General features: G+C 39.5%; 9 protein-coding genes across 15 annotated transcripts; 4 read left to right on the top strand and 5 right to left on the bottom strand.

The window, feature by feature from the left end:
* The first annotated feature begins 30,141 nt into the window (after positions 1–30,141).
* Positions 30,142–47,425, top strand: col1a1a (collagen, type I, alpha 1a). Its single transcript, XM_079822108.1, has 51 exons — positions 30,142–30,356; positions 31,720–31,911; positions 32,278–32,300; positions 32,513–32,548; positions 33,214–33,306; positions 33,745–33,816; positions 34,134–34,178; positions 34,412–34,465; positions 34,909–34,962; positions 35,273–35,326; positions 35,439–35,492; positions 35,591–35,644; positions 35,732–35,776; positions 35,899–35,952; positions 36,289–36,333; positions 36,466–36,519; positions 36,914–37,012; positions 37,131–37,175; positions 37,313–37,411; positions 37,500–37,553; positions 37,772–37,879; positions 37,980–38,033; positions 38,187–38,285; positions 38,389–38,442; positions 39,292–39,390; positions 39,598–39,651; positions 39,760–39,813; positions 40,063–40,116; positions 40,226–40,279; positions 40,530–40,574; positions 40,688–40,786; positions 40,947–41,054; positions 41,174–41,281; positions 41,377–41,430; positions 41,547–41,600; positions 41,679–41,786; positions 41,937–41,990; positions 42,133–42,186; positions 42,298–42,459; positions 43,238–43,345; positions 43,526–43,633; positions 43,743–43,796; positions 43,925–44,032; positions 44,122–44,175; positions 44,291–44,398; positions 44,488–44,541; positions 44,700–44,807; positions 44,901–45,180; positions 45,271–45,461; positions 45,558–45,800; positions 46,072–47,425. The coding sequence occupies exons 1-51, from the start codon at positions 30,275–30,277 to the stop codon at positions 46,216–46,218; spliced, it is 4,347 nt and encodes a 1,448-aa protein (XP_079678234.1). The 5' UTR covers positions 30,142–30,274; the 3' UTR covers positions 46,219–47,425.
* A 29,557-nt stretch (positions 47,426–76,982) lies between these two features.
* Positions 76,983–80,031, top strand: LOC307127379 (uncharacterized protein). Of its 2 annotated transcripts, none has more exons than XR_013816626.1 (7): positions 76,983–77,319; positions 77,907–77,980; positions 78,163–78,210; positions 78,294–78,377; positions 78,528–78,733; positions 78,901–79,060; positions 79,151–80,031. XR_013816626.1 is itself a non-coding variant. In XM_079818560.1 (7 exons), exons 1-5 carry the CDS (start codon positions 77,262–77,264, stop codon positions 78,701–78,703), a joined length of 432 nt encoding a protein of 143 aa, XP_079674686.1. In that variant the 5' UTR covers positions 77,168–77,261; the 3' UTR covers positions 78,704–78,733; positions 78,901–79,060; positions 79,151–80,031. The 2 variants fall into 2 exon arrangements, 1 of the variants encoding a protein (XP_079674686.1); XM_079818560.1 differs by having other exon boundaries at positions 77,168–77,319; positions 78,171–78,210.
* A 1,569-nt stretch (positions 80,032–81,600) lies between these two features.
* Positions 81,601–136,637, top strand: ppp1r9ba (protein phosphatase 1, regulatory subunit 9Ba). Its single transcript, XM_079827066.1, has 11 exons — positions 81,601–81,834; positions 83,572–84,998; positions 119,323–119,455; positions 120,926–121,046; positions 122,153–122,257; positions 123,577–123,712; positions 129,349–129,492; positions 131,041–131,094; positions 131,242–131,471; positions 131,649–131,745; positions 132,349–136,637. The coding sequence occupies exons 2-11, from the start codon at positions 83,628–83,630 to the stop codon at positions 132,400–132,402; spliced, it is 2,445 nt and encodes an 814-aa protein (XP_079683192.1). The 5' UTR covers positions 81,601–81,834; positions 83,572–83,627; the 3' UTR covers positions 132,403–136,637.
* A 3,147-nt stretch (positions 136,638–139,784) lies between these two features.
* On the bottom strand, positions 139,785–190,108 carry rapgefl1 (Rap guanine nucleotide exchange factor (GEF)-like 1). The gene is made up of 15 exons (XM_079827108.1): positions 189,092–190,108; positions 172,154–172,232; positions 168,377–168,527; positions 167,561–167,658; positions 165,479–165,591; positions 164,560–164,727; positions 164,249–164,346; positions 163,335–163,457; positions 161,947–162,125; positions 161,126–161,216; positions 160,695–160,745; positions 160,175–160,262; positions 148,055–148,119; positions 146,340–146,394; positions 139,785–139,921 (listed from the first exon to the last, which is right to left on the bottom strand). The coding sequence occupies exons 1-15, from the start codon at positions 189,471–189,473 to the stop codon at positions 139,797–139,799; spliced, it is 1,866 nt and encodes a 621-aa protein (XP_079683234.1). The 5' UTR covers positions 189,474–190,108; the 3' UTR covers positions 139,785–139,796.
* Positions 190,109–213,088: 22,980 nt separating this feature from the next.
* casc3 (casc3 exon junction complex subunit) lies at positions 213,089–245,220 on the bottom strand. 4 transcript variants are annotated; one of them, XR_013817314.1, is made up of 13 exons: positions 245,022–245,220; positions 244,128–244,152; positions 243,840–243,895; positions 240,974–241,174; positions 235,733–235,878; positions 235,430–235,606; positions 226,728–227,584; positions 226,580–226,641; positions 226,012–226,120; positions 225,637–225,753; positions 221,192–221,397; positions 216,537–216,735; positions 213,089–214,515 (listed from the first exon to the last, which is right to left on the bottom strand). XR_013817314.1 is itself a non-coding variant. In XM_079827078.1 (13 exons), exons 1-12 carry the CDS (start codon positions 245,205–245,207, stop codon positions 216,592–216,594), a joined length of 2,286 nt encoding a protein of 761 aa, XP_079683204.1. In that variant the 5' UTR covers positions 245,208–245,220; the 3' UTR covers positions 213,089–214,515; positions 216,576–216,591. The 4 variants fall into 4 exon arrangements, 3 of the variants coding, with proteins under 3 accessions (XP_079683204.1, XP_079683203.1, XP_079683202.1); XM_079827078.1 differs by having other exon boundaries at positions 216,576–216,735; XM_079827077.1 differs by having other exon boundaries at positions 216,576–216,698.
* Positions 245,221–246,008: 788 nt separating this feature from the next.
* On the bottom strand, positions 246,009–254,743 carry msl1a (MSL complex subunit 1a). Its single transcript, XM_079828264.1, has 9 exons — positions 254,679–254,743; positions 253,350–254,078; positions 252,978–253,171; positions 252,407–252,642; positions 251,152–251,216; positions 247,298–247,365; positions 247,086–247,210; positions 246,912–246,984; positions 246,009–246,816 (listed from the first exon to the last, which is right to left on the bottom strand). Exons 2-9 carry the CDS (start codon positions 253,968–253,970, stop codon positions 246,726–246,728), a joined length of 1,473 nt encoding a protein of 490 aa, XP_079684390.1. The 5' UTR covers positions 253,971–254,078; positions 254,679–254,743; the 3' UTR covers positions 246,009–246,725.
* A 206-nt stretch (positions 254,744–254,949) lies between these two features.
* On the bottom strand, positions 254,950–261,694 carry LOC307129490 (major histocompatibility complex class I-related gene protein). 3 transcript variants are annotated; one of them, XM_079821947.1, is made up of 8 exons: positions 261,635–261,694; positions 258,162–258,197; positions 257,542–257,802; positions 256,561–256,833; positions 256,162–256,452; positions 255,731–255,849; positions 255,606–255,627; positions 254,950–255,513 (listed from the first exon to the last, which is right to left on the bottom strand). In XM_079821947.1, exons 1-8 carry the CDS (start codon positions 261,678–261,680, stop codon positions 255,479–255,481), a joined length of 1,083 nt encoding a protein of 360 aa, XP_079678073.1. In that variant the 5' UTR covers positions 261,681–261,694; the 3' UTR covers positions 254,950–255,478. The 3 variants fall into 3 exon arrangements, with proteins under 3 accessions (XP_079678073.1, XP_079678074.1, XP_079678072.1); XM_079821948.1 differs by having other exon boundaries at positions 254,950–255,510; XM_079821946.1 differs by having other exon boundaries at positions 254,950–255,627.
* A 4,353-nt stretch (positions 261,695–266,047) lies between these two features.
* On the top strand, positions 266,048–273,845 carry nr1d1 (nuclear receptor subfamily 1, group d, member 1). Its single transcript, XM_079821935.1, has 8 exons — positions 266,048–266,437; positions 269,815–270,129; positions 270,215–270,303; positions 270,413–270,557; positions 270,751–271,463; positions 271,547–271,732; positions 271,842–272,052; positions 272,716–273,845. Exons 1-8 carry the CDS (start codon positions 266,386–266,388, stop codon positions 272,910–272,912), a joined length of 1,908 nt encoding a protein of 635 aa, XP_079678061.1. The 5' UTR covers positions 266,048–266,385; the 3' UTR covers positions 272,913–273,845.
* A 1,723-nt stretch (positions 273,846–275,568) lies between these two features.
* On the bottom strand, positions 275,569–282,114 carry LOC307129200 (uncharacterized protein). Its single transcript, XM_079821419.1, has 10 exons — positions 282,064–282,114; positions 281,249–281,345; positions 280,072–280,195; positions 279,821–279,978; positions 279,562–279,618; positions 279,276–279,418; positions 278,837–279,002; positions 277,739–277,878; positions 276,163–276,325; positions 275,569–276,052 (listed from the first exon to the last, which is right to left on the bottom strand). Exons 1-10 carry the CDS (start codon positions 282,084–282,086, stop codon positions 275,987–275,989), a joined length of 1,137 nt encoding a protein of 378 aa, XP_079677545.1. The 5' UTR covers positions 282,087–282,114; the 3' UTR covers positions 275,569–275,986.
* Positions 282,115–288,358: the final 6,244 nt, after the last annotated feature.

The following is a 288,358-nucleotide window of genomic DNA, read 5'->3' as shown; positions in this document are numbered from 1 at the left end:
TCTCTATGCTGTGTTTGAGCTAATCTGCAGGCCACACGAAGTTTGGAGCTATTGACGCAGAAAGTTGGTAATGTCTGCGCAATGTGCGCCTCAGCATGCGCTGACCCCGCTCTGTGATTTTATGTGGCCTACCACTTTGTGGCTGAGTTGCTGTTGTTCCCAATTGCTTCCACTTTGTTATAATACCACTAACAGTTGAATATGTGGAATATTTAGTAGTGAAGAAATTTCCCGAATGGACGTGTTGCACAGGTGGCAACCTATCACTGTACCATGCTTGAATTTAATGAGCTCCTGAGAGCAACCCATTCTTTCACAAAGGTTTGTAGAAGCATCTGCATGCCTAGGTGCTTGATTTTATACACCTGTGGCCATTGAAGTGATTGGAACACCTGAATTAATTGGAGTGGTGTCTCAATACTTGTGGCAATATAGTTTATTATGCATATAAGATGTGTATTAATTTTATACCTTTATGTCCTGTTTGGAGCTTGAAAGTTTTTGGGTCCCATTAACTTTCATTACATGGATGACAACAGCTGTAACCTAAATCAAAATCTCTATTTGTTTTCTGCAGAAGTTTGGAACAACATGAGGGTGAGTAAAAAGCAGAATTTTCTCTTTTTTTTGTGAAAAAAATCTCTCTTTAATACTTTTAGTAGCAGCTTTTTGATGACTTAAACAGGATGTACAAGTAGGATCTGTAAAATAATAAAACATATAAAGGTTTAGAAACCATCTTTTTTAGTACTATTCTGTTAGTGCGGATAGTGTGAAAGAGTTTAATGAGTGTCTTTATGGCCAGAGACCGTGTAAAGCCATGCGACTGCCTCTTTCTGCTCTGTTGTGAGCTCAGGAAGGCCAGACGGCAGCACTCCGTCACTTCCTCATGTAAACAAAATCCACACTCAGTGCCCTTTCCCCTGCACGCTCTGACAAATAAACAGAGATAAGGCATGCGTATGAAGTTGTGCGAGAGAAAATCAAGTGCAAAAGAGTGGAAAATATAAATGCAAATTTAAAGGGAGATAAATGGCTGATTAATTCTAGCAAAATGCAATGGGACAGACGAAAACGGAAGGAACGGTAGACAGAAAAGAGATTAAATGTCCACTAAGGCTCCCTTTTTTCCGATTCCTGGTTGGTAGTTCTCAAGTTATCGTCGCTCTCTGTGAGTTAAAGTTTGGCTGATGATTCATGGAACAGAAACGCTGTACTACTGTAAATCAAATACCAAAGAGCAAACTTCTTCAATACTTTAAAAAAGAAAGAAAGAAAAAAAAGCCTACATTAAAAGTCATTCAGTTTGTCTGTGGAATTTTCCAGAGTTATAATTCAGTTCAATAACCAAAACAGTGTTGAGACTGCTCCCCACACCAGTCAGACACATACAAGAGACTAGAGAAAGAGAAAAATAACAGTTTTTTTAGGATCTGCCTCTAACATTGTACTGTTTGGATTCACACAGGCCATTTGGAGCTGAAAGTATGCTACCCGTTTAGTCATTGTAAACAGTAAAGCTTTAGTGCAGACTATGTAGAACACTGCTTTTTATACTGACCGTGAGGCCGGACTGGGAGAGAAGGCTGTCCCAAAACAATACTAACTCTTTTTGTTTACTCATTTTACACTAAAAGCCTCCAAAAGTGACCGTTAGCATAGCTGGCATGTTGCTACCAAACATTTGAATAGATTAAGAGTGTTTAAAGGAAAGGGAAAGAGGGGAGAGATAGAGTGAGAGTATGTGGGTGGGACGTTAGAGACAGACAACAGAGAAAAAGGGAGAGACAAACGTGTGTGATGGGGCGATTAGAAGGGGAAAATTTGTTTGTATGTTTGTATGAGCTTGAGAATGAATGTGTGTGTGGGAGGAATGGGGGTCGCTGAAGTGATGTCTAAAGAGATCGAGAGAGAGAGAGAGAGAGAGAGAGAGTGTGTGTGTGTGTGTGTGTGTGTGTGTGTGTGTGTGTGTGTGTGTGTGTGTGTGTGTGTGTGTGTGTGTGTGTGTGTGTGTGTGTGTGTGTGTGTGTGTGTGTGTGTGTGTGTGTGTGTGTGTGTGTGTGTGTGTGTGTGTGTGTGTGTGTGTGTGTGTGTGTGTGTGTGTGTGTGTGTGTGTGTGTGTGTGTGTGTGTGTGTGTGTGTGTGTGTGTGTGTGTGTGTGTGTGTGTGTGTGTGTGTGTGTGTGTGTGTGTGTGTGTTGTGTGTGTGTGTGTGTGTGTGTGTGTGTGTGTGTGTGTGTGTGTGAGAGTGAGAGTGAGACACAGAGAGAATATTCCCAGACGTCTGCATGTGTTTATATAAGGATTGGGGTGCTGGTCTGAGACATAGAAGGGCAGAGTGCTGGGATTTCAGCTCATGTTCCTGATCCCCATATAATAGCAAGTCCAAACACCTCAACCTGTTGTCAGTGTTATTTTATTATCATTGTGATACTATTGTAGTTTTATTAACGTTTTTAATGGTATCTTTATATATATATAGTGTGTGTGTGTATTTTTAGTTTTTTTTTAATTTTGCTGTCTGTTTTTGTCATTTTTAGTTGGTCCTTTTTAAATGTCTTTATAGTTTTCAGGCACCATTGCATTTTAAACTCTAATGCTCAAAATACTGAAGCGAAATAAATTAAGCGAATCAATGTGTTTGTGTAAGAAAAATATCCATATTTAAAACTTTTTAAAGTGAATTATCTAGCTTCCGGCAGATCGTCTTCCGTATTCAACATAGGGAAAAAGTGTAGTGCCGGCCTCTCGCAGTTCAAAATGCTTACGCTACATTTTCTTATATAACTCTGATTGTCTGAAAAGCAGAAAGTCATATACACCTAGGATGACTTGAGGGTGAGTAAATCATGGGCTAATTTTCATTTTTGGGTGAACAATCCCTTTAAATTAACTGTTATGAGTATTTAGAACGTTCTTTTTCCTGGGAGTTCACAGCACTGACATATGTCAACTAAACTGAACTGTTTCATTGTTTTGAGGATTTTTTTCCTTCCCAGCATGCTTTGCCCATGGTACTCGAAAGGGTGAGTAAATGCTAAAATTAAGTTTTATATAATGTTTTTGTGCAAGATTAAAGGTCCCATGGCATGAAATTTTCATTTTATGAGGTTTTTTCACATTAATATGAGTTCCCCTAGCCTGTATATGGTCCCCAATTGGCTAGAAATTTTGATAGGTGTAAACCGAGTTCTGGGTGTCCTGCTCTGCCTTTGAGAAAATGAGAGCTCAGACGAGCCGGTCTGGAATCTTCCCTGTATGTCGTCATACTGGGAAAGGTTACCTCCCCGTCGCGAGTGTATCTGCACACTTGCCCAAACTGCTGTTACAATGAATGACGCTGTTATGCTGCACAACGAGGCTCTTACTGTATTCATGTCGATGTCGTGTTTGCTGTTAGTTGTGGTGAAAGCATTTTGTGAGAGAAATAGCGTTGCAATGACGAGATCACTGCATTCACGCGATCAACAGACTGTCTGTGTACTCAATGCTCATCACTGCAGCCTTTCATGTGTAGGGAAAAGATAAAAAAATAATGCTTGACAGCTGTATATGGTAAAAAAACGCAGTAAAAGTATTCGAAAGGGGTTCCACATGTTACAAAGTTCGTAGAATAAGGAGGAAGAAGACAGGGTCGGCGTGACTGGGACTTCAGAACTCTCAGATACAAACAAAATAAACTTGCGCTCACAGCGCTCTCAACAACTCAGCACAATATAACTTTTCTTAGCCATCTTTCCCCAGCTCTCCGTCTCTCTGGACCACGAGTGCCCAGTCCGTCTCTCTCTCTCTGTCTCTGGCAGTGCGTGCAGACCTCCCTAAACCACGCCCCCTCCGCCACAAGATCTAACACTCATTTCAAATGCAAAGATGTCAGCCAATCACAACACACTGTAAAAAAAAATTGTGACAATTGATCATTACATATTGGCCCAATAAATGACTTCCAAATAATTATCCCCATGCAAAAAGATGCATTGTACTAATCATAGCTTAAGGTCTTAACTCAAAATTAAAATTGTATATTCACCGAACATATTTAATTGTGCTCAGTCAATCTATGAAGTCGAAGTGAAAAATCCATGTTGGCTGAACAAGTCCTACGTCCGAAAAACGGTATACGCATGCGCAAAATGCACTTGAAAAAAACCGTTCGTGTGGAGATTTCAAATGCGGAGACGCGGGAGCTGCAGCGCAAGCGGAGCCGAACCAGCAGGTGCTTAAGACCGACACAGACATTCCCGAGAGAATAGAGATATTCATCTCACAAAGACATTGGTGAGTATTTAGCACTGAAATTATTCTACAGAGTTTTGCTTTATGACCCGGTATGAAGTTTAAAAGACATTTTGTAGAATCACGAGTTCATGCATTCATTGGTTTCATGCGTGTGTTCTCATTTACTCTAAGGGTAGCCAATAGTTTTATTTTCCTCATGTCTTATATGTCTAAAATGATAGGTAATAAGTAAATTAAGTCATTTGTGTGATATATGCGGCATGCGACCGTTGAACACGGTGCCGGAGATTGCATTTGGCGTCGACCTCTTTCAGGGCTCAAGTTATTGCCTTTTAACATCAAACACGTCAAGCTCGATTTTCTTATTCATCCATTCATTCATCTCATCCTCATTATATAATGAAGAACTTCTGTTCTGTCATTTGCCAGATGTGATGCAGGGAAACTTTGCCATTAATGTTAGTTTTTATATTTATTTGCAGGTTTTTAGCTTGCAGTGCCGTGTTTTCTTCACCACTGTAAGACATCCTGTTATGTAGAAGACTTCTTGAATATTCAGAGTTTTCCTTATTGAAAATAAGGTATTTTCACCAAATATCCTGTGTTGGAATTTACTTGTTAATAAAGTAATGTGATAAAATGTCAACCCTGTTGTCTGTGTTCTGTATTTTGCTTAATATATTTATGTTTTTAGTCATTTTTGTCTTTTGGGACAGTGAGGAATAAACAATTGTTACTACAATTTAAAATATTTAATTGGACCAACCACACAGTTTCACTGTAAAACATTTCTCCAATTCAAAATTTTCTAGTGAGCGATCACATCTAAATTTTTTAGTTGGCCAAATTGAAAAATTTTGATGTGATCGGTCACTAGAAAATTTTAAATTGGAGAGGCCTGACATTTTTTACAGTGTTGGTAAATTAAATGTTTCCATTGGCTCAACATATTATTTCTAATTGAGCCCATGTTAACAGGCTGTTGCCACAATTGATAAAATTCAATTCACAGAAATTCAATTTGGCCAATTGAAAAATTTAGATGTGACCAGTCAATTTTGAGTTGGGAAGATTATAAATTTTTTACAGTGCAGAGGGCGTTTTTACTGAAGTCTCACAGCAGACACGCCCCTTCAAACAGAGCATTCAAGCCAGAGGGCTAATATCAGAATAGAAAAATGCCTTTTATTTCAAAATTGTATTTAAAAAACAGACATTTTATGATGTAAAAATCATACTAACAATATAAGTACATTATAAAACATTATAAAATAACTTTAATGGTAAGGGAGATTTAGCAATGATTAATGTATTGTTATGCTAATTTAGAAGAGTTTTTGTGTTAATGTGGGCTTTTGGAGAGTATCCATTTTTAAGTATCAGTTTTGTCTTAGATTTTTGTCCTAGCATACTTTAGGAGACAGAATTATACAGAAATTAGGCCTTATAAATGTAGGCCTACAGTAAGCTTATAGAGCTTTAAAACTAAAGTAGATTGCATATTTGGTCTTGGGAGAACTTGACTGAGTTCTTACTGAATTTTCACTGCAGACTTTGGTATCAGCAATCTAAGCATTTATTTCTTTCCTAAAAAAAAAGTTAAAGCACACAAAAACATTCCCTTCCAAAATGGTTGATTGAGCTAAGGGAAGAATTATTTGGTGAAACATTTAGTAATTTATATGTTTGCTGTGTATGTAGAGTATCAGCTGCTATGCTAACATCAGATTTGTGCTTCTTGAATCACTCAAGTTACTTCCCATAAAGAGATCCTCACATGAGTCACTTATTCCATGTCAGATGGGATGCTGTCTATGTGAATAAAGTTAGTTTGTAAGGTTTTAGGTGAGCTAAATGTTTTGTGTCTTTGTTCTCATGTTTTTGTCTTCCATGTCCACAGCATTTAAGGAGGATTTGGCAAGGGTTTTAAGTTTGGCAAGCCCACAGAAGCCAAATAAACCAGTGGCCTTAGATCAACAGTGAAATGAGTAAACATATACGTTGAAAGACAGATTACACGTATGTCATATCACCCAATAAATGTATCACCCCCAGAGAAAATATAAAACTGTTGAAAAATTGGCTGTACAACATGGGACATCACAATTCTGTGCTTTACACTTCTCTCATCAAGTATTTTAGAGTTGTTTAATCATCAAACTGATTTGAACTACTAGAAGAAACTACTGGAAATATGGATGATTGACGACAACTTTAGAAATAACATTTGCATAATAAACAAACTGCAAACAAAGCAGCAAAACTATTTCTATATCTTTAGGTTTTGACCAACCCTGCTTAGATGGGAACATTCTCAGAATTTTGTCTTACATTCTAGCAAGGTTCTGTCAAACAAACATTCTTCCAGTAACATTAATAGAAAGTTCCTTCAATGTTATATAGTCTTTAATATTGAAGGGTCCCTATTAATCTATTTTAAAGGTTTCTCATTTTGTTTTGTCAAGGTCAAAAACAATTTAATATACTTTGCACTTATTTCTTATTTCTCAAAGACTCTAAAACAAATCGTTGGAAGATTCAGTCTCTTTAAACCCCTCCTTACCGCCAGCCTTCTCTGTTCTGATTGGTCAGACAGTCCAGTCTGTTGTGATTGGTCCACCTCTTACATGTAGAAAACAAAATATCTATTACCATATCTGAATTTCAGCTCCGGAGGCTTCCTCAACACTTGATACACAGTGATACAAACGATGGCGTCGATTTTTCCGTCTCAATTCCAGCGCGAGTGTCTTCTCTACATGTCGACAACACATACCAAACTTTTCCAGGCCTTAGCAATAACTACAGTGTTTGAGGCTCAAAGTAGACGTCCATGTCGTTCGATGACAACAAATGAAGAACGTAGGGTGGCATTATGCAAATGTGTGCATTGTTACATTGTTGTATGTAACAGGAAGTAAGACTGGAATTGCTGATGACTCATTTCGGCTGTTCAGAATTAATTATTTCCTTTAGAAGACAATTACTTTATTTGTTGTGCACTTTGATCTTTGAAACTTCGCAGACATTTTACTTTCACAATCAGCTACAGTATATTACACACTGCATGAAAGGTAATCGATAAAACATAATGGGGCAGTTTACGTTCTTGAAACGTTAACACAAAAATATCACATACATTGTTCATGGCATGTTTTTTTTCTGAAACATTTGGATGTTTGTCTAAAATGTTTTAAATGTTACAACTTATTTTATTCAAAAGTAACATTCCCATAATGTTTGCAAAATGATAAAAATGTAAGCTTCCCTTAACGCTTAAAAAATTAAGAAAATCCGGAAAGAAAAGTTTATAATTTTAAAATCTGGACATTTTGAACGTTCAGAGAACATTCTAAAATAACATTTTCAAAACATGGTTGGAACATTAACAAAATGTTTTCAGAACATATTTTCGTCAGCTGGGATCTGCTTCCTATAAGAATTAGTCAGAGTGCAGTGGCTCATGACCACAGAATGAGATGTTATAGTTATTTAAACAGTCTGTAATGCTGTAGGAGAAACTATAATAACCTGTTTAGAAGCTTTAGCGAGTTACAGTGCCTGAAAGGAAAGGATCTTAAATTAAATCAGGTACTCAAAAAAGAGAAAGTTCTGTGATTTCATGCATCACTGGAATCATTTCTAACTGTCCTTTTTCTCTGAGTTCTTCTGCAGCACCGTTGCTGGTGGATGGGAGCTGCCTTACAGAAGAGGTTTCTCTCTCAGACTGGTCAGAGAGGCAGTAAAGAGCTGATCTCAATGGAAAAGAATTCAAAGCCTCTTCCCCCTCCCTTTCTCTGCAGTTTAATTCAAGCAATATGTGTCTAAAGTGACACTGAACTTTTCCTTCCTCTCTCGCTTTCTCTCTTCTTCTTCTTCTTCTTTTGAAGAATATGAGTTTAAAAGTAATTTCACTGTTTTGCATTGTATCACAGTTATGGTTTTGTCTTCATCTCTCTCTGTCTCTCTCTGTGTGTCTAGTCTATATTATTGTCAGAAGTGTGGATTTTCCTCAAGACTCGGCACGTCACACTGCCACGTTATCGGAAAGCCATATTTTCTCACTTTGTCTTTTGGTTTCTGGATTGCTTCTACTGGCCAGAATCTACTTTTGGGAAAACAATCTGAATATGGTCATGATCGGTTAAATTTATACCATTTGGAAGAATCTTGGTTTGTGTAGCTCAGATTTCACCCGCAGTTCCTTCAAAACTAGTATTTTTTTTCATGACTTTTAACTTAAAATCCATACTTTTTCAAACCTGCCACACTTACAGCCGGCATGTTCATAGCCTCACAAGTTCTCTCAGCTGATTTCAGTACAGGTGGTACGAGGTGAATGACACAATATAATAAGCTTAAATATACATCTGTAAATGGTCAGATTTTAATCATTTTAAGATTGTATTGATACATTTCAGTAAATATATATATAACGTAGGATATTTATATATTGTAGCCTATATCATTTGGAATATTTATTTAGAATACAAGTTAATAATTATTTCGGTTTATCTGCCATTTTGGATAGTTTTTTCCCCCCACTGAGCATTTCTGGGATTGCCTATTCATTGAAAGATTCATGCTGCCTTAAAATTTGAGGTATCTAACTTTTGGAATAGTCTTCTCTTCAGGCGTGTGTCTATGATGCCTTGAAATGGTCCCTACTGAGGCAGTTCACTAGAATTTAGAACCAAGTGCATATACTGTGCGTGTGCTTTTTGTATATTTGGTCGCATATTGAGAAGAGAAATGAGAGGAAAGTGGCAGAGAGAATGTCTATTCTAAAAGAACTAGGCGTTCCTTACATTTTTGTGGTGTGGTCAGGAGAAGGTCTCCCCATTTTAGACGTAATGTTAAAAAAGTGGAAGCTTTTTTTTTTTGTTGAGCAAATCCCTCTTTCTCATGGGCTCCTGCTCTCAGGCTGTAATGGGCCGAGACTGTTTATTCTTGATTGCAGGTCAGGGCCACGAAAAGCAGAAGCTAAGCTTGAACTATAGAGTCTCGTAATTCTGCTAACACGTGACACATGGCATGTAGTCATTTCTTCCCCTACCCAAGTCACTACATTTCGGCCACGCAACACATTGACAAAGGGCTCCATTAAGCTAAATAGTTTTCCATCTTGTACATTATTTAAATCAAAGTTGTATTTCTTAATATTGGTCAATGCACTATTAACAAACAATTAACCATTTTTATTAGCTTACATTAAAAAAAAGAATGCTTTAAAAATATATTTTTAGCTAATGCATTAACTAATGTTTACAAATGAGACCTTATTGTAAAGTGTTTTTACTTATTGTATTGTATTGTATTACTGTAATATTCCATAAAGATATACACATGCATATATGAACATATTTTTATGAAATATTACAAGAATTTAACATGTTTTGCTGGATTATTCCATTTGAGCCCATTTGTTTACATCTAGATATGCTTCACTGAAATGCTAGCACATTTAGCAAACTTAAATCGAATGTATTTTGCTTGACTTTCACTCAGTATATAATTTAGTATATAATTTGCATACCAGTTTCAGCTAAAACTAATTTTAAGGGCGTACACCAAGAAGCCTTTAACTGTCTTTGATCGTGGCCTATAAAGAATCAAAACAAGTTGGTATGCTGTTGCAGCCAAGAGTGACCACTTTGTGCCATGTTGCCAATTGCTTGGGCTGGTATGTTAGTGCTCAACCCTTGATTGTATGTATTCGGCCATGTGCAGGGTCATCACCCATGGAAAGGAGGAGCTACAGTCTGATGGAAGAAACATCTGCATCTCAGTCTGAAATGTACAGCTCTCTGGGGAGAACCACAAGGTCTGTCACCAGGTTTCTCACATCTTCAGTCTTCAACATAATAGAGGAAAGACTGATCCTGGACCTGGTTTGAGAGAATATATACAGGTATTTGCATTTGTTTATGAAGAAGTTGCTGGATACATTTCAAACTTTTCTCCAACACTGAAATAAAAATAAAAATGGTTGTAGAACATGGGTGTCCAAAATTGGCCCTGAGGGCCACTGTCCTGCCACTTAGCTCCAACTTGCCTCAACACATCTGACTGGAAGTTTCTAGTATTCCTAGTAAGACATTTATTAGCTGAACTCCACTGCTCTGTGGCCCTCCAGGAGCTCGATTATAGAAACATTTTTCACTCAGAAATTGCAAGTAGATTTCAGTTACAAAGAAACGGCAAGTTGAATTAATTTTGAAGTAGAAAAAACTTTTTTTTTTTACTCAGTACAACTTCGCACAATCATTTTTTTATAGTTAAGTTAAAATTTACTGGTATATTATGGGATGGTGTCACTGCACATTTTTTAAGGGCAAGAAAGCCGCCCAGGCCTCTGTAGCAGCTGCCAACGCTGACCTTCAAGGGTTTGAACTTTGACCCCGGCTTCTAGCAAATCCCACCCACTTCTTAATTCTCCCCCCTACCAGACGTCTGATGGCCCTTTTCCCGTCATGCCTTCTGCCTGGATTTCACATGTGGCTGCAGAGAGGGATGGGATTTATCCTATTCTTTAGCACTGGAGGATCACCTTGGCAACGTCACTGTAAGCACAAACAGATGTGCGTTGAAATATAAAGGGAGGAAAAACTGTATTCAAGCAAATGGTTGATGTACTCATAGGTATGGAGGCTACAGGACTTTATAGGTCCCTTTTCAAAACACATGCTGAGATTTAGACAATCTCTTGAGTTCCAGATCCAGTTAGGGAGAAGGAAAAGGGACTGTAAATGGTAACTTTCTGTGGTTGAAACCTACTATTGTCCGCCGCCTGTGAGCCTGGGCTCCAGCCATTCGAGACGTGGCTACAGAGGGATCTTAGCCCAGAATGCTGCTTCCTGTAAAGCTTCTGCCGCAGAGGGCTGGGTGGAGCAGTGGGCGGGGCCTATGGCTTTTATGGGTGGGACATATTCCTAAATGCCCTGACACATCTAAACCAGCTTTCGCTCTCCATTTTTCTCTTTCCTCCCCTGACCTTTTTCCTTTATTTCTGGCAGGTGTTTTAGCGTAGGCCTTTTTATCAAAGTATTTTGGATATTTGCAGACCACGTGGAAGTGAGATAAAAGATAGAAAGACCCAAACCTTTGGGTTAAAGCAAGGGTCTCCAAACTCGGTCCTGGAGGACCACTGTCCTGCAGAGTTTAGTTCCAGCCCCAAATAAACACACCTGAACCAGATAATCAGTGTCTAACTAGGCCCAAGTAAGACACTGATTAGCTGGTTCAGGGGTTTTAATTGGGGTTGGAGCTAAACTCTGCAGGACAGTGGACCTCCAGGACCGAGTTTGGAGACCCCTGGGTTAAAGGGTTGTGCAGTGTTTAAAAACTGTCCCAGCAAGAATAGAATAGATTATAGAATAGCAAGTAAAAATTATTTATATAGCACAGTTAAACAGCAAAGCTGACCAAAGTGATTGAAGTAAACTACAAAACACTAAAATACATAAATAAAACAAAGATAACTCTATCAAATGTTACTTTGAAAACGCCAAAGAATAAAGATGCATTTGAGTCTAGATATACAAACAGTGAGTGAGTATGCATGCCATAACAGAATAGAAACTAAAGGAAACTATTGGAGCTTTGAACTGATGTGAAAATTAGCATTAAATGAAAAAATAAACATGTCAAAATTGAAGTTAAATTTTTTCATATTTAATTAATATGTGTAAAAAAAAAATTTTTTTTAAAAGTTAAATGTAGTTTGGCTATACAGATTGGTTTTTAAAAAAACGATGTACAGTCAGTACATGCACCCTAAACGTTTTTTTTTATAAAATATCAAATAAAACAATAATTCTTGTAATTGTGAAGACAGCATAAATAATGCACAGTAGAAGAAGAAAGAGTATCAAGGTGAGATCCATTCGTCTGTAAGTGAACTGCGAAGTGGACTTCACAGGGTATTCATTCAATCGCATACAAGTGAGATGCCAATCGGAAGGGAACAAGGGGGACATAAGGGGACATCGATACATCACTTCACAGGAAGTGGCGAGGAAAAATCACCCAACTATCACTGGGCACAACAGCATCACCAGTCAGTCAGAACTAAAAGTGGAGCAGAGCTTTTGAGTTTTTCAACGGCCCTGCGATGGAGGAGTTTACGTATGCGTTTGAGTATTCATACTTTTTTTTATTACATAAACTAGAGTATATATGAATGGTTATGGTGATGAATGTTACATTTGCATATTTTATTGTATGAATAGTTGTAAAAGGGTCGAGAAACAGCTTAGGCTCTGCCTCTTTTATTTGACCTCAGTGTGTCTATGCGCTGTGCGTGGGAAAGAACTGTGGCCTGACAGTTAGTGCATGTCCTCAATATTGCACATTGGTGCTCATATGGGTGCTGTGAGTTTGAATCTGGCTCGCATCCTCTTACATTTCTCTATTCAATTTCCCATCTTTTCTCCCCATTATTTCCTCTCTTACCATCAAAAAAGGCTGAAAATAAACAATAATAATTCCAAAACAATTCTGTCAGCTCCTAAACCCCTTTTTTTTTTAAAGAAATTTGGCCTTATTTCTCTTTTCTCTCTTCTTTTACCCTTTCTTAATACACCTATTCACCTACTTTATCTTTTGTTTTTAATTGTTAATCTTTTGAAATTAACATTTCTCTCTGAATGGGAAACGGGGATTGAGAGGAATAAACAAACCTTCTCACTCTTACTCTCTCTCTAACACACAGAGACTTGGGCTTGATTTGAAGCTGACTCAACAGCCTCCCGACAGCTGATGTAATGGCCACTGCAGAATGGAGAATGTTGTTTGCTCTGAAGGGGTGATGGACCAAATGAGACGCAGAGGAAAGAGTGGGCTTGACAGAGGAAGTTGGCCTAACTCTCTCCATTCGTGATATGTTGGGGTTGCCTATTGCACTGCAGGCAGCTTTACTGCACTAAAGATTACATAGGTTATACCTTTAAAAGGAAATAATCCAGATAATCCTGTCCTTAGTTGGATGGCTTATGATGATTTCACAGTTATATTGATCGTGAGCTCCCCTCCCTGCCATTTAACCTAAGCTTTCATATTTCCACACGCTGTGATTCACCATCCTGATTGTTTTTCTTGGATCATGTTTTTTCTCTCTGAATATTGTTGCCAGAGTCCCAGTTGGCCTAAGGTCAAAGGTCAACTAGGATCAAAGAGCTCTTTAGGAGGCATCAAGATAAAAAATAGACCCAAACAGCTCCTATCGACAACAGCAATACACAGAACTTATCACGAAGTGTAGTGAACCTATTAACTATTAATTTATCCACCAATATTTATTGAAATGGGTTTAAACTAAGCTGAATGCCTTTTCACAAATACATGTGTTTGTATTTCCAATATATTCCTGCAAACAGCTACTAAAGGCTAATTAAGTCATTCTTCTTTCCTGTTGTAAACTTAACTCTCTACTTCTGAATTTTAAGACTCAAAGTTCGAGGCGCCACACAGATCTAAGCAGATCCTCCAGTGAAACTCAAAACAGTCGGACAAGCTGTTAAACACACAGGAAATAGCAGCTCTTCAGCTTTCATGTGGCATCGTTATTGATTCCTCTTCACCTTTTTGCACGTTGCGTATAACAATTAAAACCCACAAACATTGCTTGAAATGCTATACATTCATTCATTTACAGTACTTTTTATTTTCATTTATTTTGTACACAATGTACATTTAATTCTAATTTAACCTTGTGCCGATGACTTTGTTAACTGACAATTAGAAATATGAAAATGTATAAAATGAAAATGTATTCAGATTAAACACATATATTCCTGTCATTAATTTGTCATTCATTTAAACTCTTTAATCAAAAGGGGAACCATTTTTACACTCTGAAGTTGACCAACACTGCTGTAGAGTCACATTTAACTGTTCACTCTTACTCTCACCTAGTACCAGGTTGCAAAGTCCATATTTTAAGTGCAAGGAAGCAAAATAAATAGTATAAAAGCGTTACTGAGTAACATCTATTGACACCATGGTGAATTTTTCTTGGCTCCTCCTAGAGTTTGCGTTCACTTTTTCAAACCCAGCCCTCTACAATAGATCAGCAGGCAAGAGAAAATGTGTGTACATATTCGTGAAATGAATCACCCAGTCTCCCCCTCCAGGGTATGAGGAGGACTTCAGTGCCAGACAGCCTCTCAAGTCAGATAAACTAGCCTATGGGAAGGAATTCTTTCTGCTGGAGAGTGAAACACTATCTAGAAGGCAACGTTTATGCTTTTCCTAAAGGGACAGTGACGGCCTGGTTCTTCATGGTCTGCATTTACCCTTGAACGTTCAGCTCCGCATCACCTTTCTCTTCTGGGACAGATTTGGAAAACCAATTGCATATGGTTGTTTACCAGAAATATAACTAAAATGCACCTGGAAGTTGTTGGAAATTTCCTATCCATGACCATTATTGTCACAATATAGTTTTGTCTTTTCTCTTCTGCGCATTTCAAGAGCCTGAGAAAAAGAGAGAGAGAGAAAGGGGGAGGTAATGTTCTCTGCAGACGTAGAGTTCAGCTCACTCCCTGACTAATTTTCCCGGCTGGAACACTGCAGAAAGGGGGAAGGGAGAGACTAATAGCTTTACAGCAAGACATTTTTCCAGCAGCACGCAGGTCTGGGCAAAGTGCTCCCAGTAGAAAGAGTTCGAAAAATTGAGAGTGGTGATTCTCAGAAGGACTGATAAATGGCATGTTGAAGAACAAGCCTCATTCCTTGGCCTTTTAAATCTAAATTAGAGAGGCTGCTGAGAACATGAGGTTGCCAGGACACTTAAAATGATGACTGCATATCTAATGTACAAAATGAGGAGAGATCAAATATTTTCAAATAACTGTTTTGTCAGTAAACATCAGTGTACAAGGTCTTGCGATCCATTCATAAACTCCCACAAGTTAGCTTATATGAATTTTTTTTATTTTTATTGATTATTCTGAGACTTATCTACTAAAAAAACTCTGCCTAAATCTGATTAAAACCATTTGCTGGTCTTGGGTTAAGAACCTAGTATAAACTGACCTGCAAAAAACTGTCTGAAACCCCTCTAAAACCAGCCAACAGACCAGGCTGATCTGTAAAAAGTGATCAGTTGACTTAACTTAAGTGAATAAACTTCATGCGTAATTGAAAAAAATTAGTTATGTGAACTTGATTAAATTACGCGTGTTTATTAATAATTTTAAGGCAACAGGTTTCCTAAATTTTTTAAGTTGTCAACTGATTACTTTTTACAGTGTGGGCAAAATGCTCCCAGTATAAAGAGTTGGAAAAATTGAAAGTGGTGATTTTCAGAATGATTTATAAATGGCATGTTAAAGAACAAGCTTCATTCATCGGCCTACAGACCAAATAAGACCAGAAAACCAGCTTAGGAATATTGTGAACAATATTTTTTTGTCATTTTGCAGCCTTCAACCCCATTTTTATTTGGAAGCTTTTGGCCAGGATATTACTCAAAACAGAAAAAAGAAGGTCAAACAGGTTTGGAACAAGATGAGAGTGAGTAGATGATGACCGTTTTTCATTTCTGCACACGTTAAATGTGCTCTTGAAGCTTAGATCCAGGTGAATGCATCCTCTGTGCATCATTAATTAAAGGTTTTGTGTGTTTATAATGGAGAATCAAGTTGTGGCAGAGTGAATAAAAGTCCCAAAACCGGAGGCTACAAAGTCATGAAAATTTGATAGATTCTCTCCAAACAGACCCATTTAAACACAACTGCTTGTGTTTGATCGCCGAATGTTGTAAATATTAACTTCATCATTGCAAGAATTTATCGTTTCAATATTCCTGATACATGTTTAGTGTTTAAAGACCTTTCTGCTGCATGTGTTTATTTTATGTTTTTTGCTCATTGAATTTTGCAGTTACGGTTTGTTATGCTGGAAACAGTATGAGACTAGACATCTGCTTGACTTCCTGACAACACATGCACTCAATTAGAAGAAACAACACCTTCTTGTATTCTTCCCCTTTATCTGCTCTCCATCCACTTTGTTGGAATATTTCATGACCTTCTGACTTCCCCTGTCCTACCCTACAGTGGAGAGAAAATGGTTGTGTCCAGTGTCCTGCAAGGTGCTTCTGTTTGCTGTATAAAAATACCCACAGTTCTCTTAAGCCTTGAATACGACATATCACACACACTGAACAAAATTATAAACGCAACACTTTTGTTTTTGCCCCCATTTTTCATGAGCTGAACTTAAAGATCTAAGACTTTTTCTATGTACACAAATGGCCTATTTCTCTCAAATATTGTTCACAAATCTAAATCTGTGTTAGTGAGCACTTCTCCTTTGCCGAGATAATCCATCCACCTCACAGGTGTGGCATATCAAGATGGTGATTAGACAGCATGATTATTGCACAGGTGTGCCTTAGGCTGGCCACAATAAAAGGACACTCTAAAATATAATTTTGTTCAGTGTAGTAAGTGCATTGTCACAACTTCTTATAATTGCACTAAGCTGTTCAACGTTTGGGGTCAGTGAGATTTTTTTTCTATTCAGCAAAGACGTGTTAATTAATTAAAAAAGTGACATTAAAGACTTTTACATTGTCACAAAAAATTGTACTTCAAATTCTTGAATTCGCACTTGAATTCTCCTGAAATTTTCTGAGTTTTACATGCAGGCCTAATAAATAGTGAAATTACATCATATAACACTGCATAATTATCAATATGTCATGTTGGCCTTTGTGCACATTTGTGGGAATGTAGTTTTGTTCAAAATCTAATGCATCACAAGCCATAATCTAATGTATCGTTTGCCTTTGCAACCTGTAGTTGGGCACAAAGATCACACGAGCTCATCTTAATTATTGACAAATACAGTAGCAGCGTAGATGCATTCATGTGGTCGGAGGGTGAAAATACTTTATTTTCCCTCTGCTTCTCTCTCTCTCATGCCTACATTCCTGAAATCCTCATCTCTTCCCCTCATCTCCTACCATTTACTTTAGGTGATACTGGGTTTACTGCCTCGTGTCCTCCTTCTGTGCTGTCATTTCTGGCAGCATAAACGCAAAGTGTTGCCATACTTTCCATAAACTCACTCACTCTCTGTCTCTTTCCGTTTCTATCTCTCCTTCTCACTCGTTAGCCCTGTGGTCCTCAAATAATGTAGCAAAAGTGCCATAAAATAACTGCATTGTGTCTGCAAAACTGTTCATTTGATACTTTCCACCTCACACTATCCTAATTTTAATTCTGTTTCAGCCGCTTCAGATTGCATTCAAATGATGATTTATATATAATTTCAGCCTTAAGTATTTATTTTTACTTTACCTTACATTTACTTGCATAACAAAGACGTGCCATTTTATGTGATGCCTTTTTGGCATTTTGAGTCACATTAAATTATTGTAAGTCTCACATCTCATATGGTGCACTGCAAGTCACTTCTAGCGGTGGTCTTTTATAAAAACAGACCTTGCTGCATTAAGCTCAAGAATGAATTTGGAGTAATAATCTTACTTGACTTACTTAATTGCTTCTAAAGTACTTTTTACGGATGGTAATTTGTTGTGCCCTGCATGGTAATAGTTCAAGTTTGGCCACTGAACCTAAACTGGTGGAACGAATTTAGCAATCTTATAATACTGTCCTTAACAGGATAGAGAGAAACAGAAAGAAAAAGAGAAAAAAGTATCAAGAGCCAAAGACAAGAAGCCTCGCCTAAACCTAAAACACATAATCAGTCCAAGGCAAAGGAGATTAAATTATACCAAAGTAAAACAGAATCCTGCTTCTACTCTTTCAAGCTCTTTTGGTAAATTACATGTCTCTTTCTCTCGTCTCTCTCTGTAGGTCGTCCCTTAACCCTCCTAACCTTGTTCGCTTCTGGTGTGAGCTGTGAGCAGCCATGGTTGACCAATAATGTATGTTAATCAAAAGCTCATGCCACATTAATTTTGATATTCTGAACCTTTTCTTACAAGGACTGCATAGATTGTACTGACTAAACGGTCTGAATATTTGTCAAAATTGCAGCTGCCCTCCCAGTGAACGGTGAACTGCACGGAAGACGCCTCCACTTCGATTCTTTCAGCTTTGCCAGCTTGGGCGGCTCTTACATCCACGCACACACACAGCTCCATAATGCTTTGCAGCCTCCAGCGTGCCCAATCATTAGAGCTGTCTGTGTTTGTGTTGAGAGCTGGCATAACAAGCATCCGGAGCCTTTGTCAGGGAGGGCAGGTAGGGCTAAACTAAGTGATATCAGGTGGACTGCATCAAGAACGGCTGGTCTCAACTAAATGAAAACAGCAGGAATCGAACCTGGAGGCGAAGCTCACCTAAGCAGCTTCTTGAAATCCTCCAATCGTTCAGTTCCAATCCCTATAAGTCCTCTGTCAGCAGATGCCCATGGAGACGTGGCTATCCACGGCCTTGTCTCCTCCTCCAACCACAGAGCTGTTCTTTTCTAACCAACACAAATAATCACGGGGGGAGAAGTCAAATTTATCCCAAACACTGGATACCTGCAGTGTTTTACTACAGAGGGTGGACAGACTCCCAGTTTCCTCAACTACTCTATGTCTTTCCTTAGCTATAAAACAGTGCAAATAACATAAAAAGGTCAATAAAAACTCAAAAGTACATGTACTATTATTGATCTGAGTCCATGTTGAAATAAAAATATTTGGTGCAAGTAATAGTATTTGGGTGGTTCCTAATATTTGCTTTCCTTCCCCCCATCATACTCTATATGTCTTAGTATATTGGATAAAGTATTAAAATTTACATTTTTAAAGTTAGTAATCATATTAGCTTTTTTTGGATGTTGCTATGGATGGTACTATGAACTAAGATCTAAAAACTATTCCAGGTTTTTTATTTTTTTATTTTATTTTACTGGAAATGTTAAAAACAAACAAGTTTTCTTGTTGATACACTCTAAAAAATGCTAGTTGTAAAATAACCCAAGTTGGGTTGAAAATGGACTAACCCAGCAATTGGGTTGTTTTAACCCAGCAGTTGGGTTAAATGTTTGCTTAAAACAACCCAATTGCTGGGTTAGTCCATTTTCAACCCAACTTGGGTTATTTTTAACCCAGCATTTTTTAGAGTGTTTTAAAATATGTAACAGTATTATGTTTTTTATTGGAAATCAACATTTCTTTCTATAATAGTTGTAATCATATTCAATCGTGTCTTTTGTAATATCTCTTTAACTAGCTGAAGACAGACCCCTAATGACATCATCCACCAGGAAGTGACATCATTTTGGAGGGAAAACAGTAGCACACACATGAGTGAGTATCAGCAGATTAATTCTAAGAAATGTCGAACTTTAGCTCTTCATTTTCATCTCAGGTTTCATCCTGATCATTTTCTGAAAATTGTGGAAATAATTATAATAATAAAGTGCCTGAGTACATTAAATATACTCAACAAAAAAAGAAACATCCTCCAAATTGACATGGGAGACCAAACTGATTTGGTCTCCCAAATCAGATTCAAAAAAGATTCAACAACTGATACACAAACTGAACAACAGGACATTTCTTCGTTGCCGAGTATATATGACCGTTATTCAATTAAATTCAAATTCTAAAAGCATAAAAAATTAGATTATCTGAAGTGTTGCAAGTGTTAAGTGTCTTCAACCACCTGTTCCCCAGAGCCCAGCATTTCTCTCCAGTCTCTGTGTACAGAGGGCACCTGTAATTGTGTGGGATGATTTTTACCTCTGCTCTAATGACAGACGTTTACAGTCGTCTCCAGACCGGCACTCAGGAGCGAGATCCCCCCTTTCACCACCACCCACCTTCACCCTGTCATTAGTCTGGAACGTGAAGAGATTATCAAAGCAGAAGGGATGCCATGGTAGTGCCTTGTGGCCAGACGGCGAGTGAAGTAAAACACGCCGTCTGTGTGGAGGTAGAGGGCTTTGAATCCCCATCATTTCCTTTCTGCAGGTGTGTATCCACATCACCCTCCTTACAAAAAAGTTCTGTGGCAGTGCCATGGTAGAGATTGAATACTATGGTGCTTTGATACATGCTGTGATATTTACATCACAGAACCCCCCACACACACAATATTTAAAAAAAAATGTTTTGTTTTTTTTCAACGATTAAATCTAATGTACAGTGCCCTCCACTAATATTGGCACCCTTGGTAAATATGAGCAAAGGCGGCTGTGAAAATAAATCTGCATTGTTTATCCTTTTGATCTTTCATTAAAAAATTCTAACCTTTCATTGAAGTAAAACAATCGAAAAGTGGGGAAACTCACATTATGACAGACAGACGATAGATAGATAGACAGACAGACCGACAGATAGATTATAGATAGATAGATAGATAGATAGATGGATGGATGGATAGATAGACAGACAGACAGATGATAGATAGATAGACTGACAGACAGATAGATAGATAGATAGATAGATAGACAGACAGACAGACAGACAGACAGACAGACAGACAGACAGACAGACAGACAGACAGACATAGACAGACAGACATAGATAGATAGATAGATAGATAGATAGATAGATAGATAGATAGATAGATAGATAGATAGATAGATAGATAGATAGATAGATAGATAGATAGATAGATAGATAGATAGATAGATAGATAGATAGATAGATAGATAGATAGATAGATAGATAGATAGATAGATAGATAGATAGATAGATAGATAGATAGATAGATAGATAGATAGATAGATAGACAGACAGACAGACGATGATAGATAGACAGACAGACATAGATAGATAGATAGATAGATAGACAGACAGACAGACAGACAGACAGACAGACAGACAGACAGATAGATAGATAGATAGATAGATAGATAGATAGATAGATAGATAGATAGATAGATAGATAGATAGATAGATAGATAGATAGACAGACAGACAGACAGACAGACAGACAGACAGACAGACAGACAGACAGACAGACAGACAGACAGACAGACAGACAGACAGACAGACAGACAGACAGACAGACAGACAGACAGACAGACAGACAGACAGACAGACAGACAGACAGACAGACAGACAGACAGACAGACAGATAGACAGATAGATAGATAGATAGATAGATAGATAGATAGATAGATAGATAGATAGATAGATAGATAGATAGATAGATAGAGTTCAGCACTTTTTGCATGCTTAGTTTTTGTAAGCTGTTAAACTGCATTGTGGTTCTGGAGTGAGATATGATGTTGTAAAAGCATGCAAGTGTGTGACTGCTCACCTGCTGAGCTACAGAAGTGTCTTACTAAGCACAGGCGCCAACTAACACATTCTCGTTGCTCTTTAACTTCTAACAGGAGCTTGTGAAGTGTGCCTCACACCCAGAAGCCACTGTTTGGCACACATATGCAAAATGCACACGCAAACAAGCAAACGCGCACTTCACAGAGCTAATAAACACACACTAACTGAAACACACAGCGTGAACACGGTGCATATGCAGACGTGTGCAGTTTTAATTGTGTGTTACCTGTCAAGTGGCATGTTTAAAAAAATAATTTAAAAAGTGTTGGTGTGAAGGTTCTACAACATTCAGACCTAAATTAAGATTGCCTTTTAAATTGCAGTTCAGTTCCAGAATTTGAATTGAATAGCAAAATCGGTGTGCAGAATTGCGATTCCAATTTTAATGCAAGGAAGTAGAATTAGACAGACAGACAGAACACGTAAATTTGAGCAGTGTGCATTTTTTACTCCCTTATTATGGAGCAAAGAAATTGCAATGTCTTTGGTTTATTATGGGGGCGTTAATTTTAGGTTGGCTTCAGTTTATATTTAGAGGAAGGAACAGTAAATTTTTACACACTGTTGGACATAAATGTATTGATCTTTTCCTGATGCTTAAATGACCCCCCCAGACTGCAAGGCCCCTGCGTAACAAGGCAGCTATGGTACCTGCTTTAAACTTAATTTTTTTCTTGTGCAGTGCCTTGGGCAAGCACAGCCAAAAGAACCATCTGTCTACAAGCTGCTACAAGTAGAGAGAGGGATAGTAGTGCATCTAACCTCTGAAATGTGTCCATCTTTCCAATGAAGAATTATGAAATGAACCCATCTGGCCAAATCATTCAGATTTATGTGTCTTTGATGTCAGTCTGATATTTGATATCTATCTATCTATCTATCTATCTATCTATCTATCTATCTATCTATCTATCTATCTATCTATCTATCTATCTATCTATCTATCTATCTATCTATCTATCTATCTATCTATCTATCTATCTATCTATCTATCTATCTATCTATCTATCTATCTATCTATCTATCTATCTATCTATCTATCTATCTATCTATCTATCTATCTATCTATCTATCTATCTATCTATCTATCTATCTATCTATCTATCTATCTATCTATCTATCTATCTATCTGTCGTTCTATCTATCTATCTATCTATCTATCTATCTATCTATCTATCTATCTATCTATCTATCTATCTATCTATCTATCTATCTATCTATCTATCTATCTATCTATCTATCTATCTATCTATCTATCTATCTATCTATCTATCTATCTATCTATCTATCTATCTATCTATCTATCTATCTATCTATCTATCTATCTATCTATCTATCTGTCGTTCTATCTGTTGTTCTATCTATCATCTGTCTGTCATTCTACGTATCTGTGTGCATAAATGTAAAAATAATTTTTCTTTTGTGTAAAAAGCATAAACCAGCCTGGACAAGCATGCAATTAATGCTGTTTTTTTGCTGGGTTTTCCAGCAGGTAAAGCCATTATATTTCACTTTCTCCTGCTGTACTACCACAAATCTTCTAGATGATAGAAACTCAGGCTTGTTTTTAGATAGATAGAAGTGGAGAAAGGTGAAAGAAGAGCAGCTTTGCCTCAGGTGTGGAGTGTTTCATTAAAGCTGAGCTTTAATGCTTCATTGCCTGGTGTGCGGGTTCCTGCCCTGCAGATGTGTGTGTGTGTGTGTGTGTGTGTGTGTGTGTGTGTGTGTGTGTGTGTGTGTGTGTGTGTGTGTGTGTGTGTGTGTGTGTGTGTGTGTGTGTGTGTGTGTGTGTGTGTGTGTGTGTGTGTGTGTGTGTGTGTGTGTGTGTGTGTGTGTGTGTGTGTGTGTGTGTGTGTGTGTGTGTGTGTGTGTGTGTGTGTGTGTGTGTGTGTGTGTGTGTGTGTGTGTGTGTGTGTGTGTGTGTGTGTGTGTGTGTGTGTGTGTGTGTTTGCAGCCATGCTCCCAGCAAACGTGTCCTTTAACAGCTCTTCAAACGAGTTGCTTCCGTTCATAAAAGCGAGGTCTTCAAAGAGAGGCACCTTTTGGTTCAGGCAGTCAGCATGGACAGCTACAGTGTACTCATTAGGACCCTGTTATGAGTGATGAAAAAGCAGCTGTTCACAGGGGATTCATAAGCCTTCAACACTGTGTAGTACGCGTAGTGTTTTTGAACGTTTTAATGGACCGTTTAGCTAAGTTCTGTAATCATGTTCACTTCAGAAACATGAAGGTTTTATGAATGGTGGGAAAAATACTTTCAAAAGCAACATGCATGCATCTTAATCAGTTGCTCTAGTGAAAGTATGGTTGTTTTTGAATTCAAGATCCTATTGGTTTTTGATTTGACAGTTGTCGTTGGAGAAGCCGCACTGCAGGGCTGTGCCTCAAAACATCTGACAGAATTTCATTGTGGGTCAAATTTTATTGCTACTGTTATAAATTGACTGTCAGCGAACATGTCAAGCTTGTCAGATTTTGGCCTAGGATCAGAGGAATCTTTTAGGATTCTCAAAATATGTCGAAATTTGGCCAAAATCATTCAGTGTGAACCCGACTTAAGACAGTATAGAAGTTCACAAACTCTCCGAAACACACCTACTTCAGTCAGGAAGCCATTGACTGATCAAGTATTACCATGAACTCAAACCTGTTGATTTTATCTTGTGTAAATAACCTTCATTCAAAGACGTAATTTAAGTGGAGGCATATTTTCTTAGTAACCTAGATTTACAGCCACAATTTGACCACATTAGAGTCTTTTGTGTCTGCCTCACAATCACTCCTCCGTCAGTCCATCAGTCAGCAAGCAACCGGCCGTCTGCAAACTTCATCAGCTATTATTGTATTGTGAAAGAAAGAGAAAGAAAGAAAGAAAGAAAGAAGGAAAGAAGGAAAGAAGGAAAGAAAGAAATCTTGTCCCTACTCAGAACTAACCTCTTTTCTCAATCCAGTGGGACTCCACCCATAATCACTAGCTGACCTCGACGAGACTCTGACCACAGAACTATAGATTACAAAGACCAGGGTCAGACGAGGAGGTTCTGAAAATGCCAGTTTCTATTTCAATGCTGTGCCTTTCTGCCACTGTAGCTCCGTAAACTCCGTGAACGCTGAAGGCATCCACCACAAACACTACAGAAATCAGCCTGAGAAGGACAAGGGAGGCGTGACATGGAAGTGACATGACTTCTTCATGTTTCCTCATTTCTTTATCATTAGGGATGCTCCCTAAATCTATTTTTGTGTATAGTATGTACTGTATATAGACAGCAGTGAAACACAGAGACCCAAGTCAGTTTGAGAAGCAATGATTGCTTATCATTTTAAAATTATATTATTATCATTATTGACTTTTAGCTGTTTCCTACAGTAATTCTTAACCGTTCAAACATTTGGGATTGACAAGATTATTAAAAGTCTCTTATACTCACCAAGAATTGCACGTATTTGAACGAAAAAACAGTAGAAGCATCTCTTGTTATTATCAAAGTTGAAAATAGTTGTGCGGCTTAATAATAGTGTGGACCCTGTTGCATTTTTTTCAGGTTTCTTTGATCAATAGAAAGTTTAAAAAAACAGCATTTATTTGAAATATAAATCTTTTGTAACTTTATAAATGTATTTACTGTCACGTTTAATCTATTAAAAGCATCCTTGCTGAATAAAAGCATTTCTTAAAAAAAAAAAAAAAGTAATCTATTGTTATTTCATGAATCCTAATGTATCAGCTAATGTTAATGAATCAAACCTTATGGTAACGTGTCACCAATTTCAGGATCAAATGTAAATATTTCTCCTCTTCCATTCCAAAGATTCTCATCTGCATTTCCATTTTAGTAGAGTTCTTACTCCAGTATCTGGTGAGCCGTCATTCCTGTGCCAGGAGATATTTTTCCCCCATTGTCTCTGGATTGAGCTTAAATTTCAATACAATCTTCCGAAAATCCAGTAAATACAGGCCACCGTTCCTGCACAGATACAGTTGTTAATGTTTAAATCTAGTGTTTGAAATCTACAAGAGCTTCGAGTATCACCAGAATTTAAGAACTTTACACATCCCATTATGGAACCTAAAGATATTGCATAAAGACCAGATATTTGTGTACTTTATATTTCAATACATGGGGGTATGTGCTATAATAGACACAATTACAGCTCTAAATACAGCAAAATACATGCATTCTTTTAATGTATCCCAAAAATGTAGTTTCTTGATTTATCGCCTGCCATTATGGTGCAGTTTATTTTGTGCAAGCCTTATTTGTTATAAAATGTAGTCAATAAAAGGGCACTATATTGAGAAGGGTATCATAACATATAAATTGTTGGCAAAAACATGTGGTTAAATGTACTCTTGCCAAGACGCCACTCTTAAAAACGATTACATTGTTGTCTTCATGGTAGCCAATGCACAAACGGATAGATTTAGAATCAAGCGTGTCGTTTTTTAAAATCTGTTTGTAGTATGTGGTTTCCTCATGCCATTAAAAACTAGAGGAACTCTGCCTAACCCAACAAAATTTCCATCAAAAAAGCAGAGATTTTAGAATTGGGCTGAGATGAAAATCATCCAAACTACACAGACTAACTTAGGAGAGCCTTGACTAGGTTTTAATGTAAAATAAAACAAACCCAACCTCCTGATGAGCGGGCCTGCATCTGACGTGATTTATCAGTGTTTTACAGTCACCCTCCCATTCCTTTAGCACATGCTTCCCGTATTTCCAGGTTCACAGATCCTTCATCATATTGAGTGTGCGTGTGTGTGTGTGACCATAAAGAGGATAAGCACTTTCCTAAAGAGGAACAGCTGTGGAAGCAAGAGTAGAGTGAGGCTGGTATTTTTGGAGAGCAGGCCTTCTGCACCATGAAAGCGTGGGGTGGGTCACAACACCTGTTTGCTCAGGACAGACACCCGCCTATCAAAGCACAGAGTCTCCGACCGTGCAAGACCGAGCCGGTTGCCGTATAATGACAAGACGGTCAGAAAGCTCCTCAATGCTGCAGCGCCAGCGTGTCCCTTTTCCTCAAGTATGAATGTAGCCTATCAAATGCTAGTGTTTAGCTTGATTCTGGCTGATAATGACAGAGTAATATGTGTTTGTTGGCATTCAGAGGGTTTAAAATAATACCTAGATATCGTGATGCAACAGATTTGGTCTTTGTTAAAGGGATAGTTCATCTAAAAACTCACCCATTCGCTCATTTACAAACATGTATGTGTAAGTGGCCATTTGCACAGAACACATTTTTTTGAGGTTGAAAACGCAAGATGCTTCTTGTTGTCAAACTTAGTTTAACACATTTTGAGAACACTGTGTCATGCGCGAGACACTGCAAAAGATGTAAGACGCGAGCACAATGGTTAAAGATGTCCGTCTGGCGCGTTTACGTAGAAAAACAATGGAAAGTGGCGCAGTGGAATAGGAAAACGGACCTGCACAAAAGACGATATTTTGAAGAACTGTGTGGTCCAAAACAACATTGGACGCCATTGAATTTAATTGTATGAAACAAAAAAGACTTTTCCTTTTTGGGTGAACTATCCCTTTAAATGTCCAGACACAGACGCCTATCATCTTGCATGAAGTAAAAGGACCTTTTTACTTGTCTAACCTCCAGTTTTACAGACAAGACTTAAACCTAGTCCCAGACTAAAATGCATGTTTGAGCTGTTTTAACTAAAAATCCTGGCTTAATCTAAGCCCTGTCTGTGAAACCAGGACTAAGTTTACTGAAGTAAATGCATTTTGGACAGTAGCTCCTCGTTCCATACGAACCATTGGTTTTGTTACAAAACCAACCAGATCTCGTTTAAGATCAATTTTTCGGCCCAATGAAAAGTACTTCTTCTTCCCTCTATCCTGCTGCCTTTTCCAGGTCACATCTTTAGAAGCTGTCTGTGCTGTGTTGTGCTTGGCTCTTTCTCTGTTGCAGCTCATGCTGGCTTTGGACAATGTGACAGCTCCCAGAAGGCTTTGCTCTCCCAGGCTAAACACTAATACTTGGCTTCTTGCGGTTGCATCCATTTTCATAAATTTTCAAGTCTACTTTGGCCACTGCTGCATATTTCTTCATTTATATTTAGACAAATGACAGGGCCGTGTGAAGAGACTTTCCTGCACATTTCTTGACAACAAATAGCAAAATATGCTATATATGATGTGCACGATGCCATGAAAATGAGTCTTTAGCATAACACTGTGCACTTTTTGTCACATTTATAAGGTAGCCACTGACTGGCACTATTATTGAAATGTCATTTGGCAGTGAGAAGCTCATATGCTTGACTTCAATCTTCAGAAATCGTCTATAACTTAAGGTCGGCTATATGACTACTAATTATACGTCTGTTTCTGTGACTTTAGTTATTTATAGGTAGATGAATGTGTTTTTGCTGTTTTGTTCAGTAGAAAGGTCTTGGCAAGCCTTTGGCAGCATTCTTGTTTCATTTTTATGCCTTTCATTTGAAATATGTTTGGTTGGTATATTTTTGTGAAAATTGTTGGATGGGGGAACAAATTATAAGCAAAACAGTTCATTTTTGTGGATTTGTAGAGCGGTTACAGTGAGTGTCGCCAGTGATTTGGTGCATTTTACCAAAGAAAGCAAAAATAAATATGAATAAGCTATCTTTCGTCTTTTCTCTACTTATAATTCTTCAGCTTTTGTACTCAAATTTAGTATTGTGATACTAAAACTAATGCTAATAATTTGTTCTTCTGCTCGCTTTTAATTATTTGCAAGTTGCTTTTGGATATATCTGCTAAGTGAATAATGTAAATAAATGATATAAAGTAACTATTACTCTAAAATAAAAATGTTTAGAAAAGTTGAGTGCCGTAATTTATGTATTAAGCACATGCATTCACACACTGAACTGCTTAACAAAAAAAAATAAGACCCCTTAACATAGTCTGCAATTGTTAGAATATTTTTTTTTAGTAGGTTATTAGTTTAAATGTACATGAAATCCTTCCCATTATGCCTTTGACCTGCCATAGTGTGTGTGAATGTAGCACAAGTGCTTTCCTCGCGACTGACCCTACGTGCACCTGAAAGCGATGAGGTGGCGTTTTCTCTCTCTCTTTCTTTCCCTCCCTCCCTCCCTTTCTCTCAAGGCTCGCGACTCCTTTCATTATTCTGAACGGAATAAGGAGGCAGACGCAGCTCTTGGATGAGACACTGCTATGGAGATGAAGAGAGAGGGGGAGAGCGTAAGCTCTGATTGGGCAGTTCCCGAGGTGCGACGTGTCTTGCGGAAGAGAGATGCAGCCGCTCGCATGCCAAATCACTTTTTATGGCTCGTGCGTGGCCGCGTATTAAGGATATGCACGGTGCACCTTTTAAGAGGGTATTCCGTTAATATAGTCTCTAGGCCATATTTGTGTTTTTCTTTCTTTCTGTTATTATTACAAGTGTGTTTTTTTTTCACTGTAACAAATATACAAATAAAACATATAGCCTATATAATTGCCCACTAAAATTGAAAAAAGAACTTGAATCGCTGTTGTAAATAAATTGATGCCAAGGTGGCACCCCTGCAGTGATAAGTGCGTGGAACTTTTCGTCCACGTAGAATTTAATTATCGATGACTAAAATTGAGTTGAAACACATGGCATTTCAACAATCGTAAAATCAAGTAGCCTAAGCCTAAATGATAGAATTCATGGTGACAAATGAAAAGAATGGGGGGGAAACAAAGTTGTTATTCTGCTTTTATTAACAAGAAAGTGTGTCCATCCTGAATCAGCATCAGAATATAAGGCATTTACATTTCAAAAATGCACCAAGCACAATTACACAATTACATAGAACAAATAAAACGAAATACTGTATATGTGGCTTAAAATTTCAGGTGCAAATAATAAAAACATAAATTGTATACAAACATAAATAACTATGGAATCACTATTTTAATACTAATAGGCTGATAGATAGATAGATAGATAGATAGATAGATAGATAGATAGATAGATAGATAGATAGATAGATAGATAGATAGATAGATAGATAGATAGATAGATAGATAGATAGATAGATAGATAGATAGATAGATAGATAGATAGATAGATAGATAGATAGATAGATAGATAGATAGATAGATAGATAGATAGATAGATAGATAGATAGATAGATAGATAGATAGATAGATGGCTGCAGAAATCTACTAATAGAAAAAAAATGAACTGGACTACAGTAGACTGTCTACAAAAAAAAAAACAGATTGTACCGTCGGTATACAAATGAATAAAGAAACGAAAACAAATTTAGTTCAGAAAGCATTGCGTGGTCCTCGTCTCCAGGTCCTGATCTGAAGAAGGTCTTTGGTCAAGAGGTCTTTCCAGAATATTCAAGATTGAAACAAAAGTCCGGTGATATGCCCACAATGCAGGTGGTCACCTTGGCACACATCCTAGCTTAGCCAAAAAGAAGTTTTGAGAGCAAACCCTTACCTTTTTATTAAGAGATCAGGTTTCTTTAGATGTTAGTTCTGAAAACGTTGTGAAGACAGCCCCCCTGTCCGGTGAAGGAGGGACGCTATTCTATTAAACGTGAACATGCTTGAGTTATCTGCTGCGCCCGGCGCCTCCCAGAAAGTTTGGGGTATAAAAGCCAGGACCTAGAGTTGGTTTAGGCAGTAGGGAGTTTCTGTTGGGGTCTGGATTGGAATCACAGAAGACCGGACCCTACCGTGTATGATTGGAGTCTAAAGGAAAAAAAAGAACTTCCCTCGCCTCAAAGAGTCTACATGTCTAATATTTAGACATGTTCAGCTTTGTGGATATTCGGTTGGCGCTGTTGCTTAGCGCAACGGTGCTTTTGGCAAGAGGACAAGGCGAAGATGATCGTGAGTATAACTTTTCTGTAACTTTTCAAGCTTTGCTGGAGGTTAGTGGGTGCAAAAGTGAAGCAGTGAGGCTATTTTGTGATGCTGTAGAAACAGCAAGAGAAACTATTCTCTCAGGACCAAAAAAGGCATGCAGGCGTTTTCCCTCTAACCTTAAGCATAGATTATGTTTTCTTCTGGAATGGGAGAAGAATATTTGCTTAGTCTGGATATGCATTAGACCCACTGGGCCTTTTCACGCTCTGCATGCGCGAGCCTTTGGAGACAAGTTGGCACAGGTTTGGGGATTCTCCTCCACGCGCAATTTGTTGTCCTCAGCAGCTGCTAAATGAGAAAAGCAGACAGGGAAGAGAAGACCAAATACTCCATAATGTGCTCAATAATGAGAATTAACAGATAAAAATGTGGAACCTAAAACTTTGAGAGAAATAAAAGTGAAGTCCTGGCCTAGTGATAAAATTGGCCAGGTGAAAAAAAAACAAGCAGCTTAGTCACAAAAAAAGTTTTTCCCCAAACAAAAAAAGAGATGATCTCATTCTTGGATAAGCATCTCTCCAAACTGGATAGTGAAGTCTGCTAACTACATTAAAACAAGCCTACTTGGTTTTCTGTACAGTAGCCTAATAAAGAAAGAATATTAGTTTAAACGTTTTGCTTTTCTTTTTACTTTAATATTTTAATATCTTTAAGTATTTTACCATCTGAAGGGCTTGCGTAGCCTATTTCAGGCAGTATCACAGCGCCACTTGGTGGTTAAATGTGCAATGACATCATATTTTGCCAATCCCCCATCCCATCCCATCCCATTCACTTTCCCCCTCTGTTATGATGATTGAAAACACATGTGGACCCTGCAGACTTTCCACTGAAGGAAAACGTTAGTCGTTGCCAAGCCGACAGTTTTCAATTACTTCATGATGGACGGTCAGCTTCAGCAGACGTGGAAATTTCCCCTCAAGCCTTTTCCTCTAAATAATGGAACCTGGGCCTGACGGCACTACGCCACCTAGGGGTCATTTTCAAACCAAACATTTTCAAGCAAAAGTAAAGGTGCGCCCGCTATTCTGTTCCCACGTCTAAGTGAAATGTTTACAAAGCAAAATGCCGAAGAGTTTGCCTTATTTCAGTTGATATAATGCCAAAACCTTCACACTTTCCTTTTAAGATTTCAGTTTAGAGACCTGAAGGTTATTTAAAGGCGACAAAAAGTGCATACGGTGTCAGCATTTCCCACCTTCCGTCACTGATTTAGGCTCACGTGGACGACAAGAAACACGCTCACCTGGACATTAAATATACTAAATCATACTCAAATAACAAACTTTTATACTCATGCAACTATTTGACTCGTTTATTCCCTTAGGCACAGGCGGCAGCTGCACATTGGACGGCCAGGTCTACAATGACAGGGACGTCTGGAAACCAGAGCCATGCCAAATCTGCGTGTGCGACAGCGGCACCGTTATGTGCGACGAGGTGATCTGCGAAGACACAACCGACTGCCCCAACCCAGTGATTCCCCACGACGAGTGCTGCCCCGTCTGCCCAGACGACGGTACGACGCCTTGATTCTCACGCACCGTTTTTTCTTAACCTTGGGCAAACAGAACAACCCCACATCCCCTCATTTAAATGTCTGAGGAAATTCTTATGGATCCACAACATTCCCCTTCCTTGGATTTTTAAATGTGATCTTCAAGCTTCCAGCCTTATGGTCATTCACTGGATTATTTTTTTGCTTGGTCCTTGGTCTAGTAGGCTGGGCCTAAATCAAGGCTCAAGGCCTCAAATCTAATTGGGAAAAGGCAGAGACTCACTTGTTAGGCTGATTGTTGATTAGAATTGATAAGAGGCATCTAATTAATCTATATTTTTATATGGTTTTAATTTTTCTTTTTCTTTTCCCCCCTCAATTGTATAGATTTCCAGGAACCCAGTGTTGAGGTAAATTTGGCTTTACTTTTATCAGCTTATATTGCCTCAAATAAGTTTTCAGTTCATTGCTTCATAAAAGAATCTTGTCAAATGGCCAGTATCAATAGTGCAATAAGTATAGCATCTTTTTAACTCATTTGAAACTAGTTAAAAGTTGTTACGTTACTTATCTGGGAAAACAAATCCTTATGAACTCCTTTGTGCTCATCACTCTCTCTTAGGGACCTAGAGGTTCTGCCGGTGAGAAGGGTGAGAGGGTAGGTTCATATTTCACTCTTTTTATGCATCTGTTTTATTGCTTCATCAAGGGTTTTGTTTACTCGATGAACATCTTTAAGTTCTTGGAGACCAAATTTTTTTTTATTCCAAATCAGCTGTCATTAGCGCTGCACAAATCTTATATAAATTATTCCTAAAGACTATATATGTATATATATTTGAGATTTTGAGTTGATTTGAGAAGCTATGCATGGTTTTATATAGGCTTATATATATATATATATATATATATATATATATATATATATATATATATATATATATATATAAGCAAATAGCAGCAGCACTAATGATATGCTTTACTTCTGAGATGTCTTCATAACATCTCAATTATGCTACAAGCACATGCAGATGGTCTAGTTTGTCTATGGTATTCGTGGTGAGCTTTTGCGATGAGGCACAGAGAGATAATTTGGTCTGTATTTAATGTAAAAAGACAACAGAATTATATATCAGCCCTCTACTTTCCACTAATTATACCTCTACCAAGTAAAAAGGACTGATCTATAGATGTGGTGCATCATTTTGAACTGTAAGGGCTTTGATGTGAGCTGCTCTCAGTGTACAACCCTTTCTGTACCATAGTGAAGCATCTGCCTCATCCCCTTAAATCCTAATTTTTCTTTCCCTTGATCTTAAACAGGGTCTTCCCGGCCCTCCCGGCAATGACGGAATCCCTGGACAGCCTGGCCTTCCTGGGCCCCCAGGCCCCCCTGGACCTCCTGGCCTTGGTGGAGTAAGTATCTTAACCTAAAGTGAGAAAATACTCACTTTCTCAATTTCTCCAGCAGATAGGTGAAAGGTGAGATTTAAATGTAACTTCAGGCCAGGAGCAAAACTTCTAGAGTTGGTCTAGGCCAGAATCTGAAATCAAATCACATTAAAAAGACCTTCAGGTCACAGGGCTGACACATTTCAGCACCATTAAAGTGGACAGCGCCCTCAGGGCAGTAGCTACAGTTGCACACAGGCATGCAAATCTTGGGATGAAGCTCAAAATTAGCCCCTGAACATGAGCTTGCTAGATTCCTTCAGTTATCTTTTATCCTGTCCTGTGCTGAGATGAGCACATATCCCTTTTAAAGGGTCTCTCATCTCATCCTTTGTAAGAACTAAATGGACCCAGTCCAAATTACTGACAAGGTCTTTGCTTTTTCTCCTTGTCCCTCCACAGAACTTTTCTCCTCAGATGTCTGGTGGTTTTGATGAGAAATCCGGAGCAGCAATGGCCGTCCCAGGCCCCATGGTAAAAATGCACACATGCAAACCTACGCATATTCCTATAAATGCATGCATCCTACAAACCCCTGAGTGATGCAAATGTCACTTCAATAAATGTACAATATGCATGCCCACTCTCTATATAATCACCATTCATATTTTTATTAACAGACAGCATCAAATCAGCTGCTTAGTATATGCTTGATCTGAACAGAACTCACTGTAGACCAATACAATGCATGTGTAGCATGTAGATTCAAACTAAATATCCCTTGAACAATATGTTCACCAATTGTTACTTTGTCAGGTTTATTGACTGTATCTTCTGTTTCTTTTTTACAGGGACCTATGGGCCCCCGTGGAGCCCCTGGGCCTCCTGGAGCTTCTGTGAGTACTCCTTTGCTTATACAGTTCTTACAAATCTTATCATCCTGACATCTACTATGTTTAAACCAGTTCTATATTGGAAATCATAATTTAATTTATAGATAAATATGCATCATGCAAATATAATGTTTTTGTTGTTGTTGTTGTTATCATGTAATCTCGCTTCTATCATGTAAAAGTGTTCCTCAGGCTTGTGCTTTTTGTAATTTGTGCTTTTTGTCCTCCCCATACAGGGACCCCAAGGTTTTACTGGCCCCCCTGGTGAATCTGGTGAGGCTGGTGCTCCTGTGAGTATCTGAATAAATCATTTGTACATCTATCTAATCAAACACACAGATTTTTCTCAGTAAATATCTAAGGTCAATCCCTTTACCCGTTAACATTCACCCACATAAATATTACTCTCACCTACTTACATATGTGACCCCAGTTTGACTCATTTGGGTCAAATGAGGTCAAAATGGTACAGGGGTCATGATTCTTGACCTCAGACACCTAGATTGCTTTTCTACTGAGTGGATGCATGACGTCAAGCCTTTTTATTTGTATGACAGAGGTGTCTTACTGGCCAGCAAAAAGTCATTTTAGTCAATATTTCCCTTTTTTCATCATAATTCACATGCCAAAGTGTGACTCACTCATGCCACCACAATGTCAAACATAAAAATACACTCACATAGACAAATGTTTTCCCTAACCTAGTTTTTTTTCTGTGGTTTTCCTGCTTTAGGGTCCAATGGGTCCCCGTGGTGCTGCTGGTCCCCCTGGAAAGAACGGAGAGGATGTAAGTAATCTACATTTGTCATTTTTAGATTGTGGTTTAAGATGATGTAAGAACCTTTTTTTAACTTCATTAGTAATTGCAGTGTAGCTCTGTTATAGTACATTATATTGTTCATCTAAGATTTCAGGAAGCCAAGCATTATATTATTTATCAACATCATAGAGAAACGGATAAAGAAACATCAGAAAACAGTGACAGTGAAATAGCATGCATTTCTCATAATTCATTCTAGGGTTTAAACAGTGCCTCGTTCTTTTTTCATTCAGCTTTTTTTCTCCTTTTCTTATCTGTTTCTCTCTTGACTCTGTAGGGTGAGTCTGGCAAACCCGGTCGCCCTGGTGAGCGCGGACCCTCTGGCGCACAGGTGAGTGTTGCTCTTCACAGGATGAAAACACTGTATTATATTAGTTATTAGAATTATGGCGTGTGACCCACAAAAGGAGAAAAGACTGTAAGACCTTTCTCTTTCTCCCTAGGGTGCTCGTGGATTCCCCGGAACCCCTGGACTTCCAGGCATCAAGGGACACAGAGTGAGTGCTCTAGCTCTAGGAAGTGGTTCCTTTCGTTTGATGACTATCGACCTATGCCTACATTAATTAAATCTTTACCTGCATCCTCTGTACTTCAGGGATTCAGCGGTCTAGATGGAGCTAAGGGAGATTCTGGCCCTGCTGGACCTAAGGTGAAATCTGAATTTAAAATCAGTATTACACTTTAAACCTAAATTTCACAGTAAGCAGACCACTTAACATCCTGTTTTGTCCATTAGGGTGAGGCTGGTGCCTCTGGTGAGAACGGAACTCCTGGTGCTATGGTAAATATAATCTATTCACACTCGATTTACATATTTAAGCATGACTTTCATGCTATTTTGCAAAAAAAATTCTCGCAGATTCTCTCACATTCGCTGTCCTTTCTAATGTAACTGTTTCGCAGGGTCCTCGTGGTCTGCCTGGCGAGAGAGGCCGTTCTGGTCCTCCTGGCTCTGCTGTAAGTAACCCGTATAACCTTATAACCCTGAAGTGATCAGTACTTTATTATTGTCCTGATATATGACTTATGTTGCAGTGTTATACATAATTTGTAGATGTGACGTGCTTTACCTTGTTAACAAAGGACAGACAGTGATATTGAGCATTTCACAGTAGCTTAACAGCCTTTATCAAAGGCATCCCTCAAACATAAAGCGCAGTATTTATCAATCCTTTATCTAAGTCCTGTCCTCTATAGTGCGCAGATTACACTTTGTAATATATATAATATATAATGTATAATATAATATATAATGAATTAGTTCCAAATAATCACAGCTTCTCAATTTTTCAGGGTGCTCGTGGTAATGATGGTGCCGCTGGAGCTGCTGGTCCTCCTGTAAGTCGCCTTTTTTTATTTAAAATCAGATTCTGACCAGATTCTTTTTGTGAACCCACCAGACATGAATTAATCTGAAAAATGATGATGAGTAAAAAACTCACTATAATTTCTTTTCTTTTTCTTTTTTAGGGCCCAACTGGCCCTGCTGGTCCCCCAGGATTCCCTGGTGGCCCTGGATCTAAGGTAAAAAAAAAAAATCATATTTGATCATATTTGAACTCCAAATAAAACCAAACAAATAGCTAGGATGCACCGTGGCACTGTATTTAGAGCCAATAGAGCCAGATGTCAGTGTTCTCAACAACTCTGTCAATCATCTCGATTATGTAGGCCGAGAGTCGATCTTTGGAAATGTGTTATTAGGTCAAAGTTTATTTATTTTAACTTAATATTTGTTTGGAGCTTGATTTAATTTAATTTAATCATCATGCTGAAACTTATCTTCTAGTGTCATAGAGATATTGATCATCTTAAGGGTTTTTTATGGATTATAAACACAATTTTTCATTTACATTGACAATTGAGATGCCTCTTCATTATGTTGACCCATCTCACTCTTGCTCTTTGCTTTCCCCAGGGAGAGGTTGGTCCTCAGGGAGCTCGTGGTTCAGAGGGACCCCAAGGAGCCCGTGGTGAGGCTGGTAACCCTGGACCTGCTGGCCCTGCGGGACCCGCTGTGAGTAGATTATTTGAAACATCAAATATAATATCATATTTTTTTCGGCCCTAAATTTCAATTATTTGTGTAGATAAGTCCTGACCACCTTGTCCATTTTCCTTTCCTTCTACTGTAGGGTAACAATGGAGCTGATGGTGCCGCTGGTGCCAAGGGTGGTCCTGTAAGTATCGGTTTAATCAAATGCTCTTGTTGATAAAAGTTCTAATTTATGCCAAAATATTTCCTCTTCCTGGATAGGAACTTTGGTGTTGTTAAATTAACGCCCCCGTCTTTGTTACTCTCTGCTGCCACCTACAGGGAACTCCTGGTATTGCTGGTGCTCCTGGTTTCCCTGGACCTCGTGGTCCTCCCGGAGCTGCTGGAGCTTCTGGTGCCCCTGGCCCTAAGGGTAACACCGTAAGTGTCCATATCTTCTCAGATCATCAGCCACATTTTTTCAAACAAAATGTGAATTATTTCACACAAATACATTTACATTTTACAGGGTGAGGTCGGTGCCCCTGGTAACAAAGGAGAGGCTGGTGCTAAGGGAGAGGCTGTAAGTATAAACTTCACTTATTTGATCTAGAAAACTTTGTCACTCTCTTTATCATTTTTAAAACATTTTATGTCAATCTTATCATGCACATTTAGTTGAAACATTCCACAGCTTTGTAAAACCAGTGCCCTAGAACTGACAAAGCAATTATTATACAAGAATTGATTTCTAATCGTTTCATTTCTAACCATCTTCTTTTTTCTTGTGTGCTTACCCAGGGTGCCCAAGGAGTTCAGGGTCCCCCTGGCCCATCTGGTGAGGAAGGCAAGAGAGGAGCCCGTGGTGAGCCCGGTTCTGCTGGTGCCCGTGGACCCACTGGTGAACGTGTATGTACCCACACTTAAACCTCTCCAGATAATCGAAAATACTAGTAATAACCTTAAAAGTGGCATAGACCATAACAATTCTACACACCTCTTTGTGCAGGGTGCTCCTGGTGCTCGTGGTTTCCCTGGAGCTGATGGATCCGCTGGTCTCAAGGTAGGTCTACAAAAGATATAAAATATTTCATACAAATTATGTTCGCAACTAAGCAGAAAATTGGTGCAAAATGCCTGTTTAGGTTATTATCATATTCATATATCATATTTCAGCAATGGTAAATGGTGCAACTCTTTCTGATCTCTGTAACAGGGTGCCCCTGGTGAGCGTGGAGGCCCTGGAGTTGTTGGACCTAAGGGTGCCACTGGTGAGCCTGGCCGCAATGGTGAACCTGGTATGCCAGGATCCAAGGTGAGAAAATTGGCATCAGCAGGAATGTTATATATCATTGGTGGGATTGATTGTGTATTAGTATGTCAGTGTTTGACTCCATCTGTCTTCATGCCACTTACAGGGTATGACTGGTAGCCCTGGCAGCCCTGGACCTGATGGAAAGACCGGACCATCTGTGAGTGCCCACACAATTCTCCATAATATCTCTACAAACCCAATACACCATAACAGATAAACCAAATGCGTGCTTAAGTGGTCTAGTATACTACTGGTTGGGTCCAGTGTTTGAAATCCAACAATATCAAGCCTAAATTTCTGTGAAACCAGGCCTATGGGTTTGATTAATTTAGGTCTCTTTTTTTAAAGCTGCTTTTTCTTTCTCAATCCAAGCGGTCAAAAGCAGCTTTAAAAAAAGAGACCTAAATTAATCAAACCCATAGGCCTGGTTTCACAGACAGGTCTTAGATTAAGCCAGGATTAGACTTTAGTAGACATATTTTAAGATATGTCAGTGCAAGTCGCTTTCAGTTAAAACAGCTCAAACATGCATTTTAGTCTGGGACTAGGCTTAAGCGTTATCTGTGAAACTGGGCGTTAATCACCTCCAAATTAATACATTCCCATACCATATATTCATTGGTAACACTTCATTTGTTAACATTAGTTAGTGTATTAACATGAACTAACAATGAGCAATATTTGTTACAGTATTTATTAATGTTCATAAAAATAGTCATTCATTGTTTGTTCATGCTAGTTCACAGTGCATTAACTAATGTTAACGAATACAACTTTTGATTTTAATAATGTATTGGTAAATGTTTAAATTTAAATGAACTAAGATGAATAAATACTTATTCTTAGTTCATGTTAACTAAAGTAGTTAACTAATGTTAACTAATGAAACCTTATTGTAAAGTGTTTCCCATTCGTTCATACATACCATCTCATACCCAGATATTCATATCTGTAGAAAGAATCAAAGGATCAAAGCTCACAGGTCTTTTTGCTTTATATTTAATAGGGTAATGCTGGACAAGATGGCCGCCCTGGACCACCTGGCCCCGTTGGAGCCAGAGGACAGCCTGGTGTCATGGGATTCCCTGGACCTAAGGGTGCTGCTGTGAGTGCACTAAACTCTCTTGACTCTTTCAGTTTGAAACAAACTACACTATAAACTGTCAGTATTCTCACTGCATATCCACAATGCAGACAATCACACCTTGATAGCTAATTTTTTTATGTCTAAGAAACTTTTGAGTTCTGGTTCAGTGTGCATTTGTTACAAAAACATTTTAAAAGTGTGATGTTTATTTTTGCCCTTGTGCAGGGTGAGGGTGGCAAACCTGGTGAGAGAGGTGTGATGGGTGCTCTCGGTGCCACCGTAAGTATCTGTGCTTTTGCTTTCAACACCACAGTCATCTTTTACCCTTTTTGGTTCATAGCATCTTAGTCTGGGCCTTATTCTATTGTGTTTTATGCTTAACTATAGGGCGCTCCCGGTAAGGACGGTGATGTTGGTGCCCCTGGTGCTCCTGGACCTGCTGTGAGTTGCACTTCAATATCCCATAATGCATCTTGTTATTTAACATTATTTCAGTCTCATTTTAAACAGTGGTCCTGCTAATCTATTATACAAACTGTCTCAAATGTTCATATAATGGCCATAAATACAACATTAAAATATATAGCTTCAACTTATATTGTTCTTCCATCTACTACTTTACAATAATACTCACAATAACAATGAGGTATAATTACTTGAATTATAATTACACTGTGTCTCATGATAAAGGGGCCTTCTGGTGAGAGAGGTGAACAGGGACCTGCTGGTCCTCCCGGATTCCAGGTGAGTGTGCCCACTCATCTTACCCATCCCATCCACTCAACACACAATATTTTTGTTATAGATATTGACATCAATATGCTAATCTCTTTTTTATGCATCTAAATGACAGGGTCTGACAGGACCTCAGGGTTCTACTGGTGAGCCTGGCAAGTCTGGTGAGCAGGTAAGTTGCTAGCCAATGTGTTGATATGGAACTGCTGTTTATTATATAAACCAGAAGATGTGAACCAAATATCTAAAATGATTAGAAGGGATTAATGAATGTTCAGCATTGCTTGCAAGGATACTATGCATAAACATGTACTTTCTTTGACAATTGCATGGGCAACAGCAATTAAGTCCCTTGGAAACCCTCATTAGAAATGAAAGGCCAGGTGACACAATACTGATTTGCCTTCTTTGACCTATTACAGGGTCTTCCTGGAGAGGCTGGAGCTCCTGGTCCTTCTGGATCCAGAGTGAGTATCTACAGCATGATCACCAAATGGCACCCAGCCCATAATTTTAATTCTAGTTCTAGATATGTGAAATGGACAAGAACTGATGGTATATCTATTTACTTTTTACCTAGGGTGACAGAGGATTCACTGGTGAGCGTGGTGCCCCTGGCCCTGCTGGTCCTGCTGGTGCTCGCGGTTCTCCTGGTTCAGCTGGTAACGATGGTGCCAAGGTGAGTCTCACCTGTCCTGACACACTTTGTTGAAGTTATAACACACATTATTTGCAAATGGCTAAACAAAATCCAGAAGATGTCCCAAAATGAGAATCAAAGTCCTGAAGAAAATGATATCAAATGACCGTATGTATCAACATTTTTCTTGCTTTCTTAGGGTGACTCTGGTGCCCAAGGTGCTCCTGGCGCTCAGGGTCCTCCCGGACTTCAAGGAATGCCTGGCGAGCGTGGTTCTGCTGGTCTGCCAGGTCTTAAGGGCGACAGAGTGAGTACTAATGATGCACCTCTGTCAACTTCTCAGCAACTCAGTACTAATTCACAGCAAGTGAGCAAATTACTGGAATGGCACAAATTCTCAAAACTGATAACAAACTCTTATCCCAGGGTGACCAAGGTGCCAAGGGTACTGATGGTGCCCCTGGTAAAGATGGCATCCGTGGTATGACCGGACCAATTGGACCTCCTGGACCTGCTGGAGCTCCTGGTGACAAGGTGAGTGTCTTTTGTGCGAGATTCCATATATCCATAATCGCTGATGAGTCAAAGAGCATATTCAACCATGGGTCATCATTTGTATTTTAACATAGGGAGAATCTGGTGCTCCTGGACTTCTTGGACCTAGTGGTGCCCGTGGACCACCTGTAAGTACAATCCTTGATGCACAGATATAACACACAAAATTGATCATTTGAAGAAACATTGAAGCTCTTTTACTAAAATGTTCTGATGGCATCCTCTGTTCTACCATTGCAAATAGGGTGAGCGTGGAGAGACTGGTGCTCCAGGACCCGCTGGATTTGCTGGACCTCCTGTGAGTAACAAACTCTAGTACATAGAGTATATATAGTTGGCCAGTTCTTAGTTCAAACATCTTATTTCTCTCCAACAGGGTGCCGATGGTCTGACTGGTGCTAAGGGAGAGGCTGGAGACAATGGTGCCAAGGGTGATTCTGGTCCTCCAGGACCCGCAGGAGCAACTGGCGCCCCAGGACCTCAGGTGTGACCTTCTCAGATCATCCCCTCCTCATCTCTCCATCCAGACATATTCTCCTTGGGTCTATAAAGTTAGATCCATGTAATGTTCATGGTTGTCTTTACTAATGTTGTGTCATCAACATTTTTAATTAAATTGATTTGTGCCATACAGGGTCCTGTTGGTTCTACTGGACCCAAGGGTGCCCGTGGTGCTGCTGGTCCCCCTGTGAGTATGACTTCCATAATTTCATATTCCTGGGTTATATGTTAATACTTGAGCACAACAAAAAATTACAGTATGTTATGATTTTAAAGACACTTGGAAATTACATATCACAATTGGTCTAATCCATTTTTACTTTTTTAAGGGTGCTACTGGCTTCCCTGGTGCTGCTGGCAGAGTTGGACCTCCCGGCCCTGCTGTAAGAACCTCTACGACAATGATTTACATAGTAGTAAATTGTACATCAAAGTGCTAATTGTGATCCTCTTCCATAATTAACAACGGTTCTCTAATTGCTTGTCTTTCTTAGGGAAACTCTGGACCCCCAGGACCTTCTGGACCCGCTGGCAAGGAGGGCCAGAAAGGTAACCGTGGTGAGACTGGACCTGCTGGCCGCACTGGTGAAGTTGGTGCTGCTGGACCACCTGGTGCCCCTGGTGAGAAAGGAAATCCTGGATCTGAGGGTCCCAATGTAAGTCTTTCATGTCGATCAATAACATTATTGCCTTACCTTCTGGCCTTGCTAAATGCATGACTGTAAGCAAATTCAGATGTCTCTCAAAATCCTCTGCCAAATTTTTGGCAGAGTTGTATGTGCACAACATATATTTATTTGAGCATTAAAATGCTATCCTGGTCTCAACTGACCACAAAACCTTTTCCCACAGCACAACTGGCCCATGTTACACTTTTAGGCAGACTGCAGACAAGCTTTAATATGGTTCTTTTTGAGTATAGGCCCAATAAACTCTGTATCAAGGAGATTATTTATTACTGGCCTCTCAGTTTCTTCGCTCACAAGTCATCCCCAAAATGAAAGGCAGGATGGTTTGAAATACTTATAGGTTTAAATAATATTAATTTGTACCCTTTTCCTAACTCATGGGTTTGTTTCTCTTTATTTGATGCTCTTTAGTCATTTTCAGTTATCTTACAAATTCACAACTTGAGTAGTTATACTTTGGGAGATTTTTTTTTTAATTATTATTAAAACCATGAATTGTAAGACAATTATGTGCATGTTATCACAATTGTTTGCCCTAATACATTCTCTGCTAGAGGGAAATAAGATTCACTCTCTGTCCTCCATCTTGATTTCCATGCTAGTATAAATTAGTAGATATTTATACATGATTTTGAGCAATAAGAACACAGAACACAGTTAAATAAAGACATGAATAAAATAAAGACATTGTCTGTGATGAACCTCCTATATTATCGCACTAATATCCCTCCTTCTTTTCTTGCAGGGCCCTGCTGGTACACCTGGACCTGCTGGTATTGCTGGTCAGCGTGGTATTGTTGGTCTCCCTGGACAAAGAGGCGAGCGTGGTTTCCCTGGTCTCCCCGGCCCATCTGTGAGTATTCTGGCTCCCTTGTTTTACATTCTTTAATGGCTCATCTACTGCCATACAATCATGAAATTGTTTAATTCAGCCAGTATCTACTTTCAAGAGTTTGTCTTGTTGGAAAGTTGGTTTCTTTAGCATCAATCATGGTAAAGCTTTCATCATACATCTCTTCATCATTCCATCTAGGGAGATCCAGGCAAACAGGGACCTTCTGGTCCCTCTGGTGAACGTGGACCTCCTGGACCCATGGGACCCCCTGGATTAGCTGGATCTCCTGGCGAGCCTGGTCGTGAGGTAAGGATGCACACCTGTACTCCAATACCTGTTGAACTTCATTGACATAAACAAACTGAAACTATAGAGTCCTGCCTTGTTGACACCTATGTACTTTGCTTTACATTAGGGTACTCCAGGTAATGAGGGTTCTGCTGGACGTGATGGTGCTGCTGGCCCCAAGGTGAGCTGCAGCCTTCATGGTTTCCCATAATGCAACACATTCAGTAGTCAAACCTCTTTACCACACATTAGTTTGTGTGACTGTGGTGGTGCCCCTTACAAAATTCTGTTCTTCCGCTCGTGACATAGGGTGACCGTGGTGAGACTGGCTCTGCTGGCACTCCTGGTGCTCCTGGACCTCCTGGTGCTCCTGGACCCATTGGCCCTGCTGGAAAGACTGGTGATCGTGGAGAGTCTGTAAGTGTCCCATCTCCAATAATTAATTGAATTGTTGATGACTTAAAAGTATGGGAGTAGATTAAACAAATTAATTTTGTCCTTCTTAGGGTCCTTCTGGTCCTGCTGGTGCTGCTGGCCCTGCTGGTCCCCGTGGACCCTCTGTAAGTCCTGACTCAAAGACTCGAACCACCAAAGAATTGCCAAACCAGACTCTGCGTGTAGCTCCATCTGTGGTATACACAATACTGTTGTCTGAGGTGTAATGTCTTTATTCAGGGACCCGCTGGAGCTCGCGGAGACAAGGGCGAGACTGGTGAGGCTGGTGAGAGAGGCATGAAGGGACACAGAGGATTTACAGGAATGCAGGGACCCCCAGGACCTCCTGTAAGTGATTCTGTTTAGATTATGGAACTTACAGTATACATTTTGCATGTAAAATCCATAACTTGATTTTTTTTTCTTCTTGTCCATAGGGACCTTCAGGAGAGCCTGGACCTGCTGGAGCTTCTGGAGCCGCTGGACCTAGAGTAAGTATTATTATTTATAAAATATATAATCTTGCTGCGTGTTTATAATACCATTATTTCTCTGCTTTGATCAAATAGTTGAATGATATACACAGTGGCTTGAGTGTTTTAAAGATCATTCTGAGTGGATTTGGATGTTTCTGTTTTTGTATTAATAGGGCCCTGCTGGATCTTCTGGATCTTCTGGTAAGGATGGTATGAGCGGACTTCCTGGACCCATTGGACCTCCTGGACCCCGTGGTCGCAATGGAGAAATCGGACCATCTGTGGGTGATTCTTTCTTTTTCTACATGACTTTGCACCCAGTAAATCAAAAATACACTTTAACCCCGCCATGTTTTGTTTACTCTCTGATATAGGGACCTCCTGGAAATCCCGGACCCCCTGGACCTCCTGGACCCTCTGGTGGTGGATTTGACATCGGCTTCATTGCCCAGCCACAGGAGAAGGCCCCTGATCCCTTCCGCCACTTCCGTGCCGACGATGCCAATGTGATGCGTGACCGTGATCTGGAAGTTGACACCACCCTCAAGTCCCTGAGCCAGCAGATTGAGAGCATCATGAGCCCAGATGGCACCAAGAAGAACCCTGCCCGCACTTGCCGGGACCTGAAGATGTGCCACCCAGACTGGAAGAGCGGTACGTTTTTCAATTGCACAATTCTACAGTCGTCATACTACATTGTCATGCTCTACATTAATCCTCTCATTCCTCAAAAACAAAACACAGGTGAGTACTGGATTGACCCTGACCAGGGCTGCAACCAGGATGCCATCAAGGTCTACTGCAACATGGAGACTGGCGAGACCTGTGTCTACCCAACTGATTCCTCCATTCCCCAGAAGAACTGGTACACAAGCAAGAACATCAAGGAGAAGAAGCACGTCTGGTTCGGAGAGGCCATGACCGATGGCTTCCAGGTGAGGATGTCAACTAGGCCAAAAAGTATAATTTTTTTCATGTGTCTGTTTATTATATTTGCTCATTTTCTTGTGCTTTCCTCTCAAAACCTACAGTTCGAGTATGGCAGCGAGGGCTCCAAGGTCGAGGATGTCAACATTCAGCTCACCTTCCTGCGCCTCATGTCCACTGAGGCCTCCCAGAATATTACATACCACTGCAAGAACAGCATTGCATACATGGACCAGTCTTCTGGCAACCTGAAGAAGGCTCTTCTGCTGCAGGGCTCCAACGAGATTGAGATCAGAGCAGAGGGCAACAGCCGCTTCACATACAGCGTCACTGAGGATGGTTGCACGGTGAGTTCTAGATCATGATGTGACCATCACAGTCATTCAGCATCTTATTATCACAACATATTTGAATATGAGAGCTAATACAAGATACATTATTAAATTGACTATTAATATCAATGTGATTGCATTAACATGCATTAATTTAGCAGTAGCATTTATCCGAATTAACTTCCATTAATTTAGCAACATAAATGTTTATTATTATAGCAACATGAAGAATTGTTTTGTAAAGGTTCTAATTCTATCCCTGTTTTCCTTTTTTCCATCTCTCCAGTCGCACACCGGTGCATGGGGCAAGACAGTCATTGACTACAAAACAACGAAAACATCCCGTCTGCCTATTATTGACATCGCCCCTATGGACGTTGGTGCACCTAATCAGGAATTTGGCATTGAAGTTGGCCCAGTCTGCTTCTTGTAAAAAAGAAATCTGGACTTGAGATTGTTTGTGTGCGTGTGTGTTTTTTTCTAGCAATCATCTCTCTAAAATCTTTTCTATGCATTAAATCCAAACCCTAGAATTCAATTTGGCTGTCCAAATGGTCCACTTGCTTAGACCTGTGCTTCAGAAGACAATGGTTGTGTGTTATCAGGCTTTTTTGGACCACTATTTTGTCACCACCCACACTGAGGATACTTTAGAAGACTCATTTGTTTCACTGGCAACAAGAAAATAATATATGCTTATAAAAGTGTAAAATCCCCCTGGAGTTTTAAAGAAACATCACAGTGACTTTTTTCAACCACTGAGGAAGGACAATGAAAGAGCAAAACCAAATGCTTTGTACCATGTTCAGGTGTTAAATAAATCTGTAAAATGACATTTAAGTGTCTTTGTGTTGTACCCCATTAGGACCACCGGGTGCCGAATGCCAACGTTCCTCTCAAGAATCACACAAAGTACATCTAGTAGAGACAGGGGTTCAACTTTGTTTTGATGTCTTATGGCTACCTCAAAAAAGAAACCTGCAATTCCCAGTGTTGACCAACACCAGGTCAGGATTTTACTTGGCAGAAGTATGGTTAAAAGATGACAGCTGTAAAGGTGCTATTTCCCTCTTGAGGTCCTGAAAGCTTTAAAAGTAATGTATTGTTCGTCACTTTTGCTCAAAGGGCCTTTGGTGCTAAAGAAACCCTAGTGTCTTGCTGCCCAGTTGTAACAGATGCCTCTCTTTCTCACGTGTAAGCTAAGAGCCAGACAGCAGAGCTTTTGTTAAGAAGCAGTACTGTAGCTGTGATGCACACAGTCTTTTCAAGTGCAGAATAAGCAGGTGGAGTCTGTTTTTATGTTCCAAACACCTTTTGACACTTTTTGGTTGTTGTCCTTTGGTTTCTTTTCAAAATATCCCCCCCAATGTTGTCCAGTTGCTTCCAGCTATTTCCCCACTTCCTTCCCACCCTTCTGTAATCAGGATTTGTTTTGTTTTCACCCAGGTTTTTTTTTTTTTTTCTTTTAAAAGAAGCATAAAACAGGCAATCAAATAGAAAAGTCCTAAAATTATGAGAGAAGCACACCATAGGGGGGTTAAAACAAGAAGATCTGTACCTATTTTGTATATGTATAATAATTTGAGATGTTTTTAATTATTTTGAATGCTGAAATAAAGCATGTTAAGTGGTCGACCTTATGTTTGTCAGAAGTGATCTTGACTCGTCCCTGACTGCCCAATGGACTTGAATGAAGCACAGCTTGCACCTGTTACAGTTGTTTTGACTAAAAGGAAAGATTAAAGAAAATATCAGAAATGTGCAACTTTTTTGGTGCTTTTTTCATGTTGTTTTTGCAAAAGTAGTTTCTTATACTACTGAGCAATCCATAACCAACAGGACATACATTTTGAGCAAAATAACTTAAAGTTAGCATGTTAGAAAGAAATACTGCATGTTCTGATGTTTGTATGTACTAACCTTGAGCAGCCTTGAAGAACTTATGTTGAACAAAAAATTCATCTTGAAATCATTGCACTCCAAGATGTTGCGAATAATATTCCACTGATAATCCAAACGATCCATTTGTGAAAATTCAGATCAGGACTGGTTGTTGGTTGATGCTCCAAACTCCACATCTGTTGAAATCATCGGTCATCCGAGCTGTCGAGGATAATGTAATCCGCAAGCAGAGGATTCCTTTGACTTGAAAGCTGAGAGAGATGTTGCTGTAAACATATTTTTTTGTTTTTAAATATTTAAATACTTAAATACCAAGCAGATTTAAAAGTGGAGCTTTTGTGGAGCTCAAACTGAGGAGAACCGCTCTTTTGCTGCAGTCTGCACTGAAATGCTAAAGGTGGTAGGTGGTGAAGGTGGTAGTCCTGTAGGACACAACAGGGCCATTGTATCATAAGGTATGCGGAGGCTTCCGTAGTGGGGGGCTTGAATATCTAAACTGCTAACTGGATCCATGCACTCACTTTCACTTCAAATACTTCAAATACTGAAATTCTTCGGGGAAGGGGAAGATTTTGCAAACCTAACTAAAGTGAAATAGTAGGCTTTATTTAAAGAGTATCTTAAGATTATAAGAAATGTGTAATCATTAGCATATTATTTGCATGACTTGCAGTGACTGTTGCATCTAGCTACTTCTAATTTAGTTTTAGTTCTAAATTCAGTTTTTATTCCCTAAATCATGTAGGCTATGCAAAAATATTAGCATGTGGTGCACATGCAATACATTTTAGGGGAAGACGTTAAACCTATAAAAAAGGAGCAGGAATAAAGGTTAGTTGAGATATTCATATCTCAACTAACCTTTACTCCTACTCCTTTTTTATAGTTTTAACATCTTCCCATAAAATTTATTGTATGAGCACCTCATGAGTAAGAAATGCATACAGTGAGGTTAGGTTAATTGGGAAAACTGGGCTTCATTTTTCATGTGCTACTATGTTCTTTGTGCTTACAGGGCAAATGGAGTATAGGATGTTTAAATTATTAATAAAATGAGGACTAATTCAAGCCATTAGTTTATAGATCTGGGGGCCAACTGCATAAAAATAGCCACTTTGTTAAGACTGTGTGTCTTAAAGGGATAGTTCACCCCCCAAAAATTATGTTATTAAATACTTACCCTTGTGTCGTTCCAAACACGCAAGACTTTCGTTCATCTTCAAAACACAAATTAAGATATTTTAATGAAATCTGAGAGATTTCTATTCCTCCATTGACGGCCATGCAACTGACTGCTGACTGACGCCTCAAAAAGAGATCGTAAAACTAATCCATATTAATTGAGCAGTTTTGTCCAAATTTTCTGAAGAGACTGGATCACTTTATATGATGAACAGATTTAATTTAGGCTTTTGAATATAAACATATAAACATTCATCAACTCACACATCATTTGTGGTAAAGGGAAGCTCAAGCATGTTTGCTTGATGTGCGAAAACCAATGAGGTTTATTCTTGAGTGATACGCAGGACATTTGAGCTTCTGCAAGAACCAAAGAGATTTGTTCAACGAGCAGGTTCTGTTGAGCTTCTGTTTATGTTTGCTAATCAATGTTTATATGTGAATAAAAGCCTAAATTAAATCTATTCATCATATAAAGCATTCAAGTGTCAGTTGCACAAAGCTCTCAGATTTCATCAAAAAGATCTTAATTTGTGTTAGTTTAGCGTTTGTGTTAGGTAATTCAAAGTATTGCACTTTGAATTACCATAGTGTTGTAAAGCACTTTGAATTAACATAGTGTATGAAATGTGCTATATAAATACATTTGCCTTGCCTAGCTTGGAACGACATGAGCGTGAGTAATTAATGACAGAATTTTCGTTTTTGGGTGAACTATCCCTTTAAGACCCGGTCTGACCAACTAGCAGTTAACTTTTTTTTTTTTTTGATGACTAAACAGTTTATGCAACTGAACCGAACACAGGAAGACTGTACCTGCGCCCTCTACTGGATCAAGTAGCCTACAGTAGATAATAAAACGAATTATTGTAATTCAATGAAAAGGGCATTTAAAAAGACAATGTATGTAAGTAAATATGTAGCTGGCTTGTGTAAGCAGAATTCTTCCTAATGTTTCACTATGGTAAAAGTGTAAGGGAGCGCGGGGCACAACCTAACGCAGGGTTATGGTGCGTTCCATTATGGTCAACGATCCGACTCGGCCCTCGGATATGACGTCACTTCCACACTTCAAGCGTTCTGGTATGTTTTGCGCGTCCGAGTCGGAGAAAAACATAGACGGCGCCTCGTCATGCAGTGCGCGCTCCACACTCCGCACACACACTTGGTTATGCGCCTAATAATAGCTAACATAATCTAGGTTAACGTTATCAAATCAAATCATGCATTTTCTAACGTTACCTACCGCGAGTCAGCGCTGCGCCAGTTTGAAAAAGGCGGGTACAGGACCCTTTTTAATGAACGTTTGTTGTAGGTCTACTAGGCATAGAGATATCTGAACATATTTGCCAAATGAACATTTAAACAACTAAATCGGTCCAAAAACAATGAAAACAATTCATACTTACAAGTCACACAGGTCGCAGCCATCTTGTATTCCGATTCGGAATTCTTGCTCGGTGTCCTCACAGTTGTCCAAACTTCCGAGCGGCAAAATCTGAGGAAAGGGGGCGCGTTGGTGCGTGTTGCTAGGTAACGTCTGTCTTCCTAGTCGGAGCTCCGACATGGATAAATAATAGAATGCAGCATTAGTTGTAACCTATGGTTAAACACGCATGGTTTAACACTTTCCACACACTAATAAACATTATTAAGAGAAAAAATTGCGCAAAAATTAAAACATCTTTGGAAAATATCATTGAACATTTATTTAACCATAGCAAAAGTAAATTTCTTACTTAAGTTTAGTTTTCATCTCTGTTTTTTGTGTTTATTTAAAACATGACAAATCTGATATTATTTTAATCTTATATCTGTTATTTAACAGTTGAGATGGTTCTTTAATGTTGATCTAACAGCAGAAGACCCAGTTGCACAGATGGTGTGTTGCAACACTGCATTACAATGAGAACTACGCTATTATATTCTATACTTTTATTAATTATTTTGAGAAACCATGAGAAATGGGTGAATAATGACTGAGTCAATGTTCAGAAATTAATTATTATTATGTTTTTATTAACTATGCTGTTTATCTGTATTTAGCGATATGTTTGTTGTCAAACTCAAAAATCTGTATATTTTTAATGATTAAAAAATGCCATTATTTTATTTTAAAAAGGTAATAATTGTATTTTATCGACAAAATATTTTAGTTTGTCTTGTGTATATATATTTTTTTATTATATCAGGTAACATTTTAAGCTGTCATTTGGTCATGTTACAATGTGCCCCACCACATGTTACAATGTCATGTTGTCACATTTCACTTCCATTCTTTCAGGGTAAATCAAGAAAAAAAGTATACACTGTATTAATGAAACAAAACGCTCCTGTTACTTACGTAACCTCGGTTCCCTGAAAAAAATGTTGTTCCCCCAAATTTTTATCCTAAAAATTACCATGTAAAGCGCAGTGCAGCTGCACAGCGCCTCAGCAGGAAGCAGCTGCGTGCTGATTGGCTGTGCTGCTGCAACTGCAGGAACCTATGGCGAAACCGCTGGGCGGGGAGGACCAATCAGGTCCCTCTAACATTCCCACTTCAGGGGGCAGCAGAATTTGCATAGCCAGGGGAAAAAGACCCTGTCTCGCCAGGTTCGTCAGGTTAATCGACAACGCAATACTCGTTCCCTCTTCTCATGGAACCGAGGTTACGTAAGTAACCTTTAGTTTTTTTTGTTGTTTTTTTTAACACCCAAGATGGCGGCGTGAGTACATCGCGAGGCTCGGGTCTCTCCAGATTCTGCAATTTTGCTGTATTTTTCTTGCTCATCTCGGGTCTGTTCGTGCAGAACAGTTGTGCCTTTACATCGTACACCCGTGGTGAGATTTTGGATATTGGTTTGCGAATTTCCGACAGTTTTATGGACAATCTTCGACTCCTTCCTGAGATCGCTAGGACACCCGAGGCTATATGCACTCTACCCGGCCGGGCGGAAGTGCTCGCAGGCGGCGTCGAGATCGTAAACAAAGGCGGGTGAAGCGTGGAGGACTAAGAGCTAAGCTAAGGCTAACACCACACCGGCTCTCTTTACCCAGCATTTTCCTTGCCAATGTACGGTCGCTAGTGAACAAAATGGAGGAGATTCGACTCAGCATCACACAGAGCAAGAAACTTTTGAACTGTAATGTCCTAATCTTCACGGAAACCTGGTTAAACAGCGGAATACCGGACACCGCTATTGAGCTAGCGGGACGCCACACACTCCGGGCGGATAGAACATTAGATGGCTCCGGTAAGACCAAGGTGGTGGATTGTGCATTTACATTAACAAAGCTTGGTGCACAAACTCTGCTATTGTTGGAAGTCATTGTTCAGCTAACCTTGAGTTTCTCATGGTTAAAGGGTAACTAAACCCCTGCTCAGAGCTTAACTCCACCCACTGGCAATTTTCAAAAAATGCTGGAAAAGTGGGCAGAGCCCGGTGGACACAGAGGGGACGAACCGAGGGCGGGGCTGAGCGGAGGGCGTGCACCTGAGACCTTACGGTCTATGCCTGAGACCCGCAGTGACGGATTGACTGACAGCTGTCAGATCGCGAGTCGCAAAGATGGAGAATGACTGGAGTGACGCCAGCTTTGCAACAGAGCGGTCATTTCTCCTTCCTTCACCTGAAGTGGAGGAGGGTGGATTGTCTGTAACAGACACAAACCCGGAGCCTTATCAATGCGAGCCGCTGCTCAAACTGCGTTAACTCCCGATGCCGACGATGCTAGTGAAGCAGCCGCGCAAGAGAACTGACCTAATCTATCTGCGTCCGTGGCAACCACTTGCGTGTCAGGGTTTGAAAGCGCGTCTGAAAATGTATGAAAATGATCTGTACACATGACGGGCGGCAATAATATCGCAAGAAAAGCCTGACGTGTACTGACAACTGCATTATTTAACCGTATTTTCTTCAATACAATGTTAAAGCAAGTGTCAAGTGAGTTTCATTCATAATGTTTACTTCATGTAACATGACAGTTCATACTGGAGTGAAGCCGTTCTCATCGTGTGATTGGGGGAAACATTTCTGAGGGCGTGGTGAGCTCATGCTAGGGGCGCGGATAGAGAGCCGTTGGAGGTACCATCCTACGTCACGATGTACCACAACGTCCAATAGGAAAATTCAACTGCAGTAGCCACCGTTCAACCTTAAGAGGGCAGCACTTTGGCGGTTTTACACCATATTTTATAGAATTAAAACACTTTATACTCAAATGTCAAAACATTTACTCGAATCAATGAACAGCATTAATAAAGCCCCATTATTACAGATCATTAACTAAAAAAAGTTGGTTTAGGGTTTAGTTACCCTTTAAATGTAGACCGTTTTATCTACAGCGGGAGTTCACTTCCACCATTATAACTGCAGCCAGGGCCGGATTAACCATTAGGGCAACTGGTCACTTGCCCAGGGGCACAGGACATCTAAGGGGCCCTGGGCACTGTCAAATATTATGTTAGATCACGTTATAAACGCAATCCTCACTTTCCTAATAATATGCAGATTTTTGCAACCCGTTCGATCAAAATATTATGTTAAATCACGTCAAAAACAGTGTCTGTAGCTTCTTGCGCTGCTGCGCAGCGAGAGGACGAGCTGTCACGCCGAATCACGTGACTTGAAGCTCTGAAACATAGACCGTAAAAAAATAAAAATCAGCTGAAATCAGCTGTTGAGGCAGGTGGACAAAATTTGGCCTGGTTTGGGGTCAGTTTGGTTGTTTTCAAACATCTACATTTTATATTGGTTAATAATAAACTCAAGTGTGCATCATGACACACACCGGACCACATCCCCCTTCTCTATGACGTAGAGTCAGCTGGCGTTGGTGTTGACGTCGCCGACGAGCACGCACTTTCAGCCAATCAGCGATCAGCAGGGAGTCGCGACTCGCGCTCATTCATGACAGGTTTTCAGCGCGAAATTGTAGCTGGATATCAAATGATCGCTATGCCAAAGTGGCATAAATATGTAAGTTATCTAAAGTAATGAGTGGGAGAGTGACCCAACTCTCAAAACGTGGATTACACCTGTGACTCAAAGACTCTTACATATAACTAACTCAAAGAGCACGGTTGAATGATTGAATTGAAATAGTATATGACTCCTGAGCATCATGTGCACACTGGCCTGATCAGGACATCTGCACCTTTTAAAGCGACCAGACTGCGCTGTACTCGTCCCAACAGCTGCTGAAAGAGGTTTGAATAAACGATTAATCCATTTTGACTGTGTTAAGTTCTGCGTTATGTTCTATAAATATTGTACTTCACGAAAGACATAACGTTACTGTAGTTCTATCAAGTTAAACACAAAGGTAAACGCATTATTGTTGTAAATTTTTTATTGTACAGTATCAGTGAATGACACGTTTTGGCTGTGGTGTGTGCAGTAAAGTGTGCGTAATGCCTGCTAATTACATTGTTTATTCCGATTATATTGGGCAATTTTTGCACTTAAATGATGCATGTGTTTTTCCATGGGTTAAAATCATCGGTTAATTTCGTGATTTTGACAGTTTCCACTTGGACATTTTAGTCATGCATGACTGTTTTTGAATGCCCTGTTTTGATCCATTTTCCTGAGAAATGTTTTTTATTTTAATTTTATTTTGACATTATTTGGTTTTAAGGAGATACTATGGTGCTAATCAGCCTTGATTGACATGGCAATCAAATTATATAACATTATTTTGGCAGTTCAAATTTTGGGCGTCTTTTTCTTGAATTGAGTGGGTTTTAGTGAGCTTTTTGGCTTGAAATCGTCGACCCAATCAGTCAACACTGTCTGAAATTTAAACAGGAGCGCTAAAAGAAAATTTAAAAGAGAAAATGAATTGAAATTAGTCAACATTGTGAAACATATTCCAAAAATAGCCACAATTTCACATTGTAGCATTTTAGAAATAAAAAATCTCTGGTTTTAAGTTAAGGCTTCACTAGCGGTCTGCTTTATTTCACTGTTGCAGTCAAAATATAATTGATTGGCTATATTGAAACATTTAATAATTACTCTGTAGCAGCCACCAAGTTCTGTGAAAGATTCATTGTAAAAAGTTATGTTAAAACATTAGTGCATCATTAGTGTTCTGTCTCTTGAATGCACTTTATGCTGAGGCTATTACATACATCTCCACTGAGCATTGCAGAAGCCTGATTTGTTAGTATAGAAGTATAGGCTATATGCTCTTGGTGATAGCGACTTTGCGATTGTTGCTTTGGGGCAGGGGCAGGGGCAGGGGCAGGGGGGGCCCTTGAGTCTTGTTGCCCAGGGCACAGGAAATTGTTAATCCGGCCCTGACTGCAGCCTATATTCCCCCGGATGCTGATGCCAAGCTTGCTATGAAAGAACTTCACGCAGCCATCAGTAAACAACAGACTGATCACCCGGAAGCTGCTTTTATTGTTGCAGGTGACTTTAATCATTCAAACTTAAAGTCAGTGCTACCCAAGTTTCGCCAGCATGTTTCCTGTCACACCAGAGGAAACAAAACCTTAGACCATGTTTACACAAACATGGCTGGAGCTTACGTTGCGACAACCCTCCCCCACCTGGGACAGTCAGATCACCTTTCTTTGTTCCTCACTCCCAAATATGCACCCCTCATCAACCGTGTGAAGCCATCAGTGAAGACCATCAAGGTGTGGCCTGCGGGGGCAGATTCCACACTCCAGGAAAGTCTACACACAGACTGGAGTATGTTTGCTTCTCAGGCCACCAGTGGCGCTCACACGGACATTGACTCCTACACCTCCTCTGTATTGGATCATATCAATACCACCATTGACAGTGTTACAACCCAGAAACAGATCACCACATACCCAAATCAGAAGCCATGGATGAACAAGGAAGTGCGACTCCTGCTGAAGTCACGCAGTACTGCCTTTAGATCAGGAGATGCACAAGCCTACAGTACGTCCAGGGCAAACCTGAAGAGGGGCATCAAAAAGGCCAAGCACTTCTACAAGCTAAAGATAGAGGGACACTTTTCCAACTCTGACCCTCGACGCATGTGGCAGGGCATTCAGGCCATCAGTGACTACAAACCCACCCACTCCAACCACATAGCCACTGATGTCAACTTCCTGAACGAACTAAATTACTCTTATGCTCGCTTTGAAAGAGACAACAGAGAAACTGCCACCAAGCTCAAACCCTCAGCTGACCACCCACCAATCACACTCTCCTCCACAGATGTCTGCAAGGCACTGAGCCGGATCAGCGTGCACAAGGCCGCTGAACCAGACAACATCCCTGGACGTGTTCTCAGGGCATGTGCGGAGCAGCTCGCTGGGGTTTTTACAGACATTTTCAACCTGTCTCTTGCAAGCAGCTGTACCAACATGCTTTAAATGCACTTCCATTGTGCCAGTGCCAAAACACTCTAGCCCAAGGTGCCCTAATGACTGCCGCCCTGTAGCACTCATCGTTATGAAGGGCTTTGAGCGGCTGGTCCTGCAACACCTAAAAGACTCTCTACCATCCACAGTGGACTCACACCAGTTTGCCTATCGCAGCAATAGGAGCACAGAGGATGCCGTTTCCATGGCACTGCACTCTGTGCTCACTCATCTGGACAATGAGAACACTTATGCACGTATGCTGTTTGTTGACTTCAGCTCAGCATTCAACACTGTCATCCCAACCAAGTTAATAGCCAAACTTGGAGACCTGAGGCCTATTGCACAAAACTAGGATAAGGGATTAAGCTGGGATATCTTGGTGATCCTGGCTCAATTTATCCGTGATCCGGTTGCACTAAAGCTGGATAGGGTGGCAGTTGGATGTTATGGTATAAATTACCATGGAGATTTATTCTGTGGAGCTAGCCTGCTCCAGACCAGGCTAAATTCCAGGATCTATTTAATCTCTCATCCTTTATGTCAGTCAGCAGTCACCACAAACGGAAACCAATAGTTATTCTACTGCCCACTATACATTGTTATCACATATAACTAGACCCACTGTCATTATTTAAACGTTTGTGGTCATAATTTCAATCATTTTTGATAAATTATGATTTTTAGATGATGTTGCTATCATTAGATAATTTACGGTTTCCCATAGACTATAAGGCTATATATAAAAATGATAGAATATTAGGGCCACAGAGGAAAAAAAAGAAAAGTCACAGACTTCGAAAAATTAAGTCATAATATTGTAACCTGTTGTTTTAGAGGAGGACGGTTGTTAAAATGACAGCTGTGGGGCATTTCGTGGAATTGTTCTTCAGTATGGTTTCACAAACAAGGACATACTTAATCTTTTGGCACATCAGCGTCACATTGTCATAAGTATCAGGACTGTAAAAAGAATCTGCATCTTTTCCGTAGAAAGAACCAGCCTCATAAATGTATGACTTTTTCCTTCTTCCTCAGTGTGGCCCTAATACTCGGTCGTATAAAATGCACATTCCATATAAATAAAAACACAAAAGTGTAACATTAGGTTCCTTTATTGAATAAGGATAAAACAAAGCAGGTAAACCATCAGCTCCTTTCGAAACTGAAGTCACACAGTGACTCAACAATACAACAAAAGGATTATACAACAAAAGGATAAATACACATTCAAAGATAGAGATTATATATATATATATATATATATATATATATATATATATATATATATATATATATATATATATAAAACACACCCCGCTTGTCTGCACACTGAAATAAATGCAGGACAAATCCATACACATCAACTGAACAGACAAATGAATGGATGCAGTAGCCTCCCTGCAAGCTTGTATTACACACAGTATACAGCACAAACATCATAAAACAAAAAAAGGCCACAAAAAACAAAAAAAATCGGTGGACAGCATAAGAAGCAGAGTACAACGGCTAATATTAAACTGTACTACTGAGCGTAGTAATAATGTAAGGCTTTGATAATAATTTATCAAAGCCTTATACAGTGTGATGGAGTTACTTTACACAATTTCACTCATATCTGTTGTCCATTTCAATTAAAAGTTAAACTGTTTCATAATCAGTGTACAACTGCATTTTTGAAGATGTGAATTAACTATTTGGATTGTAATTGTGATGTTTCAGCGGAGCGGTGAGTGAGTAATTGTGCACTACTTACGCATTCAGGAGGTCTGCAATACTTTGCCATGATTTTTCTCTTTGCTTTATCACTGTGGCGGTGTTGCCTTTCTTCTTAATTATGTATTTTACCTCCTCGTTTGCCTCCATGAGGATTTGTGCCTCCAACGGGGAAAAGTACGCCGCTCTAGTTGCCATGGTGAATCAGTGAATCTGTGATCGGTGGCGGGTCTATTTGAGTGAGCCGTGAGCGCGCACCTATCCAGGATTGGTTTAACCTGGCTTGATGAATCCGTGTCTGCTCATCCTGGCTTGGTCTTTGTGCAACCTATTAAGCCTGGATGCACTTGTTTTGGCTTCATTGAGCTCAGCTCAGTCATTTATCCTGGATGTCTTAATTCTACTTTTGTGCAACGGGCCTCTGGGCATCAACACCTCAATGTGTAACTGGATTTTGGACTTCCTAACCGACAGACCCCAGAATGTTCGATCAGGATTCACCTGCTGCACGTCCATCACACTTAACACGGGTGTACCACAGGGCTGTGTGCTAAGTCCGTTTCTCTACTCCCTCTTCACATCCGACTGCAAGCCTGTGTATGGATCTAATTCCATCGTCAAGTTTGCGGACGACACTACGGTGATTGGTCTCATCAGTAACAACGATGAGACTGCCTCTAGGGAGGAGATCCAGCACCTGGCCACATGGTGCACTGAAAATAACCTGCTCCTCAACCCCACCAAAAAGAAGGAGCTCATCGTGTACTTCAGGAAAGAGTCAAGAGGCACACACGACACCATCCACATCAATGGAATGGCTGTTGAGCGTGTCTCCAGTTTCAAGTTCCTGGGGATCCACAACTCGGCGGACATGTCGTGGACAACCAACACCTCCAGCCTGGTCAAGAATCAAATCAAATCAAATCAAATCACTTTATTGTCACACAGCCATGTACACAAGTGCAACAGCAGGTGAAATTCTTGGTGCAGTTCCGAGCAACATAGCAGTCATGACATGTACAACATTTAAAGCAGCATCAGATTACACATCTGATGCGCCCACAATTACTCACAGCACAGTAAACACTACAATAAATAATTTACACAATGTGAGTGTAGTTCTCACAGCTTTAACCAATATACACATACTTACAATATACATATACTTTAAACAATATACACTAAACATACATTAAACACTATACATTAAGCTATAATAATAATAATATACAATGTACAGTATCCATTATTATTCACAGTAGAGATCCAATGTACAATAGGTGCTATATGATAAATGATAAATAATAAATTATAATAAATGTGTATATAATGTGTGTGTATCTACAGTGGGTTGTGCTGAGTGATATTCTGTCCAGTGTGTGTTATGATCCTGATGGGTCAAGAGTTAAGGAGTCTGATTGTTTGTGGGAAGAAGCTGTTCTGGAGTCGGCTGGTGCGTGTTCTGATGCTGCGGTACCGTCTGCCTGATGGCAGCAGTGAGAGCAGCCCATGGCTCGGGTGGCTAGAGTCTCTGATGATCCTCTGAGCTCTCTTCACACATCGCCTGGCGTAAATGTCCTGGAGGGAGGGAAGCTCACCTCCGATGATGCAGCTGGCCGTTCGCACTACCCTTTGCAGGGCTTTGCGGCTGCGGGCGGTACTGTTGCCGTACCAGGTGGTGATGCAGCCAGTCAGCAGGGCTCACCAGGCTCACCAGCGCCTTTTCTTCCTGAGGACACTGAGGAAGAAACAGCTCTCCTCGGCTATCCTGGTGAACTTCTATCGCTGCGCAATAGATAGCATCCTGACCAACTGTGTCGCAGTATGGTATGGGAGCTGCTCTGTTGCGGAGTGCAAGGCACTGCAGCGGGTGGTGAAAACTGCCCAGCGCATCACAGGGACTCCACTGCCTGCCATCGAGCACATCCAGAGGAAACATTGTCTGCATCGAGCTTGCAGCATCCTCAAGGACTCCTCTCACCCAGCCCACAGACTGTTTTCTCTCCTGCCCTCCGGCAGGCGTTTCAGGTGCCTCCGGACCAGGACCAGCAGACTAAAGAATAGTTTTTTCCCCAGAGCTGTCTCTTTACTGAACTCTAACCCTCGCTGATCCACTTCCCTCATATACTGCTAATTCTCCTCTCCCACCTCACATCTGCCTTCACTTTGTTATTTGCACTACTGGAATGTCAATTTGCACTACCGACTGTTTATTACAGTAACAACTGTTTACTTATGCATTTTGCACTACCATACCTTAATTGGATTATGCTCATTTGCACTGCCGACTGTTACTTACAGTACCAACTGTTTACATTTGCATTTTGCACCGTACTTCTAACTGTAATATGCAATCACTTTCCACTGCACTTTTACACTTTTTTTCGGATAGCTTCTGTCCACTTCATTGCACTACCTTAATTCACTGCTATATTCCTCATCTTAGCCTAACTTATCATTGTATACCTCTATCTGTAAAATTATGTTTATAGTAATAGCCATCTGTATGTTATATTATACTCATAGTACATATTCACCTGTAAATTCTCTTTATAGTAATAGCCATCTGTAAATGTATTCACTGTACATATTCGCCTGTAAATTCAATAGTAAATAGTAATAAATAGTAGTTTATAGTAATAACCATCTCTATATATATATTTATATATATTCAGTACATATCCATGTCCTGCACTTATTCAACCGTTGTATATCCTGCACTTGCTGCTATTGCACTTCTGGTTAGACCTAAACTGCATTTCGTTGCCTTGTACCTGTACTTGTGTAATGACAATAAAGTTGAATCTAATCTAATCTAATCTAACCGAAGCGTTCCCTTTCGAGAGTACTCTCGTATTGCGTTTGCTAAACGCTAGGGGGACCAATGCAAAATGCCGTGCCCGGCTTAACGGCTCTGATAGCCTGGAGACACCATACCCCAGGCCGACCTAAGTGGGCCCATAAATATGATATTCATGGGAAAGTCCCCAACATAAGCCAGACCTGAGTCGGGCTATTTCAATGTGAATAGCACACATATGATAAATGTATATATATATATCGACCGGACAGAGTCAGGTTATAATTGGTATACTCAGTCGAGAGCACCTTAGGTACATATCCATGCCTTGTCTGCCCAAATTCCAGACAAGAGGTGCTCACGGAAAGCGCGTGCAGATCACCCACTCGCTTAACTGATGCGAGTGCCAGCAGAAAAGCGGTCTTTAGTGAGAGGAGCTTTAAGCTCACAGAATGAAGAGGCTTGAATGTTTCATAGCATCCAAGACTGTGGACAGGTCCCATTTAGGGACTGAAGGGGGGCGAGGTGGGTGAAGCCCCACTGAGAAAGCGCATGATCAGATCGCTCCTCCCCAGTGATTGTCCATTCACCTGAATGTGGTATGCTGCTATGGCAGCTAGCCAGCTACATAAACTTTGAGCGTGGAGGGGGAACGACCCGTGTCCAGTAACTCTTGTAAAAAAGTGAGCACTTCTGATTTTTCACAATTTACAGTTGCTGTACAACACAATCATAAAATACAATAAAGATAAAAATAATTATAAAAATAACAGTCAAAATTAGAATAAGAAAAAAAACAAGAAAACAGTTACTAATCCATAATTTAATTAGCATGAAATGCTAAAACGTAGAGATGTGTCTAAAGTCTAGATTTAAAAACAGAAACAGAAGGAGCACTCTTAATGTCGGGTGGCAACTAATTCCATAATCGTGGAGCAGCAACTGCAAAGGCTCTATCACCTTTCGTTTTAAGTCGTGACCTTGGGACATATAAGATAGCTTTATTGGCTGATCTGAGGGACTTAGGAGCTGAATTCAAATTAACAAGATCGGAGATGTAAGATGGGGCTTGTCCGTTAAGAGCTTTGAAAACAATCAGCAGAATTTTGAATTTAATTCTAAAATAAACGGGAAGCCAGTGAAGAGAAGCTAAGACTGGAGTGATATGATCACGTTTTTTGTACAAGTTAACAGTCTGGCTGCTGCATTCTGAGCCATCTGTAAACGTGCCAACGAAGATTGAGGAAGACCATGGTATAAAGAATTACAATAGTCCAGCCGTGATGTAATAAATGCATGAATAACTTTCTCCAAATCTTGAAAGGAAAGAGTCGATTTAAGTCTGGAAATGATTCTCAATTGATAGTAGCTGTTTTTTACAACTGAGCTAATTTGTTTTTCAAGACAAAGCTCAGAATCAAAAATAACACCTACATTTTTTGCATGTGACTTAACATATGGAGTGAGATTATCTAAGTGACTAACTATAGAGTTTCTGGTTTTGGAGGGACCAAATATAATCACCTCAGTTTTCTCATTGTTATGCTGGAGGAAGTTATTTGCCATCCAGCATTTAATATCCTCAAGACAGTCCAAGAGAGGCTGCAGAGAATGTCTAGATTTCAACGGAAGGTACAGCTGGGAATCATCAGCATAGAAATGAAAACAAATCTTATATTTCCTAATTATATTTCCAAGTGGAAGCATATATAAGTTAAAGAGTAATGGCCCCAGAATGGACTCTTGAGGAACCCCACAAGACAGAGGGACAGATGAAGAGGAAAACTGGCCAATAGCCACAGAGAAAGTCCTGGACCTAAGATACGACTCAAACCACAGTAGTGCTGTATCCTTAACACCTACCCACTGTTCAAGACGTGACAGAAGGATATTGTGATCCACCGTGTCAAAAGCGGCGCTCAGATCCAGTAAAATTAAAACTGCATTTTCACCAATATCAACTGCAAGTAATCATTCATGACTTTTAACAAAGCTGTTTCAGTGCTGTGATGAGTAGTAAAACCTGATTGAAATGGTTCAAGTACCTGAGTTGAATTTAAAAAAGGTAGTAACTGTGATAGGACAACTTTTTCCAAAATTTTTGAAAGAAATGGCAATTTTGAGATAGGACGATAATTATTAAAACGCCTTACATCATCATTGGGCTTTTTAAGCAAGGGCTGGACAACTGCATGCTTTAAAATGCTGGGACAATACCAGAGACTAAGCAAGAATTAATTATCACTTGAATGCTAGGACCAATAGTCTCAAAAGAACCTTTAATGATGTTGGAAGGAACCCTGGTGGGCTGAGCGGGTCCAGCCTTGGTGTGACGGCTGGCAGAGGAGCTGGAGCGTTTGGGCAGGAAATGCCGCATTGCCTGTGAGGCTTTCTGCGCTTCGGTGAAGCGTTCTGTGAACCCAACCACAGAGGGACCGAATAATTCAGAAGGATTATTGATTATGGGTGCGTCCAAGAAGGCGGTCTTGTCCGAATCTTTCATTTCGGTTAGGTTGAGCCACAGATGGCGCTCTAGCACCGTCAAGTTGGCCATGCATCTGCCGATTGCCTGAGCGTTAGCTTTGGTAGCGCGCAGGGCCAGGTCAGCCAGGTCCTTCAAAGCCTCGGTGTCGGGGACAGACTCGTCCAGAGAACGGAGGAGTTTGGCCTGGAAGACTTGTAGCACTGCCATGGAGTGCAGCGCTGAGGCAGCCTGGCGGCGGAGGCATATGCTCGACCGGCGAGGTTGGAAGTAGTGCGGCAGGCCTTCGATGGGTGCATCCTCTGGTGGAGGGCGGGCAAAGGTGTGCAGCGACGGCTTCCTCAAGGGGAGGAAGGCCATGGTATCCTTTTTCCTGCACGCCGTCGACAATCGAGAGCGCGGGAGAAAAAGAGGATTTGGCCTGGGAAGAAAATCGGGAAGGACTTCTGGGAAGAAGGGAGCGGGTTTTTGAGTGGTCGGATGGCGGCGGTTCTCAAAAATGGGTTTGGTAATCACGACTAGGGATGGCTGACACAAAACTGACGTTTCGGGGCTTTGCCGAGATCCCGAAGCGCAGATGTTTCGAAACAGTGCTCCGAACTGTGATTCGAAACACCCATGTCACGTGACTATGGCTAAATGAAGCTTCAAAGTGTTTCAACAGTAGGATAGTTATAGTGACACATTAAAAAAGGTTAAGTTAGATAGTGACAGATAGCACAGCATAAGTTAGGGCTATAGAATTATATAGATTCATAGGTGATATATAGATATATAATAGAATAGATAAAAATGGTGGCTCCACATAAGATATGCCGTACATTTTTTTTATTGCAGAACAAATAATCATTTACAAACAGCATGGCAATAACAGAAAATTTTTGTATTATAAAATACAGATCAGGTGCTTGAGAGTACAGTAGAAAAATATATCAGGCAAATCATAATAAAAGAAACAAAAAACATTAAAGGGGCTAGGGTTTTGTTTGAAGATCATATTCTTCTATAATGGAAAAAAGACTGATTGCATTTTCATAACTTTGAGGGCTTTTGTATAAGAGTTAAACTCATAATGAAATTAATAAAATTGTGGTTTCACCTTTAAGAACTTGCATTTGTGTATATAACATTTTCCCAGCATGAGGATGTTGTTAATCAGGAAGTTATCTTTGTTATTGTCCATTGCAAGAGATGCCATACATCTGTGGTGTGGGACAATTTCCATTTGGAAACAACAAATAAAGTGAGATGTGTGTATTGTGATAGGCAGCTAGCCTTGATGCACCATTTGAGGAGCACTCATCCTGGCATTTTGGAGTGTCCCATGTGAGAGGATTTTTTTTCAAATGCTGGAGAAATTATATGTAAAAAAGTCAGCTAACTCCTTCAACAGCAGAGCAAATAATATAAATAATAATAATAAATGAATAATAATGTTATGTAACAAATGTGACACATTGTGGCTTTATTTATGTTCATTTTTCATGACCACAAAAAAAAAAAAAAAACTCGTTATTCACAATGAGGAGGCCACAGGTCATGTAAAACCAAGTTCATGTAGTTGTCAGACAGATGTTAAAAACTGTATGGCACATTTGCTTCAACTGTTTCAGTGCTTCACGAAGCCTCGGTCTGCCCATCACTAATCACGACTTCAGAAGTGGGAATTATCACGTCCAATAGCACGTGAAAGTAGCATAAAAACAATCCTGGATATTTTACCAAGATAGCAATTTACACGAACATGGTTTAACAAAACTACAAAATTTTACAACATGTCTTACGAAATGTATTGCGACACTATTATATTTGATTACTTTCATCAAGATCATTAATTTACAGCACATCAAGGTTTATTTAATGAAGCAAGTGGTCACATAGTAGGCCTACATTTTTCCAATATTGTTCATGCATTATGATAACAATCATTTCATTATGAATTTACTTGATATCACGCACTGTACCACAGCATATGGCACCAAAATAATTATAATTCATTGCTTACCCAGCTAAAAATGACACATTTTTATACAAAACATATATTAACTAACAGTATGACAAAGCATGAGAAAAAAACCTATTGCTCAGTTTTGGGATTTTCTACTTTGAATTGATAGGGCCACTGTGCTTACTGTATCTATTTCTCTTTAATGCATTCTATGAATATTTGGCTAATCTATCCTATTTGGTTTCCTTTTATTCATTATAATGACAAATTCATAGAATACATAAAGCCATCATACATTTTGGCTGTTTCTCAATATGCGTTCTTGTGAAACGTCATCAGTCGCTGCCCAAGTACTGTTCCAATTCAAAGTTCACATCCAGCCAAGTACAGTTCAAATCCCTGGATGTGTTCTTGATCTGCCCCTTTTATCAAGGATGCATCAAGATGTGACTTGTGACAGACAGGTATCCCAGAATGCACCTCGCACTTACTGCTTGTTTGCTATTTCTTTTTGTATAGTTTTACACTTCACTTTGTAGCGTCTTAGGGTTACATATATATTTAAATTAAAAATTAGCTCAATAGGGAATTGTGGGTATTAATATTTAGGGATTTATGATCAATCATAACGGGTTATAATCTAATCACAAATCTCCAAAATCACCCAAAAGGGGAATACCTAACCTCGGTATTTATACAATATATAATATATATATGGTTAACAACAATTTATTGCAATTAACTACAGATATATCTATATTAAATAATCACAGAATAACCTAGGGAGTTGATTCAAAATTCCTCTCCGTTCCGTTTAAAGAACGAGCGGTAATTCTTTATCCACTCACCAGGTCTATTCTTCCTACCCAATTTTTGGGAAGTTTATCCCTCTGGCCACAAAGGACAAACTTTCCCAGTTATGGTATTAATTAAAGCATTCAATGATGCTTATAAGAGCTCGTAGCTAAGATCTGACATTTAAGGGACTCGTGTTCCATGAGCAAAACAATGACAATCAAAACGTGAATATCATGGTTTTAATAAAGATTAATACTACGATTACATATGACTACATAAAGAATACATGTATTTACAGAATAGTGGAAATTAAAGAGGAGGATGAGGGGAAGGGAAAGGAAGAAGGGTTTGATCGTGTCCGATCCGACACCTTCCCAGACATAACCACTGGAGCCAGCAAGAACCATATCACCTTAAACAGGGGTACAATCTTAAAACGCATCTAAATTTCGGTAGAATTGATACTTGCATGGTTTCTTGGTGTTGTGTAAAGCAAGATGCGTGCGTTGGCGTTTCTCAGAGTGTTTGTGCGCTGAAGCTCTCTCTCCGTTTGGTTCTTCCGGAGCTTCTTTGGTCCGCGGGACTTTTAAAGGTGTTTGGGAAGGGAGCGTCCTGGAAGGGAAAGTTCATCTCGTCCAGCTAAGTTCCTCGGTCTGGTGGAGCGCGCCGCTGACTGCGTCGCGGAGCGCGTCGATCTTCAAAGGAAACAACAGCTTGGCTGGACCGCGCCGGCTCGCAGGTCGAAACCCGCAAGCCACGCCTATGAGATGGGAGGAAAAGGAAATTTGTCTCGTCGGGGTCCTTGCAAGTCGACTGAGCAACAAATGTGTTAGTTACTGTCTTTTGAAATCCATTAAACTACGCCCACTTTCCCGGCGACGACCAATCGTTGGTGTGAATTTCAGGCGGGAGAGAGTTTCTTTGTTCGGACTTTATTACCCAATGGAATGTTCTTGCTGGAAGCCAGAACTAGTAAAGTTTCACTCCAAAAGGACTAAAACATACTAGCGGTACATCTCATAATCATATACTTTGTACCATTGACTAAGACACAGAAAAAGGAACATTTAGACATCAAACATGCCTTGGTTTACAGACATGAAGGCAGTGCATCTTCTATACAGAGCAATTTGGAGCGTTCAAGATAGTTCTTACATCACGCAAGCATAAGAAATATAGGGAGCATGCATACACTTAAGAAATCATCATATATGTAATTTCTGGGAGTTTAATTAAAGGCTAAATAGAGGGGAATGCTTGTGTGTGTGTGTGTGTGTGTGTATTAGAGTCAGATTAACAGAGGTAGATTTAACAGTCAGTGTCCACAGAAGTGACATTAAGACAGTAACTGACTCAACCAATTTGGCACCAAAAACCTTGATGGCACCCCTTTACCAAGTTAAATGACCTCAACTAGCATGGAGTTCTATCCTTTGAATGTCTCTTAACCACAAGAAAAAGAAAAATTGCTTTTTTAAAAACATTTATTAGATTTTTATATTCTGAAAGACATCACATGCAGTGTGGCAGGTTTCTAGAGACCCTTAGCGGAGTAGTAGCGGCTTGAGGAAGGGTTGTTTGTATAGCTGGCATCTGACCCAGATTCACGTAGAGCCTGTGCAGACTGCAGGATAACAGAAAACATAGCAGATGCTTGGGCACTCAAGCCTGGAGATGGAGCTAGGTTGGAACCGGACAAAAAAAACAAACAGATATTTGGTTACTGCTTGTGGAGTCAGGAGCAAGAGATGGGAGTCTAGAGGGTCTTTCAATTACACCAAGGAGACCCTGCGTTCGCCGAGAGTCTGAGATATACAGGCCATTTGACTTCTGATCACTGGTAAACTGGCTAGAAACAGCTAGGTAGGAGGAACCTGCACCTGAGGTCTGAATACCTTGTGAAGACTGCAATCTTTGAGACTTCTGGCTGTGGGGCACAAAATAGCTTTGAAGTGCTTGGCTGGACTGTCTGGCAACACCTTGGGGTGAGGATAGTGCTACACTTGGATATGAGGATGGAGACCCAGAGGCAAACTGACTTGTGGTACCTTGGTGCTGGAGTGATCCACCATATGTGGTGCTGCCTTGCAGATTGAAGGGAGTAGGGGACCCTAGCTGGGTGCCAGAGCTGCCAGTGAAGGTAGAGGTAAACTGCTTCCATGGACTCTGGACAGTAGCAGACTGGCTGACAGAGCCTTGGGGTGAGGATAGTGTTACATTTGGATATGAGGATGGAGACCCAGAGGCAAACTGACTTGTGGTACCTTGGTGCTGGAGTGATCCACCATATGTGGTGCTACCCTGCAAGTTGAAGGGAGTGGAGGACCCTTCCTGGGTGCCAGAGCTGTTGGTAAAGGTAAACTGCTTCCATGGACTCTGGACAGTAGCAGACTGGCTGACAGCCCCTTGGGGTGAGGATCGTGCTACACTTGGATATGAGGATGGAGACCCAGAGGCAAACTGACTTGTGGTACCTTGGTGCTGGAGTGATCCACCATATGTGGTGCTGCCTTGCAGATTGAAGGGAGTAGGGGACCCTAGCTGGGTGTCATAGCCAGAGGTAAACTGACTTGTGGTACCTTGGTGCTGGAGTGATCCACCATATGTGGTGCTACCCTGCAAGTTGAAGGGAGTAGAGTACCCTCCCTGGGTGCCAGAGCTGCCAGTGAAGGTAGAGGTAAACTGCTTCCATGGACTCTGGACAGTAGCAGACTGGCTGACAGAGCCTTGGGGTGAGGATAGTGTTACATTTGGATATGAGGATGGAGACCCAGAGGCAAACTGACTTGTGGTACCTTGGTGCTGGAGTGATCCACCATATGTGGTGCTACCCTGCAAGTTGAAGGGAGTGGAGGACCCTTCCTGGGTGCCAGAGCTGTTGGTAAAGGTAAACTGCTTCCATGGACTCTGGACAGTAGCAGACTGGCTGACAGCCCCTTGGGGTGAGGATCGTGCTACACTTGGATATGAGGATGGAGACCCAGAGGCAAACTGACTTGCGGTACCTTGAAGTTGGAGTGATCCACCATAGGTGGTGCTGCCTTGCAGGTTGAAGGGAGTAGAGGATTCTGGCCGGGTGTCATAGCTAGAGATAAACTGCTTCTGTGAACTCTGGACAGTAGCAAACTGGCTGACAGCCCCTTGGGGTGAGGATAGTGCTACACTCGGATATGAGGATGGAGACCCAGAGGCAAACTGACTGACAGCCCCTTGGGGTGAGGATAGTGCTACACTCGGATATGAGGATGGAGACCCCGAGGCAAACTGACTTGTGGTACCTTGGTGCTGGAGTTATCCACCATATGTGGTGCTACCCTGCAAGTTGAATGGAGTAGAGGACCCTGACTGGGTGTCATAGCTAAAGGTAAACTGCTTCCATGGACTCTGGACTTCAGCAGACTGGCTGACAGCACCTTGGGCTGAGGATAGTGCTACACTTGGATATGTGGAAACACTACCCTTAACAAACTGGAGTGATGCTGCCTTCACGTGCTATCGGAATTATCGTAAATACGAGTTTCATAGGTAAAAATTGCACATGAACGCCCTCTGTCGTGTTTACCCCTGGGAAGTTCGGAAATAATTTCGATACCCCAATCCCCGAGATGGGCGTGTCATAAGCTTTAAACCTGGTGGCGGGGAGAACTCATGGGAGAACTAGACTGCTGTGGCAGGTGTGGTTTTATTGTTTTTTCAAAACAGCTAGGTCGTCTTGTCTAGACATTAATGTAGTACATATTTACATGTAAGAGTAATCATATGAAGCGTATTGTTGTTTGGTACACAGCGAAAATAGCCTGCATTTGACTGAAATTACAGAATCAGCAGAAAGCGGACTATCTGGAATGTTTATATGGTTGTCGGTGCATGGGAGACTATATGATGTTGGTTTTAATAAGATTTTCCCAATAAATAGGCAAGAATAACCTGGTGTCCACCATGATTCCGGTTCACTCCGACAACAAAGCACTTGAATGCAACAAGCTCGTAATCACGACTTTTAAAGTGGGAATTAGGAAATTTCCGATAGCACGTGAAGGCAGCATAAGTTCAGCCTTTTCAGGGGTTTATTTCTTCAGGCAAAATCCCAGTCACAGGGACCTGAGACAGAGGACTGGACTGCATGAGGTGAGAAAGCATAGTCAGAAGGTTGACCCCACCAGTGGTGGGCATTTGAAGAAGCACCACCTGTCAATTAGACAAAATAGAAGGCTTTGTAGACAAACAAACAGTCTTAAATCCTTGGCAAGACAAGAGTCAAACAAATCTTACCTTTAAATCCATAAGCATTTCTCAAAAGCAGGATGATTGCAAACTAGGGTAACCTACAAGTAAATATAAAAATATTAAACAACATAAATTAATTATATGAAGAATCATTCACAAACGCAGATATGAATGAATAAACTCACTGTTTCCACCCTTGACCCATGGTGGACAAAAAAAACCCCTGCGCACTCCAAAACCCTGAAATTTACTTTCTCAAACCACCACAAACAAACTACAAATACAAACATACATGTAGTTGGAGATAAGTGTATTTTATAGGCCTTCATCAGCCCAATTAGTGCAAATAACTAATCACCTGAAACATCATTCACCTGGGAAACTAATTGGATGTTAAAATATCATTGATGATTGCTTTGTGAAGGCTCTGATACCCTCTGCTGTTTGAACATTTTAAAGCAGATCATTAATCCAGACTTTCAATGTGTAATGTCTACATAGGATATTTTCACACACCTTACACAAAATGTGCCTGATCACCTCAGGATGATCTTCATGAATTGGTTTGAGTAATTGTCATAATGTAATGCAGACTTTTCAGAGAGACAATTACTGATATATGGGGCAGATGAGTTTTAGGATTGTGCAAATGCAGAACTGTTGCATATTGTTAGGGGCGTTTACTGATTTGATTACTTTCTGGAAAATTAAACACTATAACAATATAACTACAAAACTGGAAAAAGTGAAAACAAAAATATTTTGGCCAAATTTAATGGTAACAGCTAGGGGAATCTAACTACGCTTTGTGTGATTTATGCACACTTGACACTAGTACATTACCATCCTCGTCACCATATCTGGACTATTTACCCACCTATACAGGATAATAATGAACTGAGCAATGATGCATGTGGAGTAGCTAGTTCAGTATCTAGAGGTGGCACGGCACCCTGTGATCTGTTTGAGTCTGATCAATGTCAAACAAATAATAGCTAGTGTGATCCAATTTCACTGAACACACTCATGCATAAAAGCCCAGTGCAGGGGGAGTCTTTGTTATGTGAGTAGTGAGATTAGTATCAGAGGAAATATGGGTCACCGTGGCAGACAAACTGTAGTGGAGGTGTTGCTGGGGCAACCACAGATGTTAGCAAAGAGCCTGGAACTGCAGCGTTCAGCTGTTCTGAATCCCTGAGGAAGTCAAAATCATCCGCTCCTGCTGCTGCTCTGCTGTCACCAGGAACATAATGAGAGAGTCACACTGTTTAAATTAACTTCTCAGTATAGCTTTAAATTAACACCCCCCTCCCTTCCCTATAACACTTGCTATTCAGTATAATATAACTAGATTTGTCTATGATCTTGTTACAAAAGTAACAATTAAAATTCAGTTCAAAGGCTCAAGATATTATGTATATGTATACAATATTAAGTCATATTGTAGTCGAATAATGTGGGTATCTGTTGGCCAGCTCATAGCTCCTGTACATGATTCCTAGACTACAAACGAGATTGTCACAGGTGATCTGTCTATCTTTTGTGCCTGCACTGTGCCACATTATGGGGTGAGTAAAAAATCTTCTTTATCCCTTAATTCAAAATTCTTTGCAGCAGCATGTCAAATTTCAATGCAAATGGAACTGAAAGGCTGTCCCACTTCATCTTCAGTCCATATTCAGTGCCCAGAGACACGGTTTCCACAATCACAGATTGAAAGTGTAAAAAATACTCCCCAGGGTGTGGGATTCCAAACCTGTGTCCTGGCTACTGTCTGTACAATGGTTAGGGATATTCCAAACTTCTAAAACTCACCACACGATGTCGCCCTCTACACACCAGCATTTGCCTGCAGAGGCCCAAATGTCACTTAAGTGGGTCAGTGTGTCTTTCTCGCATTGCAGTTGTTTGATGAGAGATTCAAAGGATACAGATAGTAAAAACGTAATTCTATCTATCTATCTATCTATCTATCTATCTATCTATCTATCTATCTATCTATCTATCTATCTATCTATCTATCTATCTATCTATCTATCTATCTATCTATCTATCTATCTATCTATCTATCTATCTATCTATCTATCTATCTATCTATCTATCTATCTATCTATCTATCTATCTATCTATCTACCTGTCCATCCGTCTGTCCATATATCTATCATCTGTCTGTCTGTCTGTCTGTCTGTCTGTCTGTCTGTCTGTCTGTCTGTCTGTCTGTCTGTCTGTCTATCTATCTATCTATCTATCTATCTATCTATCTATCTATCTATCTTTCTATCTACCTGTCCATCCGTCTGTCCATATATCTATCATCTGACTGTCTGTCTGTCTATCTATCTATCTATCTATCTATCTATCTATCTATCTATCTATCTATCTATCTATCTATCTATCTATCTATCTATCTATCTATCTATCTATCTATCTATCCATCCATCCATCCATCCATCCATCCATCCATCCATCCATCCATCCATCCATCCATCCATCCATCCATCCATCCATCCATCCATCTATCTATCTATCTATCTATCTATCTATCTATCTATCTATCTATCTATCTATCTATCTATCTATCTATCTATCTATCTATCTATCTATCTATCTACCTGTCTATCTATCTACCTGTCCATCCGTCTGTCCATATATCTCTCATCTGACTGCCTGTCTATCTATCTATCTATCTATCTATCTATCTATCTATCTATCTATCTATCTATCTATCTATCTATCTATCTATCTATCTATCTATCTATCTATCTATCTATCTATCTATCTATCTATCTATCTATCTATCTATCTATCTATCTATCTATCTATCTATCTATCTGTCTGTCTGTCTGTCTGTCTGTCTGTCTGTCTGTCTGTCTGTCTGTCTATCTATCTGTCTGTCTGTCTGTCTGTCTGTCTGTCTGTCTGTCTGTCTGTATGTCTATCTATCTATCTATCTATCTATCTATCTGTCTGTCTGTCTGTCTGTCTGTCTGTCTGTCTATCTATATATTGGTGGCTGTCCGTCTACCTATCTATCTATCTATCTATCTATCTATCTATCTATCTATCTATCTATCTATCTATCTATCTATCTATCTATCTATCTATCTATCTATCTATTAGGGCTGGGTAAAAAATATCGATTTCTTGATTTTAATCGATTTTCACTTTTACAAAACAACATAGATTCTTAAATCCCAAGAATCGATTAGTCATCCTTTTTTCATAATGAAATAAACATTGTAGCGAGCCTCCCATCCAATAATGGCAATAAACATGAATGAGCATCTGAAAGTGTGTTAAAAGATACAGGACAACTTACCAAAATCCGTATCGTGCCAGATAGAATAGCTCAATGAGTGTTTCAACCACAGAAAGAAGCAAATTAGCCTAAGTAAAACGGCTTGTAAACAATGTCATGTAACGTCAAACATATCTCAGAAAAACCATATCCAGTGTCCATAAACTCGTTAGTCAGCTAGAGAAATAAACTCTAGAGCGGAGCATTTTGCTATTTACATGCATGCACCAAATTGCATAGGCTATTCATTGTCATTTTTAATGTTCTTCAATATTTAATGCATGCATGTATGAATAAATCTGGCAAGTTTTTTATGACAGCCACCATTTAAATGTTTATATTTCAATGTGTTTATGTTTAAATGTTTATAACTAATTGGAGTAGGCTATATGATTATGTAATTGTAAAGTTAATAGTATAACTTTATTATTATTTAAAATGTATTATTTATTATATAGGCTAATGTAGTATCAACCGACTCCCACAGTTTACAACATTAGTTCAGAGATTTAATTGTATTTCTTGAGAAAATTTGCCATGTATTGTACTTGATATATCCAAAATAATCGATATTGAATCGAATTGAATCGAATCGAAAATTGAATTGAATCGAAAGCTTGTGAATCCGAATCGAATTGTGAAATTTGTGTCAATACCCAGCTCTATCTATCTATCTATCTATCTATCTATCTATCTATCTATCTATCTATCTATCTATCTATCTATCTATCTATCTATCTATCTATCTATCTATCTATCTATCTATCTATCTATCTATCTATCTATCTATCTATCTATCTATCTATCTATCTATTTGTCTGTTTGTCTAATGACTTATGCAAGGAACCAATGCCTATGTTTTGAGGGGTACGACTGTTCAACAGGGAACCCGTTTAATATAGTTTGATCAACATGACATAAGCAATTGATAATATAGGAACAGCAGACAATTGTACATTATCATTTGCAGTTTCTCAAAAGAATGAGGTTTTATGATGTGCAACAGAAGATGTTGCAACAGAAACTATTGACTCTCTCTTTTCCAGCACTTTAGACACAGTTGCTCCCCTGCGCTTAAAGAAGATTAAAGAAAATAGTCCAACACCGTGGTACAACGAGCACAATCGGGCCCTTAAACAGTAGCCAGAAAAATTGAGGTTTTTCGCATTTCGTGGAAAGAGAGCATGCAGAAAGGCCCTAAAAACTGCTAGATCTGCTTATTTCTCAACTCTCTTAGAAGAAAACAAACACAACCCTAGGTATTTATTCAATACAGTGGCTAAATTAACCAAAAATAAAGCTTCAACTTCTGATGTTTGTAAACAGCACAGCAGTAATGACTTTATGAACTTCTTTACGTGTAAGATTGATAATATTAGGAAAAAACTTATAACCATGCAGCCGTCTACTACAGTATCACATCAGACAGAGCATTGTAGTGTCACTGAGGAAAAATTAAAGAAACGAAAAATTTAACGAGAAAACGTACTCGTTAAATCATCAAAATCAAAGTGTATGCTCGATCCTATACCGACTAAGCTACTGAAAGAGATGCTTCCAGAGGTCATATCTTTTTCTTAATATCATTAATTAATCCTTGACATTAGGATATGTACCTAGGATATGTAGGATTATTAAACCACTTATTGAAAAAGTGCAACTTGATCCTATAGAATTAGTCAATTACAGGCCAATCTCAAATCTACCCTTTCTGTCAAAAATACTAGAAAAGGCAGTGTCCTCACAGTTATGCTCCTTTCTAGAAAGAAATGGTATCTGTGAGGATTTCCAGTCAGGATTTAGACCGTATCACAGTACTGAGACTGCTCTCATCAGAGTTACAAATTATTTACTCTTATCATCCGATCGTAGTTGTATCTCTCTATAAGTGTTACTTGATGTTAGCACTGCATTTGATACTATCGACCACAACATTGTTTTGAATAGACTCGAAAATTATGTTGGCATTAATGGAACTGCATTGGCATGGTTTAAATCTTATCTGACTGTTATCAGTTTGTAGCAATAAATGAAGAGATGTCACACCGACCACAAGTTCAGTATGGAGTACCGCAAGGCTCAGTGCTAGGACCGTTGCTTTTCACCCTGTACCACTGGGAGATATCATTAGGAAGCATGGCGTTAGTTTTCATTGTTATGCTGACGATACTCAGCTCTATATTTCTTCACGCCCAGACGAAACTTACCAATTCACAAGATTAACGGAATGCATGGCTGATATAAAAAATTGGATGACTAGTAATTTCCTGCAACTTAATTCAGAAAAAAATGAATTTTTAATTATTGGACAAAAAAACTCCACAAATAGTAACCTAGAATACTGTCTAACACTTGATGGCTGCTCTGTCAAGTCCTCGTTGTCAGCTGGAGTTCTTACTAGAACCGGGAAGTATGACCATATTAGCCCGGTTCTGTCAACACTACACTGGCTTCCTATTAAAACATCGCATTCATTTTAAAATCTTGCTTATTAATTACAGAGCACTAAATGGTTTAGCTCCCCAGTAGCCTACTTGAGCGAGCTCTTAACGCATTATCCCAGATAGCAAAAAATATCGGCACGGCTTCTTTTTGCCGCCGGCCCTAAGCTGTCGGCTATAGGTGCGTCCCGCTGGCGGTGATGAAACGTTTGCCGCCGAATACGTCACTCCCATTTCTTGCGAGATGCCGCGGCCGACTAGCCGGCGGGCCGCCGGCTTCATTTTCTCTGGCGGTTGCCTCCGCCTAATGGACCGCGGCCGGCTGGCGGCAAGCCGCTGTGAAATACAAGGATTTCTACTCTCAAATTCGACCAACCACGTTGGCTATGTTTGGCTTGTTGGGAAATAGAGTGGAACTGACAGCATTTTAACTAGTTCTCACATTTGAAGCGATTATAAAATCATAATAGCCTATATGTGAATTATATCAAATATTAGTTTTTTTTGCTCCAAAGCCATTAGGGTTTATAACAGATTCTTGACTCTTGATTCCATGATAAGGTTAGGTTTAGGAAATTACATTTAAATTTTCACTTGATTATTTGCATGTCGAGTGTGTTTAAACAGTGTTGGTCAATTTGACCCATAATGGATGTAATACTTTTTTTTTTTTTTTTAGCATAATAGGAGGGTTAAGAAAGTTTGAAAGTTCATTTTAGGATAACACTTATTTTTGTATTGCCCTTTTTTCTATTTCTTTTTGGACTGACTTTAAAATAGACATGACAAAAAATTAGAACTAACTTCATGACATTTTACTTTGTTTTCAAAACCCATATTTTTCTGAAAAACAAAAATATATTATTAATTATTTAGGAAAAATTCTACATTCATAAGACAAGAATAACTCAAAAGAAGCCCTCTAATATTACCTCTTATAAAGCTGATTTTTACAATATTTGAAACCCTCTCAAACATGAGGTCGCAAAACAAAAAGCTTACAAAAACAGAAACCTGAAAGCTTTTCAATTTCATGTGACTGCCTTAATATTATAAAGTATTTTCTATCTCAGAATTCTTATTTTTATTATTTATTTTATATACAGTGTTACATTTGTTGTTATTCTTTGTTCTACATATTCGGAACTGTACCACAATGCTTTATTATTTTTATTTTTCTCTCATTGTACTTTTTGTATTGTACTTGTCTATACATGTACTAATTTAAATAAAAATAAAATAAAAAAAAAACAGAGAAGTACCTCCACCGGCCGAGAGGGGCAGTATACCTAAAAAAGACGGAAGACAAACCGGTAAAACATACAGATTTACCATCAGCGGCCGCTCATCACATGGTTTTAGTATTTGAAGAGAGGAGATCAGAAAATATCCTCGACTACGAGCGTTTAAGTAAGTACATGTTTCCTTTTTGTGTCACACAATATTATGTTCATTTTTGATGTATATACCGGTAGGTTGTTTTAATTAGTTTGTTCAGACACGCACGCTGATATAGTGCACAATACACAGTTTTAGCTAACACGTGCTGTTTCGCCTTTTTTACACACTGAGTTCAAGCATGTGCTACATGTTAAAATGTATCTAGCTACTGTAGGTAAGTTAGCCAAAGCTTTACATCTAGAAAGACTTAAGTTTAACTTTTGGTGTTTTCTAACAAAACAGAATGATGTATATAGGTTATTTAAATTATTTTGTTAGTCCGAACAAGCATGCTGCTAGGTCAGTTTTAGCAAGTGTTAGCTAGCATGTGCTGTGTTGCTACTGTTCTTCTAGCATTTAAGGTCATTTATGAGTTATTTCTCTGAACTGCTGTACTTATTATGTTTGAGGACAATGCAGTTTACTTGATTCACTACACTGAATGAATACATTTTACTGTTCCACATTTGGCTGACCAGTTTTTCCCCCCACAGCATAGCTACTGTATATTCTGTATTTAACGTTAACAATGCGGTTTTGTTCACATTTTCTTGCAGATACCTTGACCAGAGCACAATCGGTTATCTTCATCCAAGAGACCTATTGTTGGACAATCGTTTCGGCTTTCAAGGTAAATAAATTGTTAGTCACAATGTCTAGTTACTGGGCTATAAGGAGAAGAATATTGAAAGGAGTTGAGATGGACAAACAGGAAATTGCAGATGTTGGAAACTTTAACAGTATGGAAAATTGTGCCTGTAGTTGTTGTTTTATATATATATATATAATTAAAATAAAATATTTTTTATGTAGATTTCCAGAATGAGAACCAAGCCCTGAGGGAAAGCAATGCACGAGCAGGTGAGAACATGCACTCTTTCTTAAATTTTACTTTTTTGACTGTGATGTAGGTCCAAAATTACCAAATGCCTTTCATTTTGTAGCTTCGGATGACAGCGGCTCACTTCATGAGCAGGTGAAGCAAGTTGGGACAATGTTGACGACGTTTGCTCGTACTGGGCAATCAGGTACAACTTGCAAACAACACCTGTGGTTGTTGGTTTAATTCCCACTGGGGCCACCTGTACATGTAGTAGACCTAGTTGTAAATGTCATAGTTTAGTAGTTGAGGGACCAGGACTGACTGCTTTATTCTTTTATTCTGTGAACCCCTGTAGGTGCAGATCAGACCCTAATGCTGCGACGTCTTGGAGAGTTTGGCGATGTTGTGCGTAGCATGGACAACAAAATGGACACTATGCTGCAACATTTCAGTGCCAATGTGTCTTTTGGAGAGTTATCCCTGCCAGGGGGTCTGTTACTCCCCCTAGACAACCCATTTGGCGTTGCTTGACAACAGTTTGAGGCAGGATAAAGAGCTCCAGTAAGTGTGCTGATTTTGTTTATAATGCTGTAGGGTAATCTAAAAAGTAAAATTTAAGATTGTACACTGCATATTCTACAGTCTGAATCACAGCCTGTCACATTTTTATATTTATGTATGAGAAGCTTCAGAGATATGTAATTTGTAACACTTTTTTGTATTTTCAGCTTCGGTTTTTGGCAATCAAATGTGGGAGGGACCTAAAGACAACCGTGTGGCGAATACTTTAGAGTATCTTCTCTAATCACCTTTCCATTAATACAACCTGGACTGGTGTAGGGGATAAAGCATGTTTTAGAGACATGTTCCTGAAGACCATTGTTCAAAGTAATATATATATAAATTTGTTATATATTTAAGTAGATGTGTGTGGCCTTATGACATTCACATGGAATGACAGATCTGTATTTTCTACAGGAGCCATCCGGAAGAACCCGGCAACCCAGGATGCCACTGATGAGGCGGTCCAGGTTAGCGCTATGCGTTACCTGAAAGGAGCATCTGATCGTGAAGGTGGAAAAAGACGCCGCACAGCTGAGAGGGACCCACAGCCGACCTCTTACACCTAGGCTGACTACTGACACCTGGAACCCTTTCTTTATCCTGCAGTCAGTAACATCAAGACCCCTAAAGAAGCCAGAAGTTTCAGGCTACACTCACCCAATCCACACTGTTCACTGTGGAAATTACTTTTTTTTTATTCCCTGTGACCCTGCCTTGAAGGCAGCTCCTTGGATAGATATGGGATGGCGAGGTTGTTTGTCCTTTATATAGGCGCACAAGAAATCACTGAAGATAAGCCAATTTGCGCTGCCTCATTCTGGAGGTCGGGGAAAACCGGAGAACCCATAGTCAGGCTTGTTATAATGTTCTGTTCTACTACTGTTCTATTCTTCTCCAGAGCTTTACTCTAAATTATTACCATTTATGCTATTGTTAGAAATGGCTTGTTAAATGTGATGTTATACCTCGATTTATTTGGTATCCTGCACATTCTTTGGTACCAAATATCCTCATTATTTGATATAATATTTAATGGTAATTCTTTTCATCCCAGAGCTGACCTATTTGTTATTAACAAATATTGTAAGTGTTATAATTTGCTTGTAAGGCTGTTTTTTTTTTTTTTTTTAAACCAAAATTTAATTGGAAACATGCAGGTTCTTTAGTAAAAATGTTTTTTGTTATTTATAGGCCTATTTAAGCTTATTTATTGTCTGTTATATTTAATTTATATTATCTTGTATCATTGACAGTTAATGTACTTTGAAATGTGGAATAAAAATGCCAAATGGGAATTTATCTGGTTTGTTCAATTATTATCCATCATAAACTGCATGTTACAAATATATGAATAATAAATATATATATTATTTATTACACAATAAGCGGAGGCAGATCGTTCGAAAAAAGCGTTTGCCTCCGCCGGGCCGCCTTCTGGTATAAAGGCGGCGGAACGGCGGTTTGCCTGCGGGCCGGCGGCGGTACGAAGGCGGTAGGAAGCCGGCTGCCGCTTTTAAAAAGCGGCTGCCGCCGGCGGTGCGCCGTCAAACGTGTTTGCGATTACGCAATTCTGACGCTTCTACAGCCGCCGGATCACCGCCGGTGGTCCGCCGACTCATTGCTATCTGGGATACTCCATCACGTCTATTGCGATCTCAAAATTCTGGCCTGTTGATAATACCTAGAATATCAAAATCAACTGTAGGCGGTCGATCCTTTTCCTATTTAGCACCTAAACTCTTGAACAGTCTTCCTAGCATTGTTCGGGAGGCAGACACACTCTGTCAGTTTAAATCTAGACTAAAAACACATCTCTTTACTATGGCATACACGAAAAAAAAAAAAAAGTCAGCTGGAACCGGGAACACTTCCCATAACACCTGATGTACTCGTTACATCATCGGAAGAATGGAATCTATGCTAGTCTCTCTGTTTATCCCGAGGTTTACTGCAGCCAGCCGTATCCGGGCCGTATCCAGATCAGGTGGTGGACCTGCGCCCAGACATGACCAACGCATCCCTGAAGTGTCTGCAGAGATTGTGTCAATTAGACTCCCCCTGCAATGGCCTCATCAACACGGCATCCTCAATAAACCTGTCTCCAGAATAATAAGTTGCCAGAATAATAATCATACAGTCCGTCTGACGTTTTTCTTTAAAATAAGCATTTTTGTCAGGCTTCTATGTATAGGTTTCTACCTACCAGCACTTCTGAATGGGCGGAGGCTGGGATTTAGTGGGTTTGAAGTGAAAGTATTTTATGAACGTATACTACATGCGGAGAGCATTCACTCGTTATTTCATTTTTGACTGAAGGGGCTTTTAGAGGCTTTTGCATCTGAACTCTTCATGTTGAATTAAAGAATGATAAGAAATGAAAAAGAAAATATGTTTAAAAATAATAATAATAATAATATTAATAATTAATTAATTAAATGGGGCAAATTCACATTATGGAATAGGCTACCATTTTTAAAAAGTAGCTATACATATTTAGAGTCGGCTACAAATAGCCTAGGCTAAATAAAGAAATACATGAAATGGGACAAAACAAAACAAAGGGGCAGAGGAAAACCTCTCTTCCGTGTTTAAAAAATGAATTAATATGCACAGGTAGCCTATGCATTATAAAACATCTGCGTCTATAGCTAGCTTACTGTAATACTACTATGCTACTGCTGTGCAATAGTGTTCAATTGTCAAGTTTATGTAGCTAAGCTAAGCTACCTTGTTGTATTGTTGTGCTTAAAATGTTAAAATAACCTGCGATGCTGCTGTGTAGGCTACTAGCGGTGAAGAGGAGAGAAGGGCACACGCGGAGAGAGAGAGAGAGAGAGAGAGAGAGAGAGAGAGAGAGAGAGAGAGAGAGAGAGAGAGAGAGAGAGAGAGAGAGAGAGAGAGAGAGAGAGAGAGAGAGAGAGAGAGAGAGAGAGACTGGGAGGAGGGGGAGGAGGAGGAGGAGGAGGGGGGCAGGCGCGTCACACGCTCGTGGGGGGAAATCAAGAGGGCGAAAACGGCTCGTGGACACAATGGATTTGCGAACCAATGGACTTTGCGTTGATTAAAGGACGGAATCTTCGATGAACACGAGAAACAAGGTACGTTCAGTTATTTGAACAGAGCGCGACATGTTGTATGTTGCGCGTTTCCTCATTTTCTTTGATTCTAACGGTAGAACCGTTATTTGTACGATAGAGGATGCAGGAAGTCGAGACATCATTGCAGAGAGAGAGAGCGCGGCCCGCTCGCTCGCTCGCTCCCGCAGGGTCCTAATGTGATGTTTTGACAGGCTGCAGCTTCAATCTCCTGACACTCCTTCAACACAATCAGCGGCGCAGAAAATATATATTCTACAGTTTACGATTTTATTCAGCGATTTGGTTTGTCTTGCACACTAGGAACATCTAGATCTGAGCTTAAAACGACAGCCGATGTTTCGGCGCCTAAAGGCTGGTTGATTCATGCTGCCAAGATAAGTAATCTACTGGCATCAGCAGCAGCAGCAGCAGCAGCATGGGATCACAACAAAGCCTGCCTGTCCATGCCAGTATGCATGGTATTTCCCAAGGATTTGGGCACCGTTTATATATATACACAAACCAATGACTTTAAAAAATTGTCCCATGTCCTTGTGCCTCTGTTTACGGTTTCGTTGACGATCTGACTTCCTTTATCTGACAGAAAGATCTATTTGACGTCTACAGAGATCCAACCCTGTTGGAGCTGCGTTTTGTAACATGGTAGCTGGCTTCTAGTTGATCATTTTCTTGTTCAAGCTGAATTTGTTTCTCTAAAAAAACAGATGGTTTGTTGCTGGTCTGATGTTCTGTCATCTAATCACTATCGTAGGCCATCTAGAAAAAAACTACCATGTCCCAAAGCACAGCTGCTAGTCTTATTTAAATACTTTTTTCGGCCAAAGAAAATAGTTTATGTTGATGAAAAGCTTTGAAAGCATTGTTATGCGAGATGTAGGCTATACTTTAAAGTACTTCTCAAAGAAATTAGTCATCACGGAAGTGTTTTGCATCATGCTTAACCCGTTTCCTTTACAGTCTTTGATGTATGACCTGTATTTATTTATTTACTTTTTTAGACTTATATCTTCACTTACTCCTGATTTAGTACAATTTTAATTTAACTCTAAAAGTAAGAGGTGTCTGACTGAGAAGAATGTGTGTTTGTGTGAGAATGTTTTCTGGCTTTATGACCCTGGAGCATTTGTGTGTGGCCATGGTAGAGCTGTCAAGGAAAGCTCAAAAAACACATTGGTACTAAACATGTTGGCATTTGCACTGAGCAGTTACTGTTTATGATAGTTATGGACCCAACTGAGTTGTCAAATGAGTAGTCAAAAGTGTTTAGTCACTTAAACCACACTTAAATATTTATGAATGCCATAGCATTAGATGCAAAATATTAAACCAAGTCTCTTTTAAATCTTTTTTTAACTTTATAAGAACTTTATGTATGAACTTGAGTAGTGAGAAACGGCCTAGCATAATTTGTCTGCAGATGCCATTGGTTTAATATTTTACATTGACATTTTTTAATTTAGCAGACACTTTTATCCAAATAGACTTACAAATGACAAAAAAAAACAAAACAATGTATGACTTATTAAGCGATTCATCCCATAATTTTGTATATAATACAATGAGGTTCATACATTTATAAGTGTGGGTTAAGTGTTCAAAGGGCCACCATTTATGCATTTATATTTCTGATAAAATGTCAATTATTTTTGTCTTATTCATGCTTTCTCCTTTCTCTGTTTTGCGGCTGATAATATGGACCGATCCTGAATGCTGCCCCTTCTTATTCATTCAATAAAGAGGAGAAGCAGAGGGCTATGCTGTTTCTGCTTGTCTTTACTGCTGTTTGATTAACCATGATGAAGACTGAACCCACATCTGCAGCCAGCGGCAGCACTAGCACCACCCTTGTAGCAAGAAGTGCATCGCCGCACAGGAATGCCTATGAGGCTGGAATTCAATCTCTCAAGCCGGTAAAAGATTCCAGTGCTGCTAATGGGGAGGATGGGAAACCTCGACCTCAGGGCCGGGGCCGCAGGTACGGCTCCAATGTGCACCGCATCAAGAACATGTTCATGCAGATGGGTTCTCCCGGGGATGAAGAGGATCCGTCGAAGGCCAAAGCCCCAGACCAGGCGATCCGACTGTCCCTTCCCAGAGCAAGCAGCCTGAATGAGAATGTGGATCACAGTGCACTGCTCAAACTCGGCGGGACTGTGTCAGAGCGGGTTAGCCGTTTCGATGGAAAGACTGATGGTAGCGGATCCCGTGGAGCAAGCACAGGCTTCTCCAAGCTGCAGGAGACACGGAAGATATTTGAACAGCGTCACATGCAGGAGAAGCAGGCAGCAACTAATCGAATCCTGTTAAAGAAAGAGCGGGCGTCAGGGTTCCAAGACAGCCGCCTGGACGTGGTGGTTCGCTTCAATGGCAGCACTGAGTCATTGGACAGGCTGGATGCAGGGGACTGTCCCGCAGATGCAGTGTCCCCTACGGTTAGCCAGCTGAGCGCAGTGTTTGAAAAAGCAGACCATCGTAATAACCTTCACCGACCTTCCTCAACCTCCCCACTGCCTTCTCAAGGGGTAGACTCTACCCCTGCCAATGTGGAAGAAATCAACTCCACAGTCGACACCAGAAAGGCACAAGCCTTCCCTTCAACTGAAAATCAAGAGGAGGGAGCTCAGCGCAAAGACCAAGAAGCTAAACATGGAAGTCCGAAGAGTAGAACAATCATCCAACCTGATGGACCCAATAGCAAACCATCCGATGATGTGGCTTCTGGCAGTGCTGGCACAGTTTTCGATATGTCCAGGTCAGAGGAGGTCCAGAATGCATCAAGCAATGATTCCAAACCAGGGGAGCATGCAGCACCAAGTGCACCGGATGCAGGGAGCAGATTGGTACAGGCGGATGTCCACGCCTCTCTGGAAAATGGGGAGGCCACCAGGAGCCATGAGCCCTCAGAACAAAGAGAGGAAATTGGACAGGCCTGTGCTGAGGAGGAATCCCACAGAGAGGATATCTCCGAAGCAGATCTGGTGGACATCAGCGCGTACAGCGGGATTGGAGAGGACTCTGGTGGTAGTCAGCTGGACGAAGATGAGGAGGCTGAGGATGATGTGGCTTACGAACCAGAATCCAGCTGTTCAGAAATCCCTGGGTTGCCTGCAGAAGATGAACCACCCCCCAGCAGGAAGATTTGCTTCTGTACAAACCCCATCAAGGTAAGTGCCTAAAATGTGTGAAAGCAAGGACAGAAAGAAACAACGCATTGTATAATAAATTGAATGGCTTGGCGTGACGGTGTCCGCCGCCTTAAAAGCTGTGGGCACGGTTTCAATCTTAGGCTTTCAGGAATAAATTATGATAGCTTGTAGCTAGCATTTTGAATAAAAAATATGGATTGGCAGGGTTTGGATGGCTGCAGGAGTATGAAAATTAGAAGCCAGTCTTTGAAGAAATGACGCCTAAAAGTGTGTTTTGTTATTGGCGTGAAGCTCAAGTAGTAGATGCCTTTGTTTTCTCAAATGTTCAGACTTGGATTCTCTATGAAGACTGCTTCATTGCTTGCAGAGTCACCTCCGGGCACCGTAAGCACTTTGATATAGCACACGCATGCCACTAGCCCTCTCCAGCTGCTGACGGCCCACTTCTGCTGGTTTAAGAGCTCTCTCTCTCTCTCTCTCTCTCTCTCTGGCTGTTTTCAGTTTGCGCTAACAGACTGCATGGTTTGTCAGGTGCTTCACAGTGTCCTTTGCATGAGAGTCACATGGTCGTGTTCCTCTGTGTTTTGGCTACTTCTCATCTGAATTTGTATTCTTGAGACAATGGCACAATGGAAATGGCACATTCACATGATGACCATCACTATCAAAGCGCCATCGCTTCAAACTGTTCATGTGCTCAACAAAGGGATAAGTTGTGTTTAGTGCTTTAAAACATGCAACCGCTACCAAACGGTAAGGTACTGTGCTCTGCAGGTGCTAGATTCACAGCATGGGAATTGCCAAGTATCAGTGAAAGCATACCAAAGGCATGCTGTATCTAAAGTGAACACTTTGTAATCTTTCTGATGTCAAGGGGATTTGATACCAGGGGGTTTGCCGTGTTACAAAACTGTGGCTGTCATTGTCCCTTTTTGTTCCTAGTGTAGAGATAGCACATAAAGCAGAATAACAATGTTAACTTCAGTAGCAAATGAGATACTTGAAATGTATAACTTTTTTAAACCTAATTTGACCTTTTCATTGCAGATATTCAATAAAAATCAGGTTAGAACCGCTGTAAACACAAGCTCTCCAAAGGGTGTTTGCTTGTCAAGCCTTGTTAGAATCATTCACTGTCTATCATCCATTTCATTCTTGATCATTCTCCCTTTTCTCAACATCTTTCTCTTTCTCCTCACCCTTTTTTCTCTCAGCTTGGCTAACAGCTCTTGTGTCATTGTAGCAATGGAGGAGTGTGAGTGTGTTTTAATAAAACAGTAGGTAGTTTAATGAACTAAAAGGGTCAAATGTTATGTAGATGAGTGTGTTTGTTGTGTATAAATTACTTTTTATATATGGAGTGGCCCCAAAAAGCACTTTTCATTGAATTAGATCAGGCTTTCCTAAACTAGGATTCATGAAGGAACTGCAGGAAATTTGTAAGTTAACGAAACGCTAATAATTAATTAAATTATAAAAATAAATTATTTAAATAAATAAAAAATTTAAATAAATAAAAAATTTAATAAAAAATTTAATAAAAAATTTAATGTTTACCTGCATGTAATGTGACCATTAACCAACATCAGATCTTTTTTTTTTTATTGCAATAAGACATAATTACAATAAGGCAATACAAAATCAGGTCCCACTTTATATTTATATATTAGGTGGCCTTAACTACTATGTGTACTTACATCAAGTTATGTACTTACATCAAAAAAGAAGTACAATGTACTTATTGTGTTCATATTGTATTGCAAAACACTTTTGCTGATATTGAGGTGGGATACGGGTAAAGGACAGGTGTGGTGGTGTGGGTAAGTTTAAGGGTAGGGTTAGGTGTAAGGGAAGTGTCAAACAGTGTAATTTTAAATGTAACTAGATAAATTAATTACAGATGTAATTACATGCAGGTAATTTTTCAAATGTAAGTACATTGTATCAAATTATTAATTTGAATGTTAGTACATAGTAGTTAAGGCCACCTAATATAAAGTGGGACCCAAAATCACATCAAATCATTAAATTAAGCTCAACTCTATATAAAGGAAACAGAAATAAAGGAAAAAACATCCGCCATCCAGGTCTTCTAATAGTTTAAATTTCTTCAATAAACCAAGTAGTCTTCTTTCACTTTTCAATTTTAACATTCTTAAAGATTTACAGTAAATCCAAAATTCTTTCTGAAGAACAGAAAACAATGGCTTTGTTTTAAGGCACTTACATTTATGAATATAGAATTTCCCCAAAATGAAAATATTGTTTAGTAGAAATAGAGGTTCTAAGGGTAGACCAACATCAGAGAATCGTGAACATTCAAATGTGTTTTATAAAAATATTGATATATTAATCTAAAATCTCAGAGGGTACTTTTGTGTAATATTTTATGGAAAAGGTGTCCGGCTGTCAAAGTAATTTTGGGAATATCTGCAATAGATAATACATAAATATAAGTATAAAATATAAACAAACAGTGCTAGACATTGTGATAACTTTACTTTTAACTAACTGCTTGCAGTATCAAGTTTAGTGGATGAATGAAGTCAGTCTAACCACAGCTGTGGATGATCACATTAACTATGAACATGTTGACTACTAAAGTGTCCAAGTGCTTTTAGTTTTCAAAGCTTATCAGTTGTTTAATTAAAAACATAACAAATCTGTCTGAATAGCATGCTTATGCTGTCTTTGTACTAGCTAATGCATAGGCATTTATGCATGTATAGTGTGTGTTATAAGTGTTTAAAGTCGAGGGAACGAAAGGAGAAAAGACTCAATAGTTCTCTTTCTGAACCCATCTGTGTCCTATGTCTGCTGTTGCAGATGTGCGCAGACTCTCTTATCCTCTCAAAGACAGGAAGAGCTACAGCAATTTTAGGGCGGGGAGGTAGTTAACTCAGAGCCGTTGGTAGAAGTTGACTTTTGGATGTGATCTAAGACCAGTACTGCAGTTTATTTCAGGAGAGAGAAACTCAGGGTTTAGATGCGATCAGATAAAACAGTGAAAGTTTTACTTGTATAACTTGAGAGACTGGAGGATAAATCAGTATAGAGGAAGTGATATTCAAGTTTGCTTGTCTCTGACTAATATTATGGTGCATAGACAAATATAATATAATTCCCCTTTAAGACATGCACTATAAAAACTGATTTTTTGAGCACGTTTCCTATAGCTTTTTTCCTACAAGTTTAAGTGTACTAAAGTTTGCAGCTATCATCAAAGTATACCGGTCAGTTTTTCAGGAAGAACATTGCACTTATATGTTGCTGTTGTATTTGGACCTTGTCTGATTGTCTCAGCTGGGATATGTGTGCTTAGCAGCTCACAACCTCAAAATAATTTGTCCATTCCTGCTGCTGAAAATCTCGTCACTTTCACATAATCCAGAAAGCCTTACTCCATGCACTACAGGTGGTGATGGAGCTGTTCTCTGGATTAAGGTATAGCGCTGATTCCAGGCAATAACACAGGGAATAATAGAGCTATGTGGTGTTGTGTTGCTGAATGAGGCCATTATTAGGCTGCAGCAGGAAACTGATGAAAAAAAAAGGAAATGTTGCCTTAAAGGGGCAGTGCAGTTTTTTTTAATGAGAGCCTGAAACCCATGGATGCATCTGTTAGGTTGCCGTCTGCACAGAGGGAGTTGCTTTTGTCACAGCCAAACTATGCCTAAACTAATCTAGCATGGCATCACAGACCATTTCTCTTCTCCAGTGGCAGAAATTATGCGTCATTCCACGGTCTCCGAAGAATGATGTCAAGAGCTGCTGGGTAATCAATAGGGCTGAGCTCTACTGTACGTCACATTAACTTTATCATTTGACTCAACATCAGTGAATATTTTAATCATCACTTAAAGTTATTTTTAGGTGCATATTACTGTGTCTTGGTGCATATAAATAAAATTGATTAATTTAGTGAAAAACAGTGCTGAAAACATCTTTTAACTAGTTTTTTTATAACTAAATTTATGCTGTTTTTGACTTATTTTATTAAAATAAACATTGAATCCTTTTAATGCATTTCGGTCAGTGTTATTTTAGTTTTATTTATATGCTTTTACAGTTTTTATTAATATTTAGAATGAGCTTTTATGTTTTCATTTTTTATTTTAATTTAATTTTAATTATTAGTCGTCTGCTTTGTCTTTTTTATTCGTTTTTTTAATCGTTTTTTTTACTTTAGTTGTATATTTAGTTAGTATTTTAATGCTTCAATTTAAAATAATTTCTGTTTAGTTGGTTTTTCAAATAACATTGATATTTAATTTATTTCAATTAACAAAAAGCTTTTAATAGTTTTGGTTTTTGTTAACAATAACACTGTTTTAAGTATAAATACATTAATACTGAATATAATCAAAAGGCTGAAAAATATTTATTTGTTTAGTTATATATCGCTCAGCCCTACATGAAGTCTGTATGTATATTATTATGTACATTATGTTACATTGGCATAATAAAAACATCCAGCATAATTTCAGTGTGATTAAATGTCATATGCATGAGTTTTAGCAGTTGAGCTTTCCAAACAGACCAGTTTTCTTTGCCAGAATAACCTCCAACCTTCCAATTAGAATGCTGATATATTGCGATCCACTCGTGTACATTGATTGAGAAAGACAGAGACATTGTTAGGCAAGCTGAATTATATACTGAAAAACAGGGGGTGGACTGTAGAGGGCCTTTGACTAGCTTTTAGGTGAGGTTATTGATTGATGTATGGCCTCATTTTGTTAAACAGTTCTCGCTTCCCATCCCCGCAGTCAGTGGCAGGCTATACTGCACTCAGTCAGATCCCGGGCGGACCCTGTGTTGGTCAAATATATGCAATTATAGTGTAAAGACCCCATGAAATGTGTTAATTGCCTGGTGATTTAAGAACCTCTTCACGTTCATGTTTTCTCAGTTAGGAAGAGAGAGGATTAACAAACACTTGTTTGTAGCTTTTGGTGACTGAACACCAAAGGGGATTCTTGATTTTTTTCCATTGGAAGCTGTTTTTTCCCCCCTATCTTTTTATCTGGCATTTTAAACCATTTGTATTGATTCTTAGGAAATAAAGTGCAATGCAGATTTGGTCAGCTATTTTGAGAATGACATGATTATTTAATATTTGCAGCTGAAGATGGGATCAAAAAGGCAGGAGAGTTTATGAAATGTGACATGGATCACTATTTCAAAGCATGTTTACTACAGTTTATTTATATCATTGTCATTTTAAGGATTGGATCATAGTATTCAAAAGGAAATATTTTTCATTCCAGATTGTGAATGATTGAATTGATGTGTTTAAATGCCTCCAGCCAAACCCAGACCTATATTTACAAGCCTTCCGGTGTAAATTGAGGTTAAACTGCTGCATCGTATATATGTTTAACAGCAGTCAGGCAAATATGACTTGATGGACAATATTAAAGTCTGACTTTAATTAGAGTACTAAAGGTTAGCCAATATCCAGATGTGCACTTAATTGGATGTGACAAAGACAACTGTCATTGAGGGTTTATATTTTCAGCATGTTGGTATATTCGAGCCAATTTCTAGTACTTTTGTGAAAGAGTTGGGACAACATTTATCAGGGTTTTACTGTCTCATGCTGCAGTTAGTGCTGGGTAGTAACTGATTACATGTAATCTGGATTACATAATCAGATTAAAAAAATGAATCTGAATCTAAAATTTTAAATTGCTCGTAATCAGACTGCAGTTACTTTATTGATACTTTATTGACGTACATTTTATTCACACTCATAATTTACTGATTGTCTCTAATTTTTCTTTTACATGTTAACATTTTTTTTGTGAAAAAGCATATAGCTTATATACATTCAGAAAGTATTCTAGTTTTGTGAAGTTCAATTGAATTTAAATGTTTATGTTTATGATTATTTTTATGGATTTTTTTTAGTTGGGTCAAAAGTAATCTAAGGGTGTGTGTTCACACTTGTAGTTCGGTTCGCTTGGTTCGCTTGGTTTGTTTGATCCGGACCAAAAAAAAACAGAGACCCATCTTTTCAACAGTCTCGGTCCGCTTGTTTGGTGCGCACCAGGGATCTGATGGCAGCCTTCACACATGTTCCAGTGAATCACACAAAGGGTGTGTTCCCACTTGGCATGTTTGGTTCAAATAAACCGAACCCTGGTGCTCTGTTAGTGCGGTTCATTTGAACACGTGTGAACGCTGCCATTCGAACCCTGGTGCGCACCAAACAAGCGGGCCGAGACCGCCGCAAAGATTTTGGTTCGTTTTAATCGAACCAAACATGCCATGTGTGAACACACCCTAAAAGTAATCAAAGAGTAGTCCGATAATATTACCTAAAATGTGTGATGTAATGGATCATGTTGCTAACTAAAATTTGTCATGTATTTTGGAGTCAGTAACAGACTACAATTTGTAAGTAATCTACCCAGCACTGACTGCAGTAGTTATGTAAATCATATACACATTAAGAGATCAGCACTTAACTACAAAGCATTGGTAACAGATCTAAAAGCAATGAACAATGGCGCCAAATCAGGGAAAATCTGTCATTTCCTCCATTGATTTTATCTCTCTAGTGACTGATTGATTCTTTCTGGTGTTTCTCAGCGGCCTGTAGTCAGTTATTTTTGCTCCTGGGGAGAGATGGACTGGCTACAAAAGGAGGTCACGGGGTGCTTCTGTCTTGTCAGATGTCTTTTAAAATGATCTCTTGCTCAAAGCCATTATTCAGCTTGCCCTCATACTGTGAGCCATTAAGTTTATCTTTTTAATGATAGAGCTCTGCATTCTGCATCCACATTGCCATCTTAAAAACCTCTTCCATTTAGGCTGGGTATGAGACATGCATTATATCTGGAGAAATAGCTTTATTGCATGACTAATAACGGTATAGTTGTACTGCCAAAGCGGTATCAGATAACATAATAGTTATAATAATGGACCGTGCAAAATGTCTCTCTGTAGCTCTGTTTGCTATTATAACAAATTACTATACTTGTACTGATTTTGTGATATAAAGCATTATTGGTTTTTACAACAAGGGAGGGGGGGGGGGGGGCAATCGAATGCTCTCCATTGACTTTGCATTGCGTGAAGCGACCTCCTTGTCATTTCGGACTTATAACAAAAAACAGATCAATGTCTAAAAGTGGATATGTGACAAAGTGTACAGCAAACAAGCTAAACAAAACCCACAGCCAAAAACCCAGAAGTTTGTATTAGCTGTTTACCCAAAAAAATTAGCGTTAAGGACAAAAAAAGTGTATACAGGCCATTGAGACGGAGCACGACACGTTATTACACTGAGAACTGCACCCACTAGAGGGGAACGTTATCAGCGACAGGAAATATAATATATAAACTAGGGATGCACGATATATCGGCAACATATCGTTATCGGCCGATAAATGATTATTTTTGATGTTATCGTTATCGGTCCAATAAGAAAATTTGACCGATATAGTCAAGCCGATAGATAATGTATTATTTCCTTCAGCTGAGACGGACGCGCTGTCCACCATGATGGGTTTGAATTGCTCTAAATATGTTTGGAATCACTTCGAAAAGGAAAATACAGTTATGTGCAACATGTGCAGCGCAAGTCTTCTATAATCTACATAAAATGATAATGAGAATAGAATAGGCTGTAAAAGAGCGTTGTGTTTCAGCGCGTTTGTTGAGGGAAGAGCGCGCCCACGGAGTTACACCTTCATGACGAGCACAGTCAAGTTCGCTTGTGCATTCACAGCCTTTTGTGCCATTGTAAGTTGTAATATTATATTTATTATTATTCTGTGTATGTAATATCATATAGGATGCGTTTGGTTGAGTTAATAAACGATGCAGTAAAGCACTTCATTGTACCGGTCTTTAGCTTCAGCGCGCGCCCACGGAGTTAATCCTTCATGACGAGCACAGTCAAGTTTGCTTGTGCATTCACAGCCTTTTGTGCCATTGTAAGTTGTAATATTATATTTATTATTTTGTGTATATAATCCCATATAGGATGCGTTTGGTTGAGTTAATTAACGATGCAGTAAAGCACTTCATTGTACCGGCGCGCGCATTTCATACAGAAATGCACAGCATTAATAACTACTGGGACTGTCCTATACATAACACTGCAATGAGAATATTTCTGTTATAAAACGTAGTGAATTCTCTGGGTTTAGTTGTTTTTCAGCGCGCTGTTGTGGGAAGCGTCAACAACACATTCTGACCAGTACAGTCAAGTTCGCTTGTGCATTCGCGTCATTTTAAGCATATGTAAGTCGTAATATTACGTTTTTGTAGTATAAACATCTGATTAAAGTCATATAGGATGTGTTTGGTTAAGTCAATAACCCGCAGCGCTTCACTGTACCGGTGATCATCTTAAGTTTCAGCACGCTCTCAAACAGGGGAAGAGCATCCACAGGAGTTATAACCCTTCACCTATGCGTGATTTTGTGCTAATATATGTTGTAATATTATATTTATTTTGTATAAATATCTGATTGTTCTCATATATGATGCGTTTAGTTGTTAATTAAACTTCTAAGCGCTTCAGTTTATGGTTGTTCGTTCATTCTCTCCAGCTTCAGCGCGCTCTCAAACAGCAACATTATTCCTAATAGACTAGACTAATATTACAGATGTTTACTATTACTGTAATATTAAACATATTTTTTTTTTCAAAAACACAGAAGCATTATTTTTTATAATTAGCACTTTTATTGTTCTTGTATCATTTCCATCAACAATATGGTTTGATTAAAACCATTTCTTTATCGTCTGTGCGGAGGTTATTTCATGCACTTGCATTCTGATTCTTTATTATGCAGCCTAAGTAATGCTGTTCAATTAGGCTACTTGTTTGCATTATTTAGGTATATTATTTTTATTTTTTAGTCAATATAATTTTTGGTAACATTTTACAAACAAGGTCTCATTTTATTAATGCATTAACTATCATGAACAAACAGAGAGCAATAACCTTTGTTTCTTTTAGTAATAAAATGTTTGTGTTTTGTAACAGTCCATTCACAGTTCATACCTAATGTTAAAAGACACAACTTTGGGTCTGAATATGTTGAGATTAACATGAAAATTAATAAATCCTGTTGAAGTATTGTTCATTCATTGTTGGTTAACTAATACTAACAAAAATTAAACCTTATTGTAAAGTGTTAAAAAAAAAAATTTTGGCCATAGGAGTGTAAAATTAATTTGAAACGGTAAGGAATCTTACACTGGTTCAAATAGGCTACTGTAGTGTATAGGTTTGATTTATGTTGAAGTGTTTGGGGCATGGCTTTTAATGGTGAGCCTTTTGTTTTTGTAATCAGGCTCTCAGAGTTTATTAAAATTTGTATTTAGATTTATCGGCCAATATATCGGTTATCGGCTTTCAAATATTAAGAATTATCGGTTATCGGTATCGGCCAAAATGTTCATATCGGTGCATCCCTAATATAAACCTGACATTTGGATATTTGACTTAACAGTGACAAAATGTTTACTGCACACATACGCATACTGAGTGTCAGGATCCCAAAATTGACCCATTCTTCCTGCTGAAGCGTCACATTTTACTGCCTTTATCCACTTTTGTCTCCTTAAACTCTCGTTTTTTTTGGGTCGACAGCTTATAAAAATGTATTTCGGTGTTTTTTAGCTTGTTTGCTGTTCACTTTGTCAAATATCAGCTTTTAGACATTGTTCTGTTTTTTGTTATAAGTCAGAAATGACAAGGATGCAGCCTCACACAATGCAAAGTCAATGGAGAGCGTTGGATTGTTTTCCCCCCGGTGTGGGCGTGGCCTAAATACGCTCTGTCTCTATGCCAAGTGTTTATTATAAACATTTGCACACAAACTAGAGCAAATGTGAAGCAGAAACCATTTTAAATACTTTTTTCGGCCATTTATATTTTTTATGCAGTCACATAAAAATAAATTATGCAAACAATAAACCTCTAACTAGTTATTTAGCAAATGTTTTAATTCAAAGTGCAGTCACTGTCTTTCCTGGTGTAAAAAATCTGCACGTAAGCAAGCCTAATACAACAATGTAACATAATCGCTTAGTAGTGCTTACTAAAGCCATTTGTGTTTGTTGTTGCTTGCTTTAGTCTCCTAAGCTCTGAAACAAAGCTCAGTGGTTTGACTCTTATTTCAGCTGTAATTTCCTCATAATTATCCCAGATGATTTCAGTGTGGAATGTGTCCCTCTCTGAGCTCTCTTTGTTACGGAGCAGCAAAACAAGTGGAAGAAGCACTGGCCAGTATCTTTTTTTAGTCGTTTAGGCCGTTAACTAGATAGAAGCAGTAGATAGATTTGATGTTGTTTTGACTGAGTCGAGTGGTACAGCGTTATTTGGTCTTGTTTGTGAGTCAAAGTCTTTGTCTTTCTTGGTCTATAATGCACCTTTAGCCACTTCTTCTCTAGTTCCTGGCAAGAAATGCCAGCCAAGGCAGCAAGCGTTTTTTTTCCCTCTGTGTGGGAGAGCAGAACGTCAGCTCTTGGATAACTCACAGGGAGTCTGTTGTAGAAAGGTTGCCAGGGTCACGCTGGAATGCCCAGCACACTCGTTTATTTCTTTCGTTCTTTCTTGCTGCTGCAGTTTCTCTTTAGCAGTCGTCTTCTTCAAGCGCTGGCTGTCTGGAGAGAGAGAAATGGGGCACACTGAAGCCTCTGTTCTCCACTTCTTCACCGCTCTCACTCAGCCTTTTCCGTTAACATTCTCTCTATTAAGGTCTTGCACATGTGCCTTCCAAAGAAGTCTATAATACCTGAAGAAAGCTATCTGGTAGCATTCCTAATCGTATCATTGTCAATTGTTTGGTTGACAAGCATGCAATTTTGAAATCTTCAGTTTTTGCTCACAAAATCTGTAACAAGCTGCAGGGCCATGCTAACCAATCAAACTTTGCTCTCCTCCTTATTAAAGTGGTCATAAAAAAGCTCAACCTACTAGAAAAACATGGATTGGAACTCAAAACGTCCTCCCCCGTCCAACAAGATCATTTAATGAAACGAGGCTGCTAAACAACTCAACTTTAGCAACCACAGCAACTGTGACCATATTGGCTGATGAGAAATATTTAATATTTATTTTAAACAAGATCCCTGGCATTTCAGTCTAATGCATAAAACTGTTCAGAGTAGATTGTTTTGTGAATTTGTCACAATGTAATGCGGTACTTCGAAGAGGATGGAGGAGTCAAAAAGTTATAGTAGACAAGAAAGCACTGTAGCCGGAGCACAGTCAGTGTTATAGTGGGAATTTTGTATGTGAGTTGGGTGCTTAAAGGTGCACTAGCACAACATGAATTATTTCTACACTGTAAAAGGTTTTTGTAATTTTTACAGAAAATGCTACACTAAAAATCTTGGTGAATTGTAATAAAATGGTTTAACATTATATTATAAGTAATTTGTCACCATATGTAAAACTGAATTGAAAAAAAAAACGTATAAAGAAGATTTTGCTACTTCAAGTAGATTGACTATTGATATTAATTCATCACTTAATTTAGGTTATAAAATATAGGCACCAATATTGCCTATATTGAATTTCTGGCACTCAGATTATCTAGAAGATATTTTTAACAGTGTATAAATAGTCTAAAATGGTCATGAAAACTACAATAGGACTGTTGTTAACATTATATGTGGACCTCAGGGGGACGAATCATTTAAAAATGTGATATGACCCCTTTAAAGGAACACTCCACTTTTTAAAAAAATAGGCTCATTTTACAACTCCCCTAGAGTTAAACAGTTGAGTTTTACTGTTTTCGAATCTATTCAGCCGATCTCCGGGTTTGGCGGTAGCACTTTTAGCATATCTTAGCGTATAGATCATTGAATCTGATTAGACCGTTAGCATCTCGCTCAAACAAATGACCAAAGAGTTTTGTATTTTTTCTATTTAAAACTCTTCTGTATTACATCGTGTACTAAGACTGATATTACGCAGCGCCTGAAAATAGGCTAACTTCTGTCAACATAACCAACGTGACAACCTGCTTGCACAGGGAGCGTGCTGGGGACTATTTTCAGTCGCTGTGTAATATCATTGCGCCGCTGCACCCATGGTACGGCAGCAAAGTTCCTTGATTATTACGCAGGAATGAGAGTATAGTTCCTAGCCATATCGGCCTAGAAAATCGCAACTTTTCATTTTCCGTCGGTCTTAGTACACGATGTAACAATATAAGAGTCAATTTTAAAATAGGAAAAATATCGAAACTCTTTGGTCTTTTTTTTTGAGCGAGATGCTAGCGGTCTAATCAGTTTCAATGATCTATGCTAAGCTATGCTAAAAGTGCTACCGCCAGACCCGGAGATCGGCTACATGGATTCTAAAATGGTAAAACTCAACTGTTTAACTCTAGGGGAGTTGGAAAATAAGCCTATTTTCAAAAAAAGTGGAGTGTTCCTTTAAGAAACACTATATCTCGCCTGTTGACTTCATAATATCTACCGTAACTGTTTTCTATCTTTACACCACGACTAACACTCCAAATTGGTGGTTGCAGGGTTGGGTTTTTTTCCACATCATTTATGCATGATCTTGAATCTTCTGGTCAAGTTTCTCTAGATGTTTCAGCAATGTTGATCGGACTCAGAGGTCCTGTCTTTCTGCCACCTTGTTTGCTCTGATAATGGATCCTCGAAAGCCGCAACAAATGGACCTGGAGGCAGGCACAGAGCCAGAGTTGCTTTTCTTATTTTCTTATTAAACCCATTTGTTATGCACACATTTTACAGCACCACTGCAGATTCAGTCTGCAGCTTTACCTGCTGTCAGTACTTAAAGGGATAACTCACCAAATAAAAATAGTCATCATTTACTCATCCTTATGATGTTCAAAACTCATATTAGAATGATTTCTGAAGGATCATGTGACATTGAAAACTTGTAATGAGTAATGATGCTGAAAATTCAGCTTTGCCATCAGAGAAATGTCAAAATATATTCAAATAGCAAAAAGTTATTTTAAATTGTAATAATATTTCACAACATTACAGGTTTTACTGTATTTTTTATCCAATAAATGCAGCCTGGATGAGCATTAGGTACTTCTTTCAAAAACATTTAAAAATCTTACCAAAACCAAACTTTTGAAAGGTATTGTAATTAGGTTTGCAACAACATTAGGGAGAGTAAATGATGACAGAATTATAATTTTAGGATGAACTATCCCTTCAAATCTTGTCGTGTAATGTGTAATGTTCCCGAAACAGATTGGCTAGAGTTACTAATGCACAAGCCATTAAAATGTGTCGTGGAGTTAATCTCAAAGGCTTTAGTCATTCGATCCCGAGAGACTGCATTCCAGTGCTCTAAATAGCAAGTCCTGATGTCGAGAAACTGTAATACAATTAGTTACATTTGCATGTTTGTGCAAGAAAATGCTGGAACAGCTGGTCAGTCCATAGATCAATAGTAAGGTAGTATCAGTGGAAGCAGGACCAGCCAATGAGGCCTGGACAGGAAGCTCTGAAGGCATGCGTGTGTGTGACCATGATTGTTTTTCCTTCATCTGGTAAGCCTATTCATTTCACCCAAAATACACTTGACACACCCACTGTCCCATTTTACAGACTCTCCTGTGGCCAAAAGAATAACAAATACAGTAGGGGCTGACTTTTAATCGCATCAAAAAACTCACATGTATGTATCTCAGAAAGTTGGCTGTTGGGTTAGTGTCCATCAAAAATCCCTACTCTTAAAGGGGTAGTTCACCTAAAAATGGAAATTCTCACTGCATCTGAAATCGAATACTTCCCTACTATATGGTATGCGAATGAATCGCATTCGAAAAACAGTAGGTGAAAATTCCCTGTATGACCGACTACTTCCGGCGAGATTCTGAAGCACGCATTCGCTGCAGACTTTACTATCCACGAGGCCACGGGAGAGGATTTATGAATGGCAGTAAAGCGATGCAACCGATGCTGGTAGGTCATGTGACAGTAACAACATGGCGGATGTAGTAGAATTTCATTCATACTATATAGAACATACTTTTTAACGGTTTACCTACTCAGACAGTTTGCGATCAGTTTGCAGTTTGCAGTTTTGCAATCCATGAGGATGAGTAAATCATAATTTTCAGATTTCATTTTCTACACACAAAAAAAATGGATTGTGTTTTTGAGATTTCATGTAGACACTTTAGTCCAAAGAACATGTTTAGTCCATGTAAACACATTTTTTGCTCTTTATCCATGACAAATCACCCATAAGGCATCAGTCACAGACTACTGAGAGCAAACAGCAGTCAGTCAAGAAGAGGTCAAATGTCCTCAGGACTCACAGACACTTGGTGGGATTAAACCAACAGGTTGATTCTTAAGGATTAGCGGTGTGTCTTGTGAGATTAGAGGAGAGCAGCCTGTAACCTACAATAACCTCTTACTGCATTTCATGTTTTCACAGATTTATATAAAGTATATTTAGATATACACTACTGTTCAAAGTTTGTTTTGGACAGAAATTAATACTTTATTTAGCAAGGACACATTAGATTGATAGTGAAGTGACAGTAAAGGCATTTATAATGTTACAAAGATTTCAGTTTTTGTTTTACTTTTTTGAACAAAGAAAAAATATATATTAAGCCTATTTTCAACATTGATATAATAAGAAATGTTTTTTGAGCAGCAGATATTTTTAATTAATTAAATACACCCTTGGTGAGCCTAAGCTCCCTGATTACACGTGGTATTGCGTTTTGGTCGATCGGATCACAAGTAGACGAGGGAGACACACATCTGGTGTTTTAATTCATCTCATCTCTTTTGTCCACTTTTGACCACTTCTGTCCTTTTGATCTAATGGACAAAAAATACGCTTTTCAAAAAAAGTACGCAATTTGCATATCAACGTGCCCGGAGACGATGGAAAACATACAGAGAGCAGCAGCTTTCATTTCTGCTCTAATAGCCCCAAGACTGAACACTGTGTGTGTTAGAAATCAGGAATGGTGAGAGAACATTGTGCTTGGAAGGTTTTTCGTCTCTAAACCAAACTTGGGTCTCCAGCCAACAAAGTTGAAATCCCGTCTGGCTAGTGCGCTTCCCATAATGTTTACGTGTTCTGTCAGTAGGCGACCACATGAGCGTTTACACTACGAAAGCAATCCAGTTGAATGGCGTTTTCGATAACCTCTGGAAATGGGCAAAAGTGGACAAGCTCAAAGCGTTTTAAGCCCTATTCAGATGGGATTCATTTTACAAGGGTAGATGATGATCTCATTTTACCACAGGACGTCTGTAATATTAATGGCCGAAGCTCTGTTAATAATTACTTTACCCCACCTCTCCTTGTTAAACTAATCCCGTCCAAATAGGGCTTTAGACCCCGTTTACACCTGTATTTAGCATCTTCCACTTGTGATCCTATCGATCAAAATGCACCTTAATACCAGTTGTAAACAGGGCCTAGGAGACTACATTCACAGAATTTGATTCGTCTGATTGACAGCTGTTGTTACGCTTTGGAGAGATGCCTAATGCCATTTTGCATAAGATCAGTTTTGCCTGCCGAAATTTGCAGGAAAATCCCTGGTCTCTGGAGAAGCCTCTTAATTTATTTATATGTTCAGTATAAATTGGGTGCAAAAGCTGCATATCCATGTGTTTGAGGGGTTTGTGCTTTCCTGTGTGTGTGTGTGTGTGTGTGTGTGTGTGTGTGTGTGTGTGTGTGTGTGTGTGTGTGTGTGTGTGTCTCTATGTCTCTTAACCTGACTGCACTGGACAGCTCTTAGAGCTGCTTGTGTACTCCGTGTTAGTGAATCCTTCAAACACATCCATGAAAGTCTGCTTTATCAGCCACTTCCACACTTGGAAATGTTAAATTGCTGTATAATTGCTGGACAAACTTTTTGCAAAAATACAGCATCTGTTTTTTTTTTCACAAGCAAGAGCTTACCATGCTTTACACAAGACATTTTTGATAGTCTCAAAGTCTTTCACCTCACAGCCTATGTTTTTTTTTCACACATTGCACCCATGCAGATCTGTTAGTCAGACATAGGCTACTGCTCGAGCAACTTCATTTCAACAACATATTCTTGTTCACACATGACCTCTAAATGGAAAAATGTAATTAAACTCGCTGCAGAGGCGCGTACTGTCACATTTCCCCTCAAATAAATGTGTGTGACCTCTCAGCTCTGTCATAGCTGAGGAAGGAGAGCTGTAGTCATGCTGACACACATTGTGAATCGTTATTAAGTGAAACATTAATTAACACGAAGAAAGAAATTGTTAATAAAAAGTTTGTGTTTGAGCTTCTGCAATTTGGGCAAACAAAGCCAAACACTTGGGCTGAAATGCAGACCATTGTCTGATGATGTAAGAGACAGGTTGATGGATCAATTGATTAGTTGATTGATTGGCTTCTCTTTAATGCCACTCGGAATCAATAGCAATGTGTTTTAGCAATGTATAGATTTTAACGCCACAATTTGACTCCATTTTATGTGTGCTGAGTGAGTTTTTAAACTGTTAAATTAAAGTTACTACAACCACTTAAAGTGTAACTTTGCCAATTTTCAACCCGCTTTGTATTGTTACAATGTTGGTATTATATGTAAATGAACAATGTTTACTCATTCTCTGTGTTACCTGGACCGAGAAATTCATGTTTAATTCTCAGCACATGTCCGCCAGATGATGCAAAACAAAAGCTCCAAGGCCTTTGTGAAACCTACAGATTATACTTCTGCATTTTTGTATCTCTTCACGTACTGTTGGATCGACAGAGGGTTATTGTAAGGGAAGGTTTATCACTGAAAATTGTATCGTAATTTGTCTACTTTAAACAGCATTATGGTAAAAATAAAACACTTTCCCCCCTCCGTTTGGCCTAAAACACATTCACTGTCATCCAGTTTGAAATGTTAACTACAAACATGGAGGTTTTTCAAATGTTCTGCCTAAAACGCGGCTGGATCCTTCACTGGAACTGGAAACCAAAAGTAACTCACTCCCACTAAACGTTTACTCTTTGAATTTTTTCTAAGAAAGTTTGCTAAGAAGTATTTCCTACCAATAGCAGACTGGTGGAAAACATGCCCATTGCATTATGGGTGTTGAAGTTTTCTTACCTATTTTGGCAAAAGGAAAGACAGCATTTGCTCTAGTCAGGTAGCACAAATTTCAAAAAATGTTTCGCATTTCTACTAGAGCTATACGATTAATCTTGAAAAGATCTTGGTTCAAACATCCATGCTATCTCGTTCCTAAACGATTCGCCTGTATCTATTAAACCTTTTGACAAAATTACACCGGAACTTTCAAATCTGTGTTTGCGCAGCCGTTGATCCAGAAAGAGCAGTTGTCATAGGTATTAAACAGCTTCACAAACAGTCTTTTTAACCACACATAATCATTTTGTGTTACAAATATTCATATTATTATTACAGAAGTACTGGGATAAAAGTTTATAGTTTGGATATAAACACTGATGTCTACAGAAGCGATTGTATCGATTACATCGTTATATCACCAAGTGGCGACTAGTGACTGTTAAAAAAATTTCTTTGTCATTGAATCATTCATTCAAGAGATTTGTGCAAAAAACAATAATTAAATAAGTGAAGTATTTGTCATTGAATCATTCATTAAAAATTATTTTTTAAATAATTAATTCAGATTAATAAAACGTTTTAAATAGACTGCAGCAATTCAAATTTTGTCTGAACCTCTAGCAAATTGCATGTTATTTGTTTGGAATCGTTGGAGAATCGCTGGAGATTTATTCAGAATCATACAGCTCTACTTTCTATTGTATAAGCATCCAAGTTTTATTGAAAGCCCATTTTGCCAACGGTGAAGTACCCCTTTAAATGGAAAATAAAGCTTCTGTTATAATTTCCTAATATTTGGGTGAACTGTTATTTGAAAGCGGAACAAGAGTTTCACAAAGTTAAGTTAAGTTTCACAAAAGCTGAACTTTATAAAGGTGTTAATGCTAATAGTTGATGTGTTACTGTGCTTCCTTTTACAGTGTTGGTGAGCAGTGACAGTTTTTAAGTGCTCTGCCCTGTTTTACCCTGCTTGGTAAAACTGATCTTAATCAACAACTTCCTGTTGTCAAAGTTGGCTTCCTGTTTCTTTGCTTGTTGCATTTATTTTCAGCAAAAATGAATATGAAGATCTTGATTTGCAGTGTTCAGGGTGCAACTAAACTCTTAATGAATGTAGAGATTTTGGAGAAAGATTGTGGTTGAAAAGGTTTTCATTGGTTTTCCTATGATGGGAGTGCATTTAAATTCTCTAGATGGCAGAGTGTTATCCATTTCAAGCCCATAAGAGGAAGCTGTTTTTGAGTAAAAAAAAGGATGTCTGCCACCTGATTGTGTATTTATCTTGGTGACTTTTAAACTGTATTAGGATCAACTTCCTCTATTCACATCTCAGCCACAGCTGTTTCAAAAAAGAAACCACCACCCAATTATAAATGTTTATTAAAGGAAACACAGGAAGACCAATCTGTGGCAACAACTAACCCATAATGCCTGTGTAATATGCAATAGTATATTACCATATTTTTTTCAATATATATACACACCAATTAGGCATAAGATTATGACAACCATCCTAATATTGTGTTGGTCCCCCTTTTGCTGCCAAAACAGCCCTGACCCCTCGAGGCATGAACTCCACTAGACCCCTGAAGGTGTGCTGTGGTATCTGGAACCAGATTATTTAAGTCGTGTAAATTGCGAGGTGGGGCCTCCATGGATCGGACTTGTTTGTTCAGCACATCCCACAGATGCTCGATGAGATTGAGATCTGGGGAATTTGGAGGCCAAGTCAATACCTCAAACTCGTTGTTGTGCTCCTCAAACCGTTCCTGAACCATTTTTGCTTTGTGGCAGGGCGCATTATCTGCTGAAAGAGCCACAGCCCCCAGGGAATACCGTTTCCATGAAAGGGTGTATATGGTCTGCAACAATGCTTAGGTAGAAGGTACATGTCAAAGTAACATCCACATGGATGGCAGGACCCCAGGTTTCTCAGCAGAACATTGCCCAAAGCATCACACTGTCTCCGCCAGCGTGCCTTCTTCCCATAGTGCATCCTGGTGCCATGTGTTCCCCTGGTAAGCGACGCACACGCACTCGGCAATCCACGTGATGTTAAAGAAAACATGATTCATCAGAACAGGCCACCTTCTTCCATTGCTTCGTGGTCAAGTTCTGATGCTCACATATCCACTGTTGGCACTTCCGGTGGTGGACAGGGGTTAGCATGGGCACCCTCCCTGATTGGTCTGTAGCTATGCAGCTATACTTATGTCATTAAGTAAGTTCAATGTTGATTTATTTCTGTTGTAAAAAAAAGTTAGTAACTTAGTTCATTTATCTATCTGAAGAAAACGTCTCGGTTACGTATGTAACCCTCGTTCCCTGAGGAGGGAACGGAGACGTACGTTAGTGACTAACGAATGGGGGTTTCGCCTAAAAGCCAATTACCTTCGAGGTGTTTAACAGCGCCCAATGGCGTGCCAATGCCATGGGCATGCGGAATTTGCATGCGTAACTCCGCCCCACCGCGTGGGTATATAAGGAAGTACGCTGGCAACATCGCATTATGTATCTGCTGTGGAGCCAAGATCTGAACTCCGCGTTCCAGCAGCACAGCTGATGTGGCTGAGGAACGTACGTCTCCGTTCCCTCCTCAGGGAACGAGGGTTACATACGTAACCGAGACGTTCCCTTTAGTTCAGTCACTACGACGTACGTTAGTGACTAACGAATGGGGGTTCCAGTATAACCGCGCCACTCAGCTGTCATCCAGTGCCCTGCGTAAGTGTGAGATCCCGCCACTTAAGGCTGTAGGACTCCCACTTATCACAGGATTACCAAGGTACACTGGGAAGCATATCCCAGTGAGGGAATGCCAATGATGCCTACCCGTGGGGAGGACTTAAAGAGTACACATATGACCCGCTGTGGGCTGCATATGGGAAACTCTAGGGTACCAGCCGAAGGTGGATTTTTAACCCTAGGGGTGGCAGGGGCTTGCCAAGGGAAAGACACCTGCTCACTGAGGAGGCTTACGGTGGAAATACTCGTGTGGGGGTCGCCGGAGGGAACCATGCACACGGGGCACCTGGCCGGACATGAGGGTCTGGGCTCGAAAGGGCAGACTGAACTGATGTCGGCGTCGACAGTGCTGGAGGAGCTCAGGGCTCTCGGGGAGCTCACCTGAGGAGAATATCGCACGTATCCAGTCCGTGGAGTGGAGTGGCGAGCAAGCGAAGACACCTAGAGCCTGGTCCATTACCGGCCCCTCGGGGGGGGGGGGGGCGAGTACATAGTCGGACACTGGCTCCACTCGGAGATTGTAGAATCTGGCGAATGTGTTGGGTGTCGCCCAGCCTGCAGCTCTGCAGATGTCTGTTAGTGAGGCGCCATGCGCTAGAGCCCAAGAGGAGGCCACACTCCGGGTGGAGTGTGCCCTCACACCAAGGGGACATGGTCGACCTTGCTGCTGGTAAGCCAAAACAATGGTGTCCACTATCCAGTGAGACAACCTCTGCTTTGAGAGAGCACTTCCCTTCCGCTCTCCACCATAACAGACAAAGAGCTGGTCTGAGGTCCTGAAACACTGCGTCATGTCTACGTAAGCGCGGAGAGCGCGTACTGGACAGAGCAATGCCAAGGCTGGGTCTGCCTCCTCCAAAGGCAGCGCTTGCAGGTTCACTACCTGATCTCTGAAGGGAGTGGTAGGAACCTTGGGCACATATCCAGGCCGGGGTCTCAAGGTCACGTGAGAGTTAGCCGGCCCGAATTCGAGGCGCGCTTCGTCAACTGAAAAAGCCTGCAGGTCCCCGACCCTCTTAAGAGAGGCCAATGCGGTCAGCAGAGCCGTCTTCATCGACAGGAACTTCATGTCAACCGACCGCAAAGGCTCAAAGGGAGGCCTCTGCAGAGCACTTAGAACTACTGAGAGGTCCCAAGAGGGAACGAGAGGAGAGCGAGGAGGATTCAGTCTCCTCGCCCCCCTCAGGAACCTGATGATCAGGTCGTGCTGACTTACCTTTTTGTCTCCCAAGAGGTCGTGATGGGCAGATATTGCAGCCACATACACTTTCAGGGTGGAGGGAGACAGCCTTCGCTCCAGCCCCTCTTGGGGAAACTCAAGCACGGACCCAATTTGGCAATTCCAGGGGTCTTCTTGGCGGGAAGAGCACCAGGTGACGAAGAGGTTCCACTTCAACGCATAGAGGTGTCGTGTAGACTCTGCCCTAGCGGAAGTGATGGTGGCGGCCCCCCGCAGCTCTGTGCGATTTCGCCACCAAGGTTGATGTGAATCGACAGGCTTTGGAGGGGTGCTTAGGATCGCCTCGCCAGGTTGAAGCGCTCTGAGGACACAGTTGCATCGCAACAGAACTTTCAACCTGGGGGACCCCAGTGTACCCTTTGGCCCCATCAAGGGTGGAGAAGGCGGAGGAGACTGCAGACCGGTCACGGGAAGACAACGGGGACTTCCAGGACCGGGCAATCTCCTTATGCAGCTCGGGAAAGAAAGGTATTGGGGGCGGGGACTGACGTGAGTCAGCGCGGGCTCCCAAAAACCAATCATCGAGCCGCGAACGTTCGGGACAGGGTGGAGGGTTCCACTCTAACCCTAAACTCGTGGCTGCTCGAGACAGCATGGCTGTCAGCTCTGGGTCCGACTCGGGCAATGCTGGCGCGCCCGAAGGCGGCAGCACAGCCGAGTCGTCATCCTCAGAGGACTCGAGCCCACCTTGTGATGCGGTGACCGACATCGCATCATCCTCCGGAGCGCCAAACGAAATGCGCGAGGGAGCCGGAGCTGGCCCCGCGATTTCAGCCTGGACACTCACGGGTTGCGGAACGCTAGAGGGGGGTGTGGCCCGTGGCATGAGCGTCTGGGCTTTGTTCCACACCGTAACCCTCAGGTAACCCTGACCACCAGCCGAAGTACCGGCCACGGGGGGCACGGTAGATCGGGGTGTGGTTGAGGGGACTCTCACTTCATTACGAAGATCCTTGAGTCTCGACCGCAGAACCGCGATGGTCATGTTCCCGCAGTGAGAACAATACTCATCCACGAACACTGCTTGAGCATGCTGAACGCCCAAGCATACCAAGCAGAGATCGTGCCCATCAGAGGAAGTCAACGACCGGCCACACCCAGAAGTACACGGGCGAGACATCCTGAAAAGGACGTGCCACGTGTAAGCTCTTTTAGGAGAGGAAGCTTCGCAGAGACGCCGAAGCGCCCAGGGACCACACACCAGCTGTCAGACGGACCACTGCGCAGATCAGCAGGCAGGCAGTATGCGATCACTGGCACGCGCCGTAGATCCAACGCCTCTGGAAAGCTGCTCGTCTCGAAGGCTTGACAAAGACTCAGTTGTAGGCTTGAAGGAGTGAAGAGGTACTCTTGGCTCCAAAGCAGAAACATAATGCGATGTTGCCAGCGTACTTCCTTATATACCCACGCGGTGGGGCGGAGTTACGCATGCAAATTCCGCATGCCCATGGCATTGGCACGCCATTGGGCGCTGTTAAACACCTCGAAGGTAATTGGCTTCTTGGCGAAACCCCCATTCGTTAGTCACTAACGTACGTCGTAGTGACTGAACGAAAGGGAACAGTGATGTCTTCGTCCAGCTCAGTTCTCATACAATGGTGTCAATACAGGCAGATCAATAATATCATTGAATAGTGTTAAATAGTTAAACAGTGTTAAAGTGAAACACTTTAGAATACTACTGTTTAAAAATGTTTCAGAACTGTAAGAATTTGGCATGATTTTTTCAAATACATTAAGCTTTAAGCTAGTATTCTATTCCAGTTGTTATCCATCATCCTTTGTTGTCATGGCCATGAACATCAGTACATCTAAATAAAATCTAAATATTCAGTTCATGTCTGAGTCATAAATCTGCATATTTCACAAATGTTCAGGACTTGTCTTCACAGATTAGACATTCATCAAAGGATTGAAAACCAATGAAATGTCTACAAGAGAAGGACATCACTGGTTTTGTTATATGCAGATGAGGTAATCTGCATTAGATGAATATTAAATGGGAAGGGAAATGAAGGAAGTGTTTAGTGCTGTTCTGACCACCCTGCAGTGTCTGCGCTGTTGTGGGTCTATCAAGCTCCACCCCCCACCCCCCCATCTCTCTCTCTCTCACTCTCTCTCTCTCTCTCTCTCTCTCTCTCTCTCTCTCTCTCTCTCTCTCTCTTACTCTTCTTGACCTGTCTGTGGGGGATACTGTGGAGCACCCTGCAGCTGAACCACGTCTGACTTTTCAGGTCTTTAATTATTAGGCAAACACAGGTTGCTAAGAATATTTGAACACCCGGGGGTTTCTCATGTGTGTGCCAGTGTCACATTGTATTAGTGTTTGTGTTTGTGTCTGGAGTGTGTATCGGTCTGCATTTAAAGACAATCTCCATGGCAACCATGCGAGGAGTGTCAAAACAGTGCCTAGAGAGGCTGATTTTCACCATGGCTCGGAGAGAAAGGCATTAGCATTATTGCTTGCTTGGAGAAGAGCAAGAAATAAACTAGTGGAATACAAATACGCATACAAACGCATGTGTTGCATTGGGGTTGAATTGAAGATCTGGTCTGGTAAAACCCAGGTTTAGGGTTCGGATGAGGGGTTCTGCCACCATTGTCACTTTAAGCTAGATTGCTCCACTTGTGCTGTTCCTTTTAGTCCCTTTGGGTCAGCTACAGAAAACCAGAAAATACACACACACACACACACAGAAAATAAATGATCCCTTTTTAGTGAAAGACTGATATACATCAGTCAGGCATTTTCACTTTTGATAGAAATTAATAGGTTGATCTCGAAATATTGATACAGTGCGTCCGGAAAGTATTCACAGTTCTATTGGCCAGGTGATGAGTGGTGCCTGGTTTCCTCCAGACATGACGCTTGCCATTCAGGCCAAAGAGTTCGATCTTTGTTTCATCAGACCAGAGAATTTTGCTTCTCATGGTCTGAGAGTCCTTCAGGTGCCTTTTGGCAAACTCCGAGTGGGCTCTCATGTGCCTTTTACTCTACCATACAGGCCTGATTGGTGGAGTTGCTGCAGAGATGGTTTTTCTTCTGGAAGGTTCTCCTCTCTCCACAGAGAAATGTTGGAGCTCTGTCAGAGTGACCATCGGGTTCTTGGTCACCTCCCTGACTAAGGCCCTTGTCTCCTGATCGCTCAGTTTGGCCGGACGGCCAGCTCTAGGAAGAGCCCTGGTGGTTCCAAACTTCTTCCATTTACGGATGATGGAGGCCACTGTCCTCATTGGGACCTTCAGTGCTGCAGAAATGTTTCTGTACCCTTCCCCAGCTCTGTGCCTTGATTCAATCCTGTCTCTGAGGTCTACAGACAATTCCTTGGACTTCATGGCTTGGTTTGTGCTCTGACATGCACTGTTAACTGTAAGACCTTATATAGACAGGTGTGTGCCTTTCCAAATCATGTCCAATCAACTGAATTTACCACAGGTGGAGTCAAATCAAGTTGTAGAAACATCTCAAGGATGATCAGTGGAAACAGGATGCACCTGATCTCAATTTGGAGTGTCATGGCAAAGGCTGTGAATACTTATGTACATTTATTTTTTTTAATACATTTGCAAAAATCTTTACTCAGCAAACGCTGCACAGAAACCAAATCTGAAGCAGCATAAAATCACAAAAATGCATTTACACCGGAATAAAAATCACGGGAAACAATGCTTTGAACATTACTATTTTTAAACTACAGTTTTAACAAAGTGTTATAAATGAATTTAAAAAATAATGAAATGATAAACAATGAAATAAAATAAAAATACGGAATTTTAAATGAATTTCCTCTGCGTGCTATAGGCGCTTTGATGTTTGTCATAATTCTGTACTGATAGGCTATTGTAGGCTACGGTATAGTTATTTTATATTTCTTAATAAAATTGTGACCGATGGAAAAAAATGCTATAAAGAAATTATGAATTATTACACCGGGTAGATCACAGCAGGATTAAAAGTGGTTGAAAGTTTTTTCAAAGAGCCAGAAAGTCACTTTGGAGCAGTCACAACAAATGAACAATGATAGCGTTTTAGGTAGGACCGCAGATATATCAGCAAATATCATTCTCAAAGAGATTATTTTTGGAATACAATATAACAATGCACAATCACAGTGACGGCGACTGGGTTAAGCACTTACGTTATCGTATCTGAGGGAAATGTTGCAGCGCGTTGATCTGCCAATCTCTTCACAGGAAGATTACAAATGGCGAACGCCAATTGATTACACACAACGACTCTGTTATTTTGGTGGTTTGCTTGACAATGTGAGTACAGGACTCTTTAACTTTAATGATAGACTTTTTTTAATTTGCCTAAAACATATGGAGCTATTCCTAGATGTTTTGTCTCCCACTTCTTGATTCTCGCGCCGCCACAATGACGTAGTTTAGGTCGCACAAGTTTGCGTTCAATTACACTGAATCAAAACCGCTTCAGCGTTGCCTTTGAGACTAGGGACTGAGGTGGGTCATACCCAGCTTATTTTAAGTCTGCTTTTATGCGGCATTGCGTCTTCTCAGAATTTTGAGCAGACACAGAGCCACTTTAGAGCTGCCTTAACTCGGCTGTGTAAAGATACCTTTAGTCCATTTTCCATTTTTTAGACTATTGACTTTAGACATAATAATATTGACGCTTTTATTTAAATTTATTGTGAAAACAATAAATTATGAAAAATTATTATGAATATTATTATTATTATTATGAAAAAATGTATTATGAAAAATGAACTGTGTTTGCAAGTTGTTTTCGGATAGTATTTGTAAAAAAAAAAAAGTCAAGTTTAAATTATAAGTTGTTAAATGATTTATCATGATGATTTGTTTTGTTTTTAATTAATTATAAAAAAAGTATTATCACTTAATAATGATGACTTTCAGATAATAATATTAATAAAATATAATATTAAATATATTTTTTATTTAATGTTATATGTTTTGTTTTAAATTTCAGTGAATCATAGATGATACATATTTAAATATATATTTTATATTTATATATATATATATATATATATATATATATATATATATATATATATATATATATATATATATATATATATATATATATAATAAATATAATATTATATACATGCATGTATATAATTTAAATATTTATTATCTATGATGAAAATGTAATATAATTATAAAATGTACAGTAAATATTATGCCTCAATGTGTGTATGTATCATTTACCATCATTTATAACACTGCATTTTCAGTATATATTTCTGCATTAGCCCTTGAAAAACCCATAGCGGTCAACCATCAGATAATCTCCTTTTACATTCACACATGCACTTAAAATGAACACACACACAGCTTTATATATGTACTAATGGAAAGACCTACGTGTGTGTGTGTGTGTGTGTGTGTGGCTGCTCAAAGGACCCTCCACATCTTCCTGTTTTTAACTTCAGTGATGTGACATGCAGAGAAGAAATGAGGGTTTGTTTGTGTGTGAGGGAGGGGGAACAGCATGCTGTAACTGTAACCCACTGCACTGTCCCCCTGCATACCAGCTAGTGAGAGTTTAGAGTGTCTGAGCCAAAAACACATAGTCAAACCAGCTGCATTCCACATGCACACACTGCAACTGTGTTTTATGCATGTGGGGTTTCAAGCTCATGTATTATCTGTCAGCTTGTTTATTGTTTTTGTGTCATATGCTTGATATTTTCTGTTAGTATGGCATATCTTTGAAGTATGGTGCATCAAGCAGGCTGAATTTGTTGTCATTTCTGTCTTTGATAGTGAGAATAATGACAGGAAGTGAGCCACAAGACTCAAATGGCTATATAAACCTTATGACTACATGAACCTTAGTCAGGCTTGACACCATTTGGCAAAAATGAAAATGAGGCTATGAAGGAGAGAAGTATCATCCATTCAGTTGGTTTTAATTGGTCTTCAGTAGCCACGGCTAATTAAAAAAAAAATTCTCGATTTGTGTTCCCATTTTTAGTAACACTTTACAATAAGGTCTCTTTGGTTAGCATTAGATAATGCATTAACTAACATCAACTAATAATGAGCAATATTGTTTACAGCATTTATTATCCTTTGATAATGTTAGTTAATAAAAATGTTCATATTAGTTCACAGTGCATTAACTAACATTTACAACTTTTTACATTATTTGAGTAAATGCTGAGATTAATAAATGCTGTAGAATTATTGTTCATTGTTAGTTTATGTTAACTAATGTTAACAAATTAAACTTGGGATGCAATTAAATTTCGGCCTCCAAAAATGGTTTTGGAGGGTCAAAATCAGTGACTGAAACAGTTGTTTAATTAGCACTTCTCCAATGGCACCTTTAGAAAGGCTGAATTTTCATTTTGGTGTGTCTCTAAGTGTAAAGTGTTACAGCTTTTATATTAGTACTTTATTTGTTTATTTTATTTCATTTTTTGACTCCTTTGAGGTTCATGGACCCTACTTTTAAAAGATTTGAGGCTTCACTCTTGCAATTAATTGTAACTCATTGACATTGCCTTAAATTTAATGTGGCTTCTACACTGACTGAAGTTTATAAAGACTATGAAGTCTTTTCAGGTCTGTGAAAGGAGTTCACAGAGGATGCATGTGTTTCAGACACATCTGGCCTGTGAATTTCTGTCGCCCCTTCCAACATTCCATCTGTCAGAGATGGAGAAAGAGGTACTTAAGGGGGACACCAAAAGAGACAAAAAAACTGAGATGGAACAGACTTTTAGCCATTTGACAAACAACCCACAGATGGCACTTGCACTGCACTGTTTGAATTGGCCTATGAGACATGCGTGACCCAATCTGTGTTTACTGGAATCCAGAGATCCTAGAATTGAATGAAAATTGCATACCCAATGATGCAGGCATTATAGACATGCTTTTATATACATAATATACATTTGATTTGCCCCTCACCTCTTGCACAGCTGTCAAGAGGAAGAAAGGAATAAAGAAAAGAAGGAGAGGATAGAGAGAGGAGGGGGAGGGAGAGAGTGAAAAAGGGGGGGAAATGGCACAATGTCATAATCACAATCGCCAAGCCGTTGCCATGGAGACAGAGACATGTGAGCAGGCCGATGGCATTCACAGTGAGGGTGCTCCGACCTGCTGTTCACTTCAGCACTGAGATACAGGGAATATTTTTAGATAAGAGATGGAGCAGATCTGAGGAAGGGAGGAGTGACCCAGAGGAGAGACGGAGGTGTGAGCGAGAAATAAAATGGTGATGTGGTATATTAAATCTAGCTGGGCTGGAAAATCCTGATGGTTTTATGTGGTCTATATGGCTGGTAGACTTGGTTTCAAGCTAGTTGAAGCTGTTGACCTTGGACAAGCAATAAACCAGCTACCATTTTTCAAAAAGCCAACTTAAGCAGATTTAGCCCAGTTTTTCCAGCAGGAAAGATAATATCAAGTCAATGAAATGTCAGTGAAAACAGAATTTTATTTGGTGTTTTGGGAAATTAAAGAGAGAGTTCACCTAAAATGAAACTTCATTCATCATTTATCATTCCTCTGGCGTTCTAAACATGTAAGCCTTTCTTGTGTGGAATGGAAAAATAGGATATTTTGAAGAATATTCTCTCTGGTCCTTTCCAATCACTTCATGGTGACCATAGCTGTTAAAGGGGTAGTTAACGCAAAAATAAAAGTTCTGTCATTAATTCTTCACCCTCATGTCTTCCGAACAGACTTTCAGTTAATCTTCGAAACACAAATTAAGATATTTTAATTAAATCTGAGAGATTTCTGTTCCTCTATTGACAAGTACGCAACTGACACTGACGCTTCGAAAAGTTCATAAAGAGATCGTAAAACTATTCCATATGAATGAAGTGGTTTAGACCAAATTTTCTGAAGAGACTGGATCGCTTTATATGATGAACAGATTGAAATTAGGCTTTTATTCACATATAAACATTTATCAACTCACACATCAGTTGTGGTAAAAGGAAGCTCAAGCATGTTTGCTTGATGAGGCTTGAATGAGGCTCATTCTCGCAAGTCAAGCAAATGTTTATATGTGAATAAAAGCCTAAATTCAATCTGTTCATTATATAAAGCGATCGTGTCTCTTCAGAAAATTTGGACTGAATTTATATGGATTCGTTTTAGGATCTCTTTATTAACTTTTTGAAGCATCAAAGTGTCAGTTCCGTAGCTATCTATGGAGGCACAGAAATCTCTCAGATTTCATTAAAATATCTTAATTTGTGTTTCAAAGATGAAGGAAAGTCTGGGTTTGGAAAGCCATGAGGGTGAGTAAATGATGACATTTTATTTTTCATTTTTGGGTGAAGAAACCCTTTAAGATCCAAATAAAGCACCATAAAAGTAGTCCATATGACTTAAGTGCTATTTTCTTCCCAAGCTATATGATGGTTCTGTGTGAGAAACAGACTCATATTGAAGATATCCATGGCTAAATCTTCCCCTCCAGTGTGCTGTTAACCACTGTGACTAAATCACTGACTCAGAAAGTTCAACTTAAGAACCATCATTTTTTGGAGGCAGATCTTTTGAGTGATTCATTCGTACTTACTGACTTTGGCATGGCCAGTTTATTTAGACATTATATAGACTATATATAATTATATATAGAATTTGTATAGTTTTTTTTCCACAAAAGAAAAAGTAGCAGCTTATTAAATGAAAAAATAAAAAAAACATTTTTGGGGTGAAATATTCCTTGAAATGAAGGGATGAAAGAATGAAAATACTGAGTGAGTAGATGGAAAAAGGGAGATGAAATAAGAGGAAGTGAGTGCAGGGCTCCAGAGTGCGACTAAATGGTCGCATTTTGCGACTAAAACATCCAGTCGCACATGTGCGACCAGTAAATTTGCCTGCTGTCGGTACTGGAGAAATTAAGAAAATACACTTACTAATTATAATTGATAGACGTAATGTCTGGCAAATTCTATCTTTGCCAGCCGTTTCTATATGAGATAATATTAAACCATTTGTCCGTGATGCATTTTTGCCATTCGCAATGCAGAAGCGAGAGAAAGCGAGCGAGCACTGTCACAGGAGCTACAGTGAACACAACACCACAGTCAGCTTAATGAGTGAGGATGGCCAAGAGAACTACACAAAAGTTTAGTCTTCTTAAACTTTAGGGATGTGCTGTGATATTAATCTAATTTTATTTTCGATTTTGGCTTTCCAGAATTATAAAAAAGATGATATGAGGTAAAACTATTCCTATAGCCGTGTTCCGTCGAGCGTGACATCCTTCCCTTTACAGCCTTGCGCTGTCATTTCTCCTTAAACCTAAACTAAACGTCAGATTCAGTGATTGTTGTAAACTGCAGTCTCTACTGTTGCTAAACGGCGGGATGTGTTTGATAATAAAGAGCTATTAAATGCACAATAATCCGCGCAAGAGACGCTGTTTCCAACTTCAAGGCGGTATATGTGTGTGTGCTGCGAAATTGACCGATTTGCACATTATATTTTAGGCTTCGCGTGCGCGTCTAAACCATCAAATAAACAACAAATAGCCGGTGTCAAAATGACCGGATTGGAGAGTAGTTATTTTAACAGTTTATATCTTAAATGGGCGTAAATAGTTTGGAGAAATAGGAGAATATGATATTAGGCTATTAGTTCTACATTCGATCGGTCTTAAAGGGGCAGCGTCTAATAAACCTGCTGACGATTGAGCCATTAATTCGAATCGAACAAAAGGCAAATAGAAAATATTCACATCTCTTGAATTAATAACTTTAGCTTTTATAAGCATTAATCTATCAATTTATACAGTGAAAACTATGCAGTGTTATTTTACATTTCATTGCTTTATTAGATTTCTTTGTAGGTTTGTTCTTTCTAAGTAATATTAATGTTAGCAGACCTTCCGAATGCCGGCACACTGGTCCATTTACAAATAGATGTTTTATATTTTTGTTCAAACTTTGCGGTTTCTTTTGCTATAGATATTTTACTTTTCAGATTATAAAGCCATGTTAATTATGTTCTTAATTATGTTTTTTAAATATATAAAGTATAATAAAAAGAACCGGTAAGAATACTGTTAAAGTACCGGATCGATAAGCAGTATCGGTAAGAGTAGTAATACCATTAAAATCTTAACGATACCGATCCCTATTAGTAATACAGTGGAAATTAGTAGATTTGGTTAGCATGTTGATTTACGGTGTGCGCCCCTAAAATTTCTGATTGTGCCCCTAAAATTTTCAGTTGGGGGCCACTGTGCTCCTAGTGAAAAAAGTTAGTCTGGAGCCCTGGAGTGGTTGTGAAAGACACAAGCTCAGTGGTATGGGATGGGCTAAGGAAGTTGAAAATGACTAAACAAAAATGAGAAGAAAAGAGAAGCTAGGGGGAAAGTCAATGTCTGTAATTTTGCTGCATTATGTCCTCCTGTACACAACTTCTGATGTGCAGAATTTTCTGTAGTTTTTCCAAGAAGAAGAGAAGTTTGGCGGAGAGACAGATGGGTACTGATCACTGCGTTACTCAGTAGATTTTCTCCATCAGCAGTTTTTGATATAATTATTATTTCCCACTGCAGTAGGGCATGGGAAAACTATTTTTTTTAATTGAATCTGTAAAACTTTGCCTTGTTTGAAATAACATAATTCATGACATAATGATGACATAAACCTTATTCAAAATAAATTATTAACTTTGGTGGATGGATTTCAACATGACTACAAGAAAACATGACTAAAACTTAAATCTAATATGTAATTAAAAAAATTGATGTGCTGATTAATTAATGAAACTACTCACATTACATGAAATAAATCACATTATATTACTTTAATAATCATATTGAAGCAATATCATATGAGAAAGATGGCCATATATCAGTGCAGCTGTGATTTAGCTGTAAGCACTGATTGAATTAATATTTTTAAACAAATCTGTTGAATACATAATTCTGCCACTAGTTTTGTTCTTACGACTGGGCTGAGTGAATGTTTCAATGGTTCACTCATCAAGATTCTTCTTTTGATGTGTTTTTGAACAAATCTGTTAAATGAATGATTCAAACGACTCACTCACTTGTCAGCATTTACTTGTTGGCATCAGCATCTGGTTCAAATGGAAAAATCGCTGTCTTGTTTTCTGCTCTATTGTGTTGCCCTCTATCTCACAGTTTTTTTAACTCAGGGCTTTAGCAAGCTTAAATCAATGACAACTCTAAACAGGAAACTCTTACCACAAGATATTCAGCCTGTTTACACACATGCTGCTTAAAGGCTCATGGGTAAACTGTGGTGCTTTATATAGAATAGCACTCTGTTTCCGGAGCAAGGCTTATTGTTGTAGTTCCCAACTGTTATAAATGAACCCACAGTGATACACCCATATGCTTGTGTGGTTTCATGGCCCCGGTCTCTCTGACGAAGAACATTATGCATGACTGTAGTTGTATAAATAAAACTGCTGCTTTAGTGGCACCCAGGGCTACAGAAAAACAATCTTTACTCAAGAAGATGGACAGTTTTTTCTAAAGGTGTGTAATTTCCACTAGCAGTACCAAATGAAACTGTAAAATAATGATCATCTCCCATACAACAATCTGACATGTTTTGTCAGGTTACAGTAGCATGCCTCAGTTAGCTCCTGCTGGTAGATGTCATAACTACACCATCTGTATATTATGTATAATATACATGTCAGATTGTTTTATTATAATGTAGTGTTATACATTATAGAACATAATAGAGTGTTTTGCTAGTTTTTGTCGTTGTTGTTTGTTTGTTTTTGTGAGGACTAAATATCTTATTCAGATAATATCAGATAATTTGGCATTTTTATGACATGGCAAGGTTATTGCAGGTTGTTGAATGTCACATAATGAATAAATGTACATAAATAAAATGTATTCATATTTATGAATTAATAAAAACTATAATTTTTTTACCTTAATTTTTTTTTAAACTTTTTTAATCATTATTAATTGTCGTATACACCGACCAGGCATAAAATTATGACCATATATATTCTTAATATTGTGTTGGTCCACCTTTTGCTGCCAAAACAGCCCTGACCCTTCGAGGCATGTACTCCACTAGACCCTGAGGTATCTGGCACCAAGATGTTAGCAGCAGATCCTTTAAGTCCTGTAAGTTGTGGGGTGGGGCATCCATGGATCGGACTTGTTTGTTCAACACATCCCACAGATGCTCGATTGGATTGAGAGCTGGGGAATTTGAAGGCCAAGTCAACACCTCAAAATCGTTGTGCTCCTCAAAGCATTCCTGAACCATTTTTGCTTTATGGCAGGGCGCATTATCTGCTGAAAGAGCCACAGCCACCAGGGAATACCGTTTCCATGAAAAGGTGTACATGGTCTGCAACAATGCTTAGGTAGGTGGTACGAGTCAAAGTAACATCCACATGGATGGCAGGACCTAAGGTTTCCCAGCAGAACATTGCCCAAAGCATCACACTGTCTCCGCCAGCTTGCCTTCTTCCCATAGTGCATCCTGGTGCCATGTGTTCCCCTGGTAAGCGACGCACACGCACCTGGCCATCCACGTGATGTAAAAGAAAGCATGGAACACCAGACCAGGCCACCTTCTTCCATTGCTTCGTGGTCCAGTTCTGATGCTCACGTGCCCACTGTTGGTGCTTTCGGTGGTGGACAGGGGTCAGCATGGGCACCCTGACTGGTCTGCGGCTATGCAGCCCCATACACAACAAACTGTGATGCACTGTGTATTCTGACACCTTTCTATCAGAACCAGCATTAACTTCCTGAGCAATTTGAGCTACAGTAGGTTGTCTGTTCGCTCCCCACGGGCATCAATGAGCCTTGGCCACCAATGACTCTGTCGCCGGTTCACCACTGTTCACAGCCATCACAATTTGGCCCTTGTCAAACTCGCTCAAATCGTTAAGCTTGCCCATTTTTGCTGCTTCTAGCACATCAACTTTGAAGACAAACTGTTCACTTGCTGCCTAATATATCCCACCCACTAACAGGTGCCGTGATGAAAAGATAATCAGTGTTATTCACTTCACCTGTCATAATGTTATGCCTGATCAGTATAAATGCTTTTCAAATCCATATGAAACCAACATGAATACAAGACTATATTTCTAAGAACTTGGTACAGGTGTCTTTTCAATCTTAATTATTATTAATGTGTGATTTGGAAATGATGGGCATTCAATTGCTGCCCAATGAGTCAATGTGCTGCCATCAGTGTCTGAACCCAAGATAAAAAAAGCAATATAAAAGCAAACAGAATTGCTTAATTAGACTCTATACATACTCAAGCTTTTTACTTTTTTGTTTTCCCAGGTTTTCACCACATACTCCAACGAGGATTATGACAGACGCAATGATGATGTTGACCCCATGGCAGCTTCGGCCGAGTATGAGCTGGAGAAGAGGGTGGAGAGACTGGACCTATTCCCTGTCGAGCTGGAGAAAGGTTCGTGACCCCCCTTACTAGACTGTGTGTGTTTTTAGAGCCTGTGTGGTATGTTGTCTTAAGGGTCCTTAACTTCCTGTTTCTAAACAAACTGACTGAAGCAGCTTGTTTTGGTCTGTAACGTAAGCAGCTTTTGCTGATTAGAAAGTGTAAGGGATCGAGCCCTCTCTCCTAAAGCAGTCTGGTGGTTACCATAGCTAATAACTACGTGAAATATCACAGCGTACACAGAGGAGTTGTGTTCAGCTGTGTAGTTTTGATATTGCAATGGTGAAAGTAACGTTACACTCAAGCTGGGCTTAAAAAATAAGTGACTAAGAACAAGACCATTCCAAGAGGATTATTTGAAATCAAATGTGTTTATAATTGCTAAATAATTATAATCTCAAAATCTGGTCTAAAGATTTACAGTCACAGGATTAGTCACATACTAATCCTAGCTCATTATCCCAATATTAAGTTATTGGTGTCTAAAAGCCTCTCTTCCAAATCTCTTCATAAATTACAGTTGTTACAAAATGCAGCTGCTCGAGTTCTAACCAAAACTTTTTGAACATTTCTGAAAATATTACTACTGTTTTACAAAATTTGCATTGGCTTTCAGTTAAAATTTGCGTACATTTAAAAATGTTGCTTTTAACTTATAAAGCACTTAATAATTTGGCTCCTTCGTATCTTGATCTTCTTCATATATACACACCATCCCGCACTCTAAGATCGGCTTCTGCACTTACACTTGTTCTTCCGCAAGGGTCAACTTCCATAGGGTCACAAGCTTTTAGTTACGCGGCTCCTCATTTATGGAACTTGCTTCCTGTAGAAGTTTGCAATAGTTCAAGTCTTCCAGTTTTTAAAACTCGTCTTAAAACTCATTTGTTTAGGCAGGCTTTTCTGTGATTTTAATGTTATTGTCATCAGTTCTGTATTGTCTTTATTGTTTGATGAAATTGTTTTTTTTTTTGTTTTTTTTGTGGACTTTGTAAGGTGGCCTTGAGTGCCATGAAAGGCGCCGATAAATAAAATGTATAATAATAATAATAAAGTGCCCATTCACGATTTAAAGCATTATTTTAGTATATTTTACTATAATTTATATACTATTATAATATTTTGAATTGGCATTTATTTTTATTTTAGTTTTGTGCTTATGTAACTTAAGTGAACTTTAGTTTTAGTGAACGATAGCAACACTGATTTAAAGATGATGTTTTGCTATATTGATCATAATACTACCTGGATAAATAACTAAATCAGTCATTTCCACAGCATCGCAGCCTTTAGACTTGATGTCGTCCTGCTTAAAAGTTTGATATGGACAGGATTAGGGCTTGACATTATCTTTTTTTTCTCACCACTCTTCCACTAGCTCTCAAATCCTGCTTATGCTTCTGCATATTAAAGCTTGGTATTGTGTTCATTTACAAGACACATGAGCCCGTCATGAATAACACTGTGATTCCTTCCGGTCAGATAAAGACGGATTGGGAATCAGTATCATCGGGATGGGTGCCGGTGCAGATATGGGCCTAGAAAAACTGGGAATCTTCGTCAAGACGGTGACGGAAGGAGGAGCCGCCCACCGAGACAGAAGGTCAGTAAGAGAATTACTGGACAGGAGTGGGATTTATATGGATTTAAACGAATATGAAAGAGTGAAAAGAAAGTGGAATTCCTTTACCTTCTGTCCGTCTGTACTACCAGGACATCTGTTTTCATCAGTTAAGTTGACAAAATGGATTAAATGCCAAAGTCACAGAGGAATCAATAGGCATGCAGTGGAAACTGTGATGCTGATGCTTTTTTAGACTGATATGAGAACACGTTTATGCTTTTGTCCTTTTATAACAAAAGTCCATCATGCTTGACTGATAATTCATTCAACACGCATGAATGGAAGAAAGAATGTTGTAGTATATTGATCTATATTCAGTAGAATCTACTTGATCTGATCTTCAGACTCAGAGTCATGGAGTTCATGGAGAAGCTACTTCTACTTCCTGTCAAGCTCAAGAGGTTTTAAAACATAACAGTGATTCAGCCTAGAGAAGCCCACTTTTGCTCATGATGGATTGCAGGAGATTCAGCGAGTGTTATGATTCTTAATAAAAATCCATAACGTTATTATTTCTCTCCGGTCTTGAGTCAGTAGGTTCATGGTGCATTGCAGTGTCTTCCTTCTCATTTTGCCATGACAGTTAGAAACCTATAGGCCACAGGAGACATACAAATCTAATAAGCCAATGCTGAAATGAGCTGTAACCACATGTGCCTTTCCAAGCGCCTAGATATTGAATGGGACTGACTTTAGCGCTCAGAAACGACCTCATCCTCACTTTATGGCACCTGGTACTTCTGCTGTCAATCAAACCTACGGCTGCCCTGACAAACAGGCTGCCCGGGGCCGTTTTGGACAGGGTTGGATAGTTTGACGTGTTTTGTGACTGAGAGGGTCGGTCGATCATTTTAACGGCCTGGAATACAAGAAGTGGTTTCGTTAAGTGGGGCAATGATTCACTGCTGCTGTCGGCCTATCAGGTCTATTTCAGGCCGAATAAATTACTTCTTTGGCAATGTCAATTTCTTTACACAAAGAGTGATGAGATTGATCAATAGCGTGGCCCAAGTTGTAGCAGCCATTTTACAGATGTGCTTTTTTTCTCCCTGAGCTGTTATCCTGGTTCTTTTTCCTTTCGGTAGGATCCAGGTGAATGACTTAATCGTGGAGGTGGACGGAACCAGTCTGGTGGGCGTGACACAGAATTTCGCTGCATCAGTCCTCAGGAACACCAGCGGCACTGTCAAGTAAGGAAACAAAACGACACCCGCATAGCGACTTTTGGAAAGGAGTCTCTAATTACCCTTTATTGAATTAAACTAAGTAAAATACTAATTAATTGCAAAATGTTTGTATAAAGTGTTTTGAATTATCGCTATCCATTCCTTATTTTGTTATTTTTTTAATGATCACAATTTTTAATGCTTTCCATGTGTTCCCTTTCTAACAAAATTGTAATGTTTGATTGTAATCATAATGCAAAATCTGATACTTATCTAACAAAAAATATCTAAGCCTTGACAAAAATTAGTCTTTAAGAATGTCTAAATATATATATCTAAATGTAAAACCTAATTAAATTAAGAAATTATGTTTAAAAAAACAACAGGATTCCAAAAGCCTCTCTATATATTTATATAGGGAGCTATACAGGTGGTTACACAACATCAAATTTCCTATCAAGGAAAGTCTGTTCACTCAGCGGCCATATTTGGACTGCCTCCGGGCAGCTATTTTGGGCATGAAAATTGGGGATTGAGTGAACCGTCTTTCTATATCTACAATCATTGACAACATTACACACGTTTTTTTATTTTTTAACACCTCCAGATGGCACTATTCTCATTTAAAAAAAAAGGGGATTTTAAAGGCCTTCACTCTATTTTAATGTGAAATATTTAATTTTTTGAAAAATAATTAAAAAAATTATAAATAGATTTTTTCAAATGGAAAAAATAGCTCGTGAAAATTGTATAATATTGCATAGGATCATAAAATCCCCTCGACATTTTAAATAATAATAAAAAAATAGTTCATTTTAATCCTCTAGTTAATCCAGTATTATCTTCTGTGGTCTATTTTGTCAGATACTCACTGACTCACTATCATCTCTAATTTTTTCTTTATAATGCAGTGTATCAAATAGATTGCTGCTTTCTGTTACTTTGACCTGTGTCGTTGTATCTACAATCAAAATGAGGGATTGGATAGTTGTGGCTCACGCATCTGCGTCCTGTTTTCTCTTAATCTGCCCTGGCTAGGCGTGGATGGTCTATGATTGTAATGCAGGGAAATGGAAAATGTGATTAATAGACAAGGCTTAAGCGTAGTGGGAGAGAACATGTTTAATAATAACTTTTTTATTTTTGTGGAATACCTTGACTGACAATCAGTCGCTTTTAATACAGTTGAAGGCATAAATCAGGATGGTGATGGTGAGGGCCTTTCAGGCTTTATAATGCAGGGTCTTTTCCTTATATTTTAACTAAACATCACCCCCTCAAAACACCACAGCAGTGACAGCTAATCCACTAGGTTACCTGATTGGCTGGTGTTTGTGTTGCAGGTTTGTGATTGGCCGAGAGAAGCCAGGGGAACAGAGTGAGGTTGCCCAGCTGATCCAACAGACGCTGGAACAGGAGAGATGGCAGAAGGAAATGATGGAGCAACGCTACAACCCCTACATGGAAGAGGACGAAGAGGTAAAACTTCATAAGATACGCAATGGAGCCTTTTACAGTCAACCGTTTCAATTTGTGACTAATGCAGATTGAGTATGTCACATTTTAAAAAACAAAAATCAAAATCCTGGCTATCACTATTTAACGTGCATTTGGGAACACAACATGAGCCAACCATCTTCACATAGTTCTAATGAGAAGCGCTAAGCTTTTCTGTTAAAATACAATTCTGATAGTTTAATGTTTGAAAATAAAGAAATCAAGACAGCCATAACTATTAGTAGTGTAATTCTATACTTGCAAATTAAAGTGAGATATTACAACAGTAATATTTCTCATTCTTTTAGTAATTTGTATTTATTAATAATAATAATACTAATAATTATTATCATTATTTTATATCCATATTGATATACAATTACAAAATTTGGCCAAATTGTAAAGCCCTACAAAACAAGCACAGCAAACCTGATAAAAAAAAAAAAATCACAATCACAATTTTTATCAGAAAAATCACAATTAGATTTTGTTCCCTAAATAGTGCAGCCCTAATTTCTATTTTCAAACATGTTTCTTAATCTCTAAACCATTGAACTGTTTAAAATTAATCTATTAATTGCAAGTGTTTAATTTGAGTTTATTATATTATATTTATTATATATTTTGCCAGTGACTGTGAGATTGACTTTTTCAATGACTGTTGTAAAATAAAATTCATGCACACCCCCACATTCATTGTACACTGATGAAAGTGTCATTAAAGTCATTGATTCGCCCTGTGTTTTTCAGGTGGTTTAGACGTTAGCAGACATGAGCACTTCAGAAAAAATAATTGCAGATTTTGCCAAAATTTGAGAGGGTCATGTCATCAAAGGATAAGGAAAAAATGGAATGTCTAGATTTAAAAGTTGTATATTTAGCTTTGAGGCTTTAAAGTGTTTTTGGGGCTTGAATATGAACCTATTGCAAAATGATAATTAAAAAAAAAATTACTTTTAGATATGTGTGGATGTTATAGAACATCTAGTAAATCTATTATTTTGCCTCCAATTGACTGGCACCCCTATGCATTGCATATGTTACTCCTTTTTTGCGCCTCTGACCTCAAATTTATAATTTAGACTGGAAACCTCAGCCAATGTGTGTCATACTTTTACGTAACATTTGCTGATTGCACTGACGGTCAGCAGCTTTCTTACGAAATATGGACACAAGATTACCGTAGGACCGTCTTCATCACAGCCTTGTCAGCGGCTGTGTTTCTCAGCTTTGTATTTGGATGAGTTTGGTTTAGGAGACTCAGTTTGTTTTTGCCTTAAGTTAAACAACCACATTTAAATTTCTGATTCATTCAGTAAAACTTTGTGGGTGGAAAGGACAAACCTTCCATGTTAAGAAATGCTTAACACAAATACTGTAAATATTACAGACAGTGAAGAGTCAAGTGACTAATTTCAGACATAGTGTTTTGTTTACTTCAGAGACCGTAATCATATAAATGTAGTTATCTACAACAGCTTGTTTTTCCATCCCTAACATATTATTTTCACTTGAGTATGTGAAAGATTTATGGAGGAATGATACTTTACCTTGTTCTTGGCAATGCATCAAAACACCTGAGTTATTCAGTTTTTTTTATGACATGTTTAAAATGCTCAGTGTTTTCAACAGCTAATTCAATCTAAGTGCATTCATCTTGCTGTGCTCCTTAAAGCTACACTGTGTAACTTTTTTAGTTTATTCTTAGCTAAAAACACTTAGTTCTTTCAAAAATATATGTGCTCATTAATGTATATTTACTTCTTTCAAGTAATAAAGTATTCTCGTAAGTTTATAATATGCCATTGAAAATACATACGGTAATGGGTTCGAATGCCGGTCGCCATGTTGCCCCTCCATCTTGAAAGTACATCAGCCAAAGAGGGACATACCCGTGATTTCAAGCTTCGCCTTTCACGTTTTAACACTCGATGGCACCGTGTCGAATGTGGACGAGGTCGAACTGGAAGCCATATTAATCTTGGACTAAATCGGCCACCGTAGGAGTTAAAACGGAATTGAGAGGAAGAGGAACTAATATTCACTGGATGGTCATATACCTTTTAACCGCTAGATGGGGGAAAATATCACACAGTGTAGCTTTAATGATGGGTTATTAGAAGTGATTTTGTGCCTGACATGTCAACATTTCATCATAAAACAGGAACTATGAAATAACAATAATGAGCTCTGATTTAAAGCATTCATTGCTTTAACAAGTTCGACCTGTACATCCTGTACATGTCTCATAATTGTCCTCCACACCTGCCCACATAGCTATGGCGTGAAGGGAATTGATTAATAATTAAGATGTTAAAGATTCACAAGTTCTCGCATTTGATATTCTTGGAGATCTTGGGTAGGGCAGAATTCCATCACAGTGCGTCTCACGGCTTAATTTGCCAACTCAGTGCCCTCTCAGCGCGTTCTCCTCCGCAACACTGAGCGCACGTCAGTCTGATGTTGTCTTAACGTTTGACAAGTGCCAAAACAGACAGTTTGCCTGCTACTTCACCCACATGGCAGAGTTCAGACCGACATATGAACCAAGGGAGACAGAATGACAAACTGGGCTCACTGAGATAGAAAAACACACTTGTAAATACAGAATATATATATGTATTTAAATAATTTTATTCAGCAAGGAAGTACACATAAATATTCAAGACTTGCATAACATATACAGTATATTTGTATTATTTTGTTTTATATAATGGATTGGATTGGATAAAACAAAATACATTAATAATAGTGCATTACAATCATTTAAAATGATTTAACTTAATAAAAAGTTACAAAATAATTATACATTTCTTTAACTATGTGAAGTAATTATTACATCTTAAATTTTAAGATTCTATAACCAAAGTCTATACATGTGTAATTTACTGAGAAAACGTCTCTGGTTACGTATGTAACCAATGTTCCCTGAAAACAGGGAACTCGCGCTGCGTCAGCTGACGCTACGGGGAACGCCTCCAGCGTGACAGGTGCCTGAAATCACAATCACAAAACGTCAATCCTTTTGACCGGTGACAGCCTATGATGTCATCAAGGTGCGACCAGGAAGTATATAAGGGCGCCTTGTCAACATGACAGCATCTTTTTGTCTGAAGGGACTGTTTGGCAGGCAAGCCCTGAGGCATGGCAAAGCAACGCAGCGTCTCGTTCCCTGTTCTCAGGGAACATAGGTTACATACGTAACCAGAGACGTTCCCTTTCGAAAGGGAACTCGCGCTGCGTCAGCTGACTCTACGGGGAACGATATACCAACGCCGCCATGCCGAAAGGAGTGCATGCCCACCGGCAGTGACCACTGTCAGGACAAGCAAATTCAACTGAAATGCCTGAACCACTCCCCCTCTGGTCACATTAGGCTGTCAGTGACAGCGCTCCCTACGGTCAAAGCCCAAGCTATAAACCTGAGAAGGAACCTTCGCATACGACATGAAGTCCTACCCTGGCCGCTCGAAGGCCTGGAACCAGCCCATTCAACAGACGGGGTTCCTTTAAGGGAACGTGGCAAGGGGACCCGAGGGAACCCTCACCAGTCACTATTCGGAAAGAATTGTTGATCTGAGAGGTTTCGTCGGCAGGGTGGGAGCCCTCAGTGTCGACGGCCGCCCAGAGGCGAGATAGTTCGCAAAAGTCTCATCCACAGGCGGCAATGACACATATCCAGCCTCGGCCAGTCCCTCGACATCAGCGAAGTTAGCTCGCTGATGCCGATGGATGCGGGCTGAATAAGGCTTCTTCCATCCCTTCGAGATCTGCTGATGGAGATCTGGAAGGAATGGAAGACTCCCGGGAGCTGGGCGGTCATGAGCGGAGAGAAACCGGTCGTCCAAGCGATTCGGACGCATGACCTCTCTCCTCACGCGCTGCCAAGGCAGCTGCAGTCTACCCGCAGCACGCTCCATGACTTCCACCAGCTCCCCGTACATGGGACAGGATGGATGTGAAGCCTCCATCATCCATCAGCAACCTCTTCATCCATCCTTTGCTCAGTTGGAAGAGCCGCAGACGAGGAGGAGGAGCCCAGATCCCGCTCCTCCTCCGATGTCTGCCCCTCGTGATCTGGATCGTCATCCGCGAGCACCACACCAGTCTCCAGACGACGAGCCAGATCCATCTGGGAACCCCAGGATCTCAGACGCTGCTCAGCCTCAGCTCGAGCGGGGCCGTCCCCAGATGCTGAACAGAATTCCATCACAGTGCGTCTCACGGCTTAATTTGCCAACTCAGTGCCCTCTCAGCGCGTTCTCCTCCGCAACACTGAGCGCACGTCAGTCTGATGTTGTCTTAACGTTTGACAAGTGCCAAAACAGACAGTTTGCCTGCTACTTCACCCACATGGCAGAGTTCAGACCGACATATGAACCAAGGGAGACAGAATGACAAACTGGGCTCACTGAGATAGAAAAACACATTTGTAAATACAGAATATATATGTATTTAAATAATTTTATTCAGCAAGGAAGTACACATAAATATTCAAGACTTGCATAACATATACAGTTATGTTATTTTTTGTCATTTACTCACCTTCAAGTTGTTTCAAACCTATATGAATTTCTTTCTTCTTTTGAACACAAAACAACATGTTGTGGAGAATATGGTTAACCAAACAGTTGATGGATCCCATTGACTTCCATAGTATGGAGGAAAAAAAATACAGGTTTGGAACTTGAGAGTGAGCAAATGATGACAGAATTTTCATTTTTGGGTGAACTATCCCTTTAAGATGAGATGATAAGATATTGTGATAATATTGTGATTATTTTCTTGTAATGCTCAACTGATACTAACCAACAAAATAGACAGATTGTAAAGGTCATTATTAACAAGAACATAACGTTACATAAGAGAAACCGATATGTTCACCAAGCATTTCTGTCATATGTGTCATGAACTGTGGCTGTTTACCAGATAAGAGTTTACCCTGTTCACTCATCCAGACAGGAAGTCCATGTGCGAGAGTTAGCCTGCTCATGCCCTAACTTGCAGGGGAAGTCCATTGTTAAAAGGATGTTTGTAATAGTGGTGTATTTGCAGTGGCTTTTAGGGAGTGTTGGGTGTGTGACGGGCTTTTGGGGTAAGAGAAATTGCAGTTTTAGGATGTGGAGAACATGGTGGTTGTTTTATTTCAGATATGCTGGGGCATGCAATCTCTCAGAAATACACAAGAGACTTTTTGTTTATTTAAGGTCACTCCAACGTCTCAACAGCTCTCAAATCACTTCAAATATGGCACATCAATGTACCAACTGGTTGCAGTTCTTTCAGTTTGCTTTTATCCAGCTTTACTTCATCTTCCTGCATTTGCACAGTAAATTCAAAATGGTGGTTGGCCAGTCATAGGTTGTTTTTTTTTTACAGTGTCCTGGCATGCATTTTCCCCTTGATCCAATTGGTTTCTGCCTAGCTTAACTCTGACATCTAGTGGTTAATGTTATTAACACACTGTTATTAACACCAATACATACCCAAAGTCCTGTACATAAACTTTTGCTTCAAAATCCATAAAGGACAGATATAGAAATTGTATTTGCACAAGAAAAAAAGGCATGTGTCTCAATGTCTTTCTTTTTCTCTCTCAATTTCTTGTCCATGTTCAGACGGGCGAATATGCCACAGATGAAGAAGAAGAGATGAGCCCCATGTTTCCTAATGCCATCGAAGTGTTTGACCTGGCAGAGAATGAAGACATGCTTTCTCCTGTGGAGATGGACCCAGAGAAACTCGCTCACAAGTTTAAGGAGGTCAGTAGAACACACAAGGAACTTCTGAACCTGGCCACTCGTAAACACATGACCACAAATAAAATGTGCAAACTGCAAACCTGTTCAAACTGGCATTGACTTGCCTTATCTATCTATCGTTCTATCTATCTATCGTTCTATTGTTCGTTCTATCTATCGTTCGTTCTATCGTCTGTCTGTCTGTCTATCATCTGTATCTATCTGTCTGTCTGTCTGTCTATCTATCGTCTGTCTGTCTGTCTATCATCTTTATCTATATATCTATCATCTGTCTGTCTGTCTGTCTGTTTTTCTATCATATCTCTGTATGTCTGTCTATCTATCATCTGTCTGTCTGTCTGTCTGTCTGTCTATCATCTGTCTGTCTATCATCTGTCTGTCTGTCTATCTATCTGTCTGTATCTATGGATCTGTATGTCTATTTATCTATCAATCTATATATCTATCTATCTATCTATCTGTCTGTCTGTATATCTATCATCTGTCTGTCTGTCTGTCTGTCTATCATCTGTATCTATCTATCTATTGATCTATCTATCTATTGATCTATCTATCTATTGATCTATCTATCTATCTATCTATCTATCTATCTATCTATCTATCTATCTATCTATCTATCTATCTATCTATCTATCTATCTATCTATCTATCTATCTATCTATCTATCTATCTATCTATCTATCTATCTATCTATCTATCTATCTATCTATCTGTCTGTCTGTCTGTCTGTCTGTCTGTCTGTCTGTCTGTCTGTCTGTCTGTCTGTCTGTCTGTCTGTCTGTCTGTCTGTCTGTCTGTCTGTCTGTCTGTCTATCATCTGTATCTATCGATCTGTCTGTCTGTCTGTCTGTCTGTCTGTCTGTCTGTCTGTCTATCATATGTATCTGTCTGTCTATCTATCTATATATCTGTCTGTCTGTCTATCATCTGTATCTATCTATCTATCTGTCTATCTATCTATCTATCTATCTATCTATCTATCTATCTATCTATCTATCTATCTATCTATCTATCTATCTATCTATCTATCTATCTATCTATCTATCTGTCTGTCTGTCTGTCTGTCTGTCTGTCTGTCTGTCTGTCTGTCTGTCTGTCTGTCTGTCTGTCTGTCTGTCTGTCTGTCTGTCTGTCTGTATCAACAATCAATATTTTGTTACAATCAATAACCCGTATAATAGACATTATATACAGATTATTATAAATCTGTTCTTCAAAAAAAATTGCATTCACACTTAATTTAAAATCCAGAATTATATGCTTCAGTGTAGAATTGTAAGTAACGATGGAACGATGGATAATTATTTAGCATTTTTAAACCATATTCAAAATAAAATAAAAATATTTAAAAAAAATATATTACAATTTTTTATATCTTTATAGTGACCAAAATAGTACATCCCTAAAATGTCTTAAAAAAGTGCCAAAATATATTATGTAATTTAATTTGAGTTGTTTTGTAGATGTGCATCTGTAAGATATTAAATCAGTAATCATTATGTACATTAACATTGTTTCCTGTGGATGCCTCCATCTCTGTGTCTCTAGCTCCAGATTAAACATGCTGTGACCCAGGCTGAGATCCAGCAGCTCAAGAGGAAGGTATGGCTGACCGTCACAGACCCCACTTGTACATGTCATTTTGTTTCCTTGCTTAAGATTTAAGGTTTCAGAATAATAAACATTTGTAAGAGATCTTTAAACAACCTTTATTTACCCTTGTGACAAGATCTCTGTCTCTCTCTCTAGCTGGCTCACGCTGAGCAGGATAAGCTGCGCTGGCGGATGGAGAGGGCTCAGTTGGAGCAGACGGTGAGAGAGAATAAGGAGCGGATGGAGAAGTTGGAGGGCTATTGGATGGAGGCTCAGAGCTTGTGCCAGGCAGTGGACGAGCACCTGAAAGAGACGCAAACACAGTACCAGGCGCTGGAGCGCAAGTACAGCAAAGCCAAACGCCTCATCAAAGAGTACCAGCAGAAGTGAGTGCGGGGAATTGTGGATAATAACGAGTCAGACTCAATATAATCAGGATTACAAAACAAAAATAAGCATGCATCATGGGGTTTGTGGTTGAAGGATTTAGACAAGACTTCTTCATGCAACCGAGCGAAAGGGTTTAAACTGTGTTGTGTATATGTGCGTGTTTCCTAATGCAGAGAGATTGAGTATTTGAAGAAGGAGACTGCGCAGCGCAGAGCACAAGAGGAGTCAGAGGCCAGCCACAAGGTGGAGACAGAAAATCTCCAAGAGAAGGTGCGTTTGGAAATCAGTATTTCTAGAAACTGCCAATGCAGTTCATTCTCATTCACTCATAAATTATCTATGTTTACATGTACCAAATAATCGGAATGAGCTCAATCGGACTGAAAAGCCTTTGTGTGAACATCCAGATGAGCTCAATCTGAATTAAATTTAGATTGGAGAAAGTCCTGAATTAGTCTTTGTGGGAGAAAAAATGAAGCATGTAAACGACTACAGTGCCTGTGTGATCTGCATAGTTGAATGCCAATACTAGTTTTTATACTACATCATTGGTTTCTGCTAAAGCAAACATCATTATATATTATTTTTTATCATACTTAGGGATAACCAATTACACTACCATTCAAAATTTAGGGTTTCAGCAGCAAATCATCAATTTAGAATGATTTCTGAAGAGTAATGATGCTGAAAATTCAGCTTTGCCATCACATGAATACATTTTTTTAAATTGTAATAAAATTTCACTATATTTTTGTCAAATAATTGCAGCCTTTGTACAGAATTTAGATAACGTACGAATTAAAGCTTCTACCATGTGTATAAATGTAAATATTAAGTGTAACTGGCCTAAACTCAAATGTGTTTTCATCTCAGATTACTGACTTGGAGTCAAAAGTTGGTGCTCTGAAGAGCTTGGAGCCTTCGTAAGCCTTCCACTGTGGAACTGACGGAGAGAACGACAGAAACGCCTTGAACTCCGCCCACTCTACCCTCCGACCACATTTTTCCTCCATGACCTGAAGAACCTGATGAACTACAGGAAACATGCTGAGGGGATGTTACCGGGGACGAAGAGGGGACAAAACAAACACTGTACCAGACGCCTGAGGGACGTCTAGCCATCAGGACGTCTAGCCATCAGGAGGCCCTTTTTATAGTCATTTATTCTTGTTCTCCTTGTTTCTTTTTAAGCGCCCTTAAAGGTATTATGAGCCTCTCTGCTCTCGGCAGGAATGTAGAACCTCTTCGTTAATAAATGTTCACTCACATGCTTGCAGGAAAAGAACGAAACGGTTGCCGTACGAAGATGGCATGGATGCCTACACGCACCCTCAATAAGTGTAGGATCGGCGTGAGGGGTGGCCTGTATAGCAGTGACTGACAAGAGGACTGTTTGTATATATTCTGGCATATATATTTAAATATTAAAATCGCTTAAGCAATGTGCTGGGGGGAGGAGATGGGGTAAGGGCTTTACTTTTCACATCTAGGCAAATAATACAGTGAAAGTCCATTTTTGCATGGCAGAAAAGATGGTCAGTTTTTTTTTAGGCACAATTGGAAAACAGGGTGTGAAAAGTGTAATCTTGACATTTCGAGTTAGCATTCAGGAGCTTCTCATGTTTGCTTTCTGTGTAAAAGATATGGTAATGGAAGTGCAGAATGAATAGGGGCTTATGGGTAATGGTTTCTTCACAGGAGAAACATCACCCAGTGCTTGTGGTTAGTTGGTGCAGTGTTTATGCGCACTGCGCAGCGTGCCTCGGTCAACCCTGCAATGTCGCCTGACAGCGTAAGAATTCTGAATCAGTCAGAAATATGGCCTTGCTTAATTGCTACACAAAACCTTTCACCAGCCCTCTCTGTTTTAAGCAGACTCTTAGTGTGTTTACTCCAGTGTATTGGTCTCCGGGGACCATGGTAAGTGCACTTGGATTGCACTACAGAGAGTCCTGGAGAATCCTAAAGTTTTATGTCTGTTGGTTTTCATTATCCTCTGTCCTGCTGGACGTGAATTTATTCAGTATTATCATTCCATATACATTGATGTGGAATCTCCTTTTAGTTTTTTTGTAGTGTTATAAGCCACTTTTTTGTCCTTAATGTGTTTTAAATTGTACTCCTGGGAAAACTGGAATTTTGACAGCAATTGTAGGAATTTGAGGCTTTAATGGCCTCAGTTTAGCGTGTTGGCACAAGCATAATTTACGTGTAAAATCTTCGTAAACCCATTCTTATCTAATTCAGTGCGTCAATACATGCAAGCACTGGTTCACACAGAACGCATTTTGTGTTCTACAGTGCTGCTGTTATTTTTCTATTGTAAGAAAATAACGTCTTGAACTGTCTCGCTTCTGTGCTGCTTTGTCAGCGACTCGCGTGTCCCGTTGATGTGAAGCGTCTCGAGACCTTGCGTTCTCGTTTAGGCTGCGTCCGAAAGCTTAGGCAGCTGACTTGCCTCGTTGACATAGTCAGCGTTTTTGCACACAAAGCTGATATAGGATGGACTCCAACAAAATAGAGAGTGCTTTGGTGACCAAGACAGCAACATAGTGTCGGCCCAGGTCCTGCCCACATCTGGTATGCGCTGAATCATTTGAAGGTATCTTGGTAAACAAGATATGTGACATGATCATTGGATTAGGACGTGCCTTGTTGACTTCCTACCTCTGTGTATTTTTTCAGCTTTCGGACACAGCCTTGCAGACCGCCTCTCACATTCTAAACTGAAAAATGTCTTCTGTGTGAACAGCCCTTAAAAATCATTCGCTAATCACCTGAGCGCTGTGGAGCACAGATTATAGATCGGTAGGGTAGCTGTGGCCTGTTCTCTTCACTGTTGGGACGCTCACATCAGCCGTATAAATCAAAGAGAAGAGATTGTTTTTCAAATGCCGGAAAACTCAGCACAGTATTGAAAACCCTCAAGAGTATTGGAGTTCTTCCATTCAATCACCCCCCCCCCCCCCCCCCCCAGCCAGCTTTTTATGTGATGGTTTATATTCATATAGTTTTGAAAACATTTTATTTAAATATTACAAGTCATTTTACATTGGTTAAAGTGTTGAACAACAGGGTAGCACTGAGATTACAAAGGACAAAGCAGATTTTTGTCAAACGATGCAACGAATATAGAGGCCTATTCTAGGAATCTTAAAATCATTGATATTCCACGGGTAAGTCTTGTACGTCAATCATCACTTGAGTTTATGGCATAGTCGCCTAAAACAATTTTTCAAGAAAGCGAGGACAAGTACTGACTGGAAATGATATTTCTATCTCCATTAATTATATGGGACTATTATCTCAGTTTTACTGCTTTTAATTCGTCGACTGTTTAACCCTGACTAGAAACCTCAGCATTATCTAGCAACCAAGTGCGTTGAACGTTATTTGAGAAATTGAATTGAAAGGATTAGACAATGATTGACGCCGCAGTAAATGTATATAGATCTCCAAAATGGACCCATTTTGAGGGCTTTTTTTTTCTTTTATTTGCACAATATAAAGAGAACCGTGATTTTTTCCCATCCGTATGGAAGCCCACTGGGTTGACAAGGACCTAAGACATTTGAACAAAACGGTCATATTTGCTGTGTATAGTTCTGTTTACTGTGAGCCTCTGTTTGCTGGGATTTATTATTGTAATGTGCTGGCTAGTACACAATGACCATATGTATGGATGCCTGCCTAGACGGTGGCACAGTTGAAACATGGAAACGTTCATTAATTTCCCCCGTGCGTTACACTGTAGAAACGAGCAAACTGAGTTATGAAGGAAACGGACACTTTGAATCTTATTAACGCTTTTAAATTTCACACTTTAGCTTAGCTTAGCTTAGCTGCTGCCTTTAATGAAATGAATTTGCTTCCATGTACAGGAAAGAGCTCTGTTTTTCTCTCCTTACCTGCTGGTGTAATAGTTGGTTCCTCTTTATTTTTGGTGTCTATAGTTTATTTAAATCGAAATCGAATAATAAAATGAGTACAGAATAACATGTTTAAAGATGTTACGTTGTGGTGTCGTTAAACATGTATCAACTTGCTTGGAAGTTGGAGGAAAAAAATGCAACAACTTGTAATTTGATTGTAATTTTCATAATTATGACATTTGCCTGACACCTAACATAAAGCAGGAACGTCATCGATTTTATAGTTGTTTTACGAACTCGACTCCATTTTCCTCTGTACTGTTTTAGTTCCTTTTGTACCCCTGCCATGTAAATTGCTACTACATGAACAAGAGGAAAATGTTCTCCATTTGAAATAAGCGTCATCATGTTCAATAATTGCATAAGTCTGTCATAATAAATGCAGCATTGTGCTGAGCAACAGCAATTTTGTCTGTTTTTAAAGTCTATTAGGTTTGACTTCGTTTTCTCTGACGTTTTGTTGAGTTTCTTTGACATTATAGCACCTAGCGACATTGCAAAAATAATGACTGATTCATACAAACATACAGAAGACCACAGGGGCCATGCATTATAATTTTTCTGTCTATCATAAAAATAAGTGCAGAAAATAATAATGCGTTGCTCTCTGTGGATATCATCATATGTGGCTATGTTTGGAATGTCATTATTTCTGCCATTCCATTTGATGCTGTCACAGCTAATGGGGAACATTCTCAAAACTTTGCCTAATGTTCTGGAAAGATTCTCTCAAAATTCTTCCAGCAACGTTAATAGAATGTTCGTTCAAAGTTATCTGGTCTTTAATAACGTTATCACAAAAAATTATACGTTTGTTCATTTGTTTGATATTCATGGAACGTTTTGCAACATTTTAGCTGGGCGTTTGTCTAATGCTTTTAAATGTTTCTAACTTCTTGTTACAGATGGTTTAGAGAACATTCAAATGTAACATTCCCATTATGTTAGAAAAATGATACAACTGAGAGCATTCAGAAATAGTTTTCATAACTCAGACACAAGATTTCTGGATTAAAATATCCAAAAATCACTAGAACAATGTTATATATTTTGTTGACTTGTGTACTTGCATTATCCCAAATGTTTCCAAGAATTTTTAAATCCAGAGAAATAAGCTATTTTAACCAGGACACGGTCCGTGCGTGGCCTATCAATGACATCATACCTGCATTACCCTCGCTTTCCAGTTTTATTTTGTAGAAACCTTGGAAACATTAAAGACGCTTTATTATATTATGTGTTTTATTAGACAGGTGAGCAACTTTTTGGATACATTCATCGACAGAAAACGAATCGTTATATAGCTCAACACAGTCAATCTTATTGTTTACAGTGCATCCGGAAAGTATTCACAGCGCTTCACTTTTTCCACATTTTCTTATGTTGCAGCCTTTAATTATTTTCCTTAAAATTCTACAAACAATACCCTATAATGACAACTTCACATAGTAGCTGCCGGGCGAAAGCACATTATAATGAGTGTCATTATAACATAACTTTTAACACACTAAAATGTATCTAATATGATAAAACAGCGCTTCGTTACCACATACACATGACCGGGAGAAACGGAAACGCTCGTCTGCGGCATAATAAAAGCTCCACTGCTCTCGAGCCGTGTGTCACACTTGTCTCTCATTAGCAATCGCCCCAGCGGCCTCGTTCCACTCTCAGGGCTTTTAGCCTCACCCTGCTTCATACTACAGTAACGTTAACAAGTCTTTAATACATTCATGAATATGATTTCTGACCGAGACCCGTCGGATTCTTTTCCACCGGCTGTAGAGGTGAAGACAACAACTCCCATGGCTCCGCAAAATCAAGGCGTCTTCAAGCTAACGTTACACCTTTCTTTTGAATAAGCGACATCTAGCTGCGAAAATGACATATTGTGCCTTTAATGGAAACGTTAGCAAATAATTATTGGAACATATTTTTGTTAGCTGGGGTTATTGTCAGATTTGTTTATGGATTCAAACCAGTACATTAGGAAAAAATTTGGTGTTCCTTGTTATTTTGAAGAAACCTAGATCCAGACAAGATAGAATCATTCTTTTTGAGCTGATTCTTTCATAGTACGAAACGGTTTGAATTTGACTGATCTGATTGCACTCAATCAGTAAACTCGCCAATTTATTCAGTCGGAGCAAGTCTTAAGTTGAATTGGTCTTGCCCAACTCAAAATATGACAAGAACCGAGTGTAGGCTAACGTTACCGATATGATCCTCGTAGTTCGAGAGTGCTGAATGATAATTTATAATAATGTCATGGGTTGAGAATCGTCATTTTAATAACCCCCCCCCCCCCCCTCCCTTAATTAGAAATTAAGCTTTGTGGTTTTAAGCAATATAAAACAACACCATTATTGCACCAAATAAACACTGAGGCAGAGCGTCTCGAGTGCTCATCACAAGAGGCTTTATTTTAGATGCATCTTTGACTCATGTCAAGAAAAGAGGGCAGGGCAGTATTGCTTGCCCAGTCCGCCGTGTCTTTCATTAGACATGTCTGAGTTTCAGAGAATCGCACTGTAAACACGGACTTCTGTACAAAACCAAAAACAACAAGAGAATACCCGCTTTAAAAAGGTCAAATAAAAACAAAATGAGAAACTTTAAACAAATAAAAACAGCAAAATCCAACTAAACCACCTACATGCTGTACAATTCATCCATTGCAGACAGACAACGCAAAAAAAAAACTATGCAACCAAAACAGAGGATATGTACAAGTCATCTGTAGTGGATAAGAAATGATATCAAACCGAAACAACAAAACCAGCGAATATGCTATACAATTCTTTCATCGCAAACCACAGACTCTGCTGGGTCGTCGCCTTTTAAACTGTACACATACTTTTTTTCTTAGATTTACAAAACAAATATTCTTCTTGAGAATCCATCTCATAGCTCTTACATAAAATAGAATCATATTCATATTTATTTTGCTATTTACATGACATATGTACAGTGCGGCCTTACAGACCGTCCTTTATATGACCTCAGGAAGAGATCCTGAGAGAGTCCAATCCAAGACAAGTCTTCCCGTACAAAGACCTGACTTATTAGCTTGGGATCGTTCAGGAGAAAACTCGGGTGCAAATAAACACTTTTCCAGTCATGAGAATGAACTTTTCCATTGGCCCTTTCAACATAACACAAGGGCATATTGAAAACAAGTGCTTGAACAAGTAAAGCTTGACTTGAAACAAAGCTGGGCCAGCAGGAACTACTAATATTGACGGAATATTACATAAAGCGTTATTTCTGTCCAAACATAAGATAAAATACTGCATTTGGTCTTTTCTCTTTTTGGTCTGTTACTAATCGTTAATAAATTAACAGCAGTGAAAGTTAAATTTGGCTTCAAGATGGCAAAAGCAAATTATTATCAGTATTTTTGCTTGTTTTTCAGAACTAACATCTAAACATCCTTAAACAAGATATATTTACATTTTGATTCAAATGAATTTGAGAAGCAAAATTGCATAAGACATTAAAATTGGTTTTCAGAGTATACAAACAATAGTTTTATTGTTTTAAATATAAATCTAACAAAATGTAGTGTTCTTTATATATAATATTTAAATTATATATTAAATATATAACAATTATTTAGTGTTTTTAAATGCAGCAAATATTAAATGTATTATTATTATGCAATTTTGTTTCAAGAAAAAAAAAACATTCTTGAAAAAACAAGTCAAAAATATTGATCTAATCAATTTCCTGTACATTCACTTCAATGTCCAGTTGAAGCGAATTTCTTCTGTATTATGACTTCGTCATTTACATTATTCAGGTTATTTATGAAAACTTCCTGTACGTTGGAGCTGGTCTTGGATTCGGGACTCATTTGATGGCTGGGGATCCATATTGTTCAGAACACTAAGATCTAACGACTGCAGCCGAGTTAAACAGGGTTGCAGTAAGTGCCAATGTTGGCAGGGGAAGAGGGAAGACCAGAGGTCAGAGTTCAAGAGGTCAGATTGTCTCGTGTATTTTAGGGTAATGAATGGACAAAATGCAGTCTGTTTCTCTGAAGGCCCGGATGAAAAGCATATTCCGGTTTGGTTCAGTTCAACTGATGGCAGTGCAATCAGGACAAATTTCCCTTCAGTCGTGAACAGCGGAAAAAAATAAAGGTAGAAATGAATCCAGATCCCTATGCGTGGTCATAATTAACATTGACACAGAATCACTCAAAGCACAATGCACACCATTTTCATGAACAAATGTCCTCGTTCAGTGATTCGGAAGCGGAGCCTGAGATGATTGACAGCCCAGCTGGGTTGATCTGTGGCAATGGAGAATGAAGGGTTTGGTGTCTGGGTTTATTGGGGGAACAAAATGTTTTGTAGATATGGCTTGTAGATACGCTTGGTCCCTTCACATGTCTTTTGGCTCCAGCTTGCTGGACATGTCGAAAAGCAGGTTCTGATTGTCGATGACCTGCAGCTGCCGAACATACGCTTTCGTCTGGAGGTGAGAGGGGGACGGCTCGGCCTCCATTGCTGTTAGAAAGACAAAAAGAAATCAATTAAAGGAACTGGAAGAAAGAAATCCGAAGAAACAGACGCAAGTCATAAAATATAAAAATACTATTTTGTAAAACCTTATTATTTGTTTAGATAAATGTATGCAATATTTATAATAGTACACACTGGAGTTTGGAATAAATAAGTTTTTTTTTGTTTTTGAACAAAGTCTCTTATTCTCACCTAGGCTGAATTTTTTTGATCAAAAAATACATACACATTTGCATAAATTTTTTTCTATATGAATATATTTTAAAATGTAATTTATTTCTGTGATGGCAAAGCTGTATTTTCAGCATCATTACTCCAGTCTTCAGTGTCACATGATCCTTCAGAAATCATTCTAATATGATGATTTGATGCTCTATTATTGGTGCTCCATTAATAATAATGGTTCTTATTAAATGTTGAAAACTATCTAAAACGAGCTAAAAATTTGCAATAACACAATCAGGATATTCAACCATATTGAGACACATTTTGAGAACAGGATTGCTAGTAAACAGCATATCCTGCTCTTTTGCAAAACATAATTTGTGTGTTGTGTTGGGTGATACTGTGGCTGACCACATGGTGGCGTGGTAGAGCTGGGATATCGGCGTGCACGTACTCACAAACACTCATGTCCAGCTGACCTGACTTTACATGCACAGCATCCGTTGCTAAGCCACACTTTTCAAAAAGAAAGTGAGCGGAAATAAAAGAACAGAGACCGAGCGAGAGAAAAAGGAAAGCAGCTCTTTCAGTAGCTATAAATAGATGCACGTTGTCCTCTCTGATCTCAAGAAGAAAAGTGTCACTCCGACTCCGCATCAGATTCTATGGAAGGCATTTGCTGCCAATTTTAAGTCAATTAAATGGAAAAATATTTTCATTTCATTATAGAAAACTTTATGCAAAATATGTGCCAAAATTGAAAATTAAATTATTTCATTTTCAGTGACAATGCATCGTCCCTGTCTAATTGAAAAATAAAATGCACTTTTTAAATGTCATTTTCACTACAGTCTCAGGGCAAGACTGCCAATATTAAAATGAAAAGGCAAACGTGAAAAAGAAACTGCAAATAAATGTTGTACATTTTTCTCTTTCGTTGGGTAATCGTGGCATTATCCACTCACCATAATATATGTATTAGCAAAATAATACCATTTTACTATATTTTTGATCAAATAAATGCAGCCTTGGTCAGTTTACCTTTTTCAAAAACATTAAAAAAATCTTACCTACCCCAAACTTTTGTACAGTAGTGATCATTAATCTTATGTTGAGGCAAAAAATTAATACAAATCACTTAACCTTAGATGTCCACTCCCCCATAACATGTTTTATTAAGCTGTAGTTTGTTTGTTTGTTTTTACTCATGTAAAATTCATAATATGAATAATATGTAAGGATTATTCGATTCAATTTGATGGAATTGTATTATTAACTGCAATGTTTAAATCTAAAAAATAGGCTTAAAAAAGCAGAGGTCAGATAATTTGGTCTTTTTTATACAGAATTTACAGGTACATTTTTTATACAGAATTTCAAATTGAAGTATGAGCATTTGCATGAGTATTTTCTCATTAATGTCTTGGAGCAACATTTGAGATTCTGAAATAATTTCCTTGGTGATTTTTCTTTCCTAGCAGTAAAAACAGAACTGATCAGCGATCATCTGCTTTGAGCTGCAGCATCCTTCCTTTGACACGTTGACAGCAGGAGCGCATTAGAGACAATTACAGAGTCATTAAGTCTCACATCCGAGCAGCTCCCCCAAAGTTCAAACCCGCTCTAAGGGAAATGGAGTTGTGCATGGTCTTACAAATGTCAATGGCTGCAATTTGTCCATAGAAATGGATGCCCTCTGGCCTCAGCACATCACCAAATGAGCCTCAGCCACCCTATAGAAATGTCATTGCAAATGGGGTCCGGTTACGGATGGAATGTCACGTAACACCAGCATACATTAACAATGTGATGAAATATTATCTCACAATGCAGTTTTAATTGTGCAACGATAAAGCCAATGGGATGTGCTGTTTTTGGTGCAACTAAATGAAAATTCTTTGCTGCGCATAGAGAAAAATGTCTTGTTTTTTTTTAAAAAGTCCACCAGACTGAAAAAGTGCGGTGTGCTTTGCTGGGCATCAATCCCTTTAATGGAAATGGATGAGGGCAATCCATTCAGGTAGATGGAAGGAGAATGAGCCCTGATAATTACAGCCCTCATTCAGAGGAAGAGACAGGAAAATAAGTGCCCTGACGCACAAGACCTGCTGCTCACCTTCAATAGGCTGACATCAGAGCCATTGTACAGCAACTAAAAGAGTACAAAGCTCGGATAAAATAATAATAATAGGTAAAAGCTGAAATGTTTTATTTTCTTAGTGATTCATTATAAAAATGAATAGTTATATTGCTCCTAAACTATGGTGCAACATGAACAAAGACCCTTTAAGGTAAGTCGCTTCACTCGGGGGCCATATTGGCAATTAATACACTTCCATTTAAAAGATTGGGGTTGGTAAGAATTTTTTTTTTTTTTTTTTGTAACAATGTAAAAGTCACTTTTTTATCAATTTAATATGTCCTTGCTGAATTAAAGCATTAATTTATTTTTAACAAAATATTTTTCTGACACTAGTGTGTATACAAGTTGTTCCTCTATACTTGAATAGGAACCCGAAAGTCTGGATGTCTAGGTTGTTTTAATAACATAATTTACAACAAAGGTATCATAATTATTTTACTTTCTTCTGCTCAAATCTGGTATGGCTAATGTGCATTCTAGAGGAAAAATTCCTCTATTAAAGGGGACCTATTATGCAAAAATCACTTTTACATGGTGTTTGAACATAAATGTGTCGCTAGTGTGTGTAAAAATCCACCCACACAGCATTTGTGACGTCACATTGCTTAGGCCCTGCCCACTAATGCTGATGAACTCTTCCCTATTAGCATAGACCCCGCCCTGAATGAGCTGTACACAGTCAGCAATAGAGATGTAATCACAACCAAACAGATGTTTTAGTTTTTGGTCGAGAGTCCGAGGCACGAGCTGTACAGGCTCCGCCCTATTCTGGAAACCGGGGTGGGGAGCAGCCGCTCATTTGCATTTAAAGATACATGCACAGAAACTGCATGTTTTTCCTTACAATGGGCATTTACAACATGGTATGATAAATTATCTGGGGGGTACTTTGAGCTGAAATTTCAGAGACATTCTAGGGACACCTGAGACGTATATTACATCTTGTAAAAAGGGACATAATAGCGACTGCCATATTGAAAGTTCTGATATTTGATTGTTCGCTTTCTCATAATATCTCTGATATTAACAAAAACTACAGATAAAACGTTTCAATTTTTGATATATTACAAGCTAGTATGCAATTAACAAATACATAAAGTTGCAATATCAGATGAAAATCAGACAAGTCGTGTCTTGCGCATGTGTTGGAATCTGGCTCAATACATTTCCTCATGACCTGTTCTTGCCATGATTTCCTGTCATATCTCCAATTGATCTATGTATTGAGTTAAAAATAGCAAATATAAATATACATTTAAAAATAACTTATTGGATGTTTATGGGTGATTGGTTGTCAGGAATATTTAAAAAAAATTAATTCACTATTATTTTTGTGAAAATAAAAAACATTTTATAGAGAAGTCTCAATCCAAAAATCTCATCCAAATCTCTTTTTTAAATAATAAATCATTGTTGAACCCATTACCACAACTACATCTGTTTGTTTGTTGTTTACCACTTGATGATCATAGAAATGGTAGTTTAAAATGATAAGTGATAATGATACAAGTATGCATGACAACCTCAAAACAAAGCCACATGGAGAGGAAGGAAAAGAGAAATCTTTTGCAGGGTGTGATGGTGCAGACGCTCTTTAAAGACATGCCAGATGATGCATGAGACCGATCGAAAGCTGTGTAGGTGCGTACGGAGTCACGACTTCTCAACCTCACAGAACGTCACTCTTTCCATGGAAACCACGTTTTGTTTGTGTGATTGTTAAAATTTGAATCTAGGGAGTCGAGTTGCCAAGGCAGTGAATCTCCTAAAAGTAATTGTAAAATAGAAACTAACATTCAACTAATCTGAGCTACAAGAAAACCCCAGTCTGAGGTCAGCACAAAAAGGCACCTAGTCCATACTTTAAATACCCAATAACAGTATCAACACAAATAATGCAGGGTTATTATAGGTCATTAAAACTAATGGTATGTTTTACGCAACAACAATGTACTAAAAACAGAAGTTTTTCCTCTGCATTTTTCGCACACATTCATATGGATCTGTGAAACAAACGCTGTATTATTCATGCCAGGCCAGTAGTTGGTTGATGTCACTTTGTAAAGAAAAACTACACGCCTATAGACTGAACACGTAATACACATGCGCATGACGTCACCATTTTCACAAATTCACGTTTTTGTAGCTTATGATAACGATATCGTTTTCGAAAGTTGCCGTTTTTAGGCACCCAAAAGGCGTTGCCAAAACACATAAAATGTTTCCGTTTTCAACTAAACAGCCCCTAAATTAGAAATCAAAATGAATAAAAACCTATTTAGACAACAGGGGTGTAACGGTACACATATTCGTACCGAACCGCTTCGGTACAGGGCTTCCGGTATGGTGCACATGTGTACCGAACAGTTCCGAATGCAATCTTTAACAGTTAACAGTCGGCTTGTTTTATGCATGGAACAAACTTCAATCCGAGTTCCCACACAAACATATTAGGTATTCTGTCCATTTTATCACGAAATTAAAAAGATAAATGTGCTTTGACGCTCTTTAATGTCCCGTGACAGATCACAGTATAGGCGTGTCAGTTCAAGCGGCGGCGCGGCGTGCGAATGAACGCTATCATCTCTTCAGTCAAAGAATAAACATGAATCAACAGCTAAAGGTATGAGGATACATTACAATTTACTGAAATGTATAATATGTTGTGTAATCGCTCAATCAGTGTTTCAATGGTGCAAAGACCTCAATAAAACAGCTTGTAAACTATGTAAAGTAGCATTAAATTTACCTCAGGCAAGTCATTAAGTGAGAAATGCTGGAGAAATGAATACTAGAGAAATGAACTCTTTCGCTAAATATATGCACTATATTAACCAATATATTCAATATATTCTACCTAACCTGTTAGTGATGTCTTGATTATTTCATGACAGACACTGTGTATAAATGATTATATTTAAACAACGTAAAAACATAATTTTATAATTAGATTTAGAAGTTAATGCAAAAACTGCCTAATGTGAAGTTTACATGTTTGCATACAATTTTATTTGAGTGTGGATTATTATATCTAAAAGAAAATAGCAACTGAATTTAGGCTAATTTGGGCTCTGTTGTTATATTATAGTAATGTGCAAGTAAGGGCTCCTTTTATAGTTTACACTTTACAGCATTAGCAGAGATTTAAAAAAAATATCTTTAAGAAACTTTTATTTTTAATTAAATTAATTTAATGACAGACACAATTTGTTCAGCAAACCACTGTATAATATAAAAAAGCTATTTTATATTTAGTTTTCTCTCCCTTGCTGTACCGAACCCATACCGAACTGTGACTTCAAAACCGAGGTACGTACAAACCGTCAGTTTTGTGTACCGTCACACCCCTATTAGACAGTAAAAAATGTAATTTTACTAAAAAAGTAAAAAAGCACCATTTATTAATATTACTAACTTAAATAAAACACTAAATGTAAAATCAAAAAATAAATATGAATATAAAATAACACTACAATAATCAATGTTATTACTCATAATTCACATGCAAACACATGTACAGCAGCAAATCTGTCTGTGAGCACAAATGTTTTGAAGTGCTGTCCAGGTGTTGCATGTATTTGTGTATACACACACTGTGGGCATGGGCATGGCCATGTGCTTTTGTGTGTGTGTGTTTGAAGTGGTGCCCTGTGGCTCGTGGCCCCGAGGGCTGTGCTGTCCTAAGCAGATGGGCTGTGGCAGGGTGGAGCAACAGTCTCCTAGATCTAATCCACTCAGACAGGTGTGTGTGTGTGTGTGTGTGTATGTAGGTATGTTGTTATGTTGGCAGGTGGAGACATGCTCTACTTTTGCACTAATCCTATTTGACAGGCCAATGTCTGTCTGTCTGTGTGTGTGTGTGTGCGCGTGTGTGTGTGTGTGTGTGTGTGTGTGTGTGTGTGTGTGTGTGTGTGTGTGTGTGTGTGTGTGTGTGTGTGTGTGTGTGTGTGTGTGTGTGTGTGTGTGTGTGTGTGTGTGTGTGTGTGTGTGTGTATGTGTGTGTGAGTGTGTGTGTGTGTGTGTGTGTGTGCGCGTGTGTGCGCGTGCGCGCGTGTGTGTGTGTGTGTTTGCGTGCGTGTGCAAAAATACACATACCAAGCTGTGTGCTCCTATACCGCCTGATGCTTCGCACCATCTCGGCCACTTTGTGCTTGGTAGAGAAAAAGAGACAGAGATTTGATTGACACTCAATCATTAATGATATACAATGACAAAATAATGTACTTGTGACTTGTGGAAGGATCAGGGCTTCATATAGTTCATTTGATTCTTTTTAATGATTCCTTTTGTAATTTTGTAGGGGGAAAAGAATGCACAATGTTTGGAAAACAATTCTTATTGCATTTACCGAAATTGCGATGATCGACGGCATGGTAACCATAGCAAAGTTCTGGTGTCTTGTGTATTTAGTATCCACTATTTTGACGAAAGTAATAATACAGCGACCAAAAACTCGTTATGTTCTGCAATTTTAACTAAACCAGAGGTGTTCGCTTTGTTTCTGTTTGTAAGGCTATAAGTGTTGCCATGACATATTCTAAGCGTTTTGGGCTTGTTTGGGTTCAGTTAATAAAGTTTGGGTCACGTTTATGAGGATATTAAAGGGGGAAGATGAGGTTCGTGATATTTTGGTCTTGATTTCAATATAAAGCATTTGAATTTATCTTGGTTTATTATGGGCTTGTTCTTGTTTGCTGTTTTTTCTAGCAAGATCTGTTAATACAAATGAGTCAAAGCTCATGTGATTTTCTTGAACCACACACATACAGAAGAGAGAAACCTCTCTTATGCGCACTTAAATATGTTATTAACTAGTGTTTCAGTACGGTTCCAAACAGACAGCGTAGATTTTCTGCGGTTGTCACTACCTGTATTTTTCATGATAATTTGATTGTAGAATGTGGTTGTCACTCCCGTAAATTACTGAACAGTGTGTGTAAGCATTAAAAGGTGAACTGACAACCAAATTGAACTGCAGTGTGTATGTGGTCACTATATCCTCATCAGTCTGTTGTGATTTTGAAATCACTTCAAGTAATTGGTTGAACAATTACTGATTGGCTTCTTGTCCTGCGTGATGACTTCGATCTTCAACCAGATGGGACTGGACAACTATTCTGAATGTTCCGATCTAATCTGACTTCTGACCTGTAATGTTTGCCTGAATCATAATCATACACTGCTTGTTCGTTGGCCAGAGGAGAACTGGCACCCTGACTGAGTCTGGTTTCTTCCAAGGTTTTGTTCTCCATTCTGTCACCTGATGGAGTTTTGGTTCCTTGCCACTGTCGCCTCTGTTGCCTTTGGCTTTTGGCTTGCTTAGTTGGGGACACTAAATATTCAACTATATTACTGATCTGCCCGCATTGACACTATATGAGAATTGAACTGAGCTGGACGATGACATCACTGTGAAACTTCTTTGAAACAATCTGCATTGTAAAAAGCGTTATATAAATAAAGGTGACTTGACTTGACTTGTCCTGAGTCAAAAGAGCCCAAACAGACATAAAATCATGGAAATCATTTGCTTACATTATTTAAAAACATTTTTTTAACCAGTTTAATTTCTTAATTCTTAACCCTATTCTTAAATAATGTCTATTTTTTCTTCTAAAAAATGAAGAACTTTAAAACCAGTTGGAGGTTTTAAAGGTTAGAGCTAGTCTGTACAACAAAATATTTATATAATTATAGCTTTTTTTAAATATAAAAGAATTCTGTGGTCTGTCCTCGTTTAGGTAGCTAGGCAAATATGCGTGTGCATTAATGTAAGCACATCATTACTTCCATTATATGTGCCAACTCACCATCTTTTCGAAATTAACCAGCTCCCCATGGAAAGTCTTACAGCTCTCATGAAGGAAGGTCAGATCTGCAGAGAGAGAAAGAGAGAGAAAGAGATTGAATGCACAATAAAGGGAACGTCTCGGTTACGGATGTAACCCTCGTTCCCTGAGGAGGGAACGGAGACGTAACGTTAGTGACTAACGAATGGGGGTTTCGCTTAGAAGCCTATCAACTTCGAGTTTTGAGAAAACGCCCAATGGCGTGCCAATGCCATGGGGCATGCGGAATTTGCATACGTAGCTCCGCCTCACTGCGTGAGTATATAAGGAAGTACGAGGCAATATCGCATTATGTTACCTGCTTGAGGAGCCAAGACTGAACTCCTGCGTTCCAGGCAACACAGCTGATGTGGCAAGGGGACGTTACGTCTCCGTTCCCTCCTCAGGGAACGAGGGTTACATCCGTAACCGAGACGTTCCCTTTCGTTCAGTCACTACGACGTAACGTTAGTGACTAACGAATGGGGGTCCCAATATAATCCCGCCACTCAGCCGTCTTCCAGCGCCCTGCGTAAGTGTGAGTTCCCTGTCGTAAGACTAGTACGGACGAAGGACTCCCACTTAACACAGGATTACCAAGGTACACTGGGAAGCATATCCCAGTGAGGGAATGCCAAGATGCCTACCCGTGGGGAGGACTTAAGAGACACATATGACCCGGAGAGGGCTGCATATGGAAGATCTCTAGGGTACCAGCCGAAGGTGGATTTTTAACCCTAGGGGTGGCGGGGACACGCCAAGGGAAGAAACCCGCTCACTGCGGAGACTTATGGTGAAATACACATGTGGGGGTCGCCGGAGGGAACCATGCACATGGGGCACCTGGCCGGACATGAGGGTCTGGCTCGAGAGGGCAGACTGAACTGATGTCGGCGTCGACAGTGCTGGAGGAGCTCAGGGCTCTCGGGGAGCTCACCTGAGGAAAATATCGCACGTATCCAGTCCGTGGAGTGGAGTGGCGGGCAAGCGAAGACACCTGAGCCTGGCCCATCACCGGCCCCTCGGGGGGGCGAGTACATAGTCGGACACTGGCTCCACTCGGAGATTGTAGAATCTGGCGAATGTGTTGGGTGTCGCCCAGCCTGCAGCTCTGCAGATGTCTGCTAGCGAGGCGCCATGCGCTAGAGCCCAAGAGGAAGCCACACTCCGGGTGGAGTGTGCCCTCACACCAAGGGGACATGGTCGGCCTTGCTGCTGGTAAGCCAAAGCAATGGTGTCCACTATCCAGTGAGACAGCCTTTGCTTTGAGAGAGCACTTCCCTTCCGCTCTCCACCATAACAGACAAAGAGCTGGTCTGAGGTCCTGAAACACTGCGTCATGTCTACGTAGGCGCGGAGAGCGCGTACTGGACAGAGCAATGCCAAGGCTGGGTCTGCCTCCTCCAAAGGCAGCGCTTGCAGGTTCACCACCTGGTCCTTGAACGGAGTGGTGGGAACCTTGGGCACATATCCAGGCCGGGGTCTCAGGATCACGTGAGAGTTAGCCGGCCCGAACTCCAGGCACGCTTCGTCAACCGAAAATGCCTGCAGGTCCCCGACCCTCTTGACTGAGGCCAATGCGGTCAGCAGAGCCGTCTTCATAGACAGAAACTTAATATCGACCGACCGCAAAGGCTCAAAGGGAGGTCTCTGCAGAGCAGTTAGTACTACTGCGAGGTCCCAAGAGGGTACGAGAGGAGAGCGAGGAGGATTCAGTCTCCTAGCTCCCCTCAGGAACCTGATGACCAGGTCGTGCTGACTTACCTTTTTGTTCTCCAAGAGATCGTGGTGGGCAGATATTGCGGCCACATATACCTTGAGGGTGGAGGGAGACAGCCTTCGCTCCAGCCCCTCTTGGAGAAACTCAAGCACGGACCCGATCGGACATTTCCAGGGGTCTTCTTGGCGGGAAGAGCACCAGGTGACGAAGAGGTTCCACTTCAACGCATAGGCATGCCGAGTGGACTCTGCCCTAGCGGAAGTGATGGTGGCGACCACCGTAGGTGGTAGGCCACTCGAACCTGCCGGGTCCCGTCTAGGAGCCACACGTGGAGGTTCCAAAGGTCGGGACGCGGGTGCCAATGGGTGCCCCGTCTCTGAGTGAGGAGGTCCGGTCTCAGAGGAATAGGCCAGGGAGGGGCTGTCGCAAGGAGAATGAGTTCGGGGAACCAGGTCCGGCCGTGCCAGTACGGGGCGACCAAAAGGACCTGCTCCTTGTCCTCCCTGATCTTGCACAGAAGCTGTGCGAGTAGGCTCACTGGGGGAAACGCATATTTGCGTAGGCCCCGCGGCCAGCTGTGCGCCAGTGCATCCGTGCCGAGCGTGCCCTCGGTCAGGGAATAATACAGGCTGCAGTGGGAAGAGTCGTGGGAGGCAAACAGGTCTACCTGTGCGTCGCCGAACTGTTCCCAAATCAGCTGAACCGTCCGGGGATGGAGTCTCCATTCTCCCGGGAGAGGCTGAAACCGCGAGAGCTCGTCGGCTGCGTGGTTCAGGACTCCCGGAATATGGACAGCACGAAGGGACCTCAGGCGCTTCTGACTCCATAAGACGAGATGGCGGGCGAGTTGAGACATGCGGCGGGAGCGTAGACCGCCCTGGTGGTTGATGTACGCTACTACGGCCGTGTTGTCTGTCCGGACAAGCACATGTTGACCCTTCAGCAACGCTCGGAAGCGGTGCAGGGCGAACCGTACTGCCAGCAACTCGAGGCAATTGACATGCAGGAGGCGCTGGGGTCCTGTCCAGGAGCCCGCGGCTGCTTGTCCATTGCACATGGCACCCCAGCCCGTGGCAGAGGCATCCGTCGATACGACAACATGCCTGGAAACTCGTTCTAAGGGCACACCGGCCCGTAGAAAGCTGAGGTTCGACCACGGGGTGAGTGTCTGTAAGCAGGCCCGAGTCACTTGGATCCGGAGCGTGCCAGACTGCCATGCCCATCTCGGGACTCGATCGCGAAGCCAGTGCTGAAGCGGTCTCATATGAAGCAATCCGAGCGGCGTTACCGCGGCTGCAGATGCCATATGCCCCAGGAGCCTCTGAAAAAGTTTCAGTGGAACCGCATTCTTGCTCTCGATTTGTCGGAGGCAAGTCAGCAGAGACTGCGCGCGCTCGCTCGAAAGCTGCGCGTACATGGCGACCGAGTCGATCTCCATACCGAGAAAAGAGATCCTCTGCACTGGGCAGAGTTTGCTCTTCTCCCAGTTGACCCGAAGGCCCAGACGGGTTAAGTGGTGGAGAACCAGATCTCTGTGTCCGCAAACCTGCTCTCGAGAGTGGCCTAGTATGAGCCAGTCGTCGAGGTAGTTCAGGATGCGGACCCCGTGCTGCCAAAGGGGCGCAAGGGCTGCCTCGGCGATCTTCGTGAAGACGCGAGGGGACAGAGATAACCCGAATGGGAGAACTGCGTACTGGTATGCCCGCCCCTCGAAAGCAAACCGTAGGAACGGTCTGTGTCGAGGAAGGATGGAGACATGGAAGTAGGCGTCCTTCAGGTCGATCGCTGCAAACCAATCGTCCGGACGAACGCATTCGAAAAGGCGTTTCGCAGTCAACATCTTGAACGGAAGCCGGTGAAGGGATCGGTTCAAGATGCGAAGGTCCAGGATTGGCCGTAACCCACCGGTTTTCTTGGGTACAATGAAGTAGGGGCTGTAGAACCCCGACCTCATTTCGGCTGGAGGGACAGGCTCGATCGCACCCTTCGCCAGTAGAGTGGCAATCTCCGCACGCATGACGGGGGCATGGGCCCCGGTCATGGTATAGCGGACTCCCCTGTAACGGGGAGGAGCCTGCGCGAACTGAATCGCGTAGCCGAGCCTGATGGTCCGGGCAGCCCAGCGGGACAGCCCCGGAAGCTGAAGCCAGGCTTCCAGAGACTGCACCAACGGGGTCATCCGGACGACAGACGTACCCTGGGTGGGGCAGCGAGGCAGCGTTACCGGCGCGGACAGGGGAGGCTGTTGGGCGTCCCCGGGTCGGAGCACGGTTAACGGCTGCGCCCTGACAGAGGAGACCAGGGAAGGACTCGCGTTCCACTGGGGTCTGCTCTGCCAGGGGGCTGGCGACAGAGAGGGATGCGAGTGGCGAGACCCGAGGGTGGCGCGCACTGTCATCACCGGTCTCTGGGTGCTCAGAGACAGGAACATGAGTTCTTCCCAAGCGCTGCTAGCCCGGGGGCCAGCAGCGGAAGGATTTTCCCCCAGCCCTCCACCGGGGGAAGGAGAGGCCCTGCTACCATCCCCTGGGAAGAACTGGAACCCATCTCTGAGTTGTCCACCTCCATCCTGGCGTTTAACCAGTCTGGGGAGCGGACTGGGCGACATCCTCAACCACCTCCACGGCGCGGCCCAGGTGAAGGCTGCTGCTGGGGCCGGGCGGGAAGAGGGAGGGCGCCCTCGGCGGCGAGCGGACTGAGGCGACTGGGCCGGCGGCTGGTGCAGCAGCTGGCCGCCGGGGCAGTACGTGTTGCAGCCTCAGTCTGCTCTGGGGCGGCCGAGAACTGTTGGGCGCAGTTCTCAGCCGCGCCGCCGAAGAGGCCAGCCTGGGATATGGGTGAGTTGAGGAGGCGGGCCCGCTCAACGTCCTCCACATCACCAGGTAAGGCCTGGTGTTCTCCCGGACCACAGCTGTGGACATCGCCCGACCCAGGGAGCGTGTGGCCACCTTCACCGCCCGGGGGCGGGGTCAGTTGCGGCACGCAGCTCAATGAAGAGCCCTGGGTCGGCTCCACCCTTGTGCATGTGCAAAGGGGCGGCGGCCTGCCCGTAGCACTGCGGGACCACGCCACCGAAGTAGACGAGCCCACAGGCTTTGGGGGGGGTGCTTAGGACAGCCACACCACGCCACGTCAAAGCCCTCTGTGGACACCGTAGTGCGCAACAGAGAGTTCAACAGTGGGGGGGGAGGGGGCCCCAGTGTACCCTAGGCCGCGGCCCCATCAAGGGCAGAGAAGGCGGAGGAGGCCACCAAACGGTCGCGAGAAGCACGGGGACTTCCGGGACCGCGTGATCTCCTCATGCACCCCGGGAGCGAAAGGCATTGGGGGCGGGGCCCAACAGCTGTCGGGTGCCGCCCCCAAAAACCAATCGCGCAACCACGAGCACCCGCGGCTGGGCGGAGTTCCACACCAGCGCGAGACTCGCGGCTGCCCGAGATAACATGGCTGTCAACTTTAGGTCAGATCAGGCAGTGCTGACACACCCGGAGGCGGAGCACAACCTAATCGTCATCCCCAAAGGACTCCAGCCCACCTTGGGATGCGGCGATCGACATCTCACTGCTATCCGGAGCGTGAACTGAACGAACGGGGCGTCAGAGACGGGCCGTAGATTCAATCCAACACTCGCGGAAGCGATGTATGAGAGGGGGGTGTGGCCCGAGGAATGAACGTCGGGGTTCTTAATACCACAGCACCGCCCTCAGGTCACCCTGGCCACCAGCCAAAGTACCATCTCACTCGGGGACGGTAGATTGGGGTGTGGCAGAGGGGACTCTCTCTCCTCACGGAGATCATTGAGTCTCGACCGTGACATCGCGATGGTCACGCCCCCGCAATGGAAACGTGACACATCCGCAAACACTGCCCGTGCGCGCTGAAGCCCAAACACGCTCGAGCAGTGAATGCGTCCTCAGACAGCAGCGGAAAATCGATCGCACCCGGAAGTGCACGGGCGAGCCGTCTTGAAAAAGACGTGCCACGCGCAAGCTCTTTTTGTGAGAGGAAAACCTTGCAGTCGATGCCGAAGCGCCCAGGGAAACACACACCAGCTGTCAGGCGGACCACTGCACAGATCAGCAGGCAGGAAGTATGCGATCACTGGAACGCGCCGTCACACCAACACCGACTGGAAAGCTGCTCGTCTCGAAGAAGCTGACAGAGTCTCAGAAGGCTGTAGGAGTGAAGAGGTAGGTACTCTTGGCTCCGAAAGCAGAAACATAATGCGATATTGCCTCGTACTTCCTTATATACTCACGCAGTGAGGCGGAGCTACGTATGCAAATTCCGCATGCCCCATGGCATTGGCACGCCATTGGGCGTTTTCTCAAAACTCGAAGTTGATAGGCTTCTAAGCGAAACCCCCATTCGTTAGTCACTAACGTTACGTCGTAGTGACTGAACGAAAGGGAACTGTTATGTAATGACATGTCATCATGCCATCACTCGTTCAGCCAGGCGTCTTCTTTCTGGCTGAGCTGAAGCTTGACGTTCACACGCAAGAAAAGAGAAAGAGAGAGAGAGCGAGCGAGAAGGAGAAGTGAACAGTCATCGTGTCATGATGGGTGATCTGTCAGTACCCGGGCCAGGTCTGGTGAAAAAAGTGAGAGAGACAGGTAACATGAGAGGATAGGAGAATGTTAGAGACACTACATGCTGTCAGGATGAGTGTACTAAATACAGATGATTGAGTACAGAGAGAGAGAGAGAGGTACGAAGTATCGGCCAATAAAAGTCATTATCTGCAGGCTTACAGTTTCACACTACTGTTTGAGCCCTGCGGTTCAGCGTGAGCTCACTCTGTCTGCACGTTTCAAATAAGTGATCTATGCAGGCCTACTATATGGTGGTTTTGTTGATAACTGAGACCAGTTTGAATTTAAGGTGTATAGAACAATGTTGTTTTAAATTGTAATACTATTAATAATACACAGAATTACTATTTTTACTGTATGTTTGATCAAATAAATCAAGCTTTCAAAAACATTCAAACAAAATCTTACCAAATGGTAGATTATATGTTGCATCAAATATGTTAGCCTACTCCCAAACAAAGTCCTCTTTTAATCTGAGTGATTTGTGAATCGATTCAAATGAATCACTGAAATGAATCACTAATGTAAAGCAAGTTTCTTAGATTGGTGTTTTCCTTTCGATTATCCATTATTGCTGCTTAGCATGCTTTCTTACTCCAATCCTTTCTGAAATTAATTCAGTATGCCAAGGCCGTAACCATGTCTTGAACATTGGGAAAGACCATTATTTTTTTTTCCCCGAGTTGGGGGGGAATGTTATTTGGTAATTTTTTTAATAAAAGAAATTACATAATTAAACGATTAAAAGGGATTTAAGGGAATAACGAAATAACGACATAAGAACACTAAAAAAATCCAGGTCTATTGTAGTTATTAAGTAACCTAATCAATTTAAACTATTTGCAAATAGACCCAATTTATATATGTGTATGTCTAATATGTCAAAAACGCAAAACGTTCCTTGTCTCGTCACATTCATTTATGAATTACATTAAACATATCATATGAATCAATTAATAGTATATTTTTCTATTTAAAACGGCGAAATTTTATAAAAATGTTGAGTAGTTTGTATCACTGGACATTACGGTCGGTCGCTGAATATTTCAATCATAAAACAATCGTCAAATATTAAATGTTTAGCTACTTACTTGCTACAAACTCTTTCTTTGCTAAAACGAATGTGTCACATTGGAATTCACACTCGTCTTCTGTGAACAGTAAGCTCACTCATTCTGAAAGTGATGAGTGCTGTTAGACCGCTGAGGAAGACCAGCCTATAAAAGGTAACTTAAAAAAAAAAAAAAAAAAAAAAAATATATATATATATATATATATATATATATATATATATATATATATATATATATATATATATATATATATATATATATATATATATATAAAACCCAGAGCAGATAATATAAATATTGTCCCCTGCCAATATTTATATCAAATAGTAGGGTTTGCTCATTTTTGAATATTGGGGGGGACTTGTCTCCCTCAATGTCAATGGTGGTTATGGCCCTGCAGTATGCAGTATATTATATAGTAGGTTTTCAGTATGTTTTTCTTCCTAATACATTTGCAATACAATAATCACTGACAATATTTGCCAAATTTACAGTATACAACCAGTGTATTGCTCAGTGACTATTGCCTACAATGCAAACATGTAGTCATTTTTACAAATATCTTGTAAAATCTTTTTTAAGGTTTGTGATGCTGCTCTGTCTGTCTACTCATGTGGCTTTATCTGTATTCTGACGGTGGGGAATCCCTGGAGCTTTACGGATTTGAACACTGTGTTGCCTAGATGGTCTGCGGGCACTGTGAAAGTGTAAATTGTCATGTGTCTGCTGGGATAACGATGTTAGAGGATGATGTTAGTACAGTAGTTGACAGACAGTGTTATTTGTGTCCAGAAATTTCTTCTGATCTGAAATCCTGTCAATGTGGATACAGCAGGATTTGTGTATGTATTTATGTTCGTGTGTAATATAAATGCATTTGGCATGTCCTCCAGTGAATCAGCTTATGCTGATCATGCTGTATGCCTGAGGACAGTAGCCACGTCTTATCTTCATCATAAATATAGATGGATATGTTTAAAACATCTTCTCAAATGATGTGGGTGGACACAGTAGGGGCTAAAATTGTGACCTTGGAAAGAAAGCTGAAGAAGTCGTTTGGGATGTTTGTTTGTGATGGCAGGGCGAAATGTGACACACGTGTTGCATTTTTAATGTTTGGCTTTTTTGTTAAAACCGCCGCAGAGAAGCAGGTCAGGAGGTGAAGCGTGATGAACTCCTACTCTTCTTTCTCTCCTTCTCTCTTTCTGTAAGACGTTTTACTGGCATAGTTAAAAAGGCTTTGTCCTTTCAATTAAAAAAAGAAAATTAAATGATAATAATAATTAATATTGTATAAAATACATGGGCATCGGAAGCAAAAAAAAAATGTGGGTGGGTCCTCCCCCAGAAATGTTTTACTGGAGTAGATGCCATTTACATTAAGTGCAAATAGCCTGCCTTGTTTACTAAACATCTGGTTGGGACAGACAAAACTACGAAGATACTAAATAATTTGCAGTGGCATTAGTGTAGGGGTAGTGAACATGGCAGAAAGTTTTGCCGCAAATTGACTCGAGGTTCAAATCCGCCTTTTGCAGAGCTTGCTCTACTCCCTTTTCCATCACATATTACAAATTAAGAAAACATTCGAAAAGTGGGAATAAAGCATCTAACGTGTGTTTAATAAAAAAGTGTTTGTCAGTTAGGGTTAAGTGAACAGACATGCGCTGAATTGAGACAGTAAAAGTGTCCCACCCACATACAATGGTTCCGACGCCCATGATACAATATCTGGAATAATAATAAACTGAGCAGTTTCAATAGGGTCGTCAGACAATAATAATCATAATAATAATAATAATAACAATGGTCTATTTCCCCAGTTAAAATATCACAAATTAATGTGTATTTGACAGACAAATACAATCCAATGTATTGTACTTTCATTTTTGTTTTAGTAATTTGGTTTTGTGCTTTTGTCTTTATTTTTAAAATAATTTTGATATAGATTTTAGTCTTCCAGTCTTCAGTGTCACATGTTATCAATGTTGAAAACAGCTGCTTAATATTTTTCTGGAAAAAATATTATGGTGTGTATATATTTTTTTCAGAATTATTTGATGAATAGAAAGTTTAAAAGAACAGCTTTTATTTGTAAAATAAATCTTTTGTAACATTATAAATGCCTTTACTGTCACTTTTGATTGATTTGATGAATCCCTGTTGAATATTAAAATGCTGCGAGGGAACTTATGGGAACAATTCAGTATTTTATTAAACGAATCAGTGTTTTGTTCATCCAAATGAATCAGTCTGCTAAAATGAATCACACTTGTCAAGTTACTGGTCCTGTGTTCATTGTTCTTGGGCCTGTTTTTTTCCTAATTGTAAAGTCAGGCTTTTGTCTGAAGTCTGTGTGTCTTGTGATAGAGTCATGTAATGTGTGTGTCAGAATGAAACGCAAAGCAACGCTCAGCAAAGACTTTGATGCTCAACTCATCCTGACAGGCTTGAGTCATGAGCACCTACAGGGAAGGAGACAGAGAGTGAAAAGACATGGAGAGAGACTACAGACATGAGAGAGGACAGATGGGACGGGAATATGACAGCTGTGCGTATCGTATGAATGTGTGTAGAAATGTGTGGATGAGCATATATTTAAAGGTGTGTGTATGGTTTTAACATCGGAAGGGGGGGAAGAAAGAAAATTAGGTAATTATATATAGGGAGTGCAGAATTATTAGGCACGTTGATTTTCTGATCATATTTTTTTTCCAGGCACATTTGACCAATTCCAAACCACAGTAATCCTAATAACTACTATTGATTTAGTATTTAATAATGTATAAGTGATATATAATTGTTCATGAAGGCTGGAAATGAAAATCACCTTATATTCAGGTGTGCAGAATTATTAGGCATGTTTTCTTTTACAGATAAATTGAGCCAAAAAAGAGATTTAACTCAGACTGAAAAGTCAAAAAGTATTAAATGCCCATGAGAAGGATGCAATACTAATGCAATACTAGACATTGCAGTTAAGGCATGACCATTGGACAGTGAAATGCTCGTTGGGTCAGCAGGGTCAGACAAAAACAGGTGGTGAAGAAAAGACACCTGTTAACTGCAAAAGAATTAAGAATTAAGGTGAAGAATTAAGGGTGAAACCATCAGGAACCCTTTAGTCTCCAGCGCCACCATTTTCCAGAGCTGCAACCTACCTGGAGTCTCCAGAAGTGCAAGGTGTCAGGATCTCAGAGACTTCAGTTAGGTAAAGAATCCTAAAAAATGACCCCCACTAGATAAGAATCACAAGCTGAAGTGTTGTAAAATACATGAAGCCTGCTTTTTTATAGGCTTTATAGGTTTTATAGGTTGAGAGTGACTCTTGAAGGACCAGCACCACATCCTCTAGTACCACTGTTTGAAGAATTCATCTTCCAGAATCTGGCAGTACGTTTTGGGAGTTCATTTTAGTCCATCCTGAAGTCCGTTTTGCAGAGATGGACTAAAAATGAACTCCCAAAACGTCTTTTCTTCACCACCTGTTTTTGTCAGATCCTGCTGACCCAACGAGCATTTCACTGTCCAATGGTCATGCCTTAACTGCAATGTCTAGTATTGCATTAGTATTGCATCCTTCTCATGGGCATTTAATACTTTTTGACTTTTCAGTCTGAGTTAAATCTCTTTTTTGGCTCAATTTATTTGTAAAAGAAAACATGCCTAATAATTCTGCACACCTGAATATAAGGTGATTTTCATTTCCAGCCTTCATGAACAATTATATATCACTTATACATTATTAAATACTAAATCAATGGTAGTTATTAGGATTACTGTGGTTTGGAATTGGTCAAATGTGCCTGGAAAAAAAATATGATCAGAAAATCAACGTGCCTAATAATTCTGCACTCCCTGTATATATATATCATATCTAATATCATATATTAGAATGAGTTCTGAGTATTGATGCTGAAAATTCAGCTTTGATATCACAGGAATAAATTACATTGTAAAATATATTAACATAATTATAATTATATTTGCTAACTGTTAATGATCAAATAAATGCAGCCTGGGTGAGCACATCTTTAAAAAAACATTTTAAAAAGAATGTACGAATGTAAGAAAAACATTATAATAGAAAAAGGTGCAACAATGTGTCAATGCATTTGCTGTTTTAGCCGTTACTGTTTGAGAAAATGTGCTTTGAGCCTCCAGTACAAGACCTCTGTGTAATTATATGCGTGTTTTTCAGGCAACCATTTGTGCATATAAGCAACAAAGTGTGGATCAGGTTTTGCTTTTATTATGGGGACCAAATACCCCCTTAAGCATGGTAAAATTACAGAAATCCTATATTGTGGGTCCACAAGGAAAGCCATAAAGGAGCTTAATAATGTCTTAATGACAATCTAAAAACACAGAAGTGTTTCTATAAGGGTTATGTTTAGGGTTAGAGAAAAGAACATTTTAAATATCATTAGCTCAAAAAACAAACAAACAATGGCAGTCCCATCATAAATACACGTGTTTGTGTGTATCACTAATGTGTTTTCATGCATGTTGATCCCTGGTGTATGTTTGGCTGCAGGGGGTCTGCAATCCTGTATGTAAAGAGCTGCAGAACAGAGGGACGGTAATTAATGAGGCGGGGCCTTTCAGACCCACTTCAAATCACAGAGGCAGCCGCGGCAGGAGGCGACTTTATGGAACACATATGGACAACAGCTGAAGGAAGAGACTGAGACTGTACATGTGTGGGACTCACCCTTTAGCAGCAGTGGAGTGAAGGGTATGAGTGGGGCTCTCAGGCTTGCTAGAAGGTCTCGGTATGACTTGTGGTTCCTTGAAGGGTCCTGTAGCAAACATGAACATCATCAACATCATTACAAATGCTGTCAAATAATGTCACACCAGCCTTCAAAGTGAAACAATTGTATTGCTCAGAGGTTGCTCTTTCAGAGCTCAAGAGACTTAATGGAGTTCTGAGTTATGCTGCATTCAAGTGTTAACTCAGAAATAAAGTATTTATTTAGAAATAACGAAATATAAGTATTTATTTTACTACAAGTACTGAGTAGAAACAAAAATAGACACTTTTTGATGTACAATTAGAGATAGTTCAATAAAAGTTATAGTTATATTAATTATAGAACAGTTTCCCCCCCAAGAAAAAGCAGGAAACCAAAGCACAAGTCATTGTTTGCTCTCCATTTAATCCCATTGCTGTCTAGAAAAAACAATTAGAGATATTAAAGACATTTCATTTGTGATTTTTCTTCGCTTACCGCAACGCTCTCAAACTGCTGAAACTGTTTCCGGAACTTTCCTGGCAAACCCTGCCAAAACACACACACATATGCAATAAGTAACCGATACGTGGCAATTAAATCTCTATTAGGAATCAGATGGATGAAAACCAACACATATGCAACACAAGACATATGAGGCAAAAAAAGCAGGATTTAAAGGTTTTGGATTTTATTAAAAAAAAGCATTATCGGGGACAGGTTGACATGGGAATATTTCCTTCGGAATGGCACAAGCTGATTCCGTTCCGTTGCCATGACAACTGCTAATAGCCTCCTGCCAAGAATAACACTCTGCGCTGACTTCTTCAGAACGAGAGTAGGCAGAGGTGCTAAGAGACTGTGTGTGAGTGTGAGAGAGAAAGAGAAGTGAAAAAGAAAGAGCGAGATTAACAAACAAATGCACTCACTTCCCAGGTCAGACGTAGGCGGCTGACTGCAGGGTTGTCCAGTCCCAGAACCAGCGCCAGGAACGACAGCAGATCCTGCTGCTGTTTACATCTAAAACACACACACACACGCACTGATTACATACACAGACCCGATAACGAATGAGGCAGTGTTGTTATTGTGTTAAATATTAGATGAAAAACTTAACAACTAAGAATTAAGTAGAATTACATTTAGCATTAAAAAGTATTAAAATAACTAAAACTGACATAAAAAGTTGAAGCAATATAGAAGTTGTAAACTGTAAAAAAACTAATTAAAAAAAGGTAAATGACAAAGCCCATAAAATTACTAAAACTTAAATTACAATATTTTTTTTATTAAAATCTAATTCAAAATATTAATAAGACCTATAATAGTCAATAAAAATACTAAATAACACTAGAATGTGAATAATAGGTGAATAAACTTCAATAAAAAGCATTGAATTTTTTTCCCTGAAGTCACTTACGACATTAGTCAAGTTTTCTTTCACCAAAAACAGATTAATTTATTTTACATGACTCTTTTTCAGCATTGTTCTGACCCTTTGAATGAAGCAGATGTTTATTTGCTACTGCACCTTTAAGACTGTATGCAAATGACCTCTGCTATGATTGGCTTTGCATGTGAAATCACTGCTAGCACCCCCTTCAAGTTGCTGAATACCGAGCAGGTGCTGATATACGTAGGTGGTCATTTGTTAACATGTTCACGGTTCTGACGATTTCTGAATAGTTCATTTTTGTCACCTTCATAAGCGGATTTAGCTTGTACCCTACACAAACACATATACACTCACAAGGCTGCAATCTTGATGAACTTGCGCAGTAGCTGTATCCTCTTTGGAAGCGACTGGCACTGCAGGATCTCAGTGGCGACCCAGTGCTGCACTTCACTGCATCGCTGCAGGATCAGCTCCAGGTTGAGGGGGCGCCAGCGAGCCTGTTCCCCGTGGAACACGTAACACACAAACTCCACCTGTCCAAAAGAAGAAAAAAAATCAAATGAGAAGAGGAACTAATATACAGGGAAACAGGGAAAACATTGCATAACGGGTCATAAAGGTTTATTGTTTTTACATGAACTTTGCTATTCGACTAGCCTTGAACTTAAAGCCAGTTTTCTAATGCACACATTTGATTGGAATGGAAAACTACAGTGTGTATTGTAGCTCTAGACTCGAGTCTTGGTCAGACTTTGTAGTAACCCAGTAGCAATTAAAAATATGCATACTGACAAATTGTGATATATTGTTGACCATTTTTGGACAGTGTTATTTCAGTATTTTTTATATACTGTTGTATTATTTATTAATGTTTTAATAACATTTTAAATTTATTTTCAGTGCTTTTATTGGGATATTTTCAGATGGGTTTTTTATTTTTTTTATTTTTTTTTATGGATGGGGTTACCATTAGTGCTTTTGTCATTTGTATAATTTTTTTGTATTTTAGTATTTCTATATTCTATATAGCTTAAAATCATGTATTCATGTTTTAGTCATTGTAGTACTTTTCAGTTAGTTGTCAAGGCAACATTTTTTTTAACCTAATATTTATATTTACCTTTATTTCAACTCCCAAAAACAATTTTAAATAGTTTTCTATCTGTTTTTAATAGATAGATTATTGTTTTTATGTAACAATAACAATAACTGTTTTAGAATTTTTGAAAGAAGCTGTAGCACAGAAATAGACGTTACAATACAATCTGAAAATCTTAGACTCAGGATCAGATTTATTTGTGCAAAAACCTTGAACTAACAAAAATTTGGTTTAAATTAACTAATTATTAACTAATAAAAAGTAAATAAATAAATGTTACTAATTTAAAAATGGCTAATTAATTGTAGCTCAACTGAAAAAAAGCATGACACCAGAAAATAAAAAGTCAAGGGTTTGATTCCCACATTCATATAAAATGTACCCTGAATGCACTATAAGTTGCATTGGATAAAAGCATGTGCCATGCGCACAAAAAACAACAACTAATAGCCGGCTTAATGCACAGGCCACAAGGAATTTGTCCTTTGAGAATGAATCTCCTGATATCTGCCAATTAAAATGGTTGGAAGCATGAAATATTTTGATATTATTATGTGCACAATGCAATAGCTGTATGCTGGACTGTCAGTGTGTGGTGAAGCAGTGCTGAATGCTGATTATTTGAGGGCGGTAGTGCCCTGACCTCATGCACACAGCTGAAGAGTTCCCAGTCGAACACCACCAGCTGATTGGCCACCTCCTCTGCACTCATGTCATGGAGTTTGCTGTCGCCTGGTGACCAGTGGATCTCCTCAGGGAGAGGTATCTGACCGACAAAGAAATGTGGATCAGAATCACCAAAAGACACTGAGGGGGACAAGTCAGTATGGGTTTTTTAATCACTTCTACATTTGATGCCCCCAAGCCTTGTCTTTTTGCTTACGTCCTTGGGTTTCTAACCAGATTTTCTCTTACACAGCGAAGCTGAAATACAAAGTTCTGTCATGAAACTCTAGATGGCGCAGGTCCTTCACTCTATCTGCTTGCAATCACATCGTTATCTATAGGGCACAGCTGATTGGTTCCTGCTGTATCAGTAGCCAATGAGCTCGCTGCTTAACCTTCAAATACTTGCTTAGCATTTGCCTTAGCAGTGCAGCGCGCTTTCAGAAACCCCTTCACCTTCCCCAGCTCCACCTGTATAGATGGGTAATTCATGTACACTATATTGTACAGCAGTTTTACTTGTGTTGTAAACTTATTTTCAGTAGCAAGTTCCGTACTTGCTCTGCAGCAGCACGGCAGATCTATTCCACCAAGACCAAATATATCAACACTTTGAGAGTTGTCATGACAGAACTACAATTTCAGATTTTAAATAACTGTGACGAGATACTACTTTTGGTTCGTGTTTGAATAAAACAAGATTTTGATGGCAATCTAATCCTTTCTAAACCACTGAATTGTAGATAACACCTTCACTGAACATTGTAATTCATGGTGTTTGACAACACATAATAATCATAAGTGAGCATTCCTGAGCATTTATGGTTGCTATTTATGAAGGTCTCCATGGCAACACCCCCCTCCCTCCCTCCTCTAGCCCACGGTTCTCACCAAGCTCTCGAGCTCTGAGGGCTCGCAGGCGAACAGGTGGGTGTTGACGCCCAGGGTGGTGAAAACGGCCTCGTCGCTGGGACGGAACACAGCCTTCTCTGAACAAACACAGATTAGATTGTAATGTTAAAGCAGATGATCGAAGTCTTTCTGAACAATGTTGTGTCCCCAAACAGTGAAACAAGGTCAGGATCCTTTTTAAACTTGACCATATTGTACAGAAATGATGGTGTGTTTGAGGTTGCAGTGTGCAAGTGAAGTCTTGGTAAGTTCACATGGTTTTATACGGGTGCAAACTTTAATGCTCTTACCCCCAGATGAGGTGACGGCCACCAGTATAAGGTTGGCAGGTTGGGTGGGCTGGTCCTCGCTATACTGGAGCTTCTCTCTCACCAGAGCCAAGATCTCCCCGACCCGGCATGAAAGACGGCTCCGAATGGTCACGTACGAGTGATCTGGAGTGTAAACCCTGCAGAAGACTAAACGAGGACCAAACAGTCAATCCTGCTGTCCAACACAAAGTCAAATTTGCTTGCATAGCATTCAGTTATATTCACATAATAAACAACAGGTTATGTGGAAAAAACTACTTTTAGGTAGATTTGTACAACTCAAAATCATTCTAATATGCTAATCTGATGCTCAAGAAACATTTCTTATTATTATCAATGTTGAAAATAGTGCTGCTTAATATTTTTGTGGAAACAATGGGTCTTTTTTCAGGATTCCAGATATCAGTATCAGCATCATACATTTATAGTGAATCCTTTTATCACAAGTTAAATGAAAGATCCAAAACTTTGAATAGTATTAAGTATGTAGTATTGACTTCCTCGCCATTGACCAGTCACAGCTCTGATGAAAGCAGAAACTGGGTCACTGGAGGCTTCAGGGTGGCAGCGTTTTGTACTGTCAGATTGCCTATTGATTAAGGTCTGGGAAATCACTTAGCTTGGCTTGAGCCACTACCCTGACAAAGAGTCCCATTCCATCAAATGAGCTCATTGCATCTATAAAACTTGGCAGACGCTTCCCCATGACCCGATTTGTCATCCTGGTCTGAATGAAGTGGAAGCAGACTGGCACTTTTACAAAAAAGGATGAATAAGATGATTCACTAACGGTATTCTCATGGGCATTATTGCACAGCTAAGCAAACGCAAAGTTAATAAACTGTGGTCAGTATGTGCAATATTTATGCATTCTATTAAAACACAGGTTCAAACGTACTCTCGTCTGAGCCGCGGAAAGCCTCTCGGGGCTGCAGGCAGGCGTCGATACGTCTAAAGTGTCTGAAGAGCGGGCGAACTTGCTTCCTGCGACTTTCCTTGTCTTCCTCGGCTCTGTTGGATAGGAGGGAAAAACAAGTCAGGTAGCTATTCAAGTTTAAATAACTAAATAAGTTATTTGTCTCCAGAAGACGATTATAAACCTAAAATTTGTTTGGCAATGGCATCAGGGATGGAAAACGCTCTATGCATGGGCAAGATATTTGACGACCAGTCATGGCAGGCTCTTAAACTATTTGTTATGACTGGACTGCAAGAAATGTTAAACTCCAATATGCCAAAACAGTGAAAATTACATTATGTTTACATGGCATATTTATAATTCAAAGATGCAGAAAGACCAAACATTCCATTGTCAATTTAATGTCAACCAGATGATATATAGGCCTATTTTTATTAACCGGGTTACAGAAATAAACTGTTTAAGGGTTTATGAAAAGACTGCTGCCCTGTTGAGAGGCTTTTAATGACACTATCGAAAACGAAAACAACACATTAAAGTATTAATGTTTGCACATTAATTCTTCATCTGCTTCTAAAGCTCTTAATGGGCAACTACATGTGCCTCATTTAACACTTTACAACTTATGTTGTACTTCACAAAACTAAGAGTCTTCATGTATTACATGATTTCATGTTCCTATGATTTCTGCAGCCATTATAGCTCATAAAAAACATTCATACAGTTGTGGTCAGATTTATTGGCACCCCTGGTAAATATGATCAAAGATGGCTGTAAAAAAATAAGTCTGCATTGTTTATCCTTTTGATCAATCATTCAAAAAATCATTTTATTGAAGTAAAAGAATGGAAAGTCGGGGGGAAATCACATTATGAAATAAATGTTTTTTTCTCCAAAACATGTTGGCCACAATTATTGGCACCCCCAGAATTTTTTAAGGAGTAAAATATCTCCTAAATATATATATATATATATTTTTAGTACTAGGAACATGAAATTGTCCGGCTATGACGTCTTGTTTCACAGAAGTATAAATATGAGGAAACACAACGGCCAAATTCCCTTAATCATCATCACAATGAGTAAAACCACAGAATATAGTTCTGATGTGCAGCAAAAGATTGTTGAGCTTCACAAAATAGAAATTCAATGGATTCAAGAAAAATCCTTTTTCTCATCCAGAAACAAACTCCAGCATATTCAGTTGTCAGACACGACTGGAAATTCAAAAGGGACCGGATTCTATGGTCAGATGAAACTATAAAAAGAGCTTTTTGGCAGCAAACTCACCAGATGGGTTTGGTGCAAACAGGGATAAAAAAGTACCCCATGCCCATGGTTAAAAATACCACTGGATCTTTAATGTTGTGGGCCTGTTTTTTTTTCTGGAGGTCCTGGACATCTTGTTCAGATACATGGTTTCATGGATTCTAGCAAATACCAACAAATAAAGATTCAAAACCTGACGGCCTCTGCTAGAAATCTTATAATGGGCCGGGGGTTGGATCTTCCATCAGGACAACAAAAACAAACATCAAAATCAACACACTAATGTGTCACTGAGCACAAAATGAAGCTTCTGCCATGACCATCCCAGTTTCTTGACATGAACCCTATAAGAAAATGTGTGGGGTGAACTGAAGAGAAGAAGCACCAACATGGAGCTGGGAATCTGAAGGATCTGGAGAGATTCTGTATGGAGGAATGGTCTCTGATCTCTTGTCAGGTCTTCAAACACATTATAGAAGGCATTATAGAAATAGACTCTGTTATCTTGGCAAAAGATATTTAATAAAAGGGTGCCAACAATTATGGCCAACATGTTTTGGAGAAAAGCATTTATTTCATAATGTGATTTACCCCCCACTTTCAATTATTTTACTTCAATTAAAGGTTTGATTTTTGTGAATTTTTTGAATAAAAGATAAAAAAGGATAAACGATGCAGACTTATTTTTACAGCTATCTTTGATCATATTTACCAGGGGTGCCAATAATCCTGACCACAACTGTATCTTACATTAATATTCCACTGTGAGGATGAAGATGATTTGATGCTTACGGGCTGTGTAATATCTCAGTCCAGCGCTGAAGTTTCAGGATGTCTTCCACCAGTTCAGGAAAACGACTGAGCTCCTGAACGGCGCACAAATACAGATCCTAAAACCATAGGTTGCATTATTATTAAAACCAGGAGGAACAACAATTCATAAATTGTTTTAATATTAATGAAATGGCAACATGAAAACAGAAAGTTGTAGTTTATGGTCTGACTTCCAAAAACAAAGGAAAGAAAATATAAGAAAATAACAGGTTTCAAAATAATCCTTGTGTAGTCATGTATCAGAACAAACTATCACAAACCAGAAAAAAAGTCACAGGTGACGTGAAACAGGCAAAAAGAGCAACATTATGTAATATGTTTTATTCACATAATAACCCTGATAGTCTTATACCAATGATGAAACTCCAAGAACTGTACAAACGGTACAACATAATACAAATCTGCAATAAGGTTAATTTTTTTTATTCTAAAAACATTTAATGAGGTTTATGCTTAAAACAAGAAAAGAAACAATTGTCAATGGGGTATGAAATGTAATCTTAATTCAAGATATATTCTCTAACCAAGACTCATGTTGCTTCCCAAATCAATTAATCTAAGATTTTTAGGTAATTTTACTGGCAAGACAAAACGAGGTAAAAAAATTACATTGAACAATATTAATATTTTCAGTGTCTATTTCTTTGACGTTTTTTTGATTATATACTATTCTATGCGCTTGTGAGTTTGTTTTTAGTTTTGTGATTTGTGTGCATTCAAAACAAATATATGAGCATTCCTTTAAGTTTTTTTTTTTACACACGTGTGCAGTACCTTTGGGAAGGTGTTGGAGCGATCTCCCTCCTCCTGCAGTAAGTCTCTGTATGTGTCCAGATAGCGGAAGGCCACAGTCAGAACTGCAAGTTTCCGCTCAGCTCCATCCCAGCCGGGCCAGCCCTCACCCTGCTTACCCTCTGAGCTGAATCTGAGCCAGGAGTTAAGAAACAACACGCTCACGAGCCAACACATACACACCTGCGCTCACTAAGTGCAGTGAATATAAATGTGCACACATCTGCACCTAAACAGACAGACAGTCAGACAGGCAGCCTTTTTCCTATTGTAGCCTAAAACACAATCTACAGCTGGTGTTTTTCAGCACAGATATTGTATTGAGTGGGTTTGCGGAGTACATGTCGATAAACACATACTCAGACAGCCGCTGTCCGATCACCTGACACAGATGCCGCGCTGGAAAAACAAAATCTATGCCTCTGTGGCCAGACAGCCAGAATAATTACAACCTTTGAAAAGTATTGAGGGCGATGGAACACACCCATCACACCCACACACACTCACGCTACAACATAAACACACACAGAATGGATTTTTTTGTTACTCACACACTTGCATAAGTCACGTTGGTGAAGTAAAACATAAGCATTTGAGCAAAGACATACCATTTTTCAGCACGTAAAATGACCTAAAAATCTGCAACGGCTCCCTGTCCCCAATCCTACCACTCATTTGAGCAGGAAACCTGAAAGGCGGGCTAAATTTAAACTGGAGTATCCTTGAGCCTGACTGCCTATAATTAAAGAGTCCCCGACACCCGTCTAAAATTGACACAACTATTCCCGTGCAAAAAAAGACCCAAGAGGAGCTTCTCCAAATGGCATCCCAGATCTAGTAAATCTATATCCAGAGCCATCACCTCTGCTTGGGAGCCAAAAAAACAGCAGCAGTCTGAGCCGCTGGGCAGCTGCAAAAGTTGAACTCTGTTCCCTTGCACGAGTCCTGGATCGCAGTTTGGAGCCCAGCCAGGCCAACTCCGCCGGGAGTGTGCGTCAACGTGTGAAAAGCTGAAAGCACTGTCAGTCCTGAGTGAAAAGGAATCACCCTGCTTTGAAATCTTTTTATTAAACCCCTTAAATGAGCCCTGACAAGTGGGAAGTGTAAAAGACGTGTCTTTTCTAAGCAGGAAGCAGACATGTTGCCACAACAAAAAGATCTGATTAGGCCTGGATTAGGTCAAGTCAAAGACCAGGAAAAAAGGTGTGGAAAATAGAAAGATAAATGGCTCAGGAGGAGGGAGAGGAAAGAGAAAGAGAGGAGTGGATCATAAGGCGAGGTGGTGACGGCAGTCAGGGAAGATTAGCGTGGGTCACTGATTGCCGCAGAAGATCCGCAGCAGACACGCTGCATTAGGAGCGCTGAGGCATGCAGACGGGCCTCCCCAGGAATACCTTTGTGCTCAAAGTCTGCAGACAAGCCCCTCAGACGCCATTATGGTCTGGATAGGGGGGATATGGCACTCACAGAAGGAATGTAGGTCACCAAATAAGAGGGGACTTATGGAGAGAGTGAGAGAGAGAGGGCTGTCCTCTGCACACACACACACACACACACACACACGTATACACACACTCAGCCTAAAGCTTACAAAACAAACACATTCCCCACATTGCACTCTTCTTATCTGAATTACGGCAACCTCGATGGACCCCCTGAGGGACGGAAGGGGTGGGCCTACATAGTCTGATAAAGGTGGGTTAGCATTGCGGCTAATTGGTAAATCATTTTGACCCAAATCTTAAGCAGCATGTGCAACTGCTCTTAGCCCCCTGCGGTAGAAAAACGCTGGGCTTCTCGGCTATGTTTGTTGACTGTTTTTAGCAGATAATTTGGTTAGTTTTGGAAGTGTTTTGAAGACTGACAAGTGTTCCGTTTTTCTGGAGTGTCACAAAGTAAACAAACTGATTGGAGAACATGTTGGGCACTAGCATAGCTGTCACTGCAATAATTCAATTTCAAACACAGTAACATAAACAAACAAAACAATAACAATAATGTTTTAACATTTAATGTTGCTCAACGAAATTTCACCAGAAATACAGTAATTTAGACATGATTTAACCAGTTCTGGGACGAGATGGTAACCTTTGGACTGGAAAACGTCTCGGTTACGTATGTAAAACTCGTTCCCTGAAGGAGGAAATTATAATTCAATGCCTTTGTGTTCAAGCACAAATGCTTTTAGGTCACAAAAGCATTGAAATACAGTTTTTTTCCCCAAATTAAAAGTTTTGTGAGTGAATGCAAAGTTTCTCTGGGGAGCGCAAAACTTTTGCAAACAAATGCAAAACGATTGAAAAAGATTTTTTACTTTTGTCTCTCTCTATACTTTAGGGTTTCTGTTTTTAATAAATAATAAAATACAAAGAACAGATAACGTAATCAAAATTAATTAAATTAAAGTTAAACATTAAGGGCCAGATTTACAAACAGTTCACACATTACAGTCTTTTGCCGTTAAAAAACTACTGTCAGGATTTGCTAAAGACGCGCAGCGAAAAATTAGCGCTGAAAAGGCATGGACAGGATTAAGGTTTTGCAGCTGACCTCATTGTATATGTATTTATAGGAGTTTCCCTTTCAGACGCAAAATTTATGGGAGGAGAGTATTTAAATGAATCATAAAAGGTGATTTACTAAGGTTTGCGCTCTTCAATTTACTAGTATTTGTGCCATTATTTACCGGCAAAAAAAAAAACATGTCTTAAACCAGACACTGATTTGTAGCCTGACAAGCCCGACCCACATCAAGATGTTGGGTCTGGGAACACACCATTGGCAGGGCTCAATCAGAGGGGCGGGATAAACGGTTGTCTTCCAAATTCCCTCTGCACGCAATAGGATAGCGCTACAACCAACCAGAGCAACGAAGAAGGTGAAGCGGAGCCAGTTAATAGATTAAACATTTGCCGTATCTGGTGAGCAAAACTGAGAACACATCTTCCTTTCTTAAGAATGACTTCAGTGCCGTTCTTTGTTCTTTTCTCAAAGAAAAGCTTCGTCTTTCAGAGTCGATTCGAAAGACCGCTGTTCGCCAGCTTCATCGTTTACGAGTAGCACGCGGAACCGCGGCAACTCTGCCGTCATTATGTTAACCCCACCCACCGACTCTATACACGATGTGATTGGCCTGAGTAGAGTTTGGTTTTTCCAGCTCGCAAGCCAACGGAGAGTTGCTAGACGACCCTGGCTGCAAATTATATTTGCTGCCGCTAGGGTGCGTCTAGATTTATAGGCTAACTGATTTGCGGTGTTCTTGGTAGATTGCGTTGGTCTTTATGGAAATGATCCGGCTGAGTCTGTGTTCTTTAATTTGCACGTCATCAGTAGATCACACGCATTCACTTGCATCTGTGCTTTTATGGTTTTGCGCTCTCACGCTTATTTGCCCTGTTTAGTAAATATGTAAATATATTTTTTAATAGTTCAATATTTAAAGTTAAAGTCCACTTTCCCTCAGCAAATGCGAGGGTTTCCGCAAGAGAGAGCAACATTGCGTTGGTTCTGAAGCAGCATTCCCAACATAAATGGTAGGCTAAGCTTTATTCCTAATGCTAATGCTAACCAAAATGATAGGTTGATAGGACCATTATCCTAGCCCACCCCCCTAAAACTAACTGGCTAACAGAAGCATTGATGATCCAGACCAGGTCCATGTTGTACTTGGATAAATCACCTTATGATAGGGTTATGGTCGCCCGTTGAAGAGTTTCAGAATTAAAGAGGTTGACACTTATGGTTCTGGAGAAAGGATACTGCTGAAGCAAGACCTGCTGGAACTTGTCTGAGGCCAGGAAGATTGGGTGTGTCAGCATGAAGTCATCCAGGAGTATTTCTGCAAAGGGACAGACAGAAGAACACAACCTCATTAGTGACGTCACAATCGAACAAAATGTTCATGTTTGTCTGAACAAACGGTTGCAGTGATTGACACAAGGAGGGCAGAATAATGAAAGAGAAGACGGAAGCCGAGAAAATTATATCTTTAGTGCAGACTTCGTCATAGCTGTTCTGCAGGTTGTGAAAACTCATTTAGTGAGAACGTGTGGAGAGACGAAGTTGAACCTGACCACACCAGCCCTCACCTCTGCTAGCTCATCTCAAGGACAGTGGGTTTGTGGGTAGAATAAATCACGGAGCTTTCTGGCCCACTTTGGATCACAGACACTCCCAAAGGCTGCAGTGATGTACTGTACAAGCATATCTGCCTGTCCAATATGAGCCTGAACATTAGCAGACAAAAGTAAAAAGCCTTAAAAAATGTCAGCAGTAAAAAGGGAATCATAAGCAGCATAACGAATGAGCGAAAACTGTGTGAAATGCCCACAAAAAGTATAGAAATGTGTATAATATCTTTCGATCTGGGGCACATCTTGACAGTGAGGTATTCAGGGACTGTATTTTGGCAGATGAGAGGACATGATGCTGATTATGTATCTGGGTTATATCAATGTGGAGCACATAAATCATTGATTCTTAACTATTAAAAAACGTGATCGCCAAGAGGAATGAGAAAAGAGTCAGTAGCACAAAATGAATATGTCAGTTCAGTTCAAAAAGCTAAAGCTTTCATGTTAACACATTCCCATTTCAGAGCAGTAGCTCACAGAATCCACTTGTATCGCTGGTTCAGTGAGACGATGAATTTAATTGGGATAAACTGTCAGTTGAATTTTCTAAGTTTCAATGAATCATCTGAACAGCAAAGATTCCCACAATCATCCTCTGCTTTGCCTATTGATTTGCAGGCAACAACTGATCACTGATCGGTGCGGGCGTGTTTGTTTCTGTTCCTGACTGTGATTATCGAAAAATTACGTCATTACGGTAAACTCAAAGCGTTCTAATGTGCATATTAGAAACATGCTCAGACCTGCATACTTTACACCTCTGTGCATGTTTTTGTGAAGTCACACCTCTGTTGAGAGTTACAGGTGAGGCGTAATGGAAGCTCGTGGAAGATAAGGTCACATGCACACCTCTCTCTCTCTCTCTCTCTCTCTCTCTCTCTCTCTCTCTCTCTCTCTCTCTCTATATATATATATATATATATATATATATATATATATATATATATATATATATAGAGAGAGAGAGAGAGAGAGAGAGAGAGAGAGAGAGAGAGAGAGAGAGAGATATGCAAGTCGAGGTGGTTATGTGAGTTAGGTTACTTCCACATCTTTGCAGCTGCAGATCTCTTGCGGTTGCTACGGCAACACTGACTTTAGAGGCTGCATGGTGAGTAAGGAGAAATAAAATAGATGAGAGACAGAGAGCGAGACACACAGACAAAATACAGACAGACGTACGCACACAGACAGATGCAAAAAGAATCAAGGTAAAACCCACAAAAAAGCAAATGGGATGCAAAGCCCGTAACGGCGGTAAGGCAGGCAGGCGAGTTAGTGAGAAAAACAGGAACGGAATGACTGGAGGAGGAGTCAACAGGGTTAATTACCACCTCTGATAGCTGCAAATCCCTCTAAGGCACGAACAGAAGACACGCGCCGGACAACTTCTACTAAAGTAGCTGAGGAAATTATGAGGTGTTGTGTCAGAGCTGAGGGTGTAGAAGATATTAAAGCGACTTCGCTTCTTAAAGCAGCCCTCACATGACTGGAACACTTATGATCCCCCTCCGGTCAGATGTAAGCATTATTTTCTAGGGCAATGACCATCTCTCTTCATTAGCATTTGTCATGGCTGTTGAGATTAAATTAGGGTGGGAGTTTATAATTCTCGATAACTTGTGCTGCAGCTGTAATTGAGCCATGTGTTATGTCAGTGTGTGGGTCTGTTTGCCTCACTCAGGCATACAATGCTTAGCAGAGAGCATCAAAACTACTCTGAGGAGCCAAGTGAATTCCTGAATCACGTGAATAATCACCGCATCACGCACATTTAATGCATCCAGCTGTCCTTACTCAACACTTTTGGCTTCAACGCAACAGATTTGTGCCAAATTTAACAAGAGTTTAACGCTAATACAATTTTACCACATCAAGGTAAATCAAAGCAATAAAACAGACAAATGCATATGTGTGTTTGCACCTTGCAAAAGCAGAAACTATAGAAGCCTGCTAATTTATTTCCAGTAATTACGACTTTATATCTGAAAATTACAAATTCATTTCTCATAACTGCGACTTTATATCTTACAACTTCAACTCTTAATTAAACTTTATATCTCTCAGTTGTGACTTTATATCTCTCAGTTGTGACTATATCTGTTCATTTTGACATTACATCTTACAGCTGCAACTTTATTTCTTATTATTGCGACTTCAGATCGTATTATTTCTCTCAATTGCGACTTTATATCTTACAACTGCAACTTAATATCTTACAATGTGACTATGTGTTATTTTAAACTTTATGTCCTGTCTCCATTACCTGTTTTAGGTGGAAACAGGCTTCCATAAGAAACTGTCAATGCGGCTTAGCCATGTAAATGTTTGATATCCACATTTAGTGGTAAATTAGTCAGTGCTGATGTTTAGCTTGGAAATATAAATCAGCGTGAAGATGAGGCACAGAAGACGCAAATATGACACCTTTCCGCCTCGCATGCTTTTTCTCTATTTAATCCCTTCTTTCACTGACGGCCCCCACATTCTCCAGCGTTCTTTCATCCATTTTCGTCTTTCGACTCACTAGTTTACATTATGATAGAGCTTAAAGTGTGGCAAATCTCCTGCCCAGATTGGCACAAAATGCATCTCTTTAAATGACAAGAGTGGGAATTGAGTAAAATCCAACACCCACATGCACACACCACACACACATCCAAATACCTACACAAGCACACGCACGCACACACACACACAATCATTGTCAAAATATAGAAACTGCACATGTATTCTCCACTCCAGCACATGCTCTCACACTGTGAGAACCAATCTGAGCAGATGCAGCAGGGAGTTCAGACGGACACCCATCGTTCAGACAAGTGAAAATCACTCCCTTTCTTTTCATCTTAAGGTCAAAAGAAGCTCCCGCCAAAAGAAAACACCATAATCCTGATGTCTTTAGGCGAAGGGAGGAAATGGGGTGTGTGCAACTGAAAGCCGTCTCAAAAGAATTTCAGTTTTTAGCAAAAACGACCTTGAAGAGACTAAACTGGGATCATTTCACACTCTTTGTTTTGCAGTCTCAACACTAAGGCAGAGGTCTTATTCTACTCTGTCCAGTGTCCATTCAGGCTCAAAATCACAACTTTTGTTTCTACTATACACTAGCAAATGGAGACTTTTGCTTAAAGGGACAGTTCACCCAAAGATGAAAAAATCTGTCATTATTTAATGCCGTTCCAAACCTCTATTATCTTTGTTCTGTAAGCAGAACACAAAATAAGTCATTGTCCAAACAATAAAATACCCTCAGATATTTTTCAAAATATCTTCTTTTATGCTCACAGAAGAAACTCATACAGGCTTTTTTTAAATTATTTTTTTATTGAACTCTCCCTTTAGTTAGACACCAATAATCTCACGTCTCAAGAGTTTCAGAAGAGTTCTCAACCATGTCTCAAACTGCACTCAGATTTTCCAAGATACACATTTTCCATAAAAAATCTGCGAATTCATAATGTAATCTTATTTTACAAGGGTCTTCCACATTTGTAGGGCCACAACATAAATAATAACAAAGTGTAGTAAACGGTAAAACTATTTGCAACAAATCAGTGACTTTTTGATCACGATAATAAATTAAAACAATACGATAACAAATACTATTTTGCGATATATCAAGCAGCATAACAGGCTGTTTTTGTTCAGCAAAAATAACTGGAAGCGAATGACACCGGACACTTCAAGTTACAAGTGGCCGCACCTGCTCTAACTTTAAAAAATAAGGTGGATAGTATAGTCTTAATGTGTAACAAGGTATGTTGTTATGGGAAGAAGGAGGTGGGAACCAGCAGCCTCTCACGAACGGCTGCCACACACACACATAATAAAACGTAAACAAAACATAACATAAAATCCAGGCCTGATCCTCTCTCGTTCTTCACTGTCATCGCTCCTCCTTTTATGCGTCCGAACTCCTCTGTGAGACACATTATCACCACCGGCTTCGCCCCGTTCTCACGGCCCCTCGGCCTCGCTGCTTGCCACATAATGCATTTGCATACTTTGTAAACTTCATAAAAAGATTTTAAAAATGTATAATTGGCAGACCCCCTGCATTTTAACAATTTACATAATTGATACTAAAATGAAGCATATCTAAAAACTCCTCTAGGTTGAAAGAGCAACATTTGAGAAATTCAATTTTCCTCTGTGTCTATATAGAAATGTTTTTAGGCACGGGGACACCTCAAAGATAGGGGTCAAGGGGGTTCACGCTCAATAAACCGCTGTCTGTAAAAAGTCCCAGCTGCACGGATGTGATCAATGTAGACTGTAATCAGCTGTAGATCGGAGATCGGGATTTCAGGAGAGCGTAATGGAGAGGACCAGGGTGGCGTTACATAAACCATGATAGACATTCCGTTACCATGGAGGCCTTATCACATCTAAAACCCCCACTACCCACGCATGCTCTCCTTTCTCTTCCTCGCGCCGTCTTTTCTTCATCTCTCTCTCGCTCACGTTGGTGCCTTTTGGCATGACGCACCGTGTGTGCGCATTGGTGTGTGTTTTGAAGGTCTCTGTTCATTCTCTGAGGCTGTATGCGCTTGTTCTTCATATCTGCTCGTATCTCGACCCCCTCCTGCACAAAATTCTTCCATTCTGGGAGGCATTTCACCCTTCAACTCCCATCTTTTCTTTGGATCGTAACACAAAACACCATCATTCACATGCAAATCTGCTATGGCGGGCCGCCAACTATAAGTAAATACACAAACGCCACTGGAGGACCGCCGCTATTCTCGAAACAATCCTTTGAAATGAATGCTCAAAAAACTTCCCATACAGTTTGGAGGGAAGAAAGCAGGTGCAAGTGAAAATACATACGTTTTAAGTCTTTCAAAAGCAAGAAAGAGTCTATGTCAAGCCACCAGTCTAAAGTAACACACAAAAAAACACCTTACGGCCTTTAAACTAAAACAGAGCTTGCTGAATTTAGAAGCACGCCACTTTTTTTAGGTCTAACCCAGTTCAAACTGGCACCAGGAGAGATTGTTCCTAGAGCAGGACTCACAAAAAGCATTTTTAAAGCCTGCTCTCTGGTCAACCGGGAGAAAGGATTTGAAACCTCTGCGACTGGTATTACATAACATGAAAATGAGAGATGTTTTAATAGCTGAACACCATCAGTCCAAGATGTGCCCACATGAAAGCACGACAGAATACCAGAGAACAGAACACGCAAGCAAACAAATGCAAACCCACAGCAGAGTTAATGGATTCATTTTGCACCCTTTTGTTTGCCAACAGTGAGCACAACCTTTGAACCTGGCCCTGAAATTATGCGTTACCGCTGCAGGCAGTGTGTTGATGCTGCTGTTACTCGGGCCATTTTGCACATTTTCGTCCAGCATTTAACTCAAATATGTGCAGTTTTATCACAAAGACGGTGTGCACTAGGGGTGTAATGGTTCTCAGCAGGAACTACGGGTTTGACTGAAATGGAATATAAGATGAACTTAAAATAAAGCTTCAATTTCAACATGTATTACATTTTCCACCTTTAATCATAAAAGTACACTAAAGATTCAATCGTTTTTATATGTTGTTGAATGTGGTTTGTGACTTTGAGAAATTAATACATTTCAAAAGCCGATCTTGCACGGTGTGAGTGACTACGATGAAAACAAGTGACAATGATGAAATACTGAATATAGAGGTCTTGATAAAAGCATTCGTCAGCATTTGCTGAGTATCATAAAGTAAGTTGCATGTTTTATTATTATTTCTTTTTTGGTATGAAGAGGTCTTTACCTTTGCACAAAAATAGAACAAAAAAAACAAGCCCAGCCCAGGTGAGAAAAAGTAACGCAAAAGTAACATAACGCATTACTTTTCTTAAAAAGTAACTAAGTAACTCAATTAGTTACTTTTTAAGGGACTTTTCAAAGTAACTTTCCCCAACACTGGTCATAAGGCTCTGAATCTGTATGCTTTTGAATCTTTCTCGCTGTACTTGTCATGACGATGACGGTCTGGACAGCACCGAACACACCTTAAATCTGCATTGGTCAGGTGGTACAGCGGCCAAATGCCGGCCCACTTCGAGCACTGCTCTTGACTGAATAACTGTTATAACTTTAATCAGGATTCATTTTTATTTAAATCTTTCCCCACCAGCAGTTTAAAAAAAAAGTTGGCTCTTCCCCGCCAGCGTTTTTGTCATTTTCACAAAAATGTCATGGCCCTGGAATATTTTGTATGAATATCTGAACATGCAATATCAAAAGAGCCTCTGCTTTTAAACAAAAACAAACAAACAAAAAAACGTTTTATTCTAGCTTCATGTATTCTTTTTTTATCAACACTTGAATGTGGGAAAGTTTAATTTAAAAAAGCAACATTTTATGCAAAAGGCTGAGGAAAACACGTTTTTGTCAAAGATTACATCTGGATCAGATTCAGAATGATGATCAAAAAATAGATGGAGTAGATCGAGTCCATCAACACCCCAAAAGCTGCACAGTCCTATAGTACATCCTGGGTCGACTTTAGGGCGTTTTGATTTATATGCTGTTTAACGTTGGTTATGGTGCTATTTTACATATGCATATGATTACATATGCTAATTGTTTCTGCATCTTCTTTGTCTGTGTTTTGATCAGTAGATTCAGTACTCTCACAGGAAATGTGTAATAGCAACTCTAATATATAATAGTGAAAACACATAAATCCATAAAAACTCGCCTTTGGCAGGGAATCGCTTTCTCATAAAAGACGAGAACTCGTCAATGGCAGGGAAAGAGATAATTTATTCAGTGAAGATTATATGCAGTGTTATTTACATTTGATTACTTTATTCAAATTCTGTACCTGAAAACTACTGTTAGATCAACCTGAAAAACCTGTAAACCTTAATTTTATTTGTCTTTTTACACTATTGTATTTATTTGTGCTATTGCTTGTGCTTTTTTTTACTGAACGTAGCACATACCGAATCGTACCGTATTTATACTTTCCTTCAGCAAGGATGCATTAAATGTATAAAAAGTTAAAAGACAAGAAAAAAAAAGCATCACGGTTTCCACAAAAACATTAAACAGCACAAATATTTATTAAGCTACAACTCATCATGTAAGAATGATTTCTGAAGGATCATGTGACACTGATGATGCTGAAAATTCAGCATAATAAAAAACATATTTCATAATGTGCACGCTTGAACAATAAAACCATTTACTAAGAAAGTAAATGGGGTCAAATTTCATTACCTGTTGCTTTTAAAAGGTTATCACACCTTTATACATAATAGATATCCTCAAGCCAGCTTGTGTTTGCAAAACACTGCATACGCATAAACTTTCTTATGAAAAATGTGTCGCTTTCCGCCTCCCATCGCTCTGTTTCCCGCAGGCGAAGAGAGATGAACACACTCAGCCCATCGTCACAGCGAGAATGGCCCCAATACTTCAAAATAACATCTAACACATGTTTGATTAGGATGATAAGAAGATCATCAAAGCTAAAAGCTCCTTTATGGCTCTATTTCTAAACGGTTCTGTATATAATCATCACCCTCCTCCACTAGAGTGAAAGAACTAAAAGAATTTACTTCATCGCCATTACAGTACGCAGTGATTAATATTACACACTGCTACGTTTATCACTCTCTGCATTATCGTTTACACCAGTGGTCTAAAAGCATGGAAAGCTGTTTGAAGCTTCTGTATCTTCTTTGGTAAGCTGTTTCGGAAGGAAGCTTTCCATGTGCGACTGCTTCTTGGTGGGAGTGATCACTGTGTGCTAATCACATCCTTCTCTCTAGCAAGCAGGAGGCTGTTTTCAGGCTGTTATTAGGGCTGTCGGTCAAGCCACTGATCCGGGAGCTCGAGGCCATCTGTGTGTGTGTGTGTGCACGTGTGTGTTTGAGTGTGCAAACTGCGTGGTGAAAAAGAGCAACCTCTGCTGTCACTTCAAAGGGGCGTCACGTGGCGCATTTGCTATGGTTTGATTCAGGCACTGACTCGCAGTGACTGCAATGCTGTTTTTGTAATGCAGAATGAAAAGAGCGGAGAGAGAGAGGGAGAGAGAGAGAGAGGGCTTCAGAAGTGCCGCCTTATAATCGCTTTCAAAAATTGTGTCTACATAGCCTGAGTGTGATTTTCTAACATCAGGGCATGAATTATAGGGGGTTTGCAAAATGAATATGATGCCCAAAATAAGGCATGAACCCCTGCAAAGGAAGTCATTTTAAATACAAATATGTATGTTTCAACGGGGTTTTCAAACAACAACGATTTTTCACCTTGCGGTAAATAGACGCTCACGGCCAAAATTAGCAGTAAAGACATTTATAATGTTAAATATTTCTATTAAAAATAAATGCTGTTCTTTTGAACTTTCTATTCATCAAAGAATCCTGATGAAAATGCATCACGGTTTCCACAAAAAAAATATGAAGCAGCACAACTGTTTTCAAAATTGATCATAATAATAAACGTTTCTTGAGCAGCAAATCATCATAATTATAGAATGATGTGACACTGAAGACTGGAGTAATGATGCTGAAAATTCAGCTTCACCATCACAAGAATAAATAACATTTTAAAATATAGTCAAATAAAAAACAGTTAGTTTAAATTTCACAATGTTACTGTTTTTACTGTATTTCGATCCAATAAATGCAGCCTTGGTGAGCATAAGAATTTTTTTTTTAAATCTGCCGATCTACAGTATATAGACACAAAATATATAACAAAAACTTTTTAAATCATTTAAAAAGTCTTTAAGAGTGGGTTAACATTCGTCTTACGCTACTAGTGGTGTCAAAAGACAATTTAGCTTGTTCTCATCTGTTTTCCAATACAATACCAAGAAGTTATTCTAACACTTGCTTTCCACTTATCCCACTGTTCCAGCCGCCTTCCATTTACCTCGTCTACTTCACCTCCACCTCATCTGAAAGTGGCAGTTGCCATGTGAACAGGTGCTGAGTCTAAGAGAGGCTCCTTCACACCGGAGCTTTTGTGTTAAGAGGAGCCAACAAGCTCACACAAATATCCATATCAGAACATGGTGAGAATAGCATCCAAAAACATCTATTTACAAAACAAACAAAAAAATGATATGCCCAATTCTAAGGCAACTTGTATCCTTTGCCGACAATCCCAGAATGTACTGTATCGAGCACAGCGCACAAAAAATATTCCAAGATATATTTATTTGAACACTTCAAATACACTGCCAAATACACTCCTTCAGGATTCAAACAAGTTTCGGAAAGTTTTTTTCGAGTATGGCCCTGTATGTGAGGTCATAAAGGCCAGAATTCCTTGTATGGCCACTTCCATCCCAGATGAACCCGTGCGCACATCAACCAGAGCGAGAGCAAGAGCACGCTGAGCTTCGTTCGGGTTACGGAAGCCGACGACAGCGCTATCATTTTGTTTTTAGACCACAAAATCAATAATGTCACTAAACATTACTGTGGTTTTGGTTGTGAGGGAGGAAAGATCACCTTGTTCAGTTTCCCAAATAACCCAGCATTAAGGAAACAGTGGATGCAGTTTCCGGAGCAGCAATGAGGTGCTGCAAGTGTGTGTTTTTTCCCGGTCATCAGTCGAAACCGCAGGCGGTGAGTGAAACTCTATCAAATGTCTGTGTTTTGTTGGGAATCGGTGCGTAAGTGCATATATTGTCAACAACACGAACGTATAGTGAATATAGAAAGTTATCTAGGTATAACGCCATGATGATGTATTGTGTGGGCGTGTGTGTGTCATAGGTGTGTGTGCTCGGGACTCTTTAGCTTCGCCGACTGCACGCCTTCACGAGTTCGGCTGTTTTTGTAAAGAATTGGTACAGCGTATCTTTTTTTTATAAATCTGATATAACTAAAGACTGTTCAGTGATATGAAGGATGCAATACTACGGTACGCAAGATTGACAGAAACGGCATGTTATGACCCTTTAAATTGACTATTTTCACAGTATGAGCACTATAGCAACGACAAAGTCATGGGGTTGATGCACTTTTGCATCTGCCAAATGCATACAACAATTTTGTTATGCTTATTAGAGAATAGCATTATAATAGATAAAACCAAACTCTATTGGAATCAGCTGTGAGTGCTATTTTCATAGTGAGTATCGAGTTGTTGCAAGAGTTTCCTAAGTTGCCTATATGGAGGAACAGTGCAAATGAGTCACATATATCACACCTTGACACAAACACTTGAAAATGCCCTGTATATTAGAACCCACTCCACACACAAATTTTGCAGCACAAACTTACATCAAAAAGCATATTCAAAAAGTCGAGGTGGACACCATAGCTGCTTTCAGCGGGGCTGCTCAGGTGCGTGGATAAGTGCACAATGAGTGGGCATGACCATTAAGGATCAAGAAGAAGGGGGGCGAGAGGGTGACAGACACAGAACGAGGGAGATATCTCGCTTTTCCTCACAATGTTATGTAAAGCCCTGCAATGGGAGGCCAGTGAGTGGGCAGTCATTCCACTCTAATCCCTCACTCTTTTCAAAAGAAAAAAATGCCAGCATTCCTCCTACACAAACACACTCTCTCCAATTGCACTTCTCTCTCTCCCTCCTTGCATTTATTTCTTTCTCCTCACTTGCCGAAGATTCTTTAAAACACCCTCAGGACAGTTTCGGCCCACAGGAAAGAAGCACATGGAGAGTGGGGTGGGCCTTATACAACCAGGCCTCAGCCAGCGCCTATAGAGACTATTTACATCTCTATTTTATTACCTTCATTAACTTCTAAAGACAATACCTGGAGAAATGACTACAGAAGTTCTTGAGAAAATTATCTGAGCTGTAAATGCCATCACTCTCTCTGTAACCACAGGAAAATGACATCATGACAATGCTGACTGGCTGGCACCACAAGAAACCTTTCCCAATCCCAAACCTTTACTACAACAAAAGTCTTGACATGTGATGTGAAAGGCAGCAGACAGGAATACTCTTTTAAGAGTATGGCTGGGAACCGCCATAGTGAAAAATAAATATACCTAAATTAATTTGAGATACATTTATTTTATATGCCAAGTATACAACATTTACATATTTATGTACTTAATATAATACCCTGCAATTGTATTTTGGTATACAAAATTGGTAAACTTAATGTCTGCTAAATTGGAACAACTAATTTTGTAGTGAATACTCTTTAGTTATTCGAAAATAGTGCTGAGGTCCAACTAAAGATATACTTATATTTAATCGTGCTAAAGTGGAGCATTGCAAGTATACTTTAGGTATACTTTAAATATCTTGCATTTAAAGACTGATATTACAGGGACCATCCTATGCTTACTAATAGTGATATTAAAACACATTTTAGGCTTAATATTAAGAAAGAAGCACTCCAAATAAAGATTAAATGTAATATTTATATCAGTAAGTCTCGAGCACTACGTCAATAAATATGTTATTGGATTTGTAGTATATTTTAAATAAATGTATTTTAAATACATTTTGGTATAGTTTTTTTTCACTAGGGTAATGGCGTTCGGTTTTGTTTACATACCGGTTGAGCAAATGACATTTGGTTATATTTTGTGAATCAAAAAGCAAAAAGTCCAATTGCTGAACGAATAACTCTAATGAACTGGTTATTTTTAGTTAAAACATATCAAAATCATACAGCTTACAATTAACTGGGAAACTTAAATCAGTGAACTCAATGGTTGATACAACAATGTGTAGTCAAAACTACACAAAAAAGGTAATATTCCTCCAATTAGATCCATTTGAATAAATCTTGCATACAACATGATACAGACAAAATTCTTTTTTCTAGTATTTTCTGGAATCTAGTGGAAACAGCCCAAACTGTCTGCAGGGTGCTAGGGCACACAGGGCCTGAGTTACACACTCTCATAAATGAATTTATAACCAAAAAATCAAAAAGCACATATTTTTTGGGGGGGGGTGGTGGGAGGGGTTATTACAGCTCAGACAACATATACTTACATATACATATATGTTTATAACTTTTATTAGTGGTTTATGTAACTTCAAAGGGTTTCCTGTAAAATGACACCAAAATTGTGTATTTAGACCACTGTATGTGGGTATGGGAAGCTTTTCAATTTGGGTAGGCCAAATCCAGGCGGAAATCCCCAAAAATGGTCCCAGAGCATAAGAGGTTAAAAAACCCTTTTGCAAATTTTTTTTAAACGTATTTATTAGTATGTATTATTCCTATTCATACTGAAGAGCCATCAAAAACAGTATATTTATACATATATAAGAAAACAATTTACTCAAAGATCAACCAAACAGTATTGTCAACTCATATAAAATGAATTCTCGATAGCATAGATTGATGTATGTATAAGAACTGCCAAAACATTCCAGCAGAAACAATTAAGCATGAAGCCCCAAGCTACTCCCCTCCCTCGGCACGTACAAGTGGAGGAAAATGTCCCAAAATTGGCAACTGCCACAATTATTGATTCATATGGCCGTTACACTACTCTTGCCCTGCCCTCTGGAACTTTGTTCAGACACGCCAACCAACAGAACTACTTTTGCCTTAGGCTTACAACTGGAAGGGTTACAGGTAAACAAAGTTATGTAATGATCAACTTGCTAATCTCGGTTCGATGAGTCCTTCCAAATCACTCCATTACACACTACCAGTCATTTCACACACTCATGAGTTGTCCATGCACATTCCAGAGATAAAGCGGTTCCATGGGTGTGTTGTGCTGTCTTGAAACAGAGCTAATAAAGGCTCCTGGGGATTCTGGATTCCACATAGAAAACCCCAAAGATAAAGGTAATAAAAGTAAGTTCTACCAGGTTTTTAATATTTTAAAGTAATTCAATTCATAATGTCCCAGAAATGTGGAAGCATCTACAAAGTGCATCTACGGTTACTCATTCGGTCAACAGCTGGGCTATGCGTCTTCTTCACGCTGATGACTGCATGTGCATCAGGACTGATATGTAAGCAGTGTCTTATTTCAATGTGTTACCTCTTGACCGTGGATCAGTGGACTTCCCTCTATCCATAATCCACAGTCACTCTACGGACAACAACACTAGATGAGACAAATTGCAAGCCCATTGTTGGCTAATCCAGGATTTAGTGGCACATTTTCAAAATTTCCCGGGCTTCGATAATGACAAATTGTCATGAAAATGTCAGTCTTATCTAGAGGCAAGGCATCCCCCTTTACATAAAAATGAAGAAACACAGGTTGAGATTGAGGCCAAATGACTGAAAACTGAAATCTCTCTGATCTGTTCTAGACATAGAGCAGAGATTTGAGATAAATTGCTAAAAATCACCTCCAAAGGAGAAAAAGAGACATGAGCTGTCAAGCACACCAAATGAATGAAAGTTTAGGTCATGGCTTCATTTTAGAGGTTAGCAAGAGCTAGAATGTGTTTTGAAAAGAAATGAAACATATTGAATGAACTTTAGATTTTTAATCATTAATGTAATGTTTCAAGTCACAATTTCAGTTAAAATTTTCAGTTTAAAGACTTCAAATTCCGCAAGTCCCTCAAACACCTCTGGCTTTTTATCTTTTGCTCTGTTAAAGGGTTCGTTCACCCAAAAAATGAAAAAATCTTCACCCTCATGTCATTCCAAACCCGCAAGACTTTCGTTCATCTTCGAAATACAAATGAAGATATTTTAAATAAAATCTGAGAGATTTCTGTCCCTCCATTGACAGTCTGCACAACTACCACTTTGACGCTTCAAAAAGTTCATAAAGAGATCATAAAACCAATCCATATGAACCTCATTGGTTCTTGCACGTCAAGCGAACATGGTTGAGCTTCCGTTCATAATATCTGATGTGTATATTTTATGAATGTTTATATGTGAATAAAAGCCTAAATAAAATCTGTTCATCATTTAAAGCGATCGTGTCTTTTCAAAAAATGTGTATATGGATTATTTTTATGTCAAAGTGTCAGTTGCGTAGCTGCAATGGCGGGACAGAAATTGCTCAGATTTCATTAAAAAAAAAATTCCGAAGATGAACACAAGTCTTACAGGTTTTGAACAACATGAGGGTGAGTAAATGATGACAGAATTAAAATTTTGGGGTGAACTACCCCTACAATCTAACTCGATTGAGCTCGATGTGCGCATAAAATTTTCCTCACTTTTCTATACTATTCACAACAGTCCAGTCCACAACAGCCTATCCGTCATCATCATTTACTACAAAAAGGGACATTTTATTAGTTACCGTACATCCTATTAACGCATTGAACCAAGGCAAACAGCCCGTCTGCCCATTGATTTCACATCAAGCATAATTCTCTCTCTAAGCACCGGCATACTGTAGAAATCCCTGCAGTTTCCATGGTTACTTCACAAAAACACTCTAATGCACATGTGCAGTGCGAACTGGTGCACTATGGCTGCAAAGCATCACTGCCAATGAATGTGTGGGAGAGCCATTCTTCATCGCATAAAAGTCCTGGAACTTACAGGAACAGGTAACATGTATGCACTTGTTACAGACAACCCATTCCCATCACAACACAATTTGTCATTTCCCTGTAAAAAGTCCTTTGTCTGAGACTAAAATAGAAATCCCCTCACTGGTGTTCATGGTGTTCTCTACATACAGGTGCTCAGTGTTGTATGTGGGTGTCAGGTGTGGGTGTTGGGCGGTAGCTGCTTGTGGGTTCATGAAACATCCATAACACCAATTTGAGGAAAAACACACAGGAAAGCACCATGGAAACAGTTAACATTTCATTCGATTGTCATAAGCTTTCCCATAGCCAAGGAAATACCCTAGCACCACCCTCCTTGAAGATATTTCCCAGCCAGTTCCTCGTTTAGTGATAGGATCTGTTATTGACAAATGTGAAAGCACTTTGTTTTATGGCATCACTCTCTTTGACCTTTTGATGTGACCTTTTAAATGTTGCCAGTGCTCAATATAATCTCAAGGTTTACGACTAGCCTTGACTGCCTTCCTAGAATACAGTCGTCCACTGTCATGCCACATCTATGCGAAATAAAGTTCATCAGTTTAAAAAATTACCTTGTTTACCAGAAACACTATATAATGGAACGACAAAAAATGACTTATTCAGCTTAAAGAAGCAGACCAAATATGGCCTAATTATTTTACTTTATGACCTAATGACTCTCACAATAGCAGTGAATAACATCTGTAATCATTGAAATAGTGACTAAAGTAAATAATATAATGGCTACTGCACTATACAACCTAACCGACAACTAGTTGTCAAGCGTGATTCCATTTACACAGCACAGGTTTTTCCCGAAAATGCAGTTTTGAGGCCAAACAATTTAAGGGAGTTAGTTTAGCTATTGATTCCAACATTATGTTCTGGTTCCCTTCTGGTATAACACACCCACTTTTCATGATTTAATCAATTTATGATCAAATTAAGTCCTGTCCTAGAACTTTTTTTATTTTATTTTACTCAAAAGTACATCATATTGTTTCATGTTGATATTTTCAAGTTGAAATTTTTTAAATTAATACATTTTCTTAAAGAAATGCTTATTGCATGACACAAAAAGACAAAGAATATTTACAAAAAAACAGCAAGACATGACAAAATGCCCAACAATTAAAACATCTTTTATAAAGGTTACGGAGGAGCTCAATAGATAAACTAGCGCATTACGATCATGACATTTTATTTGACATTTAATTTTCGCAAATAAAAAAAAATGTATTGCGATTTACAATGTAATTGTTTATTCCCCTTATTGTGTAAACATGTGCGCACACCTTGGGCTGTAGGAAGAAGTAGCCTAATTTATTCACAAAGTTTGAATGTTCCTTTAAGGCTTTGAAAAAAATTATGCTGTAGTAGGTTTACAGATGTTTAAAATAGTGCTGTCAAATCGATTAATTGTGATTAATCGCATTCCAAAATAAAAGTTTGTTTACATAATATATGTGTGCACTGTGTATAATTATTATGTATATGTAAATACACACACACATGCATGTATGGGTATTAAGAAAAAAATATAATATTTATATATAAAATATTTGTGTTTATATATAATATAAATAATATATATAGACACAGTTTATGCATGCACATATTTCTTAAATATATACATGCATGCATGTGTGTGTATTTATAAATACATGATAATTGTATGCTTTACACACATATCATGTAAACATGATTAATCGCAATTAACTGATTTGACAGCACTAGTTTAAAATATTTCCCACTTTAATTCAATTTTATTTAAGATTATTATAATACTGATTTATTATTACTATTAAAATAGTAGTGTCTGTGCTAAATTAGCTACTCGCTATCCACGAACCACAACAGTTACAAATATTTGTCATTACGCAAATATTAAAATTAAAGTGAAAGTGCATTTAAAGTGCACAATAATCGCGGTTATTGCAACAACAACAAAAAATAGCGATAAGTTAATAATCGCGACAAGTCTTGCGGAACCGATTATTTAATGTAACGCAAGGCACCATAAACACACAGGCGTGCACCGTAAACAGCCACCATAGTTGTAAACGACCCGCTCTTCAAACATCCACCACCACCAAGAATAGGCTGTCAGTGGAGCATGAACATGCACACTCGTGTCTCACCTGTGCAGTTTGCGTACCGCTTCCCCGCCACGCTATCCAGCAGCGCCAGCGCTAGGTTGTCTGGGGTGTCCGCGGGCAGCGGGGTCCAGTTCGTGTCCAGACTCGCCTCTGAGCTTTGCTCATCGCTGGACAGCGACGGGCTCCTGATGTCCGCAGTGGCAGATGGCCAGCACGGTGCTTCTTCGGTCTCCGGGCTGAACACCTCTCTCGCAGGGCCGCTTTCGGGAGACGTCTCCCTAAAGAACGGCACCACACGGGACAGACTGGCCCGCCGCCTGGATGCCCCGGTGCCGGTTGCCTTCTCCCCAAAACCACCCGCCCTAGTGAGTGCATTGGTCTGTTTCTTCAAGAATTTTTCAAGAGGCTTCATTCCAGCCGGCATTTTGATGACAGAAATCACAAGAAGGCCCTGGGTTGATTCTAATACTCAATAATGAACACTGATGATAACCATATAGACGTGAGCGTATAGGCTACATCATAGCTGGATAATGCTGGAACCCAACTCGGATTGGAAAATGCCTGAAGAATATCTTCCCCGCTGCGCTGTTAAGGTGTCAAGAATAAAATACGGCCATTTTCAATGTTCCTTTTACACAAGTGGATGCTGATCGAGTCCTTACTAGCTATACTCTCAGAAGAAGAAAAAATCCAAACGTTTCCCAGGGAACCCCTTCCTCCACTGCAGTCCTTCAGCTCGAGAAGAAGGCTATATGTGTGCTATCATCGCCACTGTCAACGAAGCCTTGATCGAGTCAATTAGACGAACTACTCAGACACAGAAGATGAAAATAGCAGCAGGTAGCACTTAATAATACATGTACGTGTATAAATCAGTCTCTGCCAAGAGACCATATAAATTAATCGTTTACCGCAGCAGGTCTGAAGGAAACGTGCTTCCGTCGCAGACGAGACACGCGACTCAAAACTGATGATTATTCCGTGTCTGTAGATCCCTGACTGGTTCCAGTGGTATCCGTATTTATTTTTCTCTCACGGAGTGTCTCTGCGTCTCGAGTCCGCACAAATACTGCGCTCCGTCGTTCTCACATACAGTAAAGACTACACACACCCTCGCGCTCTCTCTCGCGCTCTCTCTCTCTCTCTCTCTACACCCGCCTTCTCTGCAGCTGAGTTCATGTGTTATTGGTGGTGTCAAGAGATATTGCTCAATTGCTTTGAATCGCAGCATTTGCACTCACACGTGCGCTCATATAGGCTACTAGCACAGGAGATCCCACATGTGCGCCAAAGACTGAACATTTGGATATATCTTCCAAGTTATTCGGTGTGTGCATGTGGCAATAGGTAGCTACAATCCCACTATGTTTGTGCTATTTTTGCATAGCTTTTTCATTAATTTTTGTACATTTATTTTGGTCGTACCACAGTGATTATGACATTTAAACTTCTATAGCCTAAAAATAAAGTTATTTAATTGGTATTCATGGTTCCACGAAGAACCTTTAACATCCATGGTATACTTTTTTGCAACGGGTTCTTTATAGTGGAAAAAATATTCTTCACATTATACAAATGTTTTTTACACACACGGACAAAAGAAAGGTCCTTTTAAATTAGTAGTAGTCTTTTTGAAATTAAAATGACATGATTTACTGACCCACAGGCCATCCCAGGTGTATATGACTTTGTTCTTTCTGATGAACACAATCAGAGTTATATTAATAAATATCCTGGTATGTATCCAGGATTTGAGGATGTTTCCAAGCTTTAAAATGGCAGTGACAAGGGCCATGAGTTTGAAGCTCAAAAAAGTGCATCCATCCATCCATCACAAATGTACACCACACGGCTCCAGCTGGTTAGTAAAGGCCATCTGAAGCAAATTGATGGGGCTTTGTAAGAAAAATAACCATATTAAAAACTTTATAAAGTATAAGATCTAGCTCCTGGCGGACCGCCTGAGGTATTCAACTTACAAAGAAAGTGTAACTCCTCTCGCTGTTCAAAACGCTAATGCTACGTCCGACGTCATACATCGCGTCAGTTACGTTTTTTTTTTGTAAGTTGAATACAGAAGGTGGTCTGGCGGAAGCTAGATATTTTCCTTTATGATCTGTTAAATTTGGATATTTTTCTTACAAAAAAAATGCATTGAATAGCTTCAGAAGGCCGCTATTAACCCCCCGGCGCCGTGTGGATGTTTATTATGGATGGATGCACTTTTATGAGCTTCAAACTCATGGCCCCGTTCACACCTTCATTATAAAGCTTGGAAGCATCAGGATATTTATTAATATAACTCTGATTGTGTTCATCAGAGAGAGAGAGAGAATGTCATATACACCTAGGATGGCTTGAGGGTCAGGAAATCATGGGGTAATTTTCATTTTAAAGTGAACCACTCTTTTAAGAACTGTCTGCATTTATTTTGTGTTTCCATTAACTCTGTTACGGTAGAAATAGTGGAAATAATGTGAACACATAATAAGAACATAAGATTGCTGTCGCTGCTGTTATAAAGATAACAGCAGCGACATTCATTAATGTAGAACCTGAGAATTTCTGTGCAGTATCAATTACAGTTGGCATGTGTCTTGTTCTCCTTAAGGTCTACTGTTAGCCAGCTGTATGGTTTCAAATTGCCCAGCTGGAAAGCACAAAAGGGGTTATCTCTTTCAGAACCACTTCATGAACACACACACACACTGCTTTTAAGTGTCTTTAATCAAAGGAACTTATTGGGAGACGCACGCCGACACCATCAGGTCTGGTCAAGTCAAGGTACGAGTGGCTTATGTGAGCCAATAGAGTAAGCAACTTCATCATCAGTATTAAGTTACGTTTGGCAGGCCATACATGGTGTCTTGTTCAAATGTCTGTCAGGAAACAGTATCCCAAGACACCTATGAGGGGTAAATATGGGATCCGGTGACCGTCGGTGACCGCACTATGCTGGGCACTTAATTGAATCCAGAATCATTATAACACATGGGAATAGATACCGATTAATTTGCTTAAAAGACGGACCATAAAAAGTTATTTAAAAAAATGTATGAGGTCTATGTTAAGAAACTATTATATGACCCGACTTTGTAATAAAACTCACAAAACACATTTTTATGCTATATTACACTCTTAGAAAAAAAGGTTTAATGGCAGAACTCTAGGGTCCTTGACTCAGTTTTAAAGAACCCTTTATTCCATAAAGGTTCTATACAGGCAGAAATGTCTTAAATTGTTGCATAATACTTTCATGTATTCCATCATGGGATCATTTTATGTATTTAGCTTTAATTTATTTAAAAATGTTAATTACATTTTATAAATTAAACAGCTCATAAACAGACTTAATGTCTAGAAAAAAGGTTACACCTTATTTTAAGGTGTCATTGTTACAGTGTAATTATATATTTAAGTACTGAGTAATAATAATTAACAACATGTACTTACTAAAGGGTTAGGGTAGGATTTGGTTGAGGGTTAGTTGCATCTAATTATGCATAATTTACTGTTATTACTATATGGTACTATAAGTAAATATGTAACAAGGACACTGTGAAATAAATGTCGGCCTGTGTCTCCTAAGCAAGTGCCTTTGATTAAAGACAGTGATAAATAAGCTGTTTAATTTATCAAATGTAATTTGCCATAGCAAACTCAGTTACAGCAGCCAGAGAAACACTAACATTAAAAAGTCGTCAAACTGCCCAACTAAAGAAAACACACCATGATGGTGACATTAAAAAAAAAAAAAACTAAAAACTCAATCAGCTGAACAAAAGATCTTAAATTGGAAGACATGTGACCTTAGTTAATTGAGTTAAGTGAACTACTTTGTTTAAAAGTTGAGTAAACTCAAAAAAGCTGTGCAGCAAGTTGCCTTACAATTTTAAGTTATGTCAACTTTTTTTTTTTTACAGTGTATGAAGCACCTGACGGACCCTTTAAACCCTGATGCACTCATTCAGCTGTGGTTAGAGCTTCTTCCGCACATCATATGTGATGACTGTGCATGGCAAAACCTCAGGATGGGAATTTCCGCCCTCTGTGACATCACACAAACAAACATGTGTTCAAGTTAGGCTGGGCGAAATTCACCTCAGATACATCCTACATGATCCTATTGAATTTTGAACAATGTGTGTGACTTCACCCAGCCATGTCTGCAAGCTCAAAACTGCAGGCGGTAAAAAGTATAAATTTAGCTCTGCGTCAGTAGAGGTCCTCATTGTCACCATGGAAATGAGAGTGAAACCATGCTGCAGAGAGGTGGAAATCACACATGGGGTGAACCACTGCAGTCATCCGCTGGTCATTCTCTCCACCCTTGTACACTTAGTGGCTTCCCCCGTTTATCTCACGGCAGGTCTTTCCTCACTTCATCCAACATCTAAGTCCGTGGTTTCTGTGGCCCCTAGAATGGGGAAGTAAATTGCATTAGGGCGGTCAGATGTGGATGTGTGTGAGTGTCAAAAGAATGACATAGTCAAGTGTTTGTCATATCGTTTAGTCATATGACCTTCTCTGAAGATGACTGACATGATGTCAACATGCATAGTCTGTGAATTCAACACAAGAACCCCCACAAGAGCATTAGCTTTCCATCAAAGGACCGTAAATGGCTATATAATGTTTTCTGTTCTCTCAATTAGACAATTTAAGGGGTAATGAACCCATAAATAAATTCACTCTAAAGCCAGATGAGGTCCTGCTACTGGGAATGACATGAATGAATGTCAAAATTTGGAATGCACAGACATAGAAAAAAATGGTTGATACAATGACTAAATATTTATATTATGAGCAACAACTGATTATATTATATGTTTATTTAATGTTTTATATAATTGTACAGACTGAAGCTTAAGTATACAAAATTATATGTTTTTTTATATTATACAGTATATTGAAAAAAGATGTAATTTATATATATATACACACAGTATTTTTCAGAGGCGGACAGTAGTGAAGTATTTTTACTCTGCTTAAATAAATTTTTTGTATCTAAGTGTCTATACTTTATCAGTGTTCTCTTTCATAGGTTCACTCGACGCTGCGTCACTTTAATGACGTAATGGGACGCCCTCTGGGTGTGCCGATTGTCTGAAGCCCTTATAGAATCACGCCAATTGATTGGCTGATGGCGCGCACGTCGCCCCACCTGACGTAGTCACCTATATTAGCGCGTGCGCCATCTGCTCCTCAGATTTCTCTGCCTTCACGAAGCGGCCATTTCATGCCCTTCGGTTCTCGATTTTTCTGGCCCAAAATTCTAGCATTCAGTTGATATATACCTCAGCACTTCAGCGACCGCGGATTGTGGAACTTTGTTCTCCTTGTGGTGAAGTGCTATGGAATTCCGACGTTGCCCACCGCCGTGCACTCGCTTCATCGCGATCGACGATCCCCACAGTAAGTGTGTTAAATGTCTGGGATTTCCTCACGCTTTCCTTTTTACCTAACGCTAAAGACTATCTTGTCTCAGATACGTGCGGAGGACTGGTTTGTCACTATAGACCTGAGAGATGCTTACTTCCATATTCAGGTTGTCAGACGACACAGGAAGTTTCTCAGGTTCGCCTTCAAAGCGAAGGCTTATCAATACAAAGTCCTTCCCTTCGGCCTTGCCCTGGCACCAAGGACGTTCACGAAGTGTATGGATGCAGCTCTGGCCCCGCTGAGGCTCCAGGGCATCCGTATTCTCAATTACCTGGACGACTGGCTCATTCTGGCCCACTCCAGGGAGTTAGCCTGTCATCACAGAGATGTCGTTCTTCGACACGTTCAATCTCTTGGCTTGAGAGTGAACACCGACAAGAGCGTTCTTACTCCGGCTCAGCAGACCACCTTCTTAGGTGTTCGTCTGGATTCCGTTCCGATGCAGGCCTGTTTGGCCCCTGCTCGGATTTCCAGTATCACAACATGCTTGGTCCGCTTCAGGCTAGGCCATCATGTTTCTGTGGGTACGTGTCGCAGGCTCCTGGGTCTCATGGCCGCAGCTTCCCCGGTGCTTCCCCTGGGACTGCTCCATATGAGGCCCTTCCTCTGGTGGATGAAACGCTCAGGGGCTCGGTCAACAGGATCGGCCCTTCGCCTATTGAAGGTGTCAGCGGCTGCTTTCGTGCCCTATCAATGTGGCGAGACCCTCTTTTTCTTCAGAAAGGGGTCAAGATGGGGGCTGTTTTCCGTCGCCAAATGGTTACGACGGACGCCTCTCTTACCGGCTGGGGTGCGGTATTCGAGGGCAGACCAGCTATGGGGATCTGGGAGGGGGAAGTTCTCTCCTGGCACATAAATTGCCTGGAGTTGAGAGCGGTCTCCCTGGCCCTTCAGCATTTTCTCCCCTCACTCAGGGGGCATCATGTCATTGTCAGGACCGACAACATGGCAGTGGTGTCTCACGTAAATCGCCAGGGAGGATCACGGTCGCGCACCCTGGACAGGCATGCGCGCCGACTCCTCCTGTGGTCTCAGGACGCAGAAGCTCCGGTCGGGGGAATGGATGCTGAACCCTCAAACTGTGTCACAGATTTGGGAGATGTTCGGGAAAGCGGAAGTGGACCTCTTTGCCTCGAAGGAGTCGTCCCAGTGTCGGCTCTGGTTTTCTCTGAGCTCTCCGGCCCCGTTGGGGATAGATGCGTTCGCGCATCCATGGCCCAATCTGAAACTCTATGCGTTCCCGCCCATCAAGCTGATTCCGGCGGTTCTGTACAGAGTAAGGGAGAGTGGGGCCAGCCTCTTGCTGGTGGCCCCACACTGGCCATCCCAGACTTGGTTCTCGGAGATGGTTCTCCTCCTGGACTCCTCCCCATGGGAGATACCGGTCAGGAAGGACCTTTTGACACAACTTCAGGGCAGGATTTGGCACCCTCACCCGGAGATTTGGAAGTTGTGGGTATGGCCCATTAAGGGCCAACGACACTAAACGCTGGTCTTTCTGCGGACGTTCAGGAGATCATTGCTAATGCGAGAGCCCCCTCCACAAGGAAGCTCTATTCCTCCAAGTGGAGGGTCTTTGAGTCGTGGTGCTCGACTCATGCAGCAGATCCAGTTAACTGCCCAGTTGGTTCGGTTCTGGAGCTCCTGCAGGAGAAGTTTGCTGCTGGAGCAGCGGCCACCACCCTTCGGGTCTATGTCGCAGCTATAGCTGCCGGTAGGGAGTCGGACGAAATCCCTCTAGGCAAGCATAGACTGGTTTCATCTTTCATGCGAGGGGTTAAGCGCCTGAGACCAGCACGCTCCCCTGGTATTCCCTCTTGGGACCTCTCCGTGGTCCTTGAAGGGCTAACTTTGGCTCCATTTGAGCCTTTGGAGTCAGCTCCTGAGCGAATTCTGACTCTCAAAGTTGCTCTTTTGTTAGCTCTGTCTTCTTTGAAACGAGTGGGCGATCTACAGGCTCTCTCTGTTAACGGGACCTGTATGGATTTTGCCCCTGGCCTAGTCAAGGTTACCTTAAGACCTAGGGCGGGTTATGTGCCCAAAGTTTTGTCCACGTCATTTCGCTCTCAGGTTATTACTCTTCACTCCTTTCACCCCCCTCCGTTTGGCTCGGAGGAAGACGAGAAACTTCATTTGCTCTGCCAAGTTTGAGCGTTGAAGTGTTATGTTGACCGTTCTGACGGGTGGAGGAAATCTAACCAGCTGTTGGTGTGCTTCGGTGCTGGCCGCCGCGGGCTTGCCGCTTCGAAGCAAAGGGTTTCCCATTGGGTGACAGAGGCTATTTCCTTAGCTTATGAGGTGCGTGGTTTACCTTCACCTCTTGATATTAGAGCGCATTCTACCAGAGGTGTGGCTTCCTCTCAAGCACTTTTTAGAGGGGCTCTTTTGGAGGATATTTGTGTAGCGGCAGGTTGGTCCTCTCCGCACACTTTTGTGAGATTCTATAGTTTGGATCTCGACATGGCTCCGGGTTCGCATGTCCTGTTTGCTTAACCTAGTCATGCAGGTTATCTGGTGTTCTTTGAGCCAGATACGGCAGCGCTTTAGCTTGGCGTGTTTGGTATATCGTTCCCATTACGTCATTAAAGTGACGCAGCGTCGAGTGAACCAATGAAAGAGAACGTCTCAGGTTACTTGCGTAACCTATGTTCTCTGAGTAGGGAACGAGACGCTGCGTACGCTGCCAAGCTCCTCGCGCTGCCGACAGGCCTTCCTTTTCGGCAGAGAAATCTGAGGAGCAGATGGCGCGCGCGCGCGCTAATATAGGTGACTACGTCAGGTGGGGCGACGTGCGCGCCATCAGCCAATCAATTGGCGTGATTCTATAAGGGCTTCAGACAATCGGCACACCCAGAGGGCATCCCATTACGTCATTAAAGTGACGCAGCGTCTCGTTCCCTACTCAGAGAACATAGGTTACGCAAGTAACCTGAGACGTTTTTCTTTGGAAAACTTTTATTTCACAACATTCCAAAGCATAATATCATAATTTTTACTGCACTACATTCCATATTGAATATAATTTAATACTTAATTACATAAAAAATGTAGTACTATATTCTTTAGTAAAATTAAGAAAGTACAAAATGTTTAATGTAATTAAGTATTAAAGGTAAAAAAAACCTTTTATTTATGAAATGTAGTGAAGTAAAAAGTATGACATTATATATTATGCTTTAGAATGTAGTAAAGTAAAAGTTTTCCAAAGAAAAACACTGATAAAGTAAATACAGGGAGTGCAGAATTATTAGGCACGTTGATTTTCTGATCATATTTTTTTTCCAGGCACATTTGACCAATTCCAAACCACAGTAATCCTAATAACTACTATTGATTTAGTATTTAATAATGTATAAGTGATATATAATTGTTCATGAAGGCTGGAAATGAAAATCACCTTATATTCAGGTGTGCAGAATTATTAGGCATGTTTTCTTTTACAGATAAATTGAGCCAAAAAAGAGATTTAACTCAGACTGAAAAGTCAAAAAGTATTAAATGCCCATGAGAAGGATGCAATACTAATGCAATACTAGACATTGCAGTTAAGGCATGACCATTGGACAGTGAAATGCTCGTTGGGTCAGCAGGGTCAGACAAAAACATGTGGCGGAGAAAAGACACCTATTAACTGCAAAAGAATTAAGAATTAAGGTGAAGAATTAAGGGTGAAACCATCAGGAACCCTTTAGTCTCCAGCGCCACCATTTTCCAAAGCTGCAACCTACCTGGAGTCTCCAGAAGTGCAAGGTGTCAGGATCTCAGAGACTTCAGTTAGGTAAAGAATCCTAAAAAATGACCCCCCACTAGATAAGAATCACAAGCTGAAGTGTTGTAAAATACATGAAGCCTGCTTTTTTTATAGGCTTTATAGGTTTTATAGGTTGAGAATGACTCTTGAAGGACCAGCACCACATCCTCTAGTACCACTGTTTGAAGAATTCATCTTCCAGAATCTGGCAGTACGTTTTGGGAGTTCATTTTAGTCCATCCTGAAGTCCGTTTTGCAGAGATGGACTAAAAATGAACTCCCAAAACGTACTGCCAGATTCTGGAAGATGAATTCTTCAAACAGTGGTACTAGAGGATGTGGTGCTGGTCCTTCAAGAGTCACTCTCAACCTCTGTCTGTCCATAAAGCCTATAAAAAAACCTTCTTCATGTATTTTACAACACTTCAGCTTGTGATTCTTATCTAGTGGGGGGGTCTCTGAGATCCTGACACCTTGCACTTCTGGAGACTCCAGGTAGGTTGCAGCTCTGGAAAATGGTGGTGCTGGAGACTAAAGGGTTTCTGATGGTTTCACCCTTAATTCTTCACCTTAATTCTTAATTCTTTTGCGGTTAATAGGTGTCTTTTCTCCGCCACATGTTTTTGTCTGACCCTGCTGACCCAATGAGCATTTCACTGTCCAATGGTCATGCCTTAACTGCAATGTCTAGTATTGCATTAGTATTGCATCCTTCTCATGGGCCTTTAATACTTTTTGACTTTTCAGTCTGAGTTAAATCTCTTTTTTGGCTCAATTTATCTGTAAAAGAAAACATGCCTAATAATTCTGCACACCTGAATATAAGGTGATTTTCATTTCCAGCCTTCATGAACAATTATATATCACTTATACATTATTAAATACTAAATCAATAGTAGTTATTAGGATTACTGTGGTTTGGAATTGGTCAAATGTGCCTGGAAAAAAAATATGATCAGAAAATCAACGTGCCTAATAATTCTGCACTCCCTGTACTTCAAAAGCTTACTTGAGTAGAAAGTAAAATATACTTCACTACTGTCTGCCTCTGGTATTTTTAAGATAAATGTATAAATTAGCTTACTCAAATATTTCAAGTTCAGAGCAATTAAAATGTATGATTACAAAATAAAAATCTGCAAGTTCTGCTTACTTAAACTTGACATTTCTTAACTTAAAAAATATGACGCAACTGATTCGGGTTTACAGTGTAATATTATCCGATTCAAATATCAGTCAGATTTATGCTGAAAATTAAATAAATAAAAAAACTATGGTTGCAATTGGCCGATATAGAGTTACATATTGTGTATCCCTACACAAAATCTTTTGTAACTGTATGTTTATTTTAGTCTCCTCATAGAAATCCAACAAAAACAGAGCAGTATTTCCACAAAAGCAAAAGAAGCCATTACCATGGTAATTCCATAAGCATATTTATCTTTGTAATGAACATGACTCTCTAATATATTTGCCTGGCAGTGGAGCCCACCAGCCCTCATGGATACATAAACCCACCCACCCACCCTCAGATGATGGATGACCTCAAGAGCCTAACGCACTTGCCCTGGAGTGAGGAGAACAGAACTCACATCTGCGATGACTCATTAAATACATCCCCCCACCCCTCCATGCTCTCACAACGCCATCCTTATGCCTGGCGTTATTGTACACAACGCAAACACACAAGCACAAGCACACACACTCGCTATGATGTCACTCTGCTTTGTGAAAAAGGATTGTAATGTAATGTACGGACGAGTAAACATATAATGTCCTTAGTCAGAATACTGAGACACAGCCTTTTATATTCACAATAAACAATAGATCCATCATGTCCAACACTTTACTAGACTGGGAACCCCTTTAAATCTAGACAGAAGCCTCTCATGTGGAAACACACTCGCTCTTTCATACACACGCATACACAAACAGAAACTAAGATGAATGTCATAGGCCTCTAGAGTGCAGGATCAGTTATGTGTGTGTGTGTGTGTGTGTGTGTGTGTGGACAATTGTGGCGTAAGGAGATTATCTTTAACTCATTAAAAAGACCCACTTTCAAGCACTATGATATACAAACCCCCCCTTCTCATCCCTGATACCCGCAAACACATCATAAATAGGAGAGCCGTTTGTCTCACCCCAGTGCAGACGCCCTCCTCCCAGTCAGTCTGGCAGATTAAGATGGTAATGTGACCCCTGAAGAACATTTTCAAAAACACACTTTTATGGGACTATTATTTCACTGTGATCCTCAGGCTTAGCCTCATTTAGCTTGGCATCAATCGGGAAGCATCACTGATTATGCTACATTTCTTAATGTGCAGCTACTGTTTAAGACCTGACTTATAGGTGACTCTTAATTCTTTTCAGTTTGAGAACTATTTGGAAAACAGAAATGCTATTTCGTCAAATGCTGGGAACAACTTCAATAAAGGTCTAAAACAAAACAAAAATGTTGTAACATATTTAGGTAACGCTTTATTTTACAGTGTCCTTGCTGCATATGTTACATGTACTTACCATAGTAATAACAGTAGATTATGCATAATTACATGCAACTTACCCTCAACCAAACCCTAATCCTACCCTAACCCTACAGTAAGTACATGTTGTTAATTAATATTACTCAGTACTTAAATATATAATTACACTGGAAAAATGAACCATTAAAATAAAGTGTAACCGCATTGTTCCCAAATATTATAGTAATTACAATAACTGGGTTATAACCCTGAACCTACTCCTAAATGTTAACCCATGTAGTTACTTTCCTTATATTACCCAGTACTTTCTTAGGTAAATACACTGTAAGTACACATAAGTGCACAAACTGTAAAATAAAGTTGAACCCTTAAATGAATAGTTATTATGCCATAATTTAGGCCTACTCACCCTCAAGCCATCCTAGGTGTATATGGCATTTCTTCTTTCTGATGAACACAATCGGAGTTACATTAAATAATATCATGGCACTTCCCAGTGTTGTAATTGCATGGAGTAGTGTCCGAGTTTTTGAAGCTCCAAAAAGTGCATCCATCATCATAAAAGTAATCCATCCGGCTCCAGTGGGTTAATAAATGCCTGCTGAAGCAAAACAATAGGTTTTGTAAGAAAAATATCCCTATTTAAACCTTTATAAACTATAATGACTGACTTCCGGCAGCTTCCGGCACATGTTCATGAGAGAGTCGAGTTCCAGTGGAAGGGTGACCTCTGACCCGATGTAGGATGTAGGATGTATGACGTTGGCGTGGTGTAAGCTTAGGTGAGAATTGACGAACGTGGAAGCGCAGAGGAGCGAGCAAAACGCTGGTCACGATTTAGAAGTCTAAAGAGAGAAGTTTTAAAGAAAAATGCCAAACCACATGGACGTTTTACGTTCTATGTCATATGTCGGGTCAGAGGAAGCAAATGATTATAGTTTATACCGTTATTAGGGATATTTTCTTACAAAAACCCATCCCTTCACTTTAGAAGGCATTTATCAATTCACTGGAGCCATGTGGATTACTTTTATGATGGATGGATGGATAGATGGATGGATGGATGTGCTTTTTTCAGCTTTACAACTCTATTCAATGCCATTACAAAACTGGGAAGAGCCAGGAAATTACTCTGATTTTCATACACCTTGTCTTGGATGGCTTGAGGGTTATTAAATTGTTAGATCATTAAAATTTTGGGTGAACTATCTCTTTAATCTGCTTATAAGAGTCAGACTTCACTGGTAGGCCTATATTTCAGCCTAAACTAAAAAAGAACCTGGCCCGTGGTCACACCGAGAACGATAACTATAAAGATAATAACGATCACTATATTAGCATCCACATTAGCGGGCGATATTATTATGTATATTAGGCCTATAGCGTCCACTGCAGTTTTATTATCTGCCGCGTTAAATGCTCGATCTCTTAAAGCAAAATGGATTCTGATTGGATTTCAATGTTTTTATCGTTCATCAGATGGAAAAAAATAATATGAACGTGATTCAAACCGTTTCTCTGTGTAGTTATCGTGGTGTGGACAACCAAAATCGCAATACACTCGTGCTGTATGTGTTTGATTCATAAAAATAATTTGCCAGTGAATTGGATTTTACTTATCGCACTAGTAATCCAGGAAACACTTTCAGAGAGCTATAGTGTTCAGTCTGCATTGGCGGAAAAATGCACGTGCATAACTAACGGAATCGAATGTCATAAATAAATAAAACATTTGGTTCCGGTAGGAACCGCCTAATGACAACGTTTTTATTTGTGGGTGAAGTATTGTTTTAATAAAAACGTATTGGTAACACTTTACAATAATGTTGTATTAGTTAACATTCGTTTATGCATTAGTTAACATGAAGTAACCATGAACAACACCACTGTTCAGCATTAGTTAATCTTTGTTAACATTAGTTCATAAAAAATCATGTTTCGTTTCATGTTCATGGTTAGTTCATGTTAGTTCACAGTGCACTAACTAATGTTTACAAGATTTTAATAATGCATTAGTAAATGTCGAAATTAACTTTAACAAAGATAAATAAATTCTTTATAAGTGCAGTTCCTTATTAGTTAATGTTAACTAATCAATGTAGTTAACTAATGTTAACTAATGAACCTTATTGTAAAGTGTTACCAACGTATTTAATACAAAAAAGAGCCTTGTTTTTCATGTAGACTTCTTTTTGAAAGAAACAAACAAAACAGACAGATAGAAAGAGTGACACTCCTTTCTTACACAACAATTGTGGAGAACAAGGGCACATTAGACACACTCTGTCTTGCATTCACCTAGGGATGCATGCAGGTTAAAGCAATTTCCTTGGCTGTGATATCACACCTCAGTGCTGCTCTCAGCTGTGAAGAGAATGTGAGAAAAATACACCATGAACAAAGAAAGTGAGGGGGGAGAGAGAAAATCAATCAAAAGAAATGACAGTGTGTATGGTTTTCAGATGCCTGAGTCACTTTCGATGAGTTTGTGTAAGTGAGCATCTTTACTTGAGAGTGATGCACATACACATACACTTCTCATTACACATGCACATAATTTGTCTCAATGCATGGATGCTCCCTAACTGCTCCCATGAATCATGTGAAAGTTTAATGACACACACTCCTGGCCCTTGATGGGGGATGGGGACCCAAAATGACATCACCCTGAGAGACAGTGGGCTTTGTTTGGCTACTGTCACTCCACAAAGACGCCAGAGGGGGAGACCCCACCTCTGCCATGTGCATCTCTACTGCAAAACAATGGATGAGCGAAGAGACGCGTAAAATATGCAGAGACCACCAACTTAAAGCATTAAAAATGCATTGGTGACAAAAGCTCTCGAAGAAGACTCGCTAATTGTGCAGACTTCATGAGTTTTAAATGTGTGTCAGATTTAGGGCAATGCAACTTTAAAGGTTTTTCTGGGTTCTTCAGTTTGTCTGGATCTTTGAAATCCTAAAGTTTGGGTTCAGTTTAGGGTCCTTTTATTTAGTTTATACATTTTCATCCATGGCTAAGTTTTCCATGAATACTTAAAGGAAAAGTTTGTGCAGAAAATAAAATGTTATTGTGATTTATTCACCCTCGTGTATAGTTCCAAATCATGACATTGCTATGTCTCAAAATCATAAACACAACATGATGATTGATAGATGTGATAAAAAGGCGTTTCAGTGCTGGAAATGAGAAAATTCATCAAAAAGTAATCAAATGTAATCACTAACATTACTTTAATAAAATTATTGAAATAGGTACACTACTTATTTCATTTTAAATAGGGTAACTTGTAATATGTAACTTATCACATTTCCAAAGTACCTTCCCAACACTGTAGATAGATAGAACGATAGATAGATAGAACGATAGATAGATAGATGGATGGATGGATAGATAGATAGATAGATAGATAGATAGATAGATAGATGGATGGATGGATGGACGGACGGACGGACGGACGGACGGACGGACGGACGGACGGACGGACGGACGGACGGACGGACGGACGGACAGACAGACAGACAGACAGACAGACAGACAGACAGATAGATAGATAGATAGATAGATAGATAGATAGATAGATAGATAGATAGATAGATAGATAGATAGATAGATAGATAGATAGATAGATAGATAGATAGATAGATAGATAGATAGATAGATAGATAATTCAGTACATGCCAAAATATTTCTGCCGAAAATAAAAATAAAATTAATATTTTGATCTGTAGAAAAATAATAACATCTTCAGGGCTCCAGACTAACTTTTTTCACTAGGAGCACAGTGGCCCCCAACTGAAAATTTTAGGGGCACAACCAGAAATTTTAGGGGCGCACACCGTAAATCAACATGCTAACCAAATCTACTAATGTCCACTGTATTACTAATAGGAGTCGGTATCGTTAAGGTTTTAATGGTATTACTACTCTTACCCATACTGCTTATCGATCCGGTACTTTAACAGTATTCTTAACGGTTCTTTTTATTATACTTTATATATTTTTTTTATTTTAAAAAAAACAAAACATTAAAAACATAATTAACATGGCTTTATAATCTGAAAAGTAAAATATCTATAGCAAAAGAAACCGCAAACCGCATCTATTTGTAAATGGACCAGTGTGCAGGCATTCGGAAGGTCTGCTAACATTATTACAGTAAAGAACAAACCTACAAAGAAATCTAATAAAGTAATGAAATGTAAAATAACACTGCATAGTTTTCACTGTATAAATTGATAGATTAATGCTTATAAAATCTAAAGTTATTAATTCAAGAGATGTGAATATTTTCTATTTGCCTTTTGTTCGATTGGAATTAATGGCTCAATCGTCAGCAGGTTTATTAGACGCTGCCCCTTTAAGACCGATCGAATGTAGAACTAATAATATCATATTCTCCTATTTCTCCAAACTATTTACGCCCATTTAAGATATAAACTGTTAAAATAACTACTCTCCAATCCGGTCATTTTGACACCGGCTATTTGTTGTTTATTTGATGGTTTAGACGCGCACACAACGCCTAAAATATTAAGTGCCAGTCGGTCCATTTCGCAGCACACACACATAAGCCGCCTTGAAGTTGGAAACAGCGTCTCTTGCGCGGATTATTGTGCATTTAATAGCTCTTTATTATCAAACACATCCCGCAGTTTAGCAACAGTAGAGACTGCAGTTTACAACAATCACTGAATCTGACGTTAAGTTTAGGTTTAAGGAGAAATGACAGCGCAAGGCTGTGAAGGGAAGGATGAGCTCGACCAACACGGCTATAGCTAATAGTTTTACCTCATATCATCTTTTTATAATTCTTGGAAGCCAAAATCGAAAATAAAATTAGATTAACATCACAGCACATCCCTAAAGTAAGCAGACTAAACTTTAGTGTAGTTCTTGGCCATCGTCACTCATTAAGCTGACTGTGGTGTGTTCGCTGTAGCTCCTCGCTCGCTTTCTCTCTTCTGGATTGCGAAGAGCAAAAATGCATCACGGACAAATGGTTTAATATTATCTCATATAGAAACGGCTGGCAAAGATAGAATTTGCCAGACATAACGTCTATCAATTATAATTAGTAAGTGTATTTTCTTAATTTCTCCAGTATGACAGCAGGCAAATTTACTGGTCGCACATGTGCGACTGGATGTAAAATTCAGTCGCACACTCTCAAATTTTAGTCGCAAAATGCGACCATTTAGTCGCACTCTGGAGCCCTGATCTTTAAGCAAAAATGGTCCTGCTTACCCCATGACAACTTGGAATGAGTCTGGGCTTGTGACTCTAAAAGAATCTGTGACGTTTGTCAGGTTTGTGCAGGTCATCTGCGGCCTGAAGCCAGAAATCAGGCCACGTTTCAGTGAACTCAGATGCAGCGTACAAACAAATTCAGCCACGTGATCAGTATCCTTCATGTGCTGGGGGAAAGCATCGGTGCGAGTGTGTTTGTAAACACTGCATCAGTCTGGCAGGAAAAATATCAAGGCTTATTATCTAGGAAAAAATCAAAAATGGACCCTTCAGAACCTGAGGTCCCATTACATTTGGCTAGTCTATGCAAGTCACTGCTGCTCCAGAAAGAAAGAATGAGAGAGATTCCACATACCAGATGAGAGACGAGGTCAGCTGGAGAAGATGTATGCATGTGGGTCGCTGTCAATGAAGTGGGAATGGATAGATAAACAGAAGGAGAGGGCTGAAAAAACAACTTAATTTTTGGTTAATATTTTGGTCTCTATATATCCTTCAATGCACAACAGTATTTTCTACGGGGTGAAAGTCATACAAGAGCATTTTTCCTGATGATTCAAACCTGATTTATTCATGAATTTATAGTTTTATATATAGTACATTACTAGTTATACGTGCCTTAGTAATCTTTATTCATACTTGCACCTTGGGAAATTAAGACTGAAATAAGAAATCTGGTAACACAAAACCCTTGACTTCTGTTTCACCCTTTCAGCAGTGACACAGGACCATCACTCACCAGTTCACATGTTTTGCAACATGAGCCTATAAACAATGGTGGAGGCATGTTCTACCCAGCATACATCACAAAAAGAGTGAATGCATGCTAAACGCTTCTATAAGTAGGTCAGTGAGACTATCACTGTTCCTTTCAACTGCGGTGCATAATAATCACATTATGATTATTCAAGAGGGTATTTTCTGCTAGGGTGTAGTCAAGATGATGCATGCAGCAGCCATTGTTTCAACCATACAACCTGATCGCTTTCAGTATAATTGTTGCCCCAAACTGAGTCACTTTGCAAGTGTGATTGCTCTGGTGAGGCCGTTGATGGTTTCAGAAAGCCGAGTGTGAATACAGAAGCTCCCTGTGAGGTTGACACTCTGGTAAAGGCCATGGGTTATTCAGAAATGAGACTATTTATAGACTTCCGAAGCTGAATCTTTTCAAGCTGATAACTTTCATGCACAGTACAAGTCAAAAGGTTCAGACCTTCTCAGTTTTTCCTCATTCTATTATTAGCCTAAAGTTACTTGTTCGTGGTTTAAAATAATAGTATCATCAAACATGTGAGACAGCATAAATGGAATTGAGGGAATTATAGTAAACTAAATATTTTTAAAACTACGTCTGTCTACCAAAGTTAAAGTGTTAGTTCACCCAAAAATGAAAATAATGTCACTTATTCCTCACCTTCATGCCGTTCCACACCCGTGAGACCTCCGTTCATCTTCGTGACACATATTAAGATATTTTTGTTGAAATCCGATGGCTCAGTGAGGCCTGCATAGCCAGCAATGATATTTCCTCTCTCTCAAGATCCATAATGTACTGAAAATATATTTAAATCAGTTCATGTGAGTACAGGGGTTCAATATTAATATTATAAAACGATGAGAATATTTTTGGTGCGACAAAAAAAACTAAATAACGACTTATATAGTGATGGCCGATTTCAAAACACTGCTTCATGAAGCTTCGCGTCATGAATCGCCGAAGTCACGTGATTTCAGCAGTTTGACGGTTTGACACGCGATCCGAATCACGATTCGACTCACTGGTCGCTATAAAATATTAATATTGAACCACTGTACTCACATGAACTGATTTACATATGTTTTTAGTACATTAATGGATCTTGAGAGAGGGAATGTCCTTGCTGGCTCACTGAGCCATCGGATTTCAACAAAAGTATCTTAATTTTTGTTCCGAAGATGAACGGAGGTCTCACGGGTGTGGAACAGCATGAGGGTGAGTAATAAATGATATTATTTTCATTTTTGGGTGAACTAACACTTTAATACACTGAGAACTAACATGAACAAACAATGAGCAAATATATTTTTACTAACTCACAGCTATCAATAAATGCTTTAAAAATGTATACTCATTGTTAGTTAAGGATATAATGTTAACAAATGCGACCTTATTGTAGTGTTGCCAATGAATTAAAAGTAAATTTAATGCAAAGAAGAATATCAAAGTCGAATATCGAATATCACCAAGACCCCTGTTTTAGATTAACAGATTGTTAGGATCATCAACAGTAGTAATTTTAGTATTCATTTATATACTTTTATAGTATTTATTAATATTTGTAATTAGCTTTTATTCTATTTTTATTAATTTAAAAAAAATATATACTTGGCTTAATTCCGTTTTAGTAAGTTTAGTAGGCCTAATTAAACATCAACTTATTTGATTTCAGTTAGTTATTTTTAAGAGTAATTTTGGATTTAAAATATATATATATATATATATGTTTCATCTTAAATGTAGGTGTAACATATAGATCCACTGGAGGCAAGTGTTTTGAACCCATGTGCAGCATTTATTAACAATAAACAAAACTTAAAACAAAGACTTGGCTTAACTTGGTCAAAACATAAAACAAAGTCATGGCATGGCTAAACAAAACTCACCACCAGCAGGTTACAACGTTAATAACAGACAAAGACACATGGCAAACATGAGGGCTTAAATACACACACTAAAGACAAGACAAGTGACACCTGTGAACAGTGATTAAACAATGAACCAACGACAGGACAAGACACAAGATCACATGAGGGCATGGGATTCACATGACACTGAAACATGACAAAACCAGGAAGTGCATGACAAGACTGTGAACAAGACACTAAAACAAAGCAAGAACATGATAAACTAAAACATGAACCAAGAACAATGAACATGAACCAACACCAAGACACCATGTGACAGATCCCCCCCTCTATGGGCGGCCCCTGACGCCCAAACAACACCAACACATCAATAACCTAACAAAGAGTCTTAACAAAAAGTCTTGGGGGGCGGTCTTGGGGGAGGGATGGGGGGCCAGGCCCGTGCAGGGGCACCGGACCCAGACATGACACGGCCGGGCCTGGGAGCGTGGGCGGACCTGGACCCTGTGGCGTGGGCGGACCTGGACCCTGTGGCGTGGGCGGACCTGGACCCTGTGGCGTGGGCGGACCTGGACCCTGTGGCGTGGGCGGACCTGGACCCTGTGGCGTGGGCGGACCTGGACCCTGAGGCGTGGGCGGACCTGGACCCTGTGGCGTGGGCGGACCTGGACCCTGTGGCGTGGGCGGACCTGGACCCTGTGGCGTGGGCGGACCTGGACCCTGTGGCGTGGGCGGACCTGGACCCTGTGGCGTGGGCGGACCTGGACCCTGTGGCGTGGGCGGACCTGGACCCTGTGGCGTGGGCGGACCTGGACCCTGTGGCGTGGGCGGACCTGGACCCTCAGGCGTGGGAGGCCATGGCGGCAACGGCAGTTCATCAGGCCATGGCGGTAATGGCGGTTCAGGGGCCCACAGAGGCGTGGCCTTCATGGCCTCCATGTACCCCCTGCCCCCCCCCAAAATTTTCTTGGGTGGGACAGCGGGGCCGTGGGCTGGAGCCTGGACGGGGCCGTGGGCTGGAGCCTGGACGGGGCCGTGGGCTGGAGCCTGGACGGGGCCGTGGGCTGGAGCCTGGACGGGGCCGTGGGCTGGAGCCTGGACGGGGCCGTGGGCTGGAGCCTGGACGGGGCCGTGGGCTGGAGCCTGGACGGGGCCGTGGGCTGGAGCCTGGACGGGGCCGTGGGCTGGAGCCTGGACGGGGCCGTGGGCTGGAGCCTGGACGGGGCCGTGGGCTGGAGCCTGGACGGGGACGTGGGCTGGAGCCTGGACGGGGACGTGGGCTGGAGCCTGGACGGGGACGTGGGCTGGAGCCTGGACGGGGACGTGGGCTGGAGCATGGACGGGGACGTGGGCTGGAGCCTGGACGGGGACGTGGGCTGGAGCCTGGACGGGGCCGTGGGCTGGAGCCTGGACGGGGCCGTGGGCTGGAGCCTGGACGGGGCCGTGGGCTGGAGCCTGGACGGGGCCGTGGGCTGGAGCCTGGACGGGGACGTGGGCTGGAGCCTGGACGGGGACGTGGGCTGGAGCCTGGACGGGGACGTGGGCTGGAGCCTGGACGGGGACGTGGGCTGGAGCATGGACGGGGACGTGGGCTGGAGCATGGACGTGGGCTGGAGCATGGACGTGGGCTGGAGCATGGACGTGGGCTGGAGCATGGACGTGGGCTGGGCTCACTGGGGTGGAGAGTACTGTGGGAACGTGGAGCTCCTCATCCACCGTTCCCACAGTAAAAGATGAGCCACTCAACTGAAGTGCATAGTCAATATATCCAGCTAGAGTTCCTGGAGAATTGCTCTCTGGCATCAAATACCTTAAAAGGTCATTAAGTCCATTTAAGAAAATACCCTTGAGGGCAACATCATTAAAGTTCACCTGGTAGCACAGTCCACAAAACTCCTCCACATAGTTCTCTATGGCTTGGTTTCCCTGGCGTAGACGAAGCAAGGATACAACTGCTGGGTCCATTTTGTAGGTCTGTTATTCTGTAACATATAGATCCACTGGAGGCAAGTGTTTTGAACCCATGTGCAGCATTTATTAACAATAAACAAAACTTAAAACAAAGACTTGGCTTAACTTGGTCAAAACATAAAACAAAGTCATGGCATGGCTAAACAAAACTCACCACCAGCAGGTTACAACGTTAATAACAGACAAAGACACATGGCAAACATGAGGGCTTAAATACACACACTAAAGACAAGACAAGTGACACCTGTGAACAGTGATTAAACAATGAACCAACGACAGGACAAGACACAAGATCACATGAGGGCATGGGATTCACATGACACTGAAACATGACAAAACCAGGAAGTGCATGACAAGACTGTGAACAAGACACTAAAACAAAGCAAGAACATGATAAACTAAAACATGAACCAAGAACAATGAACATGAACCAACACCAAGACACCATGTGACAGTAGGCTTATATTTTATTTAATTTCAGCTTTATTTCATATGAGAATTTTTTGTTAGTTTTAGTTTACTATTTATAAAATGGTGGTTACCTTACAACTTATATTTGAGTATTTACAGTAGGCTACCTTTCAAAAGTTTGGAAATAAAAAAAAAATTATGTTTGTGAAAGACTAGTTCACCAGGCTCCATTTATTTAATCAAAAATACTGTAAAAACATGAAATATTCAAATGTAAAATAGCTGTCATCTAAGTGAATATAGTAAACTGCCAATTATTCCTGAGATCAGCTGAATTTTCAGCATCATTAGGCTACTCCAGTCTTCAGTCACATGATCCTTCAGAAATCATGCTGATACGCCTATTATCATCATTATTATTAATGTTAAACAGTTGTGCTGCTTCGTATTTTTTGTGGAAATATTTTTTTTTAGGATTATTTGATGAACACCGAGATCGAGAATAGCACTTATCATTCTATTCATTGTCTGTCTGTCTAATTTATTTATAAAAAAAAATAAAAAAATAAAATTATTCTGTACTAGACTAACTGAGACTTGTTACAGCACTTGCATATTGCTGATATTGTTGCCCTTAGACTGCTCTAGCTGCTTCTATTGCCCTCATTTGTAAGTCGCTTTGGATAAAAGCGTCTGCTAAATGACTAAATGTAAATGTAATAAATAGAAATGTATTTATTCATTTATTAGAAATAGACAGTTTTTGGAACATTAATTTTATAAATGTCTTTACTGTCTCTTTTTTTATTTATTTTTTGTGCCTTTGCTAAATAAAAGTAACAAGTATTTCTGAAGACTGGAATAATGGCTGCTGAAAATTCAGCTTTGCATCACAGGAATAAATTACATTTTAAAAATGTATTAAAATGCAGCCTTGGACTAGATACTTAAAAAAAAAAACTTAATGTTTCCAAACTTTTGACTGGTATTATAAAAGAGCCATTATATCCGAATATGGTAAATATTAAAATAAAGAAATAGCAAAGGGAAAAACAACCATTCAGCTACAGCTGAGCTGCTGTGAGTGCGGTATCTGTGTGGAGGAGCGTGACAGTGCCGCCCTGAAGAATAAAGACATTAGTTCCCCCAAGTGGACATTCTGAAGCACTGGCAGCGACACCTATGTTAAACATGACCCCTTTTTTCGGTTTTTAAAAAAACTATTGGTTTGGTTTCACATTTTACTGCTGAAATAATCTATGATTAAGTCTCTCTCGTACATTTTTAAAACACCCGAGAGGCCATGCTTGTTTACCGGTAGTCTAGGCCGACTTCGCGTTATGGCCTGTGGAAAGAAAGTTTTATTTTGTATTTCTCTAAATAACAGTTGCAAACGCAGCAATGCCTCGTTTAAGACAGTAAATCCAAAGCAAAATGTCAAATGAACTCAAAGAATTTCAAAATTACGGCCCGACTGTGGCGACCGTACTGGCTAAAGTGTAATTTTGAGGCACGCTGCTATAAAAGAGTTTAAGCGGCAGCAGCGGCGCGTTCCGCCGCATCAGTCACTCCCTCTTGGCAGGGTTGGATGCGGCAGAAGGCGACGCTTCGCTTTTGGCAAAGTCAGAGTTTAGCACACAACCACAGGCGGCAACTCAGACAAACGCACGGTCCAACATGCTCTGTTTACGGACTAGAATGCTTTTTACCACTAATAATATTGCTCTTACATTTAATTTTGAAATGTCTTTGAACATGTAATGCAAAATGGAGACATTTATCAGACGGGAGAGCTGAACAGAAGACTTATGAAGGCAAAACTATGTGCACTGATAACTATGGACAAAGCAAATAAATGGCTGGTTTTAACGTTTCACAACATTGTAATAAACAGTATAAACATTATATGTTAAGATTTGCTAAAAATGACATTAACAGTTAGAAGTAGCTATTAGAGGGGAAAAACAACTACAAATACAATTTCAGATGCTGCTAAATTAAACAAAAAAGGCAATATGGTTTACAATATATTGAGCATCCCTAATTATAAAAATAAATTGCCGATTTACAAACCAAAAAAAACAGGAAAAGACGAATGTTATATTCAGTTCTCGTTTAATTTCATCTCCTGACACTGCTCCACAAAACAAATTGCAAAAATGAAACATTTAATATTATTCAAACATCTATGAAACATACAAGCCCTCACAGTGTTGTCAGGTCTAATCAAACAAAAACAGATATGTCAAACCAATGAACTCTTTAAGGCATAGAACGTAATACATCTTCTAATAGTCTTTTACGAGCCATGTCTAAACAACACTGGGAAAGACGACATCTCAGTTATACTGTTAGGTTTAATTTGGGAAACAATCATAAAGGGAACAATTGAAAAAGATGCATCCATAGCACTCCCACAGTGGGGCAAAGAATAACAGCTCACAGCCAAAGTTGCCATCTAGAATTGCTTTCACAAAGAAATATCTATAAAATCATGCATGCCTGTACAGTGTGCCTCAAAGAAAACAATTGCAACCATAACTATTTATAAAAAGAAAAACAATGAATAACTGCAAATTAATTTTAGATATTAAATCCAAAGTGAAAGAGGCTTGGCTAGGTTTCCCTGCTTGCTTTGTTCATATTGACAGCATTTCATAAATGACTAGTTCTTAGTATTATTCGTTAAACCACTGGCTTCAATATACTTTAATATGTACACTTACTATAGAAAGCTAAATCAAGCGAGTTCCACTGTCAAGTAGGTCAGTCTCTGGCAAGGTTAATGGTTTGCTTTAATAGAATTACAGTATTGAATTCAACAGTACAATGCTAAAGAGACAAGGGACAGCCAGACAGATGGGGAAAGAGGTTTGAGGGGTTCAGGCCCAGTTTGAAGTGGGACTAGCACCATCACGGCAGGTAAAGCAGTCAGAATGATACAACGGTCTTAGACAAACATGCAAAAAGGACTTTCATTTGTGCATTTCAAGGTGTACGACAGCTGTCTGCTGGCTGATTTCAGACGATATCTTAAGCGCTGAATTAGAATTAAAAACGCAGGTCCATCTTTTCACATACTCAAGTTTGTCGTAGTGCTTTTCTCCTTTTCAGTAAAAACATTTGCACAGCAGAGCAAAAGGCGATTTAAAAGAAAATGAACTAAACCAATCAATTCAAAAGTTCATCCGCCTCGTACAATTTAATTTAGTCTGTCAGCAGAGACATTAATAAAATGTCTCGCTGTTTAGGACTGCATATTTAATTCCTAGCTGGATAGCAGAACAACAGTAAAACACTTTGTTGGTTATGAATGAAAGTACAAAAGGAAGGAACAACCTGCAAACAGAACCTTGGATAAAGACAGTGAAACTAAGCATGGCAAAGATAAAATAAAATGACTAAAGGCAAAAACTAAATGGTGAATTCAATTTATACAAAAGCGGTGCTGGTCCTGACACGTGGGCTCCTCGCCCCCCGGCAGCTAGGAGTGGATTTCCTCAGCGGCCTTTCTGCTCTGGTCCTGATGGACAGAACAAGGTCAAAGCACAAAACCAGATGTTAATATAATACTATTACATAAATGTAATGTAAATTGGCAAGCCTTTTTATCACAGAAAAAAAAAAGAAAAAAAGGATTAGTAATTTCTCCAATATGGAACCCTTTCTGAGCTTTTGGCCCTTGCGGTTCATTTACCCTCACCCTGTGTGTATAGTAGGGTTGCCACAATTCTCAATATAATATTGAACCGTTCGGTACGACATACATTCAATACGCACTTGTGAATTGCGTTTTTTCCCCGGTTTTGCATTTAACTAATTTCCGTGCATTTTATTTATTTCCGAATTGGCTCTGTTTTGTGTGTGCCCGTGAGTCTACGCGCTGATGAGTAAATATCCAATCACTATGCCCTAAAGTTAAGGGCTGTTTAGTCATGCTTGCAATGCTGGTGTCAGATTTCACACTTTAACAGAGCGGTGAAGTGAGGCTGCAGTGCGCACAACCATCTTTTAAATCTGTGGCGTGGGAGGGGTGTGCGATATCTCACATTAGTGGTAGAGTTAAGCTCACGGGACACTACAGTTATTCGCAATCACGAAAGTTCATTATTTGCATGCGTTTTAAAGCCTTGCCAGTTAAACATTTCATTCATGTGCTTGTGCACGGTTTTAAAAAGGGCTTTTCTTAAGCAGGAGCACACTAAAAGCCTGTCAAACAGGACGTGATTACTGGACTAAATCTTGCTGCGCCAATACGGTCAAATACACACAAGGTTAGCATAAACACAGTCGGTTATGTCTAAAGTGAAAGTACAGTTTACCTCAAAATTACAATTCTGTCATTATTTACTTACTCTAATGTTGTTCCAAACCTGTATTGATTTCTTCTGTTGAACACAGAAGATATTTTGATTAATGTTGGTAACCAGAGTTGACGTTAGCCATTGACTTCCACAGTATTCTTTCCTACAATGGAAGTCAACAGGGACTTCTTTAAAAAATGTTTTTGTTCAACAGACGCACTTTATTCAGGTTTAAAACAGCTTGAGCGCAAGTAATCGATGACAGAATTTAAATTTTTGAGTTAACTATCCCTTTAAATGTTAATAAAACAACAAAAGACAGAAAACTCACTGCTCTTGAGAGAAAAACTTTAATACAGTAGCTTTAAGACCAATCAATGTATATTTTATAGTGAAGTCTATGTAGTGTTTTATTTTTACATTTATTCATTCAATTTCATACTTGAATGCTGCTGTACAGCTCTGAGCAGCCAGTGTTAATCTTTATATTTATTTTATATTATACAAACACCTAGGAATGTGTACAAGGGTTTTTTCTTTTAAGTACAAAAGTCTTTAATAGTCCTTTTTTCCCTTAACCCCTTGCTGTTCCGGTCACCTAAGAATAGAATAACAAAAATCATTCAGAACCGAAGACCATGGTTAAAAAAAAAAAAACGAGGTATTTATTGAACCATGGACTAACTGTATTGTTGCATCCCTAGTGTATAGTATGTATGCGCGTGTGCATTATATATATATTAATCGTTAGCCTTAATACTGCAGTATCCGTCTACTGCAGTGGCTTATAGCCGACATGACCGGGTGTGCAAATACTGCTCAAAACGCAATCTTCCTCACCAAATTAATAAGAAGGGTTTTTAATTAAATAAAGGGCTATAGGATTATAAAATGAGTCGACGTGATTGATCATTTAAATCAAATTAATTATTGTATAAAATCAAATATAACGTCACCAATGCCGCCTCAGATCGGTTATACAGAATGTCCTCTTTGTGGAACAATGTGCTCAAAATGGCAAATACATGACAAATGTATGTTCATTTAGAGATTTGCATTTTACAGTGTTAAGTTGTTAGTGTTTTTAAAGATCAACTTTAAGGGAGTGTTAGATAATTAAATGAAGGTCAAGGTAAATGAACATGCATAATTAAATATCCAATACTGAACAAACTATAATATCAGCAGTAAAACCAATATGGTAGGAATATTTTGTGCATCCCCCATTAGAAAAAATCACCTGATTGATCTCTCCTGGCTGAATGTAATATGCTGTTACCTCAGGAGGGGGAGGTCTAACTGTAACGGGATGAGAGGAACGTCGGGGCGGGGAGCGTTTGGGTTGAGCTTGCTGCTGTATCGTGTCGTAGTACGTCACACCACCGTAGACCTGTGACTGTGCCTGGAGAGAGACAAGCATGCAGAGAAGCACAAAAATCCTGAGATACTTACTAGTGGAGTGTCACAGGCAGTGCTGGGTAGTAACTGACTACATGTCATCTGGATTATGTGATTAGATAAAAGAATATTAGCCATTTCATTTTACAATTGCAGTAAATTATTCATAATTGTCTGATTCTTTTATTATTTTAACTTTAATTTATTAAATTTTCCTTTATAAAAAAAATGGGGAAAAAAAGCCTATTGCTTTTATATGTTCCGACAAATCCATACATTTGAAATTGCTACGGTTGTTTTCCGAATACCATTTTTTGAGCTTCGAAGCTTTGGTAGTAATCAACACCGAATATTCAAAGCTTCGGAGGGAGGGGGCTGAACATATTCTTCTCTCTAATAAAGGCAGGAATCTCGAGAAGTGGCGCGCCTCTTATATGTAAGCGGGCAGGGCTTATATGCTCCGAGAACGGACACTGCACTAGTGATACAAAACACACAGTTCGGTTACAAGCTCCTATATTTTGCAGTAGATTTATTTTGATTGATAATAACGTGTAATAGGCTTGGTGTGATAGTCTGTGTTACCGGTGTTCAGGCATAACCACTTGCCCAATACCCACTGCAGCACCGTGCCCACCGTTGTTGATATTTTATAGTAGTAAAAAAATTATTTAGTTCAGTTATAGAATTAAAAACTGAAAGTGCAGCGTGAGCCGAACGAGAGTCAGATTTCATTCATCACGAGAGTGAGAATCTGAATGACAAGATGATTGCGGAAGATTTGGTTAGCATACTGCTAACGCCTTTTCATTTCTTCTTCGCTGCTCTAAACAGTGGTTGCTTGTGGCACTTCCTGTGTTTGTAATGCATTCTGAGCAGCGTAGAAGAACCGTGCAGCAGTTAGGCAATGCTAGCAGTCATAATAACTAGGTCTTATTTAAGAAAATGGTATCGGATCAGTACATGGGTTCAAGTACTCGCCGATATCGATGCCAGAATTAGTTGTGGTATCGGTGAGATTTCTGATACTGGTATCGGAATCGGAACAACTCTAGTCATTGTACCGTTTTCGTGTTTTTCATTTAATAATAATAGAACCCACCATTCAAGCAACCTATAGCCTAATGCAAAACCGAAACTAAAAATGTGCACGTCTGCGCATTTTCATTCTTTCACGACCGCACAGTGCACAGGCACTGTAATGTGACGTGAGGGAAAGTTCTCTCACCGTAACATCCCGAACAGGGAAAAAGGTTAATACATTTTTTTATTCTATTTTGCCCAAAGTCAAACCAACGGCTTAACCCAAAAGCAGGGCTCGACATAAGCAATGGCCCGGGGCCAGAAAAGAGTATGTCGGGCTAGTTGAATGGCCAATCACTGGCCCGCGCGAGCCAGTGATTTGCCATCCGCAAAGGCAAAACAAACATCATACCCAGTGGCGCGAAGAGTGTCAATGTTACTTAAATTTTTTTTATTACGTATTAAAATGGCAAAGAACTACGAGGCTGATAAGAGAAAGAGAACTTTCCTTGTGTCATGGAAAACACAGTACACTTGGGTGGATAAAGGCGACGAGGGCATGTACTGTTTAGTTTGCCGACAATTTCCAACAAAAGCCGACCAGGCCGGGTCATTTTACAAGTGAACACAAAACTACAGAAAACAGGCCTTAGATGCCCACGAAAAAAATCTGCCAACATTTACAGTGTGTGTTGGCAAAGCGAGTGGTGGACAACCCATCAGCTGGGCCACTTCATTACTGGACACAACGAGCCAATGACACAATCCAGCGTATGGTGAAGTTAATAAACACTGCTTACCATATCGTGAAGAGTGAGCTCCCCTTTACTGCCTACGAGAGAACGGTCGCTCTTCTCAAGAAGAATGGCGAAGACGTTGGCTCTCAGTACCTCACCGATGTAGCATGTCGAAGGTAAGTTATTCAACTAGCTAGCTAATATATCAACGTAACTTTGCTCATAAAATGATAGATCCAAAGTGCGAGTGCTTGACTTGTGTCATGACTGAATTTGGGTGCCATTCCAAAGGCAGCGCGCGCGCTCCGAAACAGACCGAGTCGAGACGAGTAAATTATACTTTCGGTTTCATGTGCACGTCAGGGATGGCTGACGCAAAACTGTAGTTCCGAAGCTTAGCAGATGTTTCGAGTCGAGCGATCCGAAATGTGATTCAAAACACCGGTCACGTGACTACGGCTAAATGAAGCCAAAAATATCTTCTATAAATGTGTATCTTTGTTAATTGTTCATATATATAAAACAATATATATATATATATATATATATATATATGATAAACAATTAATGGTTATACAATTTGGTTATTTTTGTATGTCTCCAGTAGGGATGCACCGGTTGACCGGCCAAAAACCGGAACCGGTTTTCTTTGTATTTTTCGGCCGATTTATCCGGAAGTGCGCCCACGTGCACATACGCCTATATTGCAATCATTCGCGAACATGTCACTTGTGTGTTACAAACGGTAACACACAAGTGTTTCCTGCTTTCCTGCGCGAGCTGAAGTTGCGCGAGCTTACCTCTCTGCGCCCTGTACAAGCGTAGATAGTGAGCGTTTGTTCAGCTCAGCTTCTCACGTGTTGGATCGGATGAGAACAAAACAGACTAACTTGTGACAAAGCCGAAATACTTATTTTTGTAGCCTAAAGAAGAACATGCATGCACTTTAGAAATGAAATACTATCAGTTCTGTAGCCTATAGGATGATCATTTATATTTGGTAACACTTTAGAATAACGGTCATTAGTTAACATTAGTTAACTACATTAGTTAACATTAACTAATAATGAACTGCACTTATAAAGCATTTATTAATCTTTGTTAATGTTAATTTCAACATTTACTAATGAGAGATAACTGCATTATTAAAATCTTGTTAACATTAGTTAATGCACTGTGAACTAACATGAACAAACCATGAATAGCTGTATTTATATTAACTAACGTTAACAAAGATGAACAAATACAGTAACAAATGTAGTGCTCATAGTTAGTTCATGTTAGTTAGTTAGTACATTAACTAATGTTAACTAATGACCATTATTCTAAAGTGTTACCTTTTATTTTACCTTAAAATTACATTGACTTAATTTGATTTAAAAAGCACCTGCTGTAGCATCTTAGTTTTTTTCGTTGCACTAAACATTATTTGATTTAACATTTTGGAACAATTATATACTTTGGTTTTATTTAATTTCACTGGTAAAGACTTTTTCTTTACACTGAATTTAAAAACAAATGCTGATTTAAGTAACATCTTTGTTTGGATTGCAGAATATGCAGTTGTTGCCTTTAATTTCACCTTTCAGCCTTTTAATTTCCAATTAAATTTCCTGTTAATTTCAGATTGCGGACTTGTTTTCATTAGCCAAAAGCCAATTTTGCCTGTCAAATACCAAAAAAACATCTTGTTCATGTATACTTTCATTACTTTATTGTGTAAAAAAAAAAAAACGGAAATCGGTATCGGAATCGGCCATGTAAAATCATGATCGGTGCATCACTAGTCTCCAGGGGCTCTCTAGTTTTTAATTCATGTACTCCATTTGCTACATTGATTAATCCTAATGTATACAATACATACAGCTTAATGGAAAAGTTTTCCTTATATTTCTTTCAGGGCCAATAAAAATATAGAAGGGGCCAGCAAAACTCTGATCTACTGGCCCCAGGGCCCCTTCTATATTTTTATTATTTATTTTTTGCCGGCCCCAGGGGCCAGTGCAAATTTTTTTTTATGTTGAGCCCTGCCCAAAATGCAAGCTCAGGCATGCGCTTCTACCATACAAGCTCGTGTAGTTGTGTGCTCTAGACAGAGGTTGCAGCCTGGCAGGGAACACTTAGACTAAGAAGAAGCAAATATATTTATTAAGTATAACTAGAATCGGATTCCTATTCAACTTTTGGCTAGGCTATACGATAATTGTGTAAAAAAAAAAAAAACCTTGTATTTCGCCAGATTTTATAGTATAAACATATTCAAGCGCGAATGAGGACCGTTTCGAGTGGGATACCAGGTGTGCGGAAAAAACAACAACAATATTTGAATCCCAAATTTGAACATCGAATACCGGCTATAATTACACAATTGAGAAGCCACACTGCAATAAACAATTAATATTTCATAGTTTTAGTAAAGCGTTTTATTTTAATTTATCATTTAAGAACAAATTTATTATAAGCTTTTTATCAATTAACCTGCAGAATGGAATACATTTTCTTTCTCTTTGCATTTTTATATTAATATGGTACAATATTAGCCTATTCATATCTATGTGAAAAGTAATCTGAAACCAATCCAAAAGTAGTCAGATTATGTTACTTAAAATGTGTAACATTACTAACTACAATTGTCAAATGTAATTTGTATTCAGTAATGGACTACAATTTGTAAGTAATCCACCCAGCACTGATCACAGGATGCAAATAACACTTACTTACAGTCAAACAGGCTCACCTGGGGGTTGGGGTACATTGGAGGTAGCGTAGCTCCGGCTGGGTACGGGTAATTGGTGTTCCCAAAAGTCATGACACCTGGTGGAGGGTAGAAGGGTGGGGGTAGCAGCTGCTGTGGAGGCGGTTGCCCAGGTGACAAAGCAACAGGTGGGGCAGCGTAAATAGCCGGATTGGGCATGGGCCCTCCCGACTGGTGCGGATGCATACCTGAAGCACAGAAAACATTCGAAACGTTAATGTTGAAATTACATTCCATTTAGGGCATTAAAGTGCCCCTATTATGGATTTTTGAAAATTACCTTTCATGTAGTGTGTAACATAGTTCTAAGTGAATGAAAACATCCTGCAAAGTTTTAAATCTGAAAGTATATAAAGGCATTGTCTCTCAAAAGTAAGAGTCAACTCTGAGTCAATTAAACAAATGTTTTTTTATTTTTTATTTAAAGAAACACAAGCAGTTTCATTGTGACGTCAAGCTGAAACATTAGCATACTGCCCGTAGACTTATTGCGTGCGCAGACACCAGGGAAACATCGAACCACCGCAAACTCTGCAGCGGATACTGGATAGCATCATGTCGAGAAGACGCTGTGCTCTACAATCTGTTGTGTTTCATATTGTATAAGGCTAACTCACATTATTACGGTCTTACTGAAATACTACTGTAAATCAGCTGTGGGCTGCAGTTTTACCTAAAACTGTCTATTAAAGCAGACTGTCTGTCATTCTTACTACTTTGAGTAAAGATAAAGGATGGAGCAAGATTTGTTATGCAACCTTTGTTGTTACATAAGTCATTCAGGTTAGTGCTGGGCTAATGTATGTGCTGTTATTGATACAGTTCCTGCATGTGCACCGCAATACATTAGAAACACACACAGGTTTGTTGATGGACGCACACTTGCTAATGCTGATGGTGGGGAATTACAGTTGAAACATCTCAATGTACCTCAACACATCCTGCTCAAGGTTTGGGTTGAATAACTAGTTCTTCCAATGTTTCATCGTTGATTCGCGCTGGGATTGATGTAAAATTGACACAGTATTATACACAGTGTGTACTATCGCTGAGCTTTAGGAAGCTTCCGGAGTTCAGTAATGGTAATGGGCGTTTGTTTCCGAAATACGCGCTGTATGCGGTAGACCAATCACAACAGACAGGGCCATTTCACCAATCAGAGCAGAGCAGCTTGCAAAAAAGGGGGGGATTTAGGGAGACTAATTCACCCATCGAGTCGTTTGAAAATCTTTGAACATTGTGGTGATGTGCAATGTATATTATGAGAAGAGTTTTGACCTTTGATGCATGTAAACCTGTTGTTGGAGACCTCCAAAACTGAATTAGGAAACTTTAAAATAGCATAATAGGTACACTTTAAAAATCAACACAAATGAGGGATCATGCATAAATGACAGTCAAATCAAAATTTCTAGGTTTGCTTCTATCCATTGGATGTTTAGATTAAGGCAGATCTAAATGCGAGCTTGCTGTCGATTGTTAGAAAGGGCCAGGGTTTAAGGAGACAAAATGATTGCAGAAGTCCTGCATACATCACCAGACATAAGTCAAGTCATTTCAAGATCGAGCTAACATATAAATTAATAAAAATTAGGGATGCACCGAAATGAAAATTCTTGGCCACAGCCGAATAATAATAATAATAATAATAATAATAATATAACACTTGGCCGAAGCCGAATGCGATTTTTCGATTTTTTTTCCATTTATTTTGCCAATTTTTTCACCATTGCATAAATTAAATAGTAAAAACTAGCTTTTTATCATTTTGTCTTGCTTCTTTTTAAAGATTTTTTTTTTTTTTTTTTTACAAAACTACAATTTAAAAATATTTATTTAACACTGAACATTTTTTAGCATTTCAGCAGACACTATACAAACAAAGCACAATATAACTTAAAATTTAAAAAAATCATTTGGCCATCTTATCTTAGGCATAGATGCCTACAGGTATCATAATCAAAATCACTATTAAAGTGCAGATGTAGGCTAAGCAACGGCTCCACCACAGCAGTGAGTGTACAGAGAGACATAAGATTATTTAGAATTTCAAAAATATTTTGCAACTAATTTTTCTATTAATCTATTAGTCTGCCTTTAAAAGGTCCCGTTTTTCCAGTTTTTTTGAAGCTTTGATTGTGTTTACAGTAATATAACATGTGTTCATGTTTCGTGTGTAAAAAAACAGTATTTTCCACACAATTTACTTATCTGTATACCGCTGTTTTCACGGTCCTAAAAACAGCTTGAGTATTTCCTTATTCTATGAAGTCCCTCCTTCAGAAATACGTAACGAGTTCTGATTGTGCCAGCGGTTCCCGTGTTGTGATTCGACAGCTGCTTAGGGCACGTTGCCCGGAAAAGTCACGCCTATTACCATAACGGGGAGATGCATGCGCTCAAAGTACAGCGTCCCTGAAGGCCAAACAAAGGTGATTTGACTCCGGGATGAAAATAACAGCGTCTCGACACACTACAAACGCAACACTTCCTCTTCTCCACATGGAAGAGCAACAAGACCACGCCCCCTTTTCTGCGTATTCTTGTGGGCGGAGGTTAGTCGACAAACTGTTCTACTGACGTCATTAAAGCAGGATGTATAGGGATGTAGTCCAAACCGGCCGTTCGCTGTAGGCTTTGAAAGGGAACTTCTTTTAAATAAAATATCTCGCTTGGAATTGAACTTTGAGATTTATAATTTTACAGGTATTATTTATGCTCTAACAGCAACATTACACACTAACTAAAGTTTGAAAAATGGGATCACGAAGAACAGGACCTTTAAATTGCTTTAATGCGTTACTATTTCACCTTGTCACTTCCATGCAATTGGCCATTAATCCTTTTTGCAACATGTAAAACAATAGTTTTATTCAATGGATTATATAGACTGTAGACTCGAAAGCGAGCCAAGACCGCTTCAAGTCGGTTGAGATGTTAAACGAATCATGATACGCTTTAAACAGCCTCACTTTACAGGCACGATAGCAACGAGCAATTTGTAGCTAGCATTACGGACTGTGCGTGCACACTGGCTCGAAGAAGAGTGAAATAAGCTAATGTTTTCAGTTCATTCGGAAGTTGGGCGTGAGCTGTCAGTGCTGTTTTGTCAAACAGAAGCATGGTGACGACAAAAGCACTTAGATTACATTGACTCATTCAAATCGGAGGTGTGGCGGCATTTTGACTTTCCGAAGACTAATAATCACCACAGTGAGAGGCTTCAGTCACCGCCGTCTGCATGTAAAAGATAATAGGCCAAACCACACCGGCGGATTTGCAGCCCCACTCGCGGCGTCGAGGGCGATTGCCACGGAAATCGTAGTAAATTAATTCCACAGGCCCTTTCTCATCAAGGGAAAGACCAGCGTGAGGATGTACTTGACAGACTGAAGGAGAAATGTGTGCTGTTGCAGAACCAAGTGTTGTATTTATTTTACTATCTCCTCCTTTAAATGTGTACATAGATTTTTTTTTTCTTTCAATAATGCGTTGATTATTATGGCATATTTATCTAAATGTGTTCTGTTTCTCTAACTCTTGCAAGTGTAATGATACAAATTATAATTAAAATATTGCCTTTATAACAATTTGAAACCCTTGTAGGCTAATTCAATTTTACCTAGTCTTTTCATTTTTGCTATTCCTCAGTGCAGGATGAGGGTGAAGCTAAAACAACCTCCTCCCAAGAAAACACCATTGGAAGATCTCCTTGAAGGGACTTTTTGAAGATTTGTTTTAAAATTGAAATAATCATTTAAATTTTACAAAGAAATATGGAATTTGGTCTGAGAAATAAAAGGATCTCATTTTAAATCTCATTTTGTAAAAAAAAACTGTGAGAAAATCGTATCGTGAATCGTATCGCATCGTGAGTTGAGTGAATCGTTACATCCCTAACGATCACTAAACGCTGTCGCTATGCCAGTTCATCGCAATCTCAAAGTACAAAGTTCAATGAAGCTGCTAACAATGCATAATAAATATCTTACAAACAAAGTGTAGACACGAATCGACGCAAGTTTGTTTGTTCATGAGAGGTTTTGCGAGCCTGTCACCGCTGCAGAAACACGTTGTAAATGGATACATTTGACGTTCTACAGACACAAATATGCACTGGAGAATTTGCCAATATATTACAGTATCAACTGAGGGTGCTCTTGTTTGCATTTGAGGGTGCTCAGACAGTGTCTGCAAACGGCCATCTCGGACCCTTTAATGCTTCCACACTTCTGATATGTTTGCTGCATTTAGAAGCGTGCGTGCCTCTCGCTCACACGCGCTGGTTGCTATATTTGATTGCGTCATCAAAAACGTCATTGATCGGTTAAATTTATTCAGTCTTTTCACTTATTCCGAATAATAAATCAATAAATAAAAGGCATCTAGCAAAGAGTCAACTTTAAGCAGATGTTCACATCTCTCACCAGGGTGTCCGGGGTGGGTGGGGTGTGGCAGGTGCATCTCAGGTTGAACAAGCATGCCTTGAGGGGGCAGGGCTGCTGGACTGTCCCCATGCGTGTAGATTGGTCCCTGGAAAGACACTGCATGAAGAAATGATAGTCAATGTTTTTATTAATTTATACAGTTTAGAGTTACAGGGACAGTGCACATTAATAAACATTTATACAAATGTGCCAGTTTAGCCAACTTGGCTAATTTTCCACTGTAGTCCCTACATATATCTTGCCTGCATGATCACCATAAATATAAATAAATAAATATTACTATATTCAGTAGTTGAATTTAGGGCACACACATGACCCATTTAACAAAACAAAAAAAAGGAGTACTGCACTCACTGGGTTCATAATAATGGCCCTCCATGACTCCTATGTGCATGGGCGCAGGCTCAGGAACTGGCCTCTGGCGCTGTGATGAATACCGCTTAGCCCGGCCACCACCAACACCCTGATAACAAGAAATAACTGGTGAAATTCAAGGCTGAAATTTATCTCTAATCGGCACCTGGTTTTTTTTCCATATACATTTTTTTAATAAACATTCCCCTCACTCCACAATAAATCCTTTACATTTAACGGTATTCAGAACTCAACTAACTATAGTGTCATTGATTAAACACCAGGCCTAAACAAATTTATTTGCAGTGAAGCAAATGTGCGCTTTGCATCCATTTTGCATACTTGACGTTAATAGCATTATATAAGTCCCTTTGGAATGCAAGTCATACCTTTAGATGATAAAAAAAAAAAAAAACTTATTGTGAACAACTTATCCATGTACCATATTTTCTGCAATATAAGATCTATAATATGCATTTTGAAAATAGAATTACAATTCTATTCTATTTATTTTTTGCAATTTTTAACAAGTCTAAGAAGGCAATTATTGATGGACCAGCTGACTCACTATATCCTCCATGTTTCCGTACTGTGGAGGACCTCCCGCCATGTGCATGGAACCACGGATGCCTGTTAGGGACAAAAATGCTGGAAATGTAAAACCACTCTTCTTAAAAATGGTTCTAAAACATAATTACACAAAAAGTAATTATTACCTCTCATCTCAGCCTGCAGGTAGGAGGGTGGGCTCTGGGCCCAGTTCTGCCCTGCCAGGCTGAGGCGGGCCAGGTCCTGGTCGAGCCCTGTTAGTCCACCTTGTGTCCCTGCATCACTTTGCTCTTGCCACGACTCGCTCTTTGCTGCCGCTGGGCTGGGCTGGGTTTGCTGGACTGTGGGCGAAGAGTCATCTAACGACGCCTGCTTACCGAGATCAGACGGTCGCGTTCGTGTCGCCCTCCGCCCAAGCGAGTACGATTTCTTCTCCACCGTCCTCTCCTGAGGCGGAGACGATTCTCGCACCTGACCAGCTGCACTGCCCCCTTCCATTACTGGGCCTGGATCTTGCTTTCGTGGTGACGGAACCCTTTCCCTTTCCCTTTCCCTTTCCGTCTTGTAGTGGTGAGCGGTGTATGTAGTCGTGGCTGTTGGAATCTCACCCTCTTCCTCTTCTTCCTCACTGCGGATGTCCTCCACCACCACGGCTGGGCTACGGTCAGGGTGAACAACATAGGAGCCACGGCCCCTGAGCCTCGGGCCCCTTTCACCCTCCCCAGGCTGTGTCCGCACACCTCGAGGTGGCGGACCATCTAGACTGGGCTTCATGTGTCCTCTACCTTCTGTCCTGTGGGGGGCAGACGAGGCTCGACTACCCTGGAAGCTGCGCTGGGGAGGTTGAGACAAGGGTCGCCCGGAGGGTTTGGGTGCTGCAGGGGGAGCAGGAGAAGGACCTGACTGTAGGGTAACAGACTGAGGGGTATTGCGGTGGCCAGGTGGAGGCCCCTGCCATGTTGTACGCACAGACTTCTCTCCGTCACGGTGGCGCCTAGGTTCCCGACTGGGTGAACCAGAATATCTACAATGAAACATGGAGATATTAGTGGGCAACTTGTACAACAAATATGTTGTACACATTTTTTTTTTAATTTTACAATTTAAAACAACGGTTTTCTATTTGAAAATATAAAAAAAAAAAAACATTTATTACTGTGATGGCAAAGCTGAATTTTCAGCATCATTACTCCAGTCTTAAGTCGCATGATCTTTCAGAAATCACCCTAATATGATGATTTGATGCTCAAGAAACATTTCTTTTTATTATCAATGTTGAAAACAGTTTAAAAAAAGATATATATTTTTTGGAAACCGTTAATTTTTTTTTAGGACAGAATACAAAGTTTAAAAGAACTAGGAACGGGCATTTTTTGCCAATTTCACATTTCGATCATTGATAGGTCTCAAAAAACGAGTACTTGAACATCCTGGGGGGAGGGGGGGTGCTAGCAGGTTAATAAACTCAACCAAACGCATCCTACATTAGATAAATCAGACATATACCCATTACAATTTACATCTGCACAAAAGGACGCGAAAGTGCACGAACTCGACCGTGCTACTTTTTACAGTCTATGGTTTGAAAGGGAAATTCACATTTTTAATGCGCTCTTCCCTTAACAACAACACGGGCAACTAAAGCACAAATAATTTACAAAATTCTATTACAATCTTGTTCTCATTATCAGGCTTTCATCAAGTCAAATTTAAGACTTAAGACCTTCTTAAAAAAAACTACAACACACACACAAAATTATTGATTTTGTGGTGGTATATGTTCCCGCTTAGAGTGGGAAATACGATCAAAGTCTTTCAAGTGAACCACAAAAGTAAGCAGTTATTTAATACAAGTTCTCAAGTAATTAAGTAATCAATTAAACAGTCAGTAATAAAATAAGAACTTATAAACAAATGACAATGCTGCCCTACAAAGGCAAAAGGCCTGGAGTTACGGTATTTTGCCTTTGTTTTACTGTCCATTAAAGTTTGCTGTGTTTAAATTATGGTGTAGCCTGTGTAGCACTTCTGACACACATGATACCTGAATAAAAGTGTAGGTAAAACAAATAGTTGAGTGGTTGTTTTTACCAATAGCGTTTAAAGATGGTTGAGGTGGCTTTGAAACGCAGTCATCAAGGTCAAGGTAAAAAATTGTGTAACACAAAAGATGCATTTTAGACTAACAAATTAGATAGATCGCAATCTACTTCGTTTAGCTAGCTAGCAGCCTTCAGCATAAATAGTCTAGTCAGCTATCCAATGAATAGGCTACCAAACTGCTCCATATAAAAAAAACTATTGTAAATCATCCAAAATAAATGCCATGGTCACTAGATTTTATACAGGTGTTACTATAATAATTTTGTAAATAGTGATCAGCAACCAAATATTGATAATGTGGAAGTTACTGCCATTTGCCTTGGTGTGACATTTTGCAGACAATACAAAGGCAGAGTACAGTAACTTCAAAACAGGGGTCAAAAGTCAAGTTTGAGCTCAAGATTTTTTTTATGTAGATAATTTTCATTACTGAAAAATCTAATTGCTAGATTTCCAGTGTCCTACTTATAATAATTTGGCTGGACAACTAAAAATTAAAGTAATTTTTCTCAGTTCCACACTAGCGTGTTAATGTATTTTGCCTTTGTAGGGCAGAATAGGACAAATACAACAAAGATACAGATACAAACAATGCTTTAAGTTGAAGTATTGTTCCCTGTTGTTGTTTGGTTAACATGAATGAGACAGACACGAGCGGGTATATGCTATATTAAGCCGCGTTTCCACCGCAGGAACTTTACCCCGGAACCAGGAACTTTGGGGGGGAACTCGGTGTGTTTCGACCGCAGGAACCAGGGTCTAAATGAAGTTCCGGGTAAATATTTCCCCCTCCAAACGGCCCTGCTTGCGAGGTGGGACTTTTGAAAAGTTCGCGAACTTTCGGGGGTGGGACTTGGGCGCTGAACATGCTGATTGGTTGAGCTCTCGCAGCTATTTTTTTTTTCCACCGCCATATTTACAAGTCTTTTGCGAGGTGAGTTCTGTGGGTTTTGCGTTCAGTAAATATTTTTTTTGCAACAATGGAGTTCAACAATAAATTCGACCGATGGACCGACGACGAGGTTCAGGCTTTATTGAGCATATATGCGGAGGAGGACATCCAGCGGGAACTGGAAACGGCGACCCGTAATGAAAAGGTATACCTGAAGATATCGACTCGGTTCCAGTCACACTGGAAAACAGTGCAGAGAGAAATTGAAGAAATTAAGACAAGATTACAAGAAATTAAAGGATCATAACAACCGGAGCGGTTCCGACCGGCGTATCAACAAGTGGTATGACCGCCTGGACGCGTTGCTGGGACACAGACCGTCCTTTTCTAGGGCAGCGGTAACGAAAGACTCGGCTAGTGCGTTGTTGGAAACCATCCAGGAATCCGAGTGGGTTGAAGTTAAATATATCATCTTGGTATCATCTATTAAACTCGTTGCAGTGTTTAAACACGTTGCAGTAACTTTTTTCAACGTGCTTTTCCAGACATAACGAGTGGCCCTGATGAATTGCAGGCAACGGAGACCAGCGTGTTTTCCCCCGCGGTCACCAGTACGTTATAAAGCTGACAAAAATGTGTATATATTTAAAAACTGATGTGTAATCCTTAATGGTTTTGTTGTTTTTAATTGTAAACTTAAATTGCCCATGATAAAATTTGCACACTGGGCATTGTTCAAGCTGGCCAAACAATTGTTCATTATTTGTAGTGAAAACACTTTAAATAATTAATTGATGGTTTCTATTGTTTCATGGTTGCCTTGTGTATTAATTTCCATGTGTTTCTGTGCAAGTTTTCTACTTAAGGAAAAGGGACTGTGACTTTTTTGATGCACTGAGGGACATGGAGGATGCTAACCGGGCCGTCCTGCAGCATGGACAAGAACAGCCTGACCAATATATTCAGCTGTTACTGGAGAGCCAGGCCGAGGAGAGATGAGGAGGCAAGAGCTGGCATTCCACCAGTCAGAAGCGGAAGAAAGCAGAGGGACTTTCAGACCGGGTTTCTGTCTGTTCTTGGACAGTTTGTCCAGTCGTTCAAGAAGTAGCCACAATGACCAGCCGCTTGAATGAAGCATTTGCACTACCACATTTGTACTTTATATATTGTACGTGTTGGCACAGCTCTTGGACAGGTTACTGAAAAATACACTTTTTTTTATATTGTTGTTTTCACATTTTATATTTTCATTTTATTGTTCTAGTAATTTATTTGTCTTTGCACACTTTTATTTTAATTTTGTAAGAACTAATCTGTCTAAAATAAAGTAAAATGTGTAAAATGTCACTGTGTCTTTAATTTCCACATTCTAACTATATAACCACATTCTAATTGTATTCATATAGTGTAGGAAGCAAATAAAAGGGCTGCTGCTCGCAAGTCTTTCTGAATATGCACATAAACATATCTAGAAAACCCAAATATTATATTTTTAAATGTATATGTGAATGTAGTATAATAACTTATAACCACAACTTAAGTGAAGCCATAAGTGTGGTCCTGCTTCATTTCAAATTTGAGGAAGAAGTCTCTAAAATTATGCATTTAATGAAGCATATTGTAATACTATGTGAATTTTTTTTTTGTGAATGTTAAGAGATGTTATTGTGATAAAAAATAAAATACTTGCAGTCTAGTACCTAATCTTTCAACTGCTTAATTCAGTCTATTGTTTTCATTCAATTAACTTTTCACACATCTGTCATGAATGACTGAAACCTCATTATCCTTTTATAGAAAATGTTTTGTTTTGGAATTGAGCTATTACAACACATTCAGATTTTGGATTGCCCATCATCCCATTTTGCATTAAAATGGTCAAACCAGGTGAAAGTGCACGTTTAAATAAACAGTGTTGGTAATGTGTGTACATAATCAGCAAAAGCAGCGCTGCTTGCATCTCCTACACTTGTTATTGTTGCAGACAGTATCGCGCAAAAGTGATTACTGTCTGTCGGTAACTGGGAGAAGCAGTCGCGCGCATTCCCACGTCACCGGACTAATTAGCCTAATCTCCCCGGTACTTTAGACCGCGGTGGAAACGCAGATTGTAGCAGGTCTGGGGGAGAAAAAGTTCCTGGGAAAAAAGTTCCTGGTAATTTCGGTGGAAACGCGGCTTTAGATTGCTTTCACTTTAAGACCTACCGTAAAGAGCAGATTCACTGTCACACGTCTACCAATCTTGTTCACTCAAGACCCTCAAGACATAACCACCAATATGGACATAGGCATAATTATGTGTGTATTTGATCGTTCAAGGGCAATAAGGCTAAATAGAACACGTTCAGTATCTGACGTCAGTCCGTCAGTACAGTACCGAATTCAGTTTGTGGTTTACATTGCTTTTAACTCTTTCAGGGTTCTTGCAGGTTTCAGAAAGTCAAATTTAAGACCTTTTTAAGACATTTTAAGACCATAAAGATTGAAATTTAAGACCTATACGATGCATTACCAAAATTATTTAAATCAAAGAAATAATAAAAAAGCAATAAAGCAATGACATTAGTAACCCTCCACAGCCAACAACGTGCCAAATGCCCAAAATGAAAATAGGCTAAAACAAACTTGCCCTCAAATAGAATAGATTACAAAACAGCATATTAATAGCCTAATAGAGATTGAACAGGGGATGCACTAGAGAGATAGGATAAACTAGGGATGCACGATTTGGGGAAGATATCTAATTGCGATTATTCTGGTTAAAATGCAAATTTTTTTATTTTTTTTACAAATTAAAAGTGTATGCATATAACATTTTATATATTAATGTTTATATATTAACGAGACTAATAATAATGATTATATTCAATAAATACAAATATTTAACAAAATTAGAAATATTACCATTACAATAACATTTTAATTATTAAAAAAAATTAAAAAAAATAGAGTATTTAAGAATAAATATAATCATTTAATAATAATACTAATAAAATAACATTTATATTTTACAGAAAACTTATTTTACAAAAAAAAAACTGCTGGGTTACCTGTTAATATGCAGACAGCCTATGACTAAAAATCATTAGAAAGGTCTAAAGATTTATTGTAAAAAATAAATACAAAAATAAAGAAATTCTGTGCTTTTTATCTGTGAATTAAATTTCTTAAAGTCTATGTATTTAATATGAAATATGAGCCTCTTATGCATCCACTGTGGGGCAAAAACTGTACATTGGAGAAAAACATATGGGTTGTCATATACATTTATTTAGAGAGAAGTATTATTTTTCATATTTGGTCACCCAAACGTTTCATTCATACTGGAAGCCAGAGGGCGCCCTCGAGCAGAAACTCCACATTTCCCTCAGAGAAGTAATCCTTAGCCCTAAATGTGAAGCTAGCGATGTAGGATAAACTGAAGATAGAAATGCTTTGACTGATGAAACGAAGACAATAAACACGACTGCATCAAGCTATGGTGTATTTGAGTTCTTCAAGCCTTCACTATTGTCATAATAATAAGGTATGCAGTGCTGATTGAGTGCAGACTTTATCACTGTTTAGAATAATATAAAACAATGCATGTCTGCCTCATTCTGTCCAGAAAAATACGTTATTAAATGTAGACGTATTTTGCGGGCAGGTAATTGCATTTATCACGGGATTTGTAGTTTTATCACCGAGTACGTGTACCAACACCCCCAGAAAGAACTACAACACACCGAACGAACGCTCTGAGGGCGGCGCAGCAAAGACTCTAAAGCTCCGCTTTGAGATCCGCTTTCGCGATTCGATACTTTTTTGCTTCAGTGTAACGTTAATAACTTTCTGCAGCCAGCATTTCTGGATAACACTTTTTTTAAGACCTAACTAAATTAAATTTAAGACCTCTGGCGAAAATCTGGCCGTTTTTAAGACTTTTTAAGGCCTTAAATTTAAAAAAATAATAATTTTAGACATTTTAAGACCCCGCGGGAACCCTGCTCTTTTTTTTTAGTGCTATCATACTTTCTATTTGGTCATTCATCCACCTTGCGTCATCACTTTGACCGGTCCATGGCGCTTATGCGAGACGGCAGGTGAAAAACGGCAGTTTTATGCGTCTGTGGTAGGCTACAATCAGAAAGAGATTGGCTGTAATATACGATGCATGTTGGTCTCATTTGTAGTCGTAATACAGCAAATTATTTTTGGACTAGCGAAAGAAAGAACTACAACACCCCAGAAAAACAAAAACAAACACGCACACTAGTGGTGTGACGAGATCTCGTGCCACGAGATTTCTCGCAGAGGTGAAAAGCTGTAATGATGGATTATTGTAATGACGGAGTGTGAGGGTGAAGTTAGGATAGAATATGCCAACCAGGAGCGTCACTAGGCCCTTTTTAGGGGGGCTTCAGCCTCCCCTAAACCTTTATAAAATGAAACTTGCAGGAGGCTTCGGCTTCATCCCGTCTTTTAATCGGTGTGTTCTATAATCTTCAGCGGCGTCGAGCAGAGCGCACGTCAGAAGCAGAGGTGTGAGTGTTGATCTGAGCCTCATTGGTCTGTCACCGCTCGTCAATGTCAAAATATTTGAGAAAACCAATCAAATCAGAGTATGCAGGCTTTATGAACGTACAGATGCTGCTGAGGATGAGCGCAAATTTTAGCAGCACGACTCGACGTCAAGTGAAAGATATGTAGCTAAACTAAACGTTTCATATATGACAGCTGCTTCTGTCCAGTTTCATTTTATTTCACTGGTCTGGAAGGCATCTAACGCTAATCAGGCCTCAGGTACCGTTCAAAATGCTGTAATAACCAATCAAAAAAATAGACACTTTTTTTTTTTTTTTTTTAAGTCAGGGCAATCGTCATTTTCATGATCGATCTGCGCCTTCACGTTCGAGTACTCCAGTACACTCGCCCATCCCTAAAAAGAACACCTTTGAAATTTCCAATGGAAATCTTTTTTTAACATAAAAGGTCTTTACTGTCACTTTACTTGACCAATTTAAGGCATCCATAATAAATAAAAGTATTAAGTTCTTTAATTAAAGGGGCTATATGCGTTTTTCTGAAATTTAAACTCGCGACTGACACCTGTGGCCAAAAAACAGAACTGCTCTTATTTTCTGCTCGCTCTCGCAGCGGTGGTGACGTCACATCCGCAGACAGCGTGGGAAAAAAAACTACCCACCAGAAAATAGGAAAAATAGGATACAGGCTTATAGGTGCACCCACTGTGAGCGGACAAGGTGTCAGTATGCTCATCAGGAGATGTTTGAGTCATAAATGGTAAAATAAAAAGGCTATTGTTACGTTTATTTTGGGGAAAAAGTTGCATATAGCCCCTTTAAAAAAAAAATAAAAAAATCTTACTGACCCTAAATTTTGAATGGTAGTGTATGCATGCACAAATAATATGTATCTGAAATTTAAAAAACAGTATATAAATAATAATAATAATAATAATAATAATAATATTATGTAAAATAAATGAATAAATAAATAAAAAGTTTTATATTTTTGTATTATATGCTTGTTTTTAAATCATTTATATATATTTTTTTATTTGTTTAATCAATCAGTTTCACTGAATGGACTGTTGTTTTGGCCCAGGGGTCAACCTGAAGCTAAAATAAACATTACATGCTTCCTCTGACAATAAATAAATAAATGTTACTTGTATTCTTTTAATAAGTTTTTTTTTTTTTGATGGTTGAGAGGGGAGTTTTTCCCTTCATCTCTCTTTAAATTTTTCTATAACTAGTACAAATACATACATTCCCAAAAGTAGTACAACTTAACGGATATATTTTACCAATACCACCAAGTGGCAAAGAAATAAACAAATTACCTATAAATGGCGAATAAACATGACCTCACCTGGGTTTTCGGGAGCGGTATGATCCTCCGTCTCTTGGCCCTGTGCCGTTGCGGATGTCATAACCGTAAAGAGCAATAAGCTCTTCGCGGGATTTTGGCGCCTGCTCCTCTTCACGGAACCTGTCATGTTCCCATCGGCCCTCGTCCTTCCACAACTTCCTGTGTCTGCCTTTAGGCCTGGTGACAGATGGGTGCATAGAAAAAGAGAGAATTGCAAACCACAAAGTTTGTGTCAGATTCAACACTCGAAACTCATGTTCACCTGATTTTATAGTAGTAAAGGGAAGTAAAGTAGTCTCTCACCTCTCCTCCTCTGTAGCCTGGCCTCTCACATCGTGCTCAAAGAAAAGGCCTTTTCTGGGGATGTAGGCTGGATTCTTCCTGTCCTCATCATCATCCAGCTTCTGGCCTTTACTTCCTGATTTATTCTCAGGATCCTCTGTGCTTTCCTGTAATCATTTAGGAGTCTTAACTTAAGTTTTGGCTTAAAAATAATGTACAATTCATAACATCAGTGTTTTCTATGAGTGTACACACACCGGCGGCGCCATTCGGCGTCTGTCCGCGGCGCCCAGCTCCATATGAGCGGCATTTTCCAATATTATCTGCCTGCAATACCGGACGCTGCACTTTTAGTACCGCCGCAGTTTCAGGACCGCATTTCTAGGAACCTAGTTTGTTTTTACATACTGTACTCCAACAGAGGACATCTGATTCAAACTTTTCCCACCTTATTTTTAACATAACAGGCACGTCCATTTAAAACATAATTATTTAAATTAAGTTTAAATATTTCAACAGGGTTACCAATGGGTAGGTTTAGTGAAGGGGTTGGTTAAAACAATATGTAAATTAAACTTAATAATTGCTAGGGTCCTAGACTATAACTGCGGTCCTAGAAATGCGGTCCTGAAAATGCAGCCTCCGGGTTAGCAGGCAGATGCTACTCGCGTTTTCAGCCTCTGCCGTCTCACTGTATGATGACATGAATGCATGATCGTCATCTCAGAGCCACTCTGAGAGTCACTTCTTGAGCATTTTACTGTTTCATTTGAGAAAAGAAAATGATATCGTCATCTCACGTTATACACCCACAGAAACTCAAAAGGTCATCATGACAACCCATCAAAATAAAAGTTTGGTTTAACTTACAGTGGGGCAAAAAAGTATTTAGTCAGACACCAATTGACCTATCGGTAAGCCCCTCCCCTCATACGCAGATGAGCCAATAGCAGTTGAGTATCAGTTGCGCTGGGACCGGAACTCGGACATCTTTAGGCTTCAGCGCCATAGAGAAACATTGGAAAATCCGAAGCTCTCATCGGTTTGATGGTGTTTATGCTATAAAAATGCTAAAACGTCGTGCCTGAGGTACTGTAACACTGATTCCAGGGATCCTGAGAGGATTTTGTGTTTGTCATACTCTCGTTAAGTTACGATTAAAGTCCCTGCTAACATACAAACCTACTAACTAACTGTTCTCACGTCATGTAACACTGTAGGTGAAAAACATGAAGGTCTACATTTCAGTGCCTCTCCATATTAAACTGGTTATATGTAAATTAATTTCATTTTAGATATGTTTAAGGTCTACATTATCTGTCCTACTAAGGAGGACTCCTATTTTGATGGGTATTATAGTCTCCGGGTAACGAAAGGGAGAGCTCGCACTCGCAGTTTATCTGAGTTGTTCTGCAGATACAAAGTTTACCAGTTATTAACTGCACCCTCGAAAAGGCACACGGTCTGTATATGTTTGTTTACTGTTAGTTGTAAGTGTTTTTGTGTAATTTGCTGTGTTTGTTAATGGTAATGCAACGGAGAGAGATAGTTTGTGAATGAGACGTTAATGCGCACTTCTTATGCTTTGTTTGTTCAGCTCTTACGATGATTTTTGGGAGTGAATAACGATGCAATAAACTTGATAAACCATCAGTTAAGTTTGGCCATCATTCGGACGGGATATACGCTACAATCTGTGTCCAAAAACATCTTGGGATAAGGTTTTCACACCGGTTTCACGATAAAATGTACTGACGGTTAGTAATATCGTTTAAAAATTAATCATCATTAAAACCGCTCATGATTATCACGATTTTGAAAACGCGCTGTAAATCCTGTCCAGTCAATATCAGTCTGGCACAGGCGCTGCGCACCGCTGTTTTTTGAATGAGAAGAAATGGCAGAAGGCAGTGACAGGACTCTGGAAATTGTTCAGCCTTCTAAAAGGACCAAATCTGAGGTGTGGTCATATTTTGGCTTTTACAAAAGTCCTGAGGGAAACTTAATCGAAGATGGTCACCCTGTCTGCAGAACATGCCAGAAGAAAGTCGCTGTAATGGGGGGAAACACTTCAAATCTGCGAACGCAAGGCAAGTGGACTTTGACCTCAATACCAAAACTACGTCTGGTATTACTACCACTCACACTAGCCTCTTTGGCGGTTGAACTTATTATAGTCCTCTCAAAACCCATCTGTTATAATCGTGTTGCGCATTATAACTAACCACACGCGTTTCTAATAATCAGAGGCGTTCAGATTAGCCGTAGTTTTGTTCAGAGGCTGAGCGCGCTCTCACTCACTGAAAACGTGCGATGTATGCAGGAGATTCATTCATCATAGCTACAATGGTTGACTGTTTTTGTTCTATTTCAGCAGCGAAAATAGTTTCAAACAAACACAGCAGAACTACAGCGCATCTGACATGACTGGCATAATGCTCGCTTGACGTTCTAGATTCTTCTAGACCGTCTCTAAAGTTACATACAAGATTGGTATACACGTTTCTAACTTCTATAGCATTTGAGGAAAATGACTTGCAGTCATAAAAACTGCTGTTAAGTGTTCATCTAGTTGTCAAGTATTTTTGATATTTAAAGGGTTAGTTCACCCAAAAATGAAAATTCTGTCATTAATTACTCACCCTCATGTCGTTGGACACCCGTAAGACCTCCGTTCATATTCGGAAAACAAATGAAGATATTTTAGTTGAAAGCTGATGGCTGAGAAAGGCTTCAGACAGGCCTCCATTGGCATTCAGTACATTGACACTTCCAAGATCCATGAAAGGCACTTAAAACGTCGTTACAAAGTCTATCTCAACCATCAGCTTTCAACTAAAATATCTTCATTTGTGTTCCGAATAGGAACGGAGGTCTTACGGGTGTCCAACGACATGAGGGTGAGTAATTAATGACAGAATTTTAATTTTTGGGTGAACTAACCCTTTAATACAATAAACTCAAATCATATGAAAATATGGATATGCATTATTTCACTAGGATACTGTTTGGGCTCATACACAAAATATGCTAGATTTAAATGCGTCACAGCTGATATAACACTGTAAATATATTCAAGCAATATTCTCATCAGAGATAATTAGATATATTCACACCAAATTATTGTTATTTATGCGTTATGCATTGCTATTGACGACGGCCATTATAAAGGAAGGAAATCCCACAGAATAGAATCTAGCTTAAAGTGCATAGAGCTGCTTGATTTTTGTTTGTTGATTTTCAAATATAAAACTTGTTGAAATGTTTTCAGTGTGTGCATCTGTTCTTTTTGAACAATTTCATCTCATTTGAAGAAAACCGTGATAATATTGATAACCGTGATAATTTGGGTCACTATAATCGTGATGTGAAATTTCCATACTGTTTCATCCCTAGTTACCTGTATTAATGGCACCTGTTTGAACTCGTTATCGGTATAAAAGACACCTGTCCACAACCTCAAACAGTCAAAGACTCCAAACTCCACTATGGCCAAGACCAAAGAGCTGTCAAAGGACACCAGAAACTAAATTGTAGACCTGCACCAGGCTGGGAAGACTGAATCTGCAATAGGTAAGCAGCTTGGTGTAAAGAAATCAACTGTGGGAGCAATTATTAGAAAATGGAAGACATACAAGACCACTGATAATCTCCATCAATCTGGGGCTCCACGCAAGATCTCACCCCATGGGGTCAAAATGATCACAAGAACGGTGAGCAAAAATCCCAGAAACCACACGGGGGGAACTAGTGAATGACCTGCAGAGAACTGGGACCAAAGTAACAAAGGCTAGAATCAGTAACACACTACGCCGTCGGGGACTCAAATCCTGCAGTGCCAGACGTGTCCCCCTGCTTAAGCCAGTACATGTCCGGGCCCGTCTGAAGGTTGCTAGAGAGCATTTGGATGATCCAGAAGAGGATTGGGAGAATGTCATATGGTCAGATGAAACCCAAATACAACTTTTTGGTAAAAACTCAACTTGTCGTGTTTGGAGGAGAAAGAATGCTGAGTTGCATCCAAAGAACATCATACCTACTGTGAAGCATGGGGGTGGAAACATCCTGCTTTGGGGCTGTTTTTACGCAAAGGGACCAGGACAACTGATCCGTGTAAAGGAAAGAATGAATGGGGCCATGTATCGTAAGATTGAGTAAAAAACTCCTTCCATCAGCAAGGGCATTGAAGATGAAACGTGGCTGGGTCTTTCAGCATGACAATGATTCCAAACACACCACCCGGGCAACGAAGGAGTGGCTTCGTAAGAAGCATTTCAAGGTCATGGAGTGGCCTAGGCAGTCTCCAGATCTCAACCCCATAGAAAATCTTTGGAGGGAGTTGAAAATCCGTGTTGCCCAGCGACAGCCCCAAAAAAAAAATCACTGCTCTAGAGGAGATCTGCATGGAGGAATGGGCCAAACTACCAGCAACAGTGTGTAAAAACCTTGTGGAGACTTACAGAAAACGTTTGACCTCTGTCATTGCCAACAAAGGGTATATAACAAAGTATTGAGATGGTTTTTGTTATTGACCAAATACTTATTTTCCACCATAATTTGCAAATACATTTTTTTTAAATCAGACAATGTGATTTTCCGGATTTCTCATTCTGTTTCTCATAGTTGAAGTGTACCTATGATGAAAATTACAGGCCTCTCTCATCTTTTTAAGTGGGAGAACTTGCACAATTGGTGGCTGACTAAATATTTGTTTGCCCCACTGTACATATTGTATAAATAATATATACAGTTATACAGTATATATGTTATACAGTAGATTTAACTACTTCTCAATGTAATAATACTAACACTAATAATTATTACAATTACAACTAATAGTTGTGCATAGAGGGTGCTTATTTTTCACTTCATCTTTTTATAAACAATGTTTACTTTTAAACATCATGTAGCCTTCAAATGTTTTTTTATGAATTATCTACTTATAATGATCACCATCATAAATAAACTCATTTAATTTAGTATTTTTATCAAATAGTTAAATAAAATAGTTCCAACAGATTTTGCTGGTACTGACATCGGTACTGAGAACCGTAAAACTTTAATGGCATTGGTACCGACTACTGGAATTTGGTACAGTGACATCCCTATTCCACACAGCAGCTCACGCTGTGTCATCCGCTAGGTTACTGTATATCAACATAAGCAGTATTACCTATATCTTTCATAAAAAAACATATCAATATATCTTACAAATTTGATATACCGCACAGCCTTAAGAAAAGATGTTCTGTTCTTCCATACCTGTCCGTCCCCACTCTGTCGCTCCCCAGCTAGATTCTCCTTCTCATCCGTTTTAACTTCCTTGACCTCTTCATCTCTCTCTATCTCCTCTGCTTCAACAAGCTCTTCAGTCGGGGGATCTGCAGTGGGCTTCGGTTCAGCAGCAGGACGTGAGGCCTCGTCATCACTGAAATGCTCTCCTTCCTCCTCATCCTCTCCTCCCTGAGAGGAACACAATTGTCAAAAAGCTCTCAGGTCAGGAAACACAAACCAAAATGCTCACACTGCACAATCAATCTCCTCAAGGTACATTCACACAATTTTTAGAAACACAAAGCTATAAAACTGCAAGAACAAATGGTAACGCTATTTCAAAGTGTGCTTGTTACACGTTACATGAACTTGCAAGAGAAATTATTACTTATGCAATATGTACTTGCAGTAAATTATGCATAATAATTACAAGCAACTAAATCTAAAGTACAAGCACACCTTAAGATAAAGTATAACGGAACAAATAAATATCAGCATATTTGAACCAGAATAAATACAAACATTTGGTAACACTTTATTTTAGGTTCCAATTCTCACTTAACTATTTGCTTATCAGTATGCATATTACTTAGCCTGGATGCCAGCCGAATTTAGCCCCGCCCACAACATTTGAGGTCGGGCAGTTCGGTCTGGACTTGATCCGTTGTGGAGTAACTATGCCCGAACAGGAGCTATTCGGACCAATGAAATTGTCAGGGCGGGCTTTATACGATGATGGACAGATGATCAACAGGAACGTAACCATCCACGACACCAAAGAGCGCTTGGGTTGAATTTGTTCTAATCCTAAACGGAGAACTTGTTCGTATATGCATTCACCTTCACTATTTCTCTCAGAAATGATGATCGTGATGTAAGTACACTGTGCATCCTTAAATTATTTTTTACCACCCGGCAAAGATCGTTTACACTCATCTAAATTACTTCTTCCAGCGTTGTTTGCTTTCACAACAAAACCCGCCCAATTGCTACTCAAAATTAGCCCAAAACAAGACTGGAAAAAAATGGTGTTTGGGGGGTGAAATGTGTGTTTTTTTTGGCAGGGTTGCCTGCTAAAATTCGCATTCCTGGGAATATCACATAATTGGGGTCGCTTCAACCTGCGGACATGGTAACAATGTGTGTTCTTGACATTTGACAACTAACGTTATGCGTCGCTCCGTTGCTCTGATTGGTTGTAGGTCTATCCAATTGAGGTCTTTCCTGGTTCGATTGAAACATGCCCCATAATTACAAGCCAATGGAGAAGTATCAGACTCATATTCATATGTAAAATGTGTGCCTTGAATGCAATGTAAGTCGCTTTGGATAAAAGCATCTGCCAAATGCATAAATAAAAAAATTAAAAATATTCTGACTAGAATTGAGTATGACAACATCAGGCTATATATTACTAGGATATCAGCTGTTTATTAGTACTTATAGAGCACATACTAATGCCTTATTCTGCATCCTTAATCCTACCCAATACCTAAACTTAACAACTACCTTACTAACTATTAACAAGCTCTAATTAGGAGTTTATTGGGGAAAGTCGTAGTTAAAAGTTAGTTAATAGTGAGAATTGGACCCTAATCTAAAGTGTGACCAAAAATTCTCTCCATTAGCAAAACGAAAACCATTAACTGAACAAGGCAGAAATAAAATATAAATATCAAATGAAAAACTCAATTAGAAATGTTGCCCAAGTGAAATATGTTTAAGTACTAAAATTTCTAAAACTGGAATAAGAATAAATAAAAGACAAATAAAAGACAAAAAGCACCAAACAAAATTATTAACTTAATTAAAATCACCACTGAAAATATAAAAATAAATCCTATAAATAGCCAAATAATATTAATATTAAATATTAGCATCAATTGATTTCACTAAATCAAGAATAGGGGTGGTCGATATAGATATGTTCAAAATTCAATTATAATTTAGTAAATTAAACACTTCACAAACAATGCTTTCTTGATCTCATGCATTTACTTTCACTATTTATATAGTATGTGCACAAGACACAGTATACTGTATGTTATTACAAAACAAAAACATGCCCAATGTAAAAGAATAAATAAAATAAGTTCATGGTTGTTCCACTTCGGAAAACTCTCCTAAACATAGAATTTTGAAACGGAGCAGATTGTGTTTGTCTGACTCTATAGTGAATGAAAGCCAGCTTTATGTAGATCTGAACGATAGGAAAGGGTTGCTAGGACACCAAACAAAGTGACACGAACATCAGCATCCAAGGCAGCCCAGACTGAACCCGATGAGCGGAGATCTACAAAACCATCCAATTCCACTCCGCGGGTGCCACAACCTCACAATCAATGAACCCGAGCGCTCTCTAATATGCCTAAATTACCTGATGATAGGTCCTGCAATCATCGAAATACTCCTTGCATAAGGAGGAAGAGTGGATGGCGGATCATACCAGCAAGGTCTACTAAAATTAGATGAGGACTACAGATGCACTAACAGCATGGGGCTCGGGCATTGGCAGTACTCATAATGCCCCGAGAGATGAGCAAACCACATGTAATGCTTACAACAATCTCCCCAGCGGAGTCTCTTCTAAATCAGTTCGTTCGAAATCATAATTATGACTAAATTAAACTATAATCACAATCTCAAATCCAAATTCTCCACAAAGAAAGGGTAATGCTCTCACACAACACATTGCCTGCAATGGAGACATTTTGTACACCAACACACACACACACACCAGCAAGCAGTCGGACCGCCCAGTCTGGATCTGCACGGATTCATTGCAGCATTGTCTTTTACAGAACAGATTGATTTCCAAACAAATCCCCTAAACTGTGTTGCCATAGAGACTTACCTCCGTGTGGGATCCATTCTCCTCCAGATCAGCACTGTCATAGTCAGATAGCACTGCTGAAGAAAAGAAGCGAGCCATTTCAGCAAGTCTGTTCATTTCTGAGAGCAAATAGCATACGACTACAGACTACAGTCATCAAGAGTGACAGTTCATAACCATTTAACATGAAAATCACATATTCATGAACCTACTGGACTACAAGCATAATTTGAAACCTGTGAGCTTGTCGTCAAAACTGAAATCACAAATATACAGCAGCAAAAAGACAAGTGAAAGATGTAGACTCACCTTCACCAACGCCATCTTCACTTTCCTAAAAAGAAAGAGATCAGAATCAAATATCCAGGCATTCAAAGCACACTTAAAATCAACCAATGCCTTGTCTACATGTCCAATCAAAGTATTAATGGATCTGAAACCAACAATCAAGAAAGGCAAACTTGATAATTCATATGGCAAAAACAATGATGAACTTCCTCTTCGTGGTCAGCAGCTTTTTCTCATCTCTCATTGCAGAACAGCAGTCAGAGTGACAGATCAGATGTCAAGCATCTACGAACCTCAAATGTTATCCAGCTTGCTTATCAAAACCCTCAATGTCTTGTGCAACATATCCAAGCCAACCAGATGTATCTGCCATTACACGCAACAACTAATTCATCTTTGTCTAAGCAATGCATCCGGTTAGATCAGTGTTTCTTAGCCCCATTCCTGGAGGTCCCCCAATTTACTAGACATCTCAAGGGTCTCCTTAATCTGTGACACACACAATTCAGTTCAGGGAGCCTGTTTAGTGAGCAGTTGGGGGTGTAGGATAGAGGAGACATCCAAAATGTGCAGGGCAAGGCAACCTCCGGGACCAGGATGAAGAACCACTGAGTTAAATGATGGAAAGCTAGTCATTTTAAGGTCAAAAGGGGTCAACATAAAAACTGCACATTAAGCAGAACCACAGACACATCGGGACTGTAAAGGATCCCTATAAAATAACTGGGAATAGGCGCATGTTACACAACATCTACATCAAGAGCTGGAGACAAAAATCCCACAACACATCAAACTCCACATTTATGTCACTCCTTAAGACGTATTTAAAAGTGTTTAGACCGTTTGAAACGCTACAACCCGCACACACTCAGATCGGCCCTGATTATAAAAGCAGATTTATAGCCACACACTCACACACTCCGACTCATCGTCTCTTTTGGTGGCGACGTGCTCCGCTGGCGTTTCGACCGGCTCGGGATCTCTTGCGCGAGGCTTCCGGCTGGCCGAGGAAGATCTCCCGCCCTCGGACCCCGAAGCGGATTCGTCCTCCTCCTCGCTGTCCTGAGAGGCGCGCCGTCTCCGTCGCCGCCGGTCCGCCATCTTAACTCTCAAGGAAGGGAAAGCGGATCTGCGCGGGGAATTGTGGGGGCTCGTAAGTTCGTCATATCCTCTTGTGCGTCAGAGGAGACGCTTGCGAGTGGGGTTGTTCAGTGACAAATGAGAAATTCATTCTGTGCGGTTTCGTTTTTGTGAACCCACGAGCTGTAATAACCTGGCAATAACAAACACAATGCACCTCTGGCTAAGTCTAAAACCATGTTACATCACTGTTTTCCCTTCATTGTGAAATATTTATGAATTAATTCCGCATTTTTTAGGTAAGTACATGATAATAGTAAAATACCATTTATTTTGAGTAAGTTACATTTAAGTATCAAGGTACACAAAAAATTGATAATTCAGTACCTTTTCCAAGGTAAATAAAAAAAACGAACTGGTTTGGACTGTGGACATAATAGTACAGCAAGTACATTTTAAGTACCATCGTAGCCTGCTTTTTTGAGGAAAGTACAAAAACATACTATTTTGTAAAGGTTCCCATTGTGCTCTTTGAAGTTCATTGGAGCATCACAGTACACGAATATAGTTACCATTTAGTACTGTAATATATTATATGTGTAATGGCAGTACCATGTTTAATTTTTTGTTTACAATTACAAAACTTGACTCTGAAATACTTACCTCTTATTTCGATTTCTCACACACAGAGTATAGGTTAATGCTTTTAAAACTGATGACTCCTGCAGTGATGCAATTTGTTTGCATCAAATAGTTTTGCATTTTTTACCAAGACACTGCAGCTGAGCATATTCAATTTATGAAAAAATATCATATTTTCTTCTACTTAATTTATTGCCAAAAGAACAGCAATCGTTTGAAAAAGAAATTCAGTGGATGTTCTTAAACTACAAGCATGTCTCTAAAAAACCCATCTGATTTCATTCCAGTGGCTCACAATTGCATCCCATTCCTATGCACTTTGTTCAAGCAAAACATAAAGGTAAATTAGAATTCGTTAATTTAGCATTCAGAACAATTAATCATTAAAAACAAAAAACAAGGCACATCCATAATATGACTTATTTTAATATTTGAAATAATTTCTTTAGCTACAAGTATCTTACACATTTTCTATGAACAAAGCCTTATATTACAACAAATAGTAACCGGTTTTCACAATTAGTCCCTCTTTTTTTCCTTTATGTGACAGAACTCGCATATAATCAGCAAAAATGCAGCATGTACAGTCAGTTTTGATATTTAACAGAAGATGTGTTAGGGTAAGCTTTGGTCGTGAACACTGAAGTGTTACATTCAGCATTATGATCATGGTGTGTGGTTGGGAGAGCTTGTTTCTCAAACATTACATAGCAAAACACATTTTCTCATGGATACCAAGCAGGGGACTTAAGGGAGATCCAAAAACAAATCACCCTTCAATCTGCTTCAGAAGATCCAAAGTGCAATCTAGGCGAGTATGAGAGATAAGAACACAAGGACAAGATTTTGCTTCAGCGCACAGGATGGTACAAATGAAGCTGCTTTCTTGTGATGGTTTCATTTACGACATGTCCGATGAGGCGTCCGTTTCTTGGTCACCTCTGCTCGACATCGACTACGCTCATCCACCCAGGGCAAGACAAAGTTTCTGTTGAAATACAGTGATAGAATAACTTGTATAAATTGCAATTAAATCCATCCACATGTTAAAATACACATCATTAGTGTGAAAATTTTACTTACTGCTGTTTCAGGTTGGGAAGAGGTCTTCCAAAAGCCACCACTGGCAAAAAGGGTGTCACCATAATATACTCCACTTGGGAAATACACAGAAATAAGCACGTTAAAAGAGTGGACCAAAAACTTTCAAGGCACATTGGGGGGGGGGGGGGGGGGGGGATCCATCTGCTGACATACCATCTTCAAGGTCTGGATAGAAGGAGAGCATCTCTGGTTCGCTTTCCTGAATGACCTTCCTCCTGTTCATCCTCTGCTGTAGGCGTTGAAACATCCTCTGCTCCCGAATACGCTGGATATCCCACCTGAAAAAGAGAAATGAGATTAAAGGATAAATAGATTCACAATGCACTCATCTACTGGCACTACACATAAATACAAAAGAAGCACACCTCTTCCTCCTCTTCTCGTCTAGTTCGAGCTTTGAATGTCTCTTCAGAAAGACATTATCATCCAGACACTGCACAGAAGAAAGTATCAGTATTTAGATGCATTACTAGGGCTGAATGATTAATTGAAATAACCGAAAAAGAAAGAACCGAAAATCACAATGTGGCTTAATGCTATTATCAATTCGCAAAGGCTATAATGTAATTAAATATATTATGTGCAGCACAAGCAGTTCATGTTCTGCTGTTTTCAGCATCTCACAGCGGATTGGGTTTACAGTACATGCAGCTCCACACAAATTCCATTTTCATCTGCTCGGAGCTCTTGGGTTGCTCATAATGTGCATTTGGGAACACAATGCCACAAACCATCTTCTCAAACTTGTAATAAGCGCTTATAATCCAGCTGTTATCAACAACAGCTCCAGTCTTTTAGAGTGTGATGCTACAAGCTTGGCACACCTATTTGTGGGCAGTTTCTCCCATTCTTCTTTGCAGGACCTCTCAAGCTCCATCAGGTTGGATGGGGAGCGTCGGTGCACAGCCATTTTCAGATCTCTCCAAATATGTTCAATCAGGTTCAAGTCTGAGCTCTGGCTGGGCCACTCAGGGACATTCACAGAGTTGTCTCGTAGCCACTCCTTTGTTATCTTGGCTGTGTGCTTAGGGACTTGTCCTGTTTGAAGATGAACCTTCGCCCCAGTCTGAGGTCCAGTGCGCTCTAGAGCAGGTTTTCGTCAAGGTTGTCTCTGTACATTGCTGCATTCATCTTTCCCTTGATCCTGACTAGTCTCCCAGTTCCTGCAGCTGAAAAACATCCCCACAGCATGATGCTGCCACCACCATGCTTCACTGTAGGGATGGTATTGGCCAGGTGATGAGCGGTGCCTGGTTTCCTCCAGACATGACGCTTGCCATTCAGGCCAAAGAGTTCAATCTTTGTTTCATCTAGTGTTAATTTCGTCAGACGAGACGAGACTAAATATGTTCGTCAACGACCTTTTTTTCCATGACGAAGACGAGACGATGACGAGACTGCACCAATGTCCAAAACGCTGACTAAGACTAAATTAACATGCATTATTGTTGACGAAAAAGGACGAGACTAAAATGTTTTGCATAAAATAAAAACTAAGATAAAATCTCTCTTAATTTTCGTCTACAATCGTCTCTACTTTTTCATCATGAGATAGAATATTCAGCTGTTCAAAATATTCCGAATGGGTTCGCGCTGTTGCTCATGTGGTCTCAGCAGCCTGTCATCTCGCGGCGGCGCGCGCGGTCACGTGGTTCCCGGAGCGCTCAATACTTCTAGCGCTGTGTCAATACATTTGAATGGCTTCACTCTACAGGTGTTTGCAGCAATTTTTGGTAAACAGTACAGCATAGTGTGCATTGATTATTACGTCAGCCACATTTACGGTATCATTTTATTATGGAGAGTGGTAGAGATGCAACATTGTTAACATTAATGTTAATGTTTTTCTTGTATTTAGCCCTCTTACTAATTAGTCACACATACTCATTGGTGGTCAAATGTGACCATACACCTTAACTATTTTAAAAATAAATAGCCTATATTTTAGTTAAATAATATTTATTGAATATTTTGAGGAGATCTTTTGGTACTAAATACTATTTGTGCAATAAGTATGGTCCATTAATGACCACTTAAAACATTTTTCTTCTAATATTTGTACTATTTATATTACAATTACCCCCGGTTTCACAGACAATGCTTAAGCTAATCCTAGACTAAAATGCATGTTTGAGCTATTTTAACCGAAAGAATCTTGCACTGACAAATCTTAAAATATGTCAGTGGCATTGTTTTGTCTCAAGATGCACACCAGTAATGTTTTTTTCTTGGGCACATTTATAAAAGTTACTTAAATGTCCTAATTGAACTAAGGCCTAATCCTGGCTTAGTCTAAGCCCTGTCTGTGAAACCGGGCCTTAGTGTAGTAATTAAGGTTAAAATAGAGAATTCCAATGCAAAGAGGAGAATCAAAGTCATTTTGTGGCTGGAAAAATTTAAATTTTCACTTGTAATGCCATTACCCACTGGTGCCTGTATGTCTCTTTAATAAATATACATGTAGTCTAGTTGCTCAAAAAAGTATTGCAGATCATAACTGCTTACTTATTTGTAAAATTTTAAAATGTTAATAATAGTGAATAGTAAAGAATACAAGCAAATATAATTTAACCCCAGAAAAGTAAAAAAAAAGTGCTAAAAGACAAACTTATTTTTCCTTATGTACAGTAGGCTATATACATATGAACCGATACTGAATCAAGATCGAAATCAATATTTGTTCCCATCGTCTCATAAGCCAATGCTGATTTTAGGCACGCTGTAAATCAACCAGTTAGCTATGGTGTTGTGGCACATACATTATGCAGGTTATATATATTTTAACTTATTTTGCCACACAATATATTGAGTTTTCTTTTGCCTAAAACGAAGAGACTTTTAGTCGACTAAAACTTGACTAACAAAAAAAGATATGTGAATGACTAAATATGACTAAAACTAACAAGGACATTTGGCACATTAAAAATAGGTGATAAAATTAACACTAGTTTCATCAGACCAGAGAATTTTGTTTTTTATGGTCCAAGAGTCCTTAAGGTGCCTTTTGGCAAACTCCAGGCAGGTTGTCATGTGCCTTTTACTGAGTGGCTTCTGTCGGGCCACTCTACCATACAGGCCTGATTGGTGGAGTGCTGCAGAGATGGTTGTTCTTCTGGAAGGTTCTCCTCTCTCCACAGAGAAGCGCTGGAGCTCTGTCAGAGTGACCATCGGGTTCTTGGTCACCTCCATGACTAAGGCCCTTCTCCCCCAATCGCTCAGTTTGGCTGGGCAGCCAGCTCTAGGAAGAGCCCTGGTGGTTCCAAACTTCTTCCATTTACGGATGATGGAGGCCACTGTACTCATTGGGACCTTCAATGCAGCAGAACGTTTTCTGTACCCTTCCACAGATCTGTGCCTTGACACATTCCTGTCTCGGAGGTCTACAGACAATTCCTTGGACTTCATGGCTTGGTTTGTGCTCCGACATGCCATGTTAACTGTAAGACCTTATATAGACAGGTGTGTGCTTTTTAAAATAATGTCCAATCAACTGAATTTACCACAGGTGGAGCCCAATCAAGTTGTAGAAACATTTCAAGGACGATCAGTGGAAACAGGATACACCTGAGCTCAATTTTGAGTGTCATGGCAAAGGCTGTGAATACTTATATGCATGTGATTTTTTTTAGTTTGTTAATTTTAATAAATTTGCTAAGATTTCAAAAAAACTTCTTTCACATTTTCATTATGGGGTATTGTTCGTAGAATTTTGAGGAAAATAATGAATTTAATCAATTTTGGAGTAAGGCTGTAACATAACAAAATGTGGAAAAAGTGAAGAGCTGTGAATACTTTCCGGAGCACAGTAAACGCTTAAGGGTTTAACGTTTGAATATGAAGAAACTGGGACAGCCATACATGCAAGTACACAGTTGTTCTGTAAAATAAATATATTACTTTTCTTAAATACTTGAAATGGCATTATTGCAATAGTATTACTTATTTTGTATTCTTTTAATATATAATTACTATTATTTTATTTTTAAGGAGTAGAAGTGATGATAATACTACATTTTATTATTTTATAGTTATTGATATATAATAAAAATGTTCTGGCCAAATTATGCAGCCCTACAAACAAGTACAGTAAACCTGGAACAAACATGAAACAGTTTAAATTCCAATCGTAATTTTAATCAGGAATCTTAATTTTTTTTTGCAGTCCTATGCATCACTGAATGAAGCATTGCATCTTGAGGTGCTCACAGTTCTTACTAACCTCAGGGATGTCTGATGCCTCTTTCTCCCCCAAAGGCTCCAAGATACTCTCCCGCCAAGATGGAACTACATACAGATAATAATGGTTAATTTGAGCATTTTTAATATACTTTATATTCAATATATAATTAAAGTCAATAACAGAGATTACCGTAAAACTTCAAATAATAGCCGAGTCCCAAATAGACGCCTGTCTCTTTTAAACGCCTGGTGTGACGACAGGTTTGGGTAAATAAAGGCCGGTCTCAAATAGAGGCCGGGTCTGTTTTTTAGTATCGGGTTGTATTTGATCTTCTAAAACCCGTCAGATCGTCTGTTCTATGTTTTGATTAGATTTCACGTGACAGACGCAACCGTTAATGAACGACTCCTCACTATGAAAAACATAACAAAGAGGTTAACGAACTTTCAGTCTTTAGCTTTTCTTAATTCTCTCAATACCACCATGGAGACACATAGAAAAAAGTATGATTTGACATTTAAGCTGACAGTTGTCAAATTTCAAGCGTGGGAAAAGCTGGATACGGAGCGGCTGAAAAAGTCCTTCAAGGTATGCTTGCGCGCACACGTGCGCATGTGTGTTTGTGTGTGCGAGGGAGAAAGAGGAGATAATATATTTCATTAACTTCGGGATGTTATCTTAGGTATGTGGCTGTGGCCTGACAGTAGCTTCTGATGGAAGCGAGGAGATCCATTGTTTCAAAGAGGGAGAGCCGTGCGCATCTGGGCGGGAGCTGTTAGTGCAAGCAAGGCAGGCAGAGAGAGTGAGGGCGAGAAGAGCGACGAGGAGGAGGAATTCGCCAATGAACTTGTAATTGAGGATCGCGGGTATGATGATAGTGATGAATAGAGTCATTTTCTATCACATGATTGCAGTTGTTTTACAGGGTAGCCTTCACTCTTTCTTGTTGATGTGTTTCGGGCAACAAGTTCATATGCTCGATGGATTTTAGCGGTAACGTTAACTTATATTGTTCTGCCCATTGCGGTCACATCGTTTCGTTTTTTGTGCTGCCAATAATCAAAGACATTTCTTACATTAAATGATTTTTTAAACACATTCAAATTAATTATAAATAAAACGTAATATAATGTTGTAATCTCCCGCTGTCATGCTTGAACATCTCAACAGTAAATTAAAGGCCTGTCTCTTATAGACGCCTGTTTCAAATACAAGCCGGTGCAGTTCGGCGATTTGGGTAAATAGAAGCCCGGGCTATTATTTTACGTTTTACGGTACATCAATTTCTCCCCACCTGCAACTGTGTCTTCATGTACAGGTGAGGATTCTCGCCACGGCGATGGTGGCGGCTGATGCCAGCAGCAAAGGTACATCTCTGTGGTAGCCAGGTAGGGCATTTCCTCTGAATGAGACCATTCAATTCCCATCTCTTCCTGGGGTTCCTCCTTCAGATCTAGGACCTGTGGTGGTGGTGACCTGGGCTGCCCACGTTGTGACCTACCCATCCGAGAGTCTTGGAAAAGAAACCTCCTTCAAGAGGGGAAATATTAGAATGTATTTAGTTTTATCAATTAAATGCTAAGAACTTCATTAGTTACAGCACATTGGTTTGAAGAAATGTTAAAGGAATAGTTCACCCAAAAATGAAAATTCTGTCATCATTTACTCACCCTCAAGTAAAATAAGATATTTTGAGAAATATCTCAGTGTTTTTTTGTCCATACAATTGAAGTCAATGGTAACCAAAACTGTTTGGTTTCCAATATTCCTCAAAATATCTTCTTTTGTGTTCTGCAGAAGAAAGAAAGTCATACAGGTTTGGAACTTATTAAAATATTTCAAAAAAATCTAATTGATGTTCATACCTTTTCAGGCTTTTTCCTCCTCTTCCAAAGTGCATTTGCTTTGGGGTTTGGATCTGCTCCTCAGAATGCTGGACATAATCTGAGGCGGCGGTCTCGGCCTCAGGTTCCCTACGGCGAGGAGTCTGAGAAGAATGGGATCCATCTTTTTTCACCATCTGCAGCCGCCGCTCCATGCGTTCGATTCGTACCATTAGCTACAAACATACACCCGTGTTAGGCTGTGTATTAAGCATTGGGTTCAGGTGAACAAGTGTAACAAAATAAGAAAAGTGGGAACTATGAGCACGTCTAGATTAACATTTAAATATGCCCATCTTTTAAACTTATATTTCATAGAAGGAGAAGAAAAAAAGGGCAATATTATTAGCGTACCATCTCTTTTTCAGCTTTGAGGTCATCAATCTCTTTGTTCTTGTTGTGTAGTTGCTTCTGCTGCTGTTCAATCAATTCCAGTTGCAGCAGCAGGATCTGTCGGATGCAGCTGGTCTGCGTGTCCACAAGGCCTGAGCCTTTCCGACGCTTCCCATCGGGACTGTTCTCTGGCGAGGGGATCCCCACGACCGCCCCCACTTGCCCTCCATCTCTCCGCTGATTACTGCCATTTGACACCATAGGATCCATCTTCCCCACGTGGTTGTGTTTGGCCAGACAAAACAGTGATTTGCTTTTGACCGGGGAACCTTCAGCCCCCATCTGCTTGGTTGACGGGAGTGTCAAGGCCTCCGGCTTCTCCCAGTTCTCCTCCTGGCCGAGGTTCCCTCCTGGAGATTGGTCAGGGCAGCTCAACACGCTCTGTTGGCTGATCTGTGCTTGGCTGTGTAAGTGATGCTTTTGATTAACACTGTTGTGGATTGTGCTCAACACGTTGGTGGCGATGTTGAGGCTTTCCTTTTTCAGGCCAGCCAGGGATTCATGGGCTCCTGCTGGTTTTTTGCTGAGGCTTGTGTCCAGTCTGTGTCCTTCACTCATGAACACATTGGATCGCATAGTCATTGCGACTTGCTCCAGTTGGAGATATTTTACCAACACCCACCTCTACAGATGAGGGGGATTTGTGACAGGCTGGATATGTTTCTTTGAGGCCCCATTTCTATAGCCATTCTAGTGGAGAATAACAAAATAACGGAGTTTATTGCAGAATTTGACCATGTATTTTTCTCAGCAAGGTAAGAAGTCTAAAATTGGATAAGTTGATAAATAAGTTGCAAAGCAAAATTTAAACACAGGTATACAATGGAGTTCTGCTTGATATGCAGGAGTCCAGGACTGGTCATATTTCTAAAAATAAATATGGCTAGGACAAGCTATCCTTCTTCACTATCTCTTGAATGTGCATTGGTACCTATACATGCATTCCATGCATTGTTTACTGGTTCGGGTAGGACATCGTCCAGCCACCGTTCACATGCTAGCGACTTACTTAAGTTAGGAATTTTTTGATCTACAACGAAACACCAGAGTCATGCACGATCAATTATCTGGGCACAGACAGTGTCCACCATTTTAGATCTAACGTTACAGCCAAAACAATGACAATACTTTTCAGCAGTTCGCTTCGTCTGCTATTGAGGGACGATGGCGCCATTTTAAATCATGCTGCATATATTTAAATAATATAGGGAGCATATCGCTAGCACCGAGCAAATCGTTCCTTATAATTTTACATGTTATATAAATTGTCCTGACCCCACCCGAACTCACCTATCACCTTCCTTTGGCTCACTTTTCGATTTAGTTTGAATGTGCGCACGCAGCGCATGCGCGGTGCGTTTGGAATCTGATTGGACGGGTGCAGAACAGCACTTCGTGGCGCGCGCTTGAGGGTTGGGTTTGAGAGGTTTGCATTATATGACATCATGCAGAGGCACTGCAGATTTATATGCCCATTTTTAAAGGCATTGCAACATCACGGCAAATATCAGTGAAAGAACCGAGAGCTTATTAAAAAAAATTCACAGACAAAATATAACAAATGTTTGTTTATCACCTCAATAGTAATAGTTCGAACAGTTTAAAAAAAACATAAATATACAGTACTACCGGATTAGTGAATAAATAAATGCTGATGAGTTCTGATTATCTGACAAGGCATTCTGGCAAACAGTCATGCAAATATAGGCTACACTGTTGGGTGCACACCTATATGTCATTATTAATATAAATCACACAGATAGGCTACTTTTGTAAAACTTACAAATATTTTACAAATACTGAAATATTCAACACTATAAAAGACAAAATCTGGGTGTAATAAGAAGATTGACATTTTCTCTTTAAACTGGTAAGAAAAAGAAATGTAATTAAAACATATTCTCTTAAAATAGTCTTATTTTCTTATAATCAATGTGTTTCCCCCCTCAGAATGCTAATGGAAGGGTTTTTTGTTGTTGTTGTTTTTTGTTTTTTTAAGGATTTTTTTTCCTTTCAGGTCAGTCATTTTATAAATACAAAATGTCTCCAGTCTGTAAATGTGAACAAATAATGTAGTGCCTCTTCAGACGTTACATCTGTGTTTGTTCTTTGGTCTGGTCAGCTGCTGAAGAGGGGAAAAGAAATCACACATTAATAAAACATACATATTTAATTTACTTAATAAGAAATAAAAGTTTAGCTGGTCACAACACAAACCTGAAGCAGGCATGTAGCTGACCTGCAATATAGACAGAAATACAATTATGAGGCCTGGTCAGCAGAGGTTAGGCCTTATAAATATAATTGTATGCATTAATAAAGCAGTGTAAGTAATTCTGAACCTGCTCAGGCTGTGTATATGTCTTCCTCCATATTTTAAAGGCAGCCAGAGCTCCAAACACAAGCAGCAACAGCAAAAGTAGCACAGAGGGAACCACAATAACAGGATCAGGACCAGGTTCTGCAATCAATCAATCAATCAATCAATCAATCAATCAATCAATCAATCAATCAATCAATCAATCAATCAATCAATCAATCAATCAATCAATCAATCAATCAATCAATCAAATCAGTGTGTGTGTGTGTGTGTGTGTGTGTGTGTGTGTGTGTGTGTGTGTGTGTGTGTGTGTGTGTGTGTGTGTGTGTGTGTGTGTGTGTGTGTGTGTGTGTGTGTGTGTGTGTGTGTGTGTGTGTGTGTGTGTGTGTGTGTGTGTGTGTGTGTGTGTGTGTGTGTGTGTGTGTGTCAAAGTTTGCCCTATGAATTTAATACCTATACTGATGTCAAGTTTGTTATCCAGGCCAAGGTGAGTCACAGTACATGTGTATGTGTGCCTCTCTCTTTGCTCTTCAAAACTGAGTTCCACACTCTTCCTCATCTGGTACGTTCCATCAGCATTGGGCAGCAGTTCTCCTCCCGTGACCCTCTCCTCATGAACTGGCTGGCCGTCTTGAAGTAGGGTCAGATTAATGTGACGTGGGTAAAAACCTGTTGCCAGGCAGGTCATCTGAACTACACCCGTCTCACTACAAAAGCGTTTAATCATTCTCACTCTGGGCTTTACTGTCAAGGAAAGAGTGAAACACATTAAGCAGGAAACATATCATTAATGTTTTCTGATCCAAATAAATTAAGAGCGAACTTGTGGATGTTATATTAACTGTCAGCTACCTCTTGCCATCACACGCTTCTTCTCCTTTTTTAGATATTTCCTAAGCTGACTAATGCACAAAGGGCGGTAAAAGTGGGCATACAGCCATGCATCATTCTCCAGCTGTGCTCTACTCTTTATGACAGGCCATTTCCAGTGAGTGTTTTGTTCTCCATGAACGTTATAATGTCGTTCAAAGCCACTCTCGCTGTTAAAGGCCTCCAGCGTCATCATTCGGCCGGGCTCATCATGGACAAGTTCACATCCAACCAGCCTCTGCTGCACATGAAGGCCTTGGGAAGAAATAGAGTCTCAGATGCACATAAGAAAGGATGGAATTCTGAATTCTGGCAGCCCTTGTTATGGCATTAACACAAAGTTCACAGAACACGCTATAATTAGTGATGCTGTTGTGCACTAGAACAATAAGGTTACCAATCAAAAGTTTGGTGAGAAAGATTTTTTTTAACGTTTTTGAAAGAAGTCTCTAATGCTCACCAAGGCTGCATTGACTTTTTATTACAAATTATTACAATTATTAATTATTATTATTATATGTTTTTTTCTATTTTATTATGTAATTTATTTCTGTGATACGAAGATGAATTGTCAGCATCATTACTCCAGTCTTTAGTGTCACATGATACTTCAGAAATCATTCTAATATGATGATTTGCTAATCATTATCAATGTTGAAAACAGTTGAACTGCTTAATACGTTTGTGGAAACCGTTATACAGTTTGTCAGGATTCTTTAAAAAATAGAAAGTTAAAAAGAACAGTATTTATTTTACCACATTGACCACTTCCACTTTTAGTCTGTTTAATACAAGTATGAATAAAACTAGGCCTGTTAGGATCATTCTTTTTTAAGGAAAAATCCTACTGACTCCAAACTTTTGATAAATACTCTGTGTACATAATGGACAGATCTGAATTAAAATATTTTTTTTCCAGGGCACTCTCAAGAGAATAACAAAAGACCATTAGAGAATAATTACCTCTTGTATAATTTAAGTAATCAATTAAGTAGTATGCTTTGGTTTTCATGTCCTCGTGAATGTCTTTAAAGACTGTTGATATAGTCATTTGCTCCGTGACATTAACAGATTCTTGCGCTGTCGCAGGGACAAAACTTCTCTCATCTGCGTTATAGTGACCCATGACAATATCATCCAGCTTAATGACTGCAGTGAACTCTGGGAATGAGACTGATTTGTCTCCAGTCAAAAATGTAGCAAAGACCCATAGCGAATGTGACCCTGTGAGAGAGTAGAGTTAGGATACATTTTAGATCAGAGATTCTGGTTACACTGTATTTTAGGGTTTCCTTGTTACAGTGTAATTATACATTTAAGTAGGCTACTGAGTAATATTAATTCACTACATGTACTATGATTAGTTGCATGTAATTATGCATAATTTATCATTATTGATATAGTAACTACATGTAACAAGGAATACATGTTTTTATAAACAAAAAAGTGAGCATGCAGAGCATGCAAATTGAAAGCAAGCAAGTCTTCAATGATGATAATTGTTAGAGTATATAATGAAGTAGAATATCAAAACATGTGCTTCAGGGTTAGTGCTGCAAAACTGTACAAGTTATCTTGCTTACCTGATTCAGAAAACACAGGGGCTGACAGTATAAACACTGCAGAGATTAAGTAAAACATGCCTTTTACAAGGTGTTTAAAAGGTTAAAGATTTCCACATTACAACATCAAAAGACGAATTAGATATTATCTAAGTTTCAGCATGATTCTAAAGGCAATATTCGGGTAAATCTTTGCTATAATTCAGCACCGTCCTGTGGGCTACTAATACTTCCTCATTGTTGTTGTTCCTCATTGTTGTTGTTCATTCATGGAGGTGTGGTTTCAACACGCGTATCACCGGCCACTAGGGGAAGCAAATCAAATGCGTCTAAACTGAACGTAGAACCTTTTTTACGCTTTATTATCAACCAATGTTAACGTCCATATTACATCAGAAGAACATATCACATGTTTCACAATACAACATAAATTAAAAAACAAAGAGAAAATGAAAGGTGAAAAAATTAAAGAAAACAACTCAAATCTATTTTTAGATTTTGCCATCACATCTGCACATTTCTGAATGTGGAACCTTGGAATGTATATTTAAAATATTGGCAGTGGTTGACAGTTAAAGTGTTAGGTCACTGATGAATCATGTCGTTCCAAACCAAAATATGCTTTTGAAAGCTTTTTGGATAAAATCTGAGAGATTTCTGACCCTCCATTGACAGTCTATGCAACTGAACTGACACTTTGACGTAAAACTATTAAAATTGAGCGGTTTAAGCATTCTTTTTTTGGAGAGACTGCTTCTCGATTGGGCAGTCAATTTAGAAATCTTGAATTTATTGTTGGTTTTACATGGGTTTGGAGCTTAGAGCACTTTCAGCAGGTCAGGATGAAAAGCAAGGTTGGTGTTTACTCACTTACTCTGACAGTTTAGGAGACAATCTTAAACCAGCTATAAGGCAGGCCATTTTATATTTGATTGTTTTCTTTTATTATTATTAACATTTATTAATTTAGCAGATGATTTTATCAAAGCGACTTATGGGAATGAGAGGAGAATATAACAAGCGATTTATCATAAAAAGGCAATAAACATGATAGGTGTAGGTAATACAAAGTTTCAGACATAATTTAGAATAGTAGAACAGGGAGAGATTAAGGAAAGTGAAAGAATAGGGGGGAAAAAATTTAGCTGACGGAAGAGATGAGTTTTCGGCTGTTTCTTGAATATTGTCATTGATTACTCCACCAGCAAGGAACAGTGAACGAAAATGTTCTGGAAGTGATTTTGTTTCTCTCACTGAAGGTACCATGAGGTGCCGGTCATTTACTGACCTCAGGCTTCTGGAGGGGATGTAGACTTGTAGGAGAGCAGAGCCCATGGCAGTTATATATGCAAGCATCCATCAAGACAGATAAACGGAGGTGTGATGTGGGTTCTCTCTGCCTCATTGATGACCAGTCGTGCTGCTGTGTTATGGATCATTGGTAGAGGTTTGTGGTATTTGAAGGTGAGCTGGTCATCAAAGGTTACCCCAAAGTTTCTGACCAAACTTGATGAGATTATTGTTGATGAACCTATAGCTGGCTGGTGAAATTGTGCTGTATAGACGAAGTGGCAAGGAAGACAAGAAGATCTGTCTTTGCTAGGTTGGATACTTCCCAACCTTGAAAGACCTACCTGTGAGGTAAGATTCAAACCAGCAAAGATGAGTTCTTGTGATGCCCAGTGATGAGAGGGTGAACTGGGAATTATAAACTAGCTGAATAATTTACAGTACCATAAAAATACTTGGAATGTGAACTGGGAGTTTGAGATCTTGGGGACAAAAAGTAGAATTAGAAAAAAAGTAAAAGTAGAACTGTAATTACCATTCTTCTCCACTAGACCGCACTCTTTGCCAGGTTTGTGCTATTGTCATTCACAATACTACAAGTGTAACGCTGAACCTCACATGTATTCAAGTAGGACTCTTTAATATTGTGTAAACAGTAAGATTATGATTCATTATATATAGGGTAAAGTGTACAGGTTTGTAAAATTGTTCAAAACAAGGTGTTTTTGACAACGTTAATTTGTAACTTCTCACATGGTAATTAAGTAGTGGATAAGAGATCCCAAGAATAGCAGCTATATAGCAGCCTAGGCTATATCAAGATAAGAATGATCAATATAATCCTGAATGCAAAACATGCAAGGTCAAGGCCAGTGTGAGTTCAGTTAGGCCCATAACAGTGCCAGAGTCCACCACAGAAAAAAAAAAGTTAGATGGAAATAATTTAAAGCCTATAAGAATAGTATTGGCTAGATTAATTAATACAAAACGTGTTTATCGTCAAAGCATGTCTATAACGTTAATACAGCAGCTAGCCTGCAGCCTACTATCGTGTAGGATGAATCCACGTTTAAATAGATCGACAACCCAATTAGGCTACACGGCTTTGGTTTCCCTCAGACCGCTGAGATGTTTACGTTAATGGATGAACGAGACAACCCGCTTTCCACGAAAATAGAGTGCCGGGTCGACGCCCACTTTACTGTTCCACTTCAGAGCTGAAGTCGTAACAGCGGCCCGCACGTGGAGCAGCCTTGTGACCGCCCGCATCCGCAACAGCACATTCGGTGACGACACACCCTTATCACGCTCCTGTGCGTGCAGCACTGTCCTAGGTGCGGGACAACTCACATGGCGCACGGGGACCCTGCGACTGCAGCGAACGGGGAAGCATCAAGCATGCCTCTCTGTGCCGCATCGATGCATGGAAGAGGTTTCGAATATCGTTTATTATATTTGCTTGAGGATTGAACGGTCCAGCGCGAGCGTTTCCATCGTAAAGCCCAGGCACACGCCAGAGAAGACTGGCTCGAATCAAATTTGAAGTTTGAAGACGTTCCTGAAGCTATTAAACTATACTAAAAGTCGTTTAAAGTAGGCTATATTAAAAATATGTTTTCATCTTGAAATGGCGGTGTTATGATACGAAACCCCTTTCCCGCGCAGAACCAAAGGACGTTAGCCTTAAAATGAGCCTCGTGAGAAAGGGATTAACTCGACCACCGGATCACTCCAAGTGAAGTCATTTTTAGGAATATGTGATTAAAGGAGCAACTGTGAGAAAGAAAGCGCCCTCACTGCAGTCGCTGAGACTTATTGAGTCACGCGGACAGTAGGTTAGGAGGCGGCTCAAAGTGACCTACATTCATAATGCTGCAGTTTAGTCTGCGGATTTTAAAACTTTATTTTAATTATGATATAGCCGTGTTATAGGTATATAGAGCTATACAGTGTTTGTTACCAGTGATTGTCTTTTTTTTTGGGGGGGGGGGGGTATTTTTAGGAATGTTTAAAAAAAATCGATCTGTTAATAGGCTATTCATCTTGCTCAAGCTTTAATTAATAAAGAAAAAAAAGACAATCCCAAAATGGCTAAGCCTTTAATTGTCTTAACCACAAATTATCGATCAGGAAATTAGCAAATTTAAGACATTAAACCATCAGAAAAACATCAAAGACAGAATGAAGTTTTTTGCAGAATATACCTAGTTGTGTGTGGAGTGATGAATCGCAATGAAACATGAGTTGCATAGTAATACTCCAGATCTGTGTCTTTGAAAATCTGGTGAGCAATAGCCTGTAACACAGCACAGTGAAGCAAGGAGGAAGAGTTGTCATTGTGTGGGGAGGCTTTTTAACTGCTGCTACTGTGAAAAGTCATTTAAAATGTGAAAAATTGTTCTCTAAAGAAGAATGATCAGATGTTATTTTTCAACAAGACTGCTCCTGCAAATTTAAAAGACAACCAAGAAGTGGCTTGAGTAAAAGTCCATTAGGCTCATGTTTTGGGTCAGAGTCCAGATTTCAACCCTGTCAAGCTATTTGAACTAATTTTAAACTCAAACGAACTGACATTTTTCACTCACTCATGAACAGTTTGAGCCATTTACATTGAGTGGAACAACACTGACTCTTGAATGTGTATATATATATATATATATATATATATATATATATATATATATATATATATATATATATATATATATATATATATATATATATATATAAAACTGGCAGCAAAATGGGGAAGGCTAAGCTATATAGTTGGCCTATTTGTGCAATTCTTGCTAATTTCCTGGCCAGTTATTTGTGATTAAAATGTTTGGGACCATTAAAACACAACTAAATATTTTTGCCTTTTTTTGCCCAGGAGTGTAGCTATACATATACAGACTATTTGTTAAATCTCAGTCAGATCCTGAGAGAAGCCCACGAGCAGCCCACTGTTGCTATGGTTACCTTGCATCCTCATAAGAACCCTTTTGCTAGCGTACGTCTGTTTGCCACTATGCGCTACTTTGCTAACGTTTGTGCCCACTGAACCGTTATTTGTAAAACACTATATTATACATTTATTTTAAGAATATATATTGATTAAACTTTTCTGTGTCAGGAATCCCTATTAAAACCGCTCTTAATGAATTCGTTGTGTGGCTGTGATTTGATATTCTCGGGCTTTGCTCACTCTAAAGGCATGCATCAATGTTTTACCAACACATTTAGATAGTCTTGGCTCTCCTGCCGCCTTTGGTGTTTCCCAGAGGGAGGGAAACCGCAATGATGAGAGGCTAATGAGTGTTCGCCAGCAAAGACTTCCTCACGTTGTCGAGCACGGGCGCTGTTGCGCCAGACAACACAAAGAAGACAAATAACACAGTAGTAAAAGCTGAATAGTTCAGATATACAGAGCTTAGCCGCCGTGAGTCCATGAGGCTATCACGCTGCACGTTGTAAATCGTCATTGCTAAAAATATGCACGGCTGACAAGGTGTGGTGCTTTCTGGAGAATAAATAACTTGTAGCCTAATGTTTTGATGGTTCACCCTCATTTTAAAACGAACAACAACACAGTAAATAATGTACGAATTAAGTTGTAAATATTAACTTGGTAGTAAATAACGAAAGTTGGTGTACAGTGTCCATGTTACATGTGGCTACTTACCATAATAACAACAACAACAACAGTAAATTATGCATAATTACATGCAACTAACCCTTACTTAAATATACACTTAAATTTACACTGTAACAAATGACACCTTAAAATTAAGTGTACCCCGAAAGTTACTGCAATAGTTTTTGGCAAGGTAGCCTATAGCTATACCATTCAATTGGCTACCCCCACGGGCTTTGGACATGAATACTATTATTTGAAGTAGCCTACTTTGTAGTACCACGTAAACAAATAGGCTACCACCCTAGCGGCGCAAAAGAAAAGAAAAAATCAGGCCATACTGAAATGCATGATCTAAAAGCTTGGTACGTTACTCATTCAGTTCTTGATGCGTTTATATTTCAGTACCAGAATAAGCTTTATTGCCAAGTAGCCTATAGGCCTACTTACACAAGGAATTTGTCTAGATGAAAGAAGTTTTAGTGCACAGACAGAATGGCAGCGACAAGATACAAAAAAAAGTAAAATGAGTGAATAAAAATAAATATTAAAAAATAGCCTACACAATATACCAAATAGACAATTTAGGCTATAATGTACAGGGATGTTAGCTACAATGCAAGGGAATGTGAATAAGAGGTGTGGTTCGTAAATAAGGCCTTACCTATAAATGGTACAGATCAAAGTAGCCTACCATATGATCGCCTACCATCATAATACCATGTTCATGACTTCATGGAAGCCAAAATAAGGATAAAACATTAGGATTACTAACATTAACATAAGTTCACCCCCAAAAATATTATTGATATTTAGTTGGTATCAGGTCAGATTATTTTTCATTTTAATTCTAGCACTCACCAAGATACAACAGACCTGCTGGGTCGGATTATGGTCCAGCCATGTGAGTTGTGTATGTGCGCGCGCGCGCGCGCGGTCACAGAACGGCCACGGTGCGCGAATGGAGTGATTTTGCATTTGAACTCAGCGATGTGTCAAACGCAGTGCGTGCGCAGCTTTAAGTCCACTCATGCGATTACGTGGGTTGCGCGCGCCCGGTCTCATGGTGTTTGGTGCAGGTAGTGTGATGTGCAAACGTGACGAAAACTTCACCATCTCACTTTTGCAGAGGCACTGTTATCACATCCCCGTGATAGACTAAACAACCAATACAAATATTCAGAAAAGTGCCGTAAAGATATGGTCCGAGAAGCAACAGGCGCGGTCAGTTCACAACATCAGACAACACTTGGTGCAAACAGCTCGTCGATGAATCATCTTGTTTATGTTTTCCACCCGCTGCGTTGCTTGTCACGTGCAGCGTCACACAGTGTTGTTATACAGGTGAGAATGATTAATCATACCTGAAATAAAGCGCCAGAGAGATTCACGTTAATGCAACAAGTGGCTCGTGCTGTGCCATGGTCACTAAAGTGATGTTACGGATGTGACTGCTCATTGCTGCGAGATGGTCTATTTCTAAAGCAGCACGGTTTTATTCTCAGGCACGTGCACGTGCCTACAGGAGCCCCGACAAGATGATAATGGTCTTCCAAAAGCTGGTCCGTTTTTCTCTAAGGGAGAAGCTTTATATGGGACACAATGAAAATGTATTTTGGGGGTGAACGGCTGTTTTTGAAAATAAACTTAAAATAGCCCCAAAAGCTGAAAAGCACAGGAAAGTGCCAAAATAACTCTTCTAAACACGACGTTACATATTATGGTCGTGCATTGCAAACGTGGTGAGCACATCCTGGTTTAGTTTATAATTAGGCTATAGTATATAGCAATAGGCTAGAGTTTACCTTACTTACCACATTTCCACTTTTAATTGGTCTCCATGTTAGCAGCATCATCTTCAATACCTGTTTAAACTGAAACACAAGTGCGCAATAGCATATTTTGAGCACAGAAAGCATATCACTAACATCTAAATCATCAGATTTCATGTTTTTACAATTATGTAAATACATACATTGTCATGATAATTTTAGGTCTATTTTCTGATATTTCTATGTGTGACAAAGTCTGTGAAAAGTTAACACTTTTTTTTCACTTTCTAGCTACTTCTGTAATATACAGTGATCATATCCGGATTTGAGTGTCACCGCCTGTGCGGCGATTGTAGGTCAAATAACGCATATTAATATCCATGCACAGTTGCACACTATATGTTTGTATAGCGTCCATCTTAAAAATGTTAATGCATCTTTGCCTCATGTGTCATTTGCTATACACACATTTTCTAATTTTTAAAATACTATATGGCATATCCCCTTGTTTGCACACTTGAATTATCAATAACTTATATAGGCCTATTTAAATTTAATGTTGTGATAATAGCCTACCATGTTTTGGTAATAAAATAAAACGTTTTCCTATTTGCAGATCAATGCATTTCTGCACTAATCTGCTGGCTAAATAAATAATAAACATGGTTAATCGATCAGTAGGCACTAGTACTACAGTAGTAGTAGTAGTAGTACTTTTACATTAAACGCTTACATTAAAACTTGCGTACTTTACTTGACTACTTTTACTCATGTAGCCTACTTGATGTGTGTATATCGTCCAACACTGACATTTTGTCATGAATTATTGTATTGTTTGAGTATAGGGGGAGCAAAGATCTTCCCACACATTCTAAAAAAATGGATAAGGAGTGCTGACGAGTTTCACATTTACTTGGAAGTCTATAACCCTTGCACTGCAAACTTCTCCTTCCTTATACAAAACCACTTTTCATGCGTAATACGCGAGCACCAGATACAGTAATAAAGTCAATTCCTCTTTGACATCAGGCGATTTCAAACTCTTCAACTTAAAGACATTTCCCAATACTTAGGCAGGCACGTGCGCGGGGATTTTTTAAATTCGCACCCGAAATGTGCTCTGGAGAAACTGTGTCACTGGGCCACGAGGTTTTCGTCGAGGTCACATGGACACATTTCGAGCCTCGTGCAGCGGCGGGGAAGGAGGTGCGCCTGCGCTCGTCTCATCCAAGCATGCTCCTTGGAACGAGGCAGTTTAAGCAAAACCGGGCAGACTTGACAGAACAGTTCAGAGCGACACAGTTTGAGCGAGTGACAGGACAGGCGCACTGGCGTATGATATCGTTTTTACTGAATGAACCACATTTCACTGACGTCTTTGCGCAGCATTTAATATCTTTTATCAGCATCTAGCAGACGCGCACATATTTTATGCGATTTCACGAGAGCCATTGCATGGCAGTTATGACTTTATCGTAAAGAAGTAGTGACAAGAAAAACAGAAGTGCATCTAGAGAGAGCGCATCTCCTCTCTGGGTGTTTGCATTGGAGATTGTCAAAAACCTGCATGACTTTACTGGGGCTCAACATGACGACAACAGTAGACACAAACAACACAGGTAAGACTCTTTGGATGCTCTGGCTCTAGCGATTTGTTTCGCCTATTAATAATCATCAAATTGCATGTTAATACATGTGTTGTATACGCACCACTGTTGGGCAAACAGTCCACAAACTAAATGTATCATCAGTGCGGTGGAACATCACAGCTATCTAAATAATATTTTTGTAATGTTTTTTTTATTTTTTTAATGTTTATCCTAACGACGTTCTGAAATAAATAATCGCGAAGATATGTTTAAAGACGTACTAATAATTTCGAGATTATTCATTACGCCTTGATAAAAGTGCCTTCATATGTGTGAAACGACTGTTCGAGTTTGCTTAATTTGCATGTTTATATCGTATCTGGCGTGAGAAAAGTTGGCGATATAGATAGAATGTAAATGCCAGACGAAGGGGGGTTAAGACACGGGTGTTCTCATGAATTTCGGGGAACTAGGTCATAACTGGAAAGTCAGGTGTACGGACATCCCTGTGATGTAGGCGAGCGTCGAAGATCCTCACTCGATTCACATGGACCGCCGTGCCTAGCCATGTGCTTTTTGTTTTCATTCTTCTCTCTCCGCCTACAGCCATTGGTAAGCGCAGGCACTCATTACATAATTCCGCCTTGCGATGTGTCTGCCCTCCGAGCGCGAACCCGTGTGTGACGCTGCAGTGTGAGCCATGTGCGCGCTGCGATTGGACCGTACAGTGAGACGCGGGGCTGGACATCACGTTAACCCGTGTTCACTTCAAAACTGGGACATGAAATTGATCCAGTTCAACATAACAGTTTTTTCTCTCCCTCTGGCATGAATACAGCGTCACAAAATATCCCCGTGCGTGGCTATTTCTTGGAACTAGCCTAGTGTTTAAAACATGTAATAGATGTATCTTTGATTATGCATATAATATGAAGGCTAACTTTAGTTTATGATACAATAAAGAGGAAATGTGTCAGCGTATTTTTAGAATTAGTTTTATTTGTCGTTATAACTCGGAAATTTCGTGTTTAAATCCCGATTAATGGAATCCATGATTCGAAGACGTGCTATAAAATGCTGATAAACGTCTGACTGCTAATTCTGATTTATTACGGCGCAGTCGTAATAAATTAGTCAGTCGTTCATTCATTAGTCAATTTTTTTTAATAATGACTGTTGCCCATAGCAACACTGTTTAAATATGCTCATCCTACATAGCTGTGTTCGCGTTCTGTTTCTCGTATCACTCCCCATTAACAATTGTTTATAGGTCATTATCGCAAATATTTATATTTATTCATATCTGTGTTGGAATTGGTGGGGGTTCGGGTTAACAAAACGCTCACCCTTTACCTGTCGTAAATTCCCTACAAGTCCAGTCTCTAGTGGGTTAAAGGGACAAATATAATGAAACCAATATAAACACTGACAGCATTATTAATGTAGAGTGTTGAGGCTTGCTCGTTGCATCTAGGCGTGAATGAATGGTGAAGCGTTTTAAAAAGCGGGGGTGTTTTTTGAGAGGCGTGCCTAATGAACCGAGTCTCGTTGAAAGGCTGGCCTTGTGTGGTGCACGTGGAGGGGAGGCGTGCTTCCCCAATGATACGCCTGAACAGCTCACACGCGCCCCCGTTGTGCTTACACAAGTATTTCCTTTGACAGAATGTTTAGGAAAGTCTGTTTAGATTTAAAAACAATTAGGAGCCAAAGGAAGCGGGTTTTTGAACAGTAGCAGGGTAAAGATCCAAAACCACTGTTGCCATGTAACTAGCCTATAACCGAAACACCCACAATGAACTCAGTTATAGCCTAGTCTAGACTAAAACTGCCAAGTGAAGATAAATCTAATACGTGACAGGAGTGTTTCCATGTTGTGGCTCCACCTGACACAGTAGCTTGTTGACCTTTTGTGCTAGTGCACACTTATGTAACCACGAACTGGTTTGCCTTTGACATTTCAAATGCTGTAAAGATTATAAATGCAAAACACTTTGGTATCCACAACTTAACACTGAAATAAGAGCACTTTACAGAGTGCTTGACTCTTGCATTGTCAATATAAGATCTAAGAATATCAATATAAGAATATAAGACCAAACATTGATGCACCTCTTGATGGAAATAAATGTTGTGGTGTTATTTTCATCATGAGGTGCATCAATGTTTGGTCAAGATCTTGTATTGACAATGCAAGAGTCAAGCACTCTGTAAAGTCTCATCCAGCACATCCCAAAAACTTTAAATTCATTTAAGGCCATTTCATGTGTGAAAATGATTTTCATGCTCCCTCCCAACCATTCTTTCACAATTTGAGCCTGATGAATCATTAAATCATAGGGTTGGAAGAACTGTTGCCAAACATATAACATGCTAGAAACATAATTATCACTGCAATAATGATCCAATCATAGACTATTAAGCATTTGTCTGTTTAAATCCAAACAGCAACCTATTTTTGGCCGGGCAGTGTATACACACACACACACACACACACACACACACACACACACACACACACACACACACACACACACACACACACACACACACACACACACACACACACACACACACACACACACACACACACACACACACACACACACACACACACACACTCAAAAAAGGCTGTGTCATTTAAGAGAAAAACAAAAGGCAAAGTACACAAACATGTTTCCATTAGGTGTACAGAAGGAAACAGTAAAACAAGAGCAAAGGACAGGGAGTTTAACTTCAGGGGACAAAAGGTTAGGAAAGGCAGCAGGAATTATCAGACATTAGGGAATAGTATACATGCTACAGTCAAACTCTATCACACTGCACAGTTCCTCAAGAGCAAAGTTAACTTGTCTTATCTGATTTGAGCTAATGAGGTAAACTAATGAGCAGGATATAAGTCGAACGAAAACAGAGTTGTAAATGTTTTTATCAATGCACATGTCTAGGCATGTGCTACCAACACATCATGCAGGGTTGTGTATTTGATACACAGAAATACCATGAGTCAAATGTGGCTTGCTCACATGGCTTACCGGTGCCAGTGAAACTGTAAACCACCCAAAAAAAAAGCCCTCTGAGACACAAATTCTGGAAAAAAGGAGTGGTCGCTATAACTTGTTTAATGTCCCCGTCCAGTTTGCAATAACAGTTCCTAGAAAGTATCCCCATTTTCCACTAGGACAGATTCTCTCCGCTTCCTGTTTCAGTGAAACTCCTTGTGTAACGGAGAGAAGAAGTTATGGGAACATTTTAATGAGGATGTAACAACAAAACTGTTATAGGGAGGAGAAAAAAAATATAAGAACATTTTCAACTCCGTCTCGGTGGGCCTCTCTCACTTTTTGTTTTTGCACAGTGCACCGAACAGGGAGCAATCTAGTAAATGTGCTTTTCTTTTTCACCGCTAGGTGGGGTGATATCATACATCGGATCGTGTGGAGGCTCTCCCAACCGGACCAGCCCTGTGTCCATGTACAGTGAGAATTCCAACAGCAGCCTGCAGTCCTTTACGCAGCCCTGCTTTGGTTCTTCATTCCCGCCATCCCCCAATGGATCCCATGATTCCTCACGCATGTACACCAGCAGCAGTAGCAGCAGCTCTAGCAGCAGCTCGAGTTCTGGATCAGGAGAGGAGGGAAGCTCATCATGCTCTGGTGGATCACCAAGAGGCCGCGATGATGGTGCACGCAATTCACCCAACAAATCAGTTGCCACCCTTACTAGTAAGTGATAAGAACCATACTCTACCTGATTAATGTACAGTACAGTATCCAGGAGAATGATTATAATATCTGACTTTCCTTCCAGAGCTGAATGGAATGGTGTTGCTGTGCAAAGTGTGTGGTGATGTGGCTTCTGGTTTTCACTACGGTGTCCATGCCTGTGAGGGCTGCAAGGTAAGAAAATGGCAATTTACAAAAGTTTAATAAACATTGCATTTTTAATTAAAGATTTAGTTTTTTTTTTTTTTAATTAACATTTATGTTATCTTTGCATTGTCCACAGGGTTTCTTTCGACGCAGCATCCAGCAGAACATCCAGTACAAAAAGTGCCTGAAGAATGAAACTTGTACCATTATGAGGATCAATCGGAACCGGTGCCAGCAGTGCCGTTTCAAAAAGTGTCTGTCTGTGGGAATGTCCCGAGATGGTGAGTATCCATACAACCAAGAAAAGTTTAGGGATGGAAAAAATTATAAAAAAAAAAAAACTAAAATAAATCAACTAATATCCGATTTAGTACCAATATTTGCACATCCCACAAAAAGTTTCTTAATAGAACATTGGCGTACAACATAAATATGATACAATTGTGACATTTTCTGTACTTTCCTTTCCCCCAGCTGTCCGTTTCGGCCGTATCCCAAAACGCGAGAAGCAGCGAATGCTGGCCGAGATGCAGAACGCCATGAACAACATGGTGAACAACCAGCTTCAGAATGAATTCCAGCTGGCGAGCATCACATCAAACACCCCGTGCTCGTCTTCCTTGTCCCCTTCCACCTCTTCCTCATCTCCTTGCCCAGGCCTTACAGTGGGGCTGCAACCCCAGGCCCCTGCAGTGCCCGTAGCACCATCCCCATCAGCCCCAACCACCCCATCAGTGCAACCGGCTCATAGCCCCCCACTTCATACCTCTTCTCCACCAACATGCTCTAGCCCAGGTGTAGACAAAACCATCGCTGCCATAACCCGGGCACACCGCGAGACCTTCGTCTACGCCCATGATAAGTTAGGACCAGCGCTGCTGCCTCACAACGGCAAGCTGGACAACCAAAGCAGCAACCGCTGCATGGCTGGATACCACCTCAATGGCCACAACACCATCTACCACCATGATAATAATGTCACTCATCATTGTAACAACTTCGAGGTGCCACCAGAAAACGGCCTCCATTTTCAAGCCTCCCAAGCACCCGGGCAACATCAGCAGCACAATAACAATGGCCAGCAATCTCCAAACAGTAACCTCTATGGAGCCCACCACAGTCAGGAGTTAAACAGCAGCTTCCAGGGTCAGAACTGTCCGTGGAAAAAACGCAAGGAGATTCTGCTGGTAAGACCTTTGTTATTCTAACGATATATTCTAGAAGTCTTAGAAGTGAACTTTTTGATTTTGAACCAGTTTCTTTTTTCCAGGCTTGTCCAATGAACATGCATCCTTACTCAGACCCCAACAAAACACCCCAGGAAATTTGGGAAGACTTCTCTCTTAGCTTCACCCCAGCGGTGCGAGAGGTGGTGGAGTTCGCCAAATACATCCCAGGGTTTAGCACTCTATCCCAAAACGACCAGGTCACTTTGCTGAAGGCCGGAACATTTGAGGTAAGTCAATGGGATTTCATTTAAAACACCAGACTTTGGTCAAACATAAAAGGCCACAATGCCAATTAGGTTTTACTAAGTATGATTTATTTTTTAATCTCTCCTGCAGGTCCTCATGGTACGCTTCTCCTCTCTGTTTAATGTAAAAGAGAAGACTGTAACGTTCATCTCAGGTGCCACCTACAGATTGGAGTCCCTGAAAAGCATGGGCATGGGCGATTTACTGGGAACCATGTTTGACTTCAGTGAAAAACTCAACGCATTAGAGCTCTCAGCAGAAGAACTGGGACTCTTCACTGCAGTGGTGCTGGTTTCTGCAGGTAGGTTGCATATTAGTGTTAATGGGATAATTAACTCAAAAATGAAAATTCTGTCATCATTTACCCAATTGTTGCAAACCCAAAAGACTTTGCTTAATCTTCAAAACAAAAATTGGAATATGAAACCTAAGAGGTGTCTGTCCCTCCATTGAAAGTCCAGGTAGATGATCCAAAAAGGTTATAAAGGTGTCAAAACTAATCCATAGGAAGTGTTGTGAAGAGATATGATCTTCTAATCTAATCTGATCTTATTTTGTGTTTTCCAAAGAAATGATGTGAGGGTGGGTAAATGATATGAAAGGGATAAATCATTAAAAAAATAAATAAAAAAAAACATATCATATTACAAACATGCATAACTGACTTTCTTCTGTGGAAAAAATATATATATTTTGAAAAACTTGTTTATACATTTAAAGTCAATGGTGCACAAAACAACATCAGACCCCATTGATTTTCATTGTATGAACATAAAAACGGAGGCCTTTAAAAAAAAAAAAATTAATTCTTAGACAGAAGAAAGGCATAAACGATGACAGAATTTTCATGTTTGGGTCAACCATCCCTTTAATGGCTTGACACAACATATTTATCATATAGTAAGTACCTTAAGTTTGATCCACTAATTAATTCGGTCTCTCATCATTTGTTTCTGTTGTACAGACCGTTCTGGCATTGAAAATGTGAATTCAGTGGAGATGCTTCAGGAAAGTCTAATCCGGGCTCTCCGAAGCCTCATCAGCAAGAGCGCACCTTGCGACGCCTCCCGATTCACCAAGCTGCTGCTCAAACTTCCTGACCTGCGCACGCTGAATAACATGCACTCTGAGAAACTGCTCTCTTTCCGCATTGATGCCTGAGGTTGCAAACCCCTGCTATGTTAAAGTGGGTCACTGCTGGTTGACTGAAAGACAAAAAAAGGGTACGAACATTAGAACCCTTTCCAAGAGAACCAACCAGAAAACAAACTAATGCCTTTGGCACTTAAAAGCACTTGAGACATTTTGAAGGGATGCTTTGGTGTCTAATGCTCGGTCAGTAGCCTTTATGGCTAGCTAACCATATAGGGCAGTTAAAAGGGTCTTTGAGCCACATTTCATTGCTTAATTGAAATGGGTGGTAATAATGAAGCAGACCGAAACACTCACATTTCTACATAGGGAACAAGTGCAAAATGTCTCTTGCAAGGAGTCACAGCCAGGCCAGAAGGATCTCCAGGCCACTTCCAGAGACGAGACAACAGCAGCAGAACACCAAGCGTCTCCTCAAACTCAGGCCTGGGTTCCTGCTACACCCCCACTCAGAGATTAAATAACCATTTTAGCTATGATGCAAATGACAAGCTGTACATGGTATGAACCTTCACGCATATTCACATCCCTGTGACTTTGTAAAATATTTGTTAATATATGTAAGATAAACATACTTTAATTGTTTTAAAATGTATAATATATATTTTTTTGTAAAGTTCATATGCTCAATGCAGATATATAAATATACAAGCACAGACATATAAGTAGAGTGTATGCATATTATAGAACCATATTCAGACATGAATTTCAGGTGTCTTTTACTTCATAAAGCCATTTTATGAAACGAGTACTGTGTTGTCTTTCTTTAAGAAGATATCAGATTTTTTTTTTTTTTTACTTTTGTGTTGAATAAATATTGGTTTATAGGTGTACTGAACACGTTTATTGTAAAATAATGTATAAAAGCATTAAATTATAATTTAATACTAAGTTGCTTTTCAGTACCAAGAGTAATTAGCAAAATATATCATTTCTGTTCTCAATAGTAACGCTAAGTCTGTGTGTCCTCTAGTGGGAGCTGATAGAAGACAGGAAATTATGCTAAGTCTTTTCCATAAGTGCTGCCATTGAATAGGACAGTAGAGTTCTCTGACAATACATAATTAAATTAATACATACTGTTTAAAAGTTTGGGGTCAGTCTAATGTATTCAGCAAGAACACATTAAATTGATCATAAGTGACAGTAAAGAGATTTATACGGTTACAAAAGATTTCCATTTCATATAATTTTAACTTCCAATTCATCAAAGAATCCTGAAAAAAGTATCATGGTTTCCACAAATATATTAAGCAGCACAACCGTTTTCAACATTGATAATAATAAGTTTCTTGAACAGCAAATGATTCCTGAAGGATCATGTGACTGAAGACTGGAGGCTGCTGAAATTTCAGCTTTACCATCAGAGGAATAAATTAAATTAAAATAGAAACTAGCTTTTAATGTAATATTTCACAATATTGTACTGTATTTTTGATTAAATAAAATGTACCCTTGGTGAGTATACGAAACTTCTATCAAAAACAAAACAAAATTTACAGATCGTTCATACGTTGGAACAGCAACATAAATAAATGGAGGAACATTTGAAATATTAAATACTGGAAATGTACAACAATGAATGGGCCATTTAATAAACAACCATAAAAATAAAGGCAACCTTAAAAAATGAAATCAATATAGCTAAAGCAACTAAAAGCTCTTGCAAATAGTTATTTTTATATTATTAAATAGTATTAAACTGTTTAACTACAGTAAATAAATGCAAGCAGAAAATTATAAGCAAGTGGAGAAAAAGAAAATACCTACTTCATTAATTATAATTCAACTTAGTACACTAATTTAAATTAATTTGAACAATAAATAACATTTTTAACATATGACAAATCGATATGAAAAGAATGGGGGGGGGGGGTATGGTTCAATTAGCTACGCAAATACTAAATGACAAGATCCTGCCAATTCTGCATAAGACCTTTAAGGCCATTTTGGGTTTACCAAGGACACAGAAAGCCAAAAGTCATTATTTGCAAAGACCTGTTATAGTTTCCACTGTCAGACATAGAATCTGATCCACAAAGACAATTGTCAAAGCACAGCATAGAGTCTAGGCCATCTCATTACAGACACCAGAATGAGCAGAGAATATGGAGTGCTCTCCACACACATGTACTCAGAACTGGGTCACTGTGCCCTCATAATCAGTTTCACAGCTCCCTATTGGCCAAATCCAGAACAAACCTCACATCTTATTTGGCCAATGAGAGCAGCTCCTGTTGTGCAGCACCAGAGGGCGGATAACTGGTACAGAAAGTGGAGTCATGCTCAAAGTGCCAAGTAGAGTATATTAGAATAACCATGAGGGGAAAAATGATTGATTTGCATCTCGTTTCATAAGCTCAGGTGTGGCCAGAAGCCAATGTGATGGGAGCTGTTAGTGTCAGAGGTGGAAATGTACCGACACTTCAAAAGTGAAAAATGATTCTATACAACTCTGTTGTGTAGTAAAAAAAAGGAGGATTAACTTTACAGGCGGCAGAAGAACAAGCTTGAGTCTAAACTGTTACCTAACCTGTTATGTCAGACAACGGCGGATGGAATGTGCATGTGGTGCTACTTACTTAAAGTGCTGCCCTCTAGTGTTCAAAAACAAGAGTAGAAGTGTAAAAGTAAAAGTGGGAAGTGAAAACTAGATGCCATTTAAAACATTTTAGATTCATTTTATTTACACAAACATGACATTTAAACTGCTGAGAGTCATGTGACCTCTTGCAATTACTGACTGAACAACGCATAGCTCTTTTCGACTAGAAAACATGTAATGAGCCTCAAATTTAAATGCTGATTTAAATGTCCAATCCTTTGATTATGGGTGAAGAGCAATTTTATGCAAATAATAATTATAAAAATAATGACAGTCTGGGTTGGTTAGATAAAGACTGAAAGCACTTTATAACTCACAATATGTACACAGACAATACAAACATTCATTTATATAATCAACAATACAACTAGAACTGTACAATGCAGATGGTGTATGTGTAATGTAATAGACTCTGACTCGTGACATGACATAAGTGATGGAGACCTTCCTTTCTAGCTCTGGAGTAAATTGTGTGAAATCAGATGTTCGGATTGGAGGAGAGAAACTCAAGCCACTCTGTCAGGACAGGATGTTGGTCTGGGGGCTGAAATCAGGGGTAAAAAAAAGTGTAAAAAAAACACTTTTAAAAAATAAAAGGCATGGATCAGCAAATGGATAAGCAAATTGAAACCAAACCTTTTCACTCTTCCTTACCTGTAGATGGGTGATATCAAACAGATTGCCGTCTTTTCTCACAGACAGGAGAGTAGCTCGGCCGTGTGATGGGTAACCCTCCTCAACCCTCAGGTGACATACAGTGGTTGCAGTCTTGAGAAAGATCAGAAGCTTTTCAGCAGGACACCAATCAATTGCAAACCTGATGAAACAAACAAAATTATTCTTTGTGTAAGACAAGTTTACCCTTTTTTGCTGTAAGGTAGTAATGCGGACATCCAGTGTTGTTAACTTAAATTAGAACATTCCTCCGCAACTGAGATCCAATAAAACCATAAAAGATGTTGTTGAAAGTCTTTCTGGTTACTTTAATGGTATATTAAGCCACTGAATCATAAATCTGAGCAAAGGTCATGTTAAACGAATATGAGTCATTGATTTAATTTTTCTATCAGTGAAGGCCATCCGTTATTCTGTCTAGTTGGCGGCGAGTGTGAATCTAACTAAAGTGCACCATAAATCTTTAACATACAGTGTGAAGAAAAACTGATGGTCGAATTGGATTTGAGGCGGAACATTGAGGGACGCATCTTTGTCGTTTTACATTTGAATAACTAAATTAATGCTAGGCTTGAATATTTAAGTGACTATATTTTGTTTAGAAACTAAGTATTACACTATTGATGCTGTTAAAGCTACCTCAGGACATTGACGATAATGACATACCCACAAGTGACATTTCACTGGAAGTTTTCCAGCTGGCTTATATCGTTGCGGAAGTTCTTAAGAATGTTCTGAGCATATGGTCAGTTTGCCTCTGCAACAGTCTCCCTTGATGAGTTTGATTACTCACAGAAGAGCATACAGTTTAAGTCGATTTGGACCAATAGGAAGATTTGAGGTCAGGCAGATACAGAAAGTTGACATGGTTGGTTCAGTTTATTTTTTCAGGTTTTGCTCATTTAAATCATAATTGTATTTTGTAATATTGCTCTGTTCATATTAGAGCAGTCTGTTCAGGCACAAAAGCTTGTGTTTAAGTGGTCTCCGCTGTCACTGCAGGGGGAGGCAAACATTCATCTGCTTCCTGTGGTGTCGAAAGCACAGCCTCTTAATAAATACATGTATAATCTAGCCTATATGCTCGTCTTGTTCATGATTAAAAAATGAAAATTTGAACAAAAATAAAAACTATCAAACATCTTATTAAAATTAAATCACGGGTAACAAATTATGACGGAATTTTTACGACCCTGTCCGTCAAAATGATCGAAAATGAGAACGTCTAACGCAACCACTGAATCGGAGTTAGCATAAATCAATTATTTTAAATGTTTGTTATAAATCTATAAAACCAAATAGTGCCTGGTCGTCAGTATTGAGACAGCTGCATTTTCTTAATTTATTTTCTTCGTTCAGCATGTTTTGAGAATTTTGCTCCTGTCACAACATTTCAGAGGATACATTTTAAGGACGAGTTGTATGGTGTGTCTGGGTTTTGATTACCCTTTTTCTTTATCAGCGTCTGATATCATTGGACCTTTATAACATATACAGTAAGTACGTTTTACGTCTACAAAAAAAAATTTTTTTGTTATACTTTAAGAAAATTTACCTGGAGTGAAGAGCCTGAATCTCAGACAGCATCTCTCCTTGACTTATGTACCGCTCCATCACCTCTATAAGGGCGGCGCTCACTTGCCTAAGTGGGCCGTTGACCACCTCCTCCACCAGGCCAGCAGTTCCCTGAAAGACCTACAGACAGGAAAGAGGTACATTCACAATAATGTAATGAAACGAAATGAAAACCAGATAAAACTAAAAAAGAAATGTAGTTCTAGTAGAATATTAGCTGTAAGCACTGAAAAAATGATAAAAAATATAATAAGAAATACATTTCATATTACCATATGATCACTACCATTCAAAAGTTAAACATTTTCAATAGTTATTTAAAACAGTAACAATAATTTTAAATTTCTTTGATCATTGTTCAATTTTTTCAATAATTAAATAGTCTTGGTTAATAAAATCATCAATTGTTAAATTGTCTTGGCGTTTCCACACTCTTTTTAAGTTTTAGTAGGGTACTGTACATAGGACAAGGATGCTTTTTTTTCTACAGCAGTACATTACAGCATTACAAATTATAGTATATTCATAATGCAAATAAAAAAGTTGAACCTCAAATGAGATTATATACATTAAATTATATATTATATATCCAATTTCATAATATATCAATTTCTTTTACACATTTATAATGCACTTTTTTCAAAAATGAAAATTACATCATTAATTACTCACCTGACACTTAGACATTGTAAAAACACTCTATATGAATTGAGCGGTTTAGTCCAAATTTTCTGAAGAGACTATCAATTTTTATGATGAACAGTCATTTTACAATCTCTTCATGAACTTTTTGAAGTGTCAAAGTTTCAGATGCTGTCTATGGAGGGACAGAAAGCTCTCAGACTTTATTTGTGTTCTGAAGATGAGGTTTGGAACAACACGAGTAAATGATGACAGAATTTTCATTTTGGGGTGAACAAAGTCTTTAATTAGCACTACATATGGGTGCATGTACAAAGTGTATATGTTTTATTATAAGAAGCATGTTCCCCTCTTAAAAATCAGGCAGCTCATTACTTATTTCATGGATCACAGCTCTCAGCATCACTTTAGGGAAATATATGCTGAGACACAGTACCTGAAGATGGAATTCATCACTGGCTGTCATGGTGATGGAGACACGCAGTGGTTCAAGTGATTTTTCAGCAGCACGAGGCAAGAGCTCAAGGCACAGCTCAGAGGGAGTGACTGAGAGCAGCCTGTACTGCACATTTCTGTGAGTCACTGTGACCAAGGTTTGCAGCCTGAGAGACAAAACAAAAAAGGCAGTGTTTTTTGTTTTGATATATTTTTGCAGGAAAATAATCAGACACAGTCATCTAACAATCTTTAGAATCTTTGATAAATCCTGAATTTAAAAAGAACAGTATTTAAAATAGAAATATTTTGTAACATTATAAATGTCCTCATCCTTTTTGATCCATTTAATGCATCATCTCTGAATGAGTAGGGAAAAAAAATGAGAGAACATCTCACTGACCCCAACCTTTTCAACAGTAGTGTGTATACAGACTCACCTGTCTCTTAATATTGTCCAGTCACTAATTTGAGCCTGCTGTTTTTCAACCTCATCCTTGAGCTTAGACAGATGCAAACCACACACATTCAAGGCGTTCTGGGCTGCCTGGAGGGAATCTTCCAACTGAAAGCTGATTTGTTTCTGGCGTGAGAGAAAATAATAAAAGCTATTTGTTTCAATCAGTTTGTCCCACAGCTGTTTCTACTTCTTTTTGGTGAAGAAAAGTTGAAATTATTGGAGCTAATTAGCCAAACCAGGAAGTCTAACTTGAGTGGACGTCTTACCTCAGCCCTCTGATTTTGTTTAGCTGTGATTCTCTCCTTCTCTTTGCACTCCTCCTTCTGAACGATATTTTAGAAAGATATTTTATGTACAATACTCCTCCATGTATAGCTGCATAAAACTGCATCATAAAAGTGGTCTCTTATTCTATCATTGTTGGAGTTTAAAGGAGTTAAAAATTGGCTTGTTATCAGATTAGTTTGATAAATCATTTAAAAAGCCTTTTTCTTCTTGTATTGATAAAAAGAAAAGTCTGACTACCTTTATCTGCAGAGTGGACAGTAGAGTCTGCAGTTTCTGCCGTCTACCCTGAAGCTCTTCCATGCGGACCTGTAAAGTACTGATCAGCCCTTCCACCTCCTGAACGCTCTCCTGATATTCTGCTTTTAAAGTCTTCCATGCAGAACGAGCTTCATTACCTGTGCCAGTGCACCCAAATCAGGGCATCATTTCACTGCGTTGCATAGCAGCAATGAACAGTCATGTACAATAATCCATGATGTGTGTGCTACCTGGGTTTTGGGGACATGGCTCATTCAGCAGCTGATCCACTGACTCCAGACCTGCCAGCAGCTGGATCATGTCGTCCACCACACACAGCTGCCTGAATATGTGCTTCTGTTTTCGCCTGCAGTCCTACGCAAATAAAAAAATGCAGTCGTGACAGTCTTTTCTTCCCTGTTTTGACGTACATGCGAGTGAAATGGCTTCTCGAACAAGAAAAATTTAGGGTGAGACTAGATTTTGTCCATCTGGAATTGATTGGACGGTTGTGGTTTGCTATTGGTGGATCTCATGTGACAGGTTGCCCCGCCCTCACGCCGGTAAACACGTTGTCAGAGATTAAGTCTTTGCAAGCGGGAGGGGAAGTTATTTTGATTACAGGGGGACAATTAGGATTAGTTCACTTTAAAATGAAAATTACCCCATGATTTACTCACCCTCAAGACATCCTAGGTGTATGGCTTTCTTCTTTCTGATGAACACAATTAGTTATATTAATAAATATCCTGATGCTTCCAAGCTTTATAATGGCAGTGACTGGGGCCATTTGAGTTTGAAGCTCAAAAAAGTGTGTGTGTGTGTAGATTAATAATAATAATAATGTGTGTGTGTGGGGGGGGGGTTAATAAATGCCTTCTGAAGCAAATTCATCTTTTCTAAGAAAAATATCCATATTTAAAACTTAAAGTACAATATCTACCACCTTCCGTATTCAATTTACGAAGAAAGTGTAATCCCTCTCGCAGTTTAAAACGCTTATGCTTAGGCCTTTATTAATCCCTGGATCTGTGTGGAGTACATTAATTTGTGAGCCCCGTTCACTGCCATTATAAAGCTTGTAAGCGTCAGGATATTTATTAATATAACTCTGATTGTGTTCATCAGAAAGAAGAAAGTCATATACACCTAGGGTAGCTTGAGGGTGAGTAAACCATGGGGTAATTTTCATTTTAAAATTAACTAATCCTTTAACAAAATAATGATGCACATGGATAAATCATTTATAATAAATACAGTAATATTCCAAAAAAGAAAAAGAATTTCATGGCTAATTTAAAAACAATATTTTATTACATCATTTGAAGGAAATCCTATATTATTGTTTCATAGTAACACGTTTTTTTTATAAGGTAGGGACGTTCGTGTCATAAACTGCAGTTCTATATAACAAAACTCTAAATTTACCATCAGATAAGGAGCCATCATTTCTCCCTCTCCTGTTTCCTGCAGTTCGGTGGTGTTGCATGATTTCAAGGAGGAAGGGTCAGTCCTTTCCAGAAGTCTGAAATCAGAGATTATTTCGTGTTTTGTTTTTTTTTGTTTTTTCATAATTTCTGTCATTAAAAACTTACCATGGTAAAAAACTAAAAAAAGATCAGTTTAAGCTCATTTCAAGCTAATGATCCTTCGGTCACTAATGAACTTACTCTAAAACAAAATAAAAACAATCCCTGTAAATACATTAATCTATAAACTGAAGTGGACATGTAATTACAGTTGTCACACTCACGTCTATTGTCTTAAAAAAAATGAAGAAAATGATTTCATTCAAATGACCTTGTGAAATGTAATTTTTAATGTGTATTTTAAATAATGACGTAGCAATGTTACATTTACGCACTACATTGTCACAAACAAAGATACAGTTATCGGAACGGGTGGTTTAGATGTAACAGTAACACCAAACCCTGAATACTTAAAAAAAATATTTAGATAAGCTTGAATGTAATGACGGCAATGGCTAATACTAAGTGGCCATCGTTTCATTGTAACAAACATAACTATTAACGTTAATTTACCTGAAAACTACAATTACAACGGTGACTATGAAGTTAAGGGAGACACATTTTCAGGGCTTTCACCACACACACATACACAATTTTACCATAGAACCCTTGATTCTTACCAGCACTAGCGTAGGCTACATTAAAAGTATAAAACATTATAACAATAGCTCTAATAAATGTCGTTTTCCTTATAGTTTGTTAGATAATACTCACGCTTCGACTCTCTCCGTCGCCATTTGTGTTTTGAAACTTACCCGCCTAACGCTGATTGGTCAGAACTGTGAGGCCTTCGTCACAAACGTCAACCAATCATTTGTCCATGAATGATACGTTTAGACCGTTTAGACCGACGTACTTGAATATGACTTGAATTTACAGCCAAATAACAATACAATACTGCATTTAATTTAATTAGATTCATAACATTAAATATATATTTTTTATTTGTACATTATAGCCTACTTAATGTATATTTTTATTTGTTGTCTATTTATAGCCTACTTAATCTAATTAATTTTTTTTATTAAGACGTTGTAATTTAGTATAAAGTTAAACAGTTCTATTTCAGTCGCTTATTGCAATTTCTTAGCTAAATAAACTTGAAAAAAATTGTCAAATGTATAGATGCTGGGCAAAAATGTATGTATTATTTAACTCTTTAAATATTTATAATTAATTATACTCCTCGATTAAACCGGGGAAGAGCAGATTTTAGGTGATTTCTGGATTAAGGCTCAAATCTTCATGGCAAGTAATTGCAAAACTTTCAGAAGTTACAATTGTTATTATTATTTTGAAGCATATTAGCCTATACATTTTCTAGTCAATGCATTCTCATATTTCAGATTAATAGGTGACCGTGGCTAGACTAGTCTAGGCTAGTGGTAACCTGTTCTAGGCTTTTCAGACATTTTTATACAATATAAAAAAAAAATTGTAATTGTGCTTTTGGTAATGATAAAATGTTATAAATGTAACAAATGTTATTCATTTTTAAAATATCACCATTTTCCCTGATTTATTAAAAAACACATATAAATCTATCTTCAGTCTCTATTATGTTAAGATATTTACTCAACTATGAAAAAATATATATATTCAGAATTCAGTCACATTTTTCTTAAAGTGGTTTTTGAAACTAAAATAGCCAGCAGCCATATTACCCTGTAGCTAAACAGGGTTGAGCCTGGTCGTACTGATGGATGAGAGACCTCCTGCTGCTGGAAGAGGTGTTAGTGAGGCCAGCAGGGGGTGCTCACCCTGTGGTCTGAGTGGGTCCTAACACTCCCAGTATAGTGATGGGGACACTATACTGTAACAAGCACCGTCATTCGGATGAGACATTAAACCGAGGTCCTGACTCTCTGTGGTCATTAAATATCCCAAATTTGCCCATTGGCCTCTGTCCATCATGGCCTCCTAATCATCCCCATATACTGATTGGCTTCATCATCCTGTTTCTTCTTCACCAATAAGCTGCTGTGTGGTGGGCGCAATATGGCTGCCATCATCCAGGTGGATGCTGCACATTGGTGGTGGTTGAGGAGATTCCCCTCTTCTATATGTGAAGCGCTTTGAGTACCCAGAAAAGCCCTATATAAATGTAACAATTTATCATATTTATAAAATCTGAAATCATAGAGAAGATTTGTGCAATTGGACCTTTGACTAGGTTAGTTGCAACAAATCCAGGTCTAAATACTTTACACGTATTCAGGGATAACCCAATTTCTGACAAAATAAGCAGTTTTTTAATGTAAATTCTATACCTCAAACTTAGCATTAACATTAATTGTAAAATATCAGCTTTTTTGTATCTATGAATTTAAGTGTAATTCTGTCATTTGAATCATTAAAAAGACAAAACTGTCTCTCCCTCTGCAGTCTGTTCAGCTTTATAACATGCTTTGTATTCCAGGTAAACACAAACGCACGCAAATACAGTCCAGACACAAGAGGACACCGGTTTACTCATCTTTTATTGTCACATTCATATCTATGCTCTGTATTCTTTACAAGGAGTTCAAAACAATTGTGGATGAGAATCAAAGAAAATCAGGCAGGCAGAGGCTGAAAGTCCCGATAATATCTGTGGCACCTGCTGTAAGAAGGGTGAAGGGATAAAAGGTAGTCTGATAAAGATAGTCTCCTTCCTCTCTCATCCTCCTAAAATGTGCCCTATTTAATTCAACAGACCTTCACTCTCCCGTTGCATCATTACAGGTGAAATTAAACAATAAAAATGAAAACGATTTCAACATCATGCTGCTCTGTGTGGCCTGAAAAGATACTATTATGTTGCGGTTCACAGAGAGAGAGAGCGGATTCTATTGCAAACATAAGAGATACAATCCTATGTCATTTTTTTAAAAAGCCATCAGAAATATAAATCAAATAGAAAGATGAAGAATTTGTATGTTAAAAAATAATGTCAGTTTAATAATAATGAGAAAAAAAACGAGACACTGGATAGTGAAATTGACATTTTTAATGTTATTTCCCCTCCCACATATCTATTCCATTTCCAAATTCATCCTGAACAATTTCAAAAACAACTGAAGAAAAATCATCTTTGGAAGTAAACGACTCCTATCAGTATATGGAGATACTGCTACCCAGTTGCTTAAGTAATTTATTATTATTATTATTGATTCATTAAGCTTAATATTTTAAAAATTAACTTTTTGTGTCCTTTTTTTTTTGTTTTTTTGATTTATGACATGTCCTATCTGTCTTTATTCTAAGAGGTAGATCAACAAAAAAAAAGAAAACAAAAAAAAACATGGTTAAAGGCCTTTTGATTCAGGCCGTGAAATCATAAAATGGGACAACAGGTGGAGGACAGAATGTTAGTAGAAGCTCAGGGCAGAATGTGCCATTTTATTGCCGATTTAAATCTAGTTTCAGCGAAAAAAGAAAGTGAAGCTGTTTTTAAGACCAGCGAGAAAAGGGCTTCTAAACAGGAAGGATTGTACTTAGGGTCAAGGCTGCATGGCGTGGAGGTAGTGTGGTGCCATCGAGGTTGGGAAAGGACACAAAGAAGATAGCGCAACAGGCACAATTGTGTGTTTCATCTACAGAGGTATCATCAGTCACTCTACGAATGCTGGCCTATGGTTACATCTGTGCCATGATGAGGGGAGAATTCTAATTGAGCTTAATTGTGCACTAGCCAAATTTCACAGGTTCCTCTTCCGGTGCAAACCATCACACCACACATCCGTTTCCTGTCCTGCCACCTCGCCCTCGAAAAGAGTGCCAACTCTAAGCTGTAGGCTATTGTATCCGAACGTCTACAGAAATGAAAAGCTAAAAATAAATTAAAACTCAAAAGGAAAATGTAACATGCACTTTCGTTCTCGTCTGCTTGATAAAAACAATCTTATGGCTAAGTCTTGAGGTAGCGTTCCTAGTTATGTGAGGTTTGAGTCGTCATTTGTAGCACCCAAATGTTTTCCTTTAGAAGAGGCCAGAAACTAGCACGGTGAGATACAACAGTGGCATGCAATGTCGATATGATAAGCACACCCAACTAAACTGCGCTTCAATCTGTGGTCTACATGTAAAACTATGCACTGCAATGCAACTTTTCTCAGTGGACACTTAACAGTCCGTATGACAAACGACAGCCATTCGTTTGACTCGTCACAGAATTGCATAAGTAAACAACATACTATCTTTTTTTTCCAAGCTCAAGTATGCTAACGAAACTGTTCTACTGCTTGTTCAAGCCCTCGTCACCACCACCAACAACAACAACAACAACGTGTGGAGGACCTCGAAATAAAAAGGATAGAAGAAAACATTTCCAAGTGCCAAACGGGAAGTCGACTCGCGGTACTCAGGGAACCTTGTATTGAATATTTAGCACTGCATCCGTTCCTGACTGCGTACAGTCTTAATTCGTTTTTTTTTTGGAGTACAACAAAAAAACACAAAGAGAACCCCAGTTTGGCACAGGTATTACACGAAGAATGAATAATTTGTTAGTATTTCAAATGAACTAGTAGCAGTGTAAGAGGTGTCTGTGCATAAAGAACTCTGATCGAGGAGAAACCTAGCTAATCCAAACTAAATAAATGGAGACAATTTGAGAAAAATAATAAATTGCAAAGAAATTCAACATCAAACGACTGAACTGAACAGAGAAAACGGTCACAGACGAGGCCAGCGTGAGAGAGGGCGTTCTATTCCAGAACTGAAACGACACGTCACTCGCCAATGCCAATGTCTCTTTTGAATCGGATCCTACTAACGCAAAACCAAAACGAGTGGATGAAGGTAGCGAGTGGTGTAAAGGGGATGAAAGGTAAGGACACGGGGGGGGGGGGAAGAAGGGGACAAATGTGAAATCTAAAACCTTTACAAAATGTCCACCTGTCCATTGAAACTGTCCATGGCATCTCCCTCTCATCGCTTATACCTTTCACCCAAAAAGTAGCTAATAATAAAAAAGACAAAATAATAAAAATGCAATTACAATAACATATCTACTATTTCGTTTTTTTTGTCACAACTATGTTAGTTCTTGGAGATCTGCTGTTATGTTAATAATTCTCGCTCACGTATTTTTTTTTTGTCTTTTATTGATGAAACAGTTCGCAACCAGATGTCATGTCCAAATAAAGCTTGCTGTCAAAAATAAAAAGATTAAAAAAAAACAAAAAAGCTGCTGCAGTCTGAACAGAGCAGAAGTGTGAGTGTGTCTTGGTGTCTGACAGATATCTATGGGCTAGAACAGGACAGACTTCTTTCCTGCCTGAAGAGCAGTATGTATTGTGTCTCCATCAAGACAGGCCATTGAAAAGTTCAATCCTCAAGCAGAAAACAGAAGACTGCCATCTAGTGTGAAAAAGGGAAGCTTTTTTTAAAAACAAAAAGAAAATAAAAGACCTTGACCGGTTAAAGCACATGAACATGCTGGCAAACCCTTAGCAGATGTCTGAATGGAACCTGAAAAGGACGCGGTCTGGCAGTGTCCATCCATCTTTAACGGTTAAAAGTCTCTCCATCCTTTAGCCAATTAGTATTTTATTCTAAAAAAATACAAACAATTTTTCCCCCAGATTGTTCCACTGAACAAATTATTTACAGGTTTAAATTTGAGAGATGTGAATGCTTTCATTTTATTGATGTACTTTTATATTTTTTGGCTCCCGTTTTTCAAAAAGGTACCTTTTGTTCTCAGTCAGTTTAAAAAAATTAGTATGACCGAGGCCATAGAGTGTTTTTCTATTTTTCTGCCTTTTTAAAACACCCAAACCACTTCCCCAACAAAAAAAAGATTTAACACAAACTCAATTAGAAAACACTCTCACGCACACTTGCACAGGACAATGGAGAAGGACGAGACTCCATCCAAAAGAAAAAAATGTTAAATGGTTCACATTCGGTGTCTTAGGGCTGATGATGGTCGACATGCTTTTTTTCAAGCATGGCGAGTAAGTCAAGCCCTTTCAAGTAAGCCAACCAATGATGTCAAAGTCCTTCAGTGCAGAATGATCAAGATCACACCACAGGTGCAAAAAAAATGGCACAAGTTTATGTGGCCATTTAAGGCCATTTTTTGTTTTCTACAGTCAGCTTGTACAACAAACATACGCCTTAGCGTCAAAATGTAATTCCTGTGGTATGGCAACATTCATAATGCACCAGTAAGAGATGGTAAGATCCGTCCTACGTCCCATTGGCCAGTGATTTCAAGTGTGACTCTTCAAGGACCCCCAGGCTGGCCTAAAGGCTGCGAGACTCACAAAACAATTCATCATTTTTCCTGGGAGTCCTTCTGAGCTCGAAAAACCTCAAATTACACTCTCGCATACACGCATACCAAAAAAGAAAATAACGGGAAAAAATTAAAAATATTTCTTCCTTAAAAAAATAAAATATTCAAGACTATCAGCTTTTATATAAAACACCAGCAAGCAAAAAAAATGGGGGGAGGGGGGAATCAAAAAGAACGAAATTAGGAATACTGAGGTAACAATACCCTGAGGTAGTTTTTTTGTTTTTTCTTAATTCATTTTATCTAATCTGTTCTAGGTTCAGTGAGAAAGGCCAGGACCCTGGCAACCTCATCGGCAAATGTCGAACAAAGAGGGCGAGAGAGAGAGCACAGAAACCATATTGCTGTCACCTGTTCTTGACCTTTGACCTAAAGGCAGTTTTGCGGAGGCTGTACCCAGTCAATCAAACCTGGCATTCAGGACGACTGTCCTCACTTGATTCGATCTCTGCATATTTTTACAGTATACTTATTCTCAGGAAAAAAAGAACAATACGTCTGACGGCCAGGTTTACAGATGACGATTGCTTTATAAAACTGCTAAAAGCGAACAAGCATTTAAAACAGATGCTCTAGGTCTCGTTCTCTGAAATTACGGTACGCTCCATTTCATTGTCTGCCTGCTCCAATGCAATGAGGGGCCAGGTTAACTCACATATCATATATATATAATATATATAAAATATGCCGTTTGGGTGTGAGCAGCGCCGCAGCGATCATCGC

This window comes from Gobio gobio (genome assembly GCF_949357685.1).
Source record: "Gobio gobio genome assembly, chromosome: 1".
Classification (NCBI taxonomy): Eukaryota; Metazoa; Chordata; class Actinopteri; order Cypriniformes; family Gobionidae; genus Gobio; species Gobio gobio.
This window is presented reverse-complemented; position numbering and strand designations above follow the sequence as displayed.

Coding starts and splice junctions, on each gene's coding strand:
- col1a1a (XM_079822108.1), top strand. CDS start 30,275: ATGTTCAGCTTTGTGGATATTCGGTTGGCGCTGTTGCTTAGCGCAACG. Junction 41,055..41,173: donor CAGGTCTTAAGGGCGACAGA/GTGAGTACTAAT, acceptor CTCTTATCCCAG/GGTGACCAAGGTGCCAAGGG. Junction 41,991..42,132: donor GTGGTGCTGCTGGTCCCCCT/GTGAGTATGACT, acceptor TACTTTTTTAAG/GGTGCTACTGGCTTCCCTGG.
- LOC307127379 (XM_079818560.1), top strand. CDS start 77,262: ATGGTTTTAGTATTTGAAGAGAGGAGATCAGAAAATATCCTCGACTAC. Junction 77,320..77,906: donor CCTCGACTACGAGCGTTTAA/GTAAGTACATGT, acceptor ATTTTCTTGCAG/ATACCTTGACCAGAGCACAA. Junction 78,211..78,293: donor GGAAAGCAATGCACGAGCAG/GTGAGAACATGC, acceptor TTCATTTTGTAG/CTTCGGATGACAGCGGCTCA.
- ppp1r9ba (XM_079827066.1), top strand. CDS start 83,628: ATGATGAAGACTGAACCCACATCTGCAGCCAGCGGCAGCACTAGCACC. Junction 84,999..119,322: donor TCTGTACAAACCCCATCAAG/GTAAGTGCCTAA, acceptor TTGTTTTCCCAG/GTTTTCACCACATACTCCAA. Junction 122,258..123,576: donor AACACCAGCGGCACTGTCAA/GTAAGGAAACAA, acceptor TTTGTGTTGCAG/GTTTGTGATTGGCCGAGAGA.
- rapgefl1 (XM_079827108.1), bottom strand. CDS start 189,473: ATGCCGGCTGGAATGAAGCCTCTTGAAAAATTCTTGAAGAAACAGACC. Junction 163,458..164,248: donor CCTCAGAGCTCGAGAGCTTG/GTGAGAACCGTG, acceptor TTTGTCGGTCAG/ATACCTCTCCCTGAGGAGAT. Junction 161,217..161,946: donor TTCATCAAGATTGCAGCCTT/GTGAGTGTATAT, acceptor TGTGTGTTTTAG/ATGTAAACAGCAGCAGGATC.
- casc3 (XM_079827076.1), bottom strand. CDS start 245,207: ATGGCGGACCGGCGGCGACGGAGACGGCGCGCCTCTCAGGACAGCGAG. Junction 244,153..245,021: donor GAGACGATGAGTCGGAGTGT/GTGAGTGTGTGG, acceptor CTTTCTTTTTAG/GAAAGTGAAGATGGCGTTGG. Junction 241,175..243,839: donor AGAATGGATCCCACACGGAG/GTAAGTCTCTAT, acceptor TGTTCCTCTCAG/GGAGGAGAGGATGAGGAGGA.
- msl1a (XM_079828264.1), bottom strand. CDS start 253,970: ATGACTATGCGATCCAATGTGTTCATGAGTGAAGGACACAGACTGGAC. Junction 247,366..251,151: donor AGGCATCAGACATCCCTGAG/GTTAGTAAGAAC, acceptor TCTTCTGTGCAG/TGTCTGGATGATAATGTCTT. Junction 246,985..247,085: donor CTATCCAGACCTTGAAGATG/GTATGTCAGCAG, acceptor GTATTTCCCAAG/TGGAGTATATTATGGTGACA.
- LOC307129490 (XM_079821946.1), bottom strand. CDS start 261,680: ATGCAACTCATGTTTCATTGCGATTCATCACTCCACACACAACTAG. Junction 256,834..257,541: donor TTACTTAAATTATACAAGAG/GTAATTATTCTC, acceptor TTTCTTCCCAAG/GCCTTCATGTGCAGCAGAGG. Junction 256,453..256,560: donor GAAGCGTGTGATGGCAAGAG/GTAGCTGACAGT, acceptor TTTCCTTGACAG/TAAAGCCCAGAGTGAGAATG.
- nr1d1 (XM_079821935.1), top strand. CDS start 266,386: ATGACTTTACTGGGGCTCAACATGACGACAACAGTAGACACAAACAAC. Junction 270,558..270,750: donor TGTGGGAATGTCCCGAGATG/GTGAGTATCCAT, acceptor CCTTTCCCCCAG/CTGTCCGTTTCGGCCGTATC. Junction 272,053..272,715: donor AGTGGTGCTGGTTTCTGCAG/GTAGGTTGCATA, acceptor TCTGTTGTACAG/ACCGTTCTGGCATTGAAAAT.
- LOC307129200 (XM_079821419.1), bottom strand. CDS start 282,086: ATGGCGACGGAGAGAGTCGAAGC. Junction 279,003..279,275: donor TGGACAATATTAAGAGACAG/GTGAGTCTGTAT, acceptor TTTGTCTCTCAG/GCTGCAAACCTTGGTCACAG. Junction 276,053..276,162: donor TTGATATCACCCATCTACAG/GTAAGGAAGAGT, acceptor CCCTGATTTCAG/CCCCCAGACCAACATCCTGT.